The 288,358-nt window shown below is 38.7% G+C and overlaps 2 protein-coding genes and 4 non-coding genes across 7 annotated transcripts in view; 4 read left to right on the forward strand and 2 right to left on the reverse strand.

Annotated features, from left to right (window-relative positions):
• Positions 1-3,249: 3,249 nt before the first annotated feature.
• LOC136143132 (U6 spliceosomal RNA) lies at positions 3,250-3,352 on the forward strand. Its single transcript, XR_010657839.1, has one exon. It is a non-coding gene; the product is annotated as a U6 spliceosomal RNA (small nuclear RNA).
• A 5,973-nt stretch (positions 3,353-9,325) lies between these two features.
• TRNAG-CCC (transfer RNA glycine (anticodon CCC)) lies at positions 9,326-9,398 on the forward strand. Its single transcript has one exon. It is a non-coding gene; the product is annotated as a tRNA-Gly (tRNA).
• A 13,545-nt stretch (positions 9,399-22,943) lies between these two features.
• Positions 22,944-157,107, reverse strand: FAM120C (family with sequence similarity 120 member C). The gene is made up of 16 exons (XM_065900771.1): positions 156,415-157,107; positions 129,583-129,829; positions 128,251-128,333; positions 123,681-123,809; positions 112,025-112,127; positions 111,380-111,456; positions 110,654-110,934; positions 109,005-109,278; positions 108,206-108,377; positions 84,505-84,754; positions 33,419-33,533; positions 30,336-30,545; positions 28,932-29,133; positions 26,881-27,019; positions 26,439-26,496; positions 22,944-23,195 (listed from the first exon to the last, which is right to left on the reverse strand). Exons 1-16 carry the CDS (start codon positions 157,105-157,107, stop codon positions 22,944-22,946), a joined length of 3,285 nt encoding a protein of 1,094 aa, XP_065756843.1.
• Positions 30,592-30,698, forward strand: LOC136143178 (U6 spliceosomal RNA). Its single transcript, XR_010657873.1, has one exon. It is a non-coding gene; the product is annotated as a U6 spliceosomal RNA (small nuclear RNA).
• A 13,351-nt stretch (positions 157,108-170,458) lies between the features above and the next one.
• Positions 170,459-288,358, reverse strand: part of WNK3 (WNK lysine deficient protein kinase 3) — a 126,266-nt gene continuing 8,366 nt past the window's right edge. Inside the window, exons 2-23 of one of the 2 annotated variants that reach the window (XM_065900743.1) lie at positions 265,685-265,857; positions 264,689-264,909; positions 263,669-263,826; positions 260,135-260,223; positions 256,293-256,512; positions 251,256-251,550; positions 250,249-250,442; positions 250,010-250,159; positions 227,290-227,354; positions 223,912-224,059; positions 223,135-223,251; positions 221,779-221,934; positions 221,646-221,697; positions 219,902-220,039; positions 218,641-219,539; positions 209,179-209,410; positions 208,649-208,779; positions 207,208-207,830; positions 204,374-204,602; positions 180,949-180,964; positions 174,790-174,992; positions 170,459-170,788 (exon numbers count right to left, since the gene is read on the reverse strand). In XM_065900743.1, coding sequence (XP_065756815.1) covers positions 170,459-170,788; positions 174,790-174,992; positions 180,949-180,964; positions 204,374-204,602; positions 207,208-207,830; positions 208,649-208,779; positions 209,179-209,410; positions 218,641-219,539; positions 219,902-220,039; positions 221,646-221,697; positions 221,779-221,934; positions 223,135-223,251; positions 223,912-224,059; positions 227,290-227,354; positions 250,010-250,159; positions 250,249-250,442; positions 251,256-251,550; positions 256,293-256,512; positions 260,135-260,223; positions 263,669-263,826; positions 264,689-264,909; positions 265,685-265,857 — 4,839 coding nt within the window. The remainder of the gene's footprint in view (positions 170,789-174,789; positions 174,993-180,948; positions 180,965-204,373; positions 204,603-207,207; positions 207,831-208,648; positions 208,780-209,178; positions 209,411-218,640; positions 219,540-219,901; positions 220,040-221,645; positions 221,698-221,778; positions 221,935-223,134; positions 223,252-223,911; positions 224,060-227,289; positions 227,355-250,009; positions 250,160-250,248; positions 250,443-251,255; positions 251,551-256,292; positions 256,513-260,134; positions 260,224-263,668; positions 263,827-264,688; positions 264,910-265,684; positions 265,858-288,358) is intronic. The other variant, XM_065900745.1, reaches the window with a different exon arrangement.
• LOC136143151 (small nucleolar RNA SNORD52) lies at positions 288,177-288,244 on the forward strand. The gene has a single exon (XR_010657850.1). It is a non-coding gene; the product is annotated as a small nucleolar RNA SNORD52 (small nucleolar RNA).

Genomic DNA, 288,358 nt, shown 5'->3' on the forward strand with positions numbered 1-288,358 from the left:
GGTCCACTCCCATGTCATATCGAAGGACTCCCTTTTACTCATTCCTTCTTAGTCATACCATCCTGCCCAGTTCCCTTGCTAGGCCGAGATGTCCTTTTCCACTTAGGGGCCTCCCTCCAGCTGGTTAGACTTGACCCTAAGGTCCCCTCCTCCCAACTCCTGCTTCCTCTTCTCGGCCTGTCTCTAGAACCCTCCCCCTTCTATCCCCCTCTTCCAATCACACCGAACCCAATCAATCCCCAAGTCTGGGATACTTCTAAGCCCATAATAGCAACACACCATTCCCCCGTCCTCAACCGCCTAAAGGACCCCTCCAAATTTCCATCAAGACCCCAATTTCCCATCTCTGAGACTCACCTTAGGGGCCTACAACCTATTATCACCAGACTCCTAAACCAGGGACTCCTTATCCCCACTGACTCTCCTTGCAACACCCCCATCCTACCTGTCCGCAAGGCCTCTGGGGATTATCGCTTGGTCCAGGACCTCCGACTAATCAATGAGGCCATAATTCCCCTCCACCCAGTAGTACCAACCCATACACCTTGCTCTCCCATATCGCCCCATCCACAACCCACTTTACGGTTCTGGATCTCAAAGATGCCTTTTTCACTATCCCCCTACATCCCGACTCCTATTTCCTCTTCGCCTTTACCTGGACGGATCCGGATACTCATACTTCCAGTCAGCTCACCTGGACAGTTCTTCCCAAGGGCTTCCGCAACAGTCCTCACCTCTTCGGTCAGGCGCTGGCACGGGACCTCACTTCCTGCTCCCTTACCCCCAGCACACTCCTTCAATATGTAGATGACCGCCTCCTTTGTAGCCCATCTCTCAGCCTCTCAAGACAACATACTGCAGATCTCCTCAATTACCTTGGCTCTCAGCGGTTATCAGGTCTCCCCAGCCAAGGCTCAGTTATCTGTATCTTCTGTAACCTACCTGGGGCTCCACCTTACCCCTACCACAAAAGGTCTAACAGCCGATCGCACCCGGATTATCCGTGAACTCCAGCCTCCGGAAACAGCGGAACAAATTCTCTCCTTTTTGGGCCTTCTAGGATTTTTCCGACACTGGATCCCTAACTTTGCTCTTCTTGCTAAACCCCTATATTTGGCTGCTAAAGAAACCCCCCAAGGACCCCTTACCTCTCCCTCCCGGAACTTACCTTTTACCCCTTTAAGAGTCCCCATATTTCTTGATTTAGAAAAAAAGAACCTCACAGTTTGCTACGGAAGCCGCCCAAACTTAACTAATGATGCACTCCCTTGCAATTCATCCCTCCCTGTAACTATGCCAATGGGGGCCCCACCAGGCTTGTTCTTTTGGTGTAATGGCTCCCTTACAAAAGAGGTCAACTCTTCCTCCCCCTTCCCATGTATCCCCGTCACCCTTGTTCCACAACTCACATTATATGGCCAAGCCGAATTTCTCTCACTTACCACACAACTCTCTAGCCAACAGAAAAGGGCCATCTTTCTCCCTATGGTCGCAGGCATTTCCATCGCCTCCTCTCTCGTCGCTGCGGGCATCGGGCGGGGGAGAGCTCTAACACATAGTGTTTCAACATCCCGCGACTTAGAACATAAACTCCAGCTAGCCATTGAAGCTCAGAACATAAACTCCAGCTAGCCATTGAAGCCTCCGCCGCCTCCATCTCCTCTCTCCAGCGCCAAATCACCTCCATAGCCCGAGTCGCTCTCCAGAATCGACGAGCCCTGGATCTCCTGACGGCCGAAAAAGGAGGTACCTGCCTCTTCCTACAGGAGGAATGCTGCTATTACATCAATGAAACAGGACTCGTCGAAGACAACGTAAACGCCCTCCATCGCTTAAGAGAAGAACTCCAACGCAAACACCAACAGTCCACCTCCCCAATTCCCGATTGGTGGTGATCCACCCTCTATACCTGGCTAACACCAGTCTTAGGCCCCTTAATTCTCATCTGTATCTTGCTCATGTTTGCTCCCTGTTTTCTTAGGTTCCTTCGCAGGCGCATGGAGGAAGTCTCTTGGGTGGCCACAAACCAAATGCTCCTCGGTCCTTACACCTTGCTTCCTACAGAACCCCCCACTGGTCTCCCCTAAGCCTCGGACCTCTGGCCGCCCGACTCCCCTTTCGACGGCTCCATTCAGCATGAAGTAGCCAGAGATCAGAACGCCGCCCCATTACACCAAAGATGTCAGGATGTAAGGCCAACTGGCCCGAGGCAGGGGAACGCAATCAGATTCACAGGTTGCATCAGACCGAAACTCTCCGGACCACCCAGCTCCAGAAACTGACCTGGAGACTTTTCGGACCACCCAGTTCCAGGAACTGACCTGGGAACTTTCCACCCGGTCCAGCCTTCCCGCCTTTCGAGGGGCAGCACTAACGGTCCCAAGACTGATGCAACCGGTCCCAAGACTGATGCAACTGGCACCAGATATTGCCACGATACCCGAAGAAACCACCAAATAAGGAATACCCTGCGCCCTCCCAGATTCACCACACCCCTTTCCCTTCTTCCCCTATAAAATCTTGCCCAACCCTCGCCCGGGTGCGACTTCTCTGGCCCCTTTCTCTCGGACCAGTGAACCTCGCCCGGGAGCACTCCCTAATAAAGCTCACTTGAAGCTTTCCTCTGTTTCGCGGTGCCATTTGTTAAGATCCGACCTTACATAAAGGATTATCATGTACAGATACATGGATGCACATGGGAAAACATTTACAAAAAGAAGTTGAATATTAGATTTTATCCTGTAAGCAATAAGAAACCATTGTAGGTTTTTGAGCAAAAGCAACAGAGTCACATTTGTGGCTTAGCCAGAGGACAATCCAGGTTTAGTGGGATCTGAAACTTGTACAGTTTGTGAGGTAGGATTTCATTAAGAAAAGAATATAGACTTGTGAATACAAAATTATGTTCAAAGGTAGACAGAGTATTTCTGGAAGTCATTCCTACACCTGGGTAATAACTATAAATAGAAGTGGTAAAAACATAAATGTCCCCACTAAACCCAAACTAAATGTATCCCGCAAATCAACTTCCACTTAGATGGATCTCAAAAATGTCTGAGGCAGCTCCAGCACCACCTAATACAAGGAAAATGTGACCAGGAAAACTCTCAGTGGGAAGGGACAGCAATTTTAACCAATTGTGGTTTAAATATATTTTGCAAACTTTATAAAACATACGACCATGTGACCATACGGCAAGTGACAAACCCTGCAGCTTAAGCTTTCTTAGCTAAACAAAAAGGCAGGAGGGTGTTCGCTTCAGCAGCACATATATTAACATTGAAAAGACAGAAGATTAGCATGGCCCCTGTACAAGTTTGACATGCAAATTTATGAAGCATTCCATAATAAATGAGAGAAAAAGGGGAGAGGCAGAGAGGAGGAGGCAGTCGCAGTAGTCATGAAAATAAGATGAGGCCTGAATCAGAATAGTTGCAGCAGGGGTAAAAAATGATCAGATAAGTGGGATATTTTGGAGGTTGAATAGGCTGGGCTAGGAGACTAATTGAAAATAGTGGGTGAATGAGTGAAAGGAGTGTGAGTTCGTTTCTAGGTTGGGTGTCATTTCTGGATGATGGTGCCATTGACTGAGCCAAGGTACCCAGAAGAAAAAGCAGTTTTCGTGGGGAAGAAGAGACTAAGTTCAGTGTGGAGTACGTTGAGTTAAGGTGTATGTGGAACATTAATTCACTCACCCAACAATTCTTCGTTGAGCATCTACTATGCACTAGGCACTACAGTGAGGATGTAGCAGTAACCCAGAGGCACTAGGTGTGAGGATGTAGCAGTAACCCAGATAAGGTCCTGGCCTTCATGGTGCTAATATTCTTCATGGGGATCAGTCAATAATCAAAACAAATACAATTTCATTCATATATTTATTGAGCACCTACTATATACAAGGTACTGTTCTAGGCACTGGGGATTCAGACAAGGTCCCTGCCCTCCTGTGATTCACATCCCAGAGAGGGAGACAGACAATAAAGTGAGTCAAATAAGATAATTTCAAACTGCAGTGAGTGCTATGATGAAAATAAAACAAGTTATGAGACAGAGAAAGATTTGAATAGATGGTAGTCTATTTCAGACAGTCAAGGAAGGCCTCTTAGAGAAGCTGGCATATGAGTGGAAGACCTGAATAACAGGAAGAGCTGGCCAGGGACAGGGTAGGAGGAATAAAAGTACAAAGTCCCTAATTTGGTGGTGGGGGCCAGTTCAGGGCACTCTCTCAGTAATACCTCCTGAGCATTTATTTATGATGGACTGGGTGGGGTATGGGTGGGGTTTTCGGGTGGCATCTCCAGACATGAGTAAGAGACCCTGTGTATACCCTTAAGGAGTATACAGTCTAATGAGGGAAGCAAGGTTCAATGAACAATAACAGGCTGAAAAAGATCAAACCCTAAGTGCTACCTAGAGGTATGAACAACATGTGTAGGAACAAAAAGGTAGCCTCAATTAGTTCAAACATATTCAGTGAGTGTGTCAGGAAAGGCTTCACAGGAGGTGGCATTTGACCCAGGTACAGTGGTACCCACCCCTAAAAGTTCTTCCCCAGTGATATTGGGTAGTAGAGTTGGGGGGTAAAGGATAACGGGGAAGGCAAAGCTGTCAGGGGGTTGAATCCGAGGCAGTTAGATTTGCTGACAAAGGAACTCACACTGCCATGGATGGGAGGCAGCCAGCTGTTGCCCTGGAAATATGTGCTCTAGTTGTGTCTCACATCAGTGCATGATCTGAACTGACTGCCATAGTACAAGGCTGCCCTGGAAACTTTCTTCCTCTACCCCACCTTCACTTAACAGCTGTAAACATTTACTTTTAATTACATAGGCAATAGTATATGCATTTCCATTGTAAATAAATATCCAAACAGGCTGAAGATGCCCCGACCACCACTCAATCCCTGCTTACTTTCCTAGAGGGAACCTCAGCGAGCTCTTTTCCAATTCATCTCTCTGCATATAAGTACATATAACTATTGAGAGGAAAAATGATGAGGGCCAAAGTGGACTATAAAATACATGAAGAAAGATGGCGAAAAATGGGAAAACATTACATGAGGAAGAACAGACTTGCTCCAAAACGGACTTGAAAGTACAAAGACAGTGAAAACAAAGGACAAAATGATGACAAATAACATCTGAGAAGTTACTGTGCGCTAAGCACTGTTCTAACCTCTTTACATGCATTAACTCACTCAATCCTTACAGCAACCCCATGAGGTAGGTACTAGTACTATCCCCATTTTATGGATGAGGAAGCTGAGTGTAGAGACTTTAAACCACCTGCTCGAGGCCACATAGCTAGTATGTATGCAAGCTGGGGTTCCTGGCAATACAGGGCCATACTCCAGGCTTTTCACCACTCCTTGTGTGAATCTAACAGCAACTGGTAGCTCTAAGATCCATGTCATAAGGAAAGGTGATCGACAGTTCTTTGCATAATTTGAATCACAGAAGCAAAATATGGTTTACACTCACTTGGAATAAAAACTAGCAGGATGGTCCCCCAGGTGCCAAACTAGGTAGCTGAGAACACCAACCCACTCCTCCAGGGCCAGCTTTAGGGGTGTGCCACCTGTATAGAGCTCTGCTCCCAGAAAGGATTTCAGGCTTGATTTAATGCTCTCCTGTCATTGTCTTGACATTCTTAATAATTTTATCTTTGAACCTGTGTCTTGTAAGTATAGTCCAGTGTGACAATGGAGCATACACATGAGTAGAAGAGATACAATGGGTGGCAGTGAGCAGAGCCTGTGGGCACAGCAGGTGATGTGCATGCTGAGCAGTTGGCCAGGCCGCCTGGCATATACAAGCACATCTGGGGCAGTCTGGGGCCCCATGGGGCCCGGAGCGAGGGGCATTGGGGGACATTGGGCCAGTGACAATGGTGGCAGGAGTAGCATAAGCAGTAGCAGGGGTGGCAGTAGCCATAGCCCTGAGAGAAAGGACAGTCTCTGCATGGGGGCAGTGATGGGACCTGTGGTGAGAGGCAATCTTGCCCTTCTGTCAACAGAGCCTGTCCCTGCAGCATGGGCACAAATATTAACTCTGGCCTGAGCACTGGGACAGGAACTTCTGGCACTCAGGCAGTAAACTTTGTCAGTAAATTATTACAAAATAAAAAAGTACTCACAGACATTGAAGTAAAGTACATCACGGGAGGTTATTAGAATTCTTTGAGGGGTTTTACAGCAGTCCCCAAGCTTTTTGGCACCAGGGACTGCTTTCGTGGAAAACAATTTTTCCATGGAGGGGGGCGGGGGGGGGCGGGAATGGCTCAGGTGGTAATGCGAGTGATGAGGAGTGGCAGATGAAGCTTCACTCTCGTCCGCAGCTCATCTCCTGCTGTGCGGCCCTGTGGTTGGGGACCCCTGGTTTAGAATAGCTCATTTTGAAAACTAGTGCAAAATTACAAAGCAAATATCCACAGACTAGGAAATGGAAATGAAATTTAAAGATCATCAAAGTAGACACAGATGAAGGCTTTGGATGAACCAATTATTAATGAGGAAGACAATTTAAAAGTGTTTTCCTTAAATTGAAGATATAGTGGTAGAATGCATAAAAAAGTGTTTTGAATTATAAATAAATAATGAAGCCATTTTCATTCCTTGTATGACCTTGTCTTAGTCTGTTCAGGCTGCTATAACAAAATTGCCATAGACTGGGTGGCCAATGAACAGATTTATTTCTTAAGGTTCTGGAGGCTGGGAGGTTCAAAATCAAGGTGCTGGCACATTCAGTGTCTGGTGAGAGCCCACTTTCTGGTTCATAGATGGTAATCTTCTTGCTGTGTGGGAGAAAGGGTGAAGAAGCTCTTTGGGGGCTCTTTTATAAGGGCACTAATCTCATTGATAAGAGCCCCACCCTCAAGACCTAATCACCTACCAAAGGCCCCACCTCCTAGTACCATCACGTTGTGGGGGTTAGGATTTCAACATGACTTTGGGGGGCGGGGACACAAGCATTCGGTCTATAGCATACCTCCACAAGTTACAGGAAATGTCAGAGGAAACGTTAAATGCCATTGTATAAATTTATATTTAAAATTAGCTTCAGACTTAGACAAAACTGATCTGTATGTAGAGTTAAATCTTTTTTAGAAACATTGTTCTACAAGAATCATCAGATCTAGATGTATGAAAATTTGTATTTTGAAATAATTTATCAGGAATCTATCCCAATGTTGTCACAACCTACAATAAACAGTGCCAGTAACAGCTGCATCAGTAGAAAGCTCCTTCTCAAAATGAAAAGTTATCAAACATTTGCAATCTTGACTGATGTTACCTTCAATCATACTGGCTCAAAACGAGGTTGCTAAAAATATAGATTTGATGATTAAATAATTGAATTTGCAGAAAAGTGAGCCAGAAAAATCTTATGATCAATCAAGGTATCATATTAATAACGTTATTATTTATTTTACTAAATAAATTATGATAAAAATATTGTTCTGCAATTCGTAAGTTTATGTTGTTATTCATGTATCACTATTATCCCTATTATGATTTTTTCTTGTTCTTTTTTTTGCAGTACGTGGGCCTCTCACTGTTGTGGCTTCTCCCGTTGCGGAGCACAGGCTCCGGACGCGCAGGCCCAGCGGCCATGGCTCACGGGTGCAGCCCCTCCGCGGCATGTGGGATCTTCCTGGACCGGGGCATGAACCCGTGTCCCCTGCATCGGCAGGTGGACTCTCAACCACTACGCCACCAGGGAAGCCCCCTATTATGTTTTATAAGTAATAAAATATTTATAAAGAAAAAACCTTTTATTTTAGTGCCTTTAACTGCATTTCCCACCTCTCCCCTGGTTTTTGAACAAGGAACCCTCCATTTTCATTTTGCACTGGGCCCTACAAATTATGTAGCAGGCTCCCACTCCTGCTGGATGGTAATCGTGAGATGATTTGAAGGGATTGTAGCCACTCAAACAGCCTTACTGCTCTAAACAAACTCCTTTCCACTGGGAGTAGGAGATGAGGGTGGGTAGAGACAAGATGTCAACACAGAAAAATGGAGGTTAGTGTGGATATCTATCATTTTCACGTGAACAGGATGATACTGTCCAATATCATTTGGCCAATTACTTTCTTCACTTGGCAACATCTTGGAGATCTTTCTGCAAGGAAATCAACCTTGTTCTTTTTTGAATTCCTGTTTAGGGAATTCCATAATTTGGATGGGTCTTGATTTATTTCTCCACTCCCCTGATGGATATTTAAAGTGGCTTTAGGGCTTCCCTGGTGGCGCAGTGGTTGCGAGTCCGCCTGCCGATGCAGGGGACGCGGGTTCGTGCCCCAGTCCAGGAAGATCCCACATGCCGCGGAGCGGCTAGGCCCGTGAGCCATGGCCGCTGAGCCTGCGCGTTCGGAGCCTGTGCTCTGCAACGGGAGAAGCCACAACAGTGAGAGGCCCACATACCGCAAAAAATAATAATAAATAAAACAAAATAAAGTGGTTTTAATTTTCAGTAATACAGAGCTTCAGTGAACATACCAGTAGGGGCCTCCTTGTGTACAGGCATGTTTCTGTAGGGGGACACTCACAAGTGAGCTGCTGGGCCACTTTCAATCTTAATTGCATACTGCCAAATCGCCTTTCAAAAGCATTATGCCAGTTTTCACTCCCATCAGCAGTGTATTTTCACATTTCCTAAGACTCTGACCTTTAAACTCTTTGCCAATCTGATGGAGAAAAAAAATGGTAACTCGTGTTTGTTTTTAACTCTGCATTTTCCCTCACTAGTGCAGTTGAATGTCTTTTTATATGATGTTTATTGGCCCATCCTCTGTGAACTTTTTGTAACCTTTGCCTAGTTTTTCTTACAGGTCTATTTGTTTTCTCCATATTAAATTGTAGGAGTCATTTATATTTCTGGATATTAACCCTTTGTCTATTATATATATTGCTGATATTTTCCCACAGTATGTAACATGTTTATGGTTTGTGTTAGCATACAGGAGTTATCATACAGAATGTTTGTATAGCCACTTGATATATTTACATCAATCTTTTCTTCTATGGCTTTTCTTTTTTGTTTATTGTTTTGGAAGACCTTTTTTATACAAGGCAACAACCATATTATCTTTTTTTCTCATTCTGTTATAGTGCTTTCCATTTAGGTCTTTAACCTACCTTAAACTCATTTCCTTCTCAACGTTTACATTTCTCCTATCTGGAACTCTTTTCCCCCAGATCTTCCTATGGCTGACACCTTCAGAGTCAGCTCAAATATTACTTCTTCCAAAAGGCCTTCCCTGACCACCTTAACTAAATTAACCACCCTCTCTACATTAAGATGTGCCCTAGTTTGGGACTTCCCTGGTGGTCCAGTGGGTAGGACTCTGCACTCCCAACGCAGGGGGCCCAGGTTCAATCCCTGGTCAGGGAACTAGATCCCGCATGCATGCCACAACTAAAAAGATCCCGCATGCTGCAACTAAAAAGATCCTGCATGCCGCAACGAAGATCCCGTGTGCCACAACTGAGACCCAACACAGCCAAAATAAAACAAACAAAAACAAAAAAAGATGTGCCCCAGTTCATTACCTTGACTTATTTTCTTCATAGATCACCTCTTACTGAAGTTACCCAACTTATTTCTTTATATGTTCATGGTCTGTCTCTCCTTAGATTGGAAACTCCATGAAAGTAGGGATTTTGTCTTGTCCCCAGCTTCTAGAATACATTTAGAGTTTATTATAGTGAATTTGATATGATGTAAGGATAACTTCATTTTTTTTCCAAAAGGATGGCTGATTGTCTCAACACCAGGACTTGCTCTTCTAAAGGAGAATTATTACTGAGTCGAGGATGGTTATGATTATTATTCAGTCCAGTGGTTCTCAACCTGTGGTGTATTGGAATCACACTTGGAGATTTTTTTAAAATTTAGATTTAATTTTAATTTAGATATAGATAACAAAGTACCACAAACTGGGTGGCTTAAAACAGAAAGGTATTGTCTCACAGTTCTGGAGGCTAGAAGTGGTATTGGCAGGCCATGCTCACTCTGAAAGCCCTAGCAAAGCATCCTTCTTTGTCTCTTTCTAGCTTCTGGTGGTTGCAATCCTTGACATTCCTTGACTTGTAGGTGTATCACTCTGCCTCCATCATCACATGTGTGTGCCTGAATTTCTCTCTTCTTATAAGGACCCCAGTCATTGGGCTAAGGTCCACCCTAATGTAATATGACTTCATTTTAACATACAAAGACCATATTTCCAAGTAAGGTCACAATCACAGGCTCTGGGTGGACATGAATTTTGGGGGGAACACTATTCAACCCAGTACAGAGTGTCACATTTACAAACTCTGCTTTATTAGGTCTGGAGTGGAGGCCCAGCATCCTTAATTTTTAAAAGTTTTACAGACTTGACAAATGATATCAATGTTCACCTGGAAAGGTGGACATGGGGGAAGGCCCTTTTGAAGCAGAATCTCAATCCCAGATGCCAGTAAATAAAAATACTGATGAATTTCACTGCATAAAAGTTAAAACTTTGTGAGGTAAAAAAAAATACCATAAACAAATTCAAAAGATCAGCAAAGCTGGGAAAACATATTTGCATCATATATGATAAAAGGCTAATTTCTTTAATTTATAATGAGTTCAGAAGAATTAACATGAAAGAGACAAAACCCAATAGTAAAATGAGCTAAAGAATAAGCAAGTAATTTACAGAGAAAGACATACACATATCAATAGAGATTTGAAAAGATGTTCAATCTCATCCATGAGTAAAGGCATTTAAATCAAAACAATAAAATACCATCTTGACCTATCAGATTGGGAAATGTTTAAAGTTTGATTGTACGTAGAACAAGTGAGGGTATGAAGAAATACTAGATACTTTCATATGCTGTTGGTGGGACTGAAGTTGGTACAACTTTTTTCATTTATAATTTGGCAATATATATCAAAATAGAACACGCACATATTCTTTGAACGTTGTGGGCTTTGCTAGTGCCTCCTCAGCTATCATTTCCCACTTTTTCCTTCCCAACAATTTGTAGATTTTTATTTGTATATCTCTTCTTCCCACTCATAGCCCATGTGTTTTGGGGTAAACAGATCTTACTCCCAGTTCTTCTGACCACAGACATCATTAGTTCAGGGGAGGACTTGTGACCTAAGCAAGCCAATGAGGGAGAACCCTGGGAGTCCTGCTCACTGGGAATGTTGGGTCAGAGTTTTCTCTTCTCTGCTGGACTTAAAGGAAGAGATTCAAAGCCTCCATTGCCACTGGCAGCCATCTCGTGGCCACCTTGGCTAAAGCACTGGTTCTCAGCCTTCAGTGTGCATCATAATCACCTAATCTATTAAAACGTAGATTGCTGATCTCTACTCCCAGAGTTTCAGATTCTGCAGGTCTACAGTACGGACCAAAAATTTCCTTTTCCAGGGCTTCCCTGGTGGCACAGTGGTTGAGGGTCCGCCTGCTGATGCCCACATGCCGCGGAGTGGTTCGGCCCATGAGCCATGGCCGCTGAGCCTGTGCGTCCGGAGCCTGTGCTCCGCAACAGGAGAGGCCACAACAGTGAGAGGCCCGCGTACCGCAAAAAAAAAAAAAAATTCCTTTTCCAAGAAGTTCCCAGGTGATATTGATGCTGCTGGTCCAGGGACCACACCTGGAAAACCAGCTGGATAAAGTAGGGACTGTACAGCAGAGAGACTTAAAGAAACTGGGTAGCTCTAGCTCACCCTACCGCTGGAGTTGTGTTTTGCTACTTGTAACCAAAAGCGCCCTAACCAATATACTCAGCAATCTCGTACTAAAAATTTACCCTATGGATATACTTGCAGAAGTTTACCAAAATATATGCCCAGGGATGATCATTGCAGCACCGTTTGTAATAGCTAAAACTGGAAGCAATCAAAGTACTTGTCAACGCTATTCTCTCACTTCATCCCAGCTTACACTTCTCCCTCCCTGTGTCCTCCAGTCCATCCTCTACCTCTGCGTCTTTATTCCTGTCCTGTCCCTAGGTTCATCAGAACCTTTTTTTTTTTTTTTAGATTCCATATATATGTGTTAGCATACGGTATTTATTTTGCTCTTTCTGACTTACTTCATGCTGTATGACAGATCAGACAGACGTCCATCCACCTCACTAATACAGCAGAAACTAACACAACATTGTAAAGCAATTATACAGCAATTATACTCCAATAAAGATGTTTAAAAAAAAATCTGGACCTCAAAGTACTTGTCAATAGGGAATTGATCCATCTGATGGAATCATCCATCTAATGGACACTATGTAGTGTTGAAAATTATGAAATATTCTGTGCATGCTCATAGAAAAATATCTCTAAGATATATTAAGTATAAAAATCATGATGATTAAAAGGGAGTAATTTATACTTTTTAAACAAAAGAATAAATAAACAGATATGCAGGTATATGCTTAATTGTTTCCTGGAAGGCTAATTTTGATTAAGAATGGCTATATTTGAGGAAAGGAGTTGAAATTGAGGTGGTGCTAGAGGTTCTTCAGTCTTCATTTTGTATATTTTTATTCTGTTTGAGTTGCCTAACCTTAGGCAAACTTTCCTTTTTTTCAAAAAATAAAATGTCATTTGGAGTTATCTGGGCAAGGCATAGGCCAATTTTACTTTCCTTCTTTGTGTTTCTGTATTGAATAAACTAATAAATGTTATGTTATTTTTTAAAAGATTAAATCATGAAAAGGTGAATGGAAAATTAAAGACTTCTCAGGTATTCTGATGTGCAGCTAGGCTTGAGTGCCACTAACATGGTGCATAGGTTATAAACTGGTGAGGACTTATACCTATCCAGATTGAGACTTAACTGGGGAGCTACTAATTATACTTTAATGTGCATATGAATTACCTAGGGATCTTGTTAAAATGCAGATTCTGATTGAATAGATCTTAGGTGGGGCCCAATATTCTGCATTTCTAATAAGCTCTCAAGTGATGCTAATGTTGCTGGACTACTGATCACACTTTGATAGCAAGAACAAAGAAAGAGGAAAGGAGGAAAAAGAAGGAAGAGGAGGGACCATGAAGATGGAGAGGAAGGGACAGATATGAGACACTGCAGAATGATTGGGTATATGGAAAGAGGAGAGTCTGAGGTGATGAGGTTTTTGGTCTGGGTGATGCGAAGATAGTAGTGACATTAACCAGAGATAGAGGAATCAAGCTGGAGGAGGAGGAAGTACAGGAAACAATGAAGGAGTGTGAGTAAGACTTCACATTTAAACATACTGAGTTATGATTTTTCTGGGAGAGTATTATGTGGACTTGTCCAGCAGATCATTTGAACTCTGACTCTGCTCAGTAAAGTTCACATAGAGGCAGATTTGAGACTCATCTGTATAAAGGTAAGAGCTGAGACCATGGGATAGGATGAAACTGAACAGGGAGAAAGAATAGTGAGAAGATGGCTGAAAACAGAAACTCTGAGAAATGCTAATCTTAAGAGACATGCTAAGAAGGAAATGAAAAAGTAGTTGGAGAGGCAGTACAGAAGACTAAATATCCTGAAGGGCTTTCCTACTAAAGAACAACTAGATCCGGCATGAAAAATAATTTTTATTGTATTGCTGGATGTGTGAGTTAGCAACTGCTGCATAATAAACCAACTCACAACTCAGTAGCTTGAAACCAAACCATTTATTGTTGCTCATGAGTCTTGGTGCTCTGTTGATCTGCACTAGGCTAGGCTGATCTTGGCTGGGCTCACACATGTATCTGTGGTCTGCTGGTGGGTTGGTTGGTGGCTGACAGGTCTAAGCTGGTCTGGCTGGATATAGCTAGACAAATGGGTCTCTCATCCTCCAGAAGGCTAGTCCAGGCTCATTCCCATGGTAATTCCAGGGGTCCAAGAGAGTGAGCAGAAGCACGCAAGGCTTAGAACTGACATAATATCACTTCTGCAACAGTCTATTGATCAAAGCAAAACATAAGACTAGTCTAGATTTGAAGGGTGGAGAAACAGATGCCATCTCTTAATGGGAAGAGCTGCAAAAGGTGTAGATACAGGGAGATGTGAACAACTATGGCCATTTTTGTAATCAATTTATCATGCTGGACTTATCAGAAGTAAAAGGAGTCTTTAAAGAGCAAGCAAAATACAGCAAGCAAGCAAACAAACAAAGCCATGACAATAGTAATAAACCCCACTGAGCTGGCTAGGGAGAGCAGGGCACTTGAGGACACTTCCAAAAATGGAATAGAGGTAGTTCCTTGGAAAATTGAGGTGCTGTTACTGGAAGAAATGAGGAAAGGCTGCTGGTCAGGTAGGAAAACGAATAGACATCTGCTTCAGAATCCAAGAATCTAGTCTTTGTCATGAGAAAATTCTAGGAATACTTTAAATTGACACAGAACAGCCTTGTCTTTTTGGTCCTTGAAACCAGTACGCACATGAGGCAACTTTTAGGAGTTTGAGCTTGGACTCAAAACCAGCATGTCAACTGTGTCTTCTTAAGGTATTGAAAGTGTTTTCACATCCACTAGCTTGTGTAACTCTCACAACTACCTATAAGGGAGGTAAAGCAGGCATTATTATTCCCATTTAATACTACTTCTAAAAGTAATTTTGTCACTATCTTATAAAAGTGAGCATTTGCATGCCTTCGGTCCCAGCAGGAGACATGTGCACAAGCATACACGGCAACATTAATGGAAATAAGCCATATTTCCATTGGACAGAGAATGGGTAGATAAACTGTAGTATATTCACACAATGGAATACTATACAGAAGTGAAAACAAATTAACTACAGCTACAGCAGTAACGTGTTTGAGTCTTAGAGAAAAAAAAAGTTGGGTGAGAAAAGGAAGTTGCAGAACACTACATAAAAATAACGTTTTTATAAAATTATAAAGGAAGTACAACCTAACAATATATTGTTTAGGAATAATTACATATGTGATGTAACTATTTAAAAAGAAACCAAGGGAATGAAAACTAAAAGTCAAGATACCGGTTACCTCTGGGGAAGGCAGAGAGATGGAATAGTTTTTAGGTTGGGCAGTGGGCTCATGAGTGTTCATTTTATTATTGAATTTCATTAACATATGTTACATGTATCCTTTTGTGTTTATCAAATAATACATAATTTTTTAAAGTAGTCAAAAAAGGAAAGAGAAATAGCAGAGAAATGTCAGGGAAGCCAGAGAATTTCAGGAAATGGGTTGTGTTTCAGTGTCAATTACTGTGGAAGTCCTTAGCAAGATGCCTGTATGAAAACCCTGGACTTGGTGACTGGGAGCACACTAGTCGCCTTTGGAAGCAGCCACATTCAAATGGGAAGGGCTGATGCCAGATTACAGGCTAGGAAGAAATGTGTTACGAGGAAATCAGGACTGGGAGCGTAGACAAGTCTTTCATCTACTACCAACCCTCCTACCCCCACCAAACCCATAACAGCTAACATTTATTGAGGCTGAATTATATGCCAGGCATTTTACATACACTATGTCATTTAATCCTCATAACCACCCCCACAGGGTGGGCTAGGGGAGCTAAACTCAATGCTTGTGTTACCACAAGATTACATCCACTTCAGCCCACATGCAGAGAATCCCTATGACACTGGAATGGGAATGAATGTTTCACTATTCCATTACAAATTTTAGGTATACTGACTCAAGTGGTTAGGTAATGGCAACCAGCCAAAAGGCAATGAGTCAAATCTACCCAGAAATGGGTCATTTCTCCCTGTGATGCTATTATTGCGACTCACCAAACTTACCTCTCCCTTTTTCCAGGGACATAGTAGAACTGTACTTTTCCACCTCTAGGAAATTAGGTGCAACCATGTGGGCCATCTCTTTGGGCAATAAAAAGAGAGAAGTGATGTGTGATATTTTAAGCTTTAAGAGTCAGTGTGTATTTTGGTCACATTCCTTCCCAACTCAGTGATGCGGCTTCTGTTGGTCTGAGTTATCAAGTGGCTTTGGATGAACAGAGATCCCCTGACAACACATGTTGGACATAATAAGCAAGAAGTATACCTTTATTATGTGAGATTTGGGGGTTATTATAGCAGCAAAACCTAGCCTATCCAAACTGATACACTCCCCTTTTCTAGAGTTGAAGATTATAAATGTGTAAGGACTGAATAATAAGATGAAAATGTTTTAAAATATATAAAATAAACTGCCTAGAACTCTTTCTGACACATAGTAATCCTCCGATAGATGCATTTGCTCCTAATAAATGAGCACAGAATTTTCGTATTTCTCACACACAAATAAAAGACTAGTTGTAGAAGAAATAAATAGAAGACAATGTTCCAGGCTCACATTATTCCTAATACTTGTGATTTTAGAAGAGATATTTTCATTCTTGGTCACTTTATCCCTCAAGTCCATGAAAAAACACAGTTGACGCTGCTTGGGTCATATACCCATCCCTGCACTCGGGGAGGTGAAGCCATGTTGTGACTGATGGTCAACCCACCCCTACCCCAAGATTGGAAAGAGCAGTTCCCCAAAGGAAAAAGAAAAACAAAAAACTGCACTTAACTGCTGCCAGAAAGAGGAAGGAATGCTGAGGAGGCAGAAATAAGAGTTATCTACTTAGTCAAAACATAGGTTTAGAACCCTGGTTTTTATCACTTATTAGCTGTGTGTGAACTTGGGCACCACTGAACCAGTTTGCTCGTGTGTAAAGTGAGGATAGTACTTACTTTGCAGAGTTGTTTGAAGCTTAGAAACAGTGTAAAATAGCTTAGTACTATGCTTGGTACCTAATAGGTCCTCAGCAAACAGTAACTTTTAAAAGCCAAATGCTAAGGATTTCCCACTATTAAGTTCTGAGTCCCAACACTCAAAGATCAAAGGTTAGGAAAAGACATCTATAGCCATAATGAACCAAATACAAAACAAATTTTTACAAATGATAGTTTTCATTTAAGGGTAAGTATTTACAAGTTTCGGTAACCTCTAATGCTCGCCTTTAGGTTCAGCTGTTTCCTTTTGTAATCTGTACACACAAGGCACAGAGCAGCCAGGGAGGCCAAGACCAGCTAGCAACACTCAGCAGAAGCAGTAAGGTAAGAAGAATGCCCTAGAGTCCTGGCTTCAGACTCTGCTCCAAGCATCAGTCTATTGCTCAAAGGTGACTCAGAACTCTTTTTCTTTTTTTTGAGAGCCCCATTTAAAAGCATATTTAAATGCATACCATTCAGTGATGAACCTTCATATTCAATCTTCTTGTGTTTTTGCCACCAACACATCCTCTGCCTCAAATCTACAATCTGTTTTGCACCAGGGAACATTTTCAAAGGTGTTTTAATTGTCCTTGATTTAGTCATCAAACATTTCTAAGTGCATGCTCGGTGGTAGATGCCAAGAAGACAAAGATGGTCAAGTTTAATCTACTAGCAGAGATGCAGCGAGGTGCTACAGGGACTGGATCTGGGGAGTCTGTTCAGGGGTCCCTAGTAAGAGATCTGGAAAAGAATCACAAAGATATGAGCTGAAGCTTAGGGGAAAAAGTTGAGACTGCACCAGAGACAAGGGGAGAGAGGTATTCTAGGCAATGGTACAAGCAAATGAGAAGAAATGGATATTAATAGCTAAATGTGTGTAGGATGTGATTTAGTGTTGCTGGAATGAGTTGGGGTGGCAGGAAATGAGGCTGGAGAAGTGGTCAGGAGCCAGATTATGAAGGGACCATGGAAATGGGCATGCAGCATGTTAGAAGGACAGATTCCTCTGGAAGCTGATAAGCATGGTGGATTAAAGCAGTGGTTCTTAATGTCTCTTAGGTCATAGACTTCTTTAAGTAACTAACAAAGGTATGGTCCCTTTCACTGGGAAAAGGTACATACACGTAGACACAAAATTTGCTCACAGTTGCCTGGTTAGGAGTAAGACAGAGGAACAACTGCAACAATTTAGGTGAGACATGAGGAGGCCTGAACTAAGCCACAGAAAGTGGGGAGAGAAAAGAGATAGATGTGAGAAAGAGAAAGATGGTTGAGTGTTACCAACAGATCTTGTCACAAATTGGATTTGAGAAATGATGGAAAGAAAGACATGCATCTAGGATAACTCCCAGGTTGGTTTGTGGTGTAGACAACTGAGTAGAAGGTAGTGTCACTCATGGAGAGGAGCAGGCTTCAGAGGAGAAGATGGGTTCAGTTTGGGAAATGTCGAGTCAGAGGTGCCTTTAGAACATCCAAATAAAGAAGTTCAGCAGGAAGCTAAATATGCCCTTCCTTTTCTTGTACTGGTTCTCTTGCCCTGATATTCAACTACAAATAGGCTCCTAAATCTCTGTGCAACACTTCTGAATTGAGACAAGTATATTCCCCATTTGCCGAAAGGAGTCCAGAAATGGGAGAAGAAATTAAACTTCGCACACCCAAAATTATTTCACATTTTTTTTACTAAAAGAATAGACTTTTATTAAGCACTGTAAGTTTCTTTCCATCAGCATTAACAGAACAACAGACCAATTTCCATCACAGAACAACTCCTGAGACATTTTCATTCCTTTCTGAAACACTTTCCTTAATTCCGCAGTTTCTCCTAAGAAGCATCCATTCAAACTTACATTAATAAACTATGGAGCTTTTGTGGTGAGGTGGGCCAAAAAGGCAGGGAATTTGGAAGAGAAATACGTATTATCCATCCACTAAACACACTGTCAAGAGCACAGGAGAAGAGATACTACCACAGGAAAAAACAATGAAAGATTTTACTTTTGTCAATAACATCATTTATCAGGGAGCACTAAAAATCAACGACTCCTTGAGTTAGTTTCTTTACCTAGTATGTTATTCTAAAAATAGAACAGAATAGAATAAAATAAAAGGTAGATGGGGAAGTGTCTTCTGGGGAGTAACTAAAATGAAGTCATCAGATTTTGCAGGGTTATGAGAGATTAATAAAATCTGAAATATTTAATTTGTTGCATTTACATGAAAACTCACTAGTCATTAGTTACTACCAACACAGATAAAAAGAGCATCTATAAAAGTACAAGGGCAATGTCAAAAGCTGCAGTGGGCACCCTAGCATAGGTTTTTTTAAATTTTGCTTTTACCTTGGAAAAGATGATTTTGTAAAAAAAAAATATATGAAGTTATTTTCTTAGAACATCAAAATAACCTCTGACAATACTGAAGATAATTAGCAGTAACAGGGGAATAGGGGAATACCTGCAGCAGCAGACTACTGCAATAAGCCAAGGGAAAAGAAAATGGAAAGTCAAATAAAAGAAGATGCCAAAGTCACAAGAGGGAGAAAAATACAGGGCGACACACAGTGGAACAGTGAAAACTTACCCCCCCCAAACCCCAGGCATATTTAGGAAATATGCATCAGGAAGTAAACAAGTATAATGATTAAACCTTAGTAGAATTATACTAACTACTTTAAACTGTGGTCTACTTGTACTGTCATTTCAAAGTGGGGTGGGGGAGTCTTAGAGGCTGAAAGGGTAGCACAGACAGGCCCACAGGAGCCTTCTAAGGTTCCAGCGGACTGGATCACTATAACCAAACAGTTACTTCCACATTCTTTCTACCCTACATAAGCATTCCTCCCCCCACCCCCCTCCTTAACCACCCTCCCTAATGCCTTACCTGGCTGTTTTTCTCAGGGATTAAAAACAAGTTAATGTGACTTGGCCAACGATGCCAGGAAATCAAGACGGAGACAAAAATCAAATATCACTAGCCAAAGCAAGTGCCATTTCTTGGGCTATAAAGTCTACCCAAAGTCCTACTGGCTCAGAATGAAAATGATACAAGTGAGCAGAAGTTTATCAGGCCTGGTCCAGACTAGACTGGCCACTGAATAAGGGTGGGAGTTATAGGCTGACCCCAATACACACCAGCAGAAATCAAGAACTGAAAGTCCTTGGGGATCAGTGGCTATATACATCCAGGGTGCTTTTGCTTGTGGCCCTACAAGGTAAAGGGGTCATTTCTGGGGGTTCCCATATGATGCATGACTTTGTTCAAGAAAGGCCACATCATAGTCAGAAATTGAACCTCAAGTGAAGGATGACAGTCTCTTCAAGTGGTACTCACAGCAAAAAGCAGACTCATGTTCCCTAATTTGAAAGAAATTAGAAAAAGTTAATCTTGCAATTAGAAAAAGTTAATCTTCCAGTAATAAACCTTAGTCTTTCTGGCTTCTAAATTGTATGTTTTGGCAGATAAATTAAAACATGGCCCTTTATGGTTCTTTCTTGTAACCTTACAAACCCAAAATGCTGAATCCAAATAAAAATCAAAGTTGGAAGTGAGACACTTGTTTCATCCTGGGCCAGGCTAGGAGAAAGTAGAAGTGTGTGGAAGGGAGAAAAGCAAGCCGTTTGGCAAACTGGAATCATCCCTGTCAAAGCAGCAATTTTACTTCTCACAGTGAATGCCTACAAAATAATAAATCTTCTTAATGCTGTGAGAGTTAACAATACTGTCACTTGATTGTGTCAAATAGATTCAAGATTCACAGAAACAGCAACTGAAGAAAATGCCTTTCCATATAACTCCAAGTACTTCCTATTAGAAATCGGAGCTAGTTAGCTATTTAATTTAACACAGCTCAGTGATTCTGGTTACTTTTAGAGCTCCAAAGGACTCCTCCCTCTGTGGCTCCAGAAAGAAATTTCCAAGCCATCTACGTTCGCTACTAAATCCTTCTCTTGCTGGATACAGAAGTCCTAACCTTCAAGATGTTGTGAAAGGTTGGGCAGGTTAGGAGAAGAGCGGGAACCAAATTAGGGGAGCCAATTCCATAGAGGAGGTTTTTGTACACTTTGTTCTTGGTTATATCTGGCTGGGTATGCATTCTTGTCATCCTGCTTTGGTTTATGTAAGACGTGTCTGGGCAGGGGGAAAGGCATTCTAGACCTCCCTCCCCTGCAAGTTGCGGGTTCTCTTAAATTGGGCCAGACTAGGATAAAACAGTCTGAGACTGTCTTCAGTCTCTCATGATGATACACTCATTGTTAAGTGGGTAGTGAGCAAACAGCCTTCTGGTTGTCTGGAAAAAAATCACCAAGGACCTACTCTGGGTTAAGGTACATGGGGTTTTTCAAAAAGAGAGAGAACCCTGCTAGAAGTCTAGTCAGTTGTATTCCTGTAGAAATGGTACTTCTTGGGCAAGAATATCACAAAGCCCAAAAGGAAGTGTATGAGGCTGGAAGCCTCAACTCCTGAACGAAGACACAATGCTAATCTGTTGCAAGCCATGTTCCCATCTCTCATACTGTTGAGGAGGGAAACTGGAAGTGCAAGGTTGTCTCAAGAGTATCTCCAGAAAGGGGGAACAGCCTCTTTGTCCTGGACAGATTCTGGCCTCACTTGGGGGCTGGGAACCTTTTACAGAATACCCCTATAGGCCCGGGCCAGAGTCCTCTGAAGTCTTCCTTGCAAAGCAAATGAAAAGATCCAGTAGTCAAAATGTCAATGAACAAACGAAACAATCTAGGTATGTAAAATCAAATTGCCGATTTCCTCACACTTCCCTACCCCATCTTTCCAATGTTAGTCCTCTCTCCTTCAGGGATTAATGACAATAAATTCTAGGCCAGTTTGATCCCAGAGTTTCAGATGAGATTTCCTCCAAACTGGCTGCAAGCCCCAGTAATTACCTCCCATCCCCTTTCTCTCTCCCAACCAGGCTGCTCCTTCATAAGGAAATGCCCAACTCTTCCCAATCCTATTCCAACCTCCTGTTTTTACCATACGGGATGTGAGGACTCTGTTCAAGATTAGGCTTGTGACAACCCAACTGTTTGTTGTTCTGAACAGGCAATCTCTGGAAAGTACTTTTTGTCTGCTTTAGAGAAGCCCATCTTCTCATAATTGTGATGGGCTATGACTTAGTAAGGATTTTAAAATGTGGTCTTTTGAAACCTACCACTCCATAGCAGTGGAAGCATTTCTGGGAAATTCAGTAAATCTTCTGGGACATCATCAGGTATGTATGTGTGTGCATGTATATAAATATATATATACAAAATATATATATTTATATTTATATATACATACACACATACACATATATTTATATATATATAAAATATGTATAGATAAATAGATTTGTCTCTTTATATAAAGGGTATGTGTATGCATATAGATACATGCATTCATATATATATATCTATCCAAACATCCATACACAAACACACACACACACACAAGCATACACAATCTTTTGAGTTCCCTTTCGTACTCAATTTCATTATATTGATTCCACCCTTTCAGGGTGTGGGCAGCAGGGAGTGGGTGAACTGCACCACATCTTCTATTTTACAAACAATTCATTAGTTCAGAGGCAGGAAAAATCTGCCCAGTACTTTTCTGATTCACTTGAATCCCCCAGTACAAAGGCCATTGGTAGTTATTTTAAGTGTATAAAATTTTTAAAAAAATTAAAAAAATAAAATAACCAATACTACCTCACTTCCCTGAAAACATCTACCTATCTGATTGTCAGGTCAGAGCTAGAGGTGGTAGTATAAACTCCTGGCAGAGGTGAATGGGGAGAAAGAGTTAGAAGATGTGGATACTGATTATATATGAAGGCCCTACTATTTCATAAAGAAAAAAGCAAGTTAGGAAGCCATATACTCAGAAAACCAAAGCTGGAACTTTTCTATAGGGCCTTATGTGATGACATCTGATAGTCACTGCCTTAATAGGCTTCCAGGGGACGTAAAGAGAATATTGGCACTATATATTCAATTTGAGAACAGGAACTATGCTTGTTGCCATTCATATTAGATCAGAGCTTCCCTAGAAGCAGACCACTGAGTCTGGAAGCCCAGAAAAAGACAGGGAAGGGGAAAAGATGGATATAATAGAACACCCCATCCAAATTCTGGATGAAACTAGGGTAAGCATTTTATGTCCTCCTCTAACTTGGGCCTAAAATCAGAAAAGTATAGGTTTTCCCCTCTTCCTGATCTGCTGAAGCCATCTTCTGCTTGTTATTCCTCTTTCTGTTGTGCCACAGTTCCCAGCTTTTGCTCTCGTAAGCGGCTCTTCTCACCATTCTTCACGGGGAAGTAGCGGTTACCATTATTACACACACTGCTGTCTCTGGTTAAGGCACACTGTGATGGAGCTGGAAGATGATCATTCTTCTCTTCCTTGATCAATGTGCCATTGTTTCCATTTACCTGTGAGCGAGACCGACCTTGATGAGGCTCCAGGGATTTAGAAACTCCATCTGAAGTGCTCTGTCAAAAACAGAGATATTCAGTAGAAATGGTAATCCCAAACTGGCTGATCCCTCCCAAGCACGTTTATAAGCTAGCCTGCAGAAACTGCTTCAGTTCTTCAAAAACACCAGAAAGCCCAAAGCTTGTTAACACCTAGTACACTCTGAGACTGTCTGGACAACTTAGGGTGACAACAAATGGATCTGACTCAAATCCAGTGGCAATGACAACACAATAATGACACAGCTACTATTTACAAAGCTTTACAATATATTTTTTTCAAATGCCAAAAGGGACCCTAAATGGTAGATATTATGATGCCCCATTTACAGATGAGGAAGCTGAGGCTCAGAAAGATTAAAGTAACTTGCTCAAGGAGACACAGGTAGAAAGTGGTGGGGCCAGGATTGCACTCCAGGTTGTTCAGCCTCTAAAGTTTACTCTCTTAACTTCCACGCAACGCTGTCCAATACTGACAATTGGACATGTAAATGAAAGGAAAAGAAAACAAATGATAAGATCTATGTGCAATATTCCATAGAATTTTTCATAAGTAAAAACAATCATCTGGTTTTCTTTTAATTTCAGAAATGTAACTGCTCTTGAAATGCTAACACCATGAACTGTATTACCTTGAAAGTGCATTACTGGCTCTCAATGAATATTATTAGGAATAATAACAGTGGTTGGGCATGCCAGGTACTCTGATGTTGGTTTCACAGATAAGAAAGACAAATGAGGCTTGAAAAAGTAAAATAACTTGCTCAAGGTCACTTGCATCCAAGTCTGTTTGACTCCAAAGACATTGTTCTTTCCACTAAGACACAACACATAATGGAAGTCTAATACCTGTTGAATTTGTGGTCAATTATAAATAATAACTATTAATATTTATTGAGCACTTCCCATGTTCCAGGTTCTGTGTTAAACACTACATATATCATCTCATTTAATACTCAAAATAACTCTATGAGGTAGGTACCAATTCTTCCATTTTTATAGATGAGGAATTTAGAGCACAGAGAGGTTAAGTAATTTGCCCAAAGTCACAGAACTGGTAAGTGGCAGAGCCAGATTCAAAGCTAGATCATTTGGCTCCAAAACCTACACAACATGGGCGTTAACTGTGAAGTGTTTCTCAAGAACCTGGAAATAAGATGAAACTGGTAATGGATGGAATTAGCCATGTGAGGTAGTCAACAAAGAAATAAAAATGTAACAAGTAAGTGACTGAAGAACTTGAGAACACACAAAACTCCACTGACCTAGGAATAATCTCAAGAAGACAGAACTGTAATATAAGAAGATTTAATAAGCTGCAACAATTAATTATCTCAGATTTTGGAGAAAGGGCAACTGAACAGAAAAAGGAGAGTCAGCAAGGCAATCAGCAGCAGCTCTGTCTAGGGAAAATGTCTTAGCTAAAAACAAAGTCAACGTGAGGCTTTCCCTGGCCAGGCTACTTCTAGAGTAGATAACAGTACCCCCAGAAATCTTAGCTAAGAGAAACTTAAGATCATCTACCATCCCTTGTTTTCCCTCAGTTTCCCCATCTGTAAAATAGAGAGAATGATAGTATCTATTTCATAGGTTCCTATAAGGGTTCAATGACATACTCCATGTAAAGCACTTAGAACATGTTGTAGAACATGTTGTGCCTGGCACATTGTAAGAACTCAATGCCAACTAATGTTACTGTTCTGATTCCATGCCCCCAGGCAAACTTCTGATACCATGGCCTCCCTTTCAGCTTGCTCTTAGAGAGAGAAAGCTCCGGTAGACATGGTTAAGAGCATGCATACAAGAGTCAGCCAGGCCTAGGTCTGAATCTTATCTCTAACAATTAGAGTTGTTATCCCGTTTCAGAATTAGCACAGCACAGGGCTTTGGAATCAGTCAGCTCACGCTGGAATGTCAACTCTAATACTAACTTGATGGGTAATTTTGGGCAAGGTGCTTCATCCCTCTGGACCTCAGTTTTTTCCTGTTTAAAATGGGAATAATAAATACATGTATTTATGAGTGACTGGAAAAAAGTGTACAATATATTACAATAATTATTTCTTCTCACTGTAAATCAGTACTTTATCTTTCACCCCCTCCCTTCTCTTCCCTTCCCCCACTCCTTTAGCCATATCCACATAGCTATTTCTGTGATCTTGGTTAATGTGAGTCAACCACTTACAGATGGATCCACTATTATTGCACCAAAAATATCAGGTTTTTCAGACTGTATGCCTACTGATCAGTCCCTGAATCATGGTGAATTCATCAAGGCTGTACTACCTTATGGGAGACTATCTGAGTGACTAGTTTTCCTGCCTGGTGCAATCCCTTTTTGCTTATTGAGCAGCTTCTGGAAAAAGCTGAAAAGCTTTGGAAAAATCCAAAGTCACTGCTTTCTGGCTTTGGAGTACATTACAAAATGCTTTGTGTGGGGGACTTACCATTGTAGTTCCATTTGGGGCTCAAAATAACATTAAAGCAAATTTGTATTCCTTGAGAAAACATTAGACAATGGGAGTTAACATGGATGCAATGAGGGCTGGTTGTATACATGAGAGCTGAGCTGGGATTGAGGGCTGACAATAAAATTGCCTTGCAATATGGTCTAATCAGTGACCCTTGTGAGGATTAGAAACCACATATAAAATGTCTAGTAGATGGCTTGGAAGAAAGTAAGCACTCAAGAAATGGTAGCTACTATGCTATGAGGAGCCCAGCAGTCTTAGGCCATTACAAGATTTTGGATCACTACAGGGGGAAGGGGGGATGCCTATTGAAGACCAGTGAGTTTAAGATCATTCTGAACCATTAAGAGTAAGCAGAATGGCGACGTCTCCTCCCTCCCCATCATCAGCAAAGGCAAAAGTCCAATTTTCTAAGCAGCTCTGGTAGCCCCTCAGAAGTTCAGGCACACTAGTGGAGTCCCACTCTTAACTTCACTTTGGTCCCTTTATGGCTGCATGTAGTGCATACCATGCTAAGTGTAGGTCTTTAGGACACAGTACCTGGTTTCTATCTTGTGGCCTCACTCAGGGAAAAGGATGACACTGCAGCCCTGTGGGAAGAGCCTGGGCAGGTTAACCCTCATTAGACTGCTAGAGAGCAGGCGGATGAAATCAAATGCTGGGAGAAGCTATGAAAGCTCCCAGGTTTCCATGCCTGATCTCTTGCAATTAAAAAACAAACAAACAAACAAACAAAACAAACGACAAGAGGTATCAAACAGAAGCTAGATCATCTCAAAAAGGTACTTACTTGTTTATTTCCTTTTTTATGTCCTTTGGATCCTCTACCAGTCTGCTCTTTTCCATGCCTTTAGAAAGTGGGGGGAAAAGTGATCATGAGGAACACATAAAGCCTGTACCTCCATTTTCACTTAGTTAACTACTCACCTCCTCTAGGAAGTTTGACCCTCTTAAGTTAGATGCCTCTCCTCTGTGTTACCACTGTAAACCTCTATCTCTGTCATTTCTATGTCATACCGAATTGTCCTGTGTCCCAAGTCCTCCTCTAGGGCAAAAACTTTTTCATCAAGGCAGGGCATTTTTATATGTTTGCTGAACTCAACTGAAAACTGGCTTTAAAAACGCAAAGTTAGTTAATGCCTCTTACCTTAATAGAAGGGTTGAATAGCTAGGCATTTTCCCAAGAGCACCTTGATTGACACTAGCTTATACCAACCTATTCAAATACATACCCCTTTCCCGGCCCACCGACAGAAACCACTTGCATGCCAAAGGAGCCATGACCCCTGGAGGATCTGCTGCCAGCCCACTGGCCCACAACCATCCCGGCAATCTCTAGTTTTCCTCCTTGGGGTGGGATTGGATGGAGACCTGGGAAGAGAGGAAGAATGGTAAGTGCACGGTAGGATAAGAGGTGGAACAAAAGATCTACAGCCCACCTACTCTGTGTATTTCCATTTCTCTATGATAAAAAGACTGTGATAACAACAAAGGGTCATGGTGGAAGCAAATTTTGGAAGAGGGTGTTGAAGATCCGTACATATCCACTTTAGCAAGTGGGGTGTGCCTGATTCATTTTCCAACCACAGAGCCTGCACACAGTAGGCATTCAATATTTGTGGAGAGAGAATGAGGTCTTAAGATCTAGCTATTGGAAAATTATAGGCCAAAACCACTTTTGATTCAAATACATGTCACTACACACTGGAGGATCAGCCAAACAATCAAACAAAACAAAAAATAATGAAACCAAAGTAACAGTAATTTATGATTATAAAGTAAGAATAGCAACAGTTGAAAACCAGAACCAATTCAAGACAAGATAGCAGATCTCCTTAAAACAGGAATCTCCAACTCTGTGTGTGAGCTCACAAGCACAGTACAGCTCTGTAATTTGCCACAAAAGGAAGCCTTCATAGAATACAGAATTCTAGTAAACCCTTAATTTTAGTTTGTGGAAAAACCCCAAATATTAATAACTCTTCACTCACTTAGCAGGTTGTTAGCAAAGAGCCCTTCATTTATATAAAAGTGGGAGTCTAAGGAACTAGGTGACTAGCTAATCCTAAGAGGGCAAGAAAGACTTGCATTTGGGGATCCTACTGTGGCCTTTAAGGAGTCAGAAGGCTCCTCATGAACCACTAGTAACTGGAGACTAGGCATCAGTGAGAGCTGGGGCAATGGTGAGGACCTCCCAAGAACTTGGCCTTAATTAAGGCTGTCTTCTGAGACACAGTAAAGTCAACATGCAAAGAATGAGAGCAGGCATCTATAAAGACACCTTCAAAGGATGGAATGAATGGCTGGCTCCCTGGTTTGTGAGACTTAATCATTACTTGATTGAACAGAGCAGACACTCACACTGCTCCTCTAAGCACAGCCTTGAGCTAAACATCCATGCTGAATTTTGTGACCCTAAATTTAAGACAAATTTCAACTTCCAGCTTTATTATTTTTAAAGTGACGAGCAATACACAACAAACAGTTCAACCATAGCACTCTCAACCGATCACAGAAACTTGGTATTTCATGTTAAAATGTCCCCATTAAAATACCCTGTTTCGCCAGGGGACAGGTTGTTTGAATTATCAGGGTCAGTATCTGACCTACCTAAGCAAGAACGTCTGTTCGTCATTAAGCCACAGCTCAGATATCACCATAATGTATACATACGTGTGTGTACATACATGTGTGTGTGGATCCATGTGAGTGTGTATGTATTTGTTTTCTTCACTAAACTGCAATCCCCTGGAGGGTACAGACTATGACTTATTTCTCTCCATGCTTCTGGAAATGTGTTAGATCTACCCTCAGAGTGGAAATGGGTACATCAAGCTATGGCTGTTTGCTGACACTGGTCATTTACTTACCTACCATTGCTCTTCCTGCAAGCTCCTGTGCACATCTGCCTATGGGGAGAGAGTGAGCTAACCAGCAACCATGAAGACCCAGTTCACATGAATTACAGTTCTCAAAAGTAATAAATTGACAAAAAAAGTAATAAAGTGACTCTTGGTTTCTGCATCAGTTACTTCATGAGTGGTTTGGTGAGAGTCAAATCCTTAGGGATCAATCACCTCTATGGAGAGTGGTCTGGGAAGACACTGGGCTCTCCTCCACAGGCTACACCCCTCCATCTCAGTAAGCTCCTCTTCAAACCACATCATAGCACAGAAGGTAAAGATATATGTGAAACTGCTGATTCTGTAACTGGCAATAATTACTGGATGGGTTACTATGAAATAGATTGAGTTTGACAAACACCTCATTCTTAGGTACTGACCTGAAAACCCCCGGCTCCTTCCTTGAGGGGGAGGTGGCATTGGGCCCATGGCTCGGGGGTAAAGCGAAACTGGGTAGAGAGAGGGCACCATGGGAGGCACAAAAGTAGGTGATGGAAGTAGAGCAGAAGGCGGTGGATAGTTCATGTTGACTCCTTCAAGGATGCTCTGTCTCATCTTCTCCACTTTGGTTGCCAGGTCAGCCTTCAAATGAGGGATGGAATAATAATAACAGCTGCCATTTCTTGAACTTCTCCTATGTTTCAGGCACAGTATTGGGCAGTCTAGGTACAGTCTCACAATCTATTCGCACTAAAAGAATCGAGGCCTGGAGTTAAATGGCTCAAGGTGACATACTCAGGGAAGCCTGTCTGGCACCAAAGCCCCCACTCTGCATGACACCAAACTACCATCATACTAGTTCTGACTGAGGGCTTGTGAGGCACCTTGACTAGGTCAAGGAAGACAAATATAACAAGAAGTATTTATTAATTGTCTATTACACAGCCAGCAATAGGCTAGGTTATTTTTTTAAGGGGGAGGTAACAGAATAAGGTAAAAGAGAGAACAAAACTTGACATATACAAACCCTTTTAACCTTCTCCCCCATACCCAGGATCAGAGACCATGACCTCTGTCCAGGATAAGTCCATGCCTCTAGTCCGGAGGTCAGGAGACTTGTTCTGAAAAGGGCCAGATAGGTTTTGTAGGCCGTACTTTTTCTGTCACAACTACTTGACTCTGCCACTGTAGTGTGAAAGCAGTCATGGACAATATGTAAATGAATGAATGTGGCTATGTTCCAAAAAGCTTTATTGGAATAAAAATTCAAATTAAAAAATTTTTAATAGTTTGCTGACCCCCTGCTCTAGTCTCTCAGCTTATACCCCACAAATGGACAAAGAAGTAAGTAAGGGCTCCTTTCCCTTGACTTCTCTCATCTTTTCGAAAGTTTTACTGCAAAAAATATCCCCTGCTTTTACTCTGCCATCTACTTTACAACCCTCTTCTATTTCCAAAATAGTTCCTTTATAAAAAATATGATCACTTTCAAAAGTGACTTACAGTTTTTATAAATAAGGGAAATGAAATTCTAAGAATTGGGGGAAAGGCATAGAGTATATCTGAGTATTCCATGGGGAAGAAATAACTTGGAGCAAAAAAAGGAATATGAAAACTTGAAGCTCATTTAAAAAAAAAAAAACGCTTCCCAACATGATTTTGTAACATGTACATATCAGACTCTGGGCCTTTGGGATCATCCTTGACCAAGTTAGGTTAAGGTCAGACACATTCTCCCACTTCTGCTACCTCCTTCCCCAATGTCTCGGCTCATTTTCCGCTTTCTGTCATTCATCCCCACAGAAGATCAGAGACGGTCTTAGCAGCTGCCCAACATGTGGTACCTGGCCATCGCAGAGCTCAACCAGGGATACTCGCTCCCGGCCTGCTTTAATTAGCTTGCTCTGGAACAGCTTGCCATCGAAGTAAATCCAGGGGCAGCAGTGTTCCCAAGGGACTGGCTGGCCACAGGCATCATTAGCAAACAGAGCTGTGTCGACCCCACTCATGAAGAGGGCAGCTAGCTGGATCCCTCGAGCATCCAGTTTCTCAATCTGAAACCACCACAGAGGAAAAACTACCATTAAGAAATTACTGTTAGTGCTTGCTTTGGCAGCACATATACTAAAATTGGAACGATACAGAGAAGATTAGCATGGCCCCTGCACAAGGATGACACCCAAATTCGTGAAGCATTCCATATTTTTATTTACAATAACCAGGACATGGAAACAACCTAAGTGTCCACCAACAGATGAATGGATAAAGAAGATGTGGCACATATATACAATGGAATATTACTCAGCCATAAAAAGGAACAAAATTGAGTTATTTGTAGTGAGGTGTACGGACCTAGAGTGTGTCATACAGAGTGAAGTAAGTCAGAAAGAGAAAGACAAATACCGTATGCTAACACATATATATGGAATCTAAGAAAAAAAAATGGTCATGAAGAACCTAGGGGCAAGACGGGAATAAAGACACAGACCTACTAGAGAATGGACTTGAGGATATGGGGAGGGGGAAGGGTAAGCTGTGACAAAGTGAGAGAGTGGCATGGACATATATACACTACCAAACGTAAAATAGATAGCTAGTGGGAAGCAGCCACATAGCACAGGGAGATCAGCTCGGTGCTTTGTGACCACCTAGAGGGGTGGGATAGTGAGGGTGGGAGGGAGGGAGATGCAAGAGGGAAGAGACATGGGAACATATGTATATGTATAACTGATTCACTTTGTTATAAAGCAGAAACTAACACACCATTGTAAAGCAATTATACTCCAATAAAGGTGTTAAAAAAAAGAAATTACTGTTATTGGTTACATTTGCTTATTCCTGTTTTGCTGATTATTCCAGTTAAATTAGAACATGTTGCCTTTCAATACAGACATTTGAGTGCATAAGCAGCCTCCATCCATTTGTTTCCCTGAGATGGTTTGGATGATACTCATTACAAAAAAAAAAAAAAAATCAGCTTTAAAACCTTAAAAAGACACCCACTTGAGAAACCATTTTTTCTGCCTGTCAAATTAGAAAAAAATTAAAACAAAACTAAAGACCAAAAGAACACCCAATGCTGATGAGGATACGGTGAAATAAATGGGCACACTCAAATAAAACTAATGAGTAATGTATATTACAATTAAGCAATATATATCAAGAACCTTAAAAATGTTCACATTTGTTGACTCAGAAATTCTACTTTTAGGAATCTATTCTAAGGAAGTAGAGATGTGAATAAAGCTCTATGCATAAAGATATTAATTACAGGACTTCCTTGGTTGCACAGTGGTTAAGAATCCGCCTGCCAATGCAGGGGACATGGGTTCAAACCCGAGTTCAGGAGGCTCCCACATGCCACAGAGCAACTAAGCCCATGTGCCACAACTACTGAGCCTGCGCTCTAGAGCCCGCGAGCCACAACTACTGAGCCCATGTGCCACAACTCCCGAAGCCTGCGTGCCTAGAGCCCAAGCTCCACAACGAGAGAAGCCACTGCAATGAGGAACACGTGCACCGCAATGAGAAGCACGCGCACCGAAACGAAGAGTAGCCCCCGCTCGCCGCACCTAGAGAAAGCCCGCGCGCAGCAATGAAGACCCAATGCAGCCTAAAAAAATTTTTAAAAAAGATGTTAATAATTACATATAATAGGTGAAAACTGGAAACCAAATGGCCAACATTAGAATAATTAAATGATACATCCATATGATAAAATATTTAGCAGAAAATTTTAAGACATAGAAAATATGTGCTATATTAAGTTTAAAAATACAGTATATAATTACATAAATAATATTTCAACTATGTAGAAAATACATGACAAAAGTCTCGAAAAAAACATCAAAATGTTCACAGTGGCTATCTCAAGTTGGCCTGTTAGATGGCTTTACCAGGAAAAGGGGAAGTACTTGCAGGTCCCTTCCTAGGTGTGGTGTGGAGTTGTCAGTACCTGCTCTAGCACCAAGCAGTATCACATTTACTGTAAAAAGGAACCCACACTGTCTGTCTAAGACTGTTTTCATCTTTTCCTTAGTTGACCCTACTGAAATCAAGATTTTGTAAGACTTACTAGACTTTATCTTCTAGTTTATACTAGGGCCTGAAAGGACCATGGCTACTGAAGTCAGAAGAGGAATGTCCTGCATTAGTACCTAATATTTATTGAGTACTGTGTACTTAAAATGTGCTAGACACTGTTCTAAGTGTTTTGCATGGATTATTTTATTTAATATCTTCATAACCCTACAAGTAAGGAAACTGAAGCTACAGGGGTTAAGCAACCTGCCCAAGGACACATAGCTAGAAGGTAATGAAGCTAAGATTCAAAGTCAAGCCAGCCTGGCTTCAGAGCCTGCCCTCCAACCTACTATATTCTACTGCCTTCAGTTATATGGTGGATTTACTTTCTTCCTTATGCTTTTCTAGACTTTCCTCTAACACCCAATAAGTATTATTTAAAAAGGGAGGGTAGCACAGGGAATTATACCCATTATCTTATAATAACCTACAATGGAATATAATCTGCAAAAGTACTGAATCACTGTGCTTATACTTGAAACTAACACAATATTGTAAATCAACTATACTTCAATAAAAAAGGGAGGGTGGACATTTACTCAGAGACAAACAGGGAACACCAGGATAAGTCCCCTGTAGCATCTTTTGTAAGAGTTGGAAACCTTACTGTGGCCTACGGGCCACAACTTATTTGCCTTACACAATATCCATTTTTTTCTACCCATTCTCACCTATCACTACGTGAACAGTGTTGGCTTTATTAATAGACATAAATATTTGGCTAAAGTAAATCAAACATTTACCTGCAGAACTTACTCTTCTCCCCAGCTCCAGGAAAAAAAGACCTAAAATAAAGCTATGAGCTCATAAAAGAAAGAATTTAAATGAGGATCGATCAAATCACCTTGAGTTCTTGAAGCTGATCTGGTTCATAAAGCTGAGTAGATACTGCCTGTGCAAGGAAGGTGTCTAGCTCATGGCGATGCAGGATTCGGCCACCAGGCCACTGAACCATATATCTAGAAGATAAAAGCATCATTAGGTGACAAAAGCTCATTTATTCATTTCACAAACACTTATTAAGCTAGGGTCTGGCCATGGGCCAGACCCTAGCTAGGTTCTGATAATTCCAATGAAATAACATAAAAGAATCTCTGCCTTTGGTTACTTACCACCTAGGTAGTAGAGGAGACAGGCACGTATGTCAACAAAGACAGGACAGTGTGCTAAGTACCAAGATAGAAGAATGCACAGGGTGCTACAGGAGCACAGAAGAGGGCTACTACTGGAAGAGTAAGGAAGGCATCCTGAAGAAAAAGTCAATAGGAGCTGTTACAAAGGGCTATAGAAATCAGTGAGACAACTGGTGGAGAAAGGATGCTCTAGACTGAGGGGACAGCATGTGTAAAGGCATGGAGGTGTGGAGTTCAGTATGATATACCAGGGCCCATAGTGCTGGAGCTAAGCAGGTTTGCAGTGACAGGAGGTGAGATTAGAAAGTAGGCCAAACTATGGAAAACAGTATGGAGGTTCCTCAAAAAATTAAAACTAGAACGACTACATCATCCAGCAATTCTACCTCCTGTAATGCTATATCCGAAGGAAACAAAAACATGCACTTGAAAAGATACCTGCACCCCCACGTTCACTGTGGTATTATATAGCCAAGACATGGAAACAACCTAGGCATCCATCAATGAACAAATGGCTAAAGAAGTTGTGGTGTTTATATATACCATGGAATATTATTCAGCCATACAAAAATGAGGAAATCCTACCACTTACAACAACATGGATAGACCCTGAAGGCATTATGCTAAGCGACATAAGTCAGAGACAGAAAAATATTGTACAATCTCACTTTTATGTGGAATACAATAATAAATTTAAAAAACCCCACCAAACTCATTGAAAAGGAGATTATATTTGTGGTTATCAGAGACAGGGGATGGGGGAGGTGGGGGAGGAGGAATTAGAAGAAGGTGGTCAAAAGGTACAAACTTCCAGTTAAAAGATAAGTAAGTACTAGGGATGTAAAGTACAACATGGTGACTGTAGCTAACACTGATGCACGGTATATAGGAAAGTTATTAAGAGAGTAGAACCTAAGAGTTCTCATCATAAGGAGAAATTTTTTCTCTTTTATTTTTATTGTATCTATATGAGATGATGGATGTTAACTAAAGCTATTGTGGTAATCATTTCACAATGTATGTAAATCAAACCATCATGCTGTAGACCTTAAAATTATACAGTGATGTATGTCAACTATTTTTCAATAAAACTGGAAAAAAAAAGAAAGTAGGCCAGATCGTGAAGGGTCTCAGAAACAATATTAAGAAATTTGGACCTTCACCCTGAAAATATACGAAGACAGTTAAGGATTGTCAGCAGGAGATTGGTTTGATATTGACTGGCTCAGAGGGTAAGGGACAAGAGGTATGGATACCAGTTAGGAGGCAACTGAAGCAACCTGTGGCCAAAGAGGTCTGAACAAAGGCACTGGCTGAGGGCACAGAGAAGGCCAGGGGACAAAGACAAGAGTTATTAAGATGATATATTAATCATATTACTATTACTAGTATTTACATTATTGTATATACTATATAAAGCATTAAATATTACATTATAATATATGCAGAAAAGTATAAGTTACTCATAGGAATAACACTTACTACATGCCTCTTGTATTCTAGATACCTTGCCAGGAACTTTATATACATAGAATGTGGTAGAACAGAATAGAGACTTGGAATCTGACATACTTGGTTCCAACATAGGTTCCACTACTTTTATATGTGACTCTGGGCAAATGCCTAAAGCTCTAGGGACTTGAGTTCACTCATCTCTGAAATGGGGATAATACTATCTAAATCTCAAAGGTTGTAATAAGTAAAGGAGAAAATGAATGTAAAAGCACTTAGCATATGGCATAGCAGAACTCTTGGTTACTATTTGTAACTAATTCAATCATGGTATAATCCTTCTTTTACTATTTGGTGAAGCCTCCCATATCTTATATTAAATTCTCACACATACAAGAATCTGTTTCTACCCTATTTATTCTGTGTTTTATTTCTCATGCCAGTACCATACTGACTTAAATTTTAAATATGCTTTAATATTTAGTGGTCTCTACTTTTACTCCATGTCTTTCCTCCATGTCTTTGAATTTTAAGCAACATTTATGATTTTATTCTGATTACAAAAGTTCAAGTTCATTCTCATTCAGAAAACATTTAAAAAGCCAAAAAATGTATGAAGAAAATGAAAAGTAAAAACGGAAATAATTTGTAATCTTACCATTTAGATATAACCACTGTTAAGTTCACGATTTTGGCTTCTTTCTTCCTAGCATCTCAAATCTCAATATTTTCTCTCTCTTTCACACTATACATAGAATATTATATCTTGCTTTTTTCACTCAACATAATACTATAAGAACCTTTCATTCATTAAATACTTTTCAAAAATATGATTTTAAATGACTGTATGTTCCTCGTATGTTTATCAATTTACTTAAATATCCTATAATATTGGACACATACTGTTCATTGTTTTTCTTTTATTATAAAAAATACTACAAAGATACTCACATATATAAATCTCGCCGTATCTCTGATTATTCATTCCCTTAAGATAGATTTCTAGAAGTGGAATTATTATGTCAAAGGTTATGTCCATTTTAAAGGTCCTCAATACATATTGCAAAACTGTTTTCCAGGGCTTCCCTAGTGGCACAGTGGTTAAGAATCCGCCTGCCAATGCAGGGGACACGGGTTCGAGCCCTGGCCCAGGAAGATCCCACATGCCACGGAACACCTAAGCCCGGGCGCCACAACTACTGAGCCTGCACTCTAGAGCCCGCGTGCCACAACTACTGAAGCCTGCGCACCTAGAGCCCGTGCTCTGCAACAAGAGAAGCCACTGCAATGAGAAGCCCGTGCACCACAACGAAGAGTAGCCCCCGCTCGCCGGAACTAGAGAAAGTCCACGCACAGCAATGAAGACCCAACACAGCCAAAAATAAAAACAAATTAATTAATTAAAAAAATTGTTTTCCAGACCCATTTGTCCTATCTCCCAGTAGTATGTCAGCATGAATTATCATTAATCTTTGATGTTTTTATGGGCAAAAAATGTCTCTTGCTATTTAAATTTCTGTCTCTTTGATTGCTAATGATGAGGTTGCATATTTTTCCCAAACACGTATTTACTTCTATGGCTGGTCTATGTCTATCATAGACATGTCAGTGAATTTGCTTGTTCTGTCTATTGCTCTGTCTCAGATAATCTAAAGCCTTATCTTTATAATAGTGACAGCTATTTGGACACACAGTAGACAGCTGATCCAAGTCAAATCAATCCATGGCTTGCCAGAGTCTTGAGAATTTGAGCTAAGGATTCAGAGGATGATGAAACAGTCAAGCAGAAAGAAGAGCTACACAGGTCCGTGAGAGAGTGGGCAGTCTCTGTTCCTGCCTTTCCAGTACTATTCCCTGTGTACACCACTTTTCTGGTCCTTAGATGACTATGAGACTACCTGTTATATCTTTACAACAAGATAGCTAGAGTGGCTTTTCTTTCTTGTAAACAAATGAATCCGAAGAGAGTGTCATTTACCCATTTTTGTTTGGGGATGCTAGTATTTAAAAAGCTTTTATATATTGAGAATACTGACACACTGTCTGTTATAACTGTAGCAAATATTTTCCCAGTTTGTCATTTAATTTTATGTATTTTGGCATATAGATATAGTCATAGTTATTGATCTTTTTACGTCTTTCCTTTTTTCTGGGGAGGGTCTCAAGTCTTTGTTTTGTTCTTTAACACTACTTCATTTTTTCAAAATAAATCTTTTATTTTGCAGTAATTTTACATATACAGAAACTTACCTAAAAATGCTTTATTGAGGCATAGTTTACACACCATACAATTCATCCACTGTAAGTGTAGAATTTAATGATTTTTAGTAAACTTACAGAGTTGGGCAACTATCACCACAGTTGAGTTTTAGAACATTTGCATTGCCCCCAAAAGATCCCTCAGGCCCATGCGCAGTCACTCCCCATTCCCACCCCTGGGCAATCACTTTCTATCAACTTTACTATCTCTAACAACTTTCTATCTCTATAGATTTGCCTTTCTGGACATTTCATATCAATGGAATAATATAATATGTGGCCTTTTGTGTCTGGCTTCTTTCCTTAGCATAGTTTTTATTTTAATTAAACTTTTAATTTTGATATTATTGTAGATTCACATGCAGTTGTAAGGAATAAAAATGAGGGATCCCTTGAACAATTTACCCAGTTCTCCTAATGGTAATATCTTACAAAACTATAGTACAACATCACAACCAGGTATTGATACTGACCCAATCAAGATACAGAACAGTTCTACTCAAAAAGACTGTTCATTCATTTATTCATTCCATAAACAATATGCATGAGCTGAGACTCTACTGTGTGTTAGGCATGAGTTCAAATCCTGGGTCTGCCATTTAGTAACGGTTTGAACTCAGGAAAGTCACTTCACCTCTCTGAAACTTGCCTTCTTATCTGTTCAATAGGGAGAATAACAACACCTTCCTCACAGAGTGGTTATTGGTGGAATTACATTTAAATTGGTGAGCACTTAATGAGAGCTATATTGAGTAGGGAACTCTCAATGAAGTGCTTCTTATTCCTCTCCCCTGTGGGATCCATAGGGTCTCAACTTTGGAAATCCTTTTATGTTAGCTTCAACTTAATCACTGTGTACTTGTTGTTTCTTGAAAATTGTTTGTAGCTTGGGCCAAGACCTTAGATTATGGTGTTTGTATAGGACTCAAATGTTCTAACCAACTCCTTTGACATCCAACCATGTTTTGGGTTTGCCAACTCCCTTTTGCAAATGAATAAACAAGCAAACAAACAAAAACTAGAAAGCAACTTTTTTGGAAAGGAGCATAAAATAAAATTTAAGGAAAAGAGTGAAGTTGGAACATGGTCTAAGGTAGTTCTGCCATATCCACTTGAACCCAGGTCAAAATGCTTGATCATTAGCTCATTTGCTCACCCTCTCCCACAGCTCTGGCATTTCCAGCTCTGGGATGATTCCCAACAGAACAAGGAGCCCTACCATTTGAAGAACATGCCCACCCCTTCTTGCTTGTCTTTTCCGTTCATTTTCTGGAAAGATTCGCTTAGCATTCTTCCCTTTAATACAGATCCCATCCTTCACTAATTGGTGTGAGAAAGGTGAGGCATTCCATTTTCAAGGCCAGGCCCATGTAAGTGGTTGCTTCTGGCTTTTGCAAGTCCTCCAGCTGGTTTGGAGCAACAGGGAGGCTGGCTGTGTCCCCTAGGAAAGCACTGTCAAACTGTGGGCCTGGGGAAGTAACTTGAGAACAGGCAAGTGGGTAAGTACCTCAGGAGGTAATAAAGCACAGAGCCAGCCAAGGAGCAGAAACCCGGGCCTGAGAAGCTGTCCAGGAGTGTGCTTTATGAGCCTCTGAACAGCAGAGCTCTCTGGAGCACAGGAAACCGTGCATCAAAAGTGCAGCAGGCTTTCTAGTGGCCAAATCCAATCAGGCTCTAATTAGGCTAAGTTTTAGGAGGCAACAGCCTTGGGCAGCAAATATCTCTACACAAGAAAGTGGTGAGAAGTAAGGCTTTGTCACTGAGACTCAACATCTAACCCTGAAGTCTGGTTCAAGGATTAGATTCTTTTTTTAACTTTTATTTTTATTGAAGTATAGTTGATTTACAATGTTGTATTAGTTTCAGGTGTACAGCAAGGCAATTCAGATATATATATATATATATCTGTATATACACTTCTTTTTCAGATTCTTTTCCATTATAGGTTATTACAAGATACTAAATATAGTTCCCTGTACTATACAGTAGGTCTTTGTTGTTTATCTATTTTATATATAGTAGTGTGTATCTGTTAATCCCATACTCCTAATTTATCCCTCCCCACCTTTCCCCTTTGGTAACCATAAGTTTGTTTTCTGTCTTGAGTCTGTTTCTGTTTTATAAATAAGTTCCTTTGTATCATTTTTTTAGATTCCACATATAAGCGATATCATATGACATTTGTCTTTCTCATAAAAAAGAATGAAATAATGCCATTTGCAGCAACATGGATGGACCTATAGATTACCATTCTAAGTGTAATAAGTCAGACACAGAAAGACAAGGATTAGATTCTACAGGCTTTATATACCCTCTCTCCACAGCACAACCAGCAGGTTCAGGGAACTGATAAGGTTGATGAAAACAGCATGTGAAAAAAACTAAAAGATTGCCTTATATTTAAAGAATATTTTGTTGTTTTAAAAATGTATATAAACCCTTTATGAATACAGTTTTAGTTTAAGGTATGTTAAGACAGCAACATAGGATAGAGAATTGTAACTTTTATGATAGGATATGTGAGGCTCTTCAGCCAAATACTCTTTTCTGAAAAAGCTGATACACATGCCCCAACCAGTGATTAGAGGTCCAATCTCCTGAAACCCCCAGAGGATATGCTATAGCAGATCATGAAGCGACTTAGGAGGATATTGTTCTGTCAATGAGAGTCAGTGTTCCATGACATTTCTTGAGGCCCCATTATGCATGGAGATGCTTAGGTTTCAGACTGTAGATGTGGATTGGAACCTCTAGGGAGCATATGTGGTGGGTTAACCACAACATATGGAGACGAAGGAGGAAAGAATTCGTCACCCCATTGTTTACTCATTGTTTTCTACAGACTCTACTCCTTAGTTTGCTCCTCAAGTATTAAGTAAGAAGGCTGTTTGGGGGCATTGTTATATATGTATCTATGCCAGATGGTTCTTTTCTTACCTTCTTATTGCTTTATAAGCTCCCAACACTACTCCTATCCCTTCCCTGTGTAGCCTGGATAGGTTAATAACTCCTACGTACTCCCAGAGCTCTCTACACTCACCTCTACTGTTCCGTGCACTTACCACATTGTACTGAAGTTGTCTGTTCATGAGTCTGTCTCCTCTGCTCTACTGGGAACTCCCCGAAGACAGAGACTAGGTCTTTCTCATATCTGTTTCCCCAGCACCTATGGGTGCTTAGTAGATGTTTGTTGGACAGTTTGGGGGAACTTGAGGGTATTAACCGAGTTTTATTTTAACCTTGTAATCTAACAGTACCTTATACACAGTAGGTGTTCCACGTATATCTTCTCTGATAAAATTAATTTTTAAAGGGCTTAAAGATATATGGTACTAAATGTAAAATAGATAGCTAGTGGGAAGCAGCCGCAGGGTGGGATAGGGAGGGTGGGAGGGAGACTCAAGAGGGAGGAGATATGGGGATATATGTATATGTATAGCTGATTTACTTTGTTATAAAGCAGAAACTAACACACCATTGTAAAGCAATTATACTTCAATAAAGATGTTAAAAAATATATATATATATATGGTGCTGTCATACAGAGTGAAGTAAGTCAGAAAGAGAAAAACAAATACCGTATGCTAACACATATATATGGAATCCAAAAAAAAAAATGGTTCTGAAGAACCTAGGGGCAGGACAGGTATAAGACGCAGATGTAGAGAATGGACCTGAGGACACGGGGAGGGGGGAAGGGCAAGCTGGGACGAAGTGAGAGAGTTGCATGGGCATATATACACTACCAAATGTAAAATAGATAGCTAGTGGGAAGGAGCCATAGCACCGGGAGATCAGCTCGGTGCTTTGTGACCACCTAGAGGGGTGGGATAGGGAGGGTGGGAGGGAGACACAAGAGGGAGGAGATATGGAGATATATGTTTATGTATGGCTGATTCACTTTGTTATACAGCAGAAACTTAACACACCATTGTAAAGCAATTGTACTCCAATAAAGATGTTAAAAAAAGAAGATATAGAACAGTTCTACCACCACAAGGATCCCTCATATTACCTTTTATAACCACACCTCTCTTCTTCCCCCACTGATGTATTTAACCCCTGGCAATCACTAATCTGTTCTTCATTTCCCTAATTTTGTCATTTCAGCAATGTTATATAAATGGAATCACACAGCAGGTAATCTTTGGGGATTGGCTTTTTTACCTAAGACAATTCCCTTAAGATTCATGTAAGTTGTTGTGTGTTATTAAAAGTTTGTTGCTTTTTGGGAATTCCCTGGTGGTCCAGTGGTTAGGACTCCACGCTTTCACTGCTGAGGGCCCGGGTTCAATACCTGGTCTGGGAACTAAGACCCTGCAAGCCGCTTGGTGTAGACAAAAAAAAAATGTTTGTTGCTTTTCATTGCTGAGTAGAATTCCATCATATGTGTGTACAATAGTTGAATAATTCATCCACTGAGAGAAATCTGAGTTGTTTCCAACTTTGGGGTATTACGAATAAAGGTCCTGGGACTTCCCTAGTGGTGCAGTGGTTAAGAATCCGCCTGCCAATGCAGGGGACACGGGTTCGAACCTTGGTCCGGGAAGATCCCACATGCCGCTGAGCAACTAAGCCCATGTGCCACAACTACTGAGCCTGCGCTCTAGAGCCCTCGAGCCACAACCACTGAGCCTGCGTGCCACAACTACTGAAGCCCGTGCACCTAGAGCCCGTGCTCTGCAACAAGAGAAGCCACCACAATGAGAAGCCGTTGCACCACAACGAAGAGTAGCCTCCGCTCTCTGCAACTAGAGAAAGCCCACGAGCAGCAATGAAGACCCAATGCAGCCATAAATAAATGAATGAATGAATAAATAAAAGAATAATAAAAGAATGAATGAATGAATAAATAAATAAAAGAATAAATAAATAAATGAAAGAATAAAGGTGCTATAAACATTAGTGACCTTAGTGTACAGGTTTCTGTGGGGACGTAAATGTTCACTTCTCTGGGGTAAATGCCCAACAGTGCAATTGCTGAGTCGTACAGTGGTTTTTAAAGAAACTGCCAAATTGTTTTTCAAAGTGACTGTACCATTCTACATTTCCAACACCAATGTATGAATGATCCAGTTTGTGTTTTCCCCATCATGTGGTATTATCATTATTTCTTACATGAGCCATTCTGAGAGGTGTGTAATGATATCTCATTGTGGTTTTAACTTGCATTTCCCTAATGGCTAATAATATTGAACATCTTTTCATGTGTTTTTTGGTCATCGTATACCCTCTTCAGTGAAATGTCATGTATTTTGCCATTTTCTAATTAAATTATTTGTTTGTCTGGTTTTTTCTTGATGAGTTTTGAGAGCTCTTTATATATTCTAGACACTAGGCTTTTCTCAAATATGTGGTTTGCAAATATTTTCTCCCACTTTGTAGCTTGTCTTTTCATCCTCCTTACATGGGCATTCAACCGGCAAACGTTTTTAATTCTGATGAGGTCCAATTTATAAATTTTTCCTTTTATGGATCATGCTTTTGGCAACAAGTCTAAGAACACTTTGCCTAGCTCTAGAACCTGAAAATATTTCCATTTTTCTAAAATCTGTATAGTTTTATATTTACATTTAAGTCTATGATCCATTTTGAGTTGATTTTGGGGGGAGATATGCTAGTATTTTTATTTTATTTACATTTAAACTTCACCAAACACTGAGCTCAAGTATATGGTGGCCCTTTGTTCAGAGTTTTTAAATGGACAGACAGCTTTAAGGGTGCAATGTATTTAACACTGCACAATATATTCAACAGTTAGAGAATCTAGGGGATGGTATAACTATATACTTTTATACATTTAGTAGCACAAGTAGAGGGACAAGCCCTGCAACTGGAGGAGAAACCCATTCAGGACTGAACAGAGAGGTCCTTGGTTGCTGAGAGAATCTCCCCTTGACTTCAGCCTCGAGACAAACCAAGGAGTCTGTCAGGACACAAAAACCACTGAATTCAGGACAAACAGGAGCAACAGAATAGGTACTGAGGAATTGGCTCTTGCCAATTAAGATTGTGGAGGCCAGTCTGAAGCGAGTAGGGCTGGCTGGAGGCAGGAAATGTGGCAACTCAAGTCTAGGATCTGTAGATTAGAATAGCAGTCTAGAGACAGAATGGTTAGTGCTTTCTTCAAAAATTCCCAGTTTTTTAAGCAAGTTCCTAGGATGCCTTCCTTAAACAAGGTTGAGTTAATTTTTGTATAATGTTTGAGGTTTAGGTCGAAGTGTTGTTTGTTGGCCTATGGATGTCCAATTGTTCCAACACCATTTGTTGAAAAGGCTATCCTTTCTCCACTGAATTGTTTTTGCACTTTTGTAAAAAATCAGTTGAGCATATTTGTGTTGCTCTATTTCTAGGTTCTTAATTTTGTTCCATTGACCATGTGTTTATCCGTTAGCAAATACCTCCATTGTCTTGACTACTTTAGCTACAATATTAAGCCTCAATATTGGGTAGAGTGATTCCTATACTTCTTTCTTCTTTTGCAAGATTGTTTTAGCTATTGTAAGGGCCTATGCCTTTCTATATAAATTTTAGAATAAGTTTGTCTACATCCATTAAATCCTTGCATTAAGCCCACAGGTTTTGTAATAAACCTACAGATCAATTTGAGAACTGAGTTTTTCAGTGGTAAGTGTATGAACTTCCTTTGATTTCTTTCATCGTCACGAAGCTTAATGATTTTGAGGTTGATTCATGCTCTGACATGCACCAGTAGTTTGATTTTACTGCTGAGTAATATTTTATTGATGGACATATCACACGTTTATCCATCTACCAGTTAATAGATATTTGAGTTATTTCTACTTTTTGACTATTATGAATACTGTTTCTTTGAACATTCATGTGCAAGTCTTAGTGTGGACCTATCTTTTCAATGCTCTTGGGTAGATACCTAGGAGTGAAATAAATGAGTCATATGATAATTTATGTTTAACCTTCTAAGAAAATGCCAAACTAATCTCCACTTTAAATTCCCACCAGCAATGTATGAGGGAATCCCAATTCTCTGCAGCAGGCCTACATTTGTCATTGTCTGTCTTTTTTATTATAATTATTCCAGCTGAGTGAAGTGGTGTTTCATTGTGGTTTAAATTTGCATTTTCCCAATGATTACTGAAGTTGAGAATTTTTTCATGTGCTTATATTCCAAACTTATGTCTTCTCTGGTGAAATGTCTATTCACATCTTTTACTCATTTTAATTATTATTTCTTTTATTTATTTGTTTATTTATTTATTTATGGCTGTGTTGGGTCTTTGTTGCTGCGTGGGCTTTCTTTAGCTGTGGCGAGTGGGGGCTACTCTTCATTGCAGTGCACGGGCTTCTCATTGCGGTGGCTTCTCTTGTTGTAGAGCACGGGCTCTGGGCACGTGGGCTTCAGTAGCTGTGGCACACAGGCTCAGTAGTTGTGGCTTGTGGGCTCTAGAGTGCAGGCTCAGTAATTGTGGTGCGTGGGCTTAGTTGATCAGCAGCATGTGGGAGCTTCCCAGACCATGGATTGAACCCGTGTCCCCTGCATTGGCAGGCGGATTCTTAACCACTGCGCCACCAGGGAAGTCCCTTTTAGTCATTTTTAGATTGAGTTATTTTCTTATACATTTTAAGAGTTCTTTATATGCTGATATGAATCCTTTATCAGATATATGATTTGTAAATATTTTCTCCAGTCTGTGGTTTGTCTTTTCAGTTTTTTAATGGTGGCTTTTGAAGCGTAAAAGTTTCGTATTTGGATGAAATCTATTTTTTTTAGGTGACTTTTGCTTTGGCGGTTGTATCTAAGAAATCTTCACCTAACCCAAAATCATGAAAATTTTCTCCTGTAAGTTTGATAGTTTTAACTATCCCATTTTGGTCTATGATCCATTTTGAGTAATTTTTGTGTATAGTGTGAAGGATCTAAATTCATCATTTTTATCAGATCAGGTCAAGTTGGTTGCACAAGTCTTCCGTATTTTTGCTGACTTTCTGTCTAGTTGTTCCAGCCATTATTGAGAGTAGGGTATTGAAGCTTTCAGCTATCATTGTTGAAGTGTCTATTTCATTCTTAAATTCTACCAGTTTTTGCTTCATGTATTTAGGGACACTGTTGTTAGGAATACATGTTTATATTGATAATTATTATATCTTCCTGATGAATGGACCCTTTTATCACTACAAAATCTTATTTGTCTACAGTAACATTACTTGTCTTAAAGTCTATTTTGTCTGTTATTAGTATAGCTATTATAATTCTCATATGGTTATTGTTTGCATGGTATATTTTTTCTATTCTTTGTCTTTCAACCTATTTGTGTCTTTGAATTTAAAGTATATCTCCTGTAGATAGTCCATGCTTTGTATCCAATCTCACAATCTCTGCCTTTTGACTGGAATGTTCAGTCCATTTACATCTGATGTAGTTGTTGATATGTTTAGATTTATAGGTTTCACAACTTTTTTGTTTGTTCTTCTTTTACTGCCTTCTACTGCATTAAATAGATACTCTCCAGTGTAGCATTTTAATTATTTTTGTTGGTTTTTTATATATTTTTAATTATTTTCATAATGGTTGCTATGTAGATTACAAAATACACCTTAACTGGGCTTCCCTAGTGGCTCATGGTTAAGAATCTGCCTGCCAATGCAGGAGACACGGGTTCGATCCCTGGTCCGGGAAGATCCCACATGCCACGGAGTGACAATGCCCGTGCGCCACAACTACTGAGCCTGGCACCGCAACAAAGAGTAGCCCCTGCTTGCCGCAACTCGAGAAAGCCCGCACACAACAACGAAGACCCAATGCAGCCAAAAATAAATAAATTTATATTTAAAAAACCTCGAAATACATCTTAACTGACAAACCACATCAAATTAGTACTAAGTAATTCCAGTAAGAGGTAGAAACATTGCTCCAAAGAGTTCACTTCTTTCCTCCCTCCATTGCGTTATTATTTTCATGTATATTATACCATTATTCTAAAACCAACACAAAATTTTATAATTATTGATTTACGCAGTTGTCTTCTAAATCAGTTAAGTGAATAAATGAGAAAAAATATATTTATACCACTTTTTATATATATATCTATGTAATTACCTTTACAGATGGTTATTATTCATTCATTTGGTGTCATTTCCTTTCAATCTGAAGGACATCTTTTAATACTTCTTGTATGGCAAATTGGTAGCAATACATTCTCTTAATCTTTGGTTATCTGGGGATCTATTTCACTTTCCTTTCTACTTTACAGCTTTATTGAGATAAAATTATTATAGTATACAATTCATGTATTAAAAGTGTATAAGTCACTGGTTTTTAGTATATTCACAGGGCTGTGTAACCATCACCACTAAATAATTCCACAACATTTAAATCACCCAAAAAGAAACCTCATATCCATTAGCAATCACTCTACATTTGCCCCTCCCCCAGGTCCCTGGCAACCACACATCTACAGATTTACCTATTCTGAACATTTCATATAACTAGCACTATATAATATATGTCATTTTGTGACTGCTGTATTTCACTTAGCCTAATGTTTTTAAGGGTTCATCCATGTTATAGCATAAATCATAGTTAATTACTCTTTATAGTTGAATAATATTCTATTGTACAAATATACCACATTTTGTTAACCCATTCATCAGCTGATGGACATTTGAGTTGTTTCCACTTTTTGGATATTATAAGTAATGTTATATGAATATTCATGAACATGTTTCTTTGTGAATATGTCTTCATTTTATGTTCTCACCAGCAGTGTTCCAATTTCTCCACATCCTCACCAACACCTGTTGTCTGTCCTTTTGATTATAGCCACCCTAATGTGTGTCAACTGGTATCTCATTGTATTTTTGATTTGCAGTTCCCTAAAGATTAGTGATGTTGAGTATCTTTTCATATGCTTATTGGCCATTTGCATATCTTCTTTGGAGAAATGTCAACTGAATTGTTTTGTCCATTGTAAAAATTAAATTATCTCTCCTTTATTATTGAGTTGTAAGAATTCTTTATACATTCTGGATACTATACCCTTATCAGATATATGATTTGCAAATATTTTCTCCCATTCTGTGAGTTGTGTTCTCACTTTCTTCATGGCATTGTCTCCAGCACACAAGCTTTTAGTTTTGATCTAGTTCAATTTATATAATTTCTTTTTGCTACTTATGCTTTTAGTATCATATCTAAGAAACCATTGTTTAACCTGAGATCATGAAGATTTACACATGTTGTCTTCTAAAGGTTTTATAATTTGGGCTCTTACATTTACACCTATGATACATTTTGAGTTAATTTTTGTGTATGATGTGAGGTAGAGGTCCAACTTCATTCTTTTGCATATGAATATTGTTATCACAAAACTATTTGCTGAAACAACTATTTTTCCCCATTAAATTATCTTGGTACCCTTGCCAAAAATCAATTGACCATAAATGGAAGGGTTTATTTCTGGGAACTCAACTGTACTCCATTCATTTAAATGCCTATCCATATGCCACTATCTCAATTACTGTAGCTTTTGTAGTAAATGTTAAAATTGGGAAGTGTGAATCTACAACTTTGTTCTTTTTTTCAAGATTGTTTTGGCTACTCTGAGCCCATTGCATTTACACATTAATTTTAGTGTCAGCTTGTTAACTTCTGCAAAGAAGCCATCTGGGATTTTGGATTATGTTAAATATGTAGATCAAACTTGGGGACTACTGCCATCTTAACAACCTTATGTCTTCTTATACATGAACAAGGGATGTTTTTACATTTATTTAAATCTTCTTTAACTGTAGTTTTCAATTTACAAGTCTTGAACTTCTTTTCTCAAATTTATACCAAGTATTTCATTCTTTTGGAGGTTATTATAAAAGTTGTTCTCTTGATTTTATTTTGGAATATTGATTACTAGTGTATCAATTACAATTGATACTTGTATGTGATCTTATATCCTGTGACTTTGTTGAACTCGTTTATTTTTTTAAAATTTATTTATTTAATTTATTTATTTTTGGCTGCATTGGGTCTTCATTGCTGCACGTGGGCTTTCTCTACTTGTGGAGAGCGGGTGCTACTCTTTGTTGCGGTGCACATGCTTCTCATTGTGGTGGCTTCTCTTGTTGCAGAGCACAAGCTCTAGGTGCATGGGCTTCAGTAGTTGTGGTGCACGGGCTCAGTAGTTGTGGCTCATGGGCTCTAGAATGCAAGCTCAGTAGCTGTGGAGCACGGGCTTAGTTGCTCTGGGGCATGTGGGATCTTCCCAGACCAGGGATCGAACCTGTGTCCCCTGCATTGGCAGGTGGATTCTTCCCACCAGGGAAGCCCTCATTTATTGGTTTTAATTGTCTGTTTTGTCATACTCTAAAAAAATTGTGGTAAAATACACATAACATAAAATTTACCATCTTAACCATTTGTAAGTGTACAGTTCAGTGGTATTAAATACAGTCACATTGTGCATCCATCACCACCATCCATCCCCGTAACTCTTTTCATCTTGTTAAACTGAAACTCTATACCTATTAAGCAATACCTACCCATTCTTCCCCACCCCAATTCTGTAGCTCATATAAGTGGAATCATACAGTATTTGTCTTTTCGTGACTGGCTTATTTCACTTAACATAATGTCCTCAAGATTCATCCATGTTGTAGCGTATTGTAGAATTTCCTTCCTTTTAAAGGCTGAATAATACTCCATTGTATGTATATACCACATTCATCATTTGATGGACACTTGTGTTGCTTCCACATTTTAGCTACTGTGAATAATGCTACTATGAACATGAATATACACATATTTCTTCGAGACCCTGCCTTCAATTCTTTTGGCTATATAGCTGGAAGTGGAATTGCTGGATCATATGGCAATTCTATTTTTAATTTTTTGAGGAACCACCATACTATTTTCCACAGTAGCTGTCCATTTTATATTCATACCAACAGTGCACAAGCGTTCCAATTTCTCCACATCTTTGACAACATTTGTTATTTTCTATTTTTTGACCTTTACCATCCTAGTGGATATGAAGTAGTATCTCATTGCAGTTTTGATTTGCATTTCCCTAATGATTAGTGATGTTGAGCATCTTTTCATATGCTTATTTGTCATTCCTATGTCTTCTCTGGAGAAATGTCTATTCAAGTCCTTTGCCCCCTTTTGAATTGTTTGGTTTTTTTTCTTGTTCAATTTTAGAAGTTTTCTATATATTCTGGATATTAATCCCTTATCAGATAAATGATTTGCAGATACTTTCTCCCATTCTGTGAGTTGCCTTTTTACTCTGTGGATAGTTTCTTTGATGCACAATTTTAAAAAATTTTCATGAAGTCCAATTTGTCTATTTGTTCTTTGGTTACCTGTGCTTTTGGTGGCATATCCAGGAAATCATTGCCAAATCCAATATTGTGAAGCTTCTGTCCTATGTTTTCTTCTAAGAATTTTATTGTTTTAAGTCTTATGTTTAGTTCCTTGATCCATTTTGAGTTAAATCTTGTATTTTGGTGTTAGGTGAGAGTCCAACTTCACTCTTTTGCATATGGATATCCAGTTTTCCCAGCACCATTTGCTGAAAAGACTGTCCTGTCCCCATTAAGTGGTCTTGGCATCCCTGTCAAAAATCATTTGACAATAAATGTGAAGATTTACTTCTGAGCTCTCTATTCTGTTCCATTGGTCTACATATGTCTTTTTGTCAATACCACACTGTTTTAATTATTGTAGCTTTGTAGTAAGTTTTGAAATCAGAAGTGTGAGTCTTCCTGTTTTGTTTTACTTTTTTCAAGATTGTTTTGGCTACGTGGGGCCCTTTGAGATTCCATATGAATTCTGGAATGAGTTTTTCTATTTTTGCCAAAAAAATCATTGGGATTTTGATAAGGACTGCATTAAATCTGTAGATCAATTTGGGCGGCATTTTAACTATATGAAGTCTTCCAATCCATGAGGATGTGATGTGTTTCCATTTATTTATGTCTTTAATTTCTTTAGCAACACTTTGTAGTTTTCACTGTACAAGTCTTTTACCTCCTTGGTGAAGTTAATTCCTAATTAATTTATTCTTTTTGATGCTTTTTTAATGGAATTGCTTTTATAATTGTCTATTGTTTCTGTATAGTAAAGCAACTGATTTTTGTGTGCTGACTTTGTATCCTGCTACTTCAGGGGTCCCGGTCGGTGGCCTGTTAGGAATTAGGCTGCACAGCAGGAGGTGAGTGATGGGCAAGTGAGCAAAGCTTCATCTGTGGCTCCCCTTCGCTTGCATTACCGCCTGAACTTTCACCCCCCCACCACCGGTATGTGGAAAAATTGTTTTCCACGAAACCAGTCCCTGGTGCCAAAAAGGGTGGGGACCGCTGGGCTACTTCATTAAATTCAGTTATTAGTTCTGACAGTTTTCCTGGGGTCTTTAGGGTTTTATACATATAAGATCATATCTTTTATTTCCTTGTTCATCTTCTGCATAGTTGTTGTATCCATTTTTGAAAATGGGGTATTGAAGTCTCTAATTTTTATTGTTGAATTGTCTCTTTCTCCTTCCATTTCTGTCAGTTTTCACTTCACGTGTTTTTGGGCCCTTTTGTTAAGTACATATATTTATAATTGCTACAGCTCCCTGATGAATTGATGCTTTTATCATTATAAAATGTCTCTCTTGTCTCTAGTAACATTTTGTTGTCTTAATGTTTATTTTGTCTGGTTATTAATGATTATTAGTATAGTCACTCCAGCAATCTTATGGTTGTTGTTTGTACATATGTCTTTTTCCATCCTTTTACTTTCAACCTATTTATATCTTTGATCTAAGTGTGTCTCCTTAATAGAAAATAATCTGAAAAAGAAAAAAATATATAAAACTGAATATACATACATACATATATAATACATATAACTGAATCACTTTGCTATACACCTGAAACATTGTAAATCAACTATATTTCAATAAAAAAATAGAAAAAATAAAGTACATATATTTAGAGATAAATGGTTTATGTTGTTTAAAGGAGATGGACGTTTAAAAAAATTTTTAAAGTGTGCCTCTTGCAGATAGCATACACTTAGATTTTATTTTCATATATCTGGCAATCTCTGCCTTTTGATTGGATTTTAATCCACTAAAGTTTAATGTTATTATTGACATTGTAGATTTGAATCTGGCATTTTCCTGTTTACATGCTCACGTGTTGTTACTTTATTCCTTCCTTACTGTCTTCTTTATTTTTTTTGGAAAGTTCATAATAATGCAATTGACAAGGAAATTTAGTTATTTCTGAGATATACATTTTAAAGTAATAACTAGAATTATGACTTATAACATTATACCAGAACATATAAGATTTTTAGAAATTTCATGTAATGTCTGAAACATTTATATTAACATATTTCCATACAAATAACCCAAAGAAAGTTTAGTATTAGTTGTTTTGCTTGTTTTTTTATACTGCAGGTTCTTATTTATCAATTTTAAACACGAGTGTATACATGGCAATCCCAATCGCCCAACTCAGCACACCATCATCCCCACCCCACCGTAGTTTTCCCCCCTTGATTTCCATATGTTTGTTCTCTACATCTGTCTCAACTTCTGCCCTGCAAAACGGTTCATCTGTAACATTAGTCTAGGTTCCACATATATGCGTTAATATATGATATTTGTTTTTCACTTTCTGACTTACTTCACTCTGTATGACGGTCTCTAGATCCATCCACGTCTCAACAAATGACTCAATTTCGTTTCTTTTCATGGCTGAGTAATATTCCATTCCATATATGTACCATATCTTCTTTATCCATTTGTCTATCAATGGGCATTTAGGTTGTTTCCATGACCTAGCTATTGTAAATAGTGCTGCAATGAACATTGGGGTGCATGTGTCTTTTTGAATTATCGTTTTCTCTGGGTATATACCCAGTAGTGGGATTGCTGGGTCACATGGTAATTCTATTTTTAGCGTTTTAAGGAACCTCCATGCTGTTCTCCATAGTGGCTGTATCAATTTACATTCCCACAAACAGTGCAAGAGGGTTCCCTATTCTCCAAACACTCTCCAGCATTTGTTATTTGTAGATCTTCTGATGATGCCCATTCTAACTGGTGTGAGGTGATACCTCACTGTAGTTTTGATTTGCATTTCTCTAATAATTAGTGATGTTGAGCAGCTTTTCATGTTCTTCTTGGCCATCTGTATGTCTTCTTTGGAGAAATGTCTATTTAGGTCTTCTGCCCATTTTTGTATTGGGTTGTTTGTTTCTTTAATATTGAGCTCCATGAGCTGTTTATATATTTTGGAGATTAATACTTTGTCCGTTGATTCATTTGCAAATATTTTCTCCCATTCTGAGGGTTGTCTTTTGGTCTTGTTTATGGTTTCCTTTGATGTGCAAAAGCTTTGAAGTTTCATTAGGTCCCATTCGTTTATTTTTGTTTTTATTTCCATTACTCTAGGAGGTGGATCAAAAAAGATTTTGCTGTAAAAACAAAAATGATCTTGCTGTGATTTATGTCAAAGAGTGTTCTTCCTATGTTTTCTTCTAAGAGTTTTATAGTGTCCAGTCTTACTTTAGGTCTTGAATCCATTTTGAGTTTATTTTTGTGTATGGCGTTAGGGAGTGTTCTAATTTCATTCTTTTACATGTAGCTGTCCAGTTTTCCCAGCACCACTTATTGAAGAGACTGCCTTTTCTCCATTGTATATCTTTGCCTCCTTTGTCATAGATTAGTTGACCATAGGTGCGTGGGTTCATCTCTGGGCTTTCTATCTGGTTCCATTGATCTATGTTTCTGTTTTTGTGCCAGTACCATATTGTCTTGATGACTGTAGCTTTGTAGTAAAGTCTGAAGTCAGGGAGGCTGATTCCTCCAGCTCTGTTTTTTTACCTCAAGACTGCTTTGGCTATTCGGGGTCTTTTGTGTCTCCATACAAATTTTAAGATGATTTGTTCTAGTTCCGTAAATAATGCCATTGGTAATTTGATAGGGATTGCACTGAATCTGTAGATTGCTTTGGGTAGTATAGTCATTTTCACAATATTGATTCTTCCAATCCAAGAACATGGTATATCTCTCCATCTGTTGGCATGACCTTTAATTTCTTTCATCAGTGTCTTATAGTTTTCTGCATACAGGTCTTTTGTCTCCCTAGGTAGGTTCACTCCTAGGTATTTTATTCTTTTTGCTGCAATGGTAAATGGGAGTGTTTCCATAATTTCTCTTTCAGATTTTTCATCATTAGTGTATAGGAATGCAAGAGATTTCTGTGCATTAATTTTGTATCCTGCAAGTTTATCGAATTCATTGATTAGCACTAGTATTTTTCTCGTGGCATTTTGACAATACTCTATGTATAGTATCATGTCATCTGCAAATAGTGACAGTTTTACTTCTTTTCCTATTTGTATTCCTTTTAGTTCTTTTTCTTCTCTGATTGCTGTGGCTAGGACTTCCAAAACTATGTTGAAGAATAGGGGTGAGAGTGGACATCCTTGTCTTATTCCTGATCTTAGAGGAAATGCTTTAGTTTTTCACCATTGAGAATGATGTTTGCTGTGGGTTTGTCATATATGGCCTTTTTAATGTTGAGGTAGGTTCCCTCTATGCCCACTTTCTTGAGAGTTTTTTTTTATCATAAATGGGTATTGAATTTTGTCAAAAGCTTTTTCTGCATCTATTGAGATGATCATATGGTTTTTATTCTTCAATTTGTTAATACGGTGTATAGCATTGATTTATTTGCGAATATTGAAGAATCCTTGCATCCCTAGGATAAATCCCACTTGATCGTGGTATATGATCCTTTTAATGTGTTGTTGGATTCTGTTTGCTAGTATTTTGTTGAGGATTTTTTCATCTATATTCATCAGTGATATTGGTCTGTAATTTTCTTTTTTTTTAGTATCTTTATCTGGTTTTGGTATCAGGGTGATGGTGGCCTCGCAGGATGAGTTTTGTAGTGTTCCTTCCTCTGCAATGTTTGGGAAGAGTTTAAGAAGGATGGGTGTTAGCTCTTTTCTAAATGTTTGATACAATTCACCTGTGAAGCCATCTGGTCCTGGACTTTTGTTTGTTGGAAGATTTTTAATCACATTTTCACTTTCATTACTTGTGATTGATCTGTTCATATTTTCTATTTCTTCCTGGATCAGTCTTGGAAGGTTATACCTTTCTAAGAATTTGTCCATTTCTTCCAGGTTGTCCATTTTATTGGCATACAGTTGCTTGTAGTACTCTCTTAGGCTGCTTTGTATTTCTGCAGTGTCTGCTGTAACTTCTCCTTTATCATTTCTAATTTTATTGATTTGAGTCCTCTCCCTCTTTTTCTTGATGAGTCTGGCTAATGGTTTATCAATTTTGTTTATCTTCTCAAAGAACCAGCTTTTAGTTTTATTGATCTTTGTTATTGTTTTCTTTGTTTCTATTTCGTTTATTTCTGCTCTGATCTTTATGATTTCTTTCCTTCTGCTAACTTTGGGTTTTGTTTGTTCTTCTTTCTCTAGTTCCTTGAGGTGTAAGGTTAGATTGTTTATTTGAGATTTTTCTTGTTTCTTGAGGTAGGCTTGTATAGCTATAAACTTCCCTCTTAGAACTGCTTTGCTGCATCCCATAGGTTTTGGATCGTCGTGATTTCATTGTCATTTTTCTGTAGGTATTTTTTCATTTCCTCTTTGATTTCTTCAGTGATCTCTTGGTTATTTAGTAACATATTGTTTAGCCTCCATGTGTTTGTGTTTTTTAGGTTTTTTTTCCCTATAATTCATTTCTAATCTCATAGCATTGTGGTCAGAAAAAATGCTTGATATGATTTCAGTTTTCTTAAATTTACTGAGGATTGATTTGTGACCCATCCTGGAGAATGTTTCGTGCACAGTTGAGAAGAAAGTGAAATCTGCTGTTTTTGGATGGAATGTCCTATAAATATCAATTAAATCTACCTGGTCTGTTGTGTCATTTAAACCTTCTCTTTCCTTATTTATTTTCATTTTGGATGATGTGTCCATTGGTGTAAGTGAGGTGTTAAAGTCACCCACTATTATTGTGTCACTCTCGATTTCCTCTTTTAGAACTGTTAGCAGTTGCCTTATGTACTGAGGTGCTCCTATGTTGGGTGCATATTGTTACATCTTCTTGTTGGATTGATCCCTTGATCATTATGTAGTGTCCTTCCTTGTCTCCTGTAACATTCTTTATTTTAAAGGCTATTTTATCTGACAGGAGTATAGCTACTCCAAATTTCTTTTGATTTCTATTTGCATGGAATATCATTTTCCATCCCATCACTTTCCATTTTTATGTGTTCCTAGGTCTGAAGTGGGTCTGTTGTAGACAGCATATATATGTTTTTGGATCCATTCAGCAAGCCTGTGTCTTTACGTTGGAGCATTTAATCCAGTCACGTTTAAGGTAATTATCAATACGTATATTCCCATGACCATTTTCTTAATTGTTTTGGGTTTGTTTTTGTAGGTCCTTTTCTTCTCCTGTGTTTCCCACTTAGAGAAGTTCCTTTAGCATTTGTTGTAGAGCTGGTTTGGTGGTGCTGAATTCTGTTAGCTTTTGCTTTTCTGTAAAGCTTTTGATTTCTCCTTTGAATCTGAATGAAATCCTTGCCGGGTAGAGTAATCTTGTTTGTAGGTTCTTCCCTTTCATCACTTTAAGTATATCATGCCACTCCCTTCTGGCTTGTAGAGTTTCTGCTGAGAAATCAGCTGTTAACCTTATGGGAGTTCCCTTGTATGTTATCTGTCGTTTTTCACTTGCTGCTTTCAATGTTTCTTTGTCTTTAATTTTTGCCAATTTGATTACCATGTGTCTCAGCGTGTTTCTCCTTGGGTTTATCCTGTATGGGACTTGCTGCGCTTCCTGGACTTGCGTGGCTATTTCCTTTCCCATGTTAGGGAAGTTTTCGACTATAATCTCTTCAAATATTTTCTTGGGTCCTTTCTCTCTCTCTTCTCCTTCTGGAACCCCTATAATGTGAATGTTGTTACATTTAATGTTGCCCCAGAGGTCTCTTAGGCTGTCTTCATTTCTTTTCTTTCTTTTTTCTTTAGTCTGTTCCGCAGCACCGAATTCCACCATTCTGTCTTCCAGGTCACTTATCCATTCTTCTGCGTCAGTTATTCTGCAATTGATTCCTTCTAGTGTAGTCATCATTTCAGTTATTGTACTGTTCATCTTTGCTTGTTTGTTCTTTAATTCTTCTAGGTCTTGTTAAACATTTTTGCATCTTCTTGATCTTTGCCTCTATTCTTTTTCTGAGGTCCTGGATCATCTTCACTATCATTATTCTGAATTCTTTTTCTGGAAGGTTGCCTATCTCCACTTCATTTAGTTGTTTTTATGGGGTTTTACCTTGTTCCTTCATCTGGTATATAGCCCTCTGCCTTTTCATCTTGTCTATCTTTCTGTGAATGTGGATTTTGTTCCACAGGCTGCAGGACTGTAGTTCTTCTTGCTTCTGCTGTCTGCCCTCTGGTGGATGAGGCTATCTAAGAGGCTTGATGGGAGGGACTGGTGGTGGGTATAGTTGACTGTTGCTCTGGTGGGCAGAGCTCAGTAAAACTTTAATCCACTTGACTGTTGATGGGTGTGGCTGGGTTCCCTCCATGTTGGTTGTTTGGCTGAGGCAACCCAACACTAGAGCCTAGCTGGGCTCTTTGGTGGGGCTAATGATAGACTCTGGAGGGCTCACGCCAAGGAATACTTCCCAGAACTTCTGCTGCCAGTGTCCTTGTCCCCACGGTGAAACAGAGCCACCTCCCGCCTCTGCAGGAGACCCTTCACCACTAGCAGGTAGGTCTGGTTCAGTCTCACCCGAGGTCACTGCTTCTTCCCCTAGGTCCCGATGCACACACTACTTTGTGTGTGCCCTCCAAGAGTGGAGTCTCTGTTTCCCCCAGTCCTGTTGAAGTCCTGCAATCAATTCCCACTAGGCTTCAAAGTCTGATTCTCTAGGAATTCCTCCTCCCATTGCCAGACCCCCAGGTTGGGAAGCCTGACGTGGGGCTCAGAACCTTCACTCCAGTGGGTGGACTTTTGTGGTATAAGTGTTTGCCAGTCTGTAAGTCACCCACCCACCAGTTATGGGATTTGATTTTACTGTGATTGTGCCCCTCGTACTGTCTCATTGTGGCTTCTCCTTTGTCTTTGGATGTGGAGTATCTTTTTCGGTGAGTTCCAGTGTCTTCCTGTCAATGACTGTCCAGCAGCTAGTTGTGATTCTGGTGTGCTCGCAAGAGGGAGTGAGAGCACGTCCTTCTACTCCGCCATCTTGGTTCCTCCCTGTCTTCTTTTTTTTTTAAGTGGAATTTTCTCATGCAACATTTAAATTCCTTTAATAATTTTTAAATTATATTTTTGTGTTATTTTCTCTAGGGTTTATAATATACATCTTAACAGTATCTAACTCAGACATATACTAACTTCATTCCAGTGAAATATCAAAACTTTATTCTTATATAGCTCTATTCCCTCCCCGTTTTTTGTGGTATTACTGCTATACATGTTATGTCTACACAAACCCAAGAATACATTGTTATAATTATGACCTTAAATAATCACTTTTTAAAATATTTATTTATTTATTTTTGGCTGTGTTGGGTCTTATTGCTGTGCGCAGGCTTTCTCTAGTTGCGGCAAGTGGAGGCTACTCTTTGCTGCAGTGCGTGGGCTTCTCATTGCAGTGGCTTCTCTTGTTGCAGAGTATAGGCTCTAGGCACGCGGGCTTTAGTAGTTGTGGCACTTGGGCTCAGTAGTTGTGTCTCACGGGCTCTACAGCACAGGCTCAGTAGTTGTGGCGCATGGGCTTAGTTGCTCTGCAGCACATCCCTCCCCCCTTGTTTCTATCTATATCCTGGCAACATAGATGTCACCCCTGGGTGACCATAAGCCACAAATCGGTCAAAGATTATTCATAAGTCCTCTTAGCCAGTTAGATTTTTACCCTTCACCATTGAAATATGTGTGCAGCAAGGCTGCTATAGTAGTTCAGAGAGTTTACACTTTTTCTGCCTCACATTAAGCAAGGGACTAGTAGTTTGCAGGTTCTGAAACAGGAGGGAAGGGGGCAGGTCACAAACTTTAAAAGAATGACATAGCCCAAGGACACGACATAAACTGATTAGAATCGAATAGGTCCAAGATGGTGGACAAGTCGACTTCCACTAGACTTTGAGCCTCAGTATATGCTCATTGTAACATATCAGAAAGCTAACTGACATACCTACCAGCACTATGACAGTTCTGAGGCCAAACATCAAAGATCAAAAAGTGGGTGGTGAGCTGGGACAAAGTGAAAGAGTGGCATGGACATATATGCACTACCAAATGTAAAATACATAGCTAGTGGGAAGCAGTGGCATAGCACAGGGAGATCAGCTTGGTGATTTGTGACCACCTAGAGGGGTGGGATAGGGAGGGTGGGAGGGAGGGAGATGCAAGAGAGAAGAGATATGGGGACATGTATATGTATAACTGATTCACTTTGTTATAAAGCAGAAACTGACACACCATTGTAAAGCAACTATACTCTAATAAAGATGTTAAAAGAAAAAGTGGGTGGTGGCCCAATTCCTGGAAATCCCAGCCCCTTCCTGAAACAGCTGGAATACTCCTCCCACTCATTAGCCTATGAAATTACCCACCCTTATAAAAACTGACAACCCCATACCCTGGTGCCTTTCTCACCTCTGAGATGGCCCACACTCTGTCTGTGGAGTGTGTTTCTCTATAAATAAATCTGCTTCTTAACTATCACTTTGTCTCTCACTGAATTCTTTCTGCGATGAGACATCAAGAATCTGAGCTTCATTAAATCCTGAAACCACATGTGTGATCTCAGTTAAAAGACTGTGGGTTTTGGGCTGGGTTCGAGTCCTGGCCATGTGGGTTCAAGTCCCAATCTGGGTTTTGACCAGGTTTGAGTCCTGGCCGTGTGGGTTCAAGTCCCAGTGTGGGTTTAGGATGGATTATAGTCCCAGCATACGGGTTCAAGTCCCAATCTGAGGTGCATGGTTTCAGCTGGCGACCATGAAGGGGCAGTGACAAGGTAAGAAAATGTTGAGAGTTAGGTCGTCGTCCTAGACGGGCTTGTGGGATGCCACAAGTCAGGTGTACTGGGGAGGATGATCCACTGATGTCTGCCCATTTTTATTGGGCCAGTTAACCCTGAATGCTTCAGGATGATGCATAGGTCCTGACCAGAGGAATGATGGCAATCAACATGGTGTGTTACAGAAAGATGGTGTGGAATGGCTATGCTTAGGGACAACCATCAGCAGGTCCAGGACAGAATTGTTGCTGCAGGATTGGTAATCATCTAGACTCTTCTCCTCAACTCTGAGGTTTTTCTCCTACATTCTATGTTCATTCCTGTTTGAGTTCTTTCTTTCTTCTCTTAACCCCAGAAAACCTGTGTGGCTGCCAAGATGTACTTCTTATTGACAAGTGCTGACCCTTTATTTCCAAATTATAGCTAGACCAACTCCTGCTCATCGTCAACACCACTGGGGATGCCTTCTGTGCTGTTTCTTTGCAACAACTTTTTGGGCACTATCATCTGGTTGGGAAACTGTCTTGGAAGGGATAACATCTAAAATTATAAGTGCAAATCTTGACCAAATTGCGTGGCTAGAGACATCATCTCAGGCTTGGGTCTAAAATGGGTCAGGCTGCATCAATCCTGGCTGATACCCGTCTGGGCCATATACTCCAGGAAAAATTCAGACAACAGGAATTAAAAAGCAAAAAACTTCAGGATTGGCCACAATATGAGTTAGGAAATTTAAAATGGAGTGAAGTACACTATGTTCAAGTTTTCATGGCCTTGTATCTAGATAATGGAACCCAAAAGGAATCTAAGGCATGTGTAGCTTGGAGGGATAACTCTAGGAAGGACACAGAGGACATTTTAACTGACCCACCCTACGGGACCATGCAGTACACTGGGTGGGGATCGAGGCCATCCCTGAGGCAAATCAACAATGGAATTACCAGGTGAATTCTATTGATAGAGATAGATGGGGCCATATGATTAACTGTTTAATAGAGGGTATGAAGAAACTTACAGTAAAACCTGTTAATAATAAAAAGGTGAAAGAGGTCCAACAGGGACAGGACAAAAATCCTGCAGTCTTCAAAGGAAGACTAGTAGAAGCTTTTAGGAAGTATACAAACATGGATCCCTCCTCCCTCGAGGGACAGGCCCTTTTGGCTATGCATTTCATAGCCCAGTCTGCCCCAGATATCAGGCAAAAAATTCAGAAACAACTGCTGGTCCTCAGATTCCACTGAACGATTTGTTCCAATTGGCTTATTTGGTTTTCAATAATAGGGATATGGCTGAAAAGGCTGAACACACCCAGAGAAATATGCAAAAGGCTGAAATGATGGAAGTGGCTTTGTCCACTCAGAGACCACCAAAGGGGAAGTTGGCTTTTCCAGGCCAACTTGGCCCTGGTGGCCCACTAGGCCCACGGGTACCCAGACAGATGCAGTGTACCCTGTGTGGACAAAAGGGACACTGGAGGGAGGATTGCGATTGATGTGCCCTTTGCAAAGAGCCAGGGCATTGGAAGAGGGAATGCCCAGATGACAGAGAGCAAGGGAAGCCCCTCAGCCATTGATGGTTTTGCAATCAGAAGACTGAAGAGGCCCAAGGCCAAAAGTGGCTCTGCCTAGAGATACCATCTACATGGTCATTGATGTGGTGGGCCACTTGATAGAATTCTTATAGATACTGGTACAACCTTTTCGGTCTTAACCCAAAGGATTGGAAACCATAAGGAGTATGTAATGGGGGTGTCAGGGAAGAGGCAAGGGCACAATTTCCTGGAACCCCTTTTGTGCAGCATCAATGGCTGGTTGTTCTTACATTCCTTTCTGTTTGTGCCTGACTGTCCCATCCCTTTAACGGGAAGAGATTTGTTAGCTAAGTTAGGGGCCACTCTGTTTCTTCAGGGGCAAGGGAATCACCCTCATCACCAAATGGTTCTAACAGGAAGTGGAAAGGAACATAAAATTTGAAGCTAAAATAGAAGCCTTAGTAGACCCTGGAATGCGGAATACCGAGGTTCCGGGCTTGGCTGAAGATATCCAGCCAATGATTATTAAGTAAAAAGGGTTATAGAGTGTCTAAATATAAGGTACAAATTTCTTAAACCTAGGGAAGATCCTCAAAAGTGTCTGTAAATAGATTACAAAAAAGGGAGGCCACTGGTCTGACTAAACTAACTGTAGCTGATATTCAGAGCCTGATAGGAATTTTGGAAGAGGCCTTCTCCCATTAGCTAAGTGAGGGAAAGTAAAACCTTACAACATAGGTGAATGGGTGTATCAGTCCTTTGATAGCATTGAGGTAGCCACCCAATTCTTTGAAAAAAAAAAACTGTCCTTGTTTTACAAATCTAGGCTTTATAGGACCAAAGCTGTAGCTCCAAAAATAATCCAAAACCCACCAATCCTTTTACCCTTCTATTTAAGAGGCTTGTAAGTATTAAACAAAGGGGAAACAAAGTCATCTTAGGAGAAAGTTGCCTGTGCTTTGAGATGTAAATGTCCTACCTGGTCTTCTCAGGAACCCTTATCTCCACCCTATTTTTAAAATGCAAAGTTTGAAAAACGGGGTAAGTAATTTGGAAGTTGTCAAGGACAAAAAGAAATCCTAAGTGTCTTTTCTGTAAACAGTAGTAAAAAGGGTTTAGCCATCTAGACAAGGGAGTTTGATTTGTTCCATCTGCCAGAAACCCAATTTTAATCCAATCTGTTTTGTAGACATTGCTGTACCTGACTCGTGGCTGAAATTTTGGAATGGGAACTATGAGGCCTGTGTGTTTGTATGTATCTGTATGTGTGTTGTAGCTGTATGATATTGCCAAAAATTAATTCATAAAAGCTCTACTTAATTAAAGGAAATTAAGCACCTATATAAACACTCAGAAATAGAAAATAATCTGGCCATAATAAATTTCAGGTTCATGTCATATGGAAAATATTCAGTACTAAACTGATATCTGGTATTGAAGGTGGCTTAAGCTTGTTGGTTTGATTAATACAGACATGTCTTTAGAGTCATCAATGTTAAGTATAATACTTCTGTTGTACCTAGGTTTACTAAAGGTCAAATAAGACCTCATTCTATCTGCTACAAATTTGTCAACAAGAAAAGTAACTTAATGTGGAAAAAAAATACTTTTAAGGTAAGTAAGATGTATGTTTTCAGTAAAAGAAGGTGTGAGGAATGAGAAAAATACTAAGAAAAGAGTTGTGCATGATCAGAACTTTCTATGATTGGATTAAATACAGTTGGGTAAATGGATTTTTTTGGGAGTGGGCTGGGACAAGACTGGACTTGGTGTCTCCCTCCAAAGTTTTCTTGAAATGCTGCTTTTAATAACAGATAGTATGAGTTTCTTTGCCTTTAAGTGATCTGTATTTGCTTTTGAGATCGTTTGTAACTGGTTAAGGAATAAGTATTGTTTTAGAGTGACCTATGACCTCATTTGACCAAGTTTTAAAAGTTTTTTTTTTTTTTTGCAGTACACGGGCCTCTCACTGTTGTGGCCTCTCCCGTTGCAGAGCACAGGCTCCGGACGCACAGGCTCAGCGGCCACGGCTCACGGGCCCAGCCACTCCGCGGCATGTGGGATCTTCCCGGACCGGGGCACGAACCCGTGTCCCCTGCATCGGCAGGTGGACTCTCAACCACTGCGCCACCAGGGAAGCCCTAAAACTTTTTTTTTTTAAAAAGGATCTTTTTTTTTTTTTTAGATGCTGGGGGTAGGAGTTTATTAATTAATTAATTAATTTTTGCTGTGTTGGGTCTTCGTTTCTGTGCAACGGCTTTCTCTAGTTGTGGCAAGCAGGGGCCACTCTTCATCGCGGTGCGTGGGCCTCTCACTATCACGGCCTCTCTTGTCGCGGAGCACAGGCTCCAGATGCGCAGGCTCAGTAGTTGTGGCTCACGGGCCTAGTTGCTGTGCGGTATGTGGGATCTTCCCAGACCAGGGCTCAAACCCGTGTCTCCTGCATTAGCAGGCAGATTCTCAACCACTGCGCCACCAGGGAAGCCAAGTTTTAAAACTTTTTGACAGAATTCCAAAATACCAAATTTTAATTAAATTTCTTTTGATTTCCAGCTAACTTTAGGATGCTTTAGAGGGCCCCTGAGGTACCTCAAACAGGAATTATTTAACTAGGATTAGTTGGTATGTTAAGTTAAATGTAATCATTCATAATTCTGGTTATTGTGACCAAGTTTCTTTATCAATTACACTGTAATCAGATGTCTAACCATGCCTTTTAAGTCTTCTGTCATTTATAGATAATTTTGTACTCTGATGCTGTTACAACAAGTGCTTCATCATCAAGGAGATTCATAGAAAGGCTATGGAAGCAGTTACGACAGTTCCACATCAAGATGATGGCTATGTGAGGATTCCAGCCCATACTAACTTAAAACAAGGAGCTGTCCTGCCCCTGGGGCCCCTAGATCAGGCATCCAGAGATTTTTACTCCCTGACAGGCAGGGTCAATGCCCCTACTCAGGCTTGAAGCAGTTACAGAAGACAGACCATTGCCCTTCTCCTTCCCATAAGAATATGGGAGTAAAATCTCTGAGAGGGGAATGAAACAGGAAAGATGGGGGCAGGGCACAAACTTATAACAGAATGACATAGCCGTGTGCATTCAAGTCCCAATCTGGGTTTTGGCCGAGTGAGTCCCGGCCATGTGGGTTCAAGTCCCAATCTGAGGTGCATGGTTTCAGTTCCTTCTCTGATCATTTCTGAGAAGACATAGCTTTGGGTATTCAGTCTTCCAGTCTGGCAGCAATGAGTTTTAGTTTTAAGCCTGGATTTCTAGGAGTTGCCTCTGGGTCAAAGGTGGTGTTTCAGTCCCTTGTGCCAGTGAGGCATCTGCTCTGTACTGATGGGTCTTTTTTTTTTTTAGTTTTATTTATTTTTGGCTGCATTGGGTCTTTGCTGCTGTGTGCGGGCTTCTCCTTGTGGTGGCTGCTCTTGTTGCAGAGCATGGGCTCTAGGTGCACGGGTTTCCGTAGTTGCAGCAGGCAGGCTCAGTAGTTGTGGCTCGTGGGCTCTAGAGCACAGGCTCCGTAGTTGTGGCACACGGGCTTAGTTGCCCCACAGCATGTGGGATCTTCCCGGACCAGGGATTGAACCCGTGTCCCTTGCACTGGCAGGTGGATTCTTTTCCACTGCACCACCAGGGAAGTCTCTATTGATAGGTCTTTATGTGATTTGGAGAATGCTTTGAAGTCTGCCTCATGTCCTGTTCTGGGTGCTCCTGAGTGAGTGCCATCTACTGCATGCACACACCCTTCCTGATCCCCAGAGTTGACTGTGATCCCAGCAGGGCTCTTCTTGGCTATTTCTTTCCTTGGTTCTCTCTATAAAACTTCTGGATGCTCTGCCATTTTGCTTGTATCATGGAGCTATCAGCCTCCTCTTAATTCCTCACCATCAAGATCCCTATTGTTCTTGACGTGCTCTTAGGCATGGAATTTTCCATGCTGTGTTCCAAATAAAGACAGTCACTTCAGGTAGAGGTATAAAGCTCCTCATTCTTATGGCCTGCTTTTTCCCCTAAGAAGAGCTCCTAGTCACTGTACCAGATCTGGAGCTGCTTTTCCCAGGGACAAGTGACATCCTCTCTACAAGTGGATACTGAGGATGGGGGGATGGGTTGGCAGCCCCTAGTCTTTTTTGGCTTGATCCTCCCAGTGCGGAAACTCCTTCTGACATATGAGCTTAGTGGGAATGATTGGGGACCCAAGTATTGTTGGCATGCTGCCCCTGGATTACAGCTTCTGCCATGAGTGGAGGCTGGGTAAGTGAGCCTCTTTACCACACCTACCTGGACACAGGACTGGGGTTGACAAGAACTGTCAGTATTCCGCTCCCAGGGTGAAACCATAACCCAAGAATGGGAGCTGGGAGGAGAAGGAGTCCTTGTCTTCTTGGCTATGTATGCCCGAGGGTTAAATGATTTTAAAAAGAATTTTCAGTAGTTAAGTTATAATTTTGCTCAGGGCAGGGTTTACCCACCTCTTTACTCTGGAAGTCCCACTTGTCTTCCTTTTTGTTTTTCTTGTGGTAAGAGATATATAACGTAATATTTACCACTTTAATAATTTTTAAGTGTACAGTTCAGCAGCATTAAGTACATTCACATTATGCTGCATCATCACCACTACCTATCTCCAGAACTTCTTCCCAACTTGAATGTTGTACCTACTAAACACTAATTCCCCATTCCTCCCTCCCCTCAGCCCCTGGAAACCACCAGTTTACTTTCTATCTCTAAAATTGACTATTCTAGGTACCTCATATAAGTGGAATCATACAATGTTTGTCCTTTTGTGACTGGCATACTTCACTTAGCATATCTTTAAAGGTCAGTCATGTTGTAGCATGTATCAGAATTTCCTTTTTAAGGTTGAATAACATTCTGTCATATGTGTATACCACTTTTGGTTCCTCAACTCATCCACCAATGGAAACAGGTTGCTTCCACCTTTTGACTATTGTTCATCTTCTTCTGGTTCCCTTGTATATAGTAAGTTGTTTCTCTCTTGCTTCTTTCAAGACTGTCTTTCTCTTTTAAACAGTGCTAAAGTGTGGATCTTTAAGTTGTACTACATGGAGGTTTTGATCTTAGATGTATAGATTTATGTTTTTCATCAAATTTGGGAAGTTTTCAATTCTTCTTTCAATTTCTTCATATATTATTTTCTAACTACCTCCCCTCTCTCCTGGGTCACCTGTTATGCATATGCTAGTATGCTTGATACTGTCCTAAGGTCTGTTAGCCTCTGTTCATTTTTATGCATTCTTTTCACATTCTGTTCTTCAGACTGGATAATTTCTATCTATCTACCTTCAAATTCTCTGATTTTTTTCCTTCTCTCAGCTCAAATCTGCTGTTGAGCTCCTCAAGTTAATTTTTCACTTCAATGAATATACTTTTCAACTCCAGAATATCTATTTGATTTCTTTTTGTAATTTCTATCTCTTTATTTAATTAAAGTATAGTTGGTTTATAATATTAGTTTCAGGTGTACAGGATAATGATTCAGTATTTTTATAGATGATACTCCATTAAGAGTTATTACAAAATGATGACTGTAAGTCCCTGTTCTATACAATATATCCTTGTTGCTTATCTATTTTATACATAGTAGTTTGTATCTCTTAATCGCATAACCATATCTTGCCCCTCCCTTCTTCCATCTCCCCACTGGTAACCACTGGATTGTTTTCTATATCTGTGAGACTGTTTCTTTTTTGCTATATACATTCATTTGTTTTACTTTTTAGATTCCACAAATAAGGGATATCATACAGTAATTTGTCTTTCTCTGTCTGAATTATTTCACTATGCATAATATTCTCTAGGTCTATCCACATTGCTACAGATGGAAGAATTTCACTCTTTTTTATGTTTGAGTACTCCATTATACAATACTCCATTATACATACACACACACACACACACACCTGATATGTTTTTTTAATCCATTCATCTGTAGATTGCCATTTTAATTATAATATGTCTTGGTGTGGGTCTGTTTGGGTTCATCTTATTTGAGACCCTCTCTGCTTCCTGTACATGGATATCTGTTTCCTTCTTCAGGTTTGGGAAGTTTCCAGACATAATCTCATCAAATATATTTTTGATCCCCTTCTCTCTCTTGTTTCCTTCTGGGACCCCTTAAAGAGAATGTTGGTATGCTTAATGTTATCTCAGAGATCTCAAACTGTTCTCATTTTAAAAAATTTGTTTTTCTTTATGCTGTTCTGATTGGGTGATCTCCATTAGTCTATCTTCCAGATCACTTATGCTTTCTTCTGAATCACTTAGTCTGCTATTCATTCCTTCTAGTGTGTTTTTTATTTAAGTTATTGAATTCTTCATTTCTGATTGGGTCTTTCTTATATTTTCGAGTTCCTTGTTAAAATTCTAACTGTGCTCATCTGTTCTTTTCTCTAATCCAATTAACATTCTTATTACTAATGCTTTGAATTCTTTAATCTTTTTGTTTATTCCTTTTCATTATTTATTTTTTCAAGGGTTTTCTCTTGCTGTTTCAATTGAGACCAGTTCCTCTGCCTTTTTACTTTGCTAAACTTTCTCTGTGTCTATGAAATTAGGTGAAACAGTTACCTATTGTAGTGTTGAAGGGATGTCCTTATGTGGGAGGGCCCTTATGTAAAGTGTGTGTGCCCAATGCCTTTGGTGGGAGGGCTGGATTTGACGTGGATGCAAGTCACCTCTTTCCTCAGGGTGTGCTGGCAGCTATCACCTTGTTGGGAGGTGGGGCTGGAGATGAAGGTGTTAGGGGAGGAGCCTGGTGTGAGGCAGGGCTTCCCCTCTGTTCAGTAGCCATCACCACCTTGTCCGGGGTAGGGTTAGGTCCCAAGATGCTGAAGCGGAAGCCCTTAGGATCCAGCCGAGTTGGCTCTGTTCCCTTTAAGTATGTGCTTTCCCCTCTCCCTGCACTGGGACTTTTGCCCCAGAGGGGGCTAGTGCTGAAGCAAGGGGGGCCCGTGTGGGCTCTGGGCTCATGTCAGCTGTAGACAGAGGTCCAAGTTGTCTCCAATGCACTGCCTCTGCAGGCACCAGGAACTGTTTCCCTTGCTCTGTTCAGACACAGCCTCAGGTCCAAGTCCCCTTTGTCCCTCACATCCAATCATTGCCCTCAGCCTCCACTGCCCCAGTCCTGTTGTGAAGCCACACCACAGGGTAGGTGGGGCCTGAATTGATTCTCAGTGTGTATGGGGGTGGGTGAGCTGTGGTAGAGTGGCCACCGTTAGAGTTTTGGGCCGCTTCTGATGCACCAACAATGGATGCCACAGGCCCACCCAGACACCCCCCTGGGACTCAGTAGCCTGTGTCCCACATCTGAGCTTTCTCCCTGGTTGTGGCAGCCCTGGATCCAATGTCACGCTGCATCATGGATAAGTGGGTCTGGAGCAGTCGCTGGGCTGGGGTTAGGGCCAGGGCGGTTGTGGGAAACCTGGCAGCCTCTGGAACAGTCCTCACTCTGCCCTCTCTGCCCTGCCTTGAGGGTAAGCCAGCACGCACATGCTCCTCATACTCAATCCAGGCTTCACACAGCCCTCCTGTGGTCCTCCAATCAGTCAAGAGGGCTTGTCTTCCCTGTGTCAGATTCTGGGGCACCCAATCTGTGGTTCAAATAGCTTACTCCCCCGGGCGAATCTCCACCGGTGTAATCTCCCTGTTCCTCTGAGTTCCCTCCCAGGGGCACAGGGCCTGACCTGATTGCTTCTCTTCCCTTCCTACCCAATTATGGGTGAATCTTTCTTGTAGCCTTGGTTGTACAGAAGTCTTTCTGCCGGTTTCCAGTTAGTTTTCAGTGAGAATTGCTCCATATGTAGACGTATTTATGTGTTCATGGGGAGAGGTGAGTTCCATACCTCCTTCTGCCCCACCACCTTGATAGATTTCTTCTATTTGTTTATTGCTATTCTCTATTTGATAGGTCTTTGTTATCATACTTTAATTCTTTAAATATGGTTTCCTTTAGTTCTTTGAATATATTTATAGGAGCTGATTAAAAGTCTTTATTTACTATGTCCTATATCCATATGCCCTCGGAGACAGTTTCTATTGACTGCTTTTTGTCCTGAGTATGAGACACACATTATTTCTTTGCAACTTTTGTAATTTTTTATTTGACACTGGACAGTTTTGATAATATACTGAGCAACTCTGGACTTTTGACTCCCTCCCAAAGCAATGTAGTTGCTGCTTTTATATTTGTTTAGTGTCATGTCTGAACCAATTCTGGAGAGTCTGTCTTTCCTGCAGTGTGTAGCCTGATGTCCTTGCTCAGATTTTTATTTTTACTTTTAATTCGTTTCATTTTTAGGGCTAGCTTCCTAGGAGTCTCTCTTGGATCATCATAACTTATTAGCTAGCCAATGATTAGTCAAAGGTTGTGCATAAATATCTTGGGCCAATAAAGCTTCCATTTTTGCAAAGGAGATCTATATGTAGGTTGGGGCATGCATTAAAAATTCAAGCAGTTTATGTCTGGCTTTTATTTTTTTCTTATGTAGGTGTCATGTTCAGCCAGGTATGAATATGTAATTGGGGCTATAAGTCTCTCCTGAGTCTGTACACAATCTTCCAGATTCCCAGGACTATATGAGAGTGTATCCAAGACCTTTATGGTTGTTTTATTGCTCAGATCTCCCAGTTAAATTTTTGGCATGGTGTATTGCAGCCACAGGTAACTGAGATATTTGTCCCCCCAATTGTTTGCCATTGATTTTGCTATTGTTTTTGACAATGCCCTGGGCTTGAGGCTTCTTTTTTAATTTTCATTTAAAAAACTGCTTTCTTGTCTCAAGATCAGGTAAATCATTGCTTGGTTTTTATTCTACCTGTTATCTTTTATTCTTTAAATTTATCTCTATAATCAATTTATCTAGAATTTATGTGTGGTAAGGCTCTAACTTGATGTTTTCTCCTCAGATATCAACCCAATTTTCTCAACAATTATTAAAAAGTTCATCTATTCCTCATTGATTTGTGAAGCTTTCTTTAGCACATTTTAAGTTATTATGTGTCTAGGGTCTTAGTATTAGCTGCTCTAAAACAATGACCTGTCAATCTTTGTGCCAGTATCATATCATTTTAGTATACATTTATAATACATTCTGGCTTTTTTGTTGACGTTATTTGAGCCAAGACTCCACTTACTGATCTTTAAAAAAAAATTTCAATCTATTCTTACTCATTTGCTTTTCCCAACGAACTTAAGAATTATTTTGTCAGGTGAACAAAGACTAGTTTTTATATACCTTTACTCTTTATATATCAGGATGGCACATGGTTAACTCAAATATTCTATTACGTACAGCTGGGAATGAATCTGCTGCTTCTTAATAGAACTGTTTCTCTGAAGAGACTCTGCAACTTCAGCCATGAATCTAGAGAAACAACTTTGTTCAATTTCATGTTCTATTTCCGGAAAATGGTTGAGATTGTAAAGAACCTGTGCTAGAAATGGTAGGGCCTTGGTACACGGTCCTCCTCATTCAACAGGGCTGCATCCCACCCCTAGAAGCCTGACAGAGTTCCTCATTATCCTTCTCTCCTCAGTTGTGATCATTATATGTATAAAGTTTCTGCCTTCCTCCAACTGTATCAAGCTTTCCTAGTAGACTCTCATTTCTCTAGGCCAAATGTCCAAGAGCTGCACCAACTTAAGCTTTAGCCACAACTTGCCCAGCAGTACTTTACTTTCATGAGAGGTATCTCTTAACTATAGTTACTAGAAGCAATTGAGGAGTTTAGATTACTAATACTCAATCAGGGCATAGTTCAGTGTTCCTACCCAGTCTTTTTTATAAAAATTATTATTTTTTTGGCTGCGTTGGGTCTTTGTTGCTGTGCACGAGCTTTCTCTAGTTGTGGAAAGTGGGGGCTACTCTTCATTGCAGTGAACAGGCTTCTCATTGTGGTGGCTTCTCTCTTTGCAGAACATGGGCTTCAGGCACGCGGGCTTCAGTAGCTGTGGCATGCGGGCTCAGCAGTTGTGGCTTACGAGCTCTAGAGCGCAGGCTCAGTAGTTGTGGTGCATAGGCTTACTTGCTCCGTGGCACGTGGGATTTTCCCAGACCAGGGATCGAACCTGTGTCCCCTGTATTGTCAGGTGGATTTTTAACCACTGTGCCACCAGTGAAGTACCCTACCCAGTCTTTACATTGATGGGCAATGCAGTACTTAGGATAAGTTAAATTTCATTTAAAGTTGAATTTTAAATTTCCAATAAGATTTTATGTTAATTTTTAAAACTGCATTTTTCTACCATTTTGCCTTTTAAAAACCATAGGAAATGCAATCCCTATCAAACTAACACTGGCATTTTTCACAGAACTAGAATAAAAAATTTCACAATTTGTATGGAAACACAAAAGACCCCGAATAGCCAAAGCAATCTTGAGAATGAAAAATGGAGCTAGAGGAATCAGGCTCCCTGACTTCAGACTATACTACAAAGCTAGAGTAATCAAGACAGTATGGCACTGGCACAAAAACAGAAATATAGATCAATGGAACAGGATAGAAAGCCCAGAGATAAACCTACGCACATATGGTCACCTTATCTTTGATAAAGGAGGCAAGAATATACAGTGGAGAAAAGACAGCCTCTTCAATAAGTGGTGCTGGGAAAACTGGACAGGTACATGTAAAAGTATGAGATTAGGACACTCCCTAACACCATACACAAAAATAAACTCAAAATGGATTAAAGACCTAAATGTAAGGCCAGACACTATCAAACTCTTAGAGGAAAACATAGGCAGAACACTCTATGACATAAATCACAGCAAGATCCTTTTTGACCCACCTCCTAAAGAAATGGAAATAAAAACAAATGGGACCTAATGAAACTTAAAAGCTTTTGCACAGCAAAGGAAACCATAAACAAGACCAAAAGACAACCCTCAGAATGGGAGAAAATATTTGCAAATGAAGCAACTGACAAAGGATTAATCTCCAAGATTTACAAGCAGCTCAATAACGAAAAACAAACAACCCAATCCAAAAATGGTTAGAAGACCTAAATAGACATTCTCCAAAGAAGATATACAGACTGCCAACAAACACATGAAAGAATGCTCAACATCATTAATCATTAGAGAGATGCAAATCAAAACTACAATGAGATATCATCTCACACCGGTCAGAATGGCCATCATCAAAAATTCTAGAAACAATAAATGCTGGAGAGGGTGTGGAGAAAAGGGAACCCTCTTGCACTGCTGGTGGGAATGTAAATTGATACAGCCACTATGGAAAACAGTATGGAGCTTCCTTAAAAAACTACAAATAGAACTACCATACGACCCAGCAATCCCACTACTGGGCATGTACCCTGAGAAAACCATAATTCAAAAAGAGTCATGTACCAAAATATTTATTGCAGCTCTATTTACAATAGCCAGGACATGGAAGCAATCTAAGTGTCCATCATCGGATGAATGGATAAAGAAGACGTGGCACATATACACAAAGGAATATTACTCAGCCATAAAAAAGAAATGAAATTGAGATATTTGTAGTGAGGTGGATGGACCTAGAGTCTGTCATACAGAGTGAAGTAAGTCAGAAAGAGAAAAACAAATACTGTATGCTAACACATATATATGGAATCTAAAAAACAAAAAATGTCATGAAGAACCTAGGGGTAAGACGGGAATAAAGACACAGACCTACTAGAGAATGGACTTGAGGATATGGGGAGGGGGAAGGTAAGCTGTGACAAAGTGAGAGAGTGGCATGGACATATATACACTACCAAACGTAAAATAGATAGCTAGTGGGAAGCTGCCACATAGCACAGGGAGATCGGCTCGGTGCTTTGTGACCACCTAGAGGGGTGGGATAGGGAGTGTGGGAGGGAGGGAGACGTGAGAGGGAAGAGATATGGGAACATATGTATATGTATAACTGATTCACTTTGTTATAAAGCAGAAACTAACACACCATTGTAAAGCAATTATACTCCAATAAAGATGTTAAAAAAACCAAAGGAATTGGAAGTTGGAGAGACTTGGGTTCAAACACTTGCAGAACCCCTTATTAGTTATGTAATCTTTGCAAGTCACTTCTCTTTGAGCCTTTGTCTCCTCTTCTATAAATGGAGATAAATAATACTTTTCAGCACTATTATGAGGATTAATAGCATCATATACAAAGGGCTGACTTAGCACAAGGTCAGGTACATAGGATGTAATATTATAGAACGTGTTCTTGATTATTTTGTAAACACTGATAACTGCCTTATGCCGTAATAATGATCTTATATATGAGTTACTGACTTTCACAGGGCAATTTCCCCCTACACTAAAAGACTTCAGATGGTGCTTCTTCTTTTGGGGTGTTTAGGTCTTTTTAAAAGTAATCTTTATATCTTTTCCCTTGCTTTTAGGGAGTAACCTATCACTTATAATTGGTATCAGTGGGGCTGGTTCTAAGAATAGCTCTTACTCCCTGTCTCACGTCCCTTGAATTTGCTACTACTGATCTGTTGTACACTGGGAAATCAGATGATCAAATTGTCAGAAATGTGTCTAAGTTAAGGATAAATAGGTTCAGCAGAAGACTAAGGGGCTCTTTTCAGGGCAAGCATATAGAACCTATTAGAGCATAGTCTTTGTGATAGCTATTAGAGCTATTAATAAGCCATTTTAACTTACTTTCATGTTTTGGATGTATTCCAAAAAACCCAGAGAATCAAATAAATGGGAACATGAGCTATTACTATACTTTTGAGAAAAAAGGTAAAACATATAATTCAAGAGTTAATATGTGATAATGTAGGGCTGTGGCCCAGGAATGTGTTAAGGAGCTAGGAGGAATGAATCCTATCCATTATTCTTATTGGGAAGACTTCTTAAGTCACCAATCTTAATGTCAAGGCAGTTAGAATATTAACACATATTAAGAATCTATTATGTGATAGAGCCCCTGCATACATTATCTCAATCCTCAAACAGCTCTGAGAAGTAACAATTATTATACCCATTTATGGTGAGAAAATGGATACTCTGAAACAGGGGTCCCCAACACCTGGGCCGTGGACTGGTTAGGAACCGGGCTGCACAGCAGGAGGTGAGTGGTGGGCAACTGAGTGAAGCTTCATCTGCCGCTCCCCATCACTCACATTACTGCCTGAACCATCCCCCCCCATCGCTTGCATTACCACCTGAACCACGTCCCCCAACTGTGGAAAAACTGTCTTCCACGAAACTGGTCTCTGGTGGCAAAAAGTTTGGGGACCGTAGCTCTAAAAGGTTAAAGTGACTTATCCAAGCTGAAAAGTGCCAGAGCCAGAATTCAAACTAAGGTTTGTCCAGTTTCAAAGCTCAAAGCTCTGTAATCCTCTGGTGACTTGTAGGGACTGACTTCCTCTTTGCACAAAAACTTACTCTACATCAGCAAATAAACAATGTGTAAAAAATGTGTAAAAAAATAGAATACCACTGACAATCACAATAATATATATCAAGTACCTAGGAATTAATTTAAAATGCAGAAAACCTCTATGAAAGAAAATTAACTCTATTTAGGACATAAACTTCTGTACATTTGAAACTAAAATAATACTGTAAATCAACTATACTTCAAAAAATAAAAAAGACATAAAGAAAGAGACCGAATAAAGGGAGAAGTAAACTATGATCTTTGGATGGGAAGACAACATTATAAAGGTGTCAATTTTCCCTAAATTAATCTATAAATCCAATTCATTGACCAAAAAAACCCAACAAGATTTTGTGGAAACTGGACTAATTCTAAATTACATATGGAACAATAAAGATTCATGTGGGCATTTGGTGCCACTGGGGCTCCCACGTTCCAAGCAGTCATATCACCTCTGTGCCCAGTGCTCACAGGGGCAGACCCGAGAGCTAGAAGGCAGCCTCAGGACCAGACTCCTGTGGGTGGGCCACCCACAGAGGTGGGGATAAAACGAAAGCTGAACCCCAGGGACAGGGTGACCAAGGAATAAGATTGAAAATCTTTCCATCAGCTGTACAAGCTGCAGATTAAATCCCCATGATCAGCTAGGTAGACCCTGCATCTACGGAATATCTGAGTAGACAATGAGTGTTCCCACAAATGAAAATGGTCTAGCTCTGGGAGCTGTGGACTTTTGGGGGAAAGCACATGCAGCAATGGGTCAGATCAGAGTCTAAGTGGTCCCCACAGGGCCCACAGCAGTTCCAGAGACCAGCCCAGAGGCACAGGAGCTCCTCTTGGGGAGGCGGAGTTGGGCTGTGGCTCACGGTGTGTGCGAGGACACTTACAGCAGAGATCCCAGGGAAACATAATTATTACTATTAATATTACTATGCTTTGATTCATTTGGTCATTGCTTCTGGCTTTTTTGTTTGTTTTTCATTTTTTCTTGCTTTTTTTTGGTTTTAGTGTATTTTCTTAAATTTAGTCTTTTGGGATCTCTATGTTTTACAACATATTCACTTTTATTTTTATCTTTTTAAAATATATTTCTATTTTTACTTTGCTTTTCTGTTCTTCTGTGTTCTTTTCCCTTATTTTTTTCTTCTTCTTTTTCTTTAATATATTTTTCTTTTTTATATATATTTCCATTTCTACTTTGCTTTTCTGTTGTCCTGTGCTTTCTCCCTTTTTCTTTTGTTATTATTTTTTAAAGTCATTTTTATCAGTTTGTTCTGTTTCCTTGCTTTATTCTTCAGTTGGCACAAAACTTTGGTATGTTTTTTAGGTTTTGTGTTTTTGTTAGTTTTAATCCTAATTATTTGATTTCGTTTTTGAGTTCTTCTATTTGTCTGGTTGTTTTCTTGCTTTTTGTTTTATTTGGCTCTGCTTCTTTTTCTTTTATGTGTGTGTATGTTTCCTTGTTTCTGTTTTTGTTTGATTTTGTTTTTACCATTTCTCTGGGATTTTATTTGTCTTTTTTTCTTCCTTAAGATATTTTCTACTTTATTTTTTTTAATATTTCTAAATCTACATTGCTTTTCTGTTCAGTCTTCTTTCCCCTTTCTCTTTTCCTATTTTGTTTATCATCTTTGTCAGTTTGTTTTGTTTCTTTGCTTCATTCTTCAGTTAGCAGTCTGCTTTGGTTTTGTTTTTCAGTTACGTGTTTTTTCTCAGTTTTCTTTTTAATTGTTTGATTTCGTTCTTGGATTGTTTCGCTTGCCTGGTTGTTCTCTTGCTTTATGATTTATTTGGGTCCATTTTTGTTTCTTCTGTGTGTGCATGTTTCCTTCTTTCTGTTTGATTTTACTTTTTACCATTACTCTGGGGTTTTCTTAGTCTTTTTTAAAAATCTGCTTTATTGCTGGAACGAGTGACTTGTGAGGTCTTGGTCCCTCGACCAGACGTTGGGCCTGAAGCTCTGGGGTGGGAGCACAGAATCCAGGGTGCTGGACCACTAGAGAATTTCCAGCCCCAGGGAACATTAATCACCGAGAGCTCCCATGGAGGCCTCTATCTAAATCCAAGACCCGACTCCACCCAGCTGTCAGACGATCCCAGTGCTGGACAACTCACAAAAGACAAAAAACAAGACAGGAACACAAACCCACCCATTAGCACACAGACTACCTGAAGTCACACTAAGCTCACAGACAGCCCAAAACACACCACCTGAAGTGGCCCTGCTCATCAGAGGGAAAAGACTCAGCTCCAGCCCCTCAGGACGCAGGCACCAATCCCTTCCATCAGGAAGCCTACGCAAGCCACTGGACCAACCTCACTACCAGGGGCGGAGGACAGAAACAAAAGGAACTACAACCCTGCAGCCCGGGGAAAGGAGACTTCAAGTACTGTAAATTAGAAAAAATGAGAAGACAGAGAAATATGCAGCAGATGAAAGAGCAAGGTAAAAACCCACCAGACCAAACAAATGAAGAGGAAATAGGCAGTCTACCTGAAAAAGAATTCAGAGTAATGATAGTAAAGATGATACAAAATCAAGGAAATACAATGAAGAAAATACAAGAAATGTTTAACAAAGACCTAGAAGAACTAAAGAGCAAACAATGATGAACAACACAAGAACTGAAATTAAAAATACTCTAGAAGGAATCAATAGCAGAATAACTGAGGCAGAAGAATGGAAAGTGAGCTGGAAGACAGAGTGGTGGAAAAAACTGCTGCAGAGCAGAATAAAGAAAAAAGAATGAAAAGAATTGAGGACAGTCTCAGAGACCTCTGGGACAACATTAAGCACACTAACATTCGAATTATAGGCGTCCCAGCAGAAGAAGAAAAAAAAGAAAGGGTCTGCAAAAATAGGAATAGATTATAGTTGAAAACGTCCCCAACATGGGAAACGAAATAAGACAATCAAGTCCAGGAAGAACAGAGAGTCCCATACAGAAGAAACAGGATGAGACACGTATTAATCACACTAACAAAAATTAAACACAAAGAAAAAATATTAAAAGCAGCAAGGGAAAAGCAACAAATAACATACAAGGGAATCCCCATAAGTTTAACAGCTGATCTCTCAGCAGAAACTCTGCAAGCCAGAAGGGAGTGGCAGGACATATTTAAAGTAATGAAAGGGAAAAACCTACAACCAAGATCACTCTAACCAGCAAGGATTTCACTCAGATTCGATGGAGACATTAAAACCTTTACAGACAAGCAAAAGCTAAGCGAATTCAGCACCACCAAACCAGCTTTACAAGAAATGCTAAAGGAACTTCTCTAGGCAGGAAACACAAGAGAAGGAAAAGACCTACAAAAACAAAAACAAACCAATTAAGAAAATGGTAATAGGAACATACATATCAATAATTACCTTAAATGTAAATGGATTAAAAGCTGCAACCAAAAGGCATAGACTGGCTGAATGTACACAAAACAAGACCCTACATATGCTGTTTACAAGAGACCCACTTCAGATTTAGGGACCTATATAGACTCAAAGTGAGGGGATGGAAAAAGATATTCCATGCAACTGGAAATCAAAAGAAAGACGGAGTACCAACACTCATATCAGACAAAATAGACTTTCAAATAGAGAATATTACAAGAGACAAGAAAGGACATTACATAGTGATCAAAGGATCAATCCAAGAAGAAGCTATAACAATTGTAAGTATCTAGTCACCCAACATAGGACAACCTCAATATATAAGGCAAATGCTAACAGCCATAAAAGGGGAAATTGACAGCAACACAATAATAGTAGGCGAATTTAACACCCCGCTTACACCAATGGACAGATGATCCAAACAGAAAATAAATAAGGAAACACAAGCTTTAAATGACACATTAGACCAGATGGACTTAATTGATATTTATAGGACATTCCATCCAAAAACAACACAATACACTTTCTTCTCATGTGCACACAGAACATTCTCCAGGATAGATCACATCTTGGGTCACTAATCAAGCCACAGTAAGTTTAAGAAACTGAAATTTTATCAAGCATTTTTTCCGACCACAACGCTATGAAAATAGATATCAATTTCAGGAAAAAAAATTGTAAAAAATACAAATACATGGAATCTAATGAAGACACTACTAAACAACCAAGAGATCACTGAAAAAATCAAAGAGGAAATCAAAAAATAAATAGAAACAAATGACAATGAAAACACGATGAACCAAAATCCACGGGATGCAGCAAAAGCAGTTCTAAGAGGGAAGTTTATAGTAATACAATCCTACCTGAAGAAACAAGAAACATCTCAAATAAACAACCTAACCTTAAACCTAAAGCAATTAGAGAAAGATGAACAACAGCAAACAAACAAAAAACAAACAAAAAACCCCCAAAGTTAGCAGAAGAAATCATAAAGATCAGATCATAAATAAATGAAAACGAAAGGAAGGAAACAATAGCAAACATCAATAAAACTAAAAGTTGGTTCTTTCAGAAGACAAATAAAATTGATAAACCAATAGCCAGACTCATCAGGAAAAAAAGAGAGAAGACTCAAATCAACAGAATTAGAAATGAAAATGGAGAAGTAACAACTGACACTGCAGAAATACAAAGGATCATGAAAGACTACTATGAGGAACTAAATGCCAATAATATGGACAACCTGGAAGAAATGGACAAATTCTTAGAAAAGTATAACCTTCCAAGATTGAACCGGAAAGAAATAGAAAATATAAACAGACCAATCACAAGCACTGAAATTGAAAGTGTGATTAAGTCTTCCAGCAAGCAGCTACATAGCACAGGGAGATCAGCTTGGTGCTTTGTGATCACCTAAGCAGATGGGATAGGGAGGGTGGGAAGGAGATGCACAAGGGAGGAGTTTTGGGGATATATGTATATGTATAGCTGATTCACTTTGTTATAAATCAGAAACTAACACATCATTGTAGAACAATTATACTCCAATAACGATGTTAAAAAAGAAGTAAATCCCCATAAAAGTTTAGTAAGACATTAAAAAAAAAAAAAAGTCTTCCAACAAACAAAAGCCCAGGGCCAGATCGCTTCACGGGCAAATTCTATCAAACATTTAGAGAAGAGTTAACACCTATCCTTCTCAAACTCTTTCAAAATATAGCAGAGGGAGGAACACTCCCAAACTCATTCTATGAGGCCACCATCACACTGATACCAAAACCAGACAAAGATGTCACAAAAAAGATTACAGGCCAATATCACTGATGAACATACATGCAAAAATCGTCAAAAAACTACTAGCAAACAGAATCCAATAGCACATTAAAAGGATCATACACCATGATCAAGTGGTGATTATCCCAGGAATGCAAGGATTCTTCAATATATGCAAATCAATTAATGTGATACACCATATTAACAAATTGAAGGAGAAAAACCATATGATCATCTCAATAGATGCAGGAAAAGCTTTTAACAAAATTCAACATCCATTTATGACGAAGACGCTCCAGAAAGTGGGCATAGAGGTAACCTGCCTCGACATAATAAAAGCAATATGACAAACCCACAGTCAACATCACTCTCAATGGTGAAAAACTGAAAGCATTTCCTCTAAGATCAGGAAAAAGACAAGGGTGTCCACTCTTGCCACTATTATTCAACATAGTTTTGGAAGTGCCAGCCATGGCAATCAGAGAAGAAAAACAAATAAAAGGAATCCAAATTGGAAAATACGAAATAAAACTGTCACTGTTTGCAGATGACTTGATACTATACACAGCAAATGCTAAAGATGCCACCAGGAAAATACTAGATGTAATCAATGAATTTGGTAAAGTAGCAGAATACAAAATTAATGCAGAGAAAGACCCCAAATAGTCAAAGCAATCTTGAGAAAGAAAAATGGAGCTAGAGGAATCAGGCTCCCTGACTTTAGACTATACTACAAAGCTACTCTAATCAAGACAGTATGGTACTGACACAGAAATAGAAATACAGATCAATGGAATAGGATAGAAAGCACACAGATAAACCCACTCACATATGGTCACCTTATCTTTGACAAAGGAGGCAAGAATACACAATGGGGAAAAGACAGCCTCTTCAATAAGTGGTGCTGGGAAAACTGGACAGCTACATGTAAAAGAATGATATTTGAACACTTCCTAGAAAGAATATGAATATGAAAGAAAAGAACACTCCCTAACACCATATCCAAAAATAAACTCAAAATGGATTGAAGATCTAAATGTAAGGCCAGACACTATAAAACTCTTAGAGGAAAACATAGGCAGTACACCTATGACATAAATCAAAGTAAGATCCTTTTTGACCCACCTCCTAGAGCAATGGGAATGAAATTAAAAATAAACAAGTGGGACCTAGTGAAACTTAAAAAAGCTTTTGCACAGCAAAGGAAACCATAAATAAGATGGAAAGACAACCCTCAGAATGGGAGAAAATATCTGCAAACAAAGCAACTGACAAAGGATTAACCTCCAAAATATACAAGCAGCTCATGCAGCTCAATATCAAAAAGAAAACAAAATCAAAGAAAAACCAAATCCAAAAATGGGCAGAAGACCTAAATAGACATTTCTCCAAAGAAGATATACAGATTGCCAACAAACACATGAGAACATGCTCAACATCATTAATCATTAGAGAAATGCAAATCAAAACCACAATGAGGTATCACCTCACACTAGTCACAATGGCCATCATCAAAAAATCTAGAAACAATAAATGCTGGAGAGGGTGTGGAGAAAAGGGAACTCTCCTGCACTGTTGGTAGGAATGAAAATTGATACAGCCACTATGGAGAACAGATGGAGGTTCCTTAAAACACTAAAAATAGAGCTACCATATGACTCAGCAATCCCACTACTGGGCATATACTCTGAGAAAACCATAATTCAAAAAGAGTCAAATATCGTATATTAATGCATGTATATGGAACCTAGAAAAATGGTACAGATTAACCGGTTTGCAGGGCAGAAGTTGAGACACAGATGTAGAGAACAAACGTATGGACATCAAGGGGGGAAAGCCGCTGGGGGGTGGGGATGGTGGTGTGATTAAAAAAAAAAAAGAGTCACGTACCCCAGTGTTCATTGCAGCACTATTTACAATAGCCAGGACATGGAAGTAACCTAAGTGCCCATCGACAGATGAATGGATAAAGAAGATGTGGCACATATATACAATGTAATATTACTCAGCCAGAGAAAGGAACGAAATTGGGTTATTTGTAGTGAGTTGGATGGACCTAGAGTGTGTCATACAGAGTGAAGTAAGTCAGAAAGATAAAAACAAATACCGTATGCTAACACATATATATGGAAAGTAAAAAAGTGGTACTGATGAACCCAGTGGCAGGGCAGGAATAAAGACACAGACATAGAGAACGGACTTGAGGACACAGTAGGGGAAGGGGAAGCCGGGACGAAGTTAGAGAGTAGCATTGACATATATACACTACCAAATGTAAAACGGATGGCTAGTGGGAAGCTGCTGCAGGGTATAGGGAGTTCAGCTCCATGTTTTGTGACGACCTAGGGGGGTGGGATAGGGAAGGTGGGAGGGAGACGCAAGAGGGAGGGCATATTGGGATATATGTATATGTATAGCTGATTCACTTTGTTCTACAGCAGAAACTAACAACATTGTAAAGCAATCATACTCCAATAAAGATATTAAAAATAAAAGATTTATGTGGTTCAAGAATAGTTAGTACAAGTCTGCAACAAGAAAAGCAGAGTGGAGATTTACCTGACCTGATATTAAGACAAATTACAAACCGTTAATAATTCAAAGAATGTGATACTGGCAACGCAGCAAGTAGGCAATGGAAATAATAGAATCCAGGAATGGACTCAAGAATATACAGGAACTTGGTACCTAATAATGGTGGTAACACAAATCAATGGGGAGAGAACAGGTCATTTAATAAACGGGGTTGGGAAAACTGGCTTATTATGTAGAGAAAATAAAATTAGATCATTTTATACAGCATATACAGATATTAAAGACCTTACATGGAAGGCAACATTATAAAACTATAATGTAAACAGTTACATTATAGTTACAGAAAAAGTAGACACATCTTTATGACCCAGGGGTAGGGAAGAATTTATTAAATAAGATCCCCAAAGCACACACCATAAATGTACAGATTGATGGGGTTGACAAAATCAACTTAAATACTTATTGGTTAGGGGTAAAGTGTACTGATATCTGCAAATTACTTGGAAATGCATCAAAAAGGATGGATAAATGGATGGCTAGAGATGGAGAGAGGGATAGTTATATGGTTATATGGTATAAAGCTGTTAATTATAGAATCTAAGTGGTGGTCATATGAGTGTTTATATGGTTATATGGTATAAAGCTGTTAATCACAGAATCTAAGTGGTGGTCATATGAGTGTTTGCCATCCTATCCTTCCAACTTTCCTGTGTGTTTTTTTTTTTTTTGGCCACGCCACATGGTGTGGCATGACGGATCTTAGTTCCCTGACCAGGGATGGAACCCACGCCCCCTGCAGTGGAAGGGTGGAGTCTTAACCACTGGATCGCCAGGGAAGTCCCACTTTTCTGTATGTATGAAATCATAATGAAAGGTCAGTGAGAATGAAATACTTTTGTCCTAAAAAGGATATTGTACATAAATTTCTAAAAAAATTGTGGCTGACTGGAAAAGATATTTGACACATATACACAAAGATATAGAAAAGATATTTGCTTTATTTGTATGTTTATTTGTTTAGGGTATATTATGTATTTAAGGTTTAACATACAGTCTTGTTAAATTGTCATTTATATACAGATTGCTAAATTGCCCTAAAGAAAGTTGAACCAAATTTACAGTTGCATAAAGATAGCCAGTTGCTGTCACCATTGTCACTTCTTGGGTATTGTTCTTTTTTTTCTTTTTTTAATTGGGGTATAGTTGTTTTACAATGTTGTGTTAGTTTCTGCTGTACAGCTAAGTGAATCAGCTATATGTATACATATATCCCCTATTTTTTGGATTTCCTTCCCATTTAGGTCACCACAGAGCACTGAGTAGAGTTCCCTGTGCTATACAGCAGGTTCTCATTAGTTATCTATTTTACACATAGTAGTGTATATATGTCAATCCCAATCTCACAAGAAACTTCTGTAATCAGAAAGAGAAAAGACAAGTAACCTAAAAGAAAATTTGCAAGATAAATAGGCACTTCAGAGAATGTGAAAACAAATGGCTAATATATATAAAAAAGAAGATCAACCTCATCTGTAGTCAAATAAATGCAAATTAAAATAAAAGATACTACTTAAAACCCACTGGATTAGCAAAAATTAAGAAGTTATAAGATATCAGCCCTGGCAATAATATGAAGAAATAGAAACCCTTATGCATTCTTCATAGGACTATAAATTTAGAACAAATATAATCTAGAGCAATTTGACCATATTTGGCAAAAAATCTATATGCATATTTACAGGATCCAGGACTTCAACTCCTAAATACATACTTCAGATAAACTGACACAGGAACACAAAGATACAGAGACATCTATGAAGATATTCCCTGTAGCACTGTTTGCAGTATCCCAGAACTGGAAACAACTATCAAACAACAAATAAAGTACTATGATATAAGTAATTGTTGGAATATAATTCAGCAGTCATCAGGAACGAACCATATACGAATACAGAAAGATCTACAAAATAACACTGAGTGAAAAAGTAAGAAATAGAATGATATGTACAACACAGTGTCTTTCATGTTAAAAAAGGAAAAAATCTACACATATAAACATCACTATAGATTGTGTATATATATATATATATATATATATATATATATATATATATATATATGGAAGATGGCTTGGAGGGACACACATCAAATACCCAAGAGTGGATAACTATGGGTAGAGAGAAGGGGACTGAATCAGGAAGAAAGGCTGAAGGCGACAAAAACCAAATATAAAACCAAAAATAAAAGAGTGTTTATGCATGGGCTGATGATGACAGATCATAAACTGAGGAGACTATCATAGCAATTGATTTCCAATGTTTCTGAAGTCTAAAGTAAACAAAACTTCCCCACCTCAAAATACTATAAAAACCACGTGCTTAAAGGAAATGTCAAAAAAAATAAAATAGAAATGAACTGACCACTTCCCGGTCACATGGCTTACCGGAGTACACAGCACATGAGCAGTAGATGGGTGGGGACGTTAGCTGGATTGAGCATACTGGGTGTGTCTGACTTCATACAGGCCAGGAAGGCACGCATCCTTCTGTTCTTGTCCTCAACTGCTTTGCCTAGCCAGAGCTTCTTGAGGTTTGGGCAAGTCCATTCCCGAAATGTCAGGGCAGACACCAGCTCAGGGGTTTGAGGTGACTTCCCTTTATAGGCAGACCACTCTTTAAGGATCACTGAAGGAACTAGAAAACAGAAGTTGAGGAAAAACTGGCTATAGAGACTCTGAGCATTTCTGCAGCTGGTCACAATTGACAGAAACCATCACACTTCAACATCTTTGTATGTTCTGTCACTATAATTTTTATTGTTAGCAGTAGTAACAGCAGGAGTAGTAAGCATTTATTAGATGCTTGGTGTGTATTAAGTATTTTACATATAAATGTAAATCTTACTTACTCTTCAGAACAAACCTGAGAGAGAAGCATTATGACTATATTATCACAAAACACAGTGCTCATTTTGCAGGTGAAAAAAGGAATCAAAGCTCAATGGTCACACAGTTCTACAGTCACACAGCAGTCCCCCAGTTATTTGCAGGGAATAAGTTCCAAGACCCCCAGTGGATGCCCAAAACCACGGACAGTACCGAATCCTGCAATATACTATGTTTTTTCCTATACCTACGTACAAAGGTACGTAAGAGATTAACAACAATAACTAATAATAAAATAGAACAGTTATAACAATATACTATAATAAAAGTTATGTTAAAGTGGTCTCTCTCTCTCCAAATATCTTATTGTACAAATTTAATGCCATTTCCATCTTAACTAAGCACTTATCGTGTACTGTGTCCATAACTTTTGCAGTTCGAGATGTGACAGCAAAACTAGCACAAATTTCTTTTTCCTTCTTCACAATTTCACAGACAGAAGACTCGTTCTTACCATAGATCTTTTTGTTCTTACTATAGATCTTAGTAACGTCAGCATATGATATTTTTTCTTCCCTTATTAAGTTGAGAACTTTCACCTTTTCACTTAAAGGAAGCACTTTACAGCTTCCTTTTGGCATATCTGAATTGCCAGCATCACTACTCTTGCACTTCAGGGCCATTATTAAGTAAAATAAGGGTTAATTGAACATAAGCACTGAGATACTGGGACAGTTGATTTGATAACCCAGACAGCTACTAAGTGACTAACAGGCAGCATACGCTGAACAGAGGAATGCTTCACATCCTGGGTGGGAGGGAGCAGGATTATGCGAGATTTCATCACACTACTCAAAACAGTGTGCAATTTAAAATTTATGAATTGGCTGCGTGCCCACCCAGCCCCTATTATAGTCTGAGATAAAGAACGCAAGATTAAAATGGAAGTCTCCACTATACCCTGACATCCCTTTTGCAGTGTCCCAGGGGTCACAAAGACCAAGCCTGGTACAAGCAGGGGGAGACCATGCCCAGGACTGGAGGTGAGCATTCTAAGATCAGTAAGGTTCCGAGCTGCCGGAGACTCCAGTTCCTGTCTTGTTGCTCCACCATCCCTCAGGCATGGCCCTCGTCTGAATGAATATTTGACCACATGGATGGATAAATATTCCAGCCAGGAGGACTGAGATACTTTTCCATTATAGGTTATTACAATATATTGAATATAGTTCCATGTACTATACAGCGACATAGAAAGAGAAGGAAAATTAGACATCAGGAAAGGCGCCGAATGTAAGACAGCAAACAGACACAGTGAAATCTAAACCAGGGTCAGTGACTTTCTTTCCAAGTTGGGTCCTCAATGGAGGGCCCTAAACGCTGCCTGCCCCCTGGCAGAAACATCACAGATTTCTCAGAAGTGGCTTTGAGGCTTTTCAGAGGCTCGGAGATGATCCTTTGGAGCTCACGGGGCGCCTTCAAGATGGCAGAGGAGTAAGACATGGAGATCACCTTCCTCCCCACAAATACATCACAACTACATCTATATGTGGAACAACTCATACAGAACACCTACTGAACACTGGCAGAAGACCTCAGACTTCCCAAAAGACACCTCAGGTGACTTACACGCAGAGGCAGGGCCAAATCCAAAGGTGAACCCGAGGAGCTGTGTGAACAAAGAAGAGAAAGGGAAATTTCTCCCAGCAGCCTCAGGAGCAGTGGATTAAATCTCCACAATCAGCTTGATATACCCTGCACCTGTAGAAAACCTGAACAGACAGCGAATCATCCCAAAACTGAGGCATTAGACTTTGGGAACAACTGTAGACTTGGGATTTCCTTTCCGCATGTAATTTGCTTCTGGTTCTATATTTATCTTAGCTTAGTATTTAGAGTTTATTATCATTGGTATATTTGTTTATTGATTTGGTTGTGCCCTTCCTTTTTTATTTTGTATGTATACATATATAGATAGATAGATTTATTTAGTTTACTTTTTCTCTTTTTGTGAGTGTGTATGTGTATGCTGCTTTGTGTGATTTTGACTGTATAGCTTTGCTTTTGCCATTTGTCCTAGCGTTCTGACTGTCCGTTTTTTTGTTTGTTTGTTTTTTTAAGTATAGTTTATAGCACTTGTTAGCATGGAAGGATTTGTTTTTGGGTTTGGTTGCTCTCTTCTTTCTTTTTTTAATTACATTTTTATTTTTAATAATTTTTTCTATTTTAATAACATTATTTTATTTGTTTAGTTTTCATTATTTCTTGCTTTCTTTTTTCTCCCTTTTCTTCTGAGCTGTGTGGCTGACAGGGTCTTGGTGCTCTGCCCAGGTGTCAGGCCTGAGCCTCTGAGGTGGGAGAGCCGAGTGCAGGACATTGGTTCACCAGAGACCTCCAAGCCCCATGTAATATCAAACAGCGAAAGCTCTGCCAGAGATCTCCATCTCAATGGTAAGATCCAGCTCCACTCAACGACCAGTAAGTTACAGTACTGGACACCCCATGCCAAACAACTAGCAAGACAGGAACACAAACCCACCCATTAGCAAAGAGGCTGCCTAAAATCATAATAAGGTCACAGACACCCCAAAACACACCACCGGACGTGGTCCTGCCCACCAGAAAGACAAGATCCAGCTTCAGCCAACATAACACAGGCACCAGTCCCCTCCACCAGAAAGCCTACACAACCCACTGAACCAACCTTAGCCACTGGGGGCAGCCACCAAAAAAAACCGGGAACTATGAATCTGCAAGCTGCGAAAAGGAGACCCCAAACACAGTAAGTTAAGCAAAATGAGATCAGAGAAAACACAGCAGATGAATGAGCAAGGTAAAAACCCATCAGACCAAACAAATAAAGAGGAAATAGGCAGTTTACCTGAAAAAGAATTCAGAGTAATGATAGTAAAGATGATCCAAAATCTTGGAAATAGAATGGAGAAAATAGAAGAAACGTTTAACAAGGAACTAGTAGAACTAAAGAGCAAACAAACCATGATGAACAACACAAAAAAATGAATTAAAAATTCTCTAGAAGGAATCAATAGCAGAATAACTGAGGCAGAGGAAAGGATAAGTGACCTGGAAGATTAAATAGTGGAAATAACTACCGCAGAGCAGAATAAAAAAAAAAGAATGAAAAGAATTGAGGACAGTCTCAGAGACTTCTGGGACAACATTAAACGCACCAACATTCGAATTATAGGGGTCCCAGAAGAAGAAGAGACAAAGGGACTGAGAAAATATTTGAAGAGATTATAGGTGAAAACTTCCCTAATATGGGAAAAGAAATAGTCAATCAAGTCCAGGAAGAGTCCCATATAGGATAGTCCCATATAGGATAAATCCAAAGAGAAACATGCCAAGACACATATTAATCAAACTATCAAAAATTAAATATAAAGAAAAAATATTAAAAGTAGCATGGGAAAAACAACAAATAACATACAATGGAATCCCCAAAAGGTTAACAGCTGATCTTTCAGGAGAGACTGCAAGACAGAAGAGAGTGGTGGCAGGACATATTTAAAGTGATGAAGGGGAAAAACCTACAACCAAGATTACTCTAACCAGCAAGGATCTCATTCAGATTCAACAGAGAAATTAAAACCTTTACAGATAAGCAAAAGCTAAGAGAATTCAGCACCACCAAACCAGCTCTCCAACAAATGCTAAAGGAACTTCTCTAGGCAGCAAACACAATAGAAGGAAAAGACTTACAATAACAATCCCAAAACAATTAAGAAAATGGTAATAGGAACATACATATCGATAACTATCTTAAATATAAATGGATTAAATGCTGTAACCAAAACACAAAGACTGGCTGAATGGATACAAAAACAAGACCCATATATATGCTGTCTACAAGAGACCCACTTCAGGCCTAGGGACATACACAGACTGAAAGTGAGGGGATGGAAGAAGATATTCCATGCAAATGGAAATCAAAGAAAGCTAGAGTAGCAATTCTCATATCAGACAAAATAGACTTTAAAATAAAGACTAATTACAAGAGACAAAGAAGGACACTACATAATAATCAAGGGATCAATCCAAGAAGAAGATATAACAATTGTAAATATTTATTCACCCAACATAGGAGCACCGCAAAACATAAGGCTAATGCTAACAGCCATAAAGGGGAAATTGACAGTAACACAATCATAGTAGAGGACTTTAACACCCCACTTTCACCGATGGACAGATGATCCAAAATGAAAATAAATAAGGAAACACAAGCTTTAAATGATACATTAAACAAGACAGACTTAATTGATATTTATAGGACATTCCATCCAAAAGCAACAGATTAGACTTTCTTCTCAAGTGCTCATGGAACATTCTCCAGGATAGGTAATACCTTGGGAGACAAATCAAGCTTTGGTAAATTTAAGAATATTGAAATCAAGTATCTTTTCTGACCACAACGCTATGAGACTAGATATCAATTATGGGAAAAAAATCTGTAAAAAATACAAACACATGGAGGCTAAACAATACACTACTAAATAAGCAAGAGATCACTGAAAAAATCAAAGAGGAAATAAAAAAATACACAGAAACAAATGACAATGAAAACACAACGACCCAAAACCCATGGGATGCAGCAAAAGCAGTTCTAAGAGGGAAGTTTATAGCAATACAATCTTACCTCAAGAAACAAGGAACATCTCAAATAAACAACCTAACCTTAAACCTAAAGCAATTAGAGAAAGAAGAACAAAAAAACCCCAAAAGGTAGCAGAAGCAAAGAAACCATAAAGATCAGAACAGAAATAAATGAAAAAGAAATGAAGGAAACGATAGCAAAGATCAATAAACTAAAAGCTGGTTCTTTGAGAAGATATACAAAGTTGATAAACCATTAGCCAGACTCAACAAGAAAAAAGTGGAGAAGACTCAAATCAATAGAATTAGAAAGGAAAAAGGGGAAGTAACAACTGACACTGCAGAAATACAAAGGATCAAGAGAGCTTACTACAAGCAACTATATGCCAATAAAATGGACAACCTGGAAGAAATGGACAAATTATTAGAAAAGCACTACCTTCCGAGACTGAACTACGGAAATAGAAAATAGAAACAGACCAATCACAAGAACTGAAATTGAAACTGTGATTAAAAATCTTCCAACAAACAAACGCCCAGAAGCAGATGGCTTCACAGGCGAATTCTATCAAATGTTTAGAGAAGAGCTAACAGCCCTCCTTCTCAAACTCTTCCAAAATATAGCAGAGGGAGGAACACTCCCAAACTCATTCTAGGAGGCCACCACCAACCTGATACCAAAACCAGACAAAGATGCCACAAAGAAAGAAAACTACAGGCCAGTATCACTGATGAACATAGATGCAAAATTCCTCAGCAAAATATTAGCAGAGGCCAACAGCACATTAAAAGGATCATACAACACGATCAAGTGGGGTTTACCCCAGGAATGCAAGGATTCTTCAATATATGCAAATAAATCAATTTGATAAACCATATTAACAAACTGAGGGAGAAAAACCATATAATCATCTCAGTAGATGCAGAAAAAGCTTTTGACAGAATTCAACACCCATTTATGATAAAAAACCCTCCAGAAAGTAGGCATAGAGGGAACTTAGCTCAAAATAATCAAGGCCATATATGACAAACCCAAAGCCAACATCATTCTCAATGGCAAAAAACTGAAACCACTTCCTATAAGATCAGGAACAAGACAAGGTTGCCCACTCACACCACTATTATTCAACATAGTTTTGGAAGTTTTAGCCACAGCCATCAGAGAAGAAAAAGAAATAAAAGGAATCCAAATTGAAAAGAAGAAGTAAAACTGCCACTGTCTGCAGATGACACGGTACTATACATAGAGAATCCTAAAGATGCTACCAGAAAACTAGTAGAGCTAATCAATGAATTTGGGAAAGTAGCAGGATACAAAATTAACGCACAGAAATCCCTTGCATTCCTATACAGTAATGATGAAAAATCTGAAAGTGAAATTAAGAAAACACTCCTATTTACCACTGCAACAAAAAGAATAAAATATCTAGGAATAAACCTACCTAAGGAGACAAAAGACCTGTATGCAGAAAATTATAAGACACTGATGAAAGAAATTAAAGATGATACAAATAGATGGAGAGATATACCATGTTCTTGGATTGGAAAAATCAACATTGAGAAAATGACTCTACTACCTAAAGCAATCTACAGATTCAATGCAATCCCTACCAAATTACCACTGCTATTTTTCACAGAACTAGAACAAAAAATTTCACAAATTGTACGGAAACAAAAATACCCTGAATATCCAAAGCAATCTTGAGAAAGAAAAACAGAGTTGGAGGAATCAGGCTCCCAGACTTCAGACTATATTACAAAGCTACAGTAATCAAGACAGTATGGTACTAGCACAAAAACTGAAATATAGATCAATGGAACAGGATAGAAAGCCCAGAGATAAACCCATGCATATACGGTCACCTTATCTTTGATAAAGGAGGCAAGAATATAGAATGGAGAAAAGACAGCCACTTCAATAAGTGGTGCTGGGAAAACTGGACAGCTACACAGAAAAGAATGAAATTAGAATAGTCCCTAACACCATACACATAAATAAACTCAGAATGGATTAGAGACCTACATGTAAGACCAGGCACTATAAAACTCTCTGAGGAAAACATAGGCAGAACACTCTATGACATAAATCAGAGCAAGATCCTTTTTGACCCACCTCCTAGTGAAATGGAAATAATAACAAAAAAACAAATGGGACCTAATGAAACTTAAAAGCTTTTGCACAACAAAGGAAAACATAAACAAGATGAAAGATAACCCTCAAAATGGGAGAAAATATTTTCAAAGAAAGCAACTGACAAATGATTAGTCTCCAAAATATACAAGCAACTCATGCAGCTCAATATCCAAAAAGCAAATAACCCAATCCAAAAATGGGCAGAAGACCTAAATAGACATTTCTCCAAAGAAGAGATACAGATTGCCAACAAACACATGAAAGGAAGCTCGACATGACTAATCATTAGAGAAATGCAAATGAAAACTACAATGAGGTATCACCTCACAATGGTCAGAATGGGCATCATGAAAAAAAATCTACAAACAATAAATGCTGAAGAGGGTGTGCCGAAAAGGGATCCCTCTTGCACTGTTGGGGGGAATGTAAATTGATACAGCCACAATGGAGAACAGTATGGAGGTCCCTTAAAAAACTTAAAATAGAACTACCATATCCCACTACCATATATCCCACTACCATATCCCACTACCATATCCCACTACCATATCCCACTGCAATCCCACTACTGGGCATATACCCTGAGAAAACCAAAATTCAAAAAGAATCATGTACCACAGTGTTTATTGCAGCTCTATTTACAATAGCCAGGACATGGAAGCAGCGCAAGTTTCCATCAACAGTTGAATGGATAAAGAAGATGTGTCACATATATACAATGGAATATTACTCAGCCATAAAAAGAAGCAAAACTGAGTTATTTGTAGTGAGGTGGATGGACCTAGAGTCTGTCATACAGAGTGAAGTAAGTCAGAAAGAGAAAAACAAATACCATATGCTAACACTTATGTATGGAATCTAAAAAAATACTTAAAAGGTTCTGAAGAACCTAGGGGCAGGACAGGAATAAAGACACAGACATAGAGAGTGGACTTGAGGACACGGGGAGGGGTAAGGGTAAGCTGGGATGAAATGAGAAAGTGGTATGGACATATATACACTACCAAATGTAAAATAGATAGCTAGTGGGAAGCAGCCACACAGCACAGGGAGATCAGCTTGGTGCTTTGTGTCCACCTAGAGGGGTGGGATAGGGAGGGTGGGAGCGAGACACAAGAGGCAGGAGATGTGGGGATGTATGTATATGTATAGCTGATTCACATTGTTATACAGCAGAAGCTAACACACCATTGTAAAGCAATTATAGTCCAATAAAGATGTTAAAAAAACAGAAAAGAAAACTTATGAATTGTTTACTTCTGGAATTTTTCATTTAATATTTTTGAATCATGGTTGACCTTGAGTAATTGAAACCGTGAAAGAGAAATCAAGGATAAGGGACTTGGTACTGTATTTTGAAACTCATTTCTTAAGTAGATGTACCAGGCTAGGCAAGGAAAGAAGTCCAAGGTAGAATCACATGAATACCTGGCTTCATAACAGACTATAGGACACCCCAAAAGACTTAAAAGAATACTACAAAATTCTCAAGAAAACAACATCTTTTAGATTTATGAAGGTATGACAGACAAGGAAAACATGGCTTCTGTCTACTTCTAGTGTACCTCAGGCTCCTAAGCTGTATCTTCTTTTATTTAAGTCTTTTAGTATCTACTCAGTTACCAAAGCTAGAAACCTGGAAGTCATCCCAGACTCCTTGCTGTCCTTCACCTTCTACACTGGTTATTTCAAAGGTCCCGCTGATTCTACTGTCTTATGATGCCTTTTCTCTGTCCCTTTTCTTCATCACAAGAAATATTGTTGAGGTTCAGATCTCAAATAATAACAAAAGGGTCATCTTTTACCCTGCAAGAGTCTCGACTGTTGTCCCTGCTTTCATCTTGTCCAGTCCCCCTCATACCCATACTCTACAACCACTAGAATGATCTTTTTTAAAAAACCTTTTAGTTTCAAATAATTATAGATTCACAGGGAGTTGTGAAGATAGTAGACAGAAGTCCTGTGTACCCTTTATCTAGTTTCCCGCAATGGTTATATCTAAAATGATTATAAGGACTTCCCTGGCAGTACAGTGGGTGAGACTACACACTTCCACTGCAGGTGGCACGGGTTTGATCCCTGATCAGGGAACTAAGATTCCGCCATGCAGTGTGGCCAAAAAACAAATAAAATAAAGAAAAATAAAATAAAATGATTATAATACAATATCAAAGCTAGGAAACTGACATTGGCACAACTATGTGTATAGTTCTGTGTCATGTGTAGATTCATATAACTACCAACCACAATCAAGATACAGAACTATTCCATCACCACAAAGTTCTCCCCTGTGCTACCCCTTTTATGGTCACACCCAGTGCCCTCCAGCACCATCCTTAATCCCTGGCAACTACCAATCTGTTCTCTATCTGTACAATTTTGTCAATTTGAGAATGTTACATAAATTGAATCAGTATCCAACCTTTTGAGATTGGCATTTTCACTCAGCATAATGCCCTTGAGAGCTATCCATGTTGATGCATATATCAATAGCTCATTCCTTTTTTGCTGAGTAATATTCCATGATATCTAGGTTGTGTCCAGTATGGGGCTATTACGAATAAAGGTGGTATGAATATTTGTAAGTTCCTGCATGAAAATAAGTCTTCATTCTCTGGGATAAATGCCCAAAAGTGTGAGTGCTACACACTTATTTTTAGTTTTAAGTAACTGCCAAATTATTTTCCAGAGTGGCGGTACCATGTTACATTCCCACCAGCAAATTATGAGTGATCCAGTTTTTCCACATCCAATCCAGCATGCTGTATTATCACCATTATTCATTTTAGCCATTCTGATAGGTATGTCGTGACACTTCATTGTGGTTTTAATTTGCATTTTTCTAATGGCTAATGATGTTGAACATCTTTTCATGTCTTTATATTCCATATGTATATCTTCTTCAGTGAAATGTTTGTGCATGTCTTTTGCTGATTTTCTAATTGGATTATTTTTATATTGTTCAGGTTTTTTGTTTTTTGTTTTTTGTTTTTTTGTGGTACGCGGGCCTCTCACTGTTGTGGCCTCTCCCATTGCAGAGCACAGGCTCCGGACGCGCAGGCTCAGCAGCCATGGCTCATGGGCCCAGCCGCTCCGTGGCGTGTGGGATCCTCCCAGAGCGGGACACGAATCCGTGTCCCCTGCATCGGCAGGCAGACTCTCAACCACTGCGCCACCAGGGAAGCCCTGTTCAGTTTTTTTAAGTGAATTTCCTCTTTATTATTCTTGAGTAGAAGCTTATATTATATCTGAAATGACATTAAGGAGAATAGATAAATACAGATATAGATATATATAGATAATCTAAGGCTCCTAAGACTATTATTTTTAAATGAGCATTAAGTCAAAGTTCATAATTATTTTGTACAAATAAGTGTCATCAGACTAGTTAAATGGTGGGTTTTTTTAACATCTTTATTGGAATATAATTGCTTTACAGTATTGTCTTAGTTTCTGCTGTATAGCAAAGTGAATCAGCTATAGGTATACATATTGTTCAGTTTTGAGTTCTTTCAGATACTTGCTTTCAGAGTATTTCAGATACTAGTCTAGATATGTAGTACTTGTTCACCTATGGATTTCCAATTGATCCAGTACCACTTGTTAAAAAGACAACCTTTCTTCCACCAAAGTGCTTCTGTGGCTTTGTCAAAAATCAGTTGGCTGTACTTGTGTGAGGCTATTTCTGGGTTCCCTACTCTGTTCCATTTGCCTATATGTCTATATATCACTGCCAGTACCACACATTCTTAATTACTGTAGCGACATAATAAGTCTTGTAATCAGGTAGAGTGACTGCTTCCAATTTATTATTCCTTCTTAAAAATGTTTTAGCTATTCTGGTTCCTTTGTTTTTCCATATAAATATTAGAATAATCTTGTCTACATACACACAGAATCCTGCTGGCATTAGATAGAAATTGTGTCAAACCTGTATACAATTAATTTCTGTTGAATCAGTAGTAAAAAAAAATTCCCAACAAACAGAAGTCCAGGACCAGACAACTTGATAGTGAATTGCACCAAAAATTTAAAGGAGAGCTAACAACTATCCTTCTCAAATGATTCCAAGAAATTGAAGAGCAAGGAACGTCTCCAAACTCATTCTATATAAAACAAAAATATCCTCCAGGAATAAAGGAGACATAAAGACATTCCAGATGAAGAAAAAACTTTTTAAAAATCAGACCTACCCTAAAAAAATGACTAAAGGTACTTCTCTACACAGAAAAGAAATGATAAAAGAAGGAATCTTGGAATATCAGAAAGGAAGAAAAAAACAATGGAAAGAACAATAGATTTTCCTTCTTCTCTTGAGTTTTCTAAATTACACTTCATGGTAAGCAAAAACTATAATACTGTTTAATGTGGCTCTGAATGTCTGTAGAGAAAATATTTAAGACAATTATTAATGGAGGAAGGTAAAGAGATGCAACAGAGGTCAGGTTCACTTCACTTGAACTGGTAAAATGCCAACACCAGTAGACTGCAATAAGTTATGTATATACAATGTAATACCTAGTAAATATACTGAAATAGCTATACAAAGAGATATACCAAAAACATATAGATAAATAAAAATGGAATTCTAAAATAAGTTCATGTAATCCATAGAAGGGAAGAATAAGAAAACAGAGATATGAAAACCAGAGAAAACAAACAGAAGCAAAAATAAAATGACAGACTTAAGTCCTAACATGTCAGTAATTACATTAAATGTAAGTGGTCTAACAACACCAATTAAATACAGAGATTGACAGACTGGATAAAAAAACATGACCCAGGGCTTCCCTGGTGGTGCAGTGGTTGAGAATCTGCCTGCCAATGCAGGGGACACGGGTTTGAGCCCTGGTCTGGGAAGATGCCGTGGAGCAACTAGGCCCGTGAGCCACAACTACTGAGCCTGCGCGTCTGGAGCCTGTGCTCCGCAACAAGACAGGCTGCGATAGTGAGAGGCCAGCGCACCGCGATGAAGAGTGGCCCCCACTTGCCTCAACTAGAGAAAGCCCTCACACAGAAACGAAGACCCAACACAGACAAAAATAAATAAATAATTTTTTAAAAATAACCCAAATATATGCTGTCTACAAAACATTCACTTCAAATATAAATGATATTGGTAGGTTGAAAGGAAAAGAATGGAAAATAATATACCACAAGAACATTAATCAAAAGACAGAAGGAGGGCTTCCCTGGTGGCACAGTGGTTGAGAATCTGCCTGCTAATGCAGGGGACACGCGTTCAAGCCCTGGTCTGGGAGGATCCCACATGCCGCGGAGCAACTAGGCCCGTGAGCCACAACTACTGAGCCTGTGCGTCTGGAGCCTGTGCTCTGCAACAAGAGAGGCCACGATTGTGAGAGGCCCGCGCACCGCGATGAAGAGTGGCCCCCACTTGCCACAACTAGAGAAAGCCCTCACACAGAAACGAAGACGCAACACAGCAAAACTAAATAAATAAATTAAAGTCTTTAAAAAAAAAAAAAAAGACAGAAGGAAAGGCTATATTAATACCATATTAAGTACACTTCAGAGCAAAAAAACTGCCAGGGACAGAGAGGGACATTACAAAATGCTAAAAGGGTCAATCCACCAAGGAGACATAGCAATCCTAAATGTGTGTCACCAAATAACAGAGCCACAAAATACATGATGCAACAACTGACAGAAATGAAATGAGAAATAGACACATCCACAATTATAATTAGAGACTTCAACCCACCTCTCAATAATGGGTAGATCAACTATACAGAAAATCAGCAAGAATACAGAACTCAACACCATCAATGAACAGAATCTAATTGACTCTTACAGAATATACAACAAGAGTATAATACATGTTCTTTTCACATGCCCACAGAACATATGCCATGATAGATCATATCCTGGGCCATAAAACAAACTCCAATAAATTTTAAAGAATTGAAATCATACAGAGTATATTCTCAGGCCACTATGGAATCAAACAAGAAATTAACAGAAAGATAACAGAAAAATCTATAAATACTTGGAAAATAACAAAAACACTTGTATATAATTAATGGGTCAAAGAGGAAGTCTCAAAGAAAAGAAAGAAATAATGGAACTAAATGAAAATAAAAATACAGAATATTAAAATTTGTGAGATGGAACTAAATAACTGCTGAGAGGGAAATTTATAGCACAAAATGCTCACATTTAGAAAAGAGGAAAAGTCTTTAATTGATCATCTAACAAGAAGAGGAGCAGAAAGCCAAACCTTCAGCAAAGAAGGAAAGAAATAATAAGGATAAAATCAGAAATCAATGAAATTGAAAACAGAAAAACAATAGAGAAAAAAAATCAGTGAAACAAAAACCTGGTTCTTTGAAAAGAACAATAAAATTGACAATATTATAGCAAGACTGCAAAGAAAAAGAGACAGAAGACACAAATTGCTAATATCAAGAATGAGACAGGATATCACCACAAAACCTGCAGATATCAAAAGAATTGTATGGGAATACTGTAAACAACTCTGCACACATAAATTTGACAACTTACGCAAAATAGACCAATTTCTCAAAAAATGCAAGCTACCAGAACACACCTAATATCAAGTAGATAATTTGATTAGCCCTATACATTTTAATGAAATTTAATTTAAAACTTCACACACACACACACACACACACACACACACACACACACACACACAACCTGGCTCAACTGGTTTCACTGGAGAATTCTACTAAATGTTTAACAAAAAATTAACATCAGTTGTCACAATTGTCACAATCAAGGATTGTGTAGACAATCCTTTTAGAAAATAGGAGTGAACGCTTCTGAACTATTTTTATAAAGCCAGTATTATGCTGATGCAAAAGCCAGATAAAGACAGTACATAAAAGTACTTCAGACTGATATTCCTCATCAATATAGATGTACAAATTCTTAACAAAATATTAGTCAATAGAATTCAGCAATATATAAAATGAATTATACACCGTGGCCAAGTAGGGTTTATTCCACGGTTGCAAGGCTGGTTCAATACTTGAAAAATCAATGTAATCCACCATACAAACAGGCTAAAGAAGAAAAATAATATAATCATCTCAGTGGATGCAGAAAAACATTTGACAAAATTTGACAATCGTTCATGATTAAAAAAAAAACTCTCTGGGAACTTCCCTGGTGGTCCAGTGGCTAAGGCTCCGTGCTCCCAATGCAGGGGGCCTGGATTCAATCCCTGATCAGGGAACTAGATCCCACATGCTGCAACTAAGAGTTCACATGCCGCAACTAAAAGATCCCTTATCTCAACTAAAGATCCTGCATACCACAATGAAGATCCCACATGCTGCAACTAAGACCCAGCGCAGCCAAATACGTAAATAAATAAATATTAAAAAAATAACTCTCTGGAAACTAGAAATAGAAGGGAATTTCTTCAACTTGATAAAGAACATCTACAAAAAAACCTCCTACTAACATTGTACTTAATGGTTTAAGACTGTATGTTTTTCTCTTAAAATCAGAAACAGGACTAGGATGTCTGCCCTTACCACTGCTCTTCAACATATTACTGGAAGTTCTAGCCAGTGTAGGAAGGCAAGAAAATGAAATAGAAGGCATACAGATCAGAAAGGAAGAAATAAAACTGACCCTAACTGCAGATGACATATAGTCCATGTAGAAAATCACAAGAAATCTACAGCAAAACTCCTAGAAATAATGTGAGCTGAAGACTACAGGATACAAAATAAACAACAGAAATTAATTGTATTTCATTTTTTATTGAAGTAAAATTGACTTAAAATATTATATTAGTTTCAGTTGTACAACAGTGTTGATATTTTTATATATTACAAAATGATCACTCCAATAAGTCTAGTTACCATCTATCACAATACAAAGTTATTCCAATATTATTGACTATATTCCATATGCTATATACTATGTTCCCATGACTTACTTATTTTATAACTGGAAGTTTGTACCTCTTAATTTCCCTCACCTATTTCACTCATCTCCCCATACCCCTCCCTCTGGCAACCACCTGCTTGTTCTCTATATCTGTGAGTCTGTTTCTAGTTTGTTATATTCAATCACTTATTCTTTAGATTCCACATATAACTGAAATCATACAGTATTTGTCTTTCTCTGCCTGACTTATTTCACTTAGCATAATACCTTCTAGGTTCACCCATGTTGTCACAAGTGGCAAGATTTAATTCCTATTTTATGATAAAAAATATTCCACTGCATATATATACCATTTCTTCTTTATCCACTCATCTGTTGATGAAAGCTTAGGTTGCTTCCATATCTTTGCTATTGTAAAAAGTGCTGCAATGAACATAGGGGTGCATATATCTTTTCAAATTAATGTTTTTGTTTTCTTCAGATAAATACTCAGATATGGAATTGCTGGATCATATGGTGGTTCTATTTTTATTTTTTTTGAGGAATCTCTACACTGTTTTCCATAGTGGCTGTACCAATTTACATTCTCACCAACAAGGGTTCCCTTTCCTCCAATCTTCCTACACTATTGGTTGGAATGTAAATTGATACAACTATTATGGAGAACAGTACGGAGGTTCCTTTAAAAACTAAAAATAGAACTACCATATGATCCAGCAACCCCACTCCTGGGCATATATCCGGAGAAAACCGTAATTCAAAAAGATACAGGCAATCCAGTGTTCACTGCAGCATTATTTACAATAGCCAAGACATGGAAGCAACCTAAATGTCCATCAACAGAGCAATGTATAAAGATGTGGTACATATATGCAACAAAATATTACTCAGCCATAAAGAAGAATGAAATAATGCCATTTGCAGCAAAATGGATGGACCTACAGATTATCATAGTAAGTGAAGTGAGTCAGAGAAAGACAAATATCATGTGATATCACTTATATGTGGAATTTAAAAAGATGACACAAGGGAATTCCCTGGTGGTCCAGTGGTTAGGACTCAGTGCTTTCACTGCTGGGGCCCAGGTTCATTCCCTGGTCAGGCAACTAAGATCCCACAAGCTGTGCAGTGTGGCCAAAAAAAAAAAAAAAAAAAAAAAGGATGACACAAATGAACTGATTTACAAAACAGAAACAGACAAACAGACTCACAGACTTTGAAAACAAACTTATGGTTAACAAAGCAGAAAGGGAAGGGTTGTGGGAGAGGAATAAACTAGGAGATTGGGGTTAAAATATGCACACTACTATATATAAAATTGACAATCAACAGGGACCTATTGAATAGCACAGGGAACTCTACTTAATATTCTGTAATAACCTATATGGGAAAAGAATCTGAAAAAGAATGGAGATAAGTATATGTATAACTGAACCACTCTGCTGTACACCTGAAACTAACACAACATTGTAAATCAACTATACCCCAATATAAAATAAAATTAAATTTTTAGAAAGGGTTCCCTTTCCTCCACACCCTTGCCAATATTTGTTATTTGTTGTCTTTTTGATAATAGCCATTCTGAAAGGTGTGAGATGATATCTCATTGTGGTTTTGATTTGTATTTCCCTGATGATTAGAGAAGTTGAGCATTTTTTCACATGCCTGTGAAAAGATGGCATCTGTATGTCTTCTTTAGAAAAATGTCTATTCAGAGCCTATGCCCGTTATTTAATTGGGTTGTTTGTTTTTTTGATGTGGAGTTGTATGCATTCTTTGTATATTTTGGATATTAACCCATCGTTGGATATATCATTTGCAAATATCTTTCTCAATTCAGTAGACAGCCTTTTTGTTTCGTTGATAGTTTTATATGCTGTGCACAGAGTTTTTGGTTTGATGTGGTCCCATTTGTTTATTTTTGCTTTAGCTTTCCTTGCATGAGGAGACATATGCCAAAAAATATTGCTAAGACTGATGTCAAAGAGCATATAGGGCCTAGGTTTTCTTCTAGGAGTTTTATGGTTTCAGGTATTACATTTAACTTTTTAATCCACTGCCATGTAGCTATCTAGTTTTCCCAACACCATTTATTGAAGAGGCTGTCTTCTTCCTCATTGAATATTCTTGCCTCCTTTCTCGTAGATAAATTGCTGATATACCTATGGGCTCATTTATGGGCTCTCCATTTGGTTCCATTAATCCACATATCTGTTTTCTGTGCCAGTATCATACTATTTTGATTATTGAAGCTTTATAGTATAGTTTGAAATTAGGGACTGTGGTGCCTCCTGTTTTGTTCTTCTTTTTTAAAAAATTTACAATGTTGTGTTAGTTTCAGATGTACAGCAAAGTGATTCATGTTTATACATATATACATTATATATATAACTATTATAATATACTGTATATAACATACTGTATAATATATAACTATATATAACATACATAATATATATAAAAATATGTTCTTTCTCAGATTCTTTTCCCATATAGGTTATTAGAGTACTGAGTAGAGCTCCCTGTGCTACACAGTAGATCCTTGTTGATTATCTGTTTTATATACAGTACTGTGTATATGTTAATCCCAACAACCTAATTTATCCCTCCCCCCCAACCTTTCCCCTTTGGTAACCATAGGTTTTTCAAAGTCTGTGAGTCTGTTTCTGTTTTGTAAATAAGATCATTTGTGCCGTTTTTTTAGATTCCACGTATAAGCAGTATCACATATTTGTCTTTGTCTGATTTACTTCACTTATCTCTAGGTCCATCTATATTGATGCAAATGGCATTATTTCATCTTTTTATGGCTGAGTAATATTCCACACTATGTGTGTGTGTATACATATATATATACCATATCTTCTTTATACATTCCTGTGTTGATGGACATTTAGGTTGCTTCCATGTCTTGGCTATTGTAAATAGTGTTGCTACGACCATTGGGCTGCATGTATCTTTTTGAATTAGAGTTTTCATCTTTTCCAGGTATATGCCCAGGAGTGGGATTGCTGGATCATATGGTAATTCTATTTTTAGTTTATTAAGGAAAAATCTCCATACTGTTCTCCATGTTCCTTTTTAAGATTGTTTTGGCTACTTGGGGTCTTCTGTGTTTCCATATAAATTTTAGAATTGTTTGTTCTAATTCTGTGGAAAATGTCATTGGTATTTTGATAGTGATTGCATTGAATCTTTAGATTACCTCGGGTAGTATGATCTTTTTGACAATATTAATTCTATTAATTCTTCCATTCCATGAGCACTGTATATCTTTCTATCTGTTTGAGATCTTCAATCTCTTTCATCAAAGTCTTATAATTTTCTGAGTACAGGTGTTTTACCACCTTGATTAGATTTAGCCCCAGGTATTTTAATCTTTTTGATGTGATTGTTTATTGGGAGTTATTGATTACTGATTCAATTTTATTACTGCTAATTGGCCTGTTCATATCTTCTGTTTCTTCCTGATTCAGTCTTGAGAGATTGTACATGTCTAGGAATTTATACACTTCTTCTAGGTTGTCCATTTTATTTATTTATTAAAAAATTTATTGTATATTGGAGTGTAGTTGATTAACAATGTTGTGTTAGTTTCCGGTGTACAGCAAAGTGATTCAGTTATACATATACATGTATCTATTCTTTTTCAAATTCTTTTCCCATTTAGGTTATTACAGAGTATTGAGCAGAGTTCCCTGTGCTATACAGTAGGTCCTTGTTGGTTATCCATTTTAAATATAGCAGTGTGTACATGTCAATCCCAAACTCCCAATCTAACCCTCCCCCGCCAGCCTCCCCCCCTGGAATAGGCTGTCCATTTTATTGGTGCATAATTGTCCATAGGAATCTCCTTTGATCTTTTGCATTTCTGTGGTGTTGGCTGTAACCTCTCCTTTTTCATTTCTGATTTTATTGATTTGGGCCCTCTCTCTTTTTTTCTTGATGAGTCTGGCTAAAGATTTACCAATTTTATCATTTCAAAGAATAAGGTCCTAAGTTCATTGATCTTTTCTATTTTTTGTTTTTTTAGTCTCCATGGCATTTATTTCTGTTCTGATCTATATTATTTCTTTCCTTCTATTACCTTTGGGATTTTTTCTCTTCTTTTTCTACTTTCTTTAGGCATAAGGTGATGTTGATTGAGATTTTTCTTGTTTCTTGAGGTTAGCTTGCATCACTATAAATTTCCCTCTTAGAACTGCTTTTGCTGCATCCCACCATAGATTCTGGATCATTGTGTTTCTATTTGCATTTGTCTCCTAGTTTTATTTGATTTCCTCTTGAATTCTTCAGTGACTCATTGGTTGTTTAGTAGCATATTGTTTAGCCTCCATGTATTTGGGGTTTTTTGCAGGTTTTTTTTCCTTGTAGTTGACTTCTAGTTTCATATTGTTGTGGTTGGAAACGATGCTTGATATGACTTCAGTCTTCTAAAATTTACTATGACTTGTTTTGTGGCCCAGCATGTGATCTATCCTGTAGAATTTTCCATGTGCACTTGAAAAGAATGTGTATTCTGCTACTTTTGGATGGAACTTCTATATACCTACTAAGTCCATTTGGACTAATGTGTCATTTAAGGCCAGTGTTTCATTGATTTTCTGTCTGGATGATCTGTCCACTGATGTAAGTGGGGTGTTAAAGTCCCCTAACATTACTGTGTTACTGTCAATTTCTCCCTTTATGGCTGTTAGCATTTGCCTTGTGTATTTAGTTGCTCCTATGTTGGCTGCATACATATTTATAATTTTTATATCTTCTTGGATTGACCCTTTGATCATTATGTAATGTCCTTCTTTGCCTCTAGTTCTGGAGCTAGTGTTGGAAGGCTAATGGGTGGGGCTGGGATCCAGAGGGTCCAGGGCCTGGTGTTCACCCACTAGAAGATGAGGCCGGGTCCTGGGGCTAGTGCCGGCCCACTTGTGGGTGGAGCCAGGTCCCAGTGTGTTGGAGTTGATGTTGGCCTGCAGGTGGATGGGGCTGGGTCCTGGTGTGGCTGGGAGCTCAGTACAGCAGCCAGCCTACTGGTGGGTAGGTCCATGTAACTGCCCAGCTAGCTGTCTGGCCTGGAATGTCCCAGGACTGGTGCTGATTGGCTGGTGGGTGGGGCCAGGTCCAGGCAAGTAATAAATTAAAGGGAAGGTTCCAACATGGCGCTTACCAGCACCAATATACCTGTGATAGGATGAGCTCCAAGAAATGGCTGCTGGCAGCTTGATGTCCCCATGATGAATTTCAATTGCCTCCTGTCTCTCTGAGAGGCTCTGCAAATCAGCTCTTGGTTTGACCCAGACTCCCTTCAAATTACTGCTTCTGTCCTGGGTCTTGGAGTGTGTGAGATTTTGTGCATACCCTTTAAAAGTGGAGCCTCTATTTTTCACAGCCCTCTGGATCTCCCAAAAGTAAGTCCCACCGGCCTTCAAAGCCAGATGTTCTGGAGTCTTATCTTTCTGGTCAGTACCCAAGGTTGGGGAGCCCAACGCGGGGCTCAGACCTGTTGCTCTTTGGGGAGAACCTCTACAATTGTAATTATCCTTCCATTTGTTGCTCATCCACCCAGGGATGGGTCTTGAATACACTGCAACTCCACCCCTCCTATCTGTCTCATTGTGGTTCCCTATTTATACCTTCAGCTGTAGAATATCCTTTCTTCTAGTCTTCAGGTCATTATCATGGATAGTTCCTTCATAATAGTTTCAATTTTGTTGTGCCCATGGGAGGAGGTGAGCTCAGGGTCTTCCTACTCCACCATCTTGGCCCTTGACAATTTTTTTTTGGCCCTTGAAAATGTTGTGGCAGAAGGGACTCCATGGCTAATGATGAAAGATCAGCCTTTACATGTATTATTTTCCCCTATATGTAAAGCATCATTTCTCTCTGGCTGCTTTCAATAATTTTTCTGTCTTTAGACTGACAAGGGCTTAATTTCCAAAATATACAAACAGGTCATACAATTCAATATTGAAAAAACAAACAACCCAATCAAAAAATGGGCAGAAGATCTAAATATACATTTCTCCAGGAAGACATACAGATGGCCAAAAGGCACATGCAAACATGCTCAGCATCCCTAATTATTAGAGAAATGCAAATCAAAACTGCAATGAGGTATCACCTCACATCAGTCGGAAGGGCCATCGCCAAAAAGTCTACAAATAGGGGCTTCCCTGGTGGTGCAGTGGTTGAGAGTCCGCCTGCTGATGCAGGGGACACGGGTTCGTGCCTCGGTCCGGGAAGATCCCACATGCCGTGGAGCAGCTGGGCCCTTGAGCCATGGTCGCTGGGCCTGCACGTCCGGAGTCTGTGCTCCACAACAGGAGAGGCCACAGCAGTGAGAGGCCCGCGTACCACAAAAAAAAACCAAAAAAATGTCTACAAATAATAAATGCTGGAGAGGGTGTGGAGAAAAGAGAACCCTCCTACACTGCTGATGGGAATGTAAATTGGTGCAGCCACCATGGAGAACAGTATTGAGGTTCCTTAAAAAACTAAAAATAGAGTTGCCATATGATCCAGCAATCCCACTCCTCAGCATATATCCGGAAAAGATGAAAACTCTAATTTAAATAGATACATGCACCCCAATGGTCATAGCAGCACTATTTACAATAGCCAAGATACAGAAGCAACTTAAGTATCTACTGACAGATGAGTGGATAAAGTAGATGTGAGACACACACACACACACACACACAGAGGAATATTACTCAGCCATAAAAAAATTTGCAGAATGAAATTCTTCAATTTGCAGCAACATGGATGGACCTAGAGAATATTATGCTTAGTGAAATAAGTCAGACAGAGAAAGACAAATATCGTATGATATCACTTACATGTGGAATCTAAAAAATGATGCAAATGAACTTATTTACAAAACAGAAACAGACTCACAGACATAGAAAACAAGTTTATGGCTACCAAAGGGGAAAGGGGGGGGGATAAATTAGGAGTTTTGGATTAACAGATACACACTGTGGGCATATGGTTCTGCCAAATTTGGGAATATTTATTTAAGTTATTAAATATAAATATTATATATTATTTCTTTGAGTACTTTTGCAGCCTTACCCTCTTTCGCCTCTCCTTCTGAGACTCTGATTGGCACGAATATTAGATCTTTTGTTATAGTTCCACTGATCCCTGTTCATTTTTCAGTCTATTTTCTCTTTGTTATTCAGATTAGATAATTTCTATTGTTCTTTCTCCAAGTTCACTGATTATTTTCTCTGTTGTCTCCAATCTGCAGTTTAACCCATCTTTTGTGTATTTTATTTCAGTTATTGTATCTTTTAGTTCTTAATTTCCATTTGTTCTTTTGTATATTATATCTCTTTGTAAGACTTTCTATTTTTAATTTGTATCAAGAATGTTCAGCAAATTCCCTGGCTGTCCAGTGGTTAGGACCTGGTGCTTTCACTGCACAAGCCATACAGCACAGCCCAAGAAAAGAATGTTCAGAATTGTTTGTCAAAGAATTCCTCTCTCATGGCTGCTCTGAAATCCTTATCAGGTAATTCAGTCATTTGTGTTACAGTGATTTGATTTTCTATGGATAACACAAATCTATTGATTTTCTTTCCTCAGTCAGTTTGAGATCTCAGTTTGATATCTTTCTGGTTCTTGGTATGATGAGGGATTTTCAATTCAAACCTTAATATTTGGGGTATTATTTTATGAGACTCTGGATCTCATTTAAATTTTGTGTTTTAGCAGGTCTTTTCTGACACCACTCTGGTGGGTGAAGGAGGATGCTGTCTCATTACTGCCAAGTGGGAGTAGAAGTCCTCACTCCCAATGTGCCCTTGTCTGACACTTCCACAGCAGGAGCAGGTGGTATACCTTCTTACAGTCTGGCAATGGTAGAAGTCTAGGTTCTTCCTTTGGCCTTTGCTGGTAGGGGTAAGAGTGGGCTACAGTTTTTCTCTAGTGTTTGGCTGGAATAGAGTAGTTATTATCTAAAAGATTTCTGTATTACTAGGTTGTTCCTTCTGTGTACTTTGGCTAGAGAGAGCAGGCTTTTCTTGGTCTGCACCTGTTGGTGTTTCTGGGCTGCCAGCTTGTCCTGCACACAGTCTGGGATATATAAGGCACAAAGAAAACCCAGGGAACTCACTACTGCAGCATTCCTTGGATCCCAAGGCCCTTAGCCAATCTGTCACCTTCTGTTCACCTTCTAGAGTATCTTGTGCTTGTTTTGTATATAATATCCTGAACTTTTACTTTTATTTAGCAGGAGGAATAGGGAAAAGTATATCTATTCCATCTTCCCAGAAGCAGAAATCTAGTTGGTTCTTTTGAACATGCTAATTTGACCATATCACTCTGCAGCTTAAAACATCTCAATGGCTCCAATTACCTACAGGATCAAATCCCAAAACAGAAACCTCACTGAGGAGGAGAGACTGTGTCAGATACACTTCTACATTCCCAAAGTCCAGCTCTGAATGCCTAAGGATTAAAGAATTTGGGCTTAAGTTAATGCATTTCCCATACCAGTATATGTTCCGGTGAATTATGCACTTTCTTAAAGACTATTCCATAGCCAAAAGTATGATGTACTTGCATAGACATTTTTGCCCTGAGTCAAAGCATTGAGAGAACTGTCAAAGCTAGAACCACACATACCTTCTACAGGCAACCGCCGCCGTATGGCCAGGCGTTCCATTTTCCTCTGTGTCTCTGCCAGACTGAAAAGGACCCCATATACATATTGACGAGCTGACCGGAACAGGAGAGCAGCTGGAGGCAGCTCCATGTTACACTCATCCTCAATACATACAGGGATCTTAATCTCACCCTAATGAGAAAATGGTACAGGAGAAAGGAGAAAATGAGTTACCTCAAGGTTTGGAATTGAGCTGAGAAGAAACAGTAATGAACTGTAGCCTCACTATTAAATTTTCTACTTGTATTTAGACAGAATTTCAGACTAAAAAAAGTTGTAACAAGCCGAACTGACCACAGGCAGCTTAAAAGCTAAATTCCATTTTTAAAGTCTCTGCTATGACTATCTACAGCTGACTAAATAGAGAAAATTCATCTTAGACATTTTGCTGAGGGATAGATTTGTATGGTAAGACTGGAGGAAGGGAATAGCTCTGGAGAAGTAGATGGAGAGGTAAAGAACAAGGGCATAATGCCTCTTCTTAGAGTGTGTCCATCCCTAGACCAGAGTCCACAAACATGGTGCATTATCTTCTTCAAAATCTCACAATTATACTTCTCTTCTAGGCCTCATTTACTGCACAGTCCCATCTTTTGCTGGTCTCACCTCACTAGAGACCCTTGATACAATGAGGGGCCCCAGCACACTTGATCTCCTTTCAGATACAATCATCAGAATTTTCTCTGGTAACTTACAGTCCTAGGAAGTGTGAAGTACAGTGTTAAGAACAGGGAGGTAGGTATTGATGTGTTCTCTCACCTTAGTGAGGACATGGTAGATATATGGGTACATAAGACCCCTTCGATGTCTGTGTTCAGCAACCCGCAAGACTTCTGGAGCTACTGGAGGTAAGGGTGGAATGGTGATGTCCATGTGGTTCCTCGTAGACATAGAGAGCAGAGATGGGATGTGGGGCTCACCATCACCCAGGCTGGCATCTGAAACTCCAGCATCGATAGGCTGTACCCAAGACCCTCTGTCACCATTTGGATCCTCCCATCCAGGCTGCTGCTGAAGTGTTTCTGTGATGTGACTAAAAGGTTTTAAAAGATAGTGTAGAAGAGAGAAGGGGGGTTGATAATGACATTCCAACTAAAGATGCCTGTTCTGATTCCAAGGAATCTTAACAAACCCTTTGGAAGCCAGGATACTGGGTTAGCACTGGACCTGATACCTTTCCTCTCAGTGGCCATCACTATCTTCCTGGCTTCTTTCATCTGATATAAACCAAAGCAATCAAAAGTCATGGGAACCGGGCTTCCCTGGTGGCGCAGTGGTAAAGAATCTGCCTGCCAATGCAGGGACACAGGTTCAAGCCCTGGTCCAGGAAGCTCCCACATGCCACGGAGCAACTAAGCCCGTGTGCCACAACTACTGAGCCTGTGCTCTAGAGCCCGCGAGCCACAACTACTGAGCCCACGTGCCACAGCTACTGAAGCCCGTGTGCCTAGAGCCCGTGCTCTGCAACCAGAGAAGCCACCGCAATAAGAAGCCCGCTCACTGCAACAAAGAGTAGCCCCCACTCGCCACAACTAGAGAAAGCCCACACGCAGCAACAAAGACCCAACAGAGCCAAAATTTTTTTTAAAAGTCATGGGAACCATTCTGAATTCTTTATACCTTATAAGAGGCCATGTTTAGAGTCTGCTCATGTTCTAAGGAAATAACTACAATTTAAAATCTCAGGAACTTCCCTGGTTGTCCAGTGAGTAAGATTCCATGCTCCCAATACCGGGGGCCCAGATTCAGTCCCTGGTTGGGGAACTAGATCCTGCATGCATGCTGCAACTAAGAGCCTGCATGACGCAACTAAGGAGCTCGCATGCCGCGACTAAGACCCAGTGCAGCCAAAATAAATGAATGAATAAATAAATATAAAAGCAAGCAAACAAACAAAAACCCAAAAAACCCTCAAAGCAGCTCTGTCTCCCAGGAATAATCTGCTTGGAGGAATAATCTAAGAACAAATGAGCTTATATAAAATCTCACTGTTTTAATCCTCAGAACCCTGTCTTAGTTACCAAGCAATATAACTGCATACTCAACTGTTCCAATACCTCAACTCTATAAAGTCTTTCAAGTTTTTTTCCCATTCAACCTACTCCCCTTCACAAATTGAGAGATGATAGACATGATACATAGCACACCCCTACCAGGGCTTCCCTAACCAGCTGCTATGCTGCCTTCTACCTCAGTGGCCTGGGTATCTGAAAATTACCACTTGTACAGGGTCCAGATGAGCATGAAGTAGCCAAGCATAGAGAGAATTTTCCTACTTCACTTAAGAGCAAAGAGTCACAGAGAAAAGCCAGGAACATACACTTTCCCACATTCCCTACCTAGGTTACCGCAAAAGAATACAGATGCTTCAGAATTCTGTTCCCTGGGGTGCCTGTACAGATACTTACTCAGAGTTGGCTCCATTTGGCTCATCAGCATCAGAGGAAGAGGAGTGGGAAGAGTCTGGTCCCAAAGGAGGTGAGGCTTTGGAAGTCAGGTAATTGGGAAACTGGGATGCAGAGGAATCATAAGAGACAGCCCAACTGGCAAAGGGGCTGTCCTGCAGCATGGGATCCTCAGAAAAAGCATGGGATTCCCCCAAAGCATGGGGGGAGAAGAGAAGAGAGGAGTTGGGTCCCACTGGGAATGGTGGTGGATATTTCATTTTCTGGGGCACGTGGTGAGAAAACTAAAGGACAAAACAGACAGAAAAGCTCTTTATTTAACATTTTACCAGGCTCCAAGATGGTTTCCCCAGAAGTTGTGACATAGTGGATGATGCCAGTAGCTGGAACTGTTTGGATACAAAGAACCTACTGAGAATAACAAGAAATAATTCTAACAGTGATGTATGGACAGAATCCTCCAAAGGCAGGACAATGGACAAATCTATGTCTCCTAGAACCATTTTTCCAACATTATCTAATTTACCTTCACAATGCCCTAGTGGTTACTGATTTGGATGTTTTCTTTACAGAGTCTGCCAGCCTCAAGTTGAGAACATGACATTCTGATAGTACTGACATTCTGATAATACTGAGTCACCCTAACTCCTTAACTCAGATTATAAAAATCGGGAAGCAACCCAAGTCTAATGCTATCAAATGGTGTCAAGCTTCTTAAAAGATATTTACCATTGGTTTTCCAGCAGAGATAGTGCCCATTTGATTTCGTGGAATGGGAGGATTTCCAAGTCGATTATTCCGAAAACCTGAAGCAAAGAGAAAGGGCTATCCTTTAGTCAATCCTAATAACTGTACCCTGTTATATTCTGCTAATCTCAAAACACCTGAGAAATTATTATTAATAAATAAGTTAACAATTTATTGAACAGCTACTATGTGCCATGCCAAGAACCTTACATAAATTATTTCTTCTGATAACAACCCTATTAAGGAGGTATCCTGAGCCACATTTCATACAGATGTGACTTGCAAAGATCACACAGCTAGTACATAGCAGAGGTAGAATTCAAACTCAGGCCTGACCCCACAGACAGGGCAATTTTACATATACCAGGCCACAACGGAGATTAGCACCAGAAGAAGCCCAACCTAAGGAAATAGCATTGGATTCCATCTATAAATTCAAGAAATGAGGGCCCTGTTTCATGTCACCTCTCTTATTACATGGAAATCAAAAGGATGTCTATCAAATAGGAATGACTTCTAGAAGGGTGCAATACAAATAAGTGATTCCACTCTGTCCCAGGAGTTCCTGAGGGACTAACTCAGTTTCCTCTATAGACAGAGCAGCTCAGGGTCAAATGGAAGCCTTACCTAGAAAGGAGGAGGGACCCACTGGCAGCGAAGAGAGTTTGGTTGTGACTGAATAGTACTCAACTGCTTTCTTGAATCGTTCTATTTTATCTTCTGTCCTGGACTGGATGTTGGAACATCAAATGTTCAGAAGAAGAAATAACATGAGAGTGTCTTTGTCATGCAATTTATAATTTGAGAGTCAAAACAGTAGCAGAAATCAAATGTTTAAAGAAACCCAAGGGAGCAATTTTTCATGCTGCAGAAAAGTTTAGGTAGGGAGAGAGCATTATAGAACATAAAAGATGGAATACTTAAAAAAACTAAGTTTAAAAATAAATAAATAAAGTTTACTTACATTTTGTGCTATTCTAAAATGGTCACATGATCATTAGAAAAAATACATAAAGATAGGAGAAAAAGACTACACAGTACCATCACCCAAAGATATTTTGGTGTGCTTCCTTCCACTAATTTTTTTTTTTTTGGCTGTGTTGGGTCTTCATTGCTGCATGCAGGCTTTCTCTAGTTGCGGCGAGCAGGGGCTACTCTTTGTTGCAGTGAGCAGGCTTCTCATTGCGGTGGCTTCTCTTGTGCGGAGCACAAGGCTGTAGGAGCACGGGCTTCAGTAGTTGTGGCACGCGGGCTCAGTAGTTGTGGCTCTCTGGCTCTAGAGTGCAGGCTCAGTAGTTGTGGCGCGCGGGCTTACTTGCTCCGCAACATGTGGGATCTTCCCGGACCAGGGCTCAAACCCGTGTCCCCTGCATTGGCAGGCGGATTCTTAACCACTGCACCACCAGGGAAGCCCTCCACTAATTTTTAAAATACATTTTTTTGTTGAAGTATGGCTAGTCTATTTTAATACACATATTTTTTCTATAGTTGATACCGTACTCTGTGTACAATTTCATATCTTGCTTTCATTACACTACAAGATAATTTTGAATGGCTGAATATTTTATCATTATACATATATCATAAATTATTTAACTACTTCTCTAATACCTGACATTTAGGTTATTTCTCACATTTGGCTATTATAACTTACACAGAAAAGAACATATATGCACGTATAAGTTTTTCTGGATTTCAGATTATGTCCATATGAAAATGTCCCCAAAGTGGAATTATTGGTTCAAAAGGTATGAATATTACAACCAGAACCTCTTAAACATATACAAAATCCACAATGTGAAGTCACTATATATCCACCAGAATGGCTAAAATTAAAGACTATAAATATCTAGCACTGGCAAGGATATAGAGTGACTGGAATCCCAATACACTGCTTGTAAGAATGTATATTGGTAGAGTTGAGAAAACAGTCTGGCAGTTTCTTATAATGTTAAACATATATTTGCCATATGGCACAGCAATCCTACTCCTAAGTATTTATCCAGGAGAAATGAGTACACATGTCCACCAAAAAATATGAACAAGAATACTAACAACAGCTTTATTTAATAGCTCCAAACTGGAAATAACTCAAATGTATATCAACAGAAGAATGGATAAATTATGGCATATTCATATGATAAAAAACTGTGCAGTAATAAAGAACAAAGGACTGATATATGCAACAACATGGACTAATCTCAGACATAATAATGAATGAAAGAAGAGACACACAAAAGAGTAAATATAAAGTTCAAGTAGAAGCGAAACTTATCTATGGTGATAGAAAATACCGTTTACCTCTGCGGGGTTGGGGCTGATTGAGAAGGGGCTTTTCCTTATCAAGCTTTTTCCAATGTAATTTTCAAATCCTCTCGAATATAATTTATGACCTTCATAATATTTCATCAAATAGAATATAAGATATTAAAGTCATTTCTAATTTCTCATTATAAATAATGCTCTGATGAGCATATTTTTACATAATTTTCTTGGGTTATTTCATAGGGCATATTCTTAGAAGTAGAATTACTAGGTCAAAGGATATGGTCATTTTCATAGACTCTTGACACATGATACTAAATCTCTTTCCAAAGCAGATGTCTCAAGTTATACTCTCATCATCAGTGCATGAGAGGGCCCAATTCACCCTATAGCCTCAGTGTTGAATATTTTCTACAAAAAATCATCTCCTAACTATAACACTTATTTTTTATAGGAAAATTAAAAGATATAATAAAAAAGAAAAATTTAAACAGTTATAATCTTATCTCTCAGAGTTTGTAATTGTTAACACTCTAAGATCTACACAGCATTCCAGATCTCTTTACTTGCCTGCATGCAGGCACACAAATACAGATATCAAGATCTCCAGGTCCTCCAGCCTCACTTAGAAACAAAATATCACTCTCCTTTTTCAAAAATTGGACATAATTGTTTGAAAAAGGGTTTCAAATCTAAAGAATGTTTGCAAATTACTGACTTATAGAATGACAGGTAAATAACATTCCATTGCATCAAGGTTCCATTATTTATATATTCATTATTATTTCCCTATTATATTTAATAACACATAATAATAACTAAAAACAATCTCCTAAGACATACAAGCCATATACAGAATCTTCCTTAATATCTCTATCTCTGTATCCACTCCCCTCCCCAAAAGTGACCTCTTACCAGTTTGGTATGTGTCCTAACTTTTGCTGTGTTTATACACACACATATATATGTACACCAATATGGTTTTGCTTTTTTCACATAAGTGGAATCTTATCATATTGTTTTTCAAATTGCTTTTTGCACTTAACAGCATGTCTTATAAACTATTATATGTCAGTGAGTATAGATCTATGGCCCAATACCCTGAAATACTGAATTATGTGTACTTACCTCAGTGTACCACTCTGCTCTGTACCCTGAAAGGCAAACATTTACTCTTCCTTAAAGAGGCACCAATTCTATGAAATCTCTCCTTCTGTGAAAACTTTATTGTGTTTTTTTTCTTTGTTGTACTTATTTATTTGCTTCTACCTCCCCATTTAACCTCAAGTTCTGTGAGGACAAAGAATGGTTTATTCACATTTATATCCTACTGTCTAACATGGGACCTTATCTACAGAAGTTCATTCAGTATTTTATATATGATCATATTTAATTAAGTCCTGCCCTTTTCTTTTAAAGATCCACAGAAGCCAGAAGTAGCAGAGTAGAACCCCATACTTTGACACTATTACCTAGCAGTTTTTGTATGTTTGTTAAAAGAGCTCTCATAATTCTATAACTGTTAAAAATGTTTGTGAAAATTATACAACAAAGAAAAATGGCTTAAAACATAATGCTAAGTGAAAAAAGCAGGCTAAAAATGACTACATTGAGATGACTACCACATCGAAACATACATATAAAGAGGACTAGGAAATACTGTGAAACATTTAGGGTGGAATTAGAAGCAAAGTCTCTATTAAAAAATTTTGTTTTGTTTTGTTTAGTGAAAAGTGGATTCTTGTTATTAAGAATAGTCATTATCCAAGTTCCAAAACTCATGAAGCTACAAAGGGAAGCAAAAGCTATAACATTAAAAATATTCACCACTCAATTGAGCACTTACAAAACTTTTCCTACATTTATATACAATGGAATATTATTCAGTCTTAAAAGAGAAGGAAATTCTGATACATGCTACAACATGGAAGAACCTTGAGGACATTATGCTAGTGAAATAAGCCTGTTGCAAAAATATATATTGTATAATTCCACTTATATGAAGTATGTAAAGTAGTCAAAATCAGAGGCCAAAAGTAGAATGGTGGTTGCCAGGGGCTGGGAGGGAGGAGAGAATGGGGAGTTATCATTTAATGGGTACAGAGTTTCAGTTTTACAAGATAAAAAGAGTTATGGGGATGAATGATGGTGATGGTTGCACAATATTATGAATGTAATTAATACCACTCAACTGTATATTTATAATGGTTAAGATGGTAAATTTTACGTGTATTTTACCACAATAAAAAATTGGAAGGAAAGTTTATTCTCTATCTAAACAGTATTCCCTACTTAACACTAGGATCTCTCCCTACCCAACATGTCAATTTCTCTTTTTGTGAGTCACTCTCTTCCTAATCATCTCATGAAAACAGCTGAGAGCGCAATGCAAAGTAACAAAGTGAATGAGCAAATCTGTCATAAAGGTCAGGACTTCCTATAGTCAAGGGACATGATAGAGGACTGCTCACATCATAGTAGAAGCCACGGACCAATGAGGATCTGTTGCAGTTAGTGTTCATCAATGGTGGAAGAGAGAATTATGAAAGATGATGGCAGGCAAGACACTTGAAAAGAGAATGATTTGAATATCAACAGAATGTAAGCTTTTTGGGAAAATAAAGCCCAAGTATACTTTTTATTTAAAAAAAAAAAACACTCTTTATGATTGTGCCAGAAAGTTAAATGTGAACTAGTGGGTGTTAGACAGTGCTATCACAAAATTTCGTTAGGAAAACTTATGCCCCCAAAATCAAACACTGATTTCATTCTTTATTCATTTAAAAACATCTATAGAGAGGTTTCCATTCTGGATAAGATGGGGTAAGTACCCTCCACTTTGTTCCCACTGAAGGTAGTTACAGAAACCAGGAGCCACTATTTGAAGACTCTGGGAAGAAGACCAGAATTCGAAGTACCACCAAACCAAGGGTGAGTTTAGCATTTCTTTTTTCTCCAATGTCCCCTGGTGTGGACACAATGCAGCCTGAAATCTGGAAGCGTCCACTGATGTGGAGAGAGCTCCAGGAGAAACCCTAGTCCAGTTCTGGCCTGAAGAGTGGGAAAAGGGTCTCTGAAAACTCAAGAAAATGTATGGAAATACCCCCATTTTTCTTTTCCTTTTTTCTGTTCTCATGTGTGCCAGCCTAAAACAAACCTGTGGTGGCAGCAGTGGCAATAGGGGAATAGCGGGAAGCTCAATCTCTGAATGAGGAAACTTCCTCTCTGATCAGAGAAGCAGTGGCCTCAGTAGGGTGGAGTGAGCCTTCAATGCTTTTTCTCTGTCCTCCTGCTGCTTGGCCCTAGACGCTGAAAAAGAGTGGCCCAATGAACCGGGAAGTACTGAAGGGATTGCAAAAAGGGAGCAGCACATGTGTGGATCTGACACTTAAAACAGCAGACCACAGACTCTGAGAACTGAACAGATAAACCACTGCCCAAGTCCCAGACTGGCAACTGGGTGGCGTTCATGGGACTGATCCAAATAGGTTTGCAAAGGCTTTGAAAATTGCACTGACATTGAAACCAAGGCCCACGGTAGGATGGTGAGAACTTGTGGTCTGAACTTAAATGGGTCAATTGCCTCTTAAAACAAAACTGTCAACATTCCCAACTATATTGAAATAAGACTAGGAACCTCAAAACATAATATTCAAAATGTCCAATCGAAATTTACTTGGCCTGGGCATAACCAGGAAAATCTTAAATTGCATGGAAATAATCAATATATGCCAACACTGAGATGACACACATGTTGAACTTATCTGACAAGGACATTATGCAGCTTTATAAAAATGCTTGAAGGTAGGAGAAACACTTTTGAAACAGAAAGATAGATAATCTCAGCAAAAATAAGTAGACCTTAGGACCTTTCTCCTAGATCACACTTTTTCTCTATTCACTTTAATTCTCAACTCAACTTTAAAAAAATGTATACATAGTAGGTGATATTTAGCAGACATAAAATCAAAATCAATTCGACCTAAATGTCAGGACCCTGAAAAAGACTGTCATTCCACTGTTTAAATTCTGTAATTGCTAAGAACAAAATTTTGCTTGTGTTTATCCTCACTGCTTCTCTTTTACCCAGAGAAAAACATTCTTTGAGTAGGTTTAAAATAAGAATAAATAATTTAAAACTAAAAAAAAAGAAAATCTCAGCAAAGAAAGATAATACATAAAGAAGAGCCAAATGAAAAGAAACGAAATTGAGTTATTTGTAGTGAGGTGGATGGACCTAGAGTCTGTCATACAGAGTGAAGTAAGTCAGAAAGAGAAAAACAAATACTGTATGCTAACACATATATATGGAATCTAAAAAACAAAAAATGTCATGAAGAACCTAGGGGTAAGACGGAAATAAAGACACAGACCTACTAGAGAATGGACTTGAGGATATGGGGAGGGGGAAGGGTAAGCTGTGACAAAGTGAGAGAGTGGCATGGACATATATACACTACCAAATGTAAAATAGATAGCTAGTGGGAAACAGCCACATAGCACAGGGAGAACAGCTCGGTGCTTTGTGACCACCTAGAGGGGTGGGATAGGGAGGGTGGGAGGGAGGGAGATGCAAGAGGGAAGAGATATGGGAACATATGTATATGTATAACTGATTCACTTTGTTATAAAGCAGAAACTAACACACCATTGTAAAGCAATTATACTCCAATAAAGATATTAAAAAAAAAAAAGAAGAACCAAACGGAAACTTGAGAATTTAAAATACAATACTCGTACTGTATAACACAGGGAACTCTGCTCAATGTTATGTAACAACCTAAATGGGAAAAGAATTTGAAAAAGAATAGCTACATGTATATGTATAACTGAATCACTTTACTGTACACCTGAAACTAATGCAACATTGTTAATCACCTATACTCCAATATAAAACAAAGCGTTAAAAAAATAAAAATAAAAAAACTATACTCCACTATAAAATAAAAATTAAAACACAAAACAAAAAGAAACAAACTCAGGGACTTCCGTGGTGGTCCAGTGGTTAAGGGGACATGGGTTCAATCCCTGGCTGGGGAACTAAGACCCCACACATGCTGTGGGGCAGCTAAGCCCACACGCTGCAACTATTGAGCCCACACACCACAACTAGAGAGAAGCCCGCACACCACAACTAAGACCCAACACAGCCAAAAATAAAATAAATAAGTAATTTTTTTAAAAAAATAAATAACCTGAAAAAAAATACAATAGTCAGAATTAAAAAGAAAAAACTCATTGGATGGGTTCTACAGCAGAAAAGAGATGACCAACTTCAATAAGTGGTGCTGGGAAAACTGGACAGCTGCATGTAAAAGAATGAAATTAGAACATTCCCTAACACCATACACAAAAATAAACTCAAAATGGATTAAAGACCTAAATGTAAGACAGGATACTAAAAAACTCTTAGAGGAAAACACAGGCAGAACACTCTCTGACATAAATTGCAGCCATCTTTTTTGATCCACCTCCTGAAGTAATGAAAATAAAAACCAAAATGGGACCTAATGAAACAAAAGCTTTTGCACAGCAAAGGAAACCATAAACAAAACAAAAAACAACCCACAGAATGGGAGAAAATATTTGCAAAAGAAGCGACCAACAAGGGATTAATCTCCAAAGTATACTGTGTTGGCAAAAAGTTCACTCAGGTTTTTCCGTAAGATGTTACAGAAAAACCCGAGCAAACTTTTTGCCAACCCAATACAAGCAGCACATGCAGCTCAATATCAGAAAACAAACAACCCAGTCAAAAAAATGGGTGGAAGATCTAAATAGACATTTCTCCAAAGAAGACATACAGATGGCCAAAAAGCACGTTAAAAAATGCTCAACATCACTAATTATCAGAGAAATGCAAATCAAAATTACAATGAGGTATCACCTCACACTGGTCAGAATGGCCATCATCAAAAAATCTACAAATAATAAATGCTGGAGAGGGTGTGGAGGAAAAGGAACCCTCCTACACTGTTGGTGGGGATGTAAATTGGTACAACCATTATGGAGAACAGTATGGAGGTTCCTTAAAAAACTAAAAATAGAACTACCATATGATCCAGTAATCCCACTCCTGGGCATATATCCAGAGAAAACCATAATTCAAAAAGATACATGCACCCCAATGTTCACTGCAGCACTATTTACAATAGCTAAGACATGAAAGCAACCTAAATGTCCATCGACAGAGGAATGGATAAAGAAGATGTGGTACATATATTCAATGGAGTATTACTCAGCCATAAAAAAGAATGAAATAATGCCATTTGCAGCAACATGGATGGACCTAGAGATTATCATACTAAGTGAAGTAAGACAGAGAAAGACAAATATCATATTATATTGTTTACATGTGGAATCTAAAAAAATGGTACAAATGAACTTATTTAAAAAGCAGAAAGCAAGTCACAGCTGTAGAAAAACTTATTGTTACCAAAGGTGAAAGGCAGGGAGGGATAAATTAGGAGATTGGGACTGACATATACACACTACTATATATAAAATAGATAACTAATAAGGACCTACTGTATAGCACAGGGAACTCTACTCAATACTCTGTAATGGTTTATATGGGAAAAGAATCTAAAAAAGTGTGGATATATGTATATGTATAACTGATTCAGTTTGCTGTACACCTGAAACTAACACAACATTGTAAAGCAACTATACTCCAATAAAAAAAAATTTAAAGAAAAAGAAAAGAGATGGCCAAGGAAAGAATCAACAAAGTTAATGATGAATCCATAGAAATTATCCAGTGTGAAAAACAGAGAGGAAAATAATTTTTTAAAAAACAGAGTCTCAAGTATCTATGGGGTAATAACAAAAGGTCAAACACTGGTGCCATTGTAGTCACAGGAGGAAAGGAGAATGTGGAACAGAAAATCTGTTTGAAGAATAATAGCTGAAAACTTCTCAAATTTAGTGAACGATATACTTAGAAATTAAAGATGCTCAGCAAACCCTAAACAAGATAAATTCAAAGAAATCCATGCCTGATACATCACTGGAAAATTCTACCAAACAATTAAAGAAGAAAAACACCAATTCTACACAATCTCTTCCAAAAAATGGAAGAAGAAGGAATACTTGCCAATACATTTTATGAGTCCTGCATTACCCTGATATCAAAATCAAACAAAGAAAACACACACACATAAAAACTACAGTCCAATATTCCTCATGAAAATACATATAAAAATACTCAATGAAATACTAGTAATTTATATCCAACAATGTAAAAAAAGAATAATACATTTTTGCCATATCTTGGGAATGCAAGGATGGCTCAATATTCAAAAATCAATGGACTAAAGAAGAAAAAGCACATGATCCTATCAACAGACATACAAAAATACATTTGACAAAATACAGCATCCATTAATGATAAGAACTTTCAGTAAACTAGGAATAGAAGAGATCTTCCTCAACCTAATAACATGCATCTACAAAACCTATCATTATACCTAATGCCGACTGAATGCTTTCCCCAAGTATCAGGAACAAGACAAGGATATCCTCTCTCAGTAGTCCTATTCAACACTGTTTAGAAATCCTAGATAGTGCAGTAAGTCAAGGAAAAAAAAGGGCATACAGACTGGAAAAAAAAGTACTAAAATTGTCCCTATTCACTGACAACATGATCACCTATACAGAAAATACCAAGAAACCTACCAAAAAGCTCCTAGTGAGTTTAGAAAGGTTTCAGCATACAAGGTCAACAAACAAAAATCAATCATATTTCTATATACTAGCAACGAACAATTAGAAACTGAAATAAACAAAACAATATCCTTTATAATAGGTGCCTGCAATATGAAATACTTAAGTATAAATATAAAACAATGTATAAGACATAAGCTGAAAACTATAAAGCACTGATGAACTAAATCAAAGACAACTTAAATAAATGCAGAGGCATATCGTATTCATGGATTTGAAGACTCACCAAATTCATGTATATATTTAAAGGAATTCCAATTAAAACCCACCAGGATTTTTTGTAGATATAGACAATATTATTCTAAAATGTATATGGAAAGAAAAATGAACTTAAATAGACAAAATAATTTTGAAAAAGAAGGATAAAATTAGAGGAATCACTACCCAATCTTAAGTCTTACCATAGAGCTACAGGATTCAAAACAGTGTGCTATTTCAAAAGAGATAGATACATAGGACAACTGAACAGAATACAGTCCAGAAATACATCCACACAAATACAGACAACTGATTTTTGACAAAGGCAATTCAATGGAGAAAGAAGAGTCTTTTCACCAAACTTTGTTGAAACAATTGAACATCCATATGCAAAAACAAAACACCTCACACTTCTAAAAATATGAACTCAAAATGGATGATTTGTTCTAAATGTAAAACTATATAATTCTTAGAAGAAAACAGGACAATATTATTGTGCCTGCAGTTAGGCAAAGAGTTCTTAGACATGACACCAAAAGCATGATCCATAAAAGTTATAAATTAATAAAAATTGAAAACTTTTGCTTTGCAAAAGACACTGTTAAAAGAATGTAAAGACAAACTACAGACTGGGGGAAAATATTTGCAAACCAGATATCTGACAAAGGTCTAGTATGCAGAATATATAAAGAACTCTCGAAACTCAACAGTAAGTAATCAAACAACCCAGTTAAAAAATGGGCAAAAGACTGTTCATGAACAGACCATTCACCAAAAAGGATATATGGATGGTAAATAAGCACAAGAAAAAAAATGTTCGTCATTAGTCATTTGAGAAATGCAAATTAAAATTATGATGAACTACCACTACATAGCTGTTAGAATGACTAATAGTAACAATAACAATACCAACAATAACAAGTGCTGGTAAGGAATGGAATAGCCACTCTGGAAAACGGTTTGGCAGAGTCTTATAAAGTTACAGTTAAACATATACTTACCATACGACCCAGAAATCCCGTTGCTAGGTATTTACAGTAGGGAAATGAAAACTTATGTTCATACAAAAACCTGTACAGAAATGTTTATAGAAGCTCTATTCAAACCACCAAAAATTGGAAACAACTCAATATCCTCTAAGGGTGAATGCATAAACAAACTGTGGTATAGCCACACAATGGCAAAGAAAGGAATGAATTATCCATACACGCAACATGCAAAAATTTAGAACAATCTCAAAGGCGTTATGTTGAATGCAAAATGCCATTCTCAAAAGATTACATACTCTATGATTTCGTTTACATGCTATTCTCTAAGATATAACTATGACAGAGAATAGACTGGTAGTTTCCATGGATTAGGGATAAGTTTGGATGTGATTGCAAAGGGAAAGTATGAGAAATTTTGGGGTGGTTCAACTGTTCTGATCCTGATTGTGATGTTGGCTACATAAATCAATACATGTGTTAAAAATTTGTGTAACTACCTACACACAGATGCAAAAGTGAGTTTTATTGTATGTTAATTTAAAAAATAAAACTGAAAAACCCAGAGTGTAAATATAGATGAAATTTTAAAAAATAAAACTAACTTATTTTCCTAACTTTTCGTTTCATTTCACAAGACAAAATCCCAGTTGAGCCCCTTTTTCACTATTAACAATGAAACATTGATTCTTGTTTTAAGTGGACCTACTTAAGTAGTCTTTTTCAGTATCCATTATCCTTCAATAAGCAAGACCTCCTTTACATTAAAATATACACTGAAACAGAAAAAGAAAAAAGGGAAGGATATATGCCAGAGTGATAACTATAGCAAGTTGTTTCTGGTTAATGAGATCATAAGTGACATTTTCTAAATCTTCTAGGATGAGCTTATATAACTTTAATAATCAGTGGAAAAAAGGTAAAGAATCCTTTAAATCCAGGCCTAGTGATGTTTTCTAAAGAAACTTTGAGGCTTCAGTCTATAAGCAGAGAGAAGATAAGCAGCTAGGAGGAGAGGAGGTAGGCAACACAAAAAAGATCAGATCTGCTGGTGGTATTTGTGAAGGTAAGAAAACTGGCCATTTTTAGGAAGGGAGAGGCTAGCTCACCTGAGACTGTTTGAAAACATCCTTCCCAACCACATCCAGGTTTGAGGGGTCTTTGATGGAACTAACATACTCAGAAACAGCCTTGATTACCACATCACAGGGAGGAAGAACCAGCTGATGAGCTCTGACCTAGAAGAAGGAAGATAAGCCAGGCACACTGATATCAAAGATGGGTCACTAAGAAAAAGGGTGAGATAGGGGTGAGATACAGAATTCAAATTCAGTTAATTCACTGAGAGACAGTTAAAATCTTTTTAGTCTTCCCCCTAATTTTCAGTACAGAACACTTGGAACCAAGATTGAAAAGTATAAAGAAAGACAAAACCATAGCAGCAATTATCACACTACAAAGATAACCACTGCTTTATGACACTGCCATAATTAATCAGTTTTCTTTCATGATACATTTTGGCTGCCTCCAAATTTTTGCTATTAAAGGTAATGTTGTAATGTGTGGACCATGTTTGGATTCTGATTTGAACTAACCACAAAAAGGCCTTTGTGAGACAATCAGGAAAATCTAAAAATGGACTAGATATTAAGATGATACCAAGAAATTATCATTAATTTTGTTAGGAGTAATAATGGCATTGTGCTTATGTAAGAAAATATCTATATGTTTTAGAGATGCATATCAAAGAACGTGAGAGTGAAATGACTTAAGGTCTGGCATTTGTTTTAAAATACATTAGTAACAGCAACAACAACAAAATAACCCAGCAAGTGTGGCCACATCTTAATAACTGTTGGATCTGGAAGATGTTATAGTGATGGTTGACTATATTATTATATTATTTTTTCTACTTTTGTGATGCTTGAAATTTTTTTAAATAAGGGTTTTTAAAATGCTGTGATGAAATGTAGGTATGATTTGTTATCCACCTTCCAATTATTTAATTACAAGCTTCCTAGAATGGTAATTACTGAGTAAAAGGCTATAAACTTCTTAAAGGCTTTTTATATAAATTATTTAGCCAAATAATCATTCCTTCCTTCAACAAATATTTACTGCCTACTGTGTGCCAGGCACTGTCCTAGGCATCAGGGATACAGCAGTGAACAAGATAGACAAAACTCCCTGCCCTCAAGGGAACTTAAATTCTAGTGTAGGTTTGTTGGGATGGGGTAAGGGGAGTCAAACAAACAGAATAAGTAAAACGTATAGTGTGCTAGATGTAGATAAGTGCTATGGAGAAAATCTCAGCAGAGAAGGGGGTAGGGAATGCAACTGTGTGTGGGGCAGGGCATGTAATTTTAAACAGGGTCAGGAAAGGTCACTCTGAGAAAAGAACATTTGAGAGAACCTATAGGAGTGAGGAAATATCTATGTGGGAGGAAAATGCATTCCAAGCAGAGGGAATGGTGAGTGCAAAGGTTCTATGAGCAAAAGAAAAGGGAAGATGAGATCAGAGCTGTATCAGAGGGCCAGACAGTACAGGGCTTTGTAGGCCATGGTAAAGATTAGGTGAGTGACATAAAGAGCCATTGGAGAATTTTGAAAAGAGAAGTGACATGATCAGAGTCAGGTTTTAAAATGACTCTGGCTGTTGTATTAGGAATAGATTTGGGGCCAGGGGGCGGAGCAAGAAAGAGTGCAAGAGAAGAGCAACAGTTAGTAAAGTGTTATAATAATCCAGGCAAGAATGGTGGCTTGACCAAGGTAGTAGCTGTGAAAATGGTGAGAAGTGGATATATTCTGAAGGAAGAGCTGATGGTATTTGCTGACAAGAGGAGATATGGAGCATGAGAAAGAGAGAAGTCAAGGATGACTCCAAGGCTTTTACGCTGAGCAACTGGAAGGATAAGGTTGCCATTAATGAAAATTAGTGAAGGCTGTGGAAGGAAGAGGTTTAGAGGAAAGATCAGGAGTTTCCATTCAGACATGTTTCTTTGAGATATTTAGTAGGCCATTAGATATTAGAAGCTGGAGTTCAAAGGGGAGGTCAAAGCTGGAGACATACATTTAGGACTCATCAATGGACAGATGGTATTTAAAGTCACGAGACTAGATGAGATCAATCACCAAGGCAGCACGTGTGGATAGAAAAGAGAAGGGACTGAGGATAGAACTCTGGGACACTCCAAAGTTAAGGAATAGACAAGACAAGGAAGCAGCAAAGGGGACAGAAGCAGCAGTCAGTGAAGTAGGTAGGAAACTACAAGAGAGTGGTGTCCTTAAAGCCAAGTGAAGAACATGTTCTAAGAAAGAGAGAGTGAGCAACTGGGTCATATGCTGCTGAATGGTAAAGTAAGATGAAAACTGAGACCTGGCCATTGGATTTATTAACATCACGGTCATGGTGACTTTGTTGAGAGCAATTTCAGCAAAGCAAATTTAAGACAGAACATGGAAAGGGGATAGTAAACAGCTCAAGCCTAGACAACTCTCTAGAAGAGTCTTCTATAAGGGAAGAAGATATATGGAGCAGTAGCTTGGGTGGAGGGAGTGAAGTCAAGAGCAGGTTTTGTTTTATTTTTTAAGATGGCTGCATGCTTATGCATGCATCTGATGGGAAAGAGCCAATAAGAGAGGGAAACTGATGATGTGGGAGAAAGAGGGGAGAACTGCTGAAGTGATGCCCTTAAGTTATCAATGGGGGGGACTTCCCTGGTGGTGCAGTGGTTAAGAATCCACCTGTCAATGCAGGGGACACGGGTTCAAGCCCTGGTCCGGGAAGATCCCACATGCCACAGAGCAACTAAGCCTGTGCGCCACAACTACTGAGCCTGTGCTCTACAGTCCACGAGCCACAACTACTGAGCCCATGTGCCACAGCTACTGAAGCCCACGTGCCTAGAGCCCATGCTCCGCAACAAGAGAAGCCACCGCAATGAGAAGCCTGCGCACCACAACGAAGAGTAGCCTCCGCTTGCCGCAACTAGAGAAAGCCCGTGCACAGTAACAAAGACCCAAAAATAAATAAATAAATTTATATTTAAAAAAAGAAGTTAGCAATGGGGGATAGATCCAGCATAAGAGCAGAGGGGTTGACCTTAGACAGGAACATGGACAGGTCATCTGAGGCGGGCAAAGCATGCAGGTGAGAAGATGAAAGGGTGGGAACTCGTGTAAGTTCTCTTCCCATTGCTTCAATTTTCTCAGTGAAACAGGAAGCCAAGTCATGAGCTGAGAGTGAGCAGGGAGGAGGGAGCATTAGAGGCTTAAGGAGAGAGGAAAAGGTGTGAAATAGTCTAGGAGACTGAAAGAACTAGGGAAATATAATACCACCAAAAACTTACACTACCTCCAGAAATGTATGAGAGCACCAGTCTCAACACAGCCTCAGTAGGAGCGGGTAGACTAATTTTTCAATATTTGCTAAACCCTTAGGTTAAAAAAAAAGATCACACTGCTCATTTAATTTGCATCTCTGATCACCAGTGAGGTTTAACACCCACTCATATTATTGGCCACTCTAGTTCCTCTTTTGTGAATTGTCTGCTTCTGTCCTTTGCTCATTACTTCATTTATTGGGGTATTAGTATTTTTCTTCACAGGTCCATATGAATCCTTAAGATAATAAGTGTGTGAGATAATAGAAAATATACATTGTTCTCTGACCCCAGTTCCTGGCATAGAGCACCCAAAACCCTTGTAATTTCCTAAGTGGTAAGAGCACTAGGAGCATCTCTTCCTCTAATGAGGTGACTCTGGGTGGGCTCCTGGATGAGGGCTGGTCACTGGTAAGACCAAGCCATGATTAGAAGCTTGGAATTTTCAGCCCCACCCCCATTGTCTAGAGAAGGGAGAAGGGCTAAAAATGGAGTTAATGATCAATCATGCCTACATGATGAAGCCTCCATAAAATCCCAAAAGTACACGTTTTGGAGAGCTTCCAGGTTGGTGAACACATCCATGTACCGGGAGAGTGATGTACCCCAACTCCATGGGGACATAGGCTCCTGTGCTTGGGATCCTCCCACACCTCACCCTATGTATCTCTTCATCTAGTTGTTCATCTTCATCCTTCATCATATCCTTTAATAAAGTGATATATGTAAGTAAGTATTTCCCTGAGTTCTATGAGGTGCTTTAACAAATTAATTGAACCTGAGAAGGGGGTCACTGGAACCTCTAATCTATAGTTAGTTGGTTGGTCAGAAGCACAGGTGATAACCTGGGCTTGTGAATGGTGTCTGAAGTGGGGGGGAAGTCTTGTGGAACTGAGTCCTTAACTTGTGTGATCTGACACTATCTTCAGGTAGTTGGTGTTAGAACTGAGCTAAATTGTAGGACACCCAGCTGGTGTCACAGAAAACTGTTTTGTGCAGGGAAAAACCCCCACATGTTTAGTGACCAGAAGTGTCAGAAGTGAAGTGTTCTGTGTGAGTGCGGTAGTAGTATGGGAGTAAAGGAGAAACACAGGAAAGAAAGACACAGGAGGGAATAAGTGGATTTTTCCCTACACATTAGGTAGAAAACTGAGTTTTTCCTTTTTAAGGGTATTGATCATAATTATAAAGTTTTTGTCTATAAGTGTCTGAAATATTTTAAGCCTAATGAAAGATATTTATTCTACCAAAACTCCAATCAAAACCTGATGTACAGGCAGGAAATGGGTCACGTTACCTTAAGTGATGCAAGGGGATGTTCTGGTCCCAAGAGGCTCCAGTGAAAAGCGGCCAGGTCCTCATCTGGGAGAATGTGGTTACCTATAAAGTATATTTGTCATTTATTGACTGTACAAATGTTTTCTTAGAACTTCCAGGCCATGAAAGGACTTCTGGGAGAGAAAACAATCAAATAATTCACATAGGTCTATATTCTTAATGTAACAACTACAGTAACTATGTTTGATTACCTACTATGTTTCACATGCATTATGTATATCATCTTTATAATAACTGTGTAAATATTATTACCTCCAGTTTATAGATAAGGAAACTGAGGTTTGAGCAAGTCTGGTGACTTTGCCCAAGGGGCCACATCTAATAAGTGCCCACACCAGGATAAGAAGCTAGGAATGTTTGACTCCAAAGTCCATGCTATTTTCTATCACCCAGTCATGCTGCCTTTTATAATAACAGCCACCAATTACTCACTGCCTACTAAGTGCTGGGTATTTTATATATCTTATTTCATTTAACCTTATCAATAGCACTGTGAAGTATTATTATTCCATTTCACAGATGAGGAAACTGAAACCAGGAAGGTGTAACTTCAGTGATTTGTCCAAGGCCTAATTCCAAAACTTGTGCTGACCCCACTAGATTATCCAAGCTCAAATCCTTTGGGATTATAAACAGAGGTCACACCTGAGACAAGATATTAACCTTCATGCTGTCAGTACTTGGAAAACCAACTCGAAACATAATCAACACTCTGCAATTTACTTTGAAATACTCCTTTAAAAGAAAGATTGATGATGGATAGAATGGACAGATATATGATAAAGCAAGTAAAGTAAAATGTTAATGGCAGAATAGAGGTGGTAGATATAGGATTTTCATAGCAAAATTCTTGCAATTTTGCTGTACTTTTGGGAATTTTCATAATAAAACGTTAGCACAACAGAAAAAAAAAGAAAAAGATACAGAATGATTTGTGTTCTTGACCTAAATTTAGACAGTGGGTAAGAAATGCTAATGCTCTGAGTAGGAAACCAAAGTTGTCTAGGGCTAGTAAGATATTTTGGCCTAAGATGGTACTCTGCATAAAATACTTATAGAATGTAACAAAAGAAAAAGTTTTATAGGAACCAAAATAATGTTCTGGAATATCCTGTATTAATTTATAAGACAAACATGCTGAGTTTAAGAAGCCCAAAAGCACAGTGTTTGGCATGCAGACTTTCAGAAGATAAATCCAACAATGATAACCTAAATCACTCTAATCTTCATCTCTTAACACTGCAAGAGGAAACTTTAACAATCACTGGAGTCTGTTCTTTGGACCACCTACCTAGCAATGCAGCAAATATGGGGAAATTCATCCGCTTCAGGCCCAGCTGCTTGGCCACCTCCTGCATCAGGAACTGGTTGGTAGTAAGGTTCTTCCCATTCCAGCTCAGCTTCAGAGCATGGGAACTATAGTAAGAGGGAATATTGTAGAGAGCATACTCGGAGTCATGGGCAAGAAGGCCATGGAAGCCATTTTCCCTGAAAAAAGCCACCACTTCCAAATGGTGGTCTTCAAGGCTCTGAAAGACCTAGGAGGGAAGAAGAGAAGAACACATCATGCAACAGAAGCTGACCTGTATTTGGTTAGAAATCAGGAAGGTTAGTAACTGAATTTTATAGTTTGTTGAAATTTAAGATTATATGAGGCTGAACAAAATAGCCTTTAAAAAAAAAAGCCTCTCCTACCCTAGAACTTGATTATTCCTGTAAACACAGGCAGCATTATCCATGCGTTCATTCAAATGTCCAGTCTTTTTTGACTCCTTGCATGAAACTATGGCCTGAGGTTCTTTAAAAGAATACTGAAATTAACATGGTTTATATTATTTAAGTTTTTACTTTAAACAATAACAGGAGAACTTTGTTAGAAAGATAATAAAGCTATTATATATTGCTCAGCACCATATGTGCTTTACATACATTACCTCATCATCAGAACAACCATGGACAAGGTAGATATGGATGAAAAAACTTGCAAGTGGAGGGACTTCCCTGGTGGTGCAGTGGTTAAGAATCCGCCTGCCAATGCAGGGGACCCGGGTTCGAGGCCTGGTCCGGGAAGATCCCACATGCCGCAGAGCAACTGAGCCTGCACTCTAGAACCCGCGTGCCACAACTACTGAAGCCTGCATGCCTAAAGCCTGTGCTCCACAACGAGAAGCCACCGCAATTAGAAGCCCACGCACCACAACGAAGAGTAGACCTGCTCGCCGCAACTAGAGAAAGCCCACGCACAGCAACGAAGACCCAAAGCAGCCAATAAATGAATAAATATAAAATAATAATAATAATTTTTAAAAAAAACTTACAAGTGGAAATAGACACAGAAAGGTTAAATGACATATAGCTAGAATCTGAATCTAAGTTCCTCTCTTTAAAAAAAAATCCCTGCTTTCTCTCTTAGGAGCACCTTAGACCGCAGGGCACCCAAATAGGGAGGGTATTTCCAAAAGTTAGAAGTCAGAAACTTCACCCTATTTTAGAAATGGAAAAACTAAGGCTGCGAGAGGTTGGCTTCCCCTAAAGTTGCATACTGAGTAAGTATATACAGGATTCAAACCCAAGCTCCAGAATGCACACTTTCCATTGTACCAAACTTATTCCTAGAGAGCACTATTTTTAATGTAATAGAGGCAGACTGTTAAGTGTCCCTCCTGTGCACGTGTCTATTGTTGTACATAAAGCATACTGAAATGGTCTGCATCCTGGTTCTGCCACAGTAAGTTCCTTGACTGCAGAAACTTTATTTATAATCTCTGTATTCCTGGCTCCCACATAAGATCTGGTGCATAGTAATATGAATAATTACTAACAGATACTGAACATGTACTATGTGTTAAGCAAGGTTCCAATTACTTTACATGCATTAACTCATTTAATACTCAAAACAATCTTATGAGGCCATAACTATTATTATTATCCCCATTTTACATTACATCCCTAGGTCACGTAGCTGGAAGGAGCAAAGTTTGGATTTTTGTCTCTAGAGCTTGCAGACCTTGATAGTTTTGTTGAACTCAACTGACCTATTTTTTTCATTTAAGTTTTAAAGGAATGGTAGTTTTCTGGAGTCTGACAGGAGTTTCAACACATTAAGCTTTTTCTAAGCTATGGAGAGAGAGTCTAGTCACAGTAGATAGCCATGTCACACATTAAGTCACAACAGGGGGAGGGACACTGGTAAGCAGATAGCAAAGTAAGGTCTGTATTTATTTGATATCCAGGCAAAGGAAGCAAAAATCCTTACTTTGCACTGCAACATATTTATGTCTAGAGTTACGATTAACTCCAGATAGGTCAGGGTAGGAGTACAGTTTTATGCTGTCCCCTGGTGACAGTTTCTTCCAGCATATACCTCTCATACCAGTCACTGATTGGGCATCCATCTACCTTGTACCAGGCATAGTACTAAGTGTGATATGTTCTCTCTCATCATCACAGCCTGACCACGTGGGCATTATAAGCCTCACTGTTCTGATAAGGAAACTGAGGCTCAGAGAAGTGATGTGGCATGTTTAGGGCTACAGAGCTGGGAAACAGGAACCTAGGTCAGACTGACACCAAAGCCCACGCTCTTTCGGCTACAACACATTACCTTTAGCTGGTCTGAAGCTGATTATGCCACCATCCAAGTGATTTCAACTCCAGAAAGCCAAGGACTAGTGATCTTTAACAAATTGAATGGCTCTTATAACACTAGGAATATAAATCACAACCATGTGGAAAGCATTTTCAAAATATAAAAACCTGTGTCTCACCTCAGATCTGCTGAAACAATTTCGTGAGTGTGATCAAAATGCCTATATTCCAAAATAGCTTCCAGTAGGTTCTGATGCACACTCCCAATTAAGAATCATTGACCTATCCCAATTACTCATTTTTAAAAAAGTTTTAGCTTTATTGAGATAAAATTGACATATAGAATTATAAGACATTTAAAGTGTACAACAAGGTGATTTGATATACATATGCCCAATTACTCATTTTACTGCTTAAGCAACTAGCCCCCTAGAAATGACTTGACATGGTTATCTAGCGAATCTGCAGCAGAACCAAGATTAGAACAAAAATCTCATGATTCCAGATATAAAACTTCTTTCACTACATATTCTGGGGTAAGTAATGGAAAACAATAGAATAAGAATCTCATAAATAATCCCTCACAATTCCCCAACACCCTACTCCTACCAGGCTAGTTTCCTAACTACCCTTCTCCAAGATTACTGTTTCCTTTTCTTTGCTCACTTGGTTTCCCTGCCTAGACTGCCATATTGCCTGTCTTTCCCAACGTTCCAAATACTTTCCATAGGGCTACCACCTCTTACATAAATTCTTTCATTATTTCTCTCCTCTTAACTGTTACAGCACTGGGACAGCTGACACAGTCAAGGAAGTAATTTGACAATACCATCATCTGTAAGTTTTAAGGCCATAGATTCCTTCTGCCTCTCGTGTGTATCTTCCATGGTCCTAACCAGCACTAGAAAGGACACAGAGCTAAAGTTGACAGAATAGCAAAGAAAGGCCTACAGAGGCTGTAAAAAAGGAAAGCAGCCCTGGCAAATCAAAGGGCACCATCATCTCAGTATTTGACTTCAACAACTGATGTACAAAATTCACTGGGAAAAGTCTGCCTGGTTTGCGGCTTACTTAGAGCTCAAGTAGCAAAGTAATATTAGGTATCAACGGAGTACCTACTATATACCAGGCACTGTTCCAAGTACACCTCATGTCCATTAACCTTGCAATAACATCATGATGCATTATTACCTCCTTTTTACAGATGATGGAACAACGAGGCTCAGAGGTTGAAGAACTTGACCAATGTCACACAGCTAAAAAGTGAAGCTAGCCAATAAGTACGTGAAAAGATGTTCAACATCATTAGTTATTAGAGAAATGCCAATCAAAAAACCACAATGAGAAAACCAATTAACACATACTAGGATGGGCTATAATTTTTTAAATGTAAAATAACGAGGGTATGGAGAAACTGGAATCCTCCGTACATTGCTGGTGGAAATGTAAAATTGTGCAGCCACTTTGGAAAACAGTCTAGGAGTTCTTCAAGCGGTTAACATAGGGTTATTATATGATCCAGTAATTCCACTCATAGGTATACACCCAAGAGGACTGAAAACATGTTCACACAAAAACTTATACATGGGGCTTCCCTGGTGGCGCAGTGGTTGAGAGTCCGCCTGCTGATGCAGGGTATGCAGGTTTGTGCCCCGGTCCGGGAAGATCCCACATGCCGCGGAGCAGCTAGGCCCGTGAGCCACGGTCACTGAGCCTGCGCGTTCAGAGCCTGTGCTTCACAACGGGAGAGGCCACAACAGTAAGAGGCCCGCGAACCGCAAAAAACAAACAAACAGAAAACTTATACATGAATGTTCATAGCAGGATTATTCGTAACAGTCAAAAGTGGAAAAAACCCAAATGTCCATCAACTAACAAACAGATAAACAAAAGATGGTATATTCATACAAGTGAATGTTATTCAACCATAAAAAGGAACGAAGTACTGATTCATGCTACAACATGAATTAATCTTGAAAAAATTATAAAGTGAAAGCAGCCAAACATACTTTTAAATGAATTGTACAGAACAGGAAAATACATAAAGATGGGAAACAGCCAGGGACTGGGAGGAAGAAAGATTGGAGAATGACTGCTAGCAGGTACTGGGTTTCCTTTTGGGGTGATAAAAATGTTCTGGAATTTGATAGTGGTTATAGTTTCACAACTCTGTGGAATAGACTAAATACCACTGAATTGTATACTTTAAAATGGCAAATTTTATGGTATCTGAATTATATCTCAATTTTTAAAAACTGGAGTTAGGATTCAAATTCTGCCCACAAAGCCCATGCTCACTAACTCATTTTAAAAACTTTTGATTATGGAAAATTGTAAAATAAAAAGGTAAAGAGAATAGCATAATGAACCTTCATGATACCAGTATCCAGCTTCATATATCAACGTTAAGTCATTCTTGTTTCATCTACTTTATTTTAGCTTTTTTTAATATAAGTTTTTTACTATGATAGAAAAATTACATAACATAAAATTTACCACCTTAACCACTTTTCAAAGTTTACACTTCAGTAGTGTTAAGGATACACACTTTGAGACAGTTCACCAGAACGTTTTCATCTTACAAATCCAAAACTTTATACCCATTAAACAATTCCTATTTCCCCCTCCCTCAGCCCCTAGCAACCACAATTCTACTTTCTGAAATCGAAACATTGATTAAAAATCTTCCAGCAAACGAAAGCCCAGGACCAGATGGCTTCACAGGTGAATTCTAAAAAACATTTAGAGAAGAGCTAACACCTATCCTTCTCAAACTCTTCCAAAATACAGCAGAGGGAGGAACACTCCCAAACTCATTCTACGAGGCCACCATCACCGTGCTACCAAAATCAGACAAAGATGTCAAAAAAAAAGAAAACTAAAGGCCAATATCACTGATGAACATAGATGCAAAAATCCTCATCAAAATACTAGCAAACAGAATCCAACAGCACACTGAAATGATCATACACATTGATCAAGTGGGGTTTATCCCAGGAATGCAAGGATTCTTCAATATACGCAAATCAATCAATATGATACACCATATTGACAAATTTAAGGAGAAAACACATATGATCATCTCAATAGATGCAGAAAAAGCTTTTGACAAAATTCAACACATATTTATGATAAAAACCCTCCAGAAAGTAGGCATAGAGGGAACTTAGTTCAACATAATAAAGGCCATATATGACAAACCCACAACCAACATCATTCTCAATGGTGAAAAACTGAAACCATTTCCTATAAGATCAGGAACAAGACAAGGTTGCCCACTCTCACCACTATATTCAACATAGTTTTGGAATTTTTAGCCACAGTAATCAGAGAAGAAAAAGAAATAAAAGGAATCCAAATCGGAAAAGAAGAAGTAAAACTGTCACTGTTTGCAGTTGACATGATAGTATACATACAGAATCCTAAAGATGCTACCAGAAAACTACGAGAGCTAATCAATGAATTTGGTAAAGTAGCAGGATACAAAATTAATGCACTGAAATCACTTGTATTCCTATACACTAGTGATGAAAAATCTGAAAGTGAAATTAAGGAAACACCCCCATTTACCATTTCAGCAAAAAAAAAAAAATTCCTAGGAATAAACCTACCTAAGGACACAAAAGACCTGTATGCAGAAAACTATAAGACACTGATGAAAGAAATTAAAGATAATACAAACAGATGGAGAGATATACCATGTTCTTGGAATGGAAGAATCAACATTGTGAAAATGACTATACCAGCCAAAGCAATCTACAGATTCAATGCAATCCCTATCAAACTACCAATGGCATTTTTCACAGGACTAGAACAAAAAATTTCACAATTTGAATGGAAACAAAAAAGACCCCAAATAACCAAAGCAATCTTAAGAAGGAAAAATGGAGCTGGAGGAATCAGGCTCCCTGACTTCAGACTATACTACAAAGCTACAGTAATCAAGACAGTATGGTACGGGCACAAAAATGGAAATATAGATCAATGGAACAGGATGGAAAGCCCAGAGATAAACCCAGGCACATATGGTCATCTTATCTTTGAGAAAGGAGGCAAGAATGTACAATGGAGAAAAGACAGCCTCTTTAATAAGTGGTGCTGGGAAAACTGGACAGCTACATGTAGAAGAATGAAATTAGAACATTCCCTAAAACCATACACAAAAATAAACTCAAAATGGATTAAAGACCTAAATGTAAGGCCAGACACTACAAAACACTTAGAGGAAAACATAGGCAGAACACTCTATGAGATAAATCACAGCAATATCCTCTTTGAGCCACGTCCTAGAGAAATGGAAATTTTTAAAAAAATAAACAAATGGGACCTAATGAAACTTAAAAGCTTTTGCACAGCAAAGGAAACCATAAACAAGACGAAATGAGAACCCTTAGAATGGGAAAAAAATATTTGCAAACGAAGCCACTGACAAAGGATTAACCTTCAAAATTTACAAGCAGCTCATGCAGCTCAATATCAAAAAAAAACCAAACAACCCAATCCAAAAATGGGCAGAAGACCTAAATAGACATTTCTCCAAAGAAGATAAACAGATTGCCAACAAACACATGAAAGGATGTTCAACATCACTAATCAATAGAGACATGCAAGTCAAAACCACAGTGAGGTATCACCTCACAATGGTCAGGATGGCCATCATCAAAAAATCTACAAACAATAAATGCTGGAAAGGGTGTGGTGAAAAGGGAAACCTCCTGCACTGTTGGTGGGAATGTAAATGGATACAACCACTATGGAGAACAGTACGGAGGTTCCTTAAAAAATTAAAAATAGAGCTACCATATGACCCAGCAAGCCCACTACTGGGCATATACCCTGAGAAAACCATAATTCAAAAAGACTCATGTACCCCAATGTTCATTGCAGCAGTATTTACAATAGCCAGGACATGGAAGGAACCTAAGTGTTCATCGACAGATGAATGGATAAAGAAGATGTGGCACATGTATACAGTGGAATACTACTCAGCCATAAAAGGAAACGAAATTGAGTTATTTGTAGTGAGGTGGATGGACCTACAGTCTGTCATACAGAGTGTAAGAAGTCAGAAAAAGAAAAACAAATACCATATGCTAACACATATATATGGAATCTAAAAAAATATGGTTCCTAAGAACCTAGGGGCAGGAGAGGAATAAAGACACAGACGTACAGAACGGACCTGAGGACATGGGGAGGGGGAAGGGTAATCTGGGAAGAAGTGAGAGAGTGCAATTGACATATGTACACTACCAAATGTAAAATAGATATCTAGTGAGAAGCAGCTGCATAGCACAGGGAGATCAGCTCCATGCTTTGTGACCACCTGGAGGGGTGGGATAGGGAGGGTGGGAGGGAGACGCAAGAGGGAGGTGATGTGGGGATATATGTATACATATAGCTGATTAACTTTGTTATACAGCAGCAACTAACACAACATTGTAAAGCAAGTACTCTCCAATAAAGATGTTAAAAAATTTAAGAAAACAACAACCTATGTATCACTGAAGAAATGAAGGAGGAAGTAAAAAAATACATAGAGATAAATGAAAATGAAAGCACAATGATCCAAACCTATGGGATACAGCAAAAGCAGTTCTAAGAAGGAAGTTTACAGCAATACAATCTTACCTCAGGAAACAAGAAAAATCTCAAATAAACAACCTAACCTTACACCTAAATCAGCTAGAGAAAGAAAAACAAACAAAACTCGAAGTTAGTAGAAGGAAAGAAATTATAAAGATCAGAGCAGAAATAAATGAAATAGACACAAAGAAAACAATGGCAAAGTTCAATGAAACTAAAAGATGGTTATTTGAAAAGATAAAGAAAATTGATAAACCTTTAGCCAGACTCATGAAGAAAAAAAGGGAGGGACTTCCCTGGTGGCACTATGATTAAGACTTCGTGCTCCCAATGCAGGAGGCCCGGGTTCGATCCCTGGCCAGGGAACTAGATCCCACATGCATGTCACAACTAAGAATTTGAATGCCACAACTAAGCAGTATGCGTGCTGCAACTAAGGAGCTGGCAATCCACTAAGGAGCCCACGTCTCTCAACTAAAGGAGCCCATGTGCTGTAACTAAGGAGCCCAGCTGCCGCAACTAAGACCCCACACAACCAAATAAAAGAAAAAAGGAAAAGAAAGGAAAAGGACTCAGATCAATAAAATTACAAATGAAAAAGGAGAAGTTACAACTGACACGACAGAAATACAAAGGATCATAAGTGACTACTACAAACAACTGTATGCCAATAAAATAGACAACCTGGAAGAAATGGACAAATTCTTAGAAAGGTACAATCTCCCAAGACTAAACCAGGAAGAAATAGAAAATATGAACAGACAAATCACAAGCACTGAAATTGAAACTGTGGTTAAAAAACTCCCAACAAACAAAAGTCCAGGACCTGATGTCTTCACAGGCGAATTCTATCAAACATTTAGAGGAGAGCTAACACCTATCCTTTTGAAACTGCTCCAAAAAACTGCAGAGGAAGGAAAACTCCCAAACTCATCCTGTGAGGCTACCATCACCCTGATACCAAAACCAGACAAAGATACCATAAAGAAAGAAAATTATAGGTCAGTATCACTGATGAACATAGATGCAAAAATCCTCAACAGAATACTAGCAATCCACATCCAACAGTACATGAAAAGGATCATACACCATGATCAAGTGGGATTTATCCCAGGGATGCAAGGATTTTCAAGAAGTTAGACTGTCACGGTTTGTAGATGACATGATACTATACACAGAACATCCTAAAGATGCTACCAAAAAACTACTACAGGTCATCAATGAATTAGGTAAAGTTGCAGGTTACAAAATTAATACACAGAAATCTGTTGCATTCCTGTACACTAACAATGAACGATCAGAAAGAAAAATTCAAGAAACAACCCCATTTACCATCACATCAAAAAGAATAAAATACCTAGGAGTAAACCTACCTAAGGAAACAAAAGACCTGTACTCCAAAACCTATAAGAAGCTGATGAAGGAAATCGAGGACAAGACAAACAGATGAAAAGATATACCATGTTCTTGGATTGGAAGAATTAATATTGTCAAAATGACTACACTACCAAGGCAATCTTCAGATTCAATGCAATCCCTGTCAAATCTCCAATGGCATTTTTCACAGAACTAGAACAAAAAACATTAAAATCTGTATGGAGACACAAAAGACCCCAAATAGCCAAAGCAATCTTGAGAAAGAAAAATGGAGCTGGAGGAATCAGGCTCCCTGAATTCAGCCTATACTACAAAGCTACAGTCATCAAAACAGTATGGTAGTGGCACAAAAACAGATATATAGATCAATAGAACAGGATAGAAAGCCCAGAAGTAAACCCACGCACCTATGGTCAATTAATCTATGACAAAGGAGGCCAAACTATACAATGGTGGAAAGACAGTCTCTTCAACAAATGGTGCTGGGAAAACTGGACAGCTACACGTAAAAAAATGAACTTAGAACACTCCCTAACACCATACACAAAAATAAACTCAAAATGGATTAAAGACCTAAATGTGAGACTGGACACTATAAAACTCTTGGATGAAAACATAGGCAGAACACTCTGACATAAACCACAGCAATATTTTTTCAATCCGTCTCCAACAATGATGGAAATAAAAACAAAAATAAACAAATGGGACCGAATTAAACTTCAAAGCTTTTGCACAGCAAAGGAAACCATAAACAAAACGAAAAGACAACCCACAGATGGGAAGAAAATATTTGCAAATGATGTGACCAACAAGGGATTAGTCTCCAAAATTTACAAACAGCAGCTTAATATCATCAAAACAAACAACCCAATCCAAAAATGGGCAGAAGACCTAAATAGACATTTCTCCAAAGAAGACATACCGATAGCCAAGAGGCACATGAAAAGATGTTCAACATCGTAATTATTAGAGAAATGCAAATCAAAACTACAATGAGATATCACCAGTCAAAATGGCTATCATCCAAAAATCCACAAACAATAAATGCTGGAGCAGGTGTGCAGAGATGGGAACCCTCCTACACTGTTGGTGGGAATGTAAATTGGTGCAGCCACTATGGATAACAGTATGGACGTTCCTTAAAAAAGTAAAAATAGGGCTTCCCTGGTGGCGCAGTGGTTGAGAGTCCACCTGCCGATGCAGGGGACATGGGTTCATGTCCCAGTCCAGGAAGATCCCACATGCCATGGAGCAGCTAGGTCCGTGAGCCATGGCTGCTGAGCCTGCACGTCTGGAGCCTGTGCTCCACAACGGGAGAGGCCACAACAGTGTGAGGCCCGCGTACCGCAAAAAGAAAAAACAACAAAACTAAAGATAGAGCTACCATATGATCCAGCAATCCCACTCCTGGGCATATATCCGGAGAAAAACGTGGTTTGAAAGGATACATGTACCCCATGTCCATTGCAGCACTGTTTACAATAGCCAAGAAATGGAAGCCACCTAACTGTCCATCGACTGAGGAATGGGTAAAGAAGATGTGGTACATATATACAAGGGAATATTACCCAGCCATTAAAATGAAAGAAATAATGCCATTTGCAGCAATATGGACAGACCTAGGGATTGTCATAATGAGTGAAGTAAGCCAGACAGAGAAAGAGAAATATCATATATCGCTTATAAGCAGATTCTAAAAGGAAATGATACAAATGTACTTACTTACAAAACAGAAACAGATTCACAGACTTAGAGAACAAACTTATGGTTACCAGGGGGAAAGGGTGGGGGGAAGGGATAGTTAGGGAATTTGGGATTGACACGTACACACGGCTATATTTAAAATGGAGGGACTTCCCTGGTGGCACAGTGGTCAAGAGTCTGCTTGCCAATGCAGGGGACACGGGTTCTAGCCCTGGTCCAGAAAGATCCGACATGCTGTGGAGCAACTAAGCCTGTGAGCCACATGTGCCACAACTACTGAAGCCTGTGCGCCTAGAGTCCATGCTCTGCAACAAGAGAAGCCACCGCAGTGAGAAGCCTGTGCACCATGATGAAGAGCAGCCCCCGCTCACCGCAACTAGAGAAAGCTCGTGTGCAGCAACAAAGACTGAACGCAGCCAAAAATAAATAAATAAATGTAAACGATATATCCATCTAGAACCTCAGAATGTGAATTTATTTGAAATTAGGGTCTTTGCTGATGCAATTAAGGTAAAGATCTTGAGATAAGATCATTCTGATCTAATGACAAGTGTCCTTATAAAAGAAGACTGGGGACATCCCTGGCAGTCCAGTGGTTAGGACTCTCCACTTCCACTGCAGGGGTCACGGGTTCGATCCATGTTCGGGGAAGTAAGATCCTACACACTGCATGGCCAAAAAAAAAAAAAAGGATAACAAACAAGGAGCTACTGTATAGCACAGGGACCTCTACTCAATATTATGTAACTACCTAAATGGGAAAAGAATTTGAAAAAAAAGTAGATACATGTATAAGTATAATTGAATCACTTTGCTGTACGCCTGAAACTATCACAACATTGTTAATCGACTATACTCCAATATAAAATGAAAAGTTAAAAATATAGATCTTAAGCATATAAAAAGATAATCAAACTCACTTGTGATAAGAAAAATTAAAACAATACAGAAACATGGTATTTTGCCTATAGGATTAGCAATTACTATATTGGTGAGGGAAACACACGCTTGCAAATATTGAAGGCAGGGGTATTAATGGTATAATCTCTAGGGAGAACATTTTGGCGAGATCTTTTAAAGTTCAAGTGCACATAATTTTTGACTTTGCTTCTAGGGATTTATTTTAGATATTTAAAGCACTTGGAACAACAAAGGCAGTGCTGAAATATAAGCAGTGGCATTGCAGTTGTACAAAGTATTCACTGCAGCATTATTTGTTCTAGCTGAAAACTGGAAACAATCTAATTAAAGGACTAATTATATAAATGATAACATATGCATGCAGTGGAATAGGATGGAACTGTGAAAAATAAGGACAAACCTCTGCATACTCATATGAAAAAATCAGCATGATATATTAAATGATAATAGCAAAGTATAGAATATTATGTAAATAGTATACTATCATTTGTGGGTTTTAAAGGTATATTTGTGTGTATATAATATGTATGTATATATACAATGTATTTATATGTATAGTTATATATATTTGCTTTATATGCATAGTCTCTCTGGAAGAATACACAACAAACTGATAATACTGATCATCTCTGAGGAGGAGAAACTGGTGGCTAGGATCAAGAGTGGAAGAGAGTTGGTTTTTTTTGTCATATATCTTTTTGTATATTTTGAATTTTTGTACCATGAATTGCAATATTTATTTAAAAGAGGAATTACTACTGAATAAAAGCAGAACATATTCCAGGTTAAAAAAAATTAAACAATACAGAAGGGTGTACAGTGAGAAGTAATAGCTCTCTTATCCCCATTCCCTGGAGGTAACTGCTATTCCAGGCCTCTCCCCTGAAGAGTCTGATTCGCATGTCTAAAGCTAGGCTGGGAATGTGTTTTTTTAAACCAATTTATTGAGGCTTATTGACATACAAAAAGCTGCACATAATTAATGTATACAACTTGATGAGTTTAGAGGTAAATATCATTACCACAGTCTACACCAGAAACATATCTATTACCTCCAAAAGTTTCCTCCTGCCTCTATTATCATTTCTTGTGATAAGTAAGAACACAAGATCTACTCTCTTAGCAAATTTTTCAGTATACAATACAATATAGGCACTATGCTGTGCAGTAGATCTCTAGGGCTTATTTATCTTGTATATGTATAACCAAAATTTTATACTCTTTGACTAGAACCTCCCCATTTCCCTTTCCCACCAGCTCCTGGCAAGCACTCTTCTACTCTCTGCTTCTACGAGTTTGACAATTTTAGACTCCTCACATAAGAGTATCATGAAGTGTTTGTCCTTTGGAGTCTGGCTCGTTTCACTCAGCATAAAGTTCTCCAGGTTCATCCATGTTGTCCCAAATGGCAGGATTTCCTTGATATTCCATTGTATGAATATACCACATTTTCTTTACCCACTCATCCAACAAGAGATACTTAGGTTGCTTCCAAGAACCCTCGGTGATTGTCATGATGGAAGGCAAGTTTAAGAAACAATGCTCTCTAGTCAGATCACACAGCATGACAATTTATTCCTAGCAAACTACAATCTAGAATGACTGATGGCAATTAAATCCTGACCAAGGCAAGGAAAAAGCCTTCCAGCCACAATGCCCCTCGGAACAGCTGAGCACCCTGGCTCCATTTCCACATCTAGGATGACTGCTACCCTCTGAAGCAGAATGAGTTCCTGGCCCTAACTGGTCCAGTTCAGTTGTTAACCTTGCAATTTTCCAGGAGACCTAAAATTATTTAGGTGAGATTAAACAGCAACATATGCAAACAACAAATCACAAAAGGAGCACATTTGAGCTTTAAAGAAAGTAGGAGTTGAGATCCTGAACAACTACCTATAGCTTTTAATTGCTGGCTTACTGTTCAGTCCAACAAATATGAATTGAGGGACTACTAAATGCCAGGATGCAGACAGCACAGAGTAGGCCACTTAAACGTGAGAAGCTATAAGCACCTCTGTGTACCATGGGAACACAGAAGAAAGGCATCTAACCAGTCAGTGAGGTAATGCTTTCTAGAAGAAGCAACACCTATTTATAAAACTCAAGGGAAAACAGTTCCCTGAGAAAAGTTTAATGTCTCATTTCCAATCACATGTAGTAGTCTACAGCACTGGCTTTCAAACTGTGCTTCCCAAACCAGGATTATGGAGAATTGGACCAAATAACCAGACAGGACAGGTACTCCTATTATTATTTTTTTTTTTTTTTTTTTTTTTTTTTTGCGGTACGCGGGCCTCTCACTGTTGTGGCCTCTCCCGTTGCGGAGCACAGGCTCCAGACGCGTAGGCTCAGCGGCCATGGCTCACGGGCCCAGCCGCTCCGCGGCATGTGGGATCCTCCCGGACAGGGGCACGAACCCGCGTCCCCTGCATCGGCAGGCGGACTCAACCACTGCGCCACCAGGGAAGCCCGGTACTCCTATTTTCTCTTCAATCTGAGCTCATATTCTCCATTTTATCTATTTTATATTTTGGGTCTTTCAGAAAATATTTTATTAAAGAACATTTTCTATTAAAAGCAACTATAAGTATTTATCACTAGAATGTAGCTCCAAGAAGGCCAGGATTTCTTGGTCTGTTTTGTTTACTGCTATACCTCCAGTGCATAGAACATAGGGAATCAATGAACCATTTAGACTTTCAACCAATATTTAATGAGTCAGGCACTGATACATGCCAGGCACTGATCTAGATGTGAAGATACAATAGTGAACAGGAGCCCCAAATTCCTGTCCTCACGGAGCTGACATTCTAGTGATTAATATTTCACGATAGGCATAGGGCCATAAAGAATATCTAGATTGTAAGTCTGTTAGTTGCAGTGACGGTATTATACCCATCTGGGTCTCTAGAATCCTGCCTGACCATAGAGAGCTTAATCCAGAGGCAATACCTCTTTCTGACCTCTGCAATACAACTTCCTCCAGGTCATCCCAAATGCCGTTGGGATACTAGCCTTGCTCCCATCTACCATGTTAAATACATCAAACTGGTGTCTGACTCAGGCAGGGCTCTGTGGTCCACTTTCTCCACCTGTTCTCAATTTCCAAAGAAAAGGCAATCAGAGATGACAAGGAAGCATCACTTTATAAGAAAAGTCAAGGGGAGGATGTGTAAGTCTGCTTTAGCAATAGAAATATGGATGGTTTATATTTCAACTGCAAGGCCTATGTGCCTTGAAGTCTAATTACCTTAAAATTACAGACCAAGACTACTGTTGATGCAAATTTGCATCAACACTCTGTGGAGTTCAACAACCATTAAGAAATTAAACTGATAAACCACAAAGCTAGGAATAATGTCAAATTAAAAAGTAAGAATAGGGATTTCCCTGGTGGTCCAGTGGGTAAGAATCCACCTTCCATGGGTAAGAATCCACCTTCCAATGCTGGGGATGTGGGTTCCATCCCTGATCGGGGAACTAAGATCCCACATCACAACTACAGAGCCCATGTGCTCTAATGCCTGCACGCCACATCTAGAGAGAAGCCTGCATACCGCAACAGAGACTGCATGCCGCAACTAAGACCCGATGCAGCCAAAAATAAATAAATAAATATTTTTTAAAAAATAAATAAAACATAAGAATAGCAGCAATCGAAAACCACAGTCAATTCCGGGCAACATTGACAAAGTGGCCTTGCCTCTCAGCTGTAGGAGTTTCAGTTAACTATATACACACGCACGGTAGAGTCTTTGCCATTAAATACTGCAGTCAAGCTAGAGGTGGCAGAATACTGATCCAGTGTTCAGTAAAGGCTATTAAAAGTGTTAAAATTGAGTTAATACTCAATTTTAGTACCCTTAAATTGCTCTCAGGCTGCCAAAAGCCAGCCCATTTCTGTAGGTGAAACTGCTTGTCACATGTAAGAAAGAAGACTTAGATTTATTTAATCTGTTGTGGCTCATTTAGGGGCTGGAGACTCTGAGCATAACTTTTGTAATCAGCAGATACAGCAGGAACTTCAGCATCCAGTGGACCTATGCTCAAATTGAAGTGGTAGGGCAAATCATCGGCAAGTCACTTAACTTCCTCATCTATAAAATGGAGATTTTGCTATATTCCTACCTAATTGTAAGACTTTGAATGAAACTATTTATATAAAATACCTAGCATACAGGTTCTGAAAAAGTCATTCTGAAATAAAACATAGCCTGTTTATCCTGCAGAGATGAAGCCTATGGTACATATTACTCTCTGCAGGTCCTCAGAAATCATTTGAAACAAGTAGATTCCAGAATAGGCACTTGCTCTGCCCAAAGCAAAATCTTCAGTATTGAAAAATCAGAAGGTCTGATGAAAGGTATTCTTAGGAATAAGAGGAGAACAAAAGTCCAAGGTAGCTTTTGGGTTACCTTGGAAAGGAAGACAGGAGTTGCAGAGAGGACAGTGATGTTGAGAAATTTCTAAGAGTCCTTGAACCAGTGGCTGCAGCTAACATAAATGATTGAAAGTGGTTAAGAAAATCAACTGCCAGAAATTTTTTTTCCCTAAAATATGCTGTGGGTGTTAACAATATAAACATGCAAAATACTGGAGTTAACATTTTAAGTTCAAAATTAAAAGCAAAAGGTCAAAATAGAAAAATTTAATCATTACATTTTTGCGTCTGATTTATTCTCCTTTGACTTGGAACAGGAGGTCTGATGCTTTTCTTATGTACCAAGAGGTCAATGTTAGGTCTTATATTTTTGCGTTACAATGTGCACTAAAGAATTTAGCCTTGAATCCTTTTACTGGGAATGATTAATTTTATCCTATTTCATAATGGAAAACAGCTGCTTAGAAATGTAGGAATTTCCAAACATATAGATGTCTTGCACAGTGTTTTTTATATTTAGGGTTACTACTCCTGAGATATTGTAGAATTCTGGTATTTCAGTGACATCATGCTTCACTTTCAGTACCATAGCACAGCAATTCAGTATCTCCACTGTAGCTATTCTTTCACACCATGAACATCAATTGAGAAAGGTTAACTGAACTATTACATTAATTCATTTTCATAGAATATAATGTCAGAAAACCTTTTCTGGAATTCAATAGACAACTCCACAATTGGGGGAATGTAATTCAGGCCATCACATTCATTTCTTGGAAAACAATTTCAGCAAAGTCAGCCAGTCTATCTCCTGCCAAATTAGTTTCCCAAAGGCATAATTTTGCTAGGAATGAGCAAATACAACCACACATTTAGAAGGTATTTCTGAACAACCTTGTTTTTATTCAAAGTGAATTGTAATGTCAATGAAACAGGTCAAATGCCTTTTGGATGCCAAATAAGTAATTTTTTCCAGTATCTTCAATACCATACCTCAACTAAGTCAATTAATCTCCATAATAGGGAAGATTTCCATGACATGAATCTAATAATTCACCAAGCAAAGTATTCAACTATGGTGCAAACCACAATGTTAATTACCAGTTCTTGACATGATTTATTTTGAACATTTTTGCACAAAAAGTGGAATCCTAAGGAGTGATACAATGAACAGCTTTAAGTCTTTGTAAAGTGTTTCTGAAAAAAACTGGTTTCCTAAGTCCAACAGTAACACTATTGCAGAAGCACCATCTGTAGTCATATTCACTAATTTTGACCAATCTATACTAAAAATTTCAAGACTTTTCTCAACATACAAAATCCAGGTTATTTCTAGATGTACTCGTCAGAGGCAAGTCCAAAAGAGTCAGACTGCATCAAAATTCTAGGTGCGGAGGTTCTTAAACTTTAGGGTGTATCAGAATCAGTTGGAGGGCTTATTAAAACAAATTAACAAGCCTCATCTCCAGTAGGTCTGGGGTAAGGCCTGAGAATCTGCATTTATAACAAGTTTCCAGGTGGTACAGTGCTGTTGATTAGAGACCATACTTTGAGAACTACTGGCTAGACACATAGCTAAGCTAAGTGTACCTTTAAATGCACAGTGTTTATATCTGCTGTAACCAGTTGTAATCTAAAACTTTACAATTTAACTTCTTGACACAATGTCATAAAAATGTTCAGCCACCAATCTTTAACATCCTGAGCAACAGTATCTACTACCTTTGCAAATGCTTGTTTATAATGTAAATTCTGCTGTACTCAACACTCTTTTCTTAAACGACTACCTACAAAAGGCTTTCAAGCCCTGGCAATTTTTTCAGGTAATACATAATTGCATTTCATGGCAGTATTACTTAATTCTATCTGTATTCAAAAACAACCTATTGAAATTCCAAGCCCTTTTTAAAGTTCTTTTTGTTTCAGCACTCATAATTCTTGTATACTGGCCATATTTCTTACAACGGTTTATTTTTAAATGGTGTCTTAAATTGTAGTCTTTCAACAAACACATTTTATTTAGATATAGAGAAATACTCATCACTTCCACTAGGAAATAGGCTCCCTTTGATTTTCCTTTAAATATATGACCTTCCTGTATAGATAATTTTTCTTTTTTTCACAGACATGGGCACAAGAAATATTTCATATTCTTCAAAACTACTATAAAAAAGTACAAGCACAACAATCAGTGGTGTCTTAGTTATCTATTTCTGTATAACAAATTACCCCCAAAACTTAGTGGCTTAAAAAGCATTTATTTTCTCATAGTATCTGTGAGCGTGGCTTAACGGGGTTCTTTGGCTCAGGGTCTCTCACAGGCTGCAATCAAGGTGTCAGCTGGGGCTGCAGTCATCTCAAGACTTGGCTGGGGAAGGATCCACTTCCAAGCTCACTCATGTGGCTGTTGGCAGGATTCAGTTCCTTGTGGGCTGTTGGACTGAGGGCCTCAGTTCCTCACTGGTTGTTGGTCAGAGGCTTCCCTCAGTTACTTGTCACGTGGGCTTCTCCCGAGGGCAGCCCACAACACGGCAGCTTGCTTCATCAGAGTGATCAAGCAAGAAATGCCAGAGAGAGAGAAAGAGAGAGAACAAACAAGATGGAAGTCGCAGTTTCTTATAACCTAATCTTGGAAGTGACATCTCATCACTTTTGCTGTAGTCTGTTCATTAAAAGCAAGTCACTAAGTCCAGCCCACACACAGTGGGTGGGGGTAGATTAAACAAGAGTGTGAATACCAGGAGGCGGGAATCACTTGGAGCCATGTAGAAGATGGTTATCATGAAAGGCAAGTGGCACTTGGTCACTGTGTCAGGGAGACACCATGGATCGGTAGAGACTCCAATAAATGAAGACAATGTGGCTCGGCAAAAGGGGGCAACCAGTGTTGTGAGAGGATCTGATATTTCAAGAGTGGTTGGAAAGTCAGAATTCTTGGTAACGTTTCACAATTTTTAAAATGTTGGCAACAAATTCATATTTGTTAGAAAAGAAATGCATTTGTAAAATGCAAGTTAAATGACAGAAGAAAATGAAAAATCATTCAACTAGATGATGCCTTAATATTCAACCTAAACCCACTATTTGACTTCAGATTCTGATGAACACTATTGATCAATGAAAATCAAAGAAGTTCTTTTAAAAAAATGTGTGGGGCTATGGGCTGTCAGTTTGCCATCCCTGCCATACCTTTGGGATTTTCTTTGTGGTATAGATGAAAGGGCAAAGGTTTTGGTGTCTGAAATGCAAATTGTGGTTCTGCCACTTCCACTATGTCCTTGGGCCTATGACAAGAGCCAGAGAAAAGATACTCCGGGCTATTATTGTTAGTATTTTCTTACTTGTCTCCCCTACTGGACTATGAGCTGCTGGAGGGTTAGAAGACCCACCTGACAGCAACACTCCCTTATCTCACTTTCCTACTTCATTCTTCTGTACAGCACTTACTATACTACGTAAATACTATATATTTTGCCTTTTTATCTTATTTATTGTCTGTCTTTCTCACTAGAATATAAACTTCATGAGGTCAGAAACCTGTCTGTTTTGGTCACTGCTTCATCTTCTCAATATTGAACTGTGCCTAGTGCACAGTAGGAGTCCATTAAACATTTGTTTAATGAATGAATTCCATTGTTCATAGTACTTAGCACAGGGTCTGGCAAGAGTAGGTGTTCAAAAAATGCTGAAAAGCATTCATTGTCCTGATAAGAGAATGGTAGGCAGGTCAAGAAGTACCCTACATGCCATGCCAAGCTTAAGGCATGAGGGTGAAATGTCCATGTCCAATCTACCTGGCACACAAGTTATTTTGGTCAAAGTAACTGTAGCTGGCGTTTATATGGCATTTACTATGTGGTATATAATGTTCTAAGCACTGTACTTATATTAAATCGTTTAATACTCACAGTAAAGTCTGTGATGTAGCTTTTATTACTATCCTCCTCTTCCACATGAGAAAACTGAGGCAGACAGAGGTTAACTTGCCCACATTTATATAACTAGTAAGTAAAAGAACAAGGATTTAAACCCAGGCAGTCTGGCTCCAAGGTCTGTTCTTAGCCATTATGCTACACAAACTAAATATAAGAAAAGTGTTCTGGAAAATGTTATTAAAATGCAACTATACTGTTTTGAGAGATGTTAAAGATGAAGGATTTTGATCTCAAATATATTTAGGTTCATATCTTGGCTCAACCACATTCCAGCAGTGCAACCTTGGGCCAGTGACTATGCTGAGCCTGTTTTTATTTTAGCTATAAAAAACGTAGATTAATACATATCCTGAAGGGTGGCTGTGATGATTAAATGACATAATGAATCTGACATAATGTGAGGTACCTAGCCCATGTGGTAGCTATTATTACTAACACCAAGGGGGAATTTATTCTATAAATGCATTGCTAAGCAGCTACAAAACTTACTTTTACTTAACAGAGTTTTGCAATTCCATTTGGAACCAAGTTAATTTACATGGAAAGAAACTATAACATTATAAAACACTGGTTCTAAATTCTTCCTTATCTGCCTTTCTCTTTCAACAACCATTATTGTATATAATGTGTCAAGCCCTAGAGCAAAATCTCTGCCCTCTTGGAACTCAATTAAAAGATAATCACCAACAAACTTCCAGTCATAAGATAAGTAAGTTCTGGGGATGTAATACATAGCATAGGGGAAAAAAAGAGAATTATAATGCAATATGAAAATACTATGAGAGAAAAAAATATGAGAGGTAAAAAGAACACTCTGGTAGCACAAGGGAAGGCATCATTTACCTTGGCTGGGAAAGATTTCATAGTGATAACTTTTGAGCAAGAATAAGTATGAATTGGCTACACAATGGTGAGAGTAAAATAAGAAAAGCACTATGTGAGAGGACATGGTATGTCTAGGAAGCCAGAAAAGTTCAGAATGGTTGGGACATTCCAACGGTTGGAATAGGTGTGGGCAAAGGTAAGCACCAAGTAAGGCTGGAGAGAGTTTGGGATCAGACTGTGAATGGCATTGTCTGCCATGCTGACAAGTCTGGGCTTAGTAGGGTAGGCAAAAAGTAGCCAGTGGGTATCTTCAGGCACAGACAAAAGTCAACTTTGGTTTTCAAAGTATCTCTGACAGCAATGTAGAAGATGGACTATGGTCCAGAGAGTGGTAAAGGAACAAGTTGAGGCAATTTTCATGGCTCAGATAAGAAATGATGGCAGCCTAAACTAGAGCAATGGGGGTGGAAGTAGCTGGACTTAGTAAACATTTCTGAGGTAGAGGTGACATGATCTAGTGACCAAGTGGATATGGGAAGTGACAGGAGAGTGAAAAATTGAGAAGAACTCCATGGTTTCTGGCTTGAAATGGATGAAAGACGACATCCATAGCAAAAGAGAACTCCAAAAATAGAACAAGTTTTTGGGGAAAATAATGAATTCCATCCTGGATATTTTTTAGTATGAGTGACCTATAAGACATCGAGTAGTAGAAAGCTGAAAAGATGTGTCAAAAGCTCATGAGAGAGGTTAGGGGTAGAGAAAGAGCTATAGGAATAATCAGAATACAGTTAATATTTAAAGCCATAATAATGGATAAGATTGCTCAGGAAATGAATGTAGAAGAATATAACTAGGACAGAAGTCTTGAGAGCACCAATGCTTAAGGAAGCAGTAAGAGGAGGAGAAAGAACTAGAGACTTATAAGGAGAATCAGAAGTGAGCTGCATCATGGAATCCAAGAAAGGAAATTCAAGGAAAGGATGGCTCATGTCAATTATCTCTTAGAGGACCAATAAAGGGTAAGAATGGAAATGGTTTTGGTGCCTTCAGAATGGTGACATCACATATCAAGTGGCAACAGGCTAGGGAATAGGAACTAATACAGTCTTCTTTTTTCAAGAATAATGGTTAAAAGGGAAGAACAGGGATAAGGATAATGGCTTAAGGAAATTACAAAGTAAAGGGGAAGTTTTTGTTTTTTAAAGGTTATTTGTATACACTTACATACCTATAAGTGAAAGAAACCAGAGAGAGAGAGACTTAAAATGCAGAGAAGAAAGAGACTGCTACTTTTGAATTCCTATAATATCACTATATGACTCACTCACTTGGCACTGAGTTTACACATTTGCCTTGTACTGGCAGTATTGTACATTTAGCAATGCTGGCACAAACTAAGTGCTCAATAAATCTACTTACTATTATTTTTATTCATGCATCTATGCATATTATCTGGCCAGTAAAAGTATACAATCTTACACAAGAATGTACAGAAAGGAAACTGTGTGGTGAAACTGTGGAAAGAGACTGAACAATACAGATCCAGAACAGATTTTTACCCACCATTTACTAGTGTCCAGACCAAAGAAAAATCATTTCACTTCTTTGCACCTGTTATTCAACCGTTAAATGGGAAGAATATCACGCATTCTTGCAAGCTTATGAGGATTAAACAAGCTATTTAAAAAGCACTTTATATACAACTTGGTGCTCAAGAAGAAGACCTAATTACTATTATGATAATTTTTCCTACCACTAGAGCATCTAGAAGAGTCACTAACGTTTCAGGATGTGTCAATGACTGAGGATAAATAAATAATCAGGAGGCACAGCAGCCACTGCTATACTGTATTCTAGAGAACGAAAGCACAAAATGGCATCAGCTGTTGGTCAGCCTTCTCAAACTTTGCTTATTCATTTACCATCAACATGATTTCTGCTACATCCAAGTACTGAACCTTAATACTTTTCTTTAAATCAACTTACTTCTTTTTTTTTTTCCTGCAGTACGTGGGCCTCTCACTGTTGTGGCCTCTCCCGTTGCGGAGCACAGGCTCCGGACGCGCAGGCTCAGCGGCCATGTCTCACGGGCCTAGCCGCTCCGCGGCATGTGGGATCTTCCTGGACTGGGGCATGAACCCGTGTCCCTGCATCGGCAGGTGGACTCTCAACCACTGCGCCACCAGAGAAGCCCCAACTTACTTCTTTAATTGGCCTCGTTCTAAAGAGTTATAGCTGTGAAACTGCGGGTTTCATGTGTTATCTTTTTTTCTAATATATATATTTAACCATTAAAACAAAGTATTCATCCCATTAACCACCCCACATCATCTTTCAAACCACATTCTAAAACTGCTTTAGGGTTGCTGTGAGACCCTTAGGAAGAGATCAGGTAGCAATTTGTGGTTTTACTTAATTTTTCTGCTACTGGCAATGATAACTTACAAAGGTTTGCAGAATGTACAAATGAAACAAACCAAATGACAAAATTCATCCCAGTTATATACCCTGAATATTTTCATGGAAAGTCCTAAATTGTCTAAATCTAAAGAGACAGCCCAGCAATTTATCTTTTTATGTAATCCCTCCATCTCTATTTCTCTAACACAAATGAAAATGAGATTGTGAATAAAGGCCCATCCTGTGACCTAGTCTCAAGAACAGAACCAAGGAGAGGAGAAAAACACTAGTGGGTTTTGCTCTGAAGCACTAGCATCTCAATCAAAAGATATGGTAGGCATGCAGATCATTCAAGTGAAAACCTGCTATCTCCAAGATAGTGGAACATTCCTCTGAAAAGGCAAACCACAATGAGTTATTAACCAATACCTTTCAAGTCTGTGTTACAAACCAGGAAGTTCTCCATCACTCCAACAGCAACAACAACAACAGTCACTGACCAGAACCGGGAGAGAAAACTTCACTGGCTGATAACATCTACAGATACTTTACATATGCACTTTTGGAGCCAGTCTTAAATCCACTATTTTAAGAGCCACACTACACACTTTTAAAAAGTCACTCCTACAATGCATTCTTAGATCACTAACCTTTTCATTCAGGGAAAAAAATGTATCCTGCACCTAAAATATACAAGTTATTATGGAGACTATGAAAAGATAAAGAGTTTGTTTATAATCTAGCATGGGGAACAAGACATGTATTTCACAAACGGTGGTACTCATGACTGAAGAGCGCTGCTGGGAAATTTCCCCCCAACATTTTATTAAGAAAAACTTTAAACATATAGCAAAGTTGAAATAATTTTACAGTGAACATTAGAAAAGTCACGACTGAGATTCTACCATTTTTACTACATTTGCTTTATCACCTATCAATCCATCTTATTTTTTTACAAACTGCTGGGATTTTAAAAATAAAACTATGTGTAATGAAGAATCTTAGTAGGCCATATTAGGGTTGCTTCTCAAAAATTTTCACTGATGAGGTGTATGAACAAAAAAGCTGGAAAAACTCAAACCCATACTCAGTGTTCAATTCCTGCCAACCTCCAATCAAAATCTATTCAGAGCTCACAGTAGGCCATTTTACATCTCCACATCCTTGCCCACTCTGAACCATCCTTCCCAGCCCTCCTCAAGGCTCAGTACCAATCTGTGAAACCTCCCCCAACTTTCACGCCCTCACCCAGAATTAACCAATGCCACATTTTTCATCATTAGCAATTAGCTCACGGTATCTGTAACTCTTGTTTTCAGTCTGACTCTTACTAAACTCTGACCTCCGTGAGGGCAGGGATCCCCTTACTTCACTCTGAATCCTCAGCAACCAGTACAGTACCTAGCCTATAGCAGGCACTCAATAAATAATATAAATGAATAGCCCAGACCTGTCTTTACCCAGGAACCAAGGAAGATTTTAGTCCAGTGTGGGAATGATTTAATCACACCGGCACTTTAGAAAGATTCATCTTAGAGCACCGCTGTTAAGAGCATGAGCTTTGGAGTCAGATTGCCTGGGCATGACTCCCAGAATCCCAGCTCTGCCATTTATTGCCGGGTGACTTTGGGCAAGTTTCTAAACCTCCTGTGCCTCAGTTTCCTCATTTGAAAAACGGCTAATACTGCTTCACAGGTTATCGTGAGGATCAAATGAGATCATTTTTGTTGTTGTTGTTAAAGCACACAGATTAGCAGCTGGCACATAGTAAGCATTCCATCAATGTTAGTCACTGTTGCCGGCAACCAAGTTAATAATGACAATGAGGTAAAAAGTCCTTAAAGCTCGAGTGGTAGCAGTGAAAACAAAGTGGAAAGAATGGCCATAAAAGAAGAATCTACTGAAAAATGCTCAGTCAGGAAGGCAAGCAAATGAGTGTCTGACATATTTTTTCTCCTACTTTGTATGTTTGAGATAGCTCGTGATTGAATTTTTTAAAAAAAATATTAAAAACAGCTATAATTACTCAGCCTAGGCACAGATTAGATGCTGGGCACAAGGAGTCTAGCATGACTGGACTCTAGCCACAAGCTCTATGACCACTGTGAGTTTCTTTATGCAGGTCTTTCAGTCTCTCAGCTGAGATTTTTTTCCTCATTACTCCACCCAGCACCATTTCTTTAGTTTCTGATTCCCACAATTCCATATCCTATCTTCTGACTGTGCACACATCCCCAAGAGCCTTGGCTGGGGAATGGGTTTGTGGTTTTGTCCTACCCAACCCTGTACTGCTTTTCTTTTTCTTCTTCCTGCCCACCTCCTCTACTTCTCAAGCCTTGCTATTCCCTACACGTAGGAACTTGAAACCCAAGAGTATGGAAAAGCAACAGAGCAATAGCAGTTGTGCCAAGAACTGGGGTTGCTGCCAAGCTGTTCTCCAGGCCCCATATGCAGTGACCAACTACATGCAGAGATTAGACTGAACTGCCCGTGGGGCCTCACATGCTTGATATTCCCGTTTGCTTCTGTTCATTTTCTTTCTCCTGCTTAAATAAGCCTCTTCCCAAACCTGTAACCAATTCAAATCCAATTCATCCTTGAAGACCCAGGTGAGGTCCAACTTCAAGGAAGCCTCCTCTGACCATTTTAGCCCACAGACATTCCCCCCCACACACAAAACAGGTATCAATCTGTACCATAAAGCATAATCACATACACATTTATACCATTAAATAAATGTTTCCTGTGTATATATTTGATATATTTGATTTTCCAAGGGCAGGAACCATGTCTCACATGTCTTTTAAACCCCTTACTCTTAGTGGGTTAATACTTGTTTAAAAGCGACTGAACCAGTGGGTTTGTTTGTTCGTTTGTTTAGGCTAAGGAAGGATGAGGTAGAAACATGTTGAAATGAAAGAGGATGAATGAACAGATGGGTGCAAAAGAAGCACTGGTTCAAAATTCGGGGAAAAGCTGTAGAAGAAAGGTGCTCAACTAACACGTTTAACTGATTTGCTGCAAGGTTGGAAAAAGACATAGAAGAGAGATGTCAACTGGAAAAATCTGGAAAATGGCATTTCAGCTTGAGGCAGAAGACAGCAGGAGAAAGATGGAGCTACAAAATAAATTCTGCTAAAGCCTAGGGATAGGCCAATTGGATAAAGGGGGTTATTGGGATGACATGGGTAGAGATGTGGTTATGCAGGTGAGCGAATCGGTAGGGCGTGGTATGAAGGGTTGGGTAGATGGATAAAATGATCGAGGGTAGTTAGGCAAGTGGGTTAGCTGACTGGGCGCTGAGTGGGTGGATGGGAGACAGGTAAGTGGGTGGGTGGTTAGGTGTTTAGTTGGGAGGGAATAGGTGTGGGGCATATTATTTAAGATCCGGCCCCTCCCTCACCTTGACCCGGAAGCGGATGAGCGCTAGCCTCACGCAGTGGCTCAGGCAGGCCGGTGGCAGGAACCAGGCCCGTGGAGGAGGGGTGCCCTTGTTGCCCACGTGTCCCACGATCAGTTGCGCTGTCTGCCGCTCGGCCTGGCACCGACGGCCCCACTCGGCCAGCCGGTCCTTGCCCAGGCCCCCGGGGAACATGACCACCAACTCCAAGCCGTCGCCGCCGGGATAGGCACAAGCCTGACATAGCGCTGACAAGTAGCCCAGCATGGCGTTCCATTGGCCGCCACACACCCAATCCGTCTGGTAGCCGCCATAAAGCCGAGGCAGCGCTGAGCCCGCGTCCACCAGCACCCGGGCCCCGGGCAGCGGAGGGGGCGGCGGCGGCGGGTGCAGCCCGGGGTGCGCCTGGCCGTGATGGTGGAAGTGGTGAGCGGGGTGATGGTGCCGAGTCGGCCCCGCGCCCCCGGAGTAGGCACCCAAGGCAGCGGGCGCGAGCGGCGGTTGCAGAGGCGCGGAGCCCCTGGCGGCGCGTGGAGCCCCGGGCGCTAGGGCTGCCGTAGGCGGCAGCGGGCGATGCTGCTGCTGCTGCTGCTGCTGCTGGCGCGAGACCGTACGCGCGAGTTTGAGGAGGTCCACGGGCACAACAGCCCCGGGACAGCGCTTCTCCAGGAACTCTTGGAAGCCCTGGACGCCCATGCTTCGTCGGTGGGCAGACGAGACGGCGGCTGCGCGAGCAGGCTAGGCGGCGATCTGGGCGCGAAGCTGGGGGCGGGCGCGTGCGCACTCCGCGGGGGGCGAGGGGGCGGGCAAAGGATTCCCGAGGGGCGGGGTGAGCTAGCGAGGGAATAAGGGAGGCGTGGGGAGGAGACCACAGACTGGATTTGGGTGGAGAGGAGTGGTGAGGCCGACCGGACTCTGGAGAGGCTGGGAGGATAAAAGCGATGACGGCCTCTAGTCACTTCTCTCTTATCCCTCTATGGCCGCTCTTCACCGCTTCAAAAGGGGTGAAGCGTCTTACTTCTACCTCCAGGAGCCATGTTACCTCGTCTTCTCTATGGTACACGCTTTCTAGCTGGAGGAGGGGGAGCGGGGCGGGGCATTCTGGGAGTTGTAGTCTCCTCTACGGCCTCGGGATACAGTGTTGGAACAAGATTACCACCCCTGTCAGCCCTTGCATTCACTGGGTCTCAAGGGGAGGGGTGTGATATGCGTTTAGGATTTGCACTCCAGCTCTTTGCATCCACCGAGTTGCTTCAGGCTATTTACCGCCTTTCCCAGGAAAAGGAGTTGGGGGAGAGTGATGCATCATGGGAAAGGAAGTAGAGTGGTTTAATTGAATTCAGCTAAAGTATGCTAAAATTCCCCAGGAGGAAGAATTTTCCTTTGGGGGGAGGGAATAATGTGCGTAGCTTTTAATGAATGAGAAAGGACACATATGAAACGTAAAAATAATAACCACCATTTCTGTAACAATCCACTTAACTTTTAGCTACTGTAATTCTTTGAGGAAGTGTTCTTGGCCCCAGTTTATGAATGGTGAAAACTGTATAATTTATTTGCCCAAGGCAATGCAGAGACAAAGTGAAATCGAATATCCATTGTACTCAGGAGCTCTTTGGTCAGGGAGATAAGCACCAACACAAGTTAAACTACAAGTTGTACCTTTCTGGTACTCACTGAGCTACAATGTCCTATGGTTAGGACCTTTGTTTGCAAACATTGTGAATCCATCTGTCGGGGAGCTCTAGAAAAATAGCGGTAAGGGCTCCAATTCCAGACGTACAGAATCATCTTTTGAAAATCTATTCAATATTTTCAGCATTCTCCTTGTTTGATTCAGATATAGCACCAGTCTTCTGGCTGACTGGTGTTTAGGGCACACTGTTTAAACCGGAGGAGGGTAGAAAACAAGATCTATTCTGTTCTGTAACAGTGCGTAGCAGTCAGATCTGGCTTGGAACTTAATAGAAGGTGGGATATAATGGCAGGCCGAGTAAGAACGCAAAAGTTTAGAACTCAAGAATAGTCAAGGTGAATGAAATCTGAGAACAGTGTATTAGTACACAAAAGCTGAAAAATCTTCAAGCTCCATAAAGAAATTTATCATAAAAGACTAGTGGAGATAGAACAAACCAGATTGGCAAAGAATAAGTAGATGTTGAAGCAATGCACATAAATAACTCCTGTGAAAACAAGCAGTGAAAGGAGGGAATAGTGGCTTGAAGGGATGGTGGATGAAAGGAATAGAAGTTTTCTAGTATAATGGACACCTGTTGGATTGTCTACTCAGCCCTCCTTTTCTAGGAATTAACCCTCTCCCCATTTACAAAAACTGTCATGTTAACCATAACCATCGCTGACTGGGTCAAAGGTAGATAACAAATCCAAGCTGGGTCGATCAGAATCTCATTCCCTAGAAATTTGGAATTGGACCAGAGAGATCAGTTTTTCTATAAGTGTAAAACTTGGAAGCTGTCAGTAGTCAATTTTCCCATCAGAGGGACAAAAGTAAAAGATGCTGGTCTGCAGGAAGAGAAAAAACCGCAGACTCTAGAGCAGAGATGGGAGATAGGGAGTCTTCATCGTGTTTAAGACCCAGGTTCTAGATCATTCCTCAGGCATTCTTGCCCTTGGTTTCTCTGAGGCAACCTCATATCCTTACTATTTTTAAGATAGAGTTGAGTTAGAAACTACTCATGACCAAAAAATTATTAATTCAAGAACTGGTACCAGAAATGGGGTGTGGCAAATTATAGACCCTAAACTATGGAGCTGGCAAAGACTGGAGATCTCCCATATCGTTAATTGGAAGTTGGCATTCTGTGTTATTTGGCAGCGAAGCAGTTGCTTATTGCTCTTGAGCCTCAAAAGCAGAGCAGCCCTGCCTATATCAAGAGTTTAGCAGTTGCTAATGGTTAGATATTCATGGGCTTTGCTGATTTATTGTCTCATTTTAAATGTTCCACTAATTAGGAAACTGGCATCCAGTTTCCAACGAACTGGAACGAGGTTATCTTTATAAGCCACCACAGTATTCCTTGTTCTCCAGCTCCCCCAAATGTGATGATCTCTTCCTCTGTACATGCATTCAGCTGGAATGCAAGGAAGAGAGGGTAAGTGTAACATTCCCAGAGCAGATCGGAAAAGAGAGGCTTCACATCGTTGAACTCAACCTGTTTCCTATCCACGCTCTGAACTGGAGACCTTGAGCATAATGCCAGGGAGAAGGAACCAAGTCTTTAGGTAGAGAGCTAAGAAATAGAAACCCGGGCTTCTCTGGTGGCAGTGGTTGAGAGTCCGCCTGCCGATGCAGGGGACACGGGTTCGTGCCCCGGTCCGGGAAGATCCCACATGCCGCGGAGCAGCTAGGCCTGTGAGCCGTGGCCGCTGAGCCTGCGCGTCTGGAGCCTGTGCTCCGCAATGGGATAGGCCACAACAGTGAGAGACCCGCGTACCGCAAAAAGAAAAAGGAAGAAAAAGAAATAGAAACCTGCAACAGGGTGATTATTCCCTTTAGCAAATCTGAAGATTCAAAGAGCATAAGTTGACAAGATTCTTGGCACTTGTTATTAGCATTGTGAGTCCCCTCAAATGAAATTAACAGGCAGTCATATGTGTAAGGTCGGATCTTAACAAACGACACTGGGAAACAGAGGAAAGCTTCAAGTGAGCTTTATTAAGGAGCGCTCCCGGGCGAGGTTCACTGGTCCGAGAGAATGGGGCCAGAGAAGTCGCACCTGGGCGAGGGTTGGGCAAGATTTTATAGGGGAAGAAGGGAAAGGGGTGTGGTGAATCTGGGAGGGCGCAGGGTATTCCTTATTTGGTGGTCTTTTCGGGTATCCTGGGGGACAGTTAGTCCCGCCCCTCGAAAGGCGGGAAGGCTGGGCCGGGTTCAAAGTCCCCAGGTCAGTTTCTGGAACTGGGTGGTCCGGAGAATTTCGGTCTGATGCAACCTGTGAATCTGATTGTGTTCCCCTGCCTCGGGCCAGTTGGCCTTACAATATGAGGTTTTGTGGAAGTTGTATCACTAGAAAATCCTATCTAGTGAACAGGGACCATGAGCCAGCAGTGATTCTCAAAGTATGGTCCCTGGACCAGCATATCAGCACCTAGGAACTGTTAGAAATGTAAATTCTCGGGACTCACCCCAGATCTCCTGAATCAGAAACTCTGGGGGTGGGGCTAGCAATGTGTGGTTTAAATGGTGTCAAAGATAAACAAAGCCTGACATTAGTTAAAGCAGTGAGGACAGATTTTATTCAATTACTGATAGTAGGGGAAAAAGCAAAGCTCCATTCCCATTTGTACAGAGGTGACTGAGCATTTTAAAGGGAAAAGGAGGGAGGAGGAGCGAGGAGAGGCTCAAGTAGAGTCAGAGAAGTGAAAAATTACAAAGAGTTGGCCAGCGTAAATGCAGTTAGGCTAGCTGTGTCTGCTAGCTGGCAATTACTTAAGTTAGGATTATATCCTCCCACAGTTACTGGGAGACAGAGGCCCTAGCCTTCCTGATGACTACATTTCAAAGGAATGGTCCTTGAGACACACACTCTGGAGTTGTAGGAGATACATATACATCTCAAAGGGACAGGGGAAGAAGTCATAATTTTAAGCCCTTTTTGGTAAATGCTCTAAGAAAGGGAGGTCAGGGGTCTATTGTCAGGTGTCAGCTAGAGTAAGCTATAAATTCTTTTTACAGCCCGAGCTTTTCCAGATGGAAATTGGGTCATCCCAGAGACTCCGACTTAGGAGGCTAGAAGCCAAGTTTGGTCTAGTCTCTTAGTGTAGGTGTTTGAATGGAGTGTTTGTGTCGAGAGTTTTTGCAGGTCACACTAGTTCTCCAGGTGATTCTAATGCACCCTTACGTTTGAGAATCACTGCTCTTCTAGAGCAGGCCCAAGTACAGACTGGTAAAGCAAAAAGAAGCATCAATAAAATGACTCCCATAAGTTTTTCTATACCCGTAATTTATTTCCTTCCTTCCTATCCAGGTGGAAATGGTGCACACTTGGACCAGTGGCTGATAAAGTTGTGCCCCTCTCCTTTCATAAAAGGGAACTTAGTGGTTAATCTAAATATTTCTCTACTATTGCATGTTAGATCTGTTGGTGGCAGTTAAGTTTATCAGGGAGTGGCAGGATCAAGATGATCCACATTTAGATTGCCACTGAACTGGATGAGGAAGGGGCATGTCCATGCTGTGCCGTTGCTTTGGATACAGTAGTTGCATGTGACTTGCAGTTGTCCATAGATTGTTAGGTGTGGACATTTGTGGAATTGTAGGTATGGGGAAAATGGCATATGTGTTTACGGGGCAGTCAAACGGAGGACTATAGGTAAACGTCTGTTTTGTCTCCCCAGTACCCCTTTTCTACCACTTTCTCTACCTTACCCTCATGGTTGCACCAGGAGCTTATTCTTTATGTACCTTCCCAGAGAATTTGGGATTGGGCTGGAGGAGGAGAGATGAAAAATCCTGGCTGCATTCAAGCACCTGATTTATGTTCCTAAGGCCCATCTGCACTATCGTTGGGTGTTTTGAGACACCACCACCATCTTTATAATAAATCCCTCTTTTTTGTTTAAGCTTGTTCAAATTGGGTTTCTATTACTTACAAACAAGAATCTTAACATATATAGTACAAGAGAAACTTTATGCTAGACATAGGCCATAGAGAGGGAAGAGATAACAGAGGCCAAAGCTCTGAAAGTAGAAGGGGACAGTAGATGTCACAGAATAGTGGTTAAAGTGTGTGCTTTGGAGCTGAGATCTTGGCTCCAATACCATTTTAACTCCTTATTTGCTATATAACTAACAAGTTATTTAACCTCTTGAGCCCTTATTGTATCTATGAAAAAGGGACTCATTAATTTATTCAACAGATTTATTTGGTACCTACTACATGCCAGGAATAACGCTGGGCTAGGAGAAAACAGTTTTCAAGGCAGTCAAGGAGCTTAGAAGGGAGATGGTAATGTACTTACCTCAGAAACTTTTGAAGATTAAATGGTATATTAAAGTACTCAGCACAGTAACTGGCACAGTAAGCACCTAATAAATCTTAATTATTAAAATGAAGGCTGGAGAGAAGCATAAAGAAGTTGCATCGAAAATTCATATTGGATTCAATCTTCTGATATCTTCCACCTAAGTAGTAACTAGCTGTTCAGTTTCTGCAAGGGGCCCACTTAGCTTTATCTATTGCCCAAATCCTTGGGGGCTGTTTGAGAGGCTGTAAGCTTATATGGTAATAGTAAATAATTCATTAGAAGGTCTAATAAGGCTGCTATGTTGCTTGTGTTTCTTGAACCAGCAATAATAGCAGCGAGGTCATTTGATTAGTAAAGGAAACAAGGACTGTGGTTCTCAACCCTAGCTAGTTTAATATAATATTAATATATCACCTGGGGAGCTTTTTAAAACAATACTAATTATAGGAATGGGGCCCAGGCACTAATTATTTTTAGATTGTGGTAAAATATATATAACAGAAAAATTACCATCTTAACCATTTTTAAGTATACAGTTCAGTAGTGTTAAGTATATTCACATTGCTGTACAACCGGGACACTAATTTTTTTTTTTTTTTTTGCGGTACACGGGCCTCTCACTGTTGTGGCCTCTTCCGTTGCGGAGCACAGGCTCCGGACGCACAGGCTCAGCGGCCATGGCTCACGGGCCTAGCCGCTCCGCGGCATGTGGGATCTTCCCGGACCGGGGCATGAACCCATGTCCCCTGCATCGGCAGGCGGACTCTCAACCACTGCGCCACCAGGGAAGCCCAGGGACACTAATTTTAAAAAATACCTCCCCAGGTGATTTTAATATGCAGTCAGCGATGAGAACCTCTGAACTGGAATGGAGAAATCTTACAAATTTGTAACATGCATGTGAACTAGTCTTTTCCAGTTCTTCATCTGTTTATCCCAAGGTCCTGCTCCTATTCAGACCATCATCTATGCTTTACTTCATTTCTGTCTTGAGCTCCTGTCTTAAGACCCACCGTCTTTTCCCCAACTCTCCTACTACTTCAGCTCCTTCTAAATTCTTTAGTCACAGACTTAATTCTTTCATCTGATTCTTTTAATCTAGTGCTCATTAATCATGGCACATTTTAAATGGGTTTTATGGTGTTTTATCCCCCAACTTAAACACTTTCATCTCTGAACCTCACTTTACATCATCTGGCACCACTGGGGCCAATACCCAATCTTTCACCAACAGACCTCACGTTGACTCGCAGGTTGGGTTCAGTTTTGTCACATCTCTATGACTGTTTCCTCCTTAGTGATATGTAAGGTCCCTTCAGTAGCTGTTACTATTATTTGAGCAGACCTACTATGTGCCAGGTGCAGTGCTAAGCCCTTTATGTTTTTTCATTTAGTCTCAAAATACCACCAGTGAAGCAGTTATCCTTTTTACAGATAAGGAAATTGAAGCTAAAAATTTAAGTAATTTTCCAAGTTCACAAAGCTAGAATACAAATCCAGGTCTGCTGAACTCCAAGTGGTATCTGTAGCAACTATAATAAGAACCAGGGCCCATTTCCAAACCAGTCTGGTTTCCCAAGTGCAAGTTTATTGTGAAAGTCACTAGAGATGTCTAACAATAAGCACAATTAGCAAATTTGGGACATATCTCATTTAATACAACCACCTCATTTTACAAATGAGAAAATAGAGGTTTGAGGGGTCTGTGAGTCAAAAAACCTGTGTTTGTTCAACTGTGTACCTTGTATCCTCCCTTTAGGGATCACCTAGGAGAGAGTACCTTGGAGTCATTGTCATAAAATCAAGGTAATAGATTTTTAAAAGCACTTTACAAATCCTCATCTAATCTTGAATATTTCTGATAGGCCTCTTATTCTTCCTTCAGGGCTGTTTGCATAAACATATGCATGATTCTTCTACCTAAATTATCAAATGAACAAGGGATCTGACCTCATTTGACAGTTTCCCAAGTCACTGTAGTGTGGTAAATGAAAGATGTGCAACGGAGATTTCCAAATGCACTTTTTTCTGAAGGTGGACCATAAACACTGTCAATATGAAAGGAAATACTCCTTAATAAGTTTACACAAAGGGCACATTTTGAATTCTTGCTTGTACCATAAACATATACTTCTGAAATTATAAAACAAGAACTGGACATAACCTCATGAAAGATATATGCAAAGCGTATATACTAATCATAATAATTAGTTGAAAATGTAGTCTAAATGTATTTTGATTATTATTATTACAGTACATCTGAGAGTCAGTATGGCCTGAGGTTTTCCCCATGAATTTTGGAGTCAGACCTGGGTTTGGATCCAGGCTTCATCATTTATTAGCTATGGTACCTTGGTAAATTCTTTAATCTCTCTGATTCTCAAATTTTCTCTGTAGAGACAGTAACAGATCTAGCTTATAGGATTGTTTTATGAATTTTATCACAAGCCTAACTAACACAGTAGGTACTCAGTAAATCGTAGTGACTGTTCCAATTATGGCTCATTGACAAGTGAGGACAAGGGGTCCAACTCAAAATTTGTTGGAGCTATAAATCAAGAGGTAACACACAGCTTAGTTTGTTCAGCCAACACATCTATAGGACTAAAGTTTTTAAACCTGCTAAATTAGATTTGGTAAATGAAGAACCAGTTTAAGCCAGATGATTGCAGTGACTATGACAGCGTTTTAATAAGATAACATACTCATTTTAACACAGCCTTTATTTTCTGTTTCAAAACAAAATTTCCAGGAAACAAAACAAATGGTTGGATACAAATGAAATAAAAATCACAGTTTCAAAGAACCAAAATCAGACAACTGCTTAAAGGCAGATCACTTGGTTTACCAAAAAAAATAATAAAAGTTAATGTCAAGAAGGATTAAAATTAGGTTTAACAACATTCCATATAATGCTACATTCCCCAATTAAGAAAGGAGAGTTCACATATACAACTAAGTGTTAAGTGTAGAGAAGTGGTTGAAATTCTGCATACTTCATAGTAAATTAATTATGCATGAAAGTTTATTAATTGCATAAACTTCCTGAGTGGCTCCCATGCTACACTAGGTCTACATGCTTAATATTCATATCAAACAAATTACAGCTTTAAGTGATTAAGCATGACAGACCTTGAACAACTGCACTTTCCAATCAGTCACTATTTCTGCTGAGGGTATGTTCTGGACCACAAACCTCAATATGAAATCTTAAATTATAACGGAGAAGAAATGCAACTTAAAAAAAAAAACTGGAAGGATGACAAGCACACATTTAGGAATTTTATTTTTCACTGGCACTTTTTTTTTTCTCAAGAGCCCAGTTTCTCCCCTTCTTGCTTGACTTTTGGCCTTTCTGTTAGAGGTTTTTTTAATTAAAAAAAGACCTTCCAGAATGGGAGCTGTTGGTTTATATAATCTTCCAGCTATCTCAGTTGAAAATAACTTAAGTGTAACCTAGGTACTATCCCAGGCCCCTGCCAATGGTGGCTGTCAAGGTCCCTGACCAATGTTTGTGTTCATCCTTCACATACAAAGACTATTTCCAGGGTGACCTGAAAGCATCTGGCTCCATAAAAATTTCATACTAACTTCACTTCAAAGGATTTTACCAAGTTTGAGTGTCACCATTTTACAGTCTGGATTGTTTGTGGGTTTTTTATTTCAATCCCAGAAATTACATTTACCAAGTCAATGACCTTTCCTATGCCCTGCTCCCTTACTGGTTCATCTTCTAAATAAAGGAGGAAAAAACAAGTCCCCAGTAAACTACAAGATTAAAAATGAACAATCTATTCTAGAAAATGGCCTGCACACCACCTCAAATATCTCAAGATTCTTCTAAACCAAACAGAAGATTAAATAACTGAGTCCCAAACTGATGGCAAGTATACCTCAGGAATGTACTTGTACATGAAGCCTGAAATACAGTATTTGCTAACATTAAACATGCTGTAGTGTTACACACAGTAAACATGTGAAACAAATAACATGTGGTTTACAAACATTTGCTCAGTTTTCTGGAAAAAACAGAGAATGCATCATTTTCATCACTCAGAGAAGACAGCAAAGAAGAAAGTCAATGCCTCCAATAAACTTTAGAGATTGGATAAACAGTTACGACTAACTACAATTCAACTAAAAGCATATGGCCATTTTAAGGTAATAAAATATCATTGCAAATACCTAGCAGTATGCTAATATGCTGAATATTAATACTGCTGTAATATTTGTCAAATATTTCATTGTGATAGTTAAAGCAGTTTCAACCCATAGCCCTTTAGGCACACAGACAAGAAACGCATCTCTAATAAAAGATACGAAGTTACAGGGCTTCCCTGGTGGCGCAGTGGTTGAAAGTCCGCCTACCGATGCAGGGGAGGCGGGTTTGTGCCCCGGTCCGCGAGGATCTCACGTGCTGCGGAGCGGCTGGGCCCGTGAGCCATGGCCACTGAGCCTGCGCGTCCGGAGCCTGTGCTCCGCAATAGGAGAGGCCACAGCAGCGTGAGGCCTGCGTACCGCAAAAAAAAAAATACGAAGTTACAGGCACCAGATTGTCTAATTTAGGTACTTTCTTATCATTTGTTTATTTTACAACTAACTTCTACAACTAAGTCCTATATTGCCACCAGCTGGATTTATTTCTCTGTTCTCCATCCCTAAATCCCCAAAGTTTATTTCACAGAAGCATGTGGCTCTCATCACTTAAACATAGATTGGTGCCAGAGTGATGGTCCTTCTCATTTCAAACTCATAGTTAGCAGGCCAGATTTATAACCTGAAAGAATACTGAGAATCAAGGCAAAAAAGCAAGTTTCACAGGCAGTGTTTACATGTGTACCCCAAAACAGCACTGAAAAAGAGGTAGATAAACAAATGTAATTGGAGTAGAATTAAATCTGCGGTTCTAAAATGATACATCCCATCATACTGTACATAACACTCCACACTCAATCCAAAAATCACAGCAGAAAAGTGCCTTTTAAACTTTCACAGATAATTTTGCTGTCAAACCATTAGAATTCATGCTTGATATAAAACTGGCAAGAAAAATATGAAAAACGAAATGGATATTTGTTATACTACAGCAAATTGCCTTAGAGATTCAAGACTGCTACAAATATACATAGGGTTATTTTCATTAGATTTACACCAATACTGGTTTCATATTCTTATGATGTTACACCCAACTTCACAAACATAGCAGCAGGTAATTCATGATGAAATGCTCACATTGCCACATATGGAGATACAGTACTATTCATCAGACTTGCACTTTGAGAAGTAAACATGGTGGTTGGACACACAGACTACCCCCAAATAAACTTTACAAGTGGGATGGTTTAGTATAACCTTTTTTTTTTCTACAAGAAGGAAAATGGAAAGGACAGGTTTGTGTGTGTGTGTTGGAAATGGGAAGAAGGCCCTTGTTACATAGTAGGCTCTTTGTTAAGTAAGAAGGGAATTTCTGAGCTTTACCTCAAGAGTTAATTATTTCTGAGGGGGGGGGGAAGTACCTCAGCAAGGATGAAAACAGCACTATCATATGATTTAGCAAAATTATGAAATAATGCAAAACCCCTAGATAGAAAACTAGCTAATATTTACAGTCAAAGTGACTGTAATTGGAATCAAACATTTAAGTAATGGGAAAAAAATAACTTAAAAACCCACAGTGATGTGAATAACACTGTTTTCTTCATTTCTGCACAAACTCACTTTTTTCTGTATTTTTAAACTTATACATGTTACATATACATCATGTATACATATGTTAACCCAACTACTGCAGTCAGCATGGAGACAGCAGTACACTACTCACCATCTTCAAACTTTAGAAGACTACTTTTCTTTCCAGCAAAAAATCTGAAAAGATTCTAAATATTACAAGGCACTGCAAAATTCTGCAGGCAAAAGAATGATGAATTATACATAAAACAGAGGTGGTGGCAAAATGTGGGACATATGATGTAGAGCAGCCATTAATAAATGTAATTGTGCATGTCATCCATGGAGCTTTTTTCATCCTGGGGTACACTGTTTAAAAGGATTGCAACTCGAGAAGAAGGGATCATAAAACCTGCAGTATTTTCACTTTATAGGTTGTAAGTCTCAATGTAATCACACAAAGCTGACTCTAATAATGAAACACAAGCAGTTTTAAAGAATTACGGATTTTAGGCACATTGTTTTTGTACACGTGGAAAATTGCAATGCAAGAATTTGCATTACACTAATGTCCTAAAACCACTTCAACTTGCAAACCAATACTGTAGAAGAAATTTGAAGAATCTGTACATAAGATTTAGAAAGACTCATCCAAACCAGAGTATGTTTTATGAAAAGAAAACTGTGGCTCTTATCAACAGCAATTCTCAAAATGCTGCCCTGGATGCCCCCAAATGATAGCAACAGAATCTTCATGATGCTGAGTGTGATCCTCAGGTAAGTAACATAAGACACATTTGTTTTTTTTGAAAAAGTGTACTGCATGTCACAAAGTAGACTGTGCAAAAAAAGGTACACCCATTAAGTTTTCCTCATTACCTGGCAAGATCACGGGGTAAAATTTTTAGAGGAATATGGAGGAAAAATCTGTCAACAGAAATGTTGGGTGATCATCTGGAATGTTGACCAGTAGACAACTCATTACGTAAATGTGTACTAGAAATGACCTTGAAATCTTCAGAGCGAAAACTAAGTATTTTAAACATCTTTATATGTGGTAGTCGATAAATACCATTTTAGAATTCTATTTGGGTTTCACAGACTGAGCATTAGGTAACTCTGTGACCAGCCTTTTAAGATTATTACAGTTAACCTTCTTGAAAACTAAAAGTGTATATTTTGACATTGCCTCCCCTCCTCCTAAAACTGGATAAAACCCAGTAAAGTGCAACTTGACAGTGATCTCTCTCAGATTCTAAAGAGGCTGCCAAAATCATCTGAGATCTAAAAGCATCTAAGATGCTAGATACTAACAAGGAAACTATAACAACTGAAAAAAAGGTAATCCAAAAAAAAAAAAAGCTAAGGGCAACTTAAATAGTACCGTTTGAGGGTCTACTATCTACTGCAGGACAATGTATACCCCACATCTCTTAGAACCCTGTAAAGCCAGTGTTTCATGTGTAAGTTTCAAAACCTACAAAACCTACTGTGTCAAGTAAATTTCACTTCAGAAGAATGGACTAATAGAGGTGTAACTTGAATCCTCTTTGTTAGGAACACTAAGATTCCCCCCAAATGAGATTCATATCAGCTGCAATACATCCCTTGCAAAAGAATGCAAGCCAAACCAATGCCTCTCAGATGCTCAAAAACAATGTAGTGTGCACATGAGAAACAAAGAGATAGCTGCTTTGAATTACTATGGAAATCCTAAAGCAGCTACAGTATCTGCAGAATCAAGGAACTGTTACAGTTCTGTTTTTTCCTTTCTCTCCGCCTCACCTAAAACAAGGCTTCACTCCTACTGCTGTGACGACGGGAAGAAAATCACATTAAAAAGGGCTCATGTTCTATATTGGTTGACAAAGTTATTCTAATTTTATATACCAAAACATTTCCTGCAGCAAGTTACCCTGCCTTCTGCGAAAGGTAAACCTAAGATAAACGTGAAGAATCCCATAAGACTCCAGCTGTTGGAGGGTCTCACTTTGCCCATGTTAGGGGAATATAAATAGCTTTTATACCTTTTAAAGAAAAGTCTCATCCAGCTGCAGAGAGCAGCAATAATGGAAAGTGTCCTGGAAATGGAAATGCTCAAGCTGAGCTTATTAAAGCATTCTGAACAGTATTTTTAAAAAATCAAGTATCAAAGAGGATAGGATTTGAAGTGAAAAAACATTTCTGTGTGCAGTGTTCTATGTACAAACTGCACAGTTCTACAGGATGATGAGCTATATCAAATACTACATTGGAAAAAAATATATAGTGGAAAGTAAACTCAAAACGAGGGAAAATATGGCAGAACACAAGAAGGAGAAAGTTTATTATCTTAGGTGTCCTGGAAATAATTCTGAAAAACATCTCCTTTTTCTTCATCTTCTACTCTGATTCACTTGGGACCAGGAGGGATCGCGGATGGATTCTGAACTGATGAAGCTGGAAATGCCTGCAAATTCATCCCCGGCTGGAACAGTCCCCCAGATTGGGTAGGAATTACTACAGACTGTTGTGGTGTTCCTGAAATTCCTACCCACTGTACTGGATACCCTGGCCCCCCCACAGCATTATATTGACAAACATGGGGTATTCCATATGATGATAATGGCCCAGGAAATGAAGGGCGTGAGAATCCTTGTGGCAAGGAGGCTGGGACAACTCCACGGATTTGGGACAGAGAAGAAATCCATGTTGATGTGTAGCCCATAGTAGATGGAGTATTCTAACAAAAAATAAAAACAAAAGATCAGTTTATTTGGTAGATACTTTTACCCATCTGTATTCTTTTTGGCTTACTACTCTCCCATTATTATTCTGAGTGTCTACCATTTTTGGAGTAACGTTCTGTGTGCTAAGCATAGTTATATACCTTATTTCATTTCATCTTCGTAACTGCCCTGCAAGGCAGGCATTTTTAGATGAGGAAACAGAAGCTCAATATTGATAACACCCATCACCACTTAGCAAGTTAATAGTAAGGTGAGGATTTGAACACAGTTCCAGCTAACTCCAAGACCCCTGCTAAATTTCTGTTCACAGTTTAGTGTCTCCTTTCCTCGTGCTAGCACTACTCTTCAATTTTTACTTCCTTCTGCCAGTCCCAGGCAGTCTCTCATTCAGGGCCACAGACAACAGTAGTCCATCTTACTACATAATTCTTTGGAGAAAGAGGAGCATGATTTAGAGTGGCATAGGGGAAAGCCTGGCATATAGTAGGTGCTCAATAAATGTCACCTCCCTACCTCCTCCTACTCACTATTTAAAGTCTGACATTTCTGTTATATTTTTGGAAATTTAAACTCGACAATTATGTTTTGGGCAGTACTAAGAAAACATATTCCTGCCTGACTCTTCTTATTATATTGTATTGTGATTATGTGTATGTATAGAGATTACTGAAATCTTATGCACATGGGAATAATAAGTCTAAATGGAAGTAAATAATTCTTACTTAAAGGAGAGCTTGGTATCAGTCCCAAATTCTTAGTTCTTCTAAACTGATGGTCAAGCTAAAACGCTTTCAACTAAAGTTTCAAACTACAGTTAGGTTAAAGGTTTTTAGCTTGACTCAAGAATGAATGACAAGATCTCTTGAGGTAAAAAAGAAACATTTGAAGTCCAGCAATCCCTTTTTCATATCAGTATTTTTGTTCTGTTAAAGTAAAACTAAATACTTCTGATTTTAAAATAGCACATATAGTATGATCACATTTTTGTAAAGCTATTTCTATGTATTCATATACAGACATAGAAAGATATCTGAAATGTTTATCTAAAGTTAGTGACAACTATTTCTGGGTGGTAGGATTTGAAGGTGGTATTTTAAAATTTTGTACTTTTCTGCATTGATTAAATTCTATAACAAACATTATTATTTTACAAACAGTAACAATGTGATTTTTATTTAAAAAAAATTGGAGATGACATGTTATACTTAATCTTCTCTTGGATATTTAAAAGGCATCTCAGATTCAAATGACCAAAACCAAATGTATGATCTTTCTTCTACCAAAACACACTGCCTGCTCATGTTCCCCTTCTTGATGATTGGTATGCTGGAATGATAGCCAGTTATACCAGCCAGAAACCTTGCCTTGACACCTCCCCTCTGCCAAACATCAGTTCCATCACTAAATCTGGTCCATTTTATCTCTTAAACATTTCTTGTAATCTGTTCACTTCTCTTCATCTCAGCTTCTCTCTCTCTTTTTTTTTTAAATTGAAGTATAGTTATTTAAAAAGTTGTTCAACTTCTCTTTATCGGGCCTACTGTGACTAACTCTTAATTGGTCTACCAACATCTACCCTTATCTTCAATAATCTTTCTTCTTGCTTCAAGCCAGAGTGATCTTTTCAAAAAGCAAATCTGGGGCTTCCCTGGTGGTGCAGTGGTTGAGAGTCTGCCTGCCGATGCAGGGGACACGGGTTCGTGACCCAGTCTGGGAAGATCCCACATGCCGCAGAGCGGCTGGGCCCGTGAGCCATGGCCACTGAGCCAGCGCGTCCGGAGCCTGTGCTCCGCAATGGGAGAGGCCACAACAGTGAGAGGCCCGCGTACCGCAAAAATAAAAAAAAAAAAAGCAAATCTGATCATGTCAACCCTAGGGCTTCAATGGCTATCCATCTGTCTTAACATAAAGACAAAGTTCCTTGTCATCACCACTTTTAAGACCCTCCTTAGATTCACTGTGCACCAACTCCTCTCTGCTCTCTACACTTCAGCCAAATGGACCTACTTTCAGTCCTTTCATTCTGTTTCCCCATACAGGGGTTTTGTATATGCTGTTCTTTCTGCTTAGAATCATATTCCCTCCCCTTTTCACCTAGTTAACACTTACTCATCCTGCAGATCTCTGCTCAATCATCACTTTCTCAGGGAAGCTTTTCTTGACTTCCCTTTACTAGGTCAAATTTCCCTTACTGTATGGTATCCTATATCTCTCCTTTGTAGTCCTTATTACAGCTGCAATTTTATGTTTATTTATACAAGTCTGTTCATATCTAACTGTCCCACCAGCATATAAGTCCCATGAGAAAAGGGAACATACTTGTTTTTGCTAATCAAACCCAGTGCCTAGCAGAGGGCTTGGCACATAATTGTGACAAATTTTTCTAAGGAACAGAACAGTAACATGCAAGAACATTAGATAGTGAGATGGGCTCTCCACACAAAGATATAATCAACTGAACCTAAAAATACAAAAATAGTTACCATATATAGGATACTACTACGTGCTAGGCACTTTAAAAATGTTACCTCATTTAATCCTCATAGCAATCCTGCAAAGCAGGAAGGTATTATCCCTGTTTTAAAGACATGAAAACTGACACACAAATGACTTGTCTAAAGTCACACAACTAGTAAATGACTGAGCTGACGCTGGGACCCCAGTCCGTATAAAGACCTTCACCACTTTTATTTGTACTCCATTTTCTACTCACTCTTCTTCCAAACATTCTCATTATACCACAATAAACCACCCTCCAACTCATCAACAAAGGCCTCCATTCACATAGTGCTCAGAGGATCTCTCACTGGCAGCACAAACACATCTATGCCTTAAAATTTGCCTCTAAAGGCTTCCAGTTTTTACAATGGTGATACTATCTGTGTATAAATCGGTGCCAGGAATAATATAAATACACAGAGCCCTTAAGCAGATACACTGCTTACTAGTTTGGAAAATCTAGGCTTTTGAAAAATTTTATTCAATGTTAACACTAAATGTATTTTCAGACTCTTTACCAAACTACATGCAATGACTATATATACACACACATATATGTACACAAACATAACACACACACACACTCAGATATATCTCTTTCAATTATATGGGTTCAGATTCTAAGCCCTGATTCACATTTTAATAGATTTATTCATTTTGAAAAAATGATACTTTAAAAATTCAAATACAGAAAAGTACAAAGTAAAATAAGGCCCAAATTCCACCATCCAGCATATCTTAATGGCTTTTCCTATTTCTATGCATATATACATGTATCTTATATAATTTTACATAAATACTATATATACTATTCTGTGAACCTGTCTTCCCACTCCAGAATGTGTTGTGGACATCTTTCTACATTTCAATTGCTTGTACACCTGACTAAGGACATATGCAATTAAGTAGACATCTCGCCCATAAACTTAAGATATATTTTATAATATTCTAGTTTAAATATCTTTAAAATTCTTTTTCATACTGAATACGTAAGATAACTTATTGGCTATGAGAATACTGATGTACAATTAACATAAGATAACTTTTCCTCAAAACCCAAATTCTTCTTGCACCACAAGGTTGAATTAACCCTCACTCCAGATGCTTTCTTTTTTGATACCTTTTTTTTCCTTCAGGTATAATAGCCTAAAACAAGGGTTAGCAATCTACAGCCTGCCACCTCTTTTTGCAAATCAAGTTTTAATGGAACAAAGCCATGCCCACTTGTTTATGTATTGTCTATGGCTGTGTTGATTAGTTACAACCACATGGCTTGAAAATATTTACTAATTGGCCCCTTCCCAGAAATAGTTTGCTGGCATCTGGCCTAAAACATAATTTGCTCAAAGACATAATGAATCTAGACAAGGATAAAAGTCTCTATGTTGTCAAATCACACCACTCTATCATAGTGACTATAACTATAGGCCTAAGTGAATCAATCTTTATGGTTTTAGTTCTCATAAATAAAGAGGGTCAGGTATAAACAACTTACTTCATATACTTTGTTCCAGTTGTCTGTTTCTAGTTTCTGTTGACTCTGTTTAAGTTGGTTTAAACTTGGCTTAATAAGAGAATTTCCTACTGTTTCCTTTGTCCAGTCATCCACCAGTTTGTGTAAGTCATCTGTGAACATCCCTTTTTTACTAGCTGGAGATTGCTGGCATGATGCTGCACTACTTTCCACACACAGTGGATCTATAAGAAGAAAAAAAAAACAGAGAAACCAGGAAAAGGAATTAAAACTGATAAACAAATACTCTTTTTTGGCCAGTAATGCAGAACTACATATTGGGTATAGATAGGGTAACCAGACATTCTAGTTCTGGCTTAAAGCTATGGTCCTTGTGTAATTACTAACAGTATCTCTTTCACTCTCAAAAGTTTCTTCTTGTTTGGATGGCAAATTATATGGTCACCTTAGGTATAAGTCAAATATAATAAATAGTATCTCAAAAATATTAGTATCAACTGTAATCTTATCATCAGGTTCCTCAGACAGATACTTAGAAGAGTTAAAAAACAATGACAGAATGTTAAAAATGGAAAGAACCTTAGAAGTCTAATCCAAAACACTTGTTTTATAATGGGGAAATGAGGCCCAGAAAAAGTAAATTGACATGCCTGAATTCCTTTTTTTTAAAATACATTTATTTATTTGTTTTTGTTTTTGGCTGTGTTGGGTCTTCGTTGCTGGGCGTGGGCTTTCTCTAGTTGCGGCAAGCGGGGGCTACTCTTCATTGCGGTACACAGGCTTCTCATTGCAGTGGCTTCTCTTGTTGCGGAGCACGGGCTCCAGGTGTGCGGGCTTCAGTAGTCGTGGCATGTGGGCTGAGTAGTTGTGGCCCATGGGCTCTAGAGTGCAGGCTCAGTAGTTGTGGTGCACAGGCTTACTTGCTCCGCGGCATGTGGGATCTTCCCAGACCAGGGATCGAACTTGTGTCCCCTGCGTTGGCAGGCGGATTCTTTTTTTTAACATCTTTATTGGAGATGTTAATGCTTTACAATGTTTAATGTTTAATGCTTTACAATGGTGTGTTAGTGGCTGCTGTATAACAAAGTGAATCAGCTATACTTATACATATATCCCCATATCCCCTCACTCTTGCGTCTCTCTCCCACCCCTCTAGGTGGTCACAAAGCACCGAGCTGATCTCCCTGTGCTATGTGGCTGCTTCCCACTAGCTATTTTACATTTGGTAGTGTATATATGTCCATGCCACTCTCTCACTTCGTCCCAGCTTACCCTTCCCCCTCCCCGTGTACTCAAGTCCATTCTGAATGTCTATGTCTTTATTCCTGCCCTGCCCCTAGGTTCTTCAGAACCATTTAAAAATTTTTTTTAGATTCCATATATATGTGTTAGCATACGGTATTTGTTTTTCTCTTTCTGACTTACTTCACTCTGTATGACAGACTCTAGGTCCATCCACCTCACTACAAATAACTCAATTTTGTTTCCTTTTATGGCTGAGTAATATTCCATTGTTTATATGTGCCACATCTTCTTTATTCATTCATCTGTCGATGGACACTTAGGTTCCTTCCATGTCCTGGCTATTGTAAATAGTGCTGCAATCAACATTGGGGTACATGACTCTTTTTGAATTACAGTTTTATCAGGGTATATGCCCAGTAGTGGTATTGCTGGGTCATATGGTGGTTCTATTTTTAGTTTTTTAAGGAACCTCCATACTGTTCTCCATAGTGGCTGTATCAATTTACATTCCCACCAACAGTGCAAGAGGGTTCCCTTTTCTCCACACCCTCTCCAGCATTTATTGTTTGTAGATTTTTTGATGATGGCCATTCTGACCGGTGTGAGGTGATACCTCATTGCAGTTTTGATTTGCATTTCTCTAATGATTAATGATGTTGAGCATCCTTTCATGTGTTTGTTGGCAATCTGTATATCTTCTTTGGAGAAATGTATATTTAGGGCTTGTGCCCATTTTTGGATAGGGTTGTTTGTTTTTTTGATATTGAGCTACATGAGCTGCTTACATATTTTGGAGATTAATCCTTTGTCAGTGGCTTCATTTGCAAATATTTTCTCCCATTATAAGGGTTGTCTTTTGTCTTGTTTATGGTTTCCTTTGCTGTGCAAAAGCTTTTAAGTTTCATTAGGTCCCATTTATTTATTTTTGTTTTTATTTCCATTTCTCTAGGAAGTGGGTAAAAAAGGATCTTGCTGTGATTTACATCATAGAGTGTTCTGCTATGTTTTCCTCTAAGAGTTTGATAGTGTCTGGCCTTACATTTAGGTCTTTAATCCATTTTGAGTTTATTTCTGTATACAGTGTTAGGGAGTGTTCTAATTTCATTCTTTTACATATAGCTGTCCATTCTTTTACATGTAGCTGTCCAGTTTTCCCAGCACCACTTATTGAAGAGGCTGTCTTTTCTCCATTGTATATTCTTGCCTCCTTTATCAAAGATAAGGTGACCATATATGCGTGGGTTTATCTCTGGGCTTTCTATCGTGTTCCATTGATCTATATTTCTGTTTTTGTGCCAGTACCATACTGTCTTGATTACTGTAGCTTTGTATTATAGTCTGAAGTCAGGGAGCCTGACTCCTTTTTCTTTCTTCTTTTTTCTTTCTCAATATTGCCTTGGCTATTTGGGGTCTTTTGTGTTTCCATACAAATTGTGATATTTTTTGTTCTAGTTCTGTGAAAAATGCCATTGGTAGTTTGATAGGGATTGCACTAAATCTGTAGATTGGCAGACGGATTTTTAACTACTGCGCCACCATGGAAGCCCCATGCCTGATTCTTGCAATTAGATGCCAGCAGAGCCAGGCCCAGAATTCTAAAGCCTAGAGAGCCTATAGAGAAGCCTATAGAGAAGAACTTTTTCTTTTAATATACCATACTGACTTTCAACAATCTTCAGAAAACTAGAATCTCATTTAAATTTTTGTTTACCAATATTTCTGTTTATTATTGATAAAAACAATGTCTATCTAGAATAGCAGAAATAAGAAGGCAGGTGCTTTTGTTAGCCTCATGAGTTCTGGAGTACAAGATGTCCAAATAGATGAAAGAAATCACTTACAGATGTCTTCATCAGTGAAAAGTTTCCTAATCTGAACATCACACCGTCTTTAAATTATTTAGTACTGTTACACAGGCTAACTAAATCATTCTCATAGAAAAGATTCATAAAGTTCCTCTGACTGATTTACAAGTCAAAACTTACAGAGTGGGTCTAAAATGAATTTTAGTAAATGCAGTTGTGAAATGTAAGCACAGTAACATTTCCACAGATTTAATTAAATAAACATGTGAAAATATCCTGTACAATTGTTATGGGACTTTTTTTTAATTGTGAAAAACTATAAAAAATGTAAAAGATAATGCAAGAAGCCTACATATAGACACTTTCAAAGTACTTTTCTTTATATTCTTTGAAACTCATAACAGGCCCGTGATATAGGTTCAGCAAGTATCATTCTATTTTGGGGATGGGAAGACTGGAATCCAGAAAGTAAACAGCTGACGTTATACGCTGGGGTTAGAACCCAAGTATCCTGACTATTTGGTCAGTGTGCTTTCCATTGTACCATGCCAATCCATGCAACAAACTGGAAAAAGGATAAGAAAATTGCTTAATAAGGAGGAACATGATAATCTCAATGACTGCTCATGCATAGTCTGTCATTCTCTATGACCCTTGTGCTACTGAAGGCTTAGAGTCAAGGAGATTAAAAGTTAAATGGACATAGGGAACTATACTCAATATCCTGTGACAAACCATAATGGAAAGAATATGAAAAAGAATACACACACACAGATATATATATATATATATATATATATATATATATATATATATATATATGGCTGAGTCACTTTGCTGTACAGAAGAAATTAACACAACATTGTAAATCAACTATATATACTTCAATAAAATTTAAAAACAAACAAACAGAGAAAAAAAACCAAGGGAAGTCTGAGAAAAACTGCCAAGAGGAGCTTAGAGACATGACACGTAAATATCAGGTGGTATCCTGGATGGGATCCTAGGACAGAAAAAGAATTTATGCAAAAACTAAGGAAATCAAAATAAAGTGTGGAATTTTTTGTTTTTTTGTTTTTTTGGTGATACGCAGACCTCTCACTGTTGTGGCCTCTCCCATTGCGGAGCACAGGCTCCGGACGCGCAGGCTCAGCAGCCATGGCTCACGGGCCCAGCGGCTCCACGGCATGTGGGATCTTCCCGGACTGGGGCACGAACCCGTGTCCCCTGCATCGGCAGGTGGACTCTCAACCACTGCGCCACCAGGGAAGCCCAAAGTGTGGAATTTTGTTAATAAAAATTAAATGGAAATATAGTAGTGAAAATTACTTAAGAAGAGTTTAATGAATTAAGTGGAACATATTCTCATATAGAAAAGTGTTTTACAAAAATAATGTTTACTAATTTTGAGTAACCATGATGTACTAAAAGGACGTACCAATCTTGTTGGAATTCCTACTTTTCTTTTTGAATTCCTACTTTTTAAAAACTTAAAACCCAAGGACACACAAGTCAGCCTATAATAAAAGTATCATTTTTTCCTGTTATCCCTCTGCACATTCATGTGATTCTCTGCCAACTCCAGTGAGCAAACAAATAGCACAACAATGTTGGGGAAGACTTTGGAGCTGAAGCCTTTATAGATTGTGTTCTTAACCTGGAAAATGTCAGCAGGTAGAAATAAAAAGCAGACGATAGCCAGAAACATATACATATTAGTGCCAGCATTTCTGCCCACCCAACTAATCTGAAGGAGTATTTTTGTGCTCATTCCCCTTTAGTTTCTTTAAAATAATAGAGCTAAGTTTGAATGTCATTCATTTAAGAACATTTCTGTACTAACGGAAAACCCAACGTCAGGATTCTCCTTGTGTACAAATCTGGTGGAACAAGTGATCTTATGCACTCAATTGGCGGGCAATGATGGCTGCTGCACTAGTGATACAGTTGCCAACAAGTAGAGGAAGAAATAACAAACCGAAACAAGTATTTATTTTTCTTTTATTGAAGTAACATTGATCTATAACATTATATAAGTTTCATGTGTACAACACTGTATGTCTACTTCTGTATACCCTACTGAATGTTATTCAGTGCCTAACTATTCCGTTAGGCACATTTATTGATTGATTTCATTTGAAAGTTATTCATATCATATTAAAGTTCACAAACCAGAAATTACCCGATGAATGCACATTAAAAGAAGTACTCTTCAAATGTGTTTTATGATAGGTAGTAACATAACTTCAAAGGTGCTCTTTAATATTCATTTCTTATTGATGAAATGAGTAAAATCAGAGTTCAGTCCTTGGTGTTCTTTTTTGTTTTCCCCCAAGGTGATTCCTACATTCAGATAGTTCCAGCGATCACCCAACTGCAAATGTTTCCATCTCTTATCTCAAATCTTGATGTCTCTTCAGTCCAACCTCACAGCCAACTCCCAAATTGTTTCTCCAATTCAATGTCAATAAATTCTTCAATTAAATACATCTGAAGTCAAGCCTATCATGGTCTAAGCACGACAGTTTGCCTAAATCTTATATTTCTTTTAAAGATACCATATTTTTTACAAACCACCCAGTCTCAGACTCTTTGGATCTCTCAACAAACACACACATATCCAGTTTATTACCACATCATGGCAAATCATCCTATACAGCATCTCCTGTCTGTTTTCACTTCCATAGTTCTCTAAACTCTTAATCATCTCATATATGGACTGCCATGATGGCAATGATCTAAACAGATTCACTCCCTGGTTCTAGCCAATACATTCTTCACATTGCCACCAGATTAGTACCAGTTAAATGCTGTTTTCAGCATTTCATTCCTCTCCTCCAAAAAGCCCCCAAAACGCAAACTTTAACAGTTTCTTAGTACTAACAATAGTGGGTTTTCAACTTGTTTCGGTGGCAAACTCCTTGGTAGTCATGATTGTCTTTGCAGAAAATGCAAACATAGATTATCTTATTTATTATCCTTGAACATCATATCATTTATTAAGCTTAAATACATAATAATGTGTTAGATTAAATATATTATCTTACATCAAACCATAGTATAGATAAGCTGTGGCAGTTGCCAAAAATTAAAAAAAAAAGTGTGGGGGAAAAAACCTTTTAATGTAAACTCTCCATTTCACCCAACTGTTACATTCTCTTTCTCCCAAATACATCTCACATTTTACGATTTGCATGCCTTTATAACATGCAATTCTACCTACTGACAATACTCTTCACACTCCACTTCATCAATTTTAATCCGGTCCATTTACCTTTCAACACCAACTCAAATCCTACTTCCTGAACGAAACAGTCTCAGACCACTATCACCTTTGACGATCTCCCATTGCCTCCTTTCAATCCACTGAAGACAGGATGTCTGGTATTGGGAGGCAATGCAGTATAACAGTGAAGAGCCAACACTTTGGAGTCAGACAGATTTGCTTAACCCCACTAACTGTAGTCTCCTTGCCTATAAGGACAGACTAACTTCTACCTACTTTAGAGATGTTTTGAGGATTGAGATTATGTAATGCAATTATGTTTCAGGGCTCCCAAGACCACTCACAGATTTACTGATTCCATAGACAGTCTTACAGAACTCAGCATATAGTTGTGCTCATAGCCAAGTTTGTTACAGCAAAAGGATGCACATAGGATCAGCAAGGGAAAAATACACAGGATTCTAGAGAAATTCATGCACAGACTTCCCTATGCTTTCTTCCTATGGTGAGGGAGCATTCTTGAGTATGCTCCTTTCTCTCAGCAACAAAAAATGGTAAGTTTCCGGCCAGGGAAGCCCGATAGAGACTCAGTGCCCAAGGTTTTTATTTGTGACTGGTCATGTAGGCAACTTTTGCCTAGCATTTACCAAAATGCCAGACTCTAAGAAGGAAAACAGGTATTCGGCATAAATCACATTATTTGTACCAACAATCTAGGCAACGTGAGCTATACTTATCAGGGAAGAAAGGGAAACCAAGTTCCTGCACACCAGCCAAGGTCCAACCTTGGAAACAGGCCTTTCTATAGATAGCAGTCTTGTGCCTGCTATGTTAACTCTTTTCTGCATAGTTTAGCACAGTGCTCATATTATAAGTTAACCACATACCTAAATTGTAGATACTATTACATGCAATATCCTGCATCAGTTCATGTTTCTCACAAAATAGGTATACCTGTGTGTAGGGAAAGATGGACGTGGATCTTTGTATATATGTTAAGGCAGTGCTTCTTAAAATGTGTTCTGTGAAAAGTGGGTTCTCTGGTAAAACTGTTTTGGGACATGTACATTTATTTCCTTTCTTGAAAATTCTCAATTCATATTAGCACATTAAAGGATCTAAGAGAGTCTACAGTGAAAAAATGGTTTTTATATGATTGACTCCAACATTTCCTATTTGACCACGCAACACCTATTAACTCCTTGCTGACAGCTTACAAAATGCTGCGCTAAGGCCAACAAATGTGTCCACCAATCTTGGCCAAATGGGGAAAATATGAAATGTTAGCAAGCTTTGAAAGAGAGCTATTAGAACTAGAAATATGAAATCACTTGGTTCTGTGATAGTCAATGAAGTAATAAAACCACTAGAAGGTATGTGTGGAACAACCTATCTTTGCAAACTTGGCTTCAATGAATTCTTAAAAGAAAGAGAAAATGAAGATAATTTAGTTCCCATTTAGGGAAATAATATTTTCGTATTAGGTCTGCTTAGGAATCAATCTAAACATTTTAATAAATAAGTTAATTTAATGAAGTTTAATAGTTAGATACTGTCACTTCTATCTGCTAAAAAATAATTTATGGCTTCTAGCATGACAGAGTGAGGTTTTCAAATCCTCTCCCTCAAAAGCAGTAATAAAACTGGACAGAACTCTCAAAAACAACCATTTCAGCAATCTGGAATTTGCCCAAAGTCCTACAACAAAATCGAAAGTGTTACTCATGAAAACTACTCAACTTTTAAGAACTGTGTAATCTGTGGCGTTTTTGCCCATGGCTGTTTCTGTTACCTCTGCACCAGCTCTTTTTGCCCAGCAATTCAACCGCAGCAGGACAGGCTGAGAAAACAATAAGCTTTGCTACTGCTGCCAGAGGTAACTCACTTGATTTGGAGCTTTAGAAGCAGTGTCTCCATTAACCTGAGGTTAACAGGGAGACCTGGGAAGTGAGACAACCATCGCAGGCTTGATCAATTCTCCACATATCTCAGGTTGACTGGAATATCGTCACATGCACAGCATAAACTCGAGGGCCCAAACCATATACACATCACTGGCTGACAGAGCCTGAACATGCAAGGAGGAGGCATGAGAAATCCTAGAGGAAAATGAAAGCTAGAAAATGGCCTCAAGTTTAAATGAGTTTCCCAGGCCAGGCCACACATAGATCCAGCAGCAGAAAGTGGAAGCCCTTTGGGCTTGAGGTGTTTAAAAGTGCAACCTCTGATCAATCTCTGGCTGAACACTAAGCAATGCAGATATAGGGGTCAATCCCAGGAAGTCAAGCTTAAAAATAAAAACTAGGGGGGAAAACTGAGCAGAGACATCAGCAGCTATACACTGCGGGGCAAACGGGCTTAACATATTTAGTCTCTCCATAAAAGCTGGACAGACTACATGGAGCAGCAATCTGAGGATTGTGAAGAGTTAATAGTAGCAGGTGAATAGGGAATAAAACCAAAATTCAAAGTACCATTAAAATGGCAGTGAGTTTACCAATTTTTCCTATCTGGTATCCATGGCTAATCTAGAAGCAGGCACTAGGGTATTCAAAGAGAAATCTCCAGACGAAATCCTCTACTTTTGGCATGAAAAATGGGAAAGGGAACTTCCAACATTCTCAAAATGTATAGAAATTCCTATTTTTTCTTCTTTTCTCTGTACTCTCTCCCCTACCCCCAAGCAATCCTGTGGTGGGAGAGTCCCTGGAAGCTCATGGAAGCCAAATTCTGAGGGAGGGGACCCCTCCCTTCTGATCAGTGGCGTGAGTTATGGTTCCATGAGAGTGAAGACAATCACTGTTGCTTTACTGCTGTCTCTAATCTCCCAAACCTTGGCCCTAAACATGTGCACAGTGGTAGGTGTGCACAAGAGAGCGGAGTAACTAAAATCCCAGATTTCTGGCTGAGGAACAAAAAAAGGAGTCACTGGGAATCAGAAAGTACTGGAGGTACTGCAGGGAGGGAAGAACTGAGAAAAGTTATTTTTGAATTCCTGGATTTACTACTGAGCTGTGCATACATGAATCCAATCCTATTCAGCATACCAAAGACATGAAAACTGAAAGAACAGACAACTTCCCAAGACTGAGACCCACTAGGAGACCCACACGTGGGATAGGTCCAAAAAGCACCACAGAGGCAAAGCAAATGAACTGACATTAGAACAACAGAACACAGAAGGCAGGTTGGAACTCATAAGGTAAAAATAACTGGGTCAATTACCTCCTATAACAAAAATGTCAACATTCTACATAGGATTTTAAAAAGACACCAGAGTCCTAGAATATTCAAAATGTCCAGGATAAAATTCAGTATGACTTGGCATACACAGAACCAGGACAATTTCAACTCATATGGGAAAAGATAACCAACAGATACTAATTCAAGGACAATACAGATGTTGGAATTATCTGACAAAGACTCTAAAGCAGCTATTTTTAAAATGCTCAAATAGGTAATCACAAAAACTACTGAACCCAATGACAAAACTGAAAATCTCAACAAAGAAATAGAGAAGAACATAAATGAAATTTTAGACCCAAAAAATATACAACAACCAAAAAAACCCATCAAAAAACCTCCTTGGATGAACTCAATAGCAGAAGGGAGATGACAAAAGAAAATGCAATTTTTTCCCAGTTTTATTGAGATATAAGTGACATACAGTACTGTATAAGTTTAAGGCGTACAGCATAATGATTTGAATTACATACATCATGAAACGATTACCACAAAAAGTTTAGTGAACATCCATCATCTCATATAGATACCAAATGAAAGAAAGGAATTTTTTCCCTTGTGATAAGAACTCAGATTTACTCTCTTAAAAACTTTCATATAACATACAGCAGTGTTAATTGTACTAATCATGTTGTACAGTACATTCCTAGTACTTATTTATCTTATAACTGCAAGTTTGTACCTTTGACCACCTTCGTCACCACACAAAGATACTATATTTTTGTTTTTTGTTTTTTTTTTTGCGGTACGCGGGCCTCTCACTGTTGTGGCCTTTCCCGTTGCGGAGCACAGGCTCCGGATGTGCAGGCTCAGCGGCCATGGCTCACGGGCCCAGCTGCTCCGCAGCATGTGGGATCTTCCCAGACTGGGGCACGAACCTGTGTCCCCTGCATTGGCAGGTGGACTCTCAACCACTGTGCCACCAGGGAAGCCCTGTATTTTTTTTTTGACTATATTTCTCATGCTGTACATTTCATCCCCGTGACTCATTTATTTTCTAACTGGAAGTTTGTACTTCTTAATTTCCCTCACCTATTTCACTCATTCCCACCACCCCCCAGAAAATTCAATTTAAACAACAGAGAAATAAGACAAAAAACAAACATGTACAGAAACTAAGGGACCTATAGGACAATAGCAAAAAGTCTAAAATCTGTGTCATCAGAGTCCCAGAAGGAGAGTGAAAAAAAGAGCATGATAAGAAAAAAATATCTGAAGAACTACTAGTTGAAAACTTGCTAAATTTGGAAAAGGACATAAACCCACATACTCAAGAAGCTCAGTGAACTCAAAACAGAAATAAACACAAAGAAACGCATGCCTACATATGTAATTGCTGAAACTGAAACAGAAAAATTGCTGAAAATTAAAGAGAAGAAAAATTCTGAAAGCAACCAGAGAAAAACAATGCATTTTATACAGGAAAACAATGATTCAAATTTCTAGGGATTTCTCATCACAAACCATGGAAGCTAGAAAGAAGTGGCATAATATTTTCAAAATGCTAAAATACGTTGTCAACCCCAAATTCTGTATACAGCAAAATTATGCTTCAGGAATGAAGGTGTGAAAAAAGACATTCTCAGATGAAAAAAAGTTAAGAGAATTTGTCACCAGCAGATCTGTTCTAAAAGAGACACTAAAGGAAGATCTTCAAACAGAGGGAAATTATATGAGTAGGAAACATGAAAGAGCAGAAATGAAGGAAGACCAACAGAAGTGGTAGATATCAGGGTAAATGTATTCTTTTCAGTTCTGAAACTCAAGCAAAATGAAAATTATAACACCGTGTGACATAGTTTTTCATATATGTAGATGGAATACTTAAGACAAGTTATAGAAGGAAGAAATCTATATGGATGTAAGGTTTCTACATTCCTCTTGAAGTAGTAAAAGATTGATTTTAAGTAGACTGAAAAGGTATAATCCCTAGAACAACCACTTAAAAGTGTACAAAGAAATAAAGAAAAAAACATAATAGATAAATTAAAATGGAATACTAAAAGTACATTCAAATAAACCAAATGAAGGTAGGAAAGGAGAAGGAATAAAAAACAAACAGAAAACAGATTTAAAATATGGCAGACCAAAATCCAAACATATTGATCATTACATTCACTATAAATGGTTTTAAAATATTTGAACGAGATTGCAAGAATGGATTTTTTTTTAATGTGACCATAAGCTGTCTGCAAGAAACTCACTTCAAATATAATACAGGCAGGTTAAAACTAAAAGGATGAAAAAGATACACCATGCAAACAGTAACCAAAAGAAAGATGGAATGCGTATTTAATATCAAAGGAGACATCAAAGCAAGCAAAAATAACCAAGAATAAAGAGGGATATTACATAATGATAAAAGTCAATCCACCAAGAAGACATAACAATGCTGTGTCTGTAACTAACAAAATACCCTCAAAATACATGAGGCAAAAACTGACAGAATTGAAAAGAGAAAAACAAATCCATAATTACAGCTGGAGTCTTCTACACTGTTCTCTCACTCAACAATAGAAGTAGTGCACAGCAAATAAGCAAGGATATAAAATAATTGAATAATACCATTCAAACATCTAGATCTAACTGACATTTATAGAAAACTCTACTAAACAACAATAGGGTATACTTTATTTTCAAGTGCACATGAAACATTCACCTAAATAAACCATATCCTGGGTCATAAAACAAACCTGAACAAACTGAAAGTAATCAAAACCATTGAAAATATATCTTCTGATCATAATGAAATTGAAGTACAAATTAGTAACAGAGATAATAAGAAACACTTGGAAATTAAACAACACAATTTACCAAATAAACCATGGAACAAAGAGGAAGTTTCAAGGGAAATAAGAAAATATTTGGAACTGAAAAAACCCCTACAATACAACATATCAAAACACAGAGGATCCTAGAGAGCAAAGAATAAACCTTAATGTGTGAAAAAAATTTAAATCATTTAGGAAGTCATAAAGATCCCAGGATGGAATGCATTTGCCAAAAAGTACAGAACTTTACAGCAAAAAGAGTCAATTTTAGCGGCTTCCCTGGTGGTGCAGTGGTTGGGACTCTGCCTGCCGATGCAGGGGACGTGGGTTCGTGCCCCGGTCTGGGAAGATCCCACATGCTGCGGAGCGGCTGGGCCCGTAAGCCATGGCCACTAAGCCTGCACGTCCGGAGCCTGTGCTCTGCAACGGGAGAGGCCACAACAGTGAGAGGCCCACGTACCAAAAAAAAAAAAACAAACAAGAGTCAATTTTAATGTATGAAATTTAAGAAAATCATTTAGGAGGCCAGGGGATCTCAGGATGGAATGCAGAATGTGACAAAAGAATCTAATCATATTACAAATGTATGAAGGGATCTCACATAAAGGAGTACAGGAACAAGTGCTGACCTGCATAACTTTGGAAATGAGTGGCACCTATAATATTAAAGGCAAAAGAAACTATTCATAAGCACTGCATTCTAGTTGATAAAGGTATTTCCCACTGGGGCATAAATGAACAAATCTGAAACCACTATACCTTATACTGGAATTGGACAATTAAATAAATAGATAGGGGATGGTGAGAGCCTCTCACTGTTGGACTGGGAGTTTACAGATAAACAAGGGAAGAAGGCTATATAATCCGTATGGTAATGGATTAGAGTTGGAGATACCAATATGAATGCATATTTACCTTAATATAGACACAGATGGTTACATATAGAAATATTCATAGACATGGATATATATCAGTTAGTATGCATAGATATATTTCCTTATCTGTCAGCTAAAAGGGCCTAGAAGCAATGACATCCCAGTAGCAATGAGCACACCAAGCACCCAGATCTTGGTTTCTAACCTAATCTCCGATAAAATGAATTATGGTTCCTTGTGGAAATGGTGGCTTCTAGGAGCAGAAAGTATACAAGATGAGCTAGGAGAATGTTCCACTGCCCGTGTAGGGAAGCAAAACTTGCCACCCCAAAATATATCTTTGGCTTGTGGATTATTTCAAGCTAAAAATAATCAAGGCCCAAATGACTTGGGAAGAAACTTTGACTTCCCTCTCACTGCCTAAAATAATTTAGATAGAGGACCTGTTTCAATTATAGAGCTATCACCAGAGATATATACAAAGAACAGGGCTAGGTGTGGTAGGCTAAACTGTAGGCAGAGCTAAAGATCAGAGTCCACTCTGTGTCCCACTGTCTCTGCATGGCCCAGCAAATATTTGCTTTTCCATCTTCATGTGAATTGCCTTCCTCCCCTTTGAAGTCTCCCAACATCTTCTTTTGTTGTTAGCTAAAGATGGTATTTAAGGTGAGGGCTTCAGTCATTTTGGTGAGTTACTCAGTTTTCCTGGGTCTCTCCCATGTATACATATTTTTTTAAATTTTATTTTATTTATTTTTTTATACAGCAGGTTCTTATTAGTCATCAATTTTATACACATCAGTGTATACATGTCAATCCCAATCGCCCAATTCAGCACACCACCATTCCTACACCCCTGCGGCTTTCCCCCCTTTATGTCCATACATTTGTTCTCTACATCTGTGTCTCAACTTCTGCCCTGCAAATCGGTTCATCTGTACCATTTTTCTAGGTTCCACATACAGGATTTAATATACGCTATTTGTTTTTCTCCTTCTGACTTACTTCACTCTAGATCCATCCACATCTGAACAAATGACCCAATTTCGTTCCTTTTTATGGCTGAGTAATATTCCATTGTATATAGGTCCCACAACTTCTTTACCCATTCGTCTGTCACTGGGCATTTAGGTTGCTTCCATGACTTGGCTATTGTAAATAGTGCTGCAATGAACATTGGGGTGCATGTGTCTTTTTGAATTATGGTTTTCTCTGGGTATATGCCTAGTAGTGGGATTTCTAGATCATATGGTAATTCTATTTTTAGTATTTTAAGGAAACTCCATACTGTTCTCCATAGTGGCTGTATGCATTTACATTCCCACCAACAGTGCAAGAGGGTTCCCTATTCTCCAAACCCTCTCCAGCATTTGGTGTGTGTAGATTTTGCAATGGTGCCTATTCTAACTAGTGTGAGGTGATACCTCATTGTAGTTTTGATTTGTATTTCTCTAATAATTAGTGATGTTGAGCAGCTTTTCATGTGCTTCTTGGTCTTCTGTATGTCTTCTTTGGAGAAATGTCTATTTAAGCCTTGTGTCCATTTTTGGATTGGGTTGTTTGTTTTTTCAATATTGAGCCACATGAGCTCTTTATATATTTTGGATATTAATCCTTTGTCCATTGATTTGTTTGCACATATTTTCTCCCATTCTGAGGGCTGTCTTTTCGTCTTCTTTATGGTTTCCTTTGCTGTGCAAAAGCTTTTAAGTTTCATTAGGTCCCATTTATTTATTTTTGTTTTTATTTCCATTACTCTAGGAGGTGGATAAAAAAAGATCTTGCTGTGATTTATATCAAAGAGTGTTCCTCCAATGTTTTCCTCTAAGAGTTTTATAGTATCCGGTCTTACATTTAGGTCTCAAATCCATTTTGAGTTTATTTTTGTGTATGGTGTTAGGGAGTGTTCTAATTTCATTCTTTTACACGTAGCTGTCCAGTTTTCCCAACACCACTTATTGAAGAGACTGTCTTTTCTCCATTGTATATCCTTGCCTCCTTTGTCATAGGTTAGTTGACCATAGGTGCCTGGGTTTATCTCTGGGCTTTCTATCTGGTTCCATTGATCTATGTTTCTGTTTTTGTGCCAGTACCATATTGTCTTCATTACTGTAGCTTTGTAGTATAGTCTGAAGTCAGGGAGTCTAATTCCTCCCACTCCATTTTTTTCCCTCAAGACTGATTTGGCTATTTGGGGTCTTTTGTGTCTCCATACAAATTTTAAGATTTTTTGTTCTAGTTCTGTAAAAAATTACACTGGCAACTTGACAGGGATTGCATTGAATCTGTAGATTGCTTTGGAGAGTTTAGTCATTTTCACAGTATTGATTCTTCCAATCCAAGAACATGGTATACCTCTCCATCTGTTGGTATCATCTTTAATTTCTTTCATCAGTGTCTTATAGTTTTCTGCATACAAATCTTTTGTCTCCCTAGGTAGGTTTATTCCTAGGTATTTTATTCTTTTTGTTGCAGTGGTAAATGGGAGTGTTTCCTTAATTTCTCTTTCAGATTTTTCATCATTAGGGTATAGGAATGCAAGAGATTTCTGTGCATTAATATTTTATCCTGTAACTTTACCAAATTCAATGATTAGCTCTAGTAGTTTCTGGTGGCATCTTTAGGATTCTCTATGTATAGTATCATGTCATCTGCAAACAGTGACAGCTTTACTTCTTTTCCAATCTGTATTCCTTTTATTTCTTTTTCTTCTCTGATTGCTGTAGCTAGGACTTCCAAAACTATGTTGAATAATAGTGGTGAGAGTGGACATCCTTGTCTTGTTCCTGATCTTAGAGGAAATGCTTTCAGTTTTTCACCATTGAGAATGATGTTTGCTGTGGGTTTGTCGTATATGACCTTTATTATGTTGAGGTAGGTTCCCTCTATGCCCACTTTCTGGAGAGTTTTTATCATAAATGGGTATTGAATTTTGTCAAAAGTTATTTCTGCATCTATTGAGATGACCATATGGGGTTTTTTTGTGTGTGTGTGATACGCGGACCTCTCACTGTTGTGGCCTCTCCTGTTGCAGAGCACAGGCTCCGGACACGCATGCTCAGCGGCTATGGCTCACGGGCCTAGGCACTCCACGGCATGTGGGATCTTCCTGGACCAGGGCACAAACCCGTGTCCCCTGCATTGGCAGGGGGACTCTGAACCACTGCGCCACCAGGGAAGCCCGATCATATGGTTTTTATTCTTCAGTTTGTTAATATGGTGTATCACATTGATTGATTTGCGTATATTGAAGAATCCTTGCATCCCTGGTATAACTCCCACTTGATCATGGTGTATGATCCTTTTAATGTGTTGTTGGATTCTGTTTGCTAGTATATTGTTGAGGATTTTTGCATCTATATTCATCAGTGATATTGGTCTGTAATTTCCTTTTTTTTCTAGTATATTGGTCTGGTTTTGGTATCAGGGTAATGGTGGCCTCATAGAATGAGTTTGGGAGTGTTCCTTCCTCTGCAATGTTTTGGAAGAGTTTGAGAAGGATGGTTGTTAGCTCTTCTCTAAATGTTTGACAGAATTTACCTGTGTAGTCATCTGGTCCTGGACTTTTGTTTGTTGGAAGATTTTTTTTTTTTTTTTTTGCTGTATGCGGGCCTCTCACTGTTGTGGCTTCTCCCGTTGCAGAGCACAGGTTCCCGACACGCAGGCTCAGTGGCCATGGCTCCTGGGCCCAGCCGCTCTGCGGCATGTGGGATCATCCTGGACTGGGGCACGAACCCGTGGCCCCTGCATTGGCAGGCGGACCCCCAACCACTGCACCACCAGGGAAGTCCTGTTGGAAGATTTTTAATCACAGTTTGAATTCCACTACTTATGATTGTTCTGCTCATATCTTCTATTTCTTCCTGTTTCAGCCTTGGAAGGTTATACCTTTCTAAGAGTTTGTCCATTTCTTCCAGGTTGTCCATTTTATTGGCATACAGTTGCTTGTAGTAGTCTCTTAGGATGCTTTGTATTTCTGCGGTGTCTGTTGTAACTTCTCCTTTTTCATTTCTAATTTTATTGATTTGAGTCCTCTCCCTCTTTTTCCAGATGAGTCTGGCTACTGGTTTATCAATTTTGTTTGTCTTCTCAAAGAACCAGCTTTTAGTTTTATTGATCTTTGCTATTGTTTTCTTTGTTTCTATTTCATTTATTTCTGCTCTGATCTTTATGATTTCTTTCCTTTGGGTTTTGTTTGTTCCTCTTTCTCTAGTTCCTTTAGGTGTAAGGTTAGATTGTTTATTTGAGATTTTTCCTGTTTCTTGAGGTAGGCTTCTATAGGTATAAACGTCCCTCTTAGAACTGCTTTTGCCACATCCCATAGGTTTTGGATCATCGTGTTTTTGTTGTCATTTGTCTCTAGGTATTTTTTGATTTCCTCTTTGATTTCCTCAGTGATTTCTTGGTTATTTAGTACCGTATTGTTTAGCCTCCATGAGTTTGTGTTTTTTACATGTTTTTCCCAGTAATTCATTTCTAATCTCATAGCGCTGTGGTCATAAAAGATGCTTGATATGATTTCAATTTTCTTAAATTTACTGAGGCTTGATTTGTGACCCAAGATGTGGTCTATCCTGGGGACTCTTCCATGAGCACTTGAGAAGAAAGTGTAATCTGCTGTTTTTGGATGGAATGTCCTAGAAATATCAATTAAATCTCGTCTATTGTGTCATTTAAAGCTTGTGTTTCCTTATTTCTTTTCACTTTGGAAGATCTGTCCATTGGTGTAAGTGAGGTGTTAAAGTCACCCACTATTGTGTTACTGTCGATTTCCTCTTTTATAGCTGTTAGCAGTTGCCTTATGTATTGAGGTGCTCCTATGTTGGGTGCATATATATTTATAATTGCTATATCTTCTTCTTGGATTGATCCCTTCATCATTAGGTAGTGTCCTTCCTTGTCTCTTGTAACATTCTTTATTTTTAAGTCTATTTTATCTGATAGGAGTATTGCTACTCCAGCTTTCTTTAGATTCCCATTTCCATGGAATATCTTTTTCCATCCCCTCACTTTCAGTCTGTATGTGTGCCTAGGTCTGAAGTGGCTCTCTTGTAAGCAGCATATATATGGGTCTTGTTTCTGTATCCATCCAGCAAGCCTATGTCTTTTGGTTGTAGCATTTAATCCAGTCACGTTTAAGGTAATTATTGATATGTATGTTCCTATGACCATTTTCTTATTGTTTTGGGTTTGTTTTTGTAGGTCCTTTTCTTCTCTTGTGTTTCCCACTTAGGGAAGTTCCTTTAGCATTTGTTGTACAGCTGGTTTGGTGGTGCTGAATTCTGTTAGGTTTGGCTTCTCTGTAAAGCTTTTGATTTCTCCACCAAATCTGAATGAGATCCTTGCTGGGTAGAGTATTCTTGGTTGTAGGTTCTTCCCTTTCATCACTTTAAGTATATCATGCCACTCCCTTCTGGCTTGTAGAGTTTCTGCTGAGAAATCAGCTGTTAACCTTATGGGAGTTCCCTGTATGTTATTTGTCATTTTTCCCTTGCTGATTTCAATAATTTTTCTTTGTCTTTAATTTTTGCCAATTTGATTACTATGTGTCTCGGCGTGTTTCTCCTTGGGTTTATCCTGTATGGGACTCCCTGCGCTTCCTGGACTTGGGTGGCTATTTCCTTTCCCATGTTAGGGAAGGTTTCAACTATAATCTCTTCAAATATTTTCTCTGGTCCTTTGTCTCTCTCTTCTCCTTCTGGGACCCCTATAATGCGAATGTTGTTGTGTTTAATGTTGTCCCAGAGATCTCTTAGGCTGTCTTCATTTCTTTTCATTCTTTTTTCTTTAGTCTGTTCCGCAGCAGTGAATTCCACCATTCTGTCTTCCAGGTCACTTATCCGTTCTTCTGCCTCAGTTATTGTGCTATTGATTCCTTCTAGTGTAGTTTTCATTTCAGTTATTGTATTGTTCATCTCTGTTTGTTTGTTCTCTAGTTCTTCTAGGTCTTTACTAAACATTTCCTTATTTTATTTTATTTTTTTTTTTGTGGTACGCGGGCCTCTCACTGTTGTGGCCTCTCCCGTTGCGGAGCACAGGCTCTGGACACGCAGGCCCAGCGGCCATGGCTCACAGGCCCAGCTGCTCCACAGCATGTGGGATCTTCCCGGACCGGCACACGATCCTGTGTCCCCTGCATCGGCAGGTGGACTCTCAACCATTGCGCCACCAGGGAAACCCTGTTAAACAGTTCTTGCATCCTCTCAATCTTTGCCTCCATTCTTTTTCCGAGGTCCTGGATCATCTTCACTATCATTATTCTGAATTCCTTTTCTGGAAGGTTGCCTATCATCACTTCATTTAGTTGTTTTTCTGGGGTTTTATCTTGTTTCTTCATCTGGTACATAGCCCTCTGCCTTTTCATCTTGTCTATCTTTCTGTGAATGTCTCCCATGTATACGTTATTAAACTTGTGTTTGATTTTCTCCTATTAATTTGTTTCATGTTAATTTAATTCTTAGACCAGCCAGAGGAACCTAGAATGACAGAGGAAAATTTCTTCCCGCCCAACACCAGTAAGTAAAGATTTGTTCAAAAACAAAATTCTTCAAAATAACTGATCAGTACTCCTCAAAACTGTCAGGGTCATCAAAAACAAGGAAATTCTGAGAAACTGTTGAAGCCAAAAGGAGCCTAGGAGACATGACTGCTAAATATAATGTGATGTCCTGGATGTGATCCTGGGACAGAAAAAGGATATAAAGTAAAAACTAAGGAAATCAGAGTAAAATGTGGATTTTGATTAACAATCATGTATCTAGATTGGTTTATTAGCTGTGATAAATGTACCATACTAATGTATAAGATGTTAATAATTGGAGAAACTGGGCATGAGAGATATGGAAACTTTCTGTACTATCTTAATAATTTTTGTGTAAATCTAAAAATATCCCCCCAAAATAAAGCTTAATTTTTAAAAATCTTAGTAGATGCAGCCAAAGTAGGGCTCATAAGGAAAATTTATAGCATTACATGCTTGTATTACAAAAAGAAAGGTCTCACATCAAAAATCTAAGCTTCTATTTTAAGACACCAGAAAAACAGCAAAATAAAAACAAGGCATGTAGAAGGAAGGAAATAATAAAGATAATAGCAGAAATCGATGAAATTTAAAATTGGAAAACAACAGAGAAAATCAATAAAAGTACAAATGGATCTTTGAAAAGATCAATAAAATTGATGAACATCTACAAGACTGACAAAGAAAAAAAACGATGCAAATTACAGATATCAGGAATTAAAGAGATGATAATACTACAGATATACAAGATATTAAGAAAATAATAATGAACAACTCTAAACACAAAGATTCAGCAACGTAGATGAAATGGACCAAGTTCTCAAAATCCACAAGCTACCAAAACTCAGCCAACAGGAAATTTATAACCTGCATAATCCTATAACTACTATTCAAGAATTTGAATTTGCAGTTAAAAACCTCTAAAAAAATAAATCTCTGAGCCCACATGGTTTCCCTGGAAAATTCTTCTAGACATTTAAAGAAGAAATGATACTAATTCAACACAAACTGTTTCAGAAAATAGAATAAGAGGGAGGAGAATGCCTTCAAAAAATGCAGCGAAAGGACCTAGGTGAATTTGCTCTTAAGACAATGAAAATGTGGGCAAAACAACTAAAACCAACCATTTCAGAACTCTAACAATTATCCAAAGACAAAGAACAAAATAAAAATCATTAACCCAGGACAAACTACTGAGGTCTGTGACATTTTTAACTTGTCATAATTCCCATACCCCTTTCGCCCCAGCTCAGTGTTGTGGTAGCCAAAAGCCAGGAACACTGCAGACAATGGAGAAAACAGACCTCTTTTTGAGCTCCCTTAAAAGCACTATCCCCTATTAGCTCGGTGCTTTGTGACAGCCTGGAGGGGTGGGATGGGGAGAGTGGGAGGGAGGGAGACGCAAGAGGGAAGACATATGGGAACATATGTATATGTATAGCTGATTCACTTTGTTATAAAGCAGAAACTAACACACCATTGTAAAACAGTTATACCCCAATAAAGATGTTTAAAAAAAATAAAAAAAAAATAAAAGCACTATCCCCAGAGCACAGTCAATATTTTGTCTGAACTCGAAACAACCTGGGAAAACCTGTATTATTAGTGTGGTGGGTATTTGATTTCACTCAGAGTTCAGCTCAGCCCAGCCAGGCATGGGTATGAGGGGCGGGAAGAGGTAGGGGGCTACTTCCAGAGTATTACTGAAACAATAGGAAAGTGCTGGCAACAAATCAGATGCTTAAGGCTATGATTTCAGTTTGGGCAAATAAGATCCTGGTCTAGAATTTAAAAACAATGTTAGGACAACTAAATGACTATAGGAAAATTTGAAAACCTCTGACATATTCCTGGGAATATAAATCTCTGCCATACCAGGAAAGACCTGAAAAAGGAGAATGGACTAGTCATTCAATTCTGGCTGGATTTGAGTTCCTGGGCAAGCAGGAAGTAAATTCAAAGGATATCTTGCAAACTGAAGCCTGAAGGTGTGCCTTCTCACAGAGATTTTCTTGACGACGACAACCAGACATGGCATTTAATAAAATATTCTGACCAATTATTGGTTCACCACTAACTGTACTGGCCCAGGTGTGAACCCTAGCATACCAGGCTTTAAAAATTTTTTTAGAAATTTTTTACCTAGCAAAGAACTCAATGGCTAGCAAAGAACTCAGGGAATACAGAATTAGTAAAGGAAAATCACTAAACAAATAAACAGAGAGACCTTCAAGATGGCAGAGGAGTAAGATGTAGAGATCACCTTCCTCCCCACAAATACATCAGAAATACATCTACATGTGGAACACCTCCTACAGAACACCTACTGAACGCTGGCAGAAGACCTCAGACTTCCCAAAAGGCAAGAAAGTCCCCACGTACCTGGGTAGGGCCAAAGAAAAAAGAGAAAACAGAGACAAAAGAGTAGGGAAAGGGCCTGCAGCACTGGGAGGGAGCTGTGAAGGAGGAAAAGTTTCCACACACTAGGAAGCCCCTTCACTGGTGGAGATGGGGGGTGGCGGGGGGGAAGCTTCGGAGCCACGGAGGAGAGAAGAGCAACAGGGGTACAGAGGGCAAAGCAGAGAGATTCTCGCACAGAGGATCAGTGCCGACCAGCACTCACCAGCCTGACAGGCTTCTCTGCTCACCCACCGGGGCGGGGCTGGGGGTGGGGGCTGGGAGCTGAGACTCCGGATTTGGAGGTCAGATCCCAGGGAGAGAACTGGAGTTGGCTGCGTGAACAGCCTGAAGGGGACTGGTGCGCCACAGCTAGCCCGCATGGAGCCAGCAGATCAAATATCCAAAATCAACTCGATGTACCCTGCATCTCTGGAATACCTGAATGGACAACAAATCATCCCAAAATTGAGGCGGGGGACTTTGGAAGCAACTGTAGACTTCGGGTTTCCTTTCTGCATGTAATTTGTTTCTGGTTTTACGTTTATCTTAGTTTAATATTTAGAGTTTATTACCATTGGTAGATTTGTTTACTGATTTGGTTGCTCTCTTCCTTTTTAATTTTGTAATATATAGAAATATATACTGTTTTCCTTTTTCTCTTTTTGTGAGTGTGTATGTATATACTTCTTTGATTTTGTCTGTATAGCTTTGCTTTTACCATTTGTCCTAGGGTTCTGTCTGTCTTTTTTTTTCTTAGCATAGTTTTTAGCGCTTGTTATCATTGGTGGATTTCTTTAATGGTTTGGTTGCTCTTTCCTTCTTTCTTTCTTTCTTTCCTTTTTTTATGAATTTAAAATTTTTTAAATTTTAATAATATATATTTTTTCTTTTAATACCTTTATTTTATTTTATTAGATTTTTCTTTCTTCCTTTTTTGTCCTCCCTTTTCCTCTGAGCCGTGTGGCTGACAGGGTCTTGGTGCTCCAGCCGGGTGTCAGGCCAGTGGCTCTGAGATGGGAGAGCGGAGTTCAGGACATTGGTCCACCAAAGACCTCCCGGCTCCACATAATATCAAATGGCGAAAGCTCTCCCAGAGATCTACATCTCAACGTTAAGACCCAGCTCCACTCAATGACCAGCAAGTTACAGTGCTGGACACCCTATGCCAAAAAACTAGCAAAACAGGAAAACAACCCCACCCATTAGCAGAGAGGCTGCCTAAAATCATAATAAGGTCATAGACACCCCAAAACACACCACGAGACACGATCCTGCCCACCAGAAAGACAAGATCCAGCCTCATCCACCAGAACGCAGGCACCAGTCCCCTCACCAGGAAGCCTACAAAACCCACTGAACCAACCTTAGCCACTGGGGGCAGACACCAAAAACAACAGACACTATGAACCTGCAGCCTGTGAAAAGGAGACCCCAAACATGGTAAGTTAAGCAAAATGAGAAGACAGAGAAACACACAGCAGATGAAGGACCAAGGTAAAAATATTAAATGGAAAAAATACTAAAAGCAGCAAGGGAAAAACAACAAATAACACACAAGGGTATCGCCATAATGTTAACAGCTGATCTTTCAGCAGAAACTCTGCAAGCCACAAGAGAGTGGCAGGACATATTTAAAGTGATGAAGGGGAAAAACCTACAACCAAGATTACTCTACCCAGCAAGGATCTCATTCATATTCGAAGGAGAAATTAAAACCTCTACAGACAAGCAAAATCTAAGAGAATTCACCACCAGCAAACCAGTTTTACAACAAATGCTAAATGAACGTCTCTAGGCAGGAAACACAAGAGAAGGAAAAGACCTACAATAACAAACCCCAAACATTTAAGAAAATGGTAATAGGAACATACATATCGATAACTGCCTTAAATGTAAATGGATTAAATGCTCCAACCGAAAGACACAGACCACCTGAATGGATACAAAAACAAAACCCGTATATATGCTGCCTACAAGAGACCCACTTCAGACCTAGGGACACATACAGACTGAAAGTGAGGGGATGGAAAAAGATATTCCATGCAAATGGAAATCAAAAGAAAGCTCAAGTAGCAATTCTCATATCAGACAAAATAGACAAGAGACACAGAACGACACTACATAATGATCAAAGCATCAATCCAAGAAGAAGATACAACATTTGTACATATTTATGCACCCAACATAGGAGCACTTCAATACATAAGGCAAATGCTAACAGCCATAAAAGGGGAAATCAGCAGTAACACGATCACAACAGGGGACTTTAACACTCCACTGTCACCAATGGACAGATCATCCAAAATGAAAATAAATAAGGAAACACAAGCTTTAAATGATACATTAAACGAGATGGACTTAATTGATATTTATAGGACACTCCATCCAAAAACAACAGAATACACTTTCTTCTCAAGTGCTTATGGAACATTCTCCAGGATAGATCATACCTTGGGTCACAAATCAAGCTTTGGTAAATTTAAGAAAACTGAAATCGTATCAAGTAATATTTCCGACCACAACACTATGAGACTAGATAACAATTACAGGAAAAATCTATAAAAAATACAAACAAATGGAGGCTAAACAATACACTACTAAATAACCAAGAGATCACTGAAGAAATCAAAGAGGAAATCAAAAATACCTAGAAACAAATGACAATGAAAACACAACGACCTAAAACCTATGTGATGCAGCAAAAGCAGCTCTAAGACGGAAGTTTATAGCAATACAATCTTACCTCAAGAAACATCTCAAATAAACAACTTAACCTTATACCTAAAGCAATTAGAGAAAGGAGAAGAAAAAAACCCCAAAGTTAGCAGAAGGAGAGAAATCATAAAGATCAGATCAGAAATAAATGGAAAAGAAATGAAGGAAACAATAGCAAAGATCAATAAAACTAAAAGTTGGTTCTTTGAGAAGATAAACAAAACTGATAAACCATTAGCCAGACTCATCAAGAAAAAAAGGGAGAAGACTCAAATCAATAGAACTACAAATTAAAAAGGCGATGTAACAACTGACACTGCAGACATACAAAGAATCATGAGAGATTACTACAAGCACCTATATGCCAATAAATGGACAACCTGGAAGAAATGGACAAATTCCTAGAAAAGCAAAATCATCCAAGACTGAACCAGAAAGAAACAGAAAATATAAACAGACAAATCAAAAGCACTGAAACTGAGATTAAAAGATCTTCCAAGAAACAAAAGCCCAGGAGGACTAGATGTCTTCACTGGAGAATTCTATCAAATATTTAGAGAAGAGCAAACACCTATCCTTCTCAAATTCTTCCAAAATATAGAAGAGGTAGGAAGATTCCCAAACTCATTGTAGGAGGCCACCATCACCCTGATACCAAAATCAGACAGAGATGTCACAAAGAAAGAAAACTACAGGCCAATATCACTGATGAACATAGATGCAAAACTCCTGAACAAAATACTAGCAAACAGATTCCAGCAGCACATTAAAAGGATCATACACCGTGATCAAGTGGGGTTTATCCCTGGAATGCAAGTATTCTTCAATATATGCAAATCAATCAATGTGATACACCATTTTAACAAACTGAAGGAGAAAAACCATATGATCATCTTAATAGATGGAGAAAAAGCTTTTGACAAAATTCGACACCAATTTATGATACAAGCCCTCCAGAAAGTAGGCATAGAGGGAACCTACCTCAACATAACAAAGGCCATGTATGACAAACCTACAGTTAACATCATTCTCAATGGTGAACAACTGAAACCATTTCCAGTAAGATCAGGAACAAGACAAGGTTGCCCACTCTCACCATTACTATCCAACATAGTTTTGGAAGTTTTAGCCACAGCAATCAGGGAAGAAAACGAAATAAAAGGAATCCAAATCAGAAAAGAAGTAAAATTGTTACTGATTGCAGGTGACATGAAACCATACATATAGAATCCTAAAGATGCTACCAAAAAACTACTAGAGCTAGTCAATGAATTTGGTAAAGTGGCAGGATGCAAAATTAATGCACAGAAATCTCTTCCATTCCTATACACTAATGATGAAGAATCTGAAAGAGAAATTAAGGAAACACTCCCATTTACCATTGTAACAAAAGAATAAAATACCTAGGAATCAATCTACCTAAGGAGACAAAACACCTGTATGCAGAAAACTATAAGGCACTGATGAAAGAAATTAAAGATGATACAAATAGATGGAGAGATATACCATGTTCTTGGATTGGAATAATCAACATTGTGAAAAATGACTCTACTACCCAAAGCAATCTACAGATTCAATGCAATCCCTAACAAACTACCAATGGCATTTTTCACAGAACTAGAACAAAAAACTTCACAATTTTTGTGGAAACACAAAAGACCCCGAATAGCCAAAACAATCTTGAGAAAGAAAAACAGAGCTGGAGGAATCAGGCTCCCTGACTTCAGACTATACTCCAAAGCTACAGTAATCAAGACAGTATTGTACTGGCACAAAAACAGAAATATAGATCAATGGAACACAACAGAAAGCCCAGAGGTAAACCCACGCACATATGGTCACCTTATCTTTGACAAAGGAGGCAAGAATACAGTGGAGAAAAGACAGCCTCTTCAATAAGTGGTGCTGGGAAAACTGGACAGCTACAGGTGAAAGAATGAAATTAGAACACTCCTTAACACCATACACAAAAATAAACTCAAAATGGATTAAAGACCTAAATGTAAGGCCAGACACTATCAAACTCTTAGAGGAAAACATGGGTAGAACACTCTATGACATAAATCACAGCAAGATCCTTTTTGACCCACCTTCTAGAGAAATGGAAATAAAAACAAAGTAAACAAATGGGACCTAATGAAACTTAAAAGCTTTTGCACAGCAAAGGAAACCATAAACAAGACCAAAAGACAACCCTCAGAATGCAAGAAAATATTTGCAAATGAAGCAACTGAAAACGGATTAATCTCCAAAACATACAAGCAACTCATGCAGCTCAATATCAAAAAAACAAACAACCGAATCCAAAAACGGGCAGAAGACCTAAATAGACATTTCTCCAAAGAAGATATACAGACTGCCAACAAACACATGAAAGAATGCTCAACATCATTAATCATTAGAGCAATGCAAATCAAAAGTACAATGAGATATAATCTCACACCGGTCAGAATGGCCATCATCAAAAAATCTAGAAACAATAAATGCTGGAGAGGGTGTGGAGAAAAGGGAACCCTCTCGCACTTTGGTGGGAACGTGAATTGATACAGTCACTATGGAGAAGAGTATGGAGGTTCCTTAAAAACCTACAAATAGAACTACCATATGACCCAGCAATCCCACTACTGGGCATATACCCTGAGAAAACTGTAATTCAAAAAGAGTCATGTACCAAAATGTTCAGTGCAGCTCTATTTACAATAGCCAGGACATGGAAGCAACCTAAGTGTCCATCAACAGATGAATGGATAAAGAAGATGTGGCACATATGTACAATGGACTATTACTCAGCCATAAAAAGGAACGAAATTGAGTTATTTATAGTGAGGTGGATGGACCTAGAGACTGTTATACAGAGTGAAGTAAGTAAGAAAGAGAAAAACAAATACCGTATGCTAATACATATATATGGAATCTAAAAAAAAAAAGAAGAAAGAAAAAAATGATCAGAAGAGCCTAGGGGGAAGACAGGAATAAAGATGCCGACCTACTAGAGAATGTACTTGAGGATACGGGGAGGAGGAAGGGTAAGCTGGGACAAAGTGAGAGAGTGGCATGGACATATATACACTACCAATTGTAAAATAGATAGCTAGTGGGAAGTAGCCGCATAGCAGAGGGAGATCAGCTCAGTGCTTTGTGACCACCTAGAAGGGTGGGATAGGGATGGTGGGAGGGAGGGAGATGCAAGAGGGAAGAGATATGGGGACATATGTATATGTATAACTGATTCACTTTTTTTATAAAGCAGAAACTAACACACCATTGTAAAGCAATTATAATCCAATAAAGATGTTGAAAAAGAAAAAAAACACAAGCTGTGGTACATCCATAGCATGGAATATTACTCAGCAACTAAAAGGAATAAGCTATTATAACACAAAATAACTTAAATAATCCCAAAGACAATGTTATGAGTCAAAAAACCAATTTCAAAAGGCATGTTTTTACCATGAGATCCCATGGTTGACTAGAAAGAAGCAGTGTGGTGTAAGTGCCTGACAATTAGCTGTTTTGATTCTAATAAGAAAGTGCCTGACATTAAGCTTTTGATTGCTGAGGTATATACATTTCAAAGAAATCCATCTCAAGTAAACCCATTGCCAGCTATACAACTATATAAAGAGCCAGGCCACCCCACCCATGAAGTTTCCCTTTTAGAAAGCCCTGGTTGACCTAGATAACTGATCATTTGAGTGACCCTGCTTTTCTCCCCCTGTGCTTTAATTCCCACTCTCACTCTCAATAAACAGTGAACTTGTGAAACCCTAGGTACCCCACCCTCAACCAGAATAAAGTAAGAACCCCAGATCTGCTAGTGTGCGCTGTTGCTCTCTAGTATGTACTCCTGTTTCCCATCTCCTGACCAAACCTCTTGCTATGTGGCCCACACGATGTGTACTCCCCAGGACCTGTGAATAATAAACCTTGTTTTTTCAAACTTCCCCAGTCTTTTCCAGCTTCTATGGGTTGCCTGCATTCCTTGGTTTGTGGCCCTTCTCCTCCATCTTCAAAGCCAGCAGTGCTGCATCTCTCTGACACTGCTTCCTTCCTCATATCTTTTCTTCTGCCTCTCTCTTCTACTTTACAGGACCCTTGTGATTACACTGGGCCCACTCAGATAATCCAGGATATCTCCCTATCTTAAAATGTTGATTAGCATCTTAAATTCCATCTACAACCTCAATTACCTTTTGCCATATAATTGAACATAGTCACAGGTTGCAGGGATTTGCACATGGATGTCTTTGAGGGGGCGACCATTTTTCTGCCTATCACAAATTCTGTTGAGATCTCACATATACCCTTACAGTTCACCCTCAACCCCACCTTGACTATGCACAAGTAACCAAGTAAGTCTGACCTGATTAACAACTTCTTTATTAAGTTGAGACTGATCCTCTCTTTTTACAAATTCAAAGATGTACAGTTTTTCTAATAGTCTCGTAATAAATGAAGATCTCTTACATCAGATAGAACATAACTTTACTTTTAAGATTATCTTTGTTAAGCAATAAACTCCTCAACAAACTCCAAATGCTAGACCAGCAGTTTTGGGGATTTAAACTGGGTTTCCAGGTTTCCAGGTATTTGTTTTCCAAATGAAAACATAACACTCATCTGCTCTCCAAAATCTATCACCTATCCTCATCATTATTTCATAAAAGAACATTCAGCACCAACAAAGTGGAAAAGAACCTCAGAATAATGTATACTTCTTTAAATCACCTTAGCTTAATAAAAAATAAGTTAATTATTGTTATTTTTCTAATTTTGCTGATCTTTGACCAGTTTTTTTTAATCACTTTTAAGATTGATTTACCTGTTGCAACTGTGCCACTGTCCACATGTGTCAAGGACTGGGGACGGCTTCGAAGTTTGCTTTTGAAAGATCTTGGTCTACGTGGTGATGCAGGTGGTAGAGGAATTTCTGATGATTGGACTTTGCCATCTTTAATTGCCCGAAGGCGTTCATAGAGCTCCTGTAGCTCCTTATTCTGCTGGGTTTGAAGATTTACCACCTCCTGAATGTGTCTGAAGGAAAATCATGCAGAAAGCATTTTAATGGCACAGGCACCATACAGATGAGCCAAGGAACTCTACCAGTACAAGTAAAGTTTAACAAGGAATTTAGATTAAGAATGTGGAAATACAGAATATTTTCACAATTTTAAGATTTTCAATGCCTTCCTAAGTGTGACATTAAACTAATCAGACATAAAAAGCTCAATAAATTGACAAAAATGAATTTCTAAAACTTCAATACAGTAAAAAATAATTAAAAAAATTAAAGTCTCGGGCTTCCCTGGTGGCGCAGTGGTTGAGAGTTCGCCTGCCGATGCAGGGGACACGGGTTCGTGCCCCAGTCCAGGAAGATCCCACATGCTGCGGAGCAGCTGGGCCCGTGAGCCATGGCCGCTGAGCCTGCACGTCCGGAGCCTGTACTCCGCAATGGGAGAGGCCACAACAGTGAGAGGCCCGCATACCGCAAAAAAGACAAAAAAAAAAAATTAAAGTCTCATAGTACTGATGATATTAACCTTTTCTTTATTATATGTTGCAAGTATAAACAGGAAAAAAATTTGTAACATATAGTAAAAGGTTAATATTCAGAATATATAAATAGCTCCTAAAAATCAATAAGAAAAAAAGAAACAACTTTATAGAAAAAGGGGGAAAGAATATGAAAAGGTGACTCCAAAGAAGAGGAAATACAAGTAGCCAATAAATATGAGATGATGCACATCCTTAGTATTAATTAGAACACAAATTTTTTAACACCTTAATTGCAGTATAATTGTTTTACAATGGTGTGTTAGTTTCTGCTGTATAACAAAATGAATCAGCTATACATATACATGCATCCCCATATCTCCTCCCTCTTCTGTCTCCCTCCCACCCTCCCTATCCCACCCCTCTAGGTGGTCACAAAGCACCTAGCTGATCTCCCTGTGCTATGTGGCTGCTTCCCACTAGCTACCTATTTTACATTTGGTAGTGTATATATGTCCATGCCACTCTCTCACTTCGTCCCAGCTTACCCTTCCCCCTCCCCGTGTCCTCAAGTCCATTCTCTACATCTGCGTCTTTATTCCTGTCGTGCCCCTAGGTTCTTCAGAACCATTTTTTTTCCTTTTAGATTCCATATATATGTGTTAGCATACATAGAACACAGATTTTAAAAACTATTTTTTATTCATCTGATTGGAATAAAATGAAAAGAATCAATAATATCCAGTCTAATCTTGTTAAGGTGTGGGAAAACAGGCACTTTCATATATTTCTGTTTGGTGTGTAAAATGGTATATCTACCATTTTACATTTTACCATTTTTGGTATATCTACATTTAAAATTGGATGACAATTTTAAATGTACAAACCTTTTAACCCTGCAATTCCACTTTTAGGTATCTATCCTACAAAAATACTAACATAAGTATGTAAAAATATAAGGATGTTGCCTTCAACATTTTTTACATAAGCAAAATATGGGATAAAACTGAAATGCCCATTAAGGAGAGATTAAATAAACTTTAAATGACTATATGCTATTCCAATGTATGGAATAAAGATTATTTGTGCAAACATGAATATGAAGAGGAGACAATGTTAAGTCAAAAAATTGTAGAGTAACATATATTATGATCCCACTTTTATAAAACTCAAAAACTATATACTTGTAAATGCAAGAAAAATGACAGGCAAGATATATACCAAATAGTTCATAGTGGTCGCCTCTGAGAAATGAGATTAGGGCATGAGAAATAGGAGACTGGTTTGTGTGCATTTTTACTGTTGTGATATTATGTTTTATAATAAAAAAGATATATTTGGTCTTTGTCCCTGTTCTTGGCACACAGCTCCTAAAACCCTTGTAACTTCCTAAGTGATAAGAGCAATGGGAGAATCTTTTGTTATAATATTTGGTCTTTTGTCCTCAAATAGCTCCAGTTCCTGAAATAGTTCCAGGGTGATAATGGTAAAAGGAGTGTCTCATTATTCAAAACAAGCCCCTCTGATCACGAAGTGACTTTTGGATAGCCCCTAACGATGGGTACCTCTAAGGAGGGGAATAAGGATGGAAGTTGAATTAATCACCAATGGCCAATGATTTAATCAATCATGCCTATGTAATGAAGCTTCCATAAAAATCCGTGAACTACAGGGGTTCTAAGAGCTTCTAGGTCGGTGAAGACATGAGGCGCTGGGAGAGTGGCACTTCTGGGAGGCCATGAAGTTCCATGCCCCTTCCCCTATACCTTGCCATCTGGCTGTTCTTGAGTTGTATCCTTTTATAATAAACCAATAATCTAGTAAGGAAACTGTTTTCCTGAGCTCTGTAAGCCACTCTAGCAAGGTAATCAAACCTGGGGAGGGGTTTGTGGGAACCTCTGATTTATAACAGGTTGGTAAGAAGCATAGGTAACACTACCTGGACTCGTGATGGGCATCTGAAAGGAGGCAGTCTTGTGGGACTGAGCCCTTAGCCTGTGGGATCTGATGCTATCTTTGTAGTTTTCAACCATAAATTTTTTCCATCATTAAAATGTCACCAATCCAAAATTAGTTACCAATCAAATACTTAGCTCTATAAAACCCAAGGCAATCAAATTTGTGACAAAAGAGAAGCAGTCCTTACTTTTCTCGTAATCTTTGAAGCTCCACCTTTAAGTCCTCATCCTCTACTTCCGACTCATCATCACTGCTCATTGGGGAAGATGGTGAATAGAAGAGTGAGCTCTGTGTTTGAACATAGGCTTTTTCTTCACGGAGTGGTAAGCACTTTTCTCTCTCTGGACCAGTCTTTGCCACTGATTTCCCTCTGCCACCAAGAGTGGCTGAAAATTCACTATTAGAGGTAGGCTGCATCCCAGCAGTAAGTATCTCTCTCTCTTTAAACAACAGTTCAGATCCAGACTGCATGCTACTTCCTGTGGCTGAAATTTCTTCCAATTCCTTTTCTGGAGTCATCAAAGATACATCAGTCTCACAAGCTGTACAGAAAGATGAGAAGTTGTCAGCTTGTTTGGGAATTCTTTTATCTTCTTTTAAGGTTTCCTGAAGAGCTTGTAACTTCTGAGAAGAAAGTGAAGGTTGCAGATTGTGTGTGGCAGGTTCCATTTCTACCAATTGAGACTTTGCTGTTTTAGTAAAGGCTAAAGCTTCTTCACTAGGCTGGCTTGTCATTTTATTGAATGCTGGTATGCGTTCTATTCCAGAAGACGTCACTTTCACTGACTGCTGCTGAGGAACTGTAATCACCTGAAATACAAAAAGGCAAAGGTGGCTGGCTCTGCCTAACCAAAGAGTAAACCCACAAAGAAATTCAATATCAATATATGGCACAGACAATTGGATGGTCTTCTGTAATGTACAAACACTGATAATACCAAAACTAAAAAATCCCATCTATACTTGCCATATTAAAAGCTTTGCAATTGGGCCCTTTGCAAAGAGAATTGCCTTCATATTGCTCAAATAAAATTCTGCAATTAAAAAACATTCCATATGTACACCTAAAACTAACACAATATTGTAAATCATCTATACTTCAATTAAAAAATAAAATGAGGGCTTCCCTGGTGGCGCAGTGGTTGAGAGTCCACCTGCCGATGCAGGGGATGCGGGTACATGCCCCGGTCCAGGAACATCCCACGTGCCGCGGAGCGGCTGGGCCCATGAGCCATGGCCGCTGAGCCTGTGCGTCCGGAGCCTGTGCTCCGCAACGGGAGAGGCCACAACAGTGAGAGGCCCGCATACCGCAAAAAAAAAAAAAAAGAAAAAAATTCAATTGCCAAGACTCTAAAGGACATGAAATTAGATTTATAAAAAAGATGACCCAACCACCCACCAAAAAATGATGACCCATTTCTGTGCTCCGGTCCAGCTACTAAAATCCTCATTTGTTTAGACTCGCCTTTAGTGGATGGCTACAGAAGGTGACAGGATGCATATAAGGGGAAAAATTAAATATGATAATGATCTACATTTAAAATAATTACCATCTACAGACCTAGATCTTCAATGCTGTTACCTTTTATAATGCCTTTGTAGATAATAATTTAACCAAAGACACAAACCTGGAACCGACCCCGCTGAAATGTTCCACTCATTGCTTTACATCTACTGAAAGCCCTAGCATCAGCTGTGGACTCTCCTGTCAGAGGAATGGGGTCAGGAGCAACTGGTGATCTCGTATCTTCTGTATCCACTGCAAGTTTTGCCAAATTGTAAGCAGAAAGGAGAAAATTGCTTGTTAAGACAACATTTGTTTACATTACCAAAAATGAAGAAAAGTAGAAAAAGCTTAACTCCTGCTAGACAATTAAAAAAGTGTTAATGTAATAAGCAACATTGTAGAAGTCCCTAATTCTGAATCAGACATTGCAAGATTTATCCCGAGACTTAGTATCTATATGAAATGAATACTTTAAAATCAAATTAGTTACAAAAGGAAAAATAAAATGGCAATGACATTAATGGGACGTGTCACATACATGGGCTACATGGAAAAAGTGGCAAGATTTGTGTATGAACAACAACAAAAAGAAACAGAAGTAAATGAAAAATGATGTTACCTAGTCTATGTCCCTGACTGTAAGCACACTACCTTGACGGACTTTTGATCTCTTGAAAAAGCTGGTTGACTGCCGTAGCCTGTATGCCCAGCTTTTTAATTTGCGAGTCCAGGATTTCTTGCTAATAGGATTTTTGAGACTAGGACAAGTAAAGCTTAGGCCAAAATATCCACCTCCTGTCTGCAGATGAATGGCTCCACCGCTTGACACAGCAGCAGGATAGGCCTCTGGATCCCCTGGAAGTGAAGCATCTGGGGACATCTCCTAATGGAGACAAAAAGAGGAAAACCAAAATGGTAGTAATTTAGGTGAGGTGGAGCAACTGTTTCTACCATTGGAGTTTATTGTATGGACTAATCAGTAATCAAAAATAGAATGCTATATCCTAAAGGAACTTCTCTAGGCAGAAAACACAAGAGAAGGAAAAGACCTACAATAACAAACCCAAAACAATTAAGAAAATGGGAATAGGAACATACATATCGATAATTACCTAAATGTAAATGGATTAAATGCTCCAACCAAAAGACATAGACTGGCTGAATGGATACAAAAACAAGACCCATATATATGCTGCCTACAAGAGACCCACTTCAGACCTGGGAGATATACAGACTGAAAGTGAGTGGAGAGAAAAAGATATTCCATGCAAATGGAAATCTAAAGAAAGCTGGAATAGCAATATTCATATCAGACAAAATAGACTTTAAAACAAAGACTATTACAAGAGACAAAGAAGGACACTACATAATGATCAAGGGATCAACCCAAGAAGAAGATATAACAACTGCAAATACTTATGCACCCAACATAGAAGCAGCTCAACACATGAGGCAAATACTAACAGCCATAAAAGGGGAAATCGACAGTAACACAATCATAGTAGGGAACTTTAACATCCCACTTTCACCAATGGACAGCTCATCCAAAATGAAAATAAATAAGGAAACACAAGCTTTAAATGATACATTAAATAAATGGACTTAATTGATATTTGCAGGACACTCCATCCAAAAACAACAGAATACATTTTCTTCTCATGTGCTCATGGAACATTCTCCAGGATAGATCATATCTTGGGTCACAAATCAAGCCTTGGTAAATTTAAGAAAATTGAAATCATATCAAGTATCTTTTCTGACCAAAACGCTATGAGACTAGATATCAATTATGGGGAAAAAATCTATAAAAAATACAAACACATGGAGGCTAAACAATACACTACTAAATAACCAAGAGATCACTGAAGAAATCAAACAGGAAATCAAAAAATACCTAGAAACAAATGACAATGAAAACACGACGACCCAAAACCTACAGGATGCAGCATAAACAGTTCTAAGAGGGAAGTTTATAGCTATACAAACCTACCTTAAAAAACAAGAAACATCTCAAATAAACAACATAACCTTACACCTAAAGCAATTAGAGAAAGAAGAACAAAAAAACCCCAAGTTAGCAGAAGGAAAGAAATCATAATGCTCAAATCAGAAATAAATGAAAAAGAAATGAAGGAAACGATAGCAAAGATCAATAAAACTAAAAGCTGGTTCTTTGAGAAGATAAACAAAATTGATAAACCATTAGCCAGACTCATCAAGAAAAAAAGGGAGAAGACTCAAATCAATAGAATTAGAAATGAAAAGGGAGAAGTAACAACTGAAACTACAGAAATACAAAGGATCATGAGAGATTACTACAAGCAACTCTATGCCAGTAAAATGGACAACCTGGAAGAAATGGACAAATTCTTAGAAAGGCACCACCTTCCAAGACTGAACCAGGAAGAAACAGAAAATATGAACAGCCCAATCACAAGCACTGAAATTGAAACTGTGATTAAAAATGTTCCAACAAACAAAAGCCCAGGACCAGATGGCTTCACAGGCAAATTCTATCAAACATTTAGAGAAGAGCTAACACCTATCATTCTCAAACTCTTCCAAGATATAGCAGAGGGAGGAACACTCCCAAACTCATTCTACGAGGCCACCATCACTCTGATACAAAAACCAGACAAAGATGTCACAAAAAAGGAAAACTACAGGCCAATATCACTGATGAATATAGATGCAAAAATCCTCAACAAAATACTAGCAAACAGAATCCAACAGCACATTAAAAGGATCATACACCATGATCAAGTGGGGTTTATCCCAGGAACACAAGGATTCTTCAATACACACAAAGCAATCAATGTGATACACCATATTAACAAACTGAAGGAGAAAAACCATATGATCATCTCAATAGATGCAGAGAAAGCTTTCGACAAAATCCAGCACTGATTTATGATAAAAACCCGCCAGAAAGTAGGCACAGAAGGAATTTATCTCAACATAATAAAGGCCATACATGACAAACCCACAGCCAAAATCGTCCTCAATGGTGAAAAACCGAAACCATTTCCACTAAGAGGAAAACATAGGCAGAACACTCTATAACATAAATCACAGCAAGATCCTTTTTGACCCACCTTCTAGAGAAATGGAAATAAAAACAAAGTAAACAAATGGGACCTAATGAAACTTAAAAGCTTTTGCACAGCAAAGGAAACCATAAACAAGACCAAAAGACAACCCTCAGAATGGGAGAAAACATTTGCAAATGAAGCAACTGAAAACGGATTAATCTCCAAAACATACAAGCAACTCATGCAGCTCAATATCAAAAAACAAACAACCGAATCCAAAAACGGGCAGAAAACCTAAACAGACATTTCTCCAAAGAAGATATACAGATTGCCAACAAACATATGAAAGGATGCTCAACATCATTAATCATTAGAGCAATGCAAATCAAAACTACAGTGCTATATCATCTCACACTGGTCAGAATGGCCATCATCAAAAAATCTACAAACAATAAATGCTGGAGAGGATGTGGAGAAAAGGGAACCCTCATACACTGTTGGTGGGAATGTAAATTGATACAGCCACTATGGAGAACAGTATGGAGCTTCATTAAAGAACTAAAAATAGAACTACCACACGACCCAGCAATCCCACTACTGGGCATATACCCTGAGAAAACCATAATTCAAAAAGTGTCATGTACCACAATGTTCATTGCAGCACTATTTCAATAGCGAGGACATGGAAGCAACCTAAGTGTCCATCAACAGATGAATGGATAAAGAAGATGTGGCACATATATACAATGGAATATTACTCAGCCATAAAAAGAAATGAAATTGAGTTATCTGTAGTGAGGTGGATGGACCTAGAGACTGTTATACAGAGTGAAGTAAGTCAGAAAGAGAAAACCAAATACCGTATGCTAACACATATATATGGAATCTTAAAAAAAAAAAAAGGTGATGAGGAACCTGGGGCAAGACGGGAGTAAACACACAGACCTACTAGAGAATGGACTTGAGTACACGGGGAGGGGGAAGGGTAAGCTGGGACAAAGTGAGAGAGTGGTAGTGCGTATATGAACATATATACACTACCAAGTGTAAAAGAGATAGCTAGTGGGAAGCAGTCGCGTAGCACAGGGAGATCAGCTCGGTGCTTTGTGACCATCTAGAAGGGTGGGATACGGAGGGAGGGAGACACAAGAGGGAAGAGATATGGGGATATAAGTATATGTATAACTGATTCACTCTTTTATAAAGCAGAAACTAACACACCATTGTAAAGCAATTATACTCCAATAAAAATGTAAAAAAAATAGAATGCTATGTATACTTCTATTAATAGTATCATATCAGACTAAACCTGAAGTATTAAACTTATAGGAATTAAGCCTTCCCCTTTCTTTAAAAATACTATTTAGGGCTTCCCTGGTGGCGCAGTGGTTGAGAGTCTGCCTCCCGATGCGGGGGACACGGGTTCGTGCCCCGGTCTGGGAAGATCCCACATGCAGCGGAGCAGCTAGGCCCATGAGCCATGGCCGCTGAGCCTGTGCGTCCAGAGCCTGTGCTCCGCAACGGGAGAGGCCACAACGAGAGGCCCGCGTACCGCAAAAAAAAAAAAAAAAAATACTATTTAGACTTCAGATAAATAAAACAGCAGAATATTAAACTTTCACCCTAGAATATTTTTTATTATAGCACCTTTGAAAACTGAAAATTAAAATATGAAGGAAATAACCCTCATATGCACCAATTCACTAAAAATGGTTACTTAAACCCTATGATCTTAAAATGGAAAGTTTCATTTATGCTTATATTATCTAAGAGAGTTTAAGATGCCTGACATGCATGATAAACAGAAAAACAAGATGTCTAGGCATTTACATTTACAGAAATATATTACCAAATCAAGTTTCTTACATTACATAAGCACACAGAAATTTACAATGGACCTCAAAATTATTTCAAATTCAAACTCTAAAAACTGTTAACATCAGGCCACAGCTGGCTATAAAATCATTCTTCCCTCCTCTTGTCCTCCCATCCCTCCCCTCAAAAATCAGAATTAACTGCTGCTGTATTCTGAGTATTCTAAAAATAAATTTCTTATAATAACTAATATAAGAAATTAATATACAGAGCCAGAAATACTTTGGGAAACATGAGCATGGGCCCTACTAATTTAGAAAATTAAAAGAGTAAAAGTTCAAAGAAAGGGATTCAGCATTTGTCTGAAGGAAGACAGCCTAAGTGGCACTAAGTAAACTGCAGTTTGGGGTAAACATTATTAACACTTAATTCAGCAGTTATTAAAAGTAAAATTCTGAACAGTTTTTATTTTCCAAAGTCCCATTTTGGACAAGTAATACTACTTTCATAAAGAGGAAAAAACTCTCAATAATATTATGATTTAGAAAGTGTTGCATTGGTCCCACTGAAATTACAGAAAAGATTTTTATTAAGTAATAACTGGATCAAGATGATAAATTAAATACAAGTTCTAGCCTCCCTTACCAACCCAAATCCACAGGTACAACAGGAAAAACAGATGTAGACACATGCATGTAAGATTTTTTAAATTAATTAATTAATTAATTTTTTAGCTGCGTTGGATCTTCATTGCTGTGTGCGGGCTTTCTCTAGTTGCAGCGAGCGGTGGCTATGCTTCATTGTGGTGCGTGGGCTTCTCATTATGGTGGCTTCTCTTATTGCAGAGCACGGGCTCTAGGCACGTGGGCTTCAGTAGTTGTGGCCCACAAAGTCTAGAACACAGGTTCAGTAGTTGTGGCGCACGGGCTTCGTTGCTCCGTGGCATGTGGGATCTTCCCAGACCAGAGCTCAAACCCGTGTCCCCTGCATTGGCAGGCGGATTCTTAACCACTGGGCCACCAGAGAAGCCCTGCATATAAGATTAAAGGAGGAAAAAGCAGCCTCCTTCAATGCATAATGATATATGCAGGAACTGTTTCAAAATGCAGCAAATTGAGGTGGTAGATATGGGCAGCAGGAGAGAGCGCCCTGGCCAACCAAAAGGATGGGTGGTTGGACAGAATGTTTACAAAGCTATAACAATCTATCTGTCTCCTATCTGTCACTTCAGCATCATCTTATAACACTCTCCTACTTACTGGCCTTCTTTTGTTTCCTGGAACAGGTCTCCACCTATGAATGTCACCATCACATACAAATCCTTCCCTGACCACCCTATATAAGGTAATTCCTTAGTCTTTCTATCATAGCCCTTTATTTATTTGTTTAGAATCTATCTTCCCCGACTAGAATGTGAGCTCCACAAAAACAGAGATCTTGACTTATTCACTGCTCAGCAGATATTCACTGAATGGATGAGTGAACTGGTTGGGGCACCTTCCCACCTCATCTCCACAATAAACAAAAGACAGCAGAGGAATCTGCTCCCAAATAAGAGTGGTAAGGAGGAAAATGTTTATTGCCAAGAAAAAGGTCAGTAATGTAGGGAAGAGACAAGATCCAGGAGTAAGGGGAAGCCCTGCTACCTTTGAAGACTAGCTATTGGACCTCCCTCTGGGCAGCATTAAAGACAAGTTGCAAAACCCAGTGCCAGGAAGCATGTCCATGCTTTTCCCACAATTACTGGAGTAAGGCTATAGTAATTATATATAACATTTACAAACAGACAAACAGGGAATCTTATGGGGGAAAAAGAAAAACTGAGTACACAACGAAGAATCACCAACACTTTTGGGAAACCAGCACTTTAAGAAAACACTAAACTCAACAAACAGCATACCCAGGGAAACAGCATTAATAAGACTTTAATATGTTGATAGAGATGTGTGAATATACTGTATCCATAAGAAAAAGAATGAACTATAGTTACTAGAAATTAAAAATGCAATCCTTGACATAAAAAATATAGCTGAATAGGAGATTATAAACAGCTTAAAGGTTGAGACACTCTCCCAGTACAAAAAGCAAAAGGACAAAGAGATGGAAAGCATGAAATGAGGGACTTCCCTGGTGGTGCAGTGGTTAAGAATCTGCCTGCCAATGGAGGGAACACAGGTTCAATTCCTGGTCCAAGAAGATGCCACATGCCATGGAGCAACTAAGCCCGTGCGCCACAACTACAGAGCCTGCGCTCTAGAGCTTGCATGCCACAACTACTAAAGCCTGCATGCCTAGAGCCCGGGCTCCGCAACAACAGAAGCCACCGCAATGAGAAGCCCGCACACTGCGACAAAGAATAGCCCCCACTCGCATCAACTAGAGAAAGCCCACACGCAGCAATGAAGACCACATGCAGCCAAAAAATTTTTTAAAAAGCATGAAATGAAAAGTTAATAGATAAGAAAAACAGGAAATGAAGAAATAAAACTGCTCTATTCACAGATGATAAGATCTTATATACTGATATTATATAGAAAATCTACCAAAAGCTATCACAGCTAATAAAAAAAACTCAGCGAAGTTGAAGGATACAACATCAACAATCAAAAATCAATCGTATTTCTATACACTAGCAATGAAAAATCTGAAAAGGAAATTAAGAAAACAATTTCATTTATAATAACAACAAAGAATAAAATAACAAACAGTGCTGGAACAACTGGATAGCCACATGCAAAAGAATGAAGCTGGACCTTTATCTCATACCATATACAAAAATTAACTCAAAATGATCCTACCATCTGTACTTAATTGTGAAGCAAAATAAAGATATTTCTGGACATTAAAAAAAATTGGTCACACATGCAACATATTTTAAAATATTACTCATAGAAGCATTTCAGGGGGGAAACAAAAAGGAATTCTAGGACACCAGAAACAGTGGCAGGTAATAAGTTTGATCTAGATGTAGCAATGGACACTTGAAACAAACAAAAGAATCCATTTAACCTTGACACTTGGAAGAGTCTCCTGAGCAACAAAGTTTAAATGACAGAGAATTACATATTTTTCTTTTTTTTTTTGCAGTACACGGGCCTCTCACTGTCGTGGCCTCTCCCGTTGCGGAGCACAGGCTCCGGAAGCGCAAGCTCAGCGGCCGTGGCTCACGGGCCCAGCTGCTCCGCGGCATGTGGGATCCTCCCAGACCGGGGCATGAACCCGTGTCCCCTGCATCGGCAGGCGGACTCTCAACCACTGCGCCACCAGGGAAGCCCTACATTTCATTTTTTTATGGTTCTAATCATGTTACGTGATTATCAGATAACGCAAATAATCATAATATAAATGCTGTTTACTGATTTTCAGTTCTTCCAATCAACCTACAGACAAAGCAAAACCGATAAAGAAAAAAATGTAGATGTTATAAACTTTGCCAATGTTAAAAAGTAATTTAAGTAATAAAAATTGGGAGGTGTATGGGGAAGAAAAGTAGAGGAAAGGGAAAATATAATTTCTCTACCCTTCATAGAAGTGAGTCAAATTTTATTGTATAAAATTACTAAATCAAAAAATCGATAAGTATATTATTTATAAGTTATTAATAGCAATGACCACAAGAATTAAAACCAGGAACTTAATAGTGTTTGGGGAGTGGGAGTGTTAACACAACAATTCCTTTTAATTTTCTATCCTTCTGAATTTCTTTTGCATTTATGCATTAATTGCATAATTTTAAATTACTAGTTTACCAAAAAATAAGTACTTAAATTATATTTGCTTAATGGAATATTATGCTGTTGTTTAAAAAAGTTAGGTGAGGGGACTTCCCTGGTGGTCCAGTGGTTAAGAATCCACCTTCCAACGTAGGGGATGCAGGTTCAATCCCTGGTTGGGGAACTAAGATCCCACACGCCGCGGGGCAACTAAGCCCGTGCGCCGCAACTACCAAGCCTGTGCGCTATAGAGCCCAAGAGCCACAACTAGAGAGAAGCCTGTGCACCGCAACTAAGACCCAATGCAGCCAAATAAATAAATAAATATATTTTTTGAAAAGTTAGGTGAGGTGGAACTATGTATACTGACATGGATAGATGTCCATAAGTGGGAAAAAAATTTAGAATGCACATGTATGTAAGGAAGTATGTGTATATAAATATATAGTATGTATCTGTGTCTTTGTAAACAGATATAATACATATAAAGAAGTGCTATATAAATATTTGTATATTAGTGAAAACCATGTCTGGGAAGATTTATCAACAGCTGTGTCTATAGGTTTAGAAGTGGGGTGGATTTTACTTTATATACATGCATATACTACTTATATAATAATAACAATAATAAAGAGATACAGTGATAAATATTTTAAAATATGTCTATGATATACTGTAAAATTAAAAAATTGAGTTGTAGACCAATATGTTTATAGCACAATACTATTCTTGTGAATAAGAAGTTGTAGGTTTGTAAGTAGATCTGTATAAGCTTAAGTCAAGAAGGATTAGTACCATATAGTGGATAAGCACCAGATAGTGGTTATCCCTATGAGTTGAAGGAACAGAAAAGAGAAATTAAATTCCTACATTACATAAGTTAAAAAAAACAAGTCGGGCTTCCCTGGTGGCGCAGAGGTTTGGAGTCCGCCTGCCAATGCAGGGGTCACGGGTTCGTGCCCCGGTCCGGGAAGGTCCCACGTGCCGCGGAGCGGCTGGGCCCGTGAGCCATGGCCGCTGAGCCTGCATGTCCGGAGCCTGTGCTCCGCAGCGGGAGAGGCCACAACAGCGAGGCCCGCATACCGCAAAAAAAAAAAAAAAAAAAAAAAACAAGTCATGAGATTATGGGTTTTTTTTCTTTTAAAATATTTTTTTCAAATAAATAAAAACCCACAAACAAGATTAAATTAAAACCATAATATTTTTAAAAATGAAACTGATAACAAGAATTTTTAAGAGGAAATCTAAAAGCAAGTTCTTCCTACCCACTAAAACAATCTATAAATCAGTCCTGTTCTGTCATTAATACAAAAATAAACATTGCTCACAAGTTCCTAGCTAATTCACCAGAGGGCTCTCTCACCAAGAAAGTTCTACCATCTCTATTAAGTTCTGGGCCCCTGCAGCCTAAGTAAGCTATGGCCTTCTTAAATACCTGTGACCTCAGAATCTTGTGACATAGATAATTTCATTTCAAAGGACAGAACTTTAGAAAAGAAGGCATTTCTTTAAAAGCATAGGATAAGGAATTGGTTAGAAAGAATGATACTTACATGTAAACATAATTCGCTGGGTATAGAAGTTATCACATTCAGGTCCCTTTTGAACACTGATATGTTAGCAGGCTGACTCACAGTTACATTGGACAGAATCTTAGAGCCTGTCTGCTGAAAATTAGGGGACTGTGCAGGACTATCTTGAATTCCACAGTGACTGATGCCTATGACTTCTGGCACTGGACATGAGACTGTGTCTTCAGCAGAGGAAGAAAACGGAGAATCTATGCTTTGGGTATCCTTCTGACTCTCAGGATAGATGCTAGATATGCTATGCTCCTGATAGAGCAAATTTCTTAATTTTTCATCCAGAGTTTTAATTCGGTTGTCTGCAAACTCCATTTTTGGAGGTCCTTCCCCATCTGATTCCAGGACCGTAGAGGACAGCAGGCTAGTTGGTTCAAGGCCAGGGGTCTGAGTGGGAATGACCATCTTAGGAGAACTTGCTTCCACGATCACTGCGGTTTCTCCTTCTTGGGAAATAAACTCTGCATCCGTAGTTGGCTGCTGCACCGGTAAGGACTGAGGCTTTTGATCAGACATAAATGCCGGAGTTGTAAGAGAGTTAGGAGCAATCTGAGTTGACTCACCAGGAGCTGCCTGACTGGCAGCTTGATGACCTGGATACACAGGTAGGAATATGCCTGCTTGGCTGGTGAGTCCCTCACATTCAAGACTGGAACTACTAGCAACTGGTGCCATTATCTGCTTGTCATCTTCCACTTGATAAAGTATAGCTGGCTGCTTAGTTTCTACACTGGCATATTCAGAAATCTTACCATCAACTACATCCTTGTGTTCTGATGTGGAGGTGTAAAGTGCACACTGGCATGGATTATTTTCTAGAGTGAGCAGCGTGTCCTGTGATATTTCCTTATTACTTATGTTTCTTGGACCTGGAACAATAACAAAGAATGGCTAAGCATGTATGGTAAGTACAAAGCATGGACTAGTACCCAAACTCAAAAGGAACAGGAGGAGCAAGGGGCAAATTAGAACCTGTGTGAAAGTACTCTTGTAAATAAGACTCAAAATACACAGAATTCAACCTAACAAGGAGAAAAACCTTTTCCTTTTTTTTCCATAAATATTAAAATTTAAATGGCTTGGGTTCCCTCCTAACATTAATATCTTCAAAAATGCTTATAAAAATTCTCATAAGCATAAAATACCCATGAAAACAAGTTAAAGATACAGTGTATATTTTGCATCCCCATCTTCCAGGTCTGGATAAAGGTGGCAGAGAACAAACACTTACTAGAAAGCAGATTTAGCCCAGGAACTGTAGACATGGACTGCTGAAGAGAAGAAGGAGATTGAGCATCACGGTTTCTTATTGTCTGATTGATACAAAATCGCCATCGACCAACTGGGGATGACTGAGGAGCAGATTCATCTGTAGAAAGAATTGTCAAAAATTAATAAGCTAATCAATTGTCAATATGTTTACCTATTGACGAAGGAAACCAGGTTAAAACACCGTTTTGTCTTTTATCTCCATTTCCAACGGCACTAGGATATGTGTAACTTATAAGACCAGACCTCCCAACCCTGACTGAAAAATACTCTAACAACTATGCACAAGATATCTTTAGAGAAGGATTTTGGATTCTACGGAAACAAACATTGTATCAATAGCAATTAAAAGCAGGGCAGTTTTGGGAAAAAAACGAAAAGCACTTTTTCCACTAAAACCTACATCTTCGGTTCTGTATCCTGATTATGGTGGTGCTTACACAAATCTATAAGAGGACTAAAATTTACAGAACCCTACACCAAAAGAAAAAAAAGTCTATTTTACTGTATGACAACTTAAAAAATAAAGTAAAATAAGCCCCTACATCTGTACTCCTACTTTGTTAACTCATTCAAATAAGTTATTCTCTTTTAAACTTTACCCAACTTTGCCAGTCAGAAATATACTCAGGGACTCCCCTGGTGGTGCAGTGGTTAAGAATCCGCCTGCCAATGCAGGGGACATGGGTTCGAACCCTGGTCTGGGAATATCCCACATGCCGTGGAGCTACTGAGCCAGTGCGCCACAACTAGAGCCTGTGTACCACAAGTACTGAAGCCTGCACTCCTCGAGCCCGTGCTCCACAACGAGAAGCCACCACAGTGAGAAGCCCACACACCACAACGAAGAGCAGACACCACTTGCTGCAACTAGAGAAAGCCTGCACACAACAACGAAGACCCAACACAGCCATAAATAAATAAATAAAAAGAAATCTACTCAGACTCCTGCTAATGAGAAAAAGAAGACAGAGGAGAACCCTGGCATCCTAACACAAACTACATTTGAGGGTAATGGTATCTGGTTCCATGACTCCCACACCACCTGTTGCTTCTTCATGCTGTTATAATTCCTTCAGATGTCCTCATTTGTCTGTGGCTCTCCTCCCCATCCCAAACACTCTAAATATACCCATGACCAGAGGTGAGAAGAATGGAGAGATAAATTTATGAGAAAAGAAAATAGAAGACCCCATTTTTAGTCCCTGGCAGTTTATCTGGTATCTGATTTACAAAAACTTAGTGATCAGAGCAGGTAGAAGCATATCATTGGTAGAATGAAATCAAGATACTAATGCTATTAAAACATGAGGCAAACTTAGAACATAATGATTTTAGTTAAGAAAGTTGTTGTCCATCTCATATAGAGGAAAAGAAAAACTTACCAGTTAAGTTCAAACAATAAAGCCATTAAAGGTCAGCAGTACTGTGACTGCTTTTCTGGTAACATACCATGCAACAACTCAGAAATAAATTAATCAGGTAAAGAACCAATACTTGGAGGAAATTTGGAGAATGGTTTTACTTCTCACTTTTTTTACTTCTTATTTCTGGGCTATAAAGTCCTTTCAAAGTGTGGGAAAACCTACATTAACAATTTATCAAATTCCTTTATTGGCTAACATCTTTCCCAAGGTGTGTACATTAAAAGCTTCCAAATGTCTTGCTTCAAAAGCCAAATAGTAAATTTTATTAAGTATACTTACTGCTGGTTTGAGTGGATGCAGAATTTATCTGTACTTGTTCAGATGATCCTGTCTGAATTAAAAATGAATAGATAAATAAAGAAGTTCCTGATACATATCCGAGAAGACCTATTTGCTAAGCAATTTCTCTTACTTGGCTACTGCTGGATTCCATAGTAATAGAGTCAACTCCAATGGCTCTTTCTGCAGCAGAGTGGACATGAAGGATCTCCTGGGCTTGACCTACGATAGCCCTCAATTCTTCTACAAATTTTTCTTTTTCACTTTCCAGGACAAAGTTATCTTCAACCTATCCAAAAGTAAAAGTAAGTCTATTCACAAGAATGAATTTAGTTTCTTCAAAATTATAATATGGTGACTACCATAAAGAAAAATAAATTAGGTATTTAGATCTAAATGCCACAACAGAATTAACAAAGACCAGCAATAAAATGCCACATAATACATTAAATTATTCTATTTTGAGACCACTGATATTTGTCAGATTGGCACTACCTACCAGAAGCCAGCATTTTAAAAAAAATCTGGCATTCTATAAATTGATTGCCATTTGAAGAACGTAACTGAGGTAATGTTTATGTTTAAAACTAGGATGTCCAAACGCAAAAGCTTTTAAATAAAAAAAAAAAAACACAAAATGAAGCATCTCTAAAGATGATAAAGAATGGCCTAGAGACAGTTCAGAAAATACTACATTGAATAAGAGGCAGACTGACAAAATTATTAACTTTTAAAATGTTAAATTCCGCTTGGCCAGGAATGTATATACAAAGAAAACTGGCAGAAACAAAAGCATTATGTACTCTTCGTGCCACCCTAGATCATCCCCATTAAAAAAAAAAGAGGAGGGGAATACTAACTTAAGCCTAACAATTCAAAGAAAATACAAAAACTAAATGAAATGATGAACATTACTTGAACACCTATATGTAAGATGTTATATCAGTAGCTAATGCATTAGAATTACCTGGGGAACTTTACAAACTATTAATGCTTAGGCCTCATCTCCAAAAATTCTGATTTAATTAGGGACCCAGGCAACGGAATTGTTTTTGTTTTAGTTTTTGTTTGGGGCTTTTTTTTTTTTTTGGCTGCGCCATGTGGCTTGCAGGATCTTATTTCCCCGACCAGGGATTGAACCCAGACAACGGCAGTGAAAGCACCGAGTCCTAACCATTGGACCACCAGGGTATTCCCAACAGAATTGTTGTTAAAAAACTCTTCCAGTGATTTTGACATGCAGCTAGGGATAAGAAGCACTGACCTAGATCCTCTCTTAATGAAACTCCCTCATATTTTACACATAAATATACAGAAACCAGAGGAGGTATAGTGACTTACTCTTGATCATAACCAATTTAGTTCTGTACAAATTTAAAAAACTAGCAGTACCCTAAAAAAAGATGGCTCTGAATAAATGGGGGGAGAGTTAGAGAGGAAAAAGAGACAGAATGCTTAAGAGAAAATAATTTGGTTTTACTGTACTTACCATATAGTCTGCAATATCCTCTGGTGCATCACCATCAACATCAAACTTGAAGGTGACCATCTTGTTATTGTGTGTCTCCAGTTGACACTCCACCATGTTGTCTCCAGAGATTGACACCTGGGCACAAACATGTCACTAGTTTAAGAGTCAGTCATTATCTTCTCTTTGTAAATGGTGCAGGAAACATTTGGATGAGCTCACATACGATATATGAAAAAAATGGTTTAAACTGTTCAGAATCTAAAAAGATTCTGTTTTTCCCTTGATGAAATACTGTCTAAACAACTATTGTATGACAAATCTAAGGCTCAAATTATTCAGCAAAAAATAAGTTAGAAATGTGAACCTGTAGGAAAGAAAAGGAACACAACTTTTATGAAAAGGCAAAAAAAAAAAGTTACAACAGTCACTATAGCTACCTGCAATGCAAAGATCTAAATCTGGTCATTCATTTCCAAAATTCTCCCACAAATTGACCCTTTAAGCTAAAGAAAATGCACTGCTAATGGAAATGTAAACTGGTCCAAACTTTATGGACAGCAACCTAGAAATACGTATTTAGAAACTTTAAATCTTCATACCCTTTGACCCACTAATTCTACTTCTAGGAATCTATCATAAGGAAATAATCAGGTATATATACAAAGATTTGTGTTCAAGAGTGTTTGCTGCAGAGTTTCATAATACCCTATACTCACCTCCACAGCAACATCGCCCCTCCCTGACCCCCCCAGACCTCAACATGCACTCTTAACCAAATCATATTTATACACTGACCTGAAGGACAGTAAGCTGAAATTTAGTCCCCTTCTCTGATCGAGGACAGGAAGCTCTTCTCTGTTTGATCCGATCTTGTTTGCCATTTCCACTTGGGTTATCAGGGGTATTGGTGTTTTCCTTCACAGCTGCCACATCATTATTCAAACTATTATTCAAAAAAAAAAAAGCAACTCCAATTCAATTTCTCAGAGAAGAAATGATTCTCAAAGTCCAATATTTAACCCAAATCAGAGTTAATATCTGAAATTCCTTTGTGGATAGAATCATTCCATCTTGATGGTAAAATTCTAAGAAAAACCCTCAATTATAAAATCATAAATAATGTTTAAATAAAATATATAAGTAGTACAATATCTCTCAAAAAGTTATGACTGCACAACTCTGCAAATATACTAAATGCCATTGAATTGTACACTTTAAATGGGTGAAAATCTAATGGTATGTGAATTATATCTCAATAAAGCTGTTTTTAAAAGTTATGAAACACCGAGATTATATTGTATGTATTAGGCCAACATCTCACAGTAGTGGGAGTGAAAGAAAAACACTGCTAGTGATGGACCTCTGTGGAACCTTTTATCAGGGGATGTTCCTGATCAATTTTATTTTGTTTGTTTTGGGGTTTTTCTTATTAATATGTTCAAATAAAACTTCTAAAAACCAATTCTCACTCAAAATATAGCTGTTTATGTAACAAACTCAACAGGGGATACATGAGGTGTGGAAGACAGGAATAGTGCAAGAAACAGAAAAAGAAATGAAAATGAGATAAAGAAAATGTAGTATGTATATACAATGGAATATTATTCTGCCATAAAAAAGAATGAAATCTTGCCATTTGTAACAACATAGATGGAACTTGAGGGCATTATGCTAAGTAAAGTAAGTCAGAAAGAGACAGACAAATACCATATGATCTCACTTATATGTGCAATCTAAAAAAACGAAAAATCTCCCAAGCTTATAGATACAGAGAACAGATCGGTGGTTGCCAGAGACAGGGGTGGGGGGAGGGGGTGGAGAGTGGGTGAAATGGGTGAAGGGAGTCGAAAGGTACAAACTACCAGTTATAAAATAAGTCATATAATGTACAGCATGGCAACTATAGTTAATAATGCTGTATTGCATATTTCAAAGTTGCTGACAGTAAATTTTAAAGTTCTCATCACAAGAAAAAAAATTTTGTAACTATGTATGGTGATGGATGTTTAAACTAGACTTATTGTGGTGATCATTTCATAATATATACAAATGGTAAATCACTCTACTGTATATCCAAAACTAATATAAGGGTATACATGAGTTTTACCTCAATAGAATGAAAGGAAGGAAGGAAGGAAGGAAGAGGGAAGGAGGGAGGGAGGGAGGGAGGGAAGAAGAAAAAATACACCATAATTTTGGTTAAAAAAAACTGAAAATGAATGATGTGAAAATGATTCAACATGATTAATTCTAACTAGTTATATTTTGCAGGTTCAAGTCAATATGATTATGACAGGGCAGACTAACTTTCAGCTGATCTGTGTCAAAGGTATTTTTCAGCTTTTTCTTTAATAAATTTGAAGATATTTCAATAAATAACAAAAATTCCAATAAATACATTTGAAACTTAAATGAGATCTGTAAGCAGTAGATATTTTTAAAATTAATTTTTAGGTTAAGTCCTTTCTCCTAAAAACTACTCAGGAAGTATCTATATAAAGATATACAAGAAAAAATAAAACGAACTCCTAAAACTTTTTCTATGTCCCTGTGAAAAAGAATTTTCATAAATACAAGTGGAGGAAGAAAATACATTAATACTGCTCTTAGTTTTTTAATAGACAGAGAAATAGCAGTAATAAATAACACCTTCAGAGGAGAAAAGGGACATAATTCTAGTCAATGCAGCTGTATCATTCACTTTGCAAAGTTATCTTAAAACACTAGTTTAGGGTTTGGGACAAGATGGCAGAAACTCAACTCTCCCCGTTCCTCCCCACTAAGTATAACTAAAAAATCTGGAAATAATACAGTAGAATATCACAGGAGGGCACTGAAGAGTGAAAAGATGAAGGCAGACTAGCTAGGGACTCCCAGGACTTGAGGAAAAATATAACAGCTTGGCATCTCCTGACTCCTGGGCCAAAAGGCAAAGGTAGCCCAAGCCCAGTGGTCTCCTGAACCCCAACCTAGCAACAGAAGGTGATTCAGGTGGGCCCTTTCCTCCCTTGGTGATGCTGGTGGGAACCCTAACAGTAGCATGTGGTCTGGAGAGCTGGCTTAGGGCAGTGGGCCTAGAGAAGTGCTCTCCAACCCCTTGATCCAGCAGTGGGTCCCAATGGTGTCAGGTGAACCAAGCAGATCCGAATAATAATACAAAGACTCTGAAAACTAAATTGTCATTAGAACCATAGTCCACAAAAGTAGACCAGGACCTTTGCACCTAAACACAATGACTGACTGCTAAAATAGAGTATTTAAATAGGATCCAGAGTATCCTAACATAATGTCCAAAATGTCCAGGAGACAAATGAAAATTCTCTGTCATACAAAAAACCAGGAAAATCACAACTTGAATGTGAAAAGACAATCAACAGATGCCAACACCAGGATGAATCAGATATTGGAATTACCTGACAAGGATTTTAAAGCAGCCATTATCAAACTGTTTCAACAAGCAATTACAAATACTTTTGAAGCAAATGAAAAGCCAGAAAATCTCATAATAATAGAAGATATTAAGAAAGAGACAAATGGAAATTATAGAAAGAGTACAATCATAGAAATAAAAAATGCACTGAGTGGGCACAATAGCAGAATGAATAGGACAAAGGAAAGAATCAGTGAACCTGAAGACAGAACAAGAGAAATTAACCCAATCTGAACAAGACAGAGAAAAATATTAGTTTACAACTACCAAATGACAATATAATCATATATCTGGTTGTAATTTATTTCTTTAGATTAGCTGGAACTTTAAATTACATTATTTCTTATTTCCTTTTTAAATTCTTATAACATTTTCCTAAGAACAGAATATGATGGGAATTCCCTGGCAGACCAGTGGTTAGGACTCCGTACTCTCACTGCCAAGGGCATGGGTTCAATCCCTGGTCAGGGAACTAAGATCCCACAAGCCACGGTGGTGCAGCCAAAAAGAAAACCACCCCAGAATATTGTAATAATGTGAACAAGAAAATGGTCAATAATTTCATAGTCCATATGATATTTATTAACATAAAAAGTAAAAATAATATCTACTATTTTTATTGAACATACACACAAATACTAGAACACAGAAACTTCTTCAGTCAAGACACACTAAGCACCTAATGAATGCAGTACTTCAACATACCCTCATCGCTTTCATGGTATTAATTTGAAGATACTCACCTTCGAACTAAATCCGGTTTTAGAAGAGTTGCTGTTTGTTCAGCTCCAACAGCTTGGGATACAGGCTGTAAATAGCACAGAAATAAAACTTATTATGATAACAGCAAACTTTAAGCTGAAGGTGCAATTTGCTATTATTGCAGAAAATGTGTTTGTTACATTTCATACTTTGGTTACCACACAAACCAGGTAAAATGTCTACATTACTGAATGTCTATATCAATCCTATTATTGATGTTACTACCAAACATAAAGAAAAATAAAATGTAGCAGTATTGATATTCATCAAGACTTTTTCATTTAAAAAGACAGCATTATTTTATACTTTTGTTTGTGTTATTTTTCAATGGCTTCCAGTCCTGACTGTAAAACTACTAATAAAAGGAAGAGTTGCTACCATTCCAGAAACAGATAAATCAATGATTCAAGTTTTAACGTATTGTATGGTCTCTCTCTCTCGTTCCCTTTTCACTAAACTACTGCCAACAATTCCTTTGAGATGTTAGTATCCAGCAGCTGCAATACTGGCATCTAGGAGAAAAGTTTATAAAGGCAAATGCCAACCCTGCTGGAAAATAATGTTAAATATTTATCTAATCCATCCTATGCATTGCCGCTGGTGACAGTACAGTGACTTTAAAATGCAAATCTACCAAAATTAATCACTTACCTACCTAGTTTAAACCCTCTATGATGGCCCCTCATTTTCTATAAGGTTAAGTTCCTTTGGATGGCAAATAAAGTCCTCAATGAACTAGTCCTTGCCTCATTCTCTAGCTCTTCTCTTCTTGAAGCCACACTGAACTCTAGCTCCTCTGAATGAGTTGGGCTTTTTCATATACAGTGACTCTACTTATATTCCTTCATCTCCCTGGACTATTTCAACTACTCCTTAGTCCTGTCCATTTAGCAAATATCTGAATGGAACTCCTATATACAAGAAGGCTCTATTACAATGGGTTCCAGAAAGACCAGCAAAATCACCTTGGAGTCTCTTTAAAAAACACATATACCTTATCTCATATCTTGGTTTCTAAACTAAAAGGGATAAAGGTTCCTTGGAGAAATGGCTGATTCCAGCACTGGGGCAAAGAAAATATAAGATGAGCCTGGATCATCTTGCTACCCCACAAAGTAAAGAACTGCTCACAGAACGATGGGAACATATCAAAAGCACACTTGACCCACCCTGAAGGGGTTCCCTATACCCAAATATGGAAAAATTGGGCATGAAAATAAATAATGAGTAACAGAATATAATGCATTTAATAAAATAAAATAATCCAAGAGTTCATACTGATACAAACAAAAGAAAGCTCTTACAATACAAAGCCAAATAAATATAAGGAATGACAAAGTTAGAAAATCATCAATGGATGATAAAACGAGTGGGTGAGAGTTGGATGAGGACAAAGATATCTACATAGTTTCAAAATATCTATCCACAAATCATTTATTCATTAAAAAGCAAAACATGGTAACTTTACAGTGGAAGAACTTGGCAGCCTCCACCTTAACCAAGTAATCAAATTTAACCTCAGAAATATTGGGACAAATTGACATTACATGGCTCCTAATATGATACAATCCACAAAGGTTACAACATTGTTTGCATGGTATTCCTGACAAAAATGCATGATCTGAATGTGGGGTGAAAAAAGGAAACTTCAAACACACTCAAATTGAAGGGCATTCTATTCGGTTGGCCAAAAGGTTCGATCGGTATTTCCGTAAGATGGCTCTAGTAGAACTTAGTTGTCTTTAACTGCATTCGAAACAGTTTTCTTAGATTGTATGTGACACGTGTCATATCAGCCTGCATTAAAAAAAAGACTTACCAAAACTGGTGAATTTTTGTGTATTCATTTGAATATTGAAGATGGAAGAAAAAATGCAACATTTTCCGCATATTATGCTTTATTATTTCAAGAAAGGTAAAAACATAACTGAAAACGCAAAAAAAAATCGTGTAGCATATGGAGAAGGTGTTGTGACTGATCAAATGTGTCAAAAGTGGTTTGTGAAGTTTCATGATGGAGATTTCTTGCTGGACAATGCTCCACAGTTGGGTAGACCAGTTGAAGGTGACAGCCAGCAAATAGAGATATTCATTGAGAACAATCAACATTATACCATGCGGGAGACAGCCGACATACTCAAAATATCCAAATCAAGCATTGAAAATCATTTGCACCAACTTGGTTATGTGAATTGCTTTGATGTTTGGGTTCCACATAAGTTAGGCAAAAAAAACCTTCTTAACCATATTTCCTCATGCGATTCCCTACTGAAACGTAATGAAAATGTTCTGTTTTTAAAACAAAGTGTGGGGCTTCCCTGGTGGCACAGTAGTTAAGAATCTGCCTGCCAATGCAGGGGATACGGGTTCGAGCCCTGGTCCGAGAAGATCCCACATGCCATGGAGCAACGACACCCGTGTATCACACCTAGTGAGCCTGCGCTCTAGAGCCCGTGAGCCACAATTACTGAGCCCGCATGACACAACTACTGAAGCCTGTGCGGCTAGAGCTTGTGCTCTGCAACAAGAGAAGCCACCACAATGAGAAGCCCGTGCACCACAACAAAGAGTAGACCCCACTCTCCGCAACTAGAGAAAGCCCGTGTGCAGCAATGAAGACCCAATGCAGCCAAAAAAATAAAGAAAATAAATAAAGAAAATTTTTTTAAAAAAGTGTGACGGGAGATGAAAAGTGGATACTGCACAATAATACGGAACAGAAGAGATCATGGGCCAAGTGAAATGAAACGCCACCAACCACACCTAAGGCTGGTCTTCATCCAAAGACGGTGATGTTGTGTATATGGTGGGGTTGGCAGTCCTCTATTATGAGCTCCTTCTGGAAAACCAAATGATTAATTCCAACAAGTACTACTCCCAGTTAGACCAACTGAAAGCAGCACTCAACAAAAAGTGTCGGGAATTAGTCAACAGAAAACGCCTAATCTTCCATCAGGATAACGCAAGACCACATGTTTTTTGATGACCAGGAAACAACTGTTACAGCTTGGTTCTGATTCATCCGCCATATTCACCAGACATTGCACCTTCGGATTTCCACTTATTTCGGTCTTTACAAAATTCTCTTAATGGAAAAAATTTCCATTCCCTGGAAGACTGTAAAAGGCACCTGGAAGAGTTCTTTGCTCAAAAAGATAAAAAGTTTTGGGAAGATGGAATTATGAAGTTGCCTGAAAAATGGCAGAAGGGGGGGCGAGGGGAAGATGGTGGAAGAGTAAGACGCAGAGATCACCTTCCTCCCCACAGATACACCCGAAATACATCTACGTGTGGAACAACTCCTACAGAACACCTACTGAACGCTGGCAGAAGACCTCAGACCTCCCAAAATGCAAGAAAGGCCCCACGTACCTGGGTAGGGAAAAAGAAAAAAGAATAAACAGAGACAAAAGGATAGGGACGGGACCTGCACTAGTGGGAGGGAGCTGTGAAGGGGGAAAGGTTTCCACACACTAGGAAGCCCCTTCAAGGGTGGAGACTGCGGGAAGCGGAAGGGGAAAGCTTCGGAGCCGCGGAAGAGAGGACAGCAACAGGGATGTGGAGGGCAAAGCGGAGACATTCCCGCAGAGAGGATCAGTGCCGACCGGCACTCACCAGCCCCACAGGCCTGTCTGCTCACCCGCCGGAGCGGGCGGGGCTGGGAGCTGAGGCTCAGGCTTCGGTCTGAGCTCAGGGAGAGGACTGAGGTTGGCGGCGTGAACACAGCCTGCAGGGGGCTAGTGCACCTCGGCTAGCTGGGAGGGAGGGAGGAAGTCCGGGAAAAATTCTGGACCTGCCGAAGAGGCAAGAGACTTTTTCTTCCCTCTTTGTTTCCTGGTGCACAAGGACAGAGGATTAAGAGCGCTGCTTAAAGGAGCTCCAGAGACGGGCGCAAGCCGCGTCTAACAGCGTGGACCACAGAGATGGGCATGAGACGCTAAGCCTGCTGCTGCCGCCAGCAAGAAGCGTGTGTGAGCACAGGTCAATATCCACACGCCCCTTCGGGGAGCCTGTGCAGCCCGCCACTACCAGGATCCTTGGATCCAGGGACAACTTCCCTGGGAGAACGCACGGCATGCCTCAGGCTAGTGCAACATCACGCAGGCCTCTGCCACCGCAGGCTGGCCCTGCACTCCGTACCCCTCCCTCCCCACGGTGTGAGTGAGCCAGAGTCCCCGAAGCAGCTGCTCCTTTAACCCCCGTCCTGTCTGAGTGAAGAACAGACGCCCTCCGGCGACCTACACGCAGAGGCGGGGCCAAATCCAAAGCTGAACTCTGGGAGCTGTGCAAACAAAAAAGAGAAAGGGAAATCTCTCCCAGCAGCCTCAAAAGCAGCGGATTAAAGCTCGACCATCAACTTGATGCACCCTGCATCTGTGGAATACCTGAATAGACAACGAATCATCCCAAATTGAGTAGGTGGATTATGAGAGCAAGATTTATGATTTTTTCCCCTTTGCCTCTTTTTGTGAGTGTGTATGTGTATGCTTCTGTGTGAGATTTTGTCTTTATAGCTTTGCTTCCACCATTTGTCCTAGGGTTCTATCCGTCCATTATTTTTCTTACTTAAAAAAAATTTTTTTTTCTTAATTATTTTTATTTTAATAACTTTATTTTATTTTACCTTATTTTATTTTATCTTCTTTTTTCCTTCCCTCCTTCCTTACTTCCTTTCTTCCTTCATCCCTCCCTTCTTTCCCTTTCTTTTTTTCTTTCTTTCTTTCTACTTTTTATTCTGAGCCGTATGGATGAAAGGCTCCTGGTGCTGCAGCCAGCAGTCAGTGCTGTGCCTCTAAGGTGGGAGAGCCAACTTCAGGACACTGGTCCACAAGAGACCTCCCAGCTCCACATAATATCAAACTGCAAAAATCTCCCAGAGATCTCCATCTCAACACCAGCACCCAGCTTCACTCAATGACCAGCAAGCTACAGTGCTGGACACCCTGTGCCAAACAACGAGCAAGACAGGAACACAACCACACCCATTAGCAGAGAGGCTGCCTAAAATAATAATAACTCCACAGACACCCCAAAACACACCACCAGACGTGGACCTGCCCACCAGAAAGACAAGATCCAGCCTCATCCACCAGAACACAGGCACTAGTCCCCTCCACCAGGAAGCATACACAACCCACTGAACCAACTATAGCCACTGGGGACAGACACCAAAAACAACAGAAACTACAAACATGTAGCCTGCAAAAAGGAGACCCCAAACACAGTAAGATAAAAAAAATGAGAAGACAGAAAAACACACAGCAGATGAAGGAGCAAGATAAAAGCCCACAAGACCTAACAAATGAAGAGGAAATAGGCAGTCTACCTGAAAAAGAATTCAGAATAATGATAGTAAAGATGATCCAAAATCTTGGAAATAGAATAGACAAAATGCAAGAAACATTTAACAAGCATGTAGAAGAACTAAAGATGAAAAAAGCAATGATGAACAACACAATAAATGAAATGAAAAATACTCTAGATGGGATCAATATCAGAATAACTGAGGCAGAAGAATGGATAAGTGACCTGGAAGATAAAATAGTGGAAATAACTACTGCAGAGCAGAATAAAGAAAAAATAATGAAAAGAACTGAGGACAGTCGCAGAGACCTCTGGGACAACATAAAACTCACCAACATTCGAATTATAGGGGTTCCAGAAAACGAGGAGAAAAAGAAAGGGACTGAGAAAATATTTGAAGAGATTATAGTTGAAAACTTCCCTAATATGGGAAAGGAAATAGTTAATCAAGTCCAGGAAGCACAGAGAGTCCCATACAGATAAATCCAAGGAGAAATACGCCAGGACACATATTAATCAAACTGTCAAAAATTAAATACAAAGAAAAGTTATTAAAAGAAGCAAGGGAAAAACAACAAATAACACACAAGGGAATCCCCATAAGGTTAACAGCTGATCTTTCAGCAGAAACTCTGCAAGCCAGACGGGACTGGCAGGACATAGTTAAAGTGATGAAGGAGAAAAACCTGCAACCAAGACTACTCTACCCAGCAAGAATCTCATTCAGATTTGATGGAGAAATTAAAAACTTCACAGACAAGCCAAAGCTGAGAGAGTTCAGCACCACCAAACGAGCTTTACAACAAATGCTAAAGGAACTTCTCTAGGCAAGAAACACAAGAGAAGGAAAAGACCTACAATAACAAACCCAAAACAATTAAGAAAATGGGAATAGGAACATATATATCGATAATTACCTTAAATATAAATGGACTAAATGATCCCACCAAAAGAAAAAAATCTGGCTGAATGGATACAAAAACAAGAACCATATATATGCTGTCTACAAGAGACCCACTTCAGACCAAGAGACACATACAGACTGAAAGTAAGGGGATGGAAAAAGATATTCCATGCAAATGGAAACCAAAAGAAAGCTGGAGTAGCAATTCTCATATCAGACAAACTTGACTTTAAAATAAAGACTATTACAAGAGACAAAAAAGGACACTACATAATGATCAAGGGATCGATCCAAGAAGAAGATATAACAATTGTAAATATTTATGCACCCAACATAGGAGCACCTCAATACATAAGGCAAATACTAATAGCCATAAAAGGGGAAATCGACAATAACACATTCATAGTAGGGGACTTTAACACCCCACTTTCCCAATGAACAGATCATCCAAAATGAAAATAAATAAGGAAATACAAGCTTCAAATGATACATTAAATAACATGGACTGAATTGATATTTGCAGGACACTCCATCCAAAAACAACAGAATACATTTTCTTCTCATGTGCTCATGGAACATTCTCCAGGATAGATCATATCTTGGGTCACAAATCAAGCCTTGGTAAATTTAAGAAAATTGAAATTGTATCAAGTATCTTTTCTGACCACAACCCCATGAGACTAGATATCAATTACAGGAAAAGATCTGTAAAAAATACAAACACATGGAGGCTAAACAATACACTACTTAATAACGAAGTGATCACTGAAGAAATCAAAGAAGAAATAAAAAAATACCTAGGAACAAATGACAATGGAGACACAACGACCCAAAACCTATGGGATGCAGCAAAAGCAGTTCTAAGGGGAAGTTCATAGCAATACAAGCCCACCTTAAGAAGCAGGAAACATCTCGAATAAACAACCTAACCTTGCACCTCAAGCAATTAGAGAAAGAAGAACAAAAAAAACCCAAAGCTAGCAGAAGGAAAGAAATCATAAAAATCAGATCAGAAATAAATGAAAAAGAAATGAAGGAAACAATAGCAAAGATCAATAAAACTAAAAGCTGGTTCTTTGAAAAGATAAACAAAATAGATAAACCATTAGCCAGACTCATCAAGAAAAAAAGGGAGAAGACTCAAATCAATAGAATTAGAAATGAAAAAGGAGACGTAACAACTGACACTGCAGAAATACAAACGATCATGAGAGATTAGTACAAGCAACTCTATGCCAATAAAATGGACAACCTGGAAGAAATGGACAAATTCTTATAAATGCATAATCTGCCAGGACTGAATCAGGAAGAAACAGAAAATATGAACAGGCCAATCACAAGCACTGAAATTGAAACTGTGATTAAAAATCTTCCAACAAACAAAAGCCCAGGACCAGAGGGCTTCACAGGCGAATTCTATCAAACATATAGAGAAGAGCTAACACCTATCATTCTCAAACTCTTCCAAAATATAGTAGAGGGAGGAGCACTCCCAAACTCATTCTACGAGGCCACCATCACCTTGATACCAAAACCAGACAAGGATGTCACAAGAAAGAAAACTACCGGCCAATATCACTGATGAACATAGATGCAAAAATCCTCAACAAAATACTAGCAAACAGAATCCAACAACACATTAAAAGGATCATACACCATGATCAAGTGGGGTTTATTTCAGGAATGCAAGGATTTTTCAATATACGCAAATCTATCCATGTGATAAACCACATTAACAAATTGAAGGAGAAAAACCATATGATCATCTCAACAGATGCAGAGAAAGCTTTTGACAAAATTCAACACCCATTTATGATAAAAACCCTGCAGAAAGTAGGCATAGAGGGAACGTTCCTCAACATAATAAAGGCCATATATGACAAGCCCACAGCCAACATCATCCTCAATGTTGAAAAACGGAAAGCATTTCCACTAAGATCAGGAACAAGACAAGGTTGCCCAGTCTCACCACTCTTATTCAACATAGTTTTGGAAGTTTTAGCCACAGTAATCGAGAAGAAAAGGAAATAAAAGGAATCCAAATTGGAAAAGAAGAAGTAAAGCTGTCACTCTTTGCAGATGACATGATACTTTACATAGAGAATCCTAAAGATGCTACCAGAACTACTAGAGCTAATCAATGAATTTGGTAAAGTAGCAGGATACAAAATGAATGCACAGAAATCTCTGACATTCCTATATACTAATGATGAAAAATCTGAAAGTGAAATTAAGAAAACACTGCCATTTACCATTGCAACAAAATAATAAAATACCAAGGAATAAACCTACCTAAGGAGACAAAAGACCTGTATGCAGAAAATTATAAGATACTGATGAAAGAAATTAAAGATGATACAAATAGATGGAGAGATATACCATGTTCTTGGATTGGAAGAATCAACACAGTGAAAATGACTCTACTCCCCAAAGCAATCTATAGATTCAATGTAATCCCTATTACATTGAATAGGGATGTACATGAAAGTACATGAAAACTACCACTGGCATTTTTCACAGAACTAGAATAAAAAATTTCACAATTTGTATGGAAACACAAAAGACCCCGAATAGCCAAAGCAATCTTAAGAATGAAAAACGGAGCTGCAGGAATCAGGCCCCTTCACTTCAGACTATACTACAAAGCTACAGTAATCAAGAGAGTATGGTACTGGCACAAAAACAGAAAGATAGATCAATGGAACAGGATAGAAAGCACAGAGATAAACGCACACACATATGGACACCTTACCTTTGATAAAGGTGGCAGGAATATACAGTGGAGAAAGGACAGTCTCTTCAATAAGTGGTGCTGGGAAAACTGGACAGGTACATGTAAAAGTATGAGATTAGATCACTCCCTAACACCATACACAAAAATAAGCTCAAAATGGATTAAAGACCTAAATGTAAGGCCAGAAACTATCAAAGTCTTAGAGGAAAACATAGGTAGAACACTCTATGACATAAACCACAGCAAGATCCTTTTTGACCCACCTCCTAGAGAAATGAGAGTAAAAACAAAAATAAACAAATGGGACCTAATGAAACTTCAAAGCTTTTGCACAGCAAAGGAAACCATAACCAAGACCAAAAGACAACCCTCAGAATGGGAGAAAATATTTGCTGATGAAGCAACTGACAAAAGATTAATCTCCAAAATTTACAAGCAGCTCAATAACAAAAAAACAAAGTACCCAATCCAAAACTGGGCAGAAGACCTAAACAGACATTTCTCCAAAGAAGATATACAGAATGCCAACAAACACATGAAAGAATGCTCAACATCACTACTCATTAGAGAAATGCAAATCAAAACTACAATGAGATATCATCTCACACCAGTCAGAATGGCCATCATCAAAAAATCTAGAAACAATAAATGCTGGAGAGGGTGTGGAGAAAAGGGAACACTCTTGCACTGCTGGTGGGAATGTGAATTGGTTCAGCCACTATGGAGAACAGTATGGAGGTTCCTTAAAAAACTACAAATAGAATTACCATATGACCCAGCAATCCCACTACTGGGCATATACCCTGAGAAAACCAAAATTCAAAAAGAGTCATGTACCAAAATGTTCATTGCAGCTCTATTTACAATAGCCCAGAGATGGAAACAACCTAAGTGCCCATCATCGGATGAATGGATAAAGAAGATGTGGCACATATATACAATGGAATATTACTCAGCCTTAAAAAGAAACGAAATTGAGTTATTTGTAATGAGATGGATAGACCTAGAGTCTGTCATACAGAGTGAAGTAAGTCAGAAAGAAAAAGACAAATACCGTATGCTAACACATATATATGGAATTTAAGGGAAAAAAATGTCATGAAGAACCTAGGGGTAAGACAGGAATAAAGACGCAGACCTACTGGAGAACGGACTTGAGGATATGGGGAGGGGGAAGGGTGAGCTTTGACAGGGCGAGAGAGAGTCATGGACATATACACACTAACAAACGTAGTAAGGTAGATAGCTAGTGGGAAGCAGCCGCATGGCACAGGGATATTAGCCCGGTGCTTTGTGACAGCCTGGAGGGGTGGGATAGGGAGAATGGGAGGGAGGGAGACGCAAGAGGGAAGACATATGGGAACATATGTATATGTATAACTGATTCACTTTGTTATAAAGCAGAAACTAACACACCATTGTAAAGCAATTATACCCCAATAAAGATGTTAAAAAAAAAAAAACTTTCTGTGTCACAAAGGGCATGATAAGCTAATTAGGACACACTGGTAGAAAGTAATTGCAATACACTTAACAAAGGATTAGTATCAGAATGTATAAAGAAAACAAAGAAAGAAAGAGAAAGACCTCAACAGGCAAATGGGAAAGGATATAAATGGTATTTGCAAAGAAGAAAAATGAGTATTCAATAAACAAATGAAGACATAAACAACTATCGTATAACCATACAACTGAATACTATACAATAATAAAAATAAGCAACTACTGATACATGCAACAACATAAATCGATCTCAAGTTAATCTCAAAAGGTTACATATCATATGATTCTATTTATGTAACATTCTTGAAATGATGGTGATGGAGAACAGATCAGTGATTTCCAGGGGTTAGAGGTAGGGGGAGGGTGTGACTATAAGTGCACAGCTCAAAGCAGTTTTTTAGGTGATGGATCTGTTCTGCATCCTGATGGTGGTGATTGTTATATACAAATATATACATGAAATAAATTCATAGAACTACAGATACTCACAAAATAAGTGAGGGCATGTGAAATCCAAACAAGGTTTGTAGTTAACAGTATCATACCATTGTCAATTTCCTGGTTTTGATGATTGTACTATGGTAATATAAGATGTTAATACTGGGGAAAGCTGAGAGAAGGGTACGCAGGACCTCTCTGTACAATTTTGGCAACCTTTATGTGAGTCTAAAATCATTTCAAAATAAAAATTTAAAAATAAATAAACGTATAAAGACATGCTCAACATTTCTAGTAATCAAGGGAATAGAAATTCAAATAATATATTATTTTCCAGCCTAGCAAAAAATATCTGGTATTATCAAATATTGACAGTAAGACTGTACCACTGGCTGATGAGAATTTAAATTGGTCCAGTCCGTTGGGAAAGTAATGTGGCAATATATATTAAAGTAAAAAATGTATAGAACTTATGGTCCAGTAATTTTGCCCATGTCTCCTCTAGCATGATCTACTTTGTTCTTTTTTTTTTTTTTTTTTTTTGCGGTACGTGGGCCTCTCACTGCTGTGGCCTCTCCCGTTGCGGAGCACGGGCTCCGGACGCACAGGCTCAGCGGCCACGGCTCAAGGACCCAGCCGCTCCGTGGCATGTGGGATCTCCCCGGACTGAGGCACGAACCCGTGTCCCCTGCATCGGCAGGCGGTCTCTCAACCACTGAGCCACCAGGGAAACCCTACTTTGTTCATTTTAACACTAGTTAAAACAGTGAAAAACTGGAAACAGCCAAAATGTCCAGTGGTAGGAGGAATAGCTAAATAAACTGCAGTGTAGTCTTACTATGGAATACTATGGGGCAATTAAATAAAATCAAGTATATCTATATGTAATAACATAGATATATTTCCAGAACACATAACTGAGTAAAAAATTTACAAAGTGACACATATGGTAGGATCTCTTTTATGCGCTTAAAGTAATAAAACAAACCAGAAAATAATGCTATATTTGGGCTAAGGGTACATAGCTATGCATGTAATTACACCAAAAAAGATCTAGAATGAAACACACCAAACTAATAACAGAAAGGACAAGGACAAAGAGAGGAGCAGGGTTAAATGAGATTTCTCGGCATTGTTTTAAATTTTTTACCAGGAATTTATATTGGCATACTACTTATGTAATTAAAGTAAGTAGAAAAAAATTTTTAAGAAAATATGATGCAAATATTGTGGTTGAGAATCAAAGTGATATTCAAACACTGTGATGAGTAGGGATGCAACTGCATACAAAATGCTGAGGTTTCATATTTATCTACAGGAGCTGAAAATTGAAACCATCTAAACAGATGTTTGATTAGACCACAATGTCAACTGAAAAGGAACCAATCTCAACCTCTAAAAGTACTAATGTACTAGTACTAACACATCACACTACAAGAGGTAAAAAAGGCTAACCTCAGCAGTAGATAAAAATTGGATAAGTGGTTTTCCATATTATTTGATAAAACAATCAAAACCACAATTGGCACATCTGAACTCATGATTCACTTCCTGTCTCTTATATACCCTTGTTCATTGATACATGGGGAAATAAAATGGAGAAATAAGAACAAATCTTTGGTAAATGGAATATAATCTATAAAAAATTGAATCACTATGTTGTACACCTGAAACTAATATTGTAAATCAACTATACTTCAATGTAAAAAAGAAGACAAAGTAGATTTAACCAGCTATGCATATTGTGAAATGTATCGAAGTCTTATTTGTTCAAATATCACAATTTTTTAAATTAATATAGAAAATAGAAGACAGATCTTAGGTTGTCCACAAACACAAGTTCATTATAAATTTGTAAGTCCTGATTAGGCAACAAGAATGATAAAGATCAACAAAGAATCCTCTCCCATTGAGAGCAGGCTGATAGAGATATCTACAGTCATTCTTATTGATTATTCAACAAACATATAACAAGCAACTATTGTAACAAACACTGTGCTAGGAATACAGAGATAAATTGGGTACAGATCTCTGCCACAAAGAATTTCAGTTTTATTGGGGAGAAAGACACAAAATATAAGTACAGCTTGCTATTTGACCAGGATGAAGATCCCTCTCCCCTGTGCGTTGGCAATAAAAAACCCCCAAACATCAGAAATTCATTCCATCCCTTTGTCATCAACTCTTAGAGGTTTACGGATGGGCATATAGTGGTTACCTCAATTAAGTGAGAGGTGATATTTTGCAGTGACAAAATATTAGGAAAGAGAGGTTATACTTCTGGTAATGGTCCCATAAGACCAAACCCCACACACAGAGATATCAACAAAAAGTGCTGGACAAATGTAAAAAAACAACTGCCTGAAAGCATAAGACAGCAATCAAAAGCAGGTAGAAACTGGTAGGAAGGCAACACTTGGAAGAAAGGAAGGATAGTAGATGAGTTTGCTATTTTTATGGCTTTTCATCTGGGGGCAAGCCCCATAGCAGCTAAAACTCAGAAGAAAACCCACATTCTTACAAGACTGAAGAGACAGAGGAAGGTGACTGGTAGTATAGAGGCTTCAAGACCCAAGAAGCTCCTGGTGCTTCACCACGCAATAGAAAAAGATCCAGGCCATGAGTCTCCTGACCCTTCACCCAATGGCAGAAGGCAACTGAGGGCATTATGTCTCAGCCCTCTACCCAATGGCAGAGAGCCATGCAGACCCCACAACTCCTGACCTTTTACTCAGCAGTAAACAGTGGCCAGGTAAGTACTTCCATACCCCAGTGGCACTGGCAGAGATCGAGTATTAAGGGTACCAGCATCAGATGGCCAGGAAAGAGGCCAGGGAAAATGCTCTCTGTCCTATGGGTCCAGTATCCTCCACTCCCCAAATCTAACACTTGGTAGCCCAAAGAAGCACCTTCCACTCCTGCAGGTAGCACTGATGGAAACCCAGCAAGAGCTCGAACAGAGCCAGAAGACCAAGCAGACCAGAATAGCATTACAAGAGTTCAGAAAACTAAATTATCATTGGAACTACATACAGCCCACAAAAGTAGGATAGAATCTACAGGCTAAACTTAACAGGGCAAGTGCCTACTAAAATAGAAGATTTAAATATGATCAAGACAACATATATATACTACCGAACATAAAATAGTTGGCTGGTGGGAAGCAGCAGCATAGCACTTAAGTCTTAGGACTTAAGTCTGCCATTTTATTTTTAAAAAATATTTATTTATTTTATTTTTGGTTGTGTTGGGTCTTAGTTGCAGCACACAGGATCTTTTGCTGTGGTGTGCAGGCTTCTCTAGTTGTGGTGTGCCAGCTCCTGGGTGCGTGGGCCCTCTAGTTGCCCTGCCACATGTGGGATCTTAGTTCCCTGACCAGGGATCGAACCTGTGTCCCCTGCATTGGAAGGCGGATTCATAACTACTGGACCACCAGGGAAGTCCCAAGTCTGCCATTTTAGTATTTGCTTTTTCCGTATGGTTGTCTTTCCTCTGTTTCTCTTTTCTTGCCTTCCTGTGGGTTACTTGCAAATTTTTTAAGATTCCTTCTTGTTTTATGTATACTGTTTTGAGTATATTGGGCTGTAAGTTTACTTAGTGGTTGCTCTCTCTCTCTCTCTTTCTCTATGTTTATCCCTGGTTGTCCAGTGGTTAGGACTCCAAGCTTTCACTGCCAAGGGCCTGGGTTCAATCCCTGGTTGGGGAACTAAGATCCCACAAGCTGTACAGCATGCAGCCAAAAAGAAACAAATAAATAAAAATTAAAAAAACATAGAGCAGGATAAATTAATCTATGGTGAAAAAAAATCAACAGTGGTCAACTCTGGTGGGGTGGGGGGGCACTGATTGGGAAGGGGCATGAAGGAACTTTCTGTAGTAATGGCAATATTCTTTATTATGTGGGCAAGCTAGAGCCTACGGGCCAAATCTGGTGCACCAACCATTTTTGTGAATAAAGTTGTATTGGAACACAGCCATGCCAAATATTTTACATATTGTCTATGGCTGTTTTCATGCATGCAATAGCAGAGTTGAGTAAATGCAACAGAGACTACATAGCCCACAAAGCCTAAAATAGTTACTATATAGACCTTTGCCAACATCTGTTTTATATTTTGATAATGGTTTGGGTTACACAGGTGTAAGCATTTGTCAAAACTCACTGAATTATGATCTGTGCATTTTACAGAACATAAATTTAAACTAAAAAACATATAAACAAATACTGAGTTCTAGTCAACGATATGCATGCTTAAGTGTTAATGGATGAAGTGTACTAATATCAGCAACTTTAATTTTGAAATGACCAGAAAAATAAGATGGACTAATAAATGGATAAAGGGGTAGATAGATATGTGATAGAGCAAATACAGCAGAAGTTAACTGCAGAATCTAGTTGGTAGGTATATGGGTGTTCACTTATTTTTTATCAACTTTTCTGTAACTTTGAAATTTTTCTTAATAAAATGTTGGGGGAAACTACTGGGCATATGCCCTGAGAAAACCATAATTCAGAAAGAGCCATGTACTACAATGTTCACTGCAGCTCTATTTACAATAGCCAGGACATGGAAGCAACCTAAGTGTTCATCAACAGATGAATGGATAAAGAAGATGTGGCACATATATACAATGGAATATTACTCAGCCATAAAAAGAAACGAAATTGAGTTACTTGTAGTGAGGTGGATGGACCTAGAGTCTGTCATACAGAGTGAAGTAAGTCAGAAAGAGAAAAACAAATACTGTATGCTAACACATATATATGGAATCTAAAAGAAAAAAAATGGTTCTGAAGAACCTAGGGGCACGACAGGAATAAAGACGCCAATGTAGAGAATGGATTTGAGGACACGGGTAGTGGGAAGGGTAAGCTGGGATGAAGTGAGAGAGTGGCATGGACATATATACACTACCAAATGTAAAATAGATAGCTAGTGGGAAGCAGCTGCGTAGCACAGGGAGATCAGCTCGGTGCTTTGTGACCACCTAGAGGGGTGGGATAGGGAGGGTTGGAGGGAGACGCAAGAGGGAGGAGATATGGGGTTATGTGTATATGTATAGCTGATTCACTTTGTTATAAAGCAGAAACTAACACACCATTGTAAAGCAATTATACTCCAATAAAGATGTTAAAAAATAAATAATAATAATAAAAGAAAATGTGGTATAGATATACAATGGAATATTACTCAGCCATAAAAAATGTTGGGGGAAATTTTTTTAATTAGGAAAGGAAAGTATACAACACTTGCCCACAGAAATGAACATTCCATTCTGAAATACCTTGTTAAGAAATTTATTCTAAAGAAATAAATCCCCAATAGCATGCTTTGTCTGAAGAAACTTCAACTCTAAAGATCTTTATTAATCCTTGATCATTCCTGTTAGAAGTCAGAGTGCACACATCAGAATTCATTATAAGTTATGCCCTTGATGAAGAGGGAATTTTATAAAACACAATACTTGAGATCATAGCTGTTTGGAATAGTAATATCACCACTAAAATACTCTTCCCACATAGCACACCTATTATCTAAGGACCTCATACATTTTATTAGCCAAACTCAATAAATTCAGAGTCTTTAGAGATACCTGAAGCAGAACAGAAGAGAAAAAAAATAAACTGGATTCTCAGTTCCTTCCTTTAATTAATTCAATCAATCCCCTGAGTTAATTATATCTCACTGAAGTCATCATGCTCTTTTTCTCAAATTTTGGCAGGGAGGATAGCTATCTTACAAAGAGGACGAATGGTGTATAATGATTAAGGGCACAACCTCTGCAGCCAGGTAGTCTGGGTTCAAATCCTGGCCCTCCCGTATGACACTGGGAAAGTTATTTAACCTCTCTGAACCTCAGTTACCCCTAATGACAGCTACTATTCATAGGTTTGTTGTGAGGATAGTGCACATAAAGCCATTAGAATAGTATTTAGCACCTAAGAATCACTCAATAGTGTTCACTATTATCATCTCATAAAGGCAAATGCTTTATTATAAATGTAGAACAATAAGATAGCCATAGGCTTGTAACATACTAGGACTAACAGGCCTTCTTGCTGTTCTTTGAACATCCCAGACCCACTCCTCCCTCAAAGCCCTTGCACTGGTTAGTCCCTCTACCTGAAATGTGTGCTGTGGACTCTCTCATCTCCTTCAAGTGTGTGCTCAATTGTCAACCTTCTCAATGAGGCCTACCCTGATCTCCACCTTATTTAGAATTGCAACCCACTTTCCTCCTTACCCTGCTCCACATTTCCCCCAATCTCCCTGTACTGTATTATATAATTTACTTTTTATACTATTATGGTTAGTGACAGTCTACCCACATTAGGCAACAAAACTCAATGACAGAAGGGATTTTTGTCTTTTATTCACTGATATATCCCAAGTAGGTGCTCAAATATTTTTTGTTAGCATCATCTAGTCTACCCCTTCACTTTACAGATGAGGAAACTCCAAAAAGACTCGAATCAAAGCTACCCAGTGAGTAAGGAAAAAAGGCAGGAACAAGGACTGTGACTTCCAGTCTGGTGCCATTTCTACTACAGCTCACTATCTCCTTGACCCTTGAACATTACAGAAAATTCACAGTCATCTATATTTTCCCCCCAGGAGGATTTACCTTTGGAATTTCTTGGCCTTGCAAATACTGCTGTGTCTGTAACACAGAAATGCTCTGAGAGGCAGTAGAAGCCTGTACTGGAATACTAAGTGGCGACAGATGAACAGAAGATGGCTGATTTGTAAGGGCTATCCCAGAGCTTGGATGAGGGTCTGGTGTTGTCATTGTGTTTCTGATGACCCACAAACAAGCGCTAAGCTAGAAGATGACTGCCACTGTGGCTGGACAGAAGACTGCTGCTGAATGCATGATGGCTGGTGCTGTGCTAGGTTTCATTGCAGGGGAAAGGTTTGACTGCTGTCTAATGCCTGAAGCACTTGAGGCTGCTCTAAAGGCTGTATTACGTATTGTTCCATTGCCGCTAGTTGCAACTGTTCTTGCAAAGGAGGTGTAATCTGGACCATGTTTGTAATGGCCTTTGGAATACCTGTAATGGCTGAATGTGGTTAGTTGCCTGTGAATGAGGTACCTGCTGCTGGAAAGCAGCATGTTGGCTATATAAAGACTGCTGTTGATTTATGGGACCTTCTTGAGTAGACAACTGATGGGTTTTCTGTGCTTGTGTATGAGATGAATGAGTCATCTGCTGATGATGAATGAAAGCTGAGTGAGAAACCTGGCTTGGTGTTACATGTGATTGGGAGAGCTGTGCAGAGAAGTGTGGGGGCTGGATCTGGGCCTCTGAGGAGGCCTGCTGAATGAAGGACATTTGTGCAGGGTGTTGAAGCTGTCCTTCCACAGCCATCTGAGATGTAACGCTGACTGGGCTTTTAGCTGCTGGTACCCAAAACTGACATCTGCTTAGGATAGAAATGCTGAATTCTGCACATTAAATAAAGGCTCAATAGAATGTGTTTGTGTATCTAAGGTTAATGATAAATAATGTTAAATGTCTTATGTCTTTTGTTCCAAGGCTGAAGAACCTTGGGGTTGTGTTAAATAGGCTTGTTGCTCAGAAGTCTGTGCTACATAAAGTGGTACTAAGTATAAGCCCTGATCTGCTGAGTTTGTAATATGTACTTGCCTGCTATTAGAAGGGTTTACTGTGTATACTTGCTGGGTTATGAAGGCTGCCTGTTCAGTTGTCTGGATATAAACAGTGTGTCCTGAATAAGGGACATACTCAAGTGCCTGGTAAGCAGGCTGTTCCACAGGTTGCATAGGGTAAGCTGCTTGGATTATACATCCTGGCTGGTCTGGAAAAGGTGACCGAACCAGAGATTGCACTGTATAAACAGGCTGCCCCTAGGCCGGGACCAAATAAGAGGGCTGTGCCACAGGTGGGACTGGATAAGAAGAAGCGTGTATAGAATAGGTTGGCTGTGATATCAGTGGTTGTATAGTGTAAAGAGGATGCTCTGGGGCTGGCAGTGAATAAACAGTCTGTGTTGGAGCCTTCATTGGGTAAGTGGCTGTGATGGGTAAGAAGCTTATTCCTGGGGAAGTATCACAAAGGGCAGCTACTCAGGAGCCTTCAATGGGAAAGATGGCAGTTCTGCAGGTGGTCCTGAGTAAGTGTGTTGAACAGAATAAAATGGCTGTTCCAGGGACTGAATCACACTTTCAGTACTACCCTTTGACTGCTGCTGACTTACATGAGTTTCAGATTTTCATAGTACAATCCTGCTGAACATTTTTCTGTGGTGATGCCATAATCTTAGGTTGTAACATCAATGGCTACTGCTGAATAGAGGCTTGGAAACAAGGTTTCTTCAAACGCACAGTCTGGCTTTGTGGCACTGAAGAACTGGGAATTATAGACTCCTGATGTATCACTGAGTATGGCTGGCATACTGAATGCATCTTTTGTGAGAAGGGTGATGGGCTCCTGAATGCCCCCCAATGGAATTAGAAGGGAGCTGAGCTGTACCAGAAGCATTCTGTGCACTGCTCACACGTTGGGCAAAAGAATGATTCAACAAAGCTTGAGGGTGATTAACTGACAAGAAACTAGGAATTTGATTGGCATTTGGTAATTTGGTTAATGCCTGATTCCCATTTCTAGGGTCAGGCTCAAGCTGAAGACCAACTGTTGGATCCTGGGAAGTCATTTGTGAAGCAAGCAATATCTGAGGAGAAACTACAGAGAAGACTGGTTGTGGAACTCCAGTAACTGACAAGTCTAAAGTCATAGGTTGAGCTGAAATTTGTCCATCTGCTCCAAAGGTCAGCTATAGTTCCTAATGCTGGTGCAAGGAAAATTCAAATTATAAATGCATATACCATGGGAATTCCCTGGCGTCCACTGGTTAGGGCTTGGTGCTCTCGCTGCCAGGGGCCCAGGTTCAATCCCAGGTTGGGGAACTAAGATCCTGCAAGCTGCACAGTGAGGCCAAAAAAATTTTTTTTTATTAAAAAATAAAATAAATGCATATACCATGCTCATTTTAATGGTCCCAGACAGAATGATAGATAAAATAATGCTATGTTGTAAAAATTTCAGGGACTTCCCTGGTGGTGCAGTGATTAAGAATCCACCTGCCAATGCAGGGGACACGGGTTCAATCCCTGGTCCGGGAAGATCCCACATGCCGTGGAGCAACTAAGCCCGTGTGCCACAACTACTGAGCCTGTGCTCTAGAGCCCACGCGCCACAACTACTGAAGCCCACATGCCTGGAGCCCATGCTCCACAACAAGAGAAGCCACCTTATTGAGAAGCCCATGCACAATAACAAAGAGTAGCCCCCGTTCACCACAACTAGCGAAAGCCCGTGCACAGCAATGAAGACCCAAAGCAGCCAAAAATAAATTAAAAAAGAATTTCAGAAGGTTATCAAAAAGGTGCTGGGTATAGCATTAGTCCTATAAAAATCCTAATACCATGAGTAAATGCTAATTGAATACACTAAGGGACTGAGACCAGTCCCCAGGCAACATATTGCTCATGGCTTCTCATTTATTGCACTTGCCACATAACTCATTCAAACCCTGGCAGAAATTCAGAGTAATTGAATCTGACACCTTCACATACCAGACAGTGGAAGTTCAAAAGGATTTCAATATCATAGTTAAAGGGAACAGAGAAGCTCTCTCAAGAGGAGAGGAGTGAGTTGGCTGAATACATATAGGCTGGCTGTAATAATTCCTAGAACTTGAACCACCACATTCATAAAAAGACCCCCACTGGTTAAAGTGCTTGCTTATGTGGATTCTATATATTAGGTGCAAAAGGCAGGCTATAAAATAGTATGTATGTGATATACATATGTATGTATAAACAAAGTTATATATGTATACATAGAAAAAAAAGACAAATCTAGAGTCTCTACCACCAAATGTAACAATAATTTATTTCTAGCTGGAGAGATAGTAGGTGATTTTCACTGTCTTCTTTATAACTTTATAGGCTTTATTTTAAATAGGTAAATAACACTTTCATAAAGTTTTTAAACTTCTTTTAAAAATTTTGGAAACACATTTCAAAATACACATACCTGTATATTTACGTGGTTGAACCTAAGTTAATTTAAGCATCCATCCAACACACTTCGCATTATAGTCTTAAAAAGAGATAAATCCAACCACAACATAAGCTCAAGTATGAACATATACCGTATAAGCTACAAATACTAGCCAAACACCATGCACTGTCAACCATATCAGATTAAATATACCCCCAGCAGATTTTAAATGCATCTGGCATTTGTCAAGTACATGTATGTTTTCCCCTACAAGTCTGTGAGTTCTTCAGGGCAAGGACCATATTTTATCTCATTTTATATCCCCAGAGATGACAGTCATTAAAAGTTTGTTGATGAACTATGACTATATACCAATCTCTTAAAAGCAACAGATCACCAGCTGCTAACTAAATCACATACAGAGAATGCCTAGGAGCTCAGACCAACTCATTCCCAAAGAGAGAAGAGACACACAGGGGATGGTAGGGTTGAGGAAAGAAAATGGGATAACAAAGAAAAGCCCAACCATGTATCCAGAGTCCATAACCTAGGAAACCAGGATATAGTCTTGATATATGAACTCTCACAAAGACTGTGTACTCGTTGTCAGAAATGAGTACCATTGACTTTGAGAGTCTAAATGACAAAAACACTTATTTCTCCTACAGAAATAAATGTGAACCAAAAGAGTCAAGAATTTAGATGAAAGTGCTTAAAATTATAAGAGTCTATGAAATACTAGTTCTACTTAACTACCAAAGACATCCCTCTACATTCAAACCAGGCTGGAAAAGTCCAATACAAAAAACAAACCATAAAAAGGGATCTGAGTCCTAAATAATTTTTTTAAATTTATTTATTTATGTTTGGCTGTGTTGGGTCTTTGTTGCTGCGCGCGGGCTTTTCTCTAGTTGCGGTGAGTGGGGGCTACTCTTCGTTGCAATGCACGGGCTTCTCATTGCAGTGGCTTCTCTTGTTGCAGAGCACGGGCTCTAGGTGCACGGGTGCGTGGGCTCTAGAGCACAGGCTCAGTAGTTGTGGCGCATGGGCTTAGGTGCTCCGCAGCATGTGGGATCTTCCTGGACCAGGGCTCTAACCCGTGTCTCCTGCATTGGCAGGCGATTATTTTTTTTCTTTTTTTTAAAATTTACTTTATCTTTGGCTGCATTGGGTCTTTGTTGTTGCGTGCAGGCTTTTCTCTAGCTGCGGCAAGCGGGGGCTACTCTTCGTTGCGGTATACAGGCTTCTCAGTGCAGTGGCTTCTCTTGTTGTGAAGCACAGGCTCCAGGTGCATGGGCTTCAGTAGCTGTGGTGCGCAGGCTCAGTAGTTGTGGCTCGCGGGCTCTAGAGCACAGGCTCAGTAGTTGTGGTGCATGGGCTTAGCTGCTCCACGGCATGTGGGATCTTCCTGGACCAGGGCTCGAACCTATGTTCCCTGCATTGGCAGGAGGATTCTTAACCACTGTGCCACCAAGGAAGCCCTGGCAGGTGGATTCTTAACCACTGCACCACCAGGGAAGTCCCCTAAATAAACTTTTTTATCCGTATATGGAGTTCTCAGTTTCTCTTCCAATTATACAAGCAGTGTCTCAAGATTCTAGTTACACAATGTTAGACACATCCTCAAGAAGAATGTCTTAAGTGAAGGAAAGTATAAACAACTTTTTGCTTTCAGTGACTTTTATATAAACTAGGATGAATTTATGAAAGAGAGCCTTTGCCTGTCAGAAAACCTAGGCAGTGTTAAATAAGTTTAACTGAATACGGAGACTCTAAAATGTATCTTACCTTTACCTGTGAGACCTTTGGGACACTTAATGGCAAAAACTGGAGTTGTGAGACAAGCGGAGGTCCAAGGACATGTACAGGCAGAACAGTGGACTGACCTTGAAGCAAAGGCAAAATTTGGGGCTGAGTCAGCTTTGGCTGCTTCTGCAACTGTTAAAAAAAAAATTAAAGATAAACTCTCCCATTTACAGTAAATATACTGATTATATATTTAAAATATATTTAACACTTCACCTCACCCCTGAAATCTGCTGGTAATGTCCCACTAGCTGCTGGGATGGATAAATTTTCCCTGGAACATTTATTTCAGCCTGTGGGTTGTTAGAAACCATTTGAGAGCCCATCATCTGGTCTGAGGAGTAGGCTATACTGGGCTGATTTGAAGTTTCTGAATGTATAACTGATCCAGCTCCTGCCTCAGACAAACTGTCACCTATGGCAAAGAAAACAAGTGATAGGTAGAAGGGAAAAACTTGAAACACAAGGTCCAAATAGCACAGGAAATGGTAAGTGTTTCTTTAATTTTTTTCTTTTTTACTCTGACAACCTTAAACAGCTTCAAATAAAATATGTACACTGCAGAATTAATAAAAAACCATCATGTAAACTCTCCATGTTGATACTGTGGTATAACAAAAATATTCTTAGTAAAGCAAAACTACAAACAAAGAATCACATAAAAGTCAACTCGATTTGCTGGCCATTTCATGCATATCCTAACTAATCTTTGTTTGCCATTAGGATTTCAGTAAAATCTAGGTAGCATATTCTCATTCTCCTAGAATCTGGCTAGAAAATAATACTGCCTTTATGGTACAACTGGTTATTACTACGAAAATACTGTGCCCTTCTAGAGAAGAGAATGCATTACAGCAGAAATATTAGAGAAACTGTGTTAGTTTTATACTTGGGTCTAAAATACAAAAGTTCTTAAAGTCTAGAAAATTCCCTCTTGAAGAATAAATTCTATCTTTAGTTGCATATCTTCTTTACTAAAGGATTTACCATGAGACCCTTAAAAATGGTAAAAAGATTATAATCCTTATTCAACTGGTACCTTGGACAAGTCACTTAACAGTTTCTTAATTTTAAAATAAGGAAACTATCTGCCTTGCCTATTTCAGGGATTTTGTAAAAGGATTAATGAAATGATAGATAACAAAATGCTTTGAAACACACAAAAGTACTATTTAAAGATAAGGGAATACAATTACACATTTCCTTTTATAAATTATAACTGTGTTACTTGTAACAGAGGAGCAATGCCATTGTGGTTTTCTTTGCAGAAGCTGTTGTCGCACATGTTGATCAACTTCAGTTTCTTCACATTCAGCCCCGCTGTGCTGAGCAGGAGGAGGGGGCAAAGCTGTATTTTGGGGCTGAGGGAGTATATTCCCCACAGACTTGCACTGGGAGTCTCTGCGTTCTTCCAAACAGCCAGCTGGCTTCTTCTCCCTTGTCTTCTTTATCAGGGCCACCCGGTCTCTAATGGACTTAGCAACAGCTTTGGAATCACTTTCATGGAAGAATCCTGACTTGACCTACAAACAAAACATAACAAGCAAACCACATCTTTAAGATTTTCACTTTTACTTTTTACTAGCAGAGTTATTTTCTGCCCCCAAATTCCAAATGCTATTAAATAACAGTTAATTTGTTTCTATGTTCTTTCTTAATCAGACATGCATAAATGCCAGAGCCTTTAGTAAGAAAAGCAACACTATTACCAAGCATTGTTGAAATAATTCTGGCTTTAAACAAAAACAAACAAATAGCTTGGTATTTCAGTACATGCAGTCTTATTACAGGTAATTTATGACTGCCATTAAGTTTTGTGAAACATTAAAAAGGTTTCCTCATTCAACAACAGTAAGTGTCTACAATGTGCCCAGTATTGGGCTCTGGAGACATATAAGTGCCTAAGCTGGTCCTTTGTCCTATATGCACACACAAGCTGGTGGTGAGAGAAGGATAAAAACAACATAAGGGGCTTCCCTGGTGGCGCAGTGGTTAAGAATCTGCCTGCCAAGGCAGGGGACATGGGTTTGAGCCCTGGTCCGGGAAGATCCCACATGCCGCGGAGCAACTAAGTCCGTGCACCACAACTACTGAGCCTGCACTCTAGAGCCCATGAGCCACAACTACTGAGCCCACGTACCACAGCTACTGAAGCCTGAGCACCTAGAGCCCGTGCTCTGCAACAAGAGAAGCCACCGCAATGAGAAGCCCATGCACCGCAACGAAGAGTAGCCCCCGCTGGCCGCAACTAGAGAAAGCCCATGCACGGCAACAAAGACCCAACACAGCCAAAAATAAATAAATAAAGTAAATAAAAATTTTAAAAAAACATAAAGTGAAATAAAAGGTAGAAATGAGCTGCTGCAAAAGCCCTAAAGGAGCACAAGCCTCTCTGGTGAAAGCAGAGAAAGTATCACAGAGGAAGGTAAAGTCTGACCTGGATTAAAACAAAACAAGGAACTTGCAGGCTATTGAGGGAGAGGTAGATGAAGTTCAGAGATCAACACTCTAGGCAGAGGAAGTATGCTTATGGCAAAGTGCTATATCTTACTAGGTGTTAGAAGAGTGACAGAAGTTAATGACTTATTGTCTGAAAGGAACAGGGCTGAGTAACAGAGATAATGACTTGAGGAGGTGCCATGGCATATTATTCTCAGTCCTACAATCTGTTTTTTAAAGCATATCATGGGGGTCTGCAGACTCGGGGACATTTCATCGTAGTTGATTAAAATGTTAGATGGAATCCATATATTTAATTTCACTCCCTCCCAAAGTTCAAAAAACACTCCCAGAGTAAATGGATTTTTAAGTCATAAACTCACAAGAATAGAAAGAATAAAGGCAACAGCAACAACAGACAATGTTTTGGACATTTGGGGATGTGGAAAACAAACAGATAATAACTGACCTAGTGGACCTGAAAAAGTGAACCAGGGAAAGCTGAAAATCATTCCCATTTATACTGAATAATACTCGTAACACACAGGAACTGGCAGTACCAGGTACTTACAGAACTGGGTAAAGTCAAAAGAGATGACTAAAATAAGGAAGACTAAGTGAAAGGGTTTTGAGAAGTAGTTAGGTATTAGGTCCCTGTGCTCCACCCTCCAGTCCACACCTTTGGGTGATTGCTTCTTCCCTACCTGAGAAGTCTGTAATTTTGTTCTCTGGAGAGGGTAAAAGAGGATCATATCTGGACTAGGGAACACCAGGCACAGTTGAGGGTATGGCTACCATAACAAAAACAAGAAGATTAAATGACCATATGCATGCTGAACGCCATACACAGAAACCACCAGCCCTCTTCCCCACTTGGCTACCAAAATATCAGTAACCAGATCCTTACCCTCCAGGCAGGATATTGAAAGATGCTTCTCTGGAGAATCTGGCCAATCCAAGAAGAAAGACCCACAACTATTTATGTCAAAGATTCCCCAATTATTGGCCCACCTAGATACTTGAGAGTAAAGGTTAACACGTCTGACATAAGCAATCATACCATCCAATCAGCTTGTTAGTCCCTGTCATAGGCAAAATCATGGCCCCTCAAAGATGTCCCATCCTAATCCTCAAACCTGTGAATATGATGAGATAGCACTCCCATTATTGAGCTATACACAATTGACCTTAAGACAGAAAGATCTGGGTGAGCCTTTTACCAGCTAGTGAAGGATTAAACTTGCCATTCCTGACTTTGAAGATGGAGTGGGGGCATGTGAAAGGACTGAAGAACAGTCTCTAGGAGCTGAGAGTGACCCCCAGCTAACAGCCAGAAAGGAAATGAAGACCTTAGTCTTACAACTGCATGGAACTAAACTCTGTCAACAACCTGGTTGAGCCCAAAAGCAGATTCTCTCCTAGAGCCTCCAGCTAAGAGTCCAGGCCACCAAACCTTGATTTCAGCCTGTGAGACTCTAAGCAGAGAATCCAGTAAAGCCTACCAGGACTTCTGACCCACGGAACTGAAATAACAAAAGGGTGTTGTTTTAGCCCACTAAATCTGTGATAACTTGCTATACAGCAATAGAAAACTAATAGTCTCCTACTATTGATCATGAGCAGCCAGCCAAGAATAACCAGAAATATGAGAAAAGCCTCTAACAAGAAGATGGAGCACAAAACCAACGAAAAACCCCAGCAACTTGGAGAAAAGATACTATGCAGGGAGAAAAAAAGTGTCAAAAACACTCTCTTCACTAAAATTACAGAGAGGTGCCATAATATCGCATCCACAAAACAAAGAACAAGACGTTTACTCTAAAAAAGGAACAGACCAAAAAAAAAAAAAAAAATGAAAAGGAACTCTTGAAATTAAAAACAAGATAGTAGAAATGAAAAACTCAATGGAAGAGTTAGAAAATAAAGTTGACAATGTCTTCCAGAAAGGAGAATAAAAAGACAAAAAGATAGAAAAGAACATTGGAGAAACAGTCCAAGAGGCCAAACATCCAAATAACAGCAGTTCTAGAAAGAGAAAACAAAGGGAAAGAACTCAACAATAAAATACTTTTAAGAAATTTCCCAGAAACTAAAGGATATGAGTCCACTGAGTATCCAACACAGTGGATGAAAACAGACCCCAACCAAGACACACTGTGAAAATTTATAATCCTGAGAAGAAAGAGAAGATATTACAAGCTTCCAGAGAGGAAAAAATGGATCACATGCAAAAGATCCAGAAAACAGAACATCTTTGTATTTCTCAATATCAATACTGAAAGCTAGAAAATCATGGAGCAATGACTTTAAATTTTTTTAACTGCCAACCTAAAATGACTTAGCCAGCCAAATATGAAGACAGAATAAAGATGTTTTTAATACATGCAAGTCTCAAAGAATTTACCTCCCATATACCCTTTCTTAAGAAGTTGGCAGAGGAAGTGAGCCACTAAAACAAAAGGTAAGCAAAGAAAGAGAAAGACATGGGATTTAGGACACATGAATTCCAATACAGGAGAGAGGCAGAGAAGTCTAGAATGATAGTAAAAAGAAAGACCAGTATGATAGTTATGTAGCAGATGTCCAAGACAATCATTCTAGATTAGAACCATGTGACTAGAAAGATAGGCATGTTAAAGGCTATCATCTCCAAGATACCCACTGTCAATGTCCCATACTCCTTTTATTTATTTATTTTAATTAATTTATTTTTGGTTGTGTTGGGTCTTTGTTGCAGTGCATGGGCTTCTCATTGCAGTGGCTTCTCTTGTTGCGGAGCATAGACTCTAGGCACATGAGCTTCAGTAGTTGTGGCTCGCGGGGTCTAGAGCGCAGGCTCAGTAGTGGTGGCACACGGGCTTAGTTGCCCCGCGGCATGTGGAATCTTCCCGGGAAGGGCTCAAACCCATGTCCCCTGCATTGGCAGGTGGATTCTTAACCACTGTGCCACCAGGGAAGCCCCCATACTCCTTTTAAACCTGAGGACAGAATGCCCAGGTGAGCCTGGCTCAAAGTATCTGGACTTTGCTAATTTGACCACGTGCTGCTGAAGCTCCTGCACCCCCTCCCTCCAAGTACTGCACAGCCTGGATCGGGCATGCACATACATTCCACCCAACAGAAGTTATCTGTTGTCTTCTACTCTTGCGGGGGGAGCGGGTCATGGGGAGATGAGAAGTAGAGAAGTCAGAGGGGCCCACTCCCCATCAAAGCATATTGTTACCAGACAACTAATTTTTCTGGTCTGCACAACAGCCCTCTGGTGCCCTAACTGTGGTGAGCCATGTGTGTTTCCCTGGACTCACATGTGACCTCACCCTGATGACCTCCCTAGACTCGGCTCTCATAAACTCTTAGGGAAGCTGAAGCCAGACTATGACCGAGAGACTGTTCAGCTTATCCCCTCCTGGGCATCTTCACCTAACAGTAACTTCAGTAACCAGCTAGGTGTGTGTTTGCCACTCTGGTTTTCAAAACAAAATAATATATATTATTTAGGTAAACTATAATGAAAAGCAAAGGAATGAGTAACACAAAAGTCAGGGTAGATATTACCTGTGGTAATGAGGGAGAGGAACGCAAGTGGGGGAGGGGCACACAGGTAGCTTCTAAAGTTCCATTAGTGTTCTATTTCTTAACAGAAGTAGAGTTTTACTATTCTTTATACTGTACATACAAATTTAATATACTCTGTTGTAGAGATATATTTCACAATAAAATTACAATTTAAATAAATAAAATGAGAGGAAAGAAAGCAATCAGAAGGAGAAAGGAATCAACCCTGATACTATAAGGGGAGGGGAAGCCAGTGGTAGGATTCACTTACCATTTCATACGCTACTTCCTCAGGTGTATCTGTTTCTAAATTGAAACTGAATTCAATAGCTTCATTGTCTTTATGCTTGCCTTTCAATTTTTTAGGGTCTTCAACCCAGAGCCTTAAAGCCAGAGATGAATTTGAGCAATCATCTTCCTCCGCTAACTCCACCCTTAGCCCTGTATCTTCAGCAAAAAATGCGTGGTTTAGTAGGTCCCTGACAGACAACCTAATAAACAAAATACAAATCTGTTATCAATTCTTCCAATCATAAAGAATTTTTACTTAATTAGTAAAAATTGTGTCAAAGTAACAACCTGATTTAAAATTTTCTATTAATTAAATCATTAATCTGCCTTTTTATAAAAACCAAATCTTATATCCAATTTATTATTACCAAGGATGCAAAGAAATCCCAACTAACATGCATTTGTAGTGATCTTAATTAAGGATTATTAACAGTAACATATCTAGATACTGAAGTTTAACATACCTAAAGGTATGCCTAGAGATAATTAGAGAAGTGCTGCAGTAAACGTCAGATGGACTGAGTATCTTCCCTAAGCCACTGGCTTAAGTTACTAAAACTCACACAACAGATTGTTGGCAAAGGAAACTAAAAACTCTTCAAGGTATATAAACTCTAAAGTAAATTAGGAATTCAAACACTTTTACAAATATTATAAATAGAAGTCATTAACTCTATTAACAATAATCTAGTCAGTGTACTTCACTCTTTAGGGAACGCCATGGGTGAAGCTAATTCAGTTCAGCAAAGTCACACGGTTTTCTTAAAGTATTTAAGTCCAGTATCCTAGGCCAAAGTATACATATAATGGATACAACTCTAGTCTAATATTAGGGATTAACCATCTCTGAAGAGAAACAAGCACAGAGGTTCAAAAGATTCTTTTATAAGCTGGGAGAGTTAATTTCCTTTTCTTTGACCAACTTCTAAAATAGATAAATAATATCTATCTATATTACAGGCCAGTGAGAGCTATAACTGATGTATTCCATAGTTTGTATGTAGAAAGCCCCTCCTGCACTATTTAAAACAGACAAAGCATATTGACAGCACGGTATCCTGTAAGTTGAGGATTTTCAACCTTCTACATTTTTAGTGATCAAGAGACAAACACTTAACTAAGACAGTTTTATAAAAAACAAGCTTGCTCAGACTAATTAGTCTTAAGGCTAAGGTGAGATGTGTTTAAGAAGGTACAACCAAGTTAAGCACTCTGCTCCTAAATGAAAGTTTTGCCTAGATATTTTTACTAAGGAATAACCACTGCAATAGCAGCAGACAGTATCATTCATTAAATACTTATTACTCTGTTAGGTATTTTATATGCATTCATTAACTTTTTTTTTTTTTTTGTGGTACGCGGGCCTCTCACTGTTGTGGCCTCTCCCGTTGTGGAGCACAGGCTCCGGACGCGCAGGCTCAGTGGCCATGGCTCACGGGTCCAGCCGCTCCGCGGCATGTGGGATCTTCCCGGACCGGGGCACAAACCCGTGTCCCCTGCATCGGCAGGTGGACTCCCAACCACTGCACCACCAGGGAAGCCCAATTATCTTTTTAACTATCAAAATAATACCTATTTTGAGGAACAGCTAAAGTAAGTTTCTCAAGATCACACTGGCTAAGTGTGAGTCCAGATTTGAATCTTATTCTGCTGTGGAAGCCTGTGCTCTTTCCAAAACACTAATGTGCCATAAATCCTTTTGAATATTCCAGTGTTCTTTGGTAATAGATCATAATTAAAATGCTGTAAAAACAACAATCAGAAACCAAACTAAAATGGCTACTTCAACACAGTAGTTTTAGCATAGCTTTAAAATAAGCATGCCTAAATTACTACAACTCAAAAACAACAACAACAAAATAAACAACTCAATTTTTTAAAAAGGCAAAGGACTTGAATAGACATTTCTCCAAAGAAGATATACAAATGGCCAATAAGCACATGGAAAGATACTCAACGTTATTAGTCCTTAGGGAAAGGCAAATCAAAACCACAATAAGATACCACTTTATACCCATTAGGATGTCTATTAACAAAAAATGGAAAATAAGTGTTAGGGAGGACACTGAGAAATTGGAACCATCACACATTGCTGGAAGGAATGCAAAATGATGCAGCCTCTATGGAAAAAATATAGTGGTTCTTCAAAAAATTAAATATATTATTACCGTATGATTCAGTAATTCTACTCCTAGGTATATACCAAAAAGAATTAAAAGCAGACTCAAGAAGATACTTGTTCACCAATGTTCATGCCGCATTATTCACAATAGCCAAGAGGCAGAAATAACCAAAGTGTCCATTAACAGATGAATGGATAAACAAAATGTGGTGTGTGTGTGTGTGTGTGTGTACACACACACACACACACACACACACACGCACACAAAGGAATAGTATTCAACCGTAAAAACAAAGGAATTCTGATACATGCTATAACATGGATCAACGTTTAAACACTATGCTATGTGAAATAAGCCAGATGCAAAAGGAAAAATATTTTATGATTCTACTTATATGAGGTACCTACATAGAAGTAGAGACAAAGTAGAATAGAGGTCGGCAGGGGTTGAGGGGAAAGGGAGTGGGGAGTTACTGTTTAATGGGCACAGAGTTTCTGTTTGGGATGATGAGAAAGTTCTGGAAATAGTGGTGATGGTTGTACAACAATGTGAATGTGCATAATGTCACTGAATTGTACATTTTAAAATGATTAAAATGGTGGGGCTTCCCTGGTGGCGCAGTGGTTGAGAGTCTGCCTGCCGATGCAGGGGACACGGGTTCATGACCCGGTCCGGGAAGATCCCACATGCCGCGGAGCGGCTGGGCCCGTGAGCCATGGCCGCTGAGCCTGCGTGTCCGGAGCCTGTGCTCCGCAACGGGAGAGGCCACAACAGTGAGAGGCCCGCGTACCGCAAAAAAAAAAAAAAAAAATTAAAATGATTAAAATGGTGACTCTTAGGTTATTTATATTTTACCATAATTAAAATATAGAGATATATAGATATAGCCTGTTGGCACAAACACCAAGAATGTTGTGTAATAAAGCTATAATTAAACAGGTTTTATCTTAGTGACTTTTTATATTTTCAGATATGCAACACTAAACTTAGATAGATAACTAATAAAAATGAGAGACAGTCAGTGAAATGCTGGTGGAAATAATTTCTATAAAGGATCTATCACCTTATTAATCATAATCAATAAGGAGGTAAAAATCAAAATACTAACCGAGCAATTTGAGTCAGTAACTGTCCAAAGCTCAAATTAAAGGGAAAAGCTAAAACTAAAAGGAATTGTCCATAAGAAAAATAGAAATTGTGATACAAATAAATCTAGAATACTATTTCTTGAACAAAAATAGCCCTATCAGCATTACCATTATCATGACACAGGACATTCTGGACAAATAAAAAACATCTGGTGAATTGATGGCTAAATTTTTTCTTAAACTATCATAAAAAACCATTTAAGTACTTATGTGAAGGTGACAATGCAGGAAACTCTCTACTATCTACCAACTGTTAGAAGCAAGTTAACCTGGGAGGGGGGCCCACTGACTGTTAAACTGATGGCTGAAGGTGATCTTGTCACAACACACACAGACAAACACAACCCAAATTTCGGTTCAAGGAAAATTCAGCACATGGTATCAGTTTAAAATGGCAAACGATGCACTGATACACTTCACTCTAGTCAGTATGGTTTGGATTCCACTGAAAAGTCATACCCAGCATGATTCAAAGATCAGAAGAAGACCCAGCTCAAGATAAGAGAAAAATTCATCCATCAGTCATGTCATTTCACTACATATGCACCCACCTTTCAGATTTATTTTGACGAATACATCCCTCAATGATTTCTTTCACTTCAGGATCAGTGACTTTATTGAAACTGGCTGGTTTTATACCCTGGAAGAAGAAAACCGGTTTCTAGTCACAAATCAAGCAACTGAAAGCCGAAGCCAACATCATTACTAAAATAATGATTTTTTACCACTAAACCATATTCAAATTTTAAATGAGATATATACACACAGTATACGTTTAACAACTTTTTGACAAGGATTTTGTCATAGCTCTACAAATAACAGTGAAAAATTGTAAATGATCTAAATCTCTAATAACAGGTAATATTACATAAATTATGTGATATACATATATATGCATATGCTAATACATGGAAACTAAACATGTTCTCATAGTAATTAATAATGTGGAGAATTCTCATGCTGCAACATTAAGTAGGAAAAAAACAGGATCCCAAAATGTACATACAGTATAACCCCAATTAGTAAAATATAATAAACAAGTATTTTTTTGAAATCAGAAAAGTCAGTTATTAAAAAACACTTTTAGAAATTCCACATAAGGGCTTCTCTATTGCAAACATTTCAAATCAATATTTCAAAGTCTTCTAGAATGGCTAGACACAATGAGCAATCAGTAAATATATATATAAAATATATATATTGTTATATATATATAAACTTTTGAGAAATCTATATTATGTTTATCCTTAAACAATACCAAAATATTGAGAGAACCTCAAGCTAATTATCAGGTTCTAGGAATTCAATATCAAATTAATGAGGTCCAGATAATTCAAAACGTTCTTATAATAACTGTTAGCTGCCTAAATGTACTTATTTTACATTCTGTTACCCTTAATTTATGGGTTTTAGATTTAAAAAATAATACAAGAACATTGCCATCATTTAATAGAAAATTCAAAATTAAGCTATAAGCAGAAAGGTATAATAGAAAAATTATCATGGAATGAGGCAATCTAAGATCTAGTTCTGGGTCTTCACACTACCTCACAGAATACAGAATCAGAAAGCCAAGTACCATATCCTAGATAAATCTGGTGAGATTAGGAGTTAATTTGGGCCTCAAATTCAAGAAGCTTTAGTAGAGATGGAAATCTGAATTGTGATATGGCATTTTTGTGACCTGAATATAAAAGAATAAAATCACCATACAAAAAATGGAATTTTTTATTCTACTTATAGAAAAAGCCCTCTTTGACCTTTCCACTGATCTCTTACCCATTCCCCAGCCCTGGATAATTACTGCCTTTCTCTGCTCCTAGGTGAAAATAATTGGGGAGCTGCAACTTAAAAAATCAAGTACAGACTCTTCTATTTGTGGTCGTACAATATATGGGCCCAAACTAAAAGGGCATTCTAGTCCCATTTCTTTTTCTCAGCTGTTTATTATAGAAATTTTCAAACATACTCAACAGTAGAAGTCCCATGTAATCATCACCAGTTTCAACAACAAGCATCATTGCTTAACCTCGTTTCAGCTATCTACTCCCACACCACTTTTATCCTGGAATATTTTAAAGCAAGTACTAGGCACCATGTCATTTCACCCATAAAGTCTCCAGTTTCTATCTCTAACAGATATCATGTCATCATCCCACCTAAAATAATTATCAATAATTGCTTAATATCATCTAAAACCCAATCCATACTCAAATTTTCCAAATTGTCTAAATGAGGTGTTCTTACAAGTTGGTCTGTTCAAATCAGGAGCCAAACAAGGTCCATACATTACATGTATGGTGCAATGGAACCGGCTCATGCCAGCTCACAAGGGCCAACTATTACATTTTCAGGAATTGTGCAAGCTGATTATTAAAGACATCCATTTATAAAATTTAAATTATATAAACTTACGATTAAATAAATTATATTAAGAGCCAAGGTAATAAATAACTGAAAACACAATTCCTTGATTGTTTTACTACATTTTACTATTATTTATGCTCTTGCAGTTGTTTACATCTTTTGTATCCGTATGGTGGAAATACTGTATGAGTGCCACTCTGCACCCTTTCTTAACCCTGCATTCAAGTGAGGTCACATTGGTGACTTGAAATCAGTCATGGTGGGAGCACTTACACCAAGGAAATTAGCAAATGCTAGAAATCAGTGCTTTTTCTTTTTCAGAGAATCAGTTGTTAAACATTTACCAGCTCATCACTACTTTAAGTCTCTTGTATTCTGTAACAATCCCTTCCCCTTTTTTCTTTCAGGAAATTGATTTGTTGGAGAAACTAGTTCATTTGTCATATAGAATTCTGGATTTCTTATTGTCTCCCTAAACAAACCTCTGAAGTCAGACTTGAGGTCAAAATCCACCATTACTAGTAGCTGTGTGAACTTGGGCAGGTCACAACCTCTGATTCTCAGTCTCATCATTTCTAAACTGAAGACAGTGCCATCTTGTAGGAATACAAAGATAAAAGCATGTGGCATATATTATGTATTTAAAAATGGTACCTATTAGTATGTTACCTGAAACACTCTAACAATCTCTTTTGTGGCCTACCTTGAGCCACCCAACTGGATATGAAAGGACCTATTTTCAACAATCTTAACACTTTGCTTCTACCTCCCTTACTATACTCCTATTCTCTTATTTTTATAGTTATTTGTGAGTTTATATTACTGCTCTACTAAAAATGTAAGCTCTTTGTAGGTAGCAAACACTTCTTACTCATCTTTGCATTCCTTGTAATTTCTAATGCAAAAAATTACTCATAGCAGGGAACCAAATACTGTATCCATTGAATGCCACTTCATAATCAGGCTTCTAGAACCAGAAGAAATCTTCAAAACCATTTAGTCAATCTTTATTATGTAGCTTTGGAAAATAAGATCCATCTAATAAATACCTAAAAATTCTTTACAAACAAATGGATATAGATGATATATCTGTACATTTTCCCCAAAGATACTAATACAGAACATTTTATATGACCCCATTTGAGTATAGGTATATAGCATAAATCTAAATCTTGTTTCATTAAAATTATGTTAAATTTAGCACTGTTACACAGAACTAAACCAAAATTAGGTTTTTTGTTTGTTTGTTTTAATTTGGTTTTTCTGTTTTTATTTTTGGTTGTGCTGGGTCTTCGTTGCTGTGCGTGGGCTTTCTCTGGTTGCGGTGAGCGGGGGCTACTCTTCATTGCGGTGCGCGGGCTTCTCATTGCAGTGGCTTCTCTTGTTGCGGAGCATAGGCTCTAGGCACACGGGCTTCAGTAGTTGCGGCACGCAGGCTCTAGAGCGCAGGCTCAGTAGTTGTGGTGCACGAGCTTAGTTGCTCCGTGGCATGTGAGATCTTCCCGGGCCAGGGATTGAACCCGTGTCCCCTGCATTGGCAGGCAGATTCTTAACCACTGAGCCACCAGGGAAGCCCCCAAATTAGGTTTTTTAAAATTAATTTTTATTGGAATACAGTTGCTTTACACCAAAATTATGTTTGACTAAGTCAACTTCTAAGTTTACTTTACCATGAAATGTGGCAATTTGTGAAGTAAAAAGAATAAAGTTATACCTACACTAGTTACTTTACGGTATATTTGAGCTGCATTCTGGCACTCAGAATAAGGGTACTCCGAAGTAGCCATTTCTAGCATACACATTCCAAAAGCATAGACGTCCACAGATTCATCGTAGTGCTCTTCATACATCTCTGGGGCCATAAACTCAGGAGTGCCTACAAAATACCACAACCACATTTTTTTTAAAAGAAAGAAAAATGTAGAGAATTCCCTGGCGGTCCAGTGGTTAGGACTCTGCGCGCTCACTGTCAAGGGCCGGGATTCAGTCCCTGGTCATGGAACTAAGATCCCACAAGCCACGCAGTGTGACCAAAAAAAAAAAAAAAAAGTATCCACCAAGATCACATTCCCTTTGCCATAAGGATTATCTAAGTTCTGTTCCCTAAAAGCATATATATATATATATATATATATATATATATATATATATATATATATACCTATAATATACATATATATACACATATAATTCCTTAACTTAATTTCTTTAACTTTCCATACTGATGAAGTACAATTTGCAATGTTCAAAATTAGGTAATGATTACCAAAATCTGTTTTTATTTCTATCCTTGTTTTTAGTTATTTAAATTTTTCTGAAGTAGTAAATCCTACTTCTTAAGTCCTCAGAACCTTTCAATAATATTAAATACATCACAAAAGAAATACACTGGGATGTCTCTAAAATCAGTCAATATATAATAGATATTTCAAAGCAAATTCACATTCTAGACCAGGGGCCAGCAAATTTCTCTGTAAAGGGCCGAAAATAAATATTTCAGGCTTTGTAGTCCACATGGGCTCTATCACAACTAATTAACTCTGACACTGTAGTGAAAAAGCAACCATAGACGAGTAAATAAGTGGGTGTGGCTGTGTTCCAACAAAACTTTATTTACAAAAATAGGCAGTGAAGCCAAATTTGGCCCATAGGCTGTGGTTTGCTGATCCCCGTTCTAGACATATACAATTTAAAAGATCTGTCTTTACGCAACCAACAAACTATAAAATGTTAATCACCAATGACACTTTTAGCAAATGATGTGCGCATTAAGGTGGCTAGTCCTAGATCACCAATCTTCACAGATCCAGTGGGTCCCGTGATGAAAATATTGTCACACTTCAGATCCCGGTGAATAATAGGAGGAGTCCTAGTGTGCAAGAACTGCAACCCCTTTAAAATTTGCCTGCACCAGCTCCTTAAGACCTTTGGTTTCATGACTTTAAATCGTTTTAAGTACCTACACAAAGAAACAAAAACCACATGTAAACAAACATACCTAGCTTACTGTATGAGCACGTTAGGGTAAATTACGTAAGCTAGCTGATACTATATATATTATGATTGGCATCACTGAGTTATCTTCTATTGTCTGTTATGACAAAAAATTATTAAATCTAAAGCCTCATTCTTAGAGAAGACATCCTACTAAGTTTAGCATTTTTAATTCAAAACAAGAATCATTCCAATCAGAGTGACCTTTTGTGGAATGGCATCAAAATTTTAAAAACAAAGTCCTCTCTACTTCCTAATAACTGCTTAAATAGAGTCATCAGAGGGTTTAACTATGTAAAATTTTAGTGCAAAGATGCTAGGAAACAGAAAAAGTACATCGCACATTTAACAATCACAAATAAGTGGTTATACCATCAAATGAAATACTGTATTCAGAAGCAAAACAATAGACTATAATTACATGGTACTGCTCACTAGATATGTGAATCTGGCCACGTCCCCAGCCTTTCATCATCTTCTACAAAATGGCATTATATTATCTCTATAATGATTTCTAATTCTAAAATTCTATGATATCCCACAAATATTAATTTCTCAACATTGTATTTTCTAACAAACTTCATTAACATCCAAATTTTTTAACCTGCCCTGAAACATAGTCACTAGATTCAGATTCTACAAATTCTTTAATCAAGTAGTGTTACTTTACAAACAACTTTTGCGAATCCTGAAAATTATTTCCAAATAAAACTCCATTGGCACTTTCAGGGTCAACTTACGTCTTTAAGGTTCCTGATGTCATAAGTTCAGTCACTAATACAATACATTTCTTTCCTTTTAGTATAGACTCCCAGGAATCATAGAATCGAACTATATTGGGATGCTGGAGACCCTTTAACATCTCTGCTTCTTCCTTGAACCTTTGCTGCTCAGCTTTGGTTAATTTCCGGTCCTAAAATGGAAGATCAAGTTCCAAATTAAAGTCTAGAAATTCTCTTGCACATTTCTAACAACACTCAAATGAGTGCTTTATTTATTTATTTATTTATTTTTATTTATTTTTTTGCAGTACCCGGGCCCCTCACTGTTGTGGCGTCTCCCGCTGCGGAGCACAGGCTCTGGATGCGCAGGCCCAGCGGCCATGGCTCACGGGCCCAGCCGCTCCACGGCATGTGGGATTTTCCTGAACCGAGGCACAAACCCGTGTCCCCTACATCGGCAGGCAGACTCTCAACCACTGAGCCACCAGGGAAGCCCTGAGTGCTTTATTTTATTGTATGTATGTATCTATTTTCACCTGTCAATTCTTTTCTCAGTACCTATATAATCATTGATATTCTTTGTTAGGTAGTTACTTTGACTCCTCTCATACAGCAAAATGCAGCAGTTGTTACATTTCATAACTATGTTACAAACCTACCTGCATAATAAATCAATGCCTTGAAAAACAATATCTTTGATGTTAACTAAACTTTTGTGATAATCATTTCACTATATACATGTCTCAAATCATTATGTTGCATACCTTAAACTTCTACATTGTTATATGTCAATTACATCTCAATAAAACTGGAAAAATAAATAATAAATAGTAAGTAAAATTTCCTTTGCTGGAAAAGAAAAGCAGTATCTCAAAGTGAGAAAAAGTAAAAAATCAAAACAATAAGAAAGTTTCCCGAGGTGGAGGGGAAGATGGCAGAAGAGTAAGATGCGGAGATCACCTTCCTCCCCACAGATACACCAGAAATACATCTACACGTGGAACAACTCCTACAGAACACCTACTGAACGCTGGCAGAAGACCTCAGACCTCCCAAAAGGCAAGAAGCTCCCCACGTACCTGGGTAGGGCAAAAGAAAAAACAAAGACAAAAGAATAGGGATGGGAACTGCACCAGTGGGAGGGAGCTGAAGGAGGAAAGGTTTCCACACACAAGGAAGCCCCTTCACGGGCGGAGACTGCAGGTGGTGGTGGTGGGGAGGTGCGGAGACGCAGAGGAGAGCGCAGCAACAGGGGTGCGGAGAGCAAAGCGGAGAGATTCCCGCACAGAGGATCGGTGCCGACCGGCACTCACCTGCCAAGAGGCTTGTCTGCTCACCCACCGGGGCGGGCGGGGCTGAGAGCTGAGGCTCGGCTTTGGTCAGAGCACAGCGAGAGGACTGGGGCAGGCAGCATGAACACAGCCTGAAGGGGGCTAGTGCACCACAGCTAGCCGGGAGGGAGTCCGGGAAAAGGTCTGGAGCTGCCGAAGAGGCAAGAGACTTTTTCTTCCTTCTTTGTTTCCTGGTGCGCGAGGAGAGCGGATTAAAAGCGCTGCTTAAAGGAGCTCCAGAGACGGGAGCGAGCTGCGGCTAAAGGCGCGGACCCCAGAGATGGGCAGGAGACGCTAAGTCTGCTGCTGCCGCCGCCAAGAAGCCTGTGTTCGAGCACCGGTCACTATCCACACCTCCCTTCCGGGGAGCCTGTGCAGCCCGCCACTGCCGGGTTCCCAGGATCCAGAGACAACTTCCCCGGGAGAACGCACGGCGCGCCTCAGACTGATGCAACGTTACGCCGGCCTCTGCCGCCGCAGGCCCACCCCGCACTCCGGGCCCCTCCCTCCCCCAGGCCTGAGTGAGCCAGAGCCCCCGAATCAGCGGCTCCTTTAACCCCGTCCTGTCTGAGCGAAAAACAGACGCCCTCTGGCGACCTACACGCAGAGGCGGGGCCAAATCCAAAGCTGAACCCCTGGGAGCTGTGAGAACAAAGAAGAGAAAGGGAAATCTCTCCCAGTAGCCTCAAGAGCAGCGGATTAAAGCTCGACCATCAACTTGATGTACCCTGCATCTGTGGAATACCTGAATAGACAACGAATCATCCCAAATTGAGGAGGTGTACTTTGAGAGCAAGATGTGAGATTTTGTCTGTATAGCTTTGCTTCCACCATTTGTCCTAGGGTTCCATCCGTCTGTTTTTTGTTTTCGTTTTTTCTTTAATTTTTTTCTTTCTTAATAATTAATTTTAATAACTCTATATTATTTTACTTTATCTTCTTTCTTTACTTCCTTCCCTCCTTTAGACAACGAATCATCCCAAATTGAGGAGGTGAACTTTGAGAGCAAGATTTATGATTTTTTCCCCATTTCCTCTTTTTGTGAGTGTGTACATGTATGCTTCTGTATGAGATTTTGTCTGTATAGATTTGCTTCCACCATTTGTCCTAAGGTTCCATCTGTCCGTTTTTTAAAAAATTTTTTTCTTAATAATTATTTTTCAATTTAATAACTTTATTATATTTTATTCTATTTTATTTTAATTTATTTCCTTCATTCTTTCTTTTTTCCTTCCTTCCCTCCTTTCTTCCTTCCTTCCTTCCTCCCACTGTACGTCCCTCCCTCCGTCCCTCCCTCCTTCCTTTTTCTTTCCTCCTTTCCTTCTTTTCTTCTTTTCTTCTATCTTCCTTCCTACCTTTCTTTCTTTCTTTCTTTCTTCCTACTTCTACTAATTCTTTCTCTCTACTTTTTCTCCCTTTTATTCTGAGCCATATGGATGAAAGACTCTTGGTGCTGCAGCCAGGAGTTAGTGCTGTGCCTCTGAGGTGGGAGAGCCAACTTCGGGACACTGGTCAACAAGAGACCACACAGCTCCACATAATATCAAAAGGCGAAAATCTCCCAGAGATCTCCTGCTCAACACCAGAACCCAGCTTCACTCAACGACCAGCAAGCTACAGTGCTGGAGACCCTATGCCAAACAACTAGCAAAAGAGAAACACAACCCCATCCATTTAGCAGAGAGGCTGCCTAAAATCATAATAAGTCCACAGACACCCCAAAACACACCACCAGACATGGACCTGCCCACCAGAGAGACAAGATCCAGCCTCACCCACCAGAACACAGGCACTACTCCCCTCCACCAGGAAGCCTACACAACCCATTGACCAACCTTAGCCACTGGAGACAGACATCAAAAACAACGGGAACTACAAACGTGCAGCCTACAAAAAGGAGACCCCTAACACAGTAAGATAAGCAAAATGAGAAGATAGAAAAACACACAGCAGATGAAGGAGCAAGATAAAAAACGCACCAGACCTAACAAATGAAGAAGAAATAGGCATTCTACCTGAAAAAGAATTCAGAATAATGAGAGTAAAGATGATCCAAAATCTTGGAAATAGAATAGACAAAATGCAAGAAACATTTAGCAAGGACCTAGAAGAACTAAAGATGAAACAAACAATGATGAACAACACAATAAATGAAATGAAAAATACTCTAGATGGGATCAATAGCAGAATAACTGAGGCAGAAGAATGGATAAGTGACCTGGAAGATAAAATAGTGGAAATAACTACTGCAGAGCAGAATAAAGAAAAAAGAATGAAAAGAACTGAGGACAGTCTCAGAGACCTCTGGGACAACATTAAATGCATCAACATTCAAATTATAGGGGTTCCAGAAGAAGAAGAGAAAAAGAAAGGGACTGAGAAAATATTTGAAGAGATTATAGTTGAAAACTTCCCTAATATGGGAAAGGAAATAGTTAATCAAGTGCACGAAGCACAGAAAGTCCCATACAGGATAAATCCAAGGAGAAATATGCGAAGACACATATTAATCAAACTGTCAAAAATTAAATACAAAGAAAGCATATTAAAAGCATCAAGGAAAAAACAACAAATAACACACAAGGGAATCCCCATCAGGTTAACAGCTGATCTCTCAGCAGAAACTCTGCAAGCCAGAAGGGAGTGGCAGGACATACTGAAAGTGATGAAAGAGAAAAACCTGCAACCAAGATTACAATACCCAGCAAGGATCTCATTCAGATTTGATGGAGAAATTAAAAACTTTACGGACAAGTAAAAGCTGAGAGAGTTCAGCACCACCAAACCAGCTTTACAACAAATGCTAAGGGAACTTCTCTAGGCAAGAAACACAAAAGAAAGAAAAGACCTACAACAATGAACTCAAAACAATTTAGAAAATGGGAATAGGAACATACATATTGATACATTACCTTAAATGTAAATGGACTAAATGCACCCACCAAAAGACACAGATTGGCTGAATGGATACAAAAACAAGACCCATATATATGCTGTCTACAAGAGATACACTTCATATCTAGAGACACATACAGACTGAAAGTAACGGGATGGAAAAAGGTATTCCATGCAAATGGAAACCAAAGGAAAGCTGGAGTAATAATTCTCATATCAGACAAAATAGACTTTAAAATAAGGACTATTAGGAGAGACAAAGAAGGACACTACATAATGATCAAGGGATCGATCCAAGAAGAAGATATAACAATTGTAAATATTTATGCACCCAACATAGGAGCACCTCAATACATAAGGCAAATACTAACAGCCATAAAAGGAGAAATCGACAGTAACACATTCATAGTAGGGGACTTTAACACCCCACTTTCACCAATGGACAGATCATCCAAAATGAAAATAAATAAGGAAACACAAGCTTTAAATGATACATTAAACAAGATGGACTTAATTGATATTTGTAGGACATTCAATCTGAAAACAACAGAATACACATTTTTCTCAAGTGCTCATGGAACATTCTCCAGGATAGATCATATCCTGGATCACAAGTCAAGCCTTGGCAAATTTAAGAAAATTGAAATTGTATCAAGTATCTTTTCTGACCACAATGCCATAAGACTAGATATCAATTACAGGAAAAGATCTGTGAAAAATACAAACACATGGAGGCTAAACAATACACTACTTAATAAAAAAGTGATCACTAAAGAAATCGAAGAGGAAATAAAAAAATACCTAGAAACAAATGACATGGAGACACGACGACTCAAAACCTATGGGATGCAGCAAAAGCAGTTCTAAGAGGGAAGCTTATAGCAATACAAGCCCACCTTAAGAAACAGGAAACATCTCGAATAAACAACCTAAACTTGCACCTCAAGCAATTAGATAAAGAAGAACCAAAAAAACCCAAAATTAGCAGAAGGAAAGAAATCATAAACTTCAGATCAGAAATAAATGAAAAAGAAATGAAGGAAACAATAGCAAAGATCAATAAAACTAAATGCTGGTTCTTTGAGAAGATAAACAAAATAGATAAACCATTAGCCAGACTCATCAAGAAAAAAAGGGAGAAGACTCAAATCAATAGAATTAGAAATGAAAAAGGAGAAGTAACAACTGACACTGCAGAAATACAAAAGATCATGAGAGATTACTACAAGCAACTCTATGCCAATAAAATGGACAACCTGGAAGAAATGGACAAATTCTTAGAAAGGCACAACCTGCCAAGACTGAATCAGGAAGAAATAGAAAATATGAATAGACCAATCACAAGTAATGAAATTGAAACTGTGATTAAAAATCTTCTAACAAACAAAAGTCCAGGACCAGAGGGCTTCACAGGTGAATCCTATCAAACATTTAGAGAAGAGCTAACATCTATCCTTCTCAAACTCTTCCAAAAAATTGGAGAGGAGGAACACTCCCAAACTCATTGTACGAGGCCACCATCACCTCGATACCAAAACCAGACAAGGACGTCACAAAGAAAGAAAACTACAGGCCAATATCACTGATGAACACAGATGCAAAAATCCTCAAAAAAATACTAGCAAACAGAATCAAACAGCACATTAAAAGGATCATACACCATGTTCAAGTGGGGTTTATTTCAGGAATGCAAGGATTCTTCAATATACGCAAATCAATCAATGTGATAAACCATATTAACAACTTGATGGAGAAAAACCATATGATCATCTCAATAGATGCAGAGAAAGCTTTCGACAAAATTCAACACTCATTTATGATAAAAACCCTGCAGAAAGTAGGCATAGAGGGAACTTTCCTCAACATAATGAAGGCCATATATGACAAATCCACAGCCAACATCATCCTCAATGGTGAAAAACTGAAAGCATTTCCACTAAGAGAAGGAACAAGACAAGGTTGCCCACTCTTACCACTCTTATTCAATATAGTTTTGGAAGTTTTAGCCACAGCAGTTAGAGAAGAAAAGGAAATAAAAGGAATCCAAATTGGAAAAGAAGAAGGAAAGCTGTCACTGTTGGCAGATGACATGATACTATACATAAAGAATCCTAAAGATGCTACCAGAAAATGACTAGAGCTAATCAATGAATTTGGTAAAGTTGCAGGATACAAAATTAATGCACAGAAATTTCTTGCATTACTATACACTAATGATGAAACATCTGAAAGGGAAATCAAGAAAACACTCCCATTTACCATTGCAACAAAAAGAATAATATATCTAGGAATAAACCTACCTAAGGAGACAAAAGACCTGTATGCAGAAAATTATAAGACACTGATGAAAGAAATTAAAGATGATACAAATAGATGGAGAGATATACCATGTTCTTGGATTGGAACAATCAACATTGGGAAAATGACTTTACTATCGAAAGCAATCTACAGATTCAATGCAATCCTTATCAAACTACCACTGGCATTTTTCACAGAACTAGAACAAAAAATTTCACAATTTGTATGGAAACACAAAAGACCCCGAATAGCCAAAGCAATCTTGAGAACGAAGAACAGAGCTGGAGGAATCAGGCTCCCTGACTTCAGACTATACTACAAAGCTACAGTAATCAAGACAGTATGGTACTGGCACAAAAACAGAAAGATAGATCAATGGAACGGGATAGAAAGCACAGAGATAAACTCACGCACATATGGTCACCTTATCTTTGATAAAGGGGGCAGGCATGTACACTCGAGAAAGGAAAGCCTTTTTAATAAGTGGTGCTGGGAAAACTGGACAGGTACATGTAAAAGTATGAGATTAGATCACTCTCTAACACCATACACAAAAAGAAGCTCCAAATGGATTAAAGATCTAAATGTAAGGCCAGAAACTATCAAACTCTTAGAGGAAAACATAGGCCGAACACTCTGTGACATAAATCACAGCAAGATCCTTTTTGACCCACCTCCTAGAGAAATGGAAATAAAAACAAAAATAAACAAATGGGACCTAATGAAACTTCAAAACTTTTGCACAGCAAAGGAAACCATACACAAGACCAAAGGACAACCCTCAGAATGGGAGAAAATATTTGCAAATGAAGCAACTGACAAAGGATTAATTTCCAAAATTTACAAGCAGCTCATGCAGCTCAATAACAGAAAAACAGACAACCCAATCTAAAAATGGGCAGAAGACCTAAATAGACATTTCTCCAAAGAAGATATACAGACTGCCAAGAAACACGTGAAAGAATGCTCAACATCATTAATCATTAGAGAAATGCAAATCAAAACTACAATGAGATATCATCTCACACCAGTCAGAATGGCCATCATCAAAAAATCTAGAAACAATAAACGCTGGAGAGGGTGTGGAGAAAAGGGAACACTCCTGCGCTGCTGGTGGGAATGTGAATTGGTTCAGCCACTATGGAGAACAGTATGGAGGTTCCTTTAAAAACTACAAATACAACTACCATATGACCCAGCAATCCCACTACTGGGCATATACCCTGAGAAAACCATAATTCAAAAAGAGTCATGTACCAAAATGTTCATTTCAGCTCTATTTACAATAGCCTGGAGATGGAAACAACCTAAGTGCCCATCATCGGATGAATGGATAAAGAAGATGTGGCATATATATACAATGGAATATTACTCAGCCATAAAAAGAAACGAAATTGAGCTATCTGTAATGAGGTGGATAGACCTAGAGTCTGTCATACAGAGTGAAGTAATTCCGAAAGAGAAAGACAAATACCGTATGCTAACATATATATATGGAATTTAAGAAAGAAAATGTCATGAAGAACCTAGGAGTAAGACAGGAATAAAGACACGGACCTACTTCAGAACGGACTTGAGGATATGGGGAGGGGGAAGGGTGAGCTGTGACAAAGCGAGAGAGAGGCATGGACATATATACACTACCAAACATAAGGTAGATAGCTAGTGGGAAGCAGCCGCATAGCACAGGGAGATCAGCTCAGTGCTTTGTGGCCGCCTGGAGGGTGGTATAGGGAGGGTGGGGGGTGGAAGATGCAAGAGGGAAGAGATATGCAAACATATGTATAACTGATTCACTTTGTTATAAAGGAGAAACTAACACACCATTGTAAAGCAATTATACCCCAATAAAGATGTTTTTAAAAAAAAGGAAGCCTAAGTAATTGTGGCTAATATGTTTGGTAAAATTTTCTAAACAGTAATTAATATAGAAGATATATGCAGTTGACCTTTGAACAACACAAGTTTCAACTCCATAGACCCACTTACACATGGTTTTTTTTTTCAATAAATACTACATTGCTACATGATAGGTGGTTGGTTGAATCCTTGGATGCAGAACTGCAGATATGGAAAGCCGACTATAAAGTTATCATGAATGTTCAACTGCTCAGGGCCAGCACCCGTATCCCCCACGTTGTTCAAAGGTCAACTGTAATGCAAAAAGGTAAGTCTTTAATTAAAATTCCAGATTATTTCATTAAAATCTAATAGAGAAGGAAGAATAAAAACTATTTCTGTCTTCTGCAAGGGGAAGCAGGAGAGAAAGGAGTGACAGAACTATTTTAAGCTTTGATGTTGATAGAGAAATAATCAAATATGCTAGTTAAAAATTTAGGTATGATGTCCATTTCAAAATAGTTAACAACATATTAAATTAATTCCCATCACTTCCTACACCCCACCAAAATGAAAAAAGAAATATATAAGTAAATCCACAGTAGTGTTTGAAATATGAGAAGGGTTCAAACAAAGGATTTTTTTAAGATAAAAAATATATACCTTGATAGAATTTTTTTTAAATTTAATTATTTTTGGCTGTGTTGGGTCTTATTTGTTGTGTGCGGGCTTCTCACTGCAGTGGCTTCTCTTGTCGCGGAGCACGGGCTCTAGGGCCCATGGGCTTAGTTGCTCTGAGGCATGTGGGATCTTCCCAGACCAGGGATCGAACCCATGTCCCCTGCATTGGCAGGCGGACTCTTAACCACTGCGCCACCAGGGAAGTCCCTAGAATGTATTTTTATCAAACTCAAGAGAGTAGAAGAAATGGCAACTTGATAAAAGGAAAAGACTTCTGTTAAAAGAAGTTTTTTTAAGACTTCATAGTAACCCTAGTTAAGCAGCACACCAGAGCTCTGGCAATTTCATTTTTGGTTATTTACATTATTCCTTGATGTGTATAAGAAAATATGTAAAAGGACAGTCAGTTGCAGCATGGTCTGTAGTTGTGAAAAATTAGAAATAATCAAAATGTCAATAACAAAGTTTATTATATGCCAAGCACTGTCCTAAACTTTTTGTGTATATTAACACATTTAGTCCCTACAACAACCCTTTGAGATAGTCACTACTATTGTCATCGCCATTTTGAAAAAAAAAAACTGAGGTTAAGGTGGTTAAGTAACCTGCCCAGGATCAAATGGGTCACAGTATGCTAAACTTGGTTATAAACAAGTAACAGTTAAATGAATGAGCTAGATCTATGTGTACTAATGTGGATAGATCTCTAAGACCTACTGGTGAGTGAAAAAAATCGATCTGAGGGAAAATTTATAATATACTTTGTACATAAAAGAAGAACCATCCCGAACAATGCTATGCTTTCTAGTATATATTTAAATGTATTGAAAAAGGACTAGACAGATATACAAATGAGTAACTGCAGTTATATCTGGAAAATCAGGGGGAGAAGACTGGCACAGAAGAGTCCTTTCTTCAGATAATGACCATTTAGTACACCCCATAGTCACTCAGTAATATCTTTTACTTTATTGAATATCTCTTATGTAAATATCTAAATTTTAGTCTTCTAAGACTTTACTTTTTATATTTAACTTCTTAATCCATCTGGAATCCGTTTCTGTACATGCAGTATTCTCATCTAGATGGTTAATCAGTTTTGCTAGCACCACTTAAACCATTCGTTTCTCACTGACTTGAAGAACATGTTTGTTGTATATTAAATTTCCAGCTACAATGGGTTCTGCTTCCTTCCACCAATCTGTCTATTCCTATGGCAGTAGCTTTCAGTATGTTTAATAACTGGTAAGACTAAGTCACTTTCCTATTCTTCATTATTTTCTTGGCTAATCTATTTATATTCCATAAAAAAATTAAGATCATTTTTTTCAATTAAAATAAAAGAGAATCAGGAATTCCCTGGTGGTCCACTGGTTAGGACTCTGCACACTCATTGCCAAGGGCCCGGGTTTGAACCCTGGTCGTGGAACTAAAATCCCATAAGCTGCTCAGTGCAGCTTTACAACAGCAGCAATAGCCAAGGCATGGAAGCAACCTAAATGTCCATCAACAGATGAATGGATGAAGAAGATGTGGTACATATATACAATGGAACGTTACTTGGCCATTAAAAAGAATGAAGTAACGCCATCTGTGGCAACATGGATGGACCTGGAGATTGTTGTGCTGAGTGAAGTGGGTCAGACAGAGAGGGAGAAATATTGTATGATATCCCTTATATGCGGAATCTTAAAAAAATGATACAAATGAACTTACTTGTAAAGCAGAAACAGATTCACAGACTTATCGAACTTGTGGTTGCCAGGAGGGAAGGATTGGGGGGAGAGATGATTAGAGAGTTTGGGATTGATGTGTACACAGTACTATATTTAAAATGAATAGCCAACGGGGACCTGCTGTATAGCACAGGGAACTCTGCTCAATATTATGTGGCGGCCTAATTGGGAAAGGAATTTGAAAAAGAATAGATACGTGTATATGAGGAACTGAATCACTTTGTTGTGCAGCTGAAACTGACACAATATTGTTAATCAACTATACTCCAATATAAAATAAAAAGTTTAAAAGTAAATAAATAAATCAATAAAATACAAAATAAAATAAAACAGAATCCCCTGGAATCTTAATTGGAAACATATATATAAAATTTTGGATAAAACTGGCATCTGAAAACCATCTAAGAACATGGCTTTCCATTTGTCCAGAGTTTCAGTAAGATTTTTTTTGTGCAGGGCGGGGGTAGGGAGAAAGAGCTGATAGTCTCTCAGCTTCTTTCTCCTGAGCCATATATTAAATTTTATTTTAAAGTTTATATCTAGTAAAATTGACTCTTTTTGGTGTACAGTTTCATGAGTTTCAACAAATGCATAAAGTCATGTAACCACTGCCACAATTAAAATACAGAACAGTTCCATCACTCCCCCGAAAAATCTCCCTTGCACCATCCCTTTATAGTCAAACTCTCACCTCACCCTTAAATTCTAGAAACCACTGATCTATTTATTATTCCTATAATTTTGTCTTTTCTAGAAACTCTTATAAATGAGAAGAAAGCCTTTGAGCCTGGCATCTTTCACTTAGCATAATGTCTTTTAGGTTTATCCTTATTGTGCAAGTATCAATAGTTTGTTGCTTTTAATTGTTGAATAGTATTCCACCTATGGATGAACCATAGTCCACTTATCCATTCCCCAGATGAGGAGAATTTGGGTGATTTCAGTTTTGAGTAATTACGAATAAAGCTACTATAAATATATTCATGTACAAGTCTTTGTGTGAACATAGGTTTTCTTGGGTAACTATCTCATGTAGGATTGATTGGTCATAAGGTATGCTTAACTTTATAAGAAAAAGACAGCAATATATGAGAATTTCTCTGCATTCTTCATCCTCACCAACAGCTGGTATTGTCAGGTGGCTTTTCTGGTTTGGTTGGTTTTAGCCATTCTAATAGTTGTACTGGAGTATAAGATTATGGTTTTAATTTCCTTTTCCCTAACAATATAATTTCCTTATTTAAAGCATCTTCTCACACGCTTACTTGCCATATATCTGTCTACTTTGGTGAGATGTCTGTTCAAATCTTTAAAATTTTAAAATTGGGTTGTTTTACCTTGTTAAGTTTTGAGAGTTCTTTACAGATTCTGGACACAAGTCCTTTGTCACATATGTGATTTGAAAATATTCTCTGCCAGGGGACTTCCCTGGTGGCGCAGTGGTTACTAATCCGCCTGCCAATGCAGGGGACACAGGTTCGATCCCTGGTCTGGGAAGATTCCACATGCCGTGGAGCAACTAAGCCGGTGTGCCACAACTACTGAGCCTGCACTCTAGAGTCCACAAGCCACAACTACTTAAGCCTGTGTGCCTAGAGCCTGTGCTCTGCAACAAGAGACGCCACCACAATGAGAAGCGCACACACCGCAATGAAGAGTAGCCCCCTCTTGCCGCAACTAGAGAAAGCCCATGCACGGTGATGAAAACCCAACGCAGCCAAAAATAAATAAATTTTTTAAAAAAGGAAAGAAAATATTCTTTGCCAGTCTGTGGACTGTCTTTTCATTCTCTTAACGTATCTTTCATAGAGCAAAATATTTTAATTTTGATGAAGTCCAATTTATTGATTTTTTTCTTTGGATCATGATTTTGTTGTTACATCCAACAACTCTCTGCCTAACCAAACTTTCAAAAAGATTTTCTCATATGTTTCCTTCTAGAAGTTTTAGTTTCTTGTTTTACTTTTTAGGTCTATAATTTATTTTGAGTTAAATTTTGTATAATGTATGAGAGTTAGGTCAAGATTCATTTTTTTGAATATGTATGTCCAATTGTTCCAGCACCTTTTGTTGAAAAGACCATCCTTTCTATGCCAAATTAACATTGCACCATTTTCCTTTTTAAAATCACTTGACCATATGTGTTTGGGTCTATTTCTGAACTCCATTCTGTTCCACTGATCTGTGTGTCTACCTTTTTGCCAATACCATACATGCATTATTACTATACCTTTAGAGTAAGTCTAGAAATCAGTTAACATGAATTCTTCAAACTTGTTCTTCTTTATCAAAATTGTTTCAGCTATTCTAGTTCCTTGCCTTTCCATATTAGTTTTAGAATCAGCTTGTCAACATGTAAAAACATTCCTGCTGGGATTCCGATATAATTGTTTTGAATTTCTAGGTCATATGGAGAGAATGAACATCTTAACAACAGTGAGTCTTCCAACCAACCAATCCATTTATTGAGATCTTCGATTTCTTTTAACAGTGTTTTTTAGTTATCAGCATACAGATTCTACACATACTTTGTTATTTACACTTAAGTATTTCATTTTTGGGTGCTACTGTAAATAGTACTTTTTAAAAATTGCAATTTCCAATTATTCCTTGCTACTGTAGGAGATATAATTGGTTATCACATGGTATGTGTCCTTTTGCAAATTATTTTGCTCAATATTACATTTTTTATATTTATGTATTTTGATATGTATAGTTCTAGTTTAACTATTCTATAATATCTCATTAGATAGTTCTAACACAATTTAGCCATTCACCCATTGATGGGCATTTAGACTGATCCAAGTTTTCTTTATTATAAACAATTTCGCATTGCAAATTCTTGGGATGCTTCCTTGCCCTGGTATTAAGAGGGGGGAAAAAGAGCTTAAATCCCCTTTCTACATCGTCTTAATAACTGGCCTATTTAACTTTTCTTTTTCTCCTGTACATTTTGGGTTTATATTTTGATTAGGAGTAATCCATTACTTAAGATTTAAACTGTGTTATCAATGTGAAAGGTAGAATCTAGACAGCAGATATTACGAATGTTCTAAGATTTTCAACTTTGTTCTATATTTGAAATGTTTCATATGAAAATGTTAGGAAAATCTGTTGTCAAATGTGCACATCATATTCTCTTATAATTCTTTTACTCTTCCAGAGCTGGCTATGTTGCATCTCTCATGTATTTTTTGCCCTCATATTTTCTTTCATCAGGTTTATTAATTTTTCAGAGAGTCCAAAATATTAGAATTTCATATCTTTCTATTTATAATTTTTGATTTCAGGTATCTTTATTAATTCCCTCTTCCTTTATTTTGCTTTCTTTTACTGTTATTTCCCTAATGTCTTAAGATAGGTACTAAATTCCTTCGATCGGGTTGGCCACAGGTTTGGCCAGTTTTTTCCATAAGATGGCTCTAGTAGCACTTAATAGTCTTTAACTTCATTCAAAACAATTTTGTTAGATTGTATGTGACAGCTGTCATATCAGCGTGCGTTTAAAAAAATTTATCAAAATTGGTGAACTTTTGTGTAGTGATTCTAATATTGAAGATGGAAGGAAAAAAAGCAACATTTTTGGCATATTATACTTTATTATTTCAAGAAAGGTAAAAAGGCAACCGAAATGCAGAAAACGATTGGTGCAGTGTATGGAGAAGGTGCTGTGACTGATCGAACATGTCAAAAGTGGTTTGCGAAGTTTCGTGCTGGAGAGTTCTCGCTGGACGATGCTCTACAGTTGGGTAGACCAGCTGAAGTTGATAACCATCAAATTGAGACATTCATTGAGAACAATCAACGTTATACCGTGTGGGAGATAGCCGACATATTCAGAATATCCAAACCAAGCGGTGAAAATCATTTGCACCAGCTTGGTTATGTGAATTCCTTTGACACTGTACAATAACGTGGAGCAGAAGAGATCATGGGGCAAGCGAAATGAACCACCATCAACCACACCTAAGCCTCGTCTTCATCCAAAGAAGGTGATGTTATGTATATGGTAGGATTGGAAGGGAGTCCTCTATTATGACCTCCTTCTGGAAAACCAAACGATTAATTCCAACAAGTACTGCTCCCTATTAGACCAACTGAAAGCAGCACTTGATGAAAAGCGTCTGGAATTAGTCAACAGAAAACGCATAATCTTCCATCAGGATAACACAAGACCACATGTTTCTTTGATGACCAGGCAAAACCTGTTACAGCTTGGCTGGGAAGTTCTGATTCATCTGCCGTATTCACCAGACATTGCACCTTCGGATTTCCGTTTATTTCGGTCTTTACAAAATTCTCTTAATGGAAAAAATTTCCATTCCCTGGAAGACTGTAAAAGGCACCTGGAAGAGTTCTTTGCTCAAAAAGATAAAAAGTGGGGCTTCCCTGGTGGCGCAGTGGTTGGGAGTCCACCTGCCGATGCAGGGGACACGGGTTCGCGTCCTGGTCCGGGAAGATCCCACATGCCGCGGAGCGGCTAGGCCCATGAGCCATGGCCACTGAGCCTGCGCGTCCGGAGCCTGTGTTCCGCAACAGGAGAGGCCACAACAGTGAGAGGACCGCGTACCGAAAGAAAAAAAAATGATAAAAAGTTTTGGGAAGATGGAATTATGAAGTTACCTGAAAAAATGGCAGGAGGTAGAACAAAAGGGTGAATACATTGTTCAATAAATTTCTTAGTGAAAATGAAAAATGTGTCTTTTATTTTTACTTGAAAAACGAAGGCACTTTTTTGCCAACCCAACAGTTACTGTTCATTAATAATGAAGACATTTTAGCTGATAAATTTTCTTCTGGGTATAGCTTTTGCAATGACTCACGAGTTTTGTTGCAATGTCTTCTTTTTCATTGCTTTCTAGGTAGTTTATACTTTGAGTTTTGATTTTCTCCTTGATCCAAATTTTATCTAGGAGTGTGATTTCTGATCTCCAATTAGTTAAGAGTTTTTTGGTTACTTTTTTCATTATTTATTTCTAATTTTATTGAGTAATGCAGAATATAAAATCTCTTTTCTTTTAACTTAAGGTTTTCTTTGGGCCACATATTTAACCAACTTTTTTAGTGGCTTGTAGACCATAAAAATGTATATTCCCCATTTGGAGAATATAAGCTTCTATATATCCAACAAATGGAGTTTGTGGATTATATAATCCACTTCCTCTATATTTATTCACTTTTCGTCCGCTTGATTTGCACCTGAAATTTCCTACTACAGCTATATGTTTATACATTTTCCTTTAATCTATTAGAGGTTCTGAATTTAAAATATTAGCCAGAATCTTTTTGGTGCCTATAGGTCTTTATCAAAGGGCTTTATCTTCTTAAACTGTGAAGTAAATAACTTTATAACACCCTGTTTAATGCTTTAAGTTTACTTTCTTTCTTCTATAATAGATATTAATATTGGTTGGTACTCCTGCAAGTGCAATCTGTCCACATTTGATATAGCGAAAGATATATTTAATTTTAGTCCTTCCATCTTATTTTAGGTTCTTTATTTATTTTACTTTGCTGTTTACTTTATTCCTGTTAACTTAAAAATATATTTTTTTTTCCTTTTTATTAGTGGTTAGCTTCCTTTTCCAGACACTCAAAATCAATCACTACTGTGACAAAGTGAGAGAGTGGCATGGACATATATACACTACCAAACGTAAAACAGATAGCTAGTGGGAAGCAGCCGCATAGCACAGGGTGATCAGCTCGGTGCTCTGTGACCATCTAGAGGGGTGGGATAGGGAGGGTGGGAGGGAGGGAGACACAAGAGGGAAGAGATATGGGAACATATGTATATGTATAACTGATTCACTTTGTTATAAAGCAGAAACTAACACACCATTGTAAAGCAATTATACTCCAATAAAGATGTTAAAAATTTTTTAAAAAGAAGATATATATGTATATATATTAAAAAAATGAATCACTACTAAACTAGTTCAGCAAAGTTGCAGGATACAAAATCAACACTCAAAAATAAGTTGTGTTTCTAGAATATAAAGGGATATCCTGCATAAAGTTGGGAACCCCAAGGGGGATAGCACTGATGTAATGATAAATTATAAATAAATTCACCCTAATGAAAAAGGAAAAAAAAGTTGTGCTTCTATACACTAAAATAAATAATCCAAAAAGGAAATTAAGAAAATAATTCAATTTATAATAGCATCAAAAAGAATAAAATATCTAGGAAGAAACTTATCTAAGGAGGCAAAAGACTTATAACACTTAAAACTACAAAACATTGCTAAAATTATAGAAGACATAAATAAATAGAAACACATCCCATTTTTACGGATTGAAAACCTTAATACTGTTATGATGTCAATGCCAAAAGAGATCTGCAGAGTCTATCAAAATCCCATTTTTTTGCAGAAATAAAAAAAAAACTATCCTAAAAAACCCAGAAATTAAAAAAAAACCCATCCTAAAATTCATACGGAATCTCAAGGGACCTCAAATAACCAAAACAATCTTGAAAAAAGAACAAAGTTGAAGTTCTGGACTTCAAAACTTACTACAAAGCTATGGTAATCAAAACACTGTGATACTGGCATAAAGATCAATGGAATAGACTACAGAGCTAGAAATAATCCCTCGTATAAATAGTCAAATAGATGATTTTCGACAAGGATGTCAAGATCTTTCAATGGAGAAAGGATTGTCTCTTCACAAAAGGTTGGAGAAACTGAGTATCCATGTGCAAAAGGATGAAGAACTTGTAAAAACAGAGAGCAGAACAGTGGTTACCCTTACCTTACACCATATACAAAAATTAACTCAAAATGCATCAAAGACCTAATAAACATAAGAGGTAAAATTATAAAACTTTTATAAGAAAACATAGGGGAAAAATCTTCATGACACTGGGTTTAGCAATGAATTTTTAAGTGAAAGCACACAGGCAACAAAAGATAAAATATATAAACTGAACTTAATCAAAATTAAAAACTTGGGCTTCCCTGGTGGCGCAGTGGTTGAGAGTCCGCCTGCCGATGCAAGGGACACGGGTTCGTGCCCCGGTCCGGGAAGATCCCACATGCCGCGGAGCGGCTAGGCCCATGAGCCATGGCCGCTGGGCCTGAGCGTCCGGAGCCTGTGCTCCGCAACGGGAGAGGCCACAACAGTGAGAGGCCCGCGTACCAACCCCCCTCAAAAAAAAGAAAAAAAATTAAAAACTTGTGCATTAAAGGCACCATAAAACAGTGAAAAGGCAATCTACAGAATGGGAGAAAATATTTGCAACTCTATATCTAATAAGGGATTAATACTCAGAATATATAAAAGAACTCCTGTCACTCAACAACAACAGCAACAACAATAACAACCCAATTGAAAAATTGGCAAAGGACTTGAATAGACATTTTTCAAAAACAGAAATATAAATGGTGAATAAGCACACAAAAAGAGGCTCAACATCTCTAGTCATTGGAGAAATGCAAATCAAATCCAGAATGAGATGCCACTTCACACCCATTAGGATGGCTATTAAACACACACACACACACACACACACACACACACACACACACACACACACACATAGAAAATAACAAATATTGGCAAACATGTGGAGTAAATAGAACCCTTGTTCATTGCTGGTGGGAATGTAAAATGAACGCTATGGAAAACAGTATGGCAGTTCCTAAAAAACTGAAATATGATCCAGCAATCTCATTTTCTAGGTATATACCAAAAAGAATTGAAAGCAGGGACTTGAGCAGATATTTGTACACTAATTTCATAGTAGTGTTATTCATAATAGCCAAAAGGTGGACACAATACAAATGTCCATCAATGGATGAATGGATAAAACAAGTGTGGTATATACATACAAGTTCAGTCTTAAAAAGGAATGAAATTCTTATACATGCTACAGCATAGATGAATCTTGAAAACATTACGCTAAGTGAGATAACCCAGACACAAAAGAACAAATATTGTATGATTCCACTTATATGGGATACCTAGAATAGACAAATTCATAGAGACAGAAAGTAGAATAGTGGTTACCAGGGGATGGGAAGAGTGGGGAATGGGGAGTTTTTTTTTTTTTTAACATATTCATTGGAGTACAATTGCTTTACAATGTTGTGTTAGTTTCTGCTGTAAAACAAAGTGAATCAGCTATATGTATACATATATCCCCATATCCCCTCCCTTTTGCGCCTCCCTATCCCACCCTCCCTATCCCACCCCTCTAGGTGGTCACAAAGCACCGAGCTGATCTCCCTGTGCTATGCAGCTGCTTCCCACTAGCTATCTATTTTACATTTGGTAGTGTATATATGTCAATGCTACTCTCTTACTTCGTCCCAGCTTACCCTTCTCCCTCCCCGTGTCCTCAAGTCCATTCTCTAGTCTGCATCTTTATTCCTGTCCTGCCCCTAAGTTCATCAGAACCTTTTTTTTTTTTTTAGATTCCATATATATGTGTTAGTAAGTTTCTGACTTACTTCAGTCTGTATGACAGACTCTAGGTCCATCCACCTCACTAGAAATAACTCAATTTTGTTTCTTTATATGGCTGAGTAATATTCCATTGTATATATGTGCCACATTTTTATCCATTCATCTGTCGATGGACACCTGAGTTATTGTTTAATGGGTACAGAGTTTCAGTTTGGGATGATGAAAAAGTTCTGGAAATGGGTGGTAGTGAGGGTGAACGCACTTAATGCCACTGAATTGTACACTTAAAATGGTTAAAATGGTAAATTTTATGTTATGTACATTTTGTCACAATAAAAATTTATTTTAAAAAAGAGTTAAGGAACTTATAGTATTTGTCTTTCTCTGACATCTCACTGAGAGCAATGCATTAAAGGTCTTTCTATGTTGTCACAAATGGCAGGATTTCCTTCTTTCTCATGGCTGAATAATATTCCATTGTATACGTATACACATCACATCTACTTTACCCATTCTTCTGTTGACAGACACTTAGGTTGTTGCCATATCTTGGCTACTGTGAATGCTGCAATGAACATGGGTATGCAGATATCCCTTCAAATTACAAATATCATACATTTATATGTGGAGTCTAAAAATCTGAACTTGTAAAATCAGAGTAGAATAGTGGTTACCAGGGGCTGAGGGGTAGGGGAATGTTATTTCAGGGTACAAACTTACAACTAGTAGAGAAATAAGTTCTAGAGATCTAATATACAGCATAGTAATTATAGTCAACAATACTGTATGGTAAACTTCAAAGTTCCTAACAGACTAAATCTTGGCTGTTCTCAACACAAAAATGAAATGATACATATGTGACATGCATGATAAAGGTGTTAACTAACGTTACTATAGTGATCATATTGCAATATATAAATGTATCAAACCAACAGTTGTACACCTTAAACTTACACAGTGTATCTCAATATTTTTTAAAGCCTGAAAAAAAAAGAGTTAAGGAACTCAAAGAACAAAAGCAAGGAACAACAAACTTAGAAGAGAGCTGGAAACAAGTAAAGTGTTTATGCTTTTCTAGCTAACCTAAAATGACTAATAAATCCTAAATGTCCCTGTAATTAGCTAGGAGTCATCCTCTCATGATAGATTAGCAGATCTACTCTGAAGAATAATGAATAAATTTTGATGCCTTCTGATTAAATTAGCAGAGCACAAGTCTTTCATGTACCAAACTAAATTACTCCACTTTATCCTTTGATCCTATGGATCAAAAGTAGTCAGCATTAAGAGTAAACAGCTTTACAAAATTACAACTGCTGTCCCAGACATAATGCTGGAGGTAAAGTCCACTAAGAAGGTATGGTCAAGATCTTCAAAGGTCCACTTCTAATTCAGTGAGAGGAAAGTAAACCTGTCAAACTAGCACCAAAATCAGAGGAAAGTTTTCAGCTACTATAGTAATCCTCCTTTAAACACAGACAGATTGACACACAGACACACACACACACTCTATTGTATTAATGATAACCACTTTGATAAGGTAATTTTCACACGTCGCCAATGAGTAGAGTTCGTACTCAAGAAAGGAGTGATGAACCACAAAAGGCAAACTAGAGAGCAGTGACAGTTAATGGAGCTGACAGAGTCGGAAAATTATAGTCTACAAAAATGATCCCTAAATCTACTGTCTCCAGTAGTAAGGTCACCAAAAAATAGCATCAAATATCAATTTTTCAGTGTTACAAATATTAATTTATATGGCTGATAAATATAATAGAGGTCAAATACAAATTTACCAAACAGATTTTAACTACTCCACACTTCTTTAAAAAGAAATACTGTCCTCATGTTAACTAAACACTTAATCTATTATAATATACGGAATGCTAAAAATGTATGCAAAACCTTTCCTGTGACAAGGCACAATACCAACATGACTAACCTGCATACGTATTTATTCAAGATAAGAAGCATTTAGTTTCCAAAAGGTAAACTATGGCGTTATCAGCTATGTCTCTTAATGCAAACACCAACAATGAACTACAGAAACAGGTCAGAGGCTATGTGGATCTGTTTCTGCAAACGTGGAAAAAGGAAGAAATCATCAACATTGTTATAAAAGCTGTATTATAAAATAACTTGTTCAAGTAAAGATGAATGCTATGAAGGCTTCAAAATGGTTCTTAAATATCAATGAATATTCTGGATAAATATGAGGTTACTCAGTATTTTATCACTAACATTTATTGAATACTCAAACATGTACCATGTGCTTTATAAGCATTATCTCTAATTCTCAATGTTTTATTTCTCAAGCTGAACAATAGGTACACAATTTCCATTATGTTATTCTTTATTCTTTTTTTGGATATCAGAAATATTTATTATATTTTTCTTTTTAAAACAACTGAAAAAGTAAAGTTCCAAAATGCTAAACTGCTTAGCTTGCCCAAGGTACCTAACTGGCACAGGCAAACAAACTTAGGTCTGCTGTATTATGAATCCCAAGTACTTCCTAGTTCAAAGCTCTGCCTCTCAGAAACAATATTCACAGTAATGACCTCAGATACGTCATTCACAAACCACTTTCCATGGAGAGATATGTGTAAAACTAAATGAAATAAACACACACTAGGGTAATTATAATTTGTAAATGGTAACATCAAAGTATTAATCAAGAAATCAGCATATAATAATCACAGTTTGGCCATACGAGCATGTTAAAGCTTTTAGACTGCAATGGTATGTATTAATACCTAAAGAAAAGTGCTCATCGATGGTGATAAAGATAACATATGGAAAGGGGGATGAACCACAGACATAACCAGGTTCACTTGTCTTCCAGTACTGTTGAACAAAGAGGATGTCCTCATCCAGTTAGGACCTGAGCATCCAGTTCATTCAGTCAGTATACTGTTTTAGCAGGACACACAGGAACATTTAGTACCTTTGTTCTGACTCTGTACTTACTAAGCCAGCTTCTGATTATAATTTAGCTTCCCATGTATCTAATCTACAGACCAGTTAGACCATATGACCTAACAACTATATCAGATAAAATTAATTCATTAATTCATTCTAAATTAATGAATTTCTGTCCTAAACCTAGGCATTTGAGTTAGCACAAGTCAGTCTCCCCAACGTGTCCAACCACCTCTAGACACTGACAAAAGGTGAAGGCCAGACACTGAACCATGGCAACCCAACCATGAAACTGTTCCTCAGAGCCCCCAAGCCAGAGAGTGTCCTTAAATGACACCATTAACTAGTACCCTTTGAGCTTCAGCAGTTAGTTTAATGTTAAGAACCTTATTTTACAGGAATGATGATTTCCCAGACTAGAGTCTCTGACGCTGGTCCTGAAGCCCAAAATTAAGTTCTAACTCATTTGGGGGGGAAAAAAAGAATCTTATTTTAAACAGTGTCCATTTAAGAAATCATTTGTTGTAAAATGGTTAAAAACATGAAAGAGTGATCTGCTCAAATAAGTAATGAGGAGG

This window comes from Phocoena phocoena, chromosome X (genome assembly GCF_963924675.1).
Source record: "Phocoena phocoena chromosome X, mPhoPho1.1, whole genome shotgun sequence".
Taxonomy (NCBI): domain Eukaryota; kingdom Metazoa; phylum Chordata; class Mammalia; order Artiodactyla; family Phocoenidae; genus Phocoena; species Phocoena phocoena.

Bases quoted from the DNA above. Each gene is read 5' to 3' on its own strand.
- FAM120C (XM_065900771.1), bottom strand. From the start codon at position 157,107: ATGGGCGTCCAGGGCTTCCAAGAGTTCCTGGAGAAGCGCTGTCCCGGG. The intron at 110,935-111,379 runs GTAAATATCTTT...TTTGTCCTTTAG, and splicing joins TCTCTGCTGGAAAACCAATG to TTTTCTCACCACGTGCCCCA. The intron at 84,755-108,205 runs GTATGTGTGGTT...TCTGTTTTCTAG, and splicing joins GCGGCGGTTGCCTGTAGAAG to TTCCTTCAGTGATCCTTAAA.